This window comes from Tamandua tetradactyla, chromosome 19 (genome assembly GCF_023851605.1).
Source record: "Tamandua tetradactyla isolate mTamTet1 chromosome 19, mTamTet1.pri, whole genome shotgun sequence".
In the NCBI taxonomy this organism is placed as follows: domain Eukaryota; kingdom Metazoa; phylum Chordata; class Mammalia; order Pilosa; family Myrmecophagidae; genus Tamandua; species Tamandua tetradactyla.
Window position 1 is genome coordinate 17,172,789 of NC_135345.1, and position 250,158 is coordinate 17,422,946.

Sequence of the window (250,158 nt, forward strand, 5' to 3'; positions counted from 1 at the left end):
TTTTCTGGGGTACACAATACTTTCAAACTAGCACACTCTACTGTTCTTTCTTTAGTTTTTAAATTAAAAGCAGGACTTCATATGAAGCCTGTGGAATGATGCATGACACTCATAAAAACCTTGCCAGATAAATCGAGTTTTGTGTTCCACCTGTGTTACATGATCCCATTTTCCTTTCTACTGCAATGTCACCACCTAGTCAGCAGGTAGAGTCACACCTCAGCATGAATAAGGACACTACTATAAAATTCCATAAACATTAGCTGAATAGCGACATCATCATTGCAAAGATTCCTGAGATAATGGAAAAGAGGTCAGAATAAAATCCCTAAATACCTTTAAATCTTATCTGAATTGTCTTCCACATCCATGTCTCAAGCATAGGTCTTTTTGGCTAACCACTATTATTAAGGAAAGTACTACACATTATTCCACTAAATGGTTTAGAAAATAAATACTAAAAAACACAAATAAAATTTAAAAATACCTCCCCTTTCCTCCCCAATCCCATTCCTAAAAGATAACTATCTCTAAGTTTTCTTATATTCTTCTATATTCATTTCTAAACACGTACATAATTTCTTACACAATACATTGTATGTATATCTATTGTTCTATAATTTGCAATGCATATTTCTAATCAAATAACCCTCTGCTAGCAAAAATGTTGAACCTTTTTTCTTTTTACAAAAAAAACCTTATATGACCAAAAATGGGTCAGTGCTTATTTTAAATTATTTTTTATTGTGAAAAATAACATTCATACAAAAAAGCAATAAATTTCAAAGCACACTGCAACAATCAGTTATAGAACAGATTTCAAAGGTTGATATGGGTTACAGTTCCACAATTTTAGATTTTTCCTTCTAGCTCCAAGACACTGCAGTCTAGAAGAAATATTAATATAATGATTCAGTAGTCATACTCATTTGTTAAATCCTATCTTCTCTGTTATAATCCACCTTCTCCTGTGATCCTTCTTCGCATCCTTAGGAATACTGGGGCTATGCCCATTCTCACTTTTTCATGTTGGAAACGGCTGTTGATAACATGGGATAGGGAGATGGAACTACTTGATATTCTAGAGAGGCTGCCCCCTGAGTGCTTACCTTTAAGATCAATAACTTGATCTCTAAGAATTCAGGAAACAGGGGGGATAGTTGTGATCAATAAAATTTCTCGGGAAAGGGGCTGGAGCTCAATTAAATATGTTTCAGAGAAAGTACATCCTGGGCAAGGACAAATGGAAGCAAACAGGGCATGGGAGGAGAGCTGAACCAGGGTGTTCTAAGAACAATGCATACATCGACAGAAGAGAGTGGAGGGTTGTGTTTGGAAGATAAATTTATACTACTGGCTCTCTTGCAGTTAAATATTTCCTATATGCCATGCACACTGCAATGATCCAAATCAAGAAATTAACATTGGTACTGTTCTCTTATCTAATCCACAGATCATACTGAAATTTTGCCAATGGACCCCCTAGTGTTCTTTATAGTATTTTTTTAATGTTTTTTTCCTGATATAGGGTCCATTTAGTTGTCATGTCTCTTCAGTCTTGTTTCAACCGGAACAATCCCTCAGTCCTTCTTTGTCTTTCATGACCTTGGTGTCTTTGAGGAACACAAGACATTTATTTTTCCCTCAATTTGGGTTTTTCTGATGTTTCCTCGTATGAGAATCAGATAAGCAGTTTGGGCAGCACTAAAACACACTTAAGCCTGTGACTGTCTATTCTAGTTTGCTAGCTGCTGGAATGCAACACACCAGAGATGGATGGCATTCAATAAAAGGGGATTTATTGTGTTAGTCCTTCAGAGGAAAGGCAGCTAACTTTCAACTGAGGTTCTTTCTTATACTGGAAGGCACAAGGCAATCTCTGCTGGCCTTCTCTCCAGGCCTCTGGGTTCCAGCAACTTTCCCCAGGGGATTCCTTTCTGCGCCTCCAAAGTCCTGGGCTGAGCTGCGAGTGCTGAGATGAGGTATGCCAATCTGCTTGGTCTGTGCTACATTGAGCGCTCTCATTTAAGCACCAGCCAATTAAGTCAAACGTCATTCATTGCAGCAGACACGCCTCCTAGCTGACTGCAGATGTAATCAGCAACAGATGAGGCTCATGTACCATTGGCTCATGTCCACAGCAACAGAACTAGGTGCTTTCACCTGGCCAAGTTGACAACTGAATCTAACTACCACACCGTCCTAACCTACCAGGAGGCACATCAAAGCCTTTTGTCCTGTCACTGGGGCTGTGAACTTTGACTACTTGGGAAGTGGTGCTGCCAGTTTTCTTTGTAGTTATGACTTCTTCTATTCTACTTAGTCAGTATCTTATTGAGAGGTACTTTGACACTATGTAAAGATCTTATTTCTCATCAAACCCTCACCCACTAATTTTAGCATTTGTTAATTAATCTTGCCTGAAACCATTGTCACTATGATAGTAGCTGAATGGTTCTTTTCCTACTTCCATTATTTCTTCTACATTTATTAATTGGCTTTATACTATAGGGAAGAGCTTCTCCCCCATTTATTCATGTATTTATCTCTGAATAGACTCATGTATCCCTCTTTATTCTATCACTTGTTATCCGTAAGTATTCTTGTTTATTTTGATGCTCAAATTGTTCCAAATTTGGCCAGTGGGAGCCCCTTCCAGCTGGCTCCTATTCTTCTTTTTCACATGTTCCCACCATCCTTAGAGCACTTCCTTACTTTACGGTGCTGCAGAATTATCTTGTACTTTCCCTGCCCTGGTCCAAGACCCAGCAGGCCAATGTTGAGTAGATACTATTATGGTATCTATTTTATAGATGAGAAAATAACATTTTATATTCTATTTTATAGATCGAATATTTATAGATATAATATACTTATACAAAAAAAAACAATAAATTTCAAAGAACACTGCAACAATTAGTTATAGAACAGATTTTCCCTATTTGGTCTCACACAGACTGTTGAGTGTTATGGCAATTTTTGTTTCATCACACAGTTGTGTATTCATCGCCATGATCATTTTTAGAAATTTGCATCACTCCAGAAAAAGAAATAAAAAGAAAAAAGAAAAAACTCATGCATCCCATACTCCTAACTCCTCCCTCTCATTGACCACTAGTATTTCAACCTATCCAATTTTTTATCCTTTATTCCCCCCTATTATTTATTTATTTTTATCCTTATTCTTTTACTCATCTGACCATATCCTAGATAAAACGAGCATCAGACACAAGGTTTTCACAATCACACAGCCACATTGTAAAAGCTGTAGAGTCATATGTCTTCTTCAAGAATCAAGGCTACTGGAACATAACTCAACGGTTTTGGATACTTCCATCTAGCCACTCTAATATACCATGAACTGAAAGAGGATATCTATATAATGTGTAAGAACAACCTCCAGGACAACCTCTCAACTATGTTTGAAATCTCTCAGACACTGAAACTCTATTTTGTCTCATTTGTATCTTCCCCCTTTTGGTAAAGAAGGCTTTCTCAGTCCCCTGATGCTAGGTTCCGGTTCATCTCTGGAGTCCCGTCCCACTTTGCCAAGGAGATTTACACCCTTGCGCATCATGTCTCACATCGAGGGGAGACTGTAAGTTCACCTGCCAAATTGGTTTAGAGTGAGAGAGAGAGATCCACATCTGAGCAACAAAAGAGGTTCTCTGGGGGTGACTCTTAGGGATTATTATAAGTAGGCTTAGTTTTCCTTTGCAGAAATTAGTTTCATAGGGACAAGCCCCAAGATCAAGAGTTTGGCCTATTAAATTGGTTGTCCCCAGTGCTTGTGAGAATACCAGGAATTCCCCGGATGGAGAAGTATAATATTTCCTCCATTCTTCCCAGACCCCAAGGGGACTTTGCAAATACTTTTTTATTCTCTACCCAAATTACTATGGGATATATCAAGACTACACTCTAACCTGTACAAACCAACAAGATCTCATGCCCTACTCAAGATTCCATGTAATCATAATGTTCAAATAAACTGACTGTACATTATCTGACTGTAAATTAGATAATGAGCTACCCAAAATATAAATTTTGCACCAAATAAACATCTCTCCCTTTGGTCTTACACAGATGTTGAAGTTTTAAAATACGGGCCATATCTGCTGTGGTAATTTGAGAACTCTTTAGCTCCCATTTGGTATTAGGGATGATGCTCACCCACCCTGGAGAATGAACTAGCATTGCAGCTCTACTTGCCAAGCTCTCTCTTGACAGAGCAATGGCAGAAAGCAAGAAGGTGGCGCCAGCAAGCTGCTGCAGCATTTGATTGAAAACCAAATGCACTCGCTTTATGAGATGCTTAACCGTCAAGCACTGAGTGAAAAAACTGATTGTACCTAATTTTGAGAGTCTTCAATTCGAGGACTAAACAAAAAAACATCCTCCGAGATGTTTTCAAGGTGGAAACACTCACCATTTATGAGTGCAGTGCATTCTTGCTAGATTTTTATTGAGAATGACAACGAATTTTGCATTTCTTTACTGAAAAGATAATGCAATAATATTACATCATGATGTAACAAGACAGTTTTTAAAAAGAATCATCTCCTCCCAATACCCCAACATTTTTAATAGCTTTACTGAGATATAATTTACATACCATAAACTTCAGCCACTTCAAGTTGACAATTCAGTGGTTTGGAGCATGTTAATAGAATTGTACAACCTTCACCACAATATAATTTTATGACATTTTCACCACCCAAAAGGAAACCCGGAGCCATTACCAGTCACTCTCCATTCTCCTCCTGCTGCAGCCCTAGGAAACCACTAATCTGTTTTCCTTCTCTATGAATTTGCCTATTCCAGACATTTCATATAAGTGGAAATATGTAATATGTGGTCTTTTGTGACCGGTTTCTTTCACACAGGTTAACATTTTCAAGATTCATCCATTTGTAACATAACATCCCAACACTTTAACTTCCATAGGCTATCATGGTGTCCCTGATACCAAATAATGTACACAGCATACTTATTTTCGTTCTGCTTTTCTCACATACAGAGTTTGAAACTTTAAAAAAAGTTTCTATATAATTTTCTTCATTATATAGCTTTAATGATTTATATCAGTTTCAAATTCAATGACGTTGCCCTGCCATGGAAATTTCCAGGCCTGACTTTTCAGATAACACCAGCTCCTGTAAGCCTCATCATCAAAGACAAGTGTGTTTACACAATCTGAGCCAAAGGAAGACATGCAACAGCACTCACTCTATTCCTCAACTGTTCCCTCATGCAGCTGAATGAAAGCTTTATGGGGGAACCATGACGCCACTCCCAGGGCTGATGAGTCACCACAATTGACATCGTCCCCCAGGCTTCTCCCCAGAACAGGTGGGAGACGCTGTCATTGTTCAGCACAAAGGGCCATTGCCACAAAACGAAAAGCAAACAAACCTTCCACCAGCAGGACCCACGCATCACAATACTAGCGCTTCTCTCACACACATTTATAGGGAACAAATGTTGCTTGTCTTCCCCACTTTTGTTCCATTGAAAATTTCAAGTCTATTTAAAAGCAGAGAGGACACTATAATGTATCCCCACCTGCCTATTACTCAACCTCAACAATTACCCTCCTGTGGCTAATCTTATTTCAGCTGCACCTTCACCCACCCTCCAGTTCCCACTTCCATTAGCAAAAGCTTCTTAGTGCAAATATTTTCAAATGTTTACCTGGACATCTCTGCTCTGCTCTGCTCTGCCCTCCCATACAATTTGATTACTTTAACTTTATTTTCAGCACATATTTTGGGAAGCATTAGCATGTACCCAGCACAGAGCTGGGTCCTGGGGATGCAAAGATGAATACGATATTGTTTGGGCAGCTTACAGCTCCGGAGGCAGAAACACAAAACATTCCATTTGATTATAACAAGAAGTTGGGGGGTAGACAAAATTGGTTCCTGACATGGCCTCACAAAATGGCTGTGTGATGGATTTGTAAATTAAATCACTAATAGTAATGACATGCTGGGGAGACGGCACAGTTTCCAGTGAAGTTGCTAGTGTGAACGATGGCTGGAGTCAGCTAAAATGTGAGTGCAGGCCCACTTCTCTGATTGAACCTTTGGCCAGATGCATTGGGCACAGTTCTCAATCTAAAAACCTCAGCACTGTGATGGTCTTTCTGTTTCTTACACTTTCTACAAACTTCCCTATGGTAAGCAGACACAGGGCCTGCAACCAGCTTGAAAGATGAAAGAGGAGGAGACAGAAGCAACCATAATTAGCATCAATCTCATAGGTGTGAGTGAAGTTGAAACATGTATAAACATATAAATACATATGTATATGGGGAATATGTATTATATATATGGGTATATTATAGCCATAAATGGGGATGAAATTGTGTTGTCTGTTTAAAACCACAAAGAAGCTTCACCTGCCCAGCAGCTCATCCACTCCCCACCAAGGTCCAGGGCAGCTGACACATCCTGAGCTGCAGGAGACAGCTGGTTGGGACAACAGTTCCCAATGTCAGACCTGGGTCATCATTTCCTTAATAAACTGTTTCAATGGTAAATATCCTTGCGATATTTATCCTTCCCATATTCAGTCTCTGGGACCACCCTGAGATCTGCACGTGCTTACAGGCAGCTGCAGGTACTAGAGCTGGGATGCCCCTGGAGGAACCAGGAGAGGCTTCACTCACGCTCAGTTTTGAAGACTGAGGAAGAGATGGGCATGTGAAAAAAAAGGTCTCGGTGTGAAGACCTTCTCGGGTGAAGGCTGAAATGCAAGCAAAGGCATGCCTTGTGTAAGAAGCAGTTCTGCATCAATGGTGGGAAAGAAATGAGGCAGGGGAGAGAGGTAGGGCCAGGGAAAAGAGGGCTTCCTGGGCCTGTTAAGGAACGCGGGCCTGATTGAAGGATGAGAAGAAGAGGAGCTTGTAAGTCAGATTCATTTAGAAAGAGCTCTCTAGCAGCACTGTGGACAATGGGTTGGAGCAGAGGGTACATGTGGGAAGCTGTTGTAGAGAGAAAGGCAGAAGGGAGGCAGCCCCCAATCAGTTCAGAGATGTACCAGTACAGCAGGATGTGGAATTGGGGATCACCTATGGACGTGTTTAAGGCACGGAAATCAGTAGGAGTTGTTGATCGATTGAAAGTGGATGGGGAGGAAGAAGGATCCAGGTTTCTGAATTGATGATGGGGTAGAAGGCAATATCAGCAACTATAATGGGAATTCAGGAGAAAGAGCAGTTTGGGATGAGTTGCATCTGATAGCTTGTGGGTGGGACATCCACATAAAAATGTACGGCTGTAAACTGCATATAAGTCTGAAGCATTCCACTATGCATGAAACAATCATGATTCTTGTCCCAGATCTGGGGGTGTTTTGGCATGAACAGTCTCTGAGCATCAGTTTCCTCAACTATAAAAAGTTCAATATTAATACTTTCTTTGTTTACATTGAAGCGTTGTTAGGAGACCAAATGAAAATGGAAGAGTACATGCAAAAACTCTTTGAAAACAGTACAAAAGCAGTATCTTTAAAAAGAAAGTTGTTGGGAGCCGACAGAGATGCAGACATTTTGAGATGCTTCAAGTGCCAGGAGAGAGAGCAGATGCCTAGACATGGGCAGAGCCCAGCAGATAGCACCATGTGCCTTCCCGTGAGATGCTAAGCAAGCCAGAGCCCAGAGCTGTGTCCCACGGGAGCTAAGTGAAGGCCCAGGGATGCTTAGAGAAGAAACCACTGGCATCAGAAGCTGGAAGCAACGAAACTGGGAACAAGGAACAGCATACGACAGCCACATGCCTTCCCATGGGACAGACATCAGCTTTTCTTGAGTCAAGGTATCTTTCTCTATTGATGCCTTAGTTTGGGTATTTTTATGGCCTTAAAACCGTAAACTTGTAACTTAATAAATTCCCTTTTTAAAAGCTAAAAAAAGAGAAAGTCGTTAATTTAGACATAAGCTTTTCCAGGACACCGAAGGATAATTTAGAAACTTACTGAGCATATTGAGTTCAAAATGACAAATTGTTTCCTAGGCATGGACTGTTTATCAAATCCCAGATCTGGTAGTACATCGTGTCACAATCCTTTTTGTTTTGTTCTGCCTGCCACCAAAGACTATAACCACGTGATAGTAACTTGATATTTCCAAAAACTTAATCAGAATAGATTATAATGCTGCCTGGTGTGGTAGCACTGATGTATAACTATTACACCGGCATGTCTTTCTTTAAAATTCCTTAGCAGTAGGAATATTGTAAATCAGAGATAAACTGTTCCATTTGAAACAGTCAGAAAGGAGCTTCCGCAGTCTTAGATGTTGTTGCTTTGATTTTTAAAGTCATGAGATAATGATTTTATTTGTTTTACCCCAAGATCATAATTGTAATAATCACATTTAAAGCTGTCCATGAGGCTAAATAATTTATAATCTGTGATTCCGAGGTTAAACCCTTTCGAAAATTGACATGGTATGACCACCTTTCGCCACTAGAGGGAAGCAATCCACTGGCAATAAACGCCCACAATCCCGCTGGTGGGCCCAGGAGGCCCTGAATGGAAATTCCAACTCTGATTCATCCCAGGATTCTAACATGCTACATTGCAATTTCAAATTCCAGTTGACTAAGGAAAGCCCCTTGTATATTTTATATGATATTACTGGCAAAGTGTAATGGGTGTGGTTTCACAGGGACCGAAGGAGGCAGAAACATTGGAAGACTTTCCAGCAATCGGTAAAGTCACAGCCAGCCATAGTTTTTGTTCCTGGACTGGGAAACGGAGAGTCCTGAAAAATCAAAGTATTTGGTTAACAGAGAATTCATCAAGCATAAAATAGAATACAGCCAGGGCAACTCTACCAAGTGACTGGCCTCTATTTTCTATCTATAAAGTTTAGCACTTTTTAGGTTATTATCATTAAAACAGCACATGCCCAGAAAACTTGGAAAGAAAGAAGATAAATATTAAACCGCTATTAATAGTTTTATTTGTTTCTTAAATGGCTTTTTTCTTAAGGTACTATATTTTATTAAGTCAACACCTTGAATTTTTTCTGGGAAAGGGGAAGCAGAATGGATGGATGTATGGATGGATGGACAGATGAAAGAAAGAAAGAAAGAAAAAGTCCATCTCAATAGTTTCCAAGTGTAGCTGATGGGCAAAATTACCTAGTCAGTTTTTCAAAACTAAAACCGTTAATTGTTAAGGGAAGGAAGAGTGAAAGTGGGTCTTAGAATGCATATACATGTGTGTTTGTGTGTGTATGTGTGTGTGTGTGTGTGTGTGTGTGTGTGGTTCCCCAGTTGATAGTTTAGTGCTGGCATTTGGGAACTACTGATATACTCCAGAGTTTGTGGCAGGTGCCTCAATGGTTAAGGACTTGATTTGAATTAAGCCAAATAATGGAGATCAAACTGAAATCAAACTACATTGCAAAAAAAAAGAAATCATTTTGCAATATGGAAAACTGTAGAAGGCATAGATTTGACATATTGACAACTCTAATGATACAAGTTTAGTTTTGTTTTTAAGTTAGGATATTTGATCAGATCAATTTATTTAAAACCTCACCTATTCAGAGCAGTTTGTCTCTGGACATATACATAGGTGAACAAACTACTGAACAGGGAATGAGAGCTCTCATTCACTAGACACCTTCAAGGTGAAATATAAAAACAAAAACAGTCCATGTCATTTCTCAGGATAGTCCCCCCCATACCACTGGGAAAGCAGAAAATTCTCCAAGAAGATAAGGTTCAGAAAATTACTAAAGGACAATCTCAGTCCTGACAGAGATGAGAGAGATGATTGTTCCCTTTTCCTCTTAGCTCATGGAGGTGGAAGAATGCAAGGAATTTTTGCAAAAGGCACGTGGTCATGCATTCAGCGTAGAGACCTTGGGATTCGGCTCCTACAGGTGAACTTCAGGGCCAGACTCTATGTCTGTGATGGGATTCCCTGTTGTGGCTGAGCAATGGAGCGAGACAGCCCAGGGGAAACTCCTTCACTGAGGAGCAACTCCGAAGGGAATGGCTAAGAGTTACTGAAGGTTTCTTAGGAACAGAAAGCTCACAGGCCTAAAGCCTAAGACAAGAATTAGAAGAGAAAGAGAAACAGCCGCCATGGGCCACAAAGCATCCCTGAGTCACTGAGCCTTAGGAATGTAAGGAATGTCATTATCGTTGTCAACAGTTCGGGAGACGTGGGGGGACAGATAGGTCAGAATTCCAATTCTATGCTCCCAGAGAAAGAACTAGCTGGTGCAAAAGTCACAACATAGAGGCCTGAATCAGATAAGAAAGGGAGAAGCTCTTTATGATTCACCAACAGCCAACAAGGCATTCATAGTCCAAAAGTATATTGTTGAGGTGGAATTGTCATCTGCTGTGGACAACAGTCCAGCTCAGGGATGGCCAAGGACCACAAAGCCTGACCTGTGATCCAGAAAGTTCTCCGCAGAGGCCAGAAACAAGACAATTCTTCCTAAACAAGCAAGGCAGCCACTCAAGTGTGGTCTTTGGTACAACAGAATCAGCTACACCAGGGAAATTGCTAGAAATGCAGAATCTCAGTTAACAATAGTATATTTTTACAAAATCCCCAGGCAATTTTATTTAGTGTTTGAGACACCTACCCAGATGTCTGTAGACTGCCTACCCAAGTGGTGGTGAATGAATGGTGTTGTGCCAGTTTGAAACAATTATGTACCCTAGAAAAGCCATGTTTTAATCCTGATTCAAACTTATGGGCCCAAACCTACCGGTTAGGGTGGAAAACTTTGATTGGATCATTTCTATGGAAGCTGGCCCTCTCAGCTGTGGGCATGACCTTTGGATTCGATTACTTCCAAGGAGATATGGGTCTTGATTCGTTTACTGGCGTCCTTTAAAAAGGGAAACATTTTGGAGAAACCTTACATGGAAACACTTGGAGAGCAGTTGCTTCAGAGCTGACAGAGAGACGGATGTTTGGAGATGTCTGGAGTGCCCACAGAGAGAGAAGATGCCTAGACAGGGTCAGAGCCCAACAGATGTTGTCATGTGCCTTCTCGTGAGATGCTGAGCAAGTCAGAACCCAGAATTGTGTCCAGGAGTTGCTAAATGAAGGCCCACAGATGCTTAGAGAGGAAACCACTGGCATCAGAACCTGGAAGCAACGAAACCAGGAACAACAACCAGCAGATGCCAGCCATGTGCCTTCCATGTGACAGATATCAACCTTCCTTGTATCAAGGTATCTTCCTCTGGGTACCTTATTTGGACATTTTTTATGGCCTTAGAACTGTAAACTTGTAACTTAATAAGTTCCCTTTTTAAAAGCATTTCCATTTCTGGTATATTGCATTCCAGCAGCATTTAACAAACCCAAACAGACAACAAAATGAATCAGAGGCACTTATTGACTCATAAGTTTGGGGGGAAGTTCAGCCCGAGAATGTACTTATTATTTATTAAAATAAGTATAAACCTTAGTTACTAACATTTTATCAATATGGCTCACTAATATAAAATATTAATAAAATGTAAAACGACACGTGTGTAAGTTAGGGTATATATATATGGAAAACTGCTATTTTTCTAAAAAATTTCTCTTTAAACCTTAAAATAAAGTTTATTATAGAAAGATTTGTATTCTGCATCTATGGACATGAAAAATAAATCTTATTAACACAAAATGTTAATAATAGGAGAAACTGTGTTTGGTATATACAGGAATTCTCTGTACTATTTTCACAATTTCTCTGTAAATCTAAAACTGTTCTAAAATAAAAAGTTCATTCAAAACATTAATCTGATGACAAAAGCACAACAAACATCAAACGCCCTGTACCAATCCTTCCTCTTTTTTAGAAAATGCAGAAGATATATCAGTAAAATAACAATAATAGCTAATTTTGGCTGGGTCCTTTTAATGTTCAAAACTCTACTCAGAAGACTTTATTTGTATTGATTAATTTTCACAACAAACCTATGGGGCAGGTGTACTATTATTCCTATTTTAAGAGGAGGAAACAGAGGCAGGGAGGGATTGAATAGCCTCAACAGACTATTGAATAGGCTGGTGCTAGAGGCCAAAAACATCCTTTCAACCCCATAGAACTGGCAATGCCTCACCCTCAACAGTGAGGAGCTGGACAGATCTCTACTTATCTAGCAAAATACCCAAGAAACCTTCTTTATTTTTGCATGGGCAGGAACTCGGAACAGAACCTGGGTCTCTGCATGGCATAGCAGGCGAGAACTCTGCCACTGTGCCACATTGCCCATCCCCAGGAAAACTATTCTTTCTTAACGAATCCCCGATATATTTTGTTTCCTTCCACTGTTGGTGAAAAGTAGACTCTAGAGCTTCTGAGGATTATAAGGGTTGTTCTTGTGCTTATTTCATTATTATATCAAAAGTTGAATCAGTTTTCTCCCCAAAATCATTTAATCCTATTCTCTAAATTTCTTCTTTCACCTTATCACTTGGTTTGTTTTTGTTTTCTTTTCATAGACACCCAATATTATTATCACGCCTAAAATGTTAACCATTTCTTAGTATAATCAAATATCCTGTCAGTGTTCAAATATTCCTGATTGTCTCATAAACTCCAATTTTTACCATTTGAATTAGGAGCCAAATGAGATCCACACATTGCAATTGCTTGATCTGTTTCTTGATTTCTTTTAATCTGCAAGTGTCCGGTTCCCCTGTATGGTTTGTTTTTTTCTCCCCCTTTGTAATTCTCATACAGAAAATGGGTTATATATCCTATAGAGTTTCCCACACTGTAGATTTGGTGATTATACTCCTGCTAGCATGGCTCTCTGTCCCCTGTGTGCTCCTTATAAACTGATTGTAATGGTTAATTTTAATGTGTCAACTTGGCTACTACGTTATGGTGTCCAGTTGTTTGGACAAACACTGATCTAGATGCTGCTTGAAGGCATTTTGTAGATATTATTAGCATATATAATCATAGACTTTGAGCTAAGGTGATTATCCTTGATAACGTGGGTGGGTCTCACCCAATCAGTTGACGGCCATAAGAGCAAGAACTGGAGTTTCCAGAAGTAGAAATTCTGCCTCAAGACACCATTTACTCCTTTCTGAGTTCCAGCCTGATGACCTACCTCCCTTATGGAATTCTAAGGTGGAGCCAGTACCTGCTCCTTTTTTGGGCCCCTGGTCTTTTTCTTTCTTTCTTTTTTTTTTTAATAGTCAAAAGACAATAATTGATTTATCTTTTATTTTTTATTAGAACAGTTTTGGTTTACAGAAACATCATTCAGAAAGTACAAAATTCCCATATAATCCCTGCTAACATGCAGTTTTCCCTATTATTGACATTTTCCATCAGTGTAGTACCCTCATTACAATTCATGAAACATTTTTATTATAATTAAGCTATTAACTTTAGTGCACTGTTTACATTGTGTTGTACATTTCTATGGTGTGTGTGTGTGTGTGTGTGGTAATGCATATACAACGTAAAATTTCCTTTTTTACCCTCTTGTCTAGTTTGCAAGCTGCCAGAATGTGATATCCAGAAACGGAACTGCTTTTAAAAAAGAGGAATTTATTAAATTGCAAGTTTACAGTTCTAAGGCTATGAAAATGTCCAAGTCAAGGCACCAACAAGAGGTTACCTTGACTCAAGAAAGGCTGATGACACTCAGGGTCTCATTCTCAGCTAGAAGGGCACATGGAAGTCTACTAGCTTTCTCTCCTGGCTTCTTGTTTCATGAAGCTCCCCCAAGGGTATTGTCCTTCCCTGGCCTTTTTCCAGCAGGGAAGGCTGATTTGGGAAAGTCCTCTCCAGCATACCACCTCACCAGAGAATTTGCCCCTCAGGCAAAAGCACCTTGAGACAACAAAAGCAGTATTAGAAACCAGTAAAGCGAGCAGCCTAGGACAAAGTCTTACCAGTTTTAAGTCTGATGGGAGACTCCCCTCTTCACCCAGGAGAGAGAAAAGGTCTGTCTTCTGGAAAATAAATATTCAAACTCCTGTAAACAAGTGAACTCCTAAGGCCACCAGCAAGCACAAACCCAGGACAAGACATACACAGAATACACAGGGAGAACCCAGGACTTTGCCTTTACCTTTGTGGAAAGAGAGCTAAACTCTGACAGAGGGCACCAGCCAACATAAAGTCAATTTGCAAAGTTGGTGAAAGGTGTTTTTTGCATGGGTTTGCTGGGTTTTGTTAGCTCCTGACACTAAAGAAGATCTCTGTCATATCACCAGCTGGATACAAACTAAACAGACATCACAGGGAATAAATTCCAGAGTTAATATTTTAAAATATTAAAATGTACAGTGTGCAACAAAAGATTACATGTCAAACAAATACATAGGAAATGATGACCCATAGAGGAAGAGAATAAGAATCCATAAAATATTAAAGAAGACCAGACTGTGTCCATACTGGGCAAAGACTTTTTAAAAAAAATGATCTTCAATATGCACAAGGAGATGAAGGAAAATACAGAGAAAGAACTATAGGATTTCAGGAAAACAATGAATGAACAATATGAAGCTCTCAATAAAGAGGTTGAAATTTTTAAAAGCAACCAAACAGAATGACTGAAAATGAAGACCACAGTGTAACCAAGAAATCAGGAACTGAGGGATGATTTTGATTATTGACTCACTACATAAATACTCCTTTTTGTTTTCTGGTATATTGGAGGAGACAGAGGGAAATTCCCAAAATCTTTAAATTGTTGTCCAGCTGCCTTGATCTCTGATAATGATTGTACAGCCCTTATGTTCTGCCTGTGATTGTAAAAAACTTGTGTCTAACTGTAGAAGATAGGATTAACATAAGACCTGTGGAACTACTTGGGAGTAGATGGCATTAGGGTGGAGGTGGCAGTAAGCTGCTTTATGTTATCTGATTTATGTAAGACAGTCTAGGAGGAAGAGAATGTTTGTTTACCCCAAATGGTTATTTTAAGTACGAAGGAAGAACACTGAAAGATAAGAACTTTGTTCCCTCAGGAAATGCATGCATGCCTATTGTCATCCTGTGGTATATAACCAGGATCTGGTTAAGAATAAAATTGTCTGAAGTCTGTCTGAAGTCAACTCAAGCTTCAGACCCCCTGAGCCGGTCTGTGTCTTTCTTTCTCTCCTTCTTCCTTTCTTTCTTTCTCATCATTCCTTAATATCCTTCGAGCTCCGTTTCAACAGGAAGCAACATCTAACCATCATTTGTACCCAGTTATCCAGCTTTTCAACTTTAGAGTCTTGTAATCACTAAAAACAACCCTTAAGGTTTATAATGAAGGTCTTGGGTCAGCCCAGAACTAACCCAGGCCAAGCCCAAAGCTATTTTGATGACTAAGACTAAATCTAACCAAAATGGGCCCACCTGACGTGTGCAGTAGCTTAGACTTTAACCTACAGTTCACCTAGAACTCATTCCATCATTTTTTATATATGTTCTGTGACTAAGCATGTAATCAATCTGTGCGTGCTCAGTAATTAGATGACCTCTAATTACATCATCTCAGATCACTGTGCTCATTATCCTTAACCTTGCCCATCTCTTAATTTTATAAAACTCTCAGAATTACTGCAGCTTGGGGAGACAGATTTTGGGCCAATAGGCCATCTGCTTTTCTACTGAGTGCCCAGTAATAAAGTATTTCTCTCTTTGAAACCCTGGTGTCTCAGGAATTGATTATTAAGTGCATCAATTAAAAAAGGCAGAAGAATCCGTGGCCTTTGTCCAGGAACAATAGTAACTGAAAAAACTCCAGAAAGGGTTTCAACAGCACCAGAAAGAATCAGTAAACTCGAAGGAAAGACTATTGAAATGAGTGAGGCTGAGAGACAGAAAGACATAAGTTAGAAAAAGCAAAAATAGCCTAAGAGAACTGTGCGACACCATCAAGCACACCAATATATGCATTATAGGAGTCTCAAAAGAAGAAGAAAGAGAGAAAGGGGCAAAGGATAATTCAAAGAAATAATGACAGGAAACTTCCCAAACTTAGCAAAACACATAAATATGCACATCCAACAAGCCAAGAGGGCTATTCAAGGTCACCACTGTTATTCAAGATTGTACTGGAGAATCTAGCCAGAGCAATTAGCAAGAAAAATAAAGCAAAAGCATCCAAAGTGGAAAGGAAGAAGTAAAACTTTCCCTATCTGCAGATGATATGATCCTATATACAGAAAATCCTGAAAACTCCACAACAAAACTCCAAGAGCTAATAAATGAATTAAGCGAAGTGTCAGGAGTTAAGGCTTAATATGTGCAGTCTCCATTTGAGAAGATGGAAAATGCAGATGGTGGTGATGATAGCCCAACATTATAGCCTCTTTTACTACTGAGGCATGAGTGAGAAAAAGGCTCGGTGATTTAAACTTGTAGCCACTGAATAAGACAACTTATTTCTTAAAAGTAAACTTTCCCACTGAAGCTTAACATACATGCAGAAAAGTGCACACATCTAGAATAAAGCTTGATACATTTTCACAAGGTGAAACTACCCATGTGTGGCAGCTTGGAGCTATGTACCCCAGAAAAACATATTCTTTCAACTTAATCCATTCCTGTGGGTGTGAACCCTTGTACATAGGACCCTTTGATGAAGCTCAGTTAAGGTGTGGCCCAGGATAGGTCTTAATGCTATTACTGAAGGCCTTATAGGGAAAGTCACAGAGAGGTTAAAAAATAAGATTAAAAAAAAAGATAAAGAGGGAGCAGCCAGAATCTGAAAGTCAATGGAACCTGGAGGAGAAGGAATAGGTTAGGAGATGCCGCCACGTGCATTGCCATGAGCCAGAGGAACCCAGGACCAAGGATCACTGGCAGCTAGGTCAGGAATGCCAGTCTTCAGGAAGAAAGCATCACCTTGAAAATGCCTTGATTTGGAATTCTGCTGGCCTCAAAACCATGAACCCCCAAATTCCCATTGTTTAAGTCAACCCATTGCCTGGCATTTGCTTTAGCAACAAGGAAACGAAAGCACCTTGGGATCAGCACCCAGAAATAGAAGAAGCATCACCAGCCTCCCAGAACCACACCAGTCCATACTTCCTCCTAATCACAACACTCTCCTGACTTCGAATAACATGGATTTTTTTTGAATGTTAATAAATGACACTATACAGGATGCACTCTTTTGTGTCTGGCATCTTTCACTCAATATTATGAGATTCATGGTTTTATTGCATGTAGCAGCAATTCATTCATTTTCATTGCTGTATAATATTCCACTGGAGAAATATACCCCAATTTATTTATCCATTCTACTGTTGAAAGTCATTTAAATTGTTTCTATAGTGAATCAATTCAAAATAAAATTGTACATGCCTTTGGGTGGATATATGTACACATTCTTGTTGAGAATATACCTAGGTGTGGGATTTCTGGGAACTAGAGGATATCTGTGTTTGGCTTTAGTAGTCCAAGCACTTCAGTAGTTAATTCCAAATACTCTCCAAGTAGCAAAGCATGACACCTCTAGTTGTTCCACATCCTCGCCAATGTTTGGTTTTTTAAATCATCTTCATTTTCGCCATCCTGGTAAGTGTGTAGTGATATCTAGTTTTGGGATTAATTTCCATTCCCCTGATAGCTAACGAAGTTAAGCCTCTTTCATTTGTTTATTGGCCATTGACTATTCTCTTCCACAAAGGAACCATTCAAGGCTTCTGTCCATTTTTCTGTTGCATTGTCTGTCTCTTATTGATTGACAGTATTCCACTGCTGTAAGTCCCATTGCTGACAACATGGACAGCAAATATCTTCTACTCTATGATTTGCCTTTTCACTCTTACTGTCATTTTAATGAACAGGAGGTCTTCACTTCAATGTAATAGAATTTATCAATCTTTTCCTTTAAGGTTAGTATTTTTGTACCCTGCTTAAGATATCTTTGTTTACCCCAAGCTCATCAAGATAGTTTCCTGTGTTATTTTTGTTAGATTGTATTGTTTTACATTTCACATTTATCTAGAAATGGCTTTCATGTTTGATGTGAGGTAAGGATGAGAACACGCCTTTTTTCTATACAAATATCCAGGTCTTCAATTCCATTTATTACAAGGACTGTTCTTTCTCCACTGCTCTGCAGTGCCACAAATATCATATATCAGGTGTCCATATATGCAGCTAAGTCATTTTTAAATAGAAGCTTGACTTAATTGGCACATTAAATTATATGGGAATAAAGTTCTAATACTGGGAGATTTTACCAAAAATCTGACAATGATACTGTGATACCTCATATATTTTAATTTGGAATTATTCCTCTAGTGGAGGGGGTGAAGTGCCGTGAAAGTTCCATTGCAGCTATATTCTATTTCAGAGCTTTCCAAACTGATGTGAAGGGAAAATTGTTTTGGGGTTAGAAACACACATGGAGAGCAAAAAAATAAAAAAATCCTTCACCACCTAAAGTCATTTTCTCAAGCCATGAAGAGTAACTAGCCTTCTTTTTTTCAACCCTAGGATCTTCCTGACTTTTAATGTGCTAATATCTAGTGTGCAGCATCATAAAGAAGTGTTGCCAAACTTGTTTGTCCACGAAGCCCTTTGATTTCAGAACAGTTCATTTAACAGAGAGAGAAAAGTCATGAGCTTCCTGCCACCAAATCTAGAAAGCTACCAACACGTCTGAGCTCAGGCTTTCCTACCTCCTGTCACCACTGAAGAGGTATGCTCCAGTCTGAGAAGCATCCTGTCACTTCTGCACACATTTTCTTATTTTTCTTTTTGGACTTAACTCTTTCCTATGCATCTTTCCCTCTTTCTGGTGGCTGGGTCCTTACCCAAGACATTTAAATACAATTTATGTCTTTTCTACCTTTAGAAAACAACCATGGTGGATGCAAAATGGTACAACTCTGGAAAATAGCTGGCAATTTTTTTTTTTTTTTATGAACGACTAAACACGCATTTATCACATGACCCAGAAGTCACATTCCTGGGCATTTCACTGCAGCTTTCTTTGTGATAGGCAAAAATCGGAAGCAACAAAAATGTCCTTCAATAGCTGAGTAATTGCACTTGGTACATCATATCATGGAATTCCATTCAGCAACAAAAAGGAACAAAGTGTGGGTCCGCACAACAGCTTGCATGGACCTCGAGGACATATGCTGAGTGGAGAAAGTAAATTTCAAAGGTCATGGATGATTCCAGTTTACATAACAAACAATTTCTAAGTGACATCATGTAGAGATGGAAAACAGATTCTGGTGGTTGCCAAAGATCAGGGATGGTGGCGGAAGGAACGTGGGTGTCGCTATAAAGATGTAGCACAAGGGGCATCTCTGTGGTGATGGAAAAATTCTGCATATTTATTACCATGATTGTGACACTAATCCACAGATGAGGCAAATGGCGCAGAAGTATACACACATTTTTAAATTTTATTTATTTTTAATTGACAAGCCAAAACAACATACAAACACGAACATTCTTAACATACGAACATTCCATACATGGTGTACAATCAGTGGCTCACAATATCATCCCATAGTAGTATATTCATCACCATGATCATTTTTAGAACATTTGCATCACTCCAGAAGAAGAAATAAAAAGAAAAAAGAAAAAACTTATACATACCATACCCATTACCCCTCCCACTCATTGACCACTAGTATTTCCATCTACCCAATATATTTTAACCTTTGTTCCCCGATTTTTTTCTATACCCCTTACCACTCCCTTCATTGATCACTAGTATTTCAGTTTACTTGATTTGTTTTAACATTTGTGTCCTGCATTATTTATTTATTTTTAATCCATAGTTTCTACTCATCTGTCTATACTGTAGATAAAAGGAGCATCAGACACAATGCTTTCACAGTCACAAAGTCAACATTGCAAAAACTATATCATTATACATTCATCTTCAAGAAACATGGCTACTGGAACACAGCTTTACAGTTTCAGGCACTTCCCTCAAGCCTCTCTAATACACCTTAAACTAAAAAGGGGATATTTATATACTGCATAAGAATAACCTCCAGGATAACCTTTTGACTCTGTTTGAAATCTCTCAGCCACTGACACTTTATTTTGTTTCATTTTTCTCTTTCTCCTTTTGGTCGAGAAGGTTTTCTCAATCCCTTGATGCTGAGTCCCAGCTCATTCTAGGATTTCTGTCCCATGTTGCCAGGAAGGTCCACACCCCTGGGAGTCATGTCCCATGTAGAGAGGGGGAGGGCAGTGAGTTTGCCCGCCATATCAGCTGAGAGATAGGCCAAATCTGAGCAACAAAAGAGGTTCTCTTGGGGGTGACAGGCCTAATTTTAAGTAGGCTTAGCCTATCCTTTGTGGGGATGTTTCATATGAACAAACCCCAAGATTGAGGGCTCAGCCTATTGATTTGGTTATTTCCACTGCTCGTGAGAGTATCAGGAATTCTCCAATGGGGAAGTTGAATTTCCCCCCTTTCTCGCCATTCCCCCAAGGGGACTTTGCAAATACTTCTTTATTCACTATTCAAATCACACTGGGATTTATTGGGGCATCACTCTGGATAAACCTACAAAATCTCATGCCCTATTCAAGGTCCCATGCACTTATGGATACACAAACATTTTGATATTGTACTACAGTTATGTAAAATGTAACACTGAGAGAAACTGAAGGGCACTGGAGGTCTTTCTGTACTATTTTTGCAACTTCCAAATTAAAAGTTTAATAAAAACAGCAGCAGTGGAGATCAGGGCATAACAGAAAATAACCACACCACTTTCCTTAGACCCTGCATTCCGCTACTTTATCTTTCTCTATTATCTTTGCAGGCAATTGAAAATACTTTTCTTTAACTTATGTTTCCCATCCCATCTTCTTCTGTGCCATTACTCCATTTATTCACTTATAAATCAAATATTTATTAAGTGCCTGTTATATTTCATGTGCTGTTGTAGGACACATCAGTGAGCAAAATCTCCTCCCTCATGTAATTTACATTCAAGTGAGCAGGGAGAGATGGGCAATAAACAAAGTAAAGAAGTAAAATAACATATTTAATGTTTCTAAGTGCTAGGAAGAAAAGCTAAATAAGAAAGGATAGTGCTTGGGTAACAGCAAATGTCATGATTTTAATAAAGTGGTCAGCAAAGGGCCCATTGCACAGGTGACATTTGAGCAAAGACCTGAGCAAAGAAGTGGGTTTGGCAGAACTGGGAACATTATTCTTGATAGAGGGAACAGCAAGTGCAAAGGCCCTCTGGCAGGGGCATACCTGGCTTTCTCAAGGAGTAGTAAGGAGGCCAGTGTGATCAAAACTGAGCAATCAAGGGGGAGAGCAATAGGAGATACAAATGAAGAAGTAATTGGATGGAGGTCAGGAGACCTGATCACACAGGACCTTGTTGGACATTGTGAGTCGGAAAAGTGAATGAGGTGGGAAGACCCTGGAGGAGTAACATGGTCTAACCTAAATGTTTATATTTGCTCTTTTGAGAATGTAATAGGCCTTTTGAATTGCTTTTGCCCTGTAAATAATGACCCACTTTGCATAATCCTTTGGACTCCTCTCAGTCCTTATCTTGCTAATTGGCCTTTCTGCAGCAATTTACCCTATTGACCACGCCTGTTCTCTAATCAGTATCTTTCCTTGGTTTATCTCCTGCCTCTCTGGGCACTCCTTCTCAGTCTCTTTTCCACTCCTGTTCTGTAAGTGCTGTACTTTCTCAAGATTATATATATAGCCTTTATATCTAGCATCTAAATACAAATATTCTTCTTGGGCAATCTCCTTGACTCTCCTGGTTTTATTCCAACTGTATGCCGATGCCTTCAAAACTGATATCATTAGTCAGGATGACTCACCTGAGCTCCAGACTCATGTACTCAATAGCTTATTGCACAATTCCATTAAGGTGTCTCAGAGGTCCCTCAAACTCAACAGGTGCAAAATGGAACTTGCTGTCTTTCCTGCTACCTCTACCCCCTTGCCTTGCAGGACTGTGTCTTCTCCCGTATTCTCACTCTCCATTAAGAGCAAGCTATCCACATCAAGGGATTGAGAAAAACCCTAGAATGAGACTCAGCATCAAGGGATTGAGAAAACCTTCTCCACCAAAAGGGGGAAGAGTGAAATGAGACAAAATACAGTGTCAATGGCTGAAAGATTCCAAGCAGAGTCTAGAGGTTATCCTGGAGGTTATTCTTACGTATTAAGTGGATATCACCTTGTTACTCAAGATGTAATGGAGAGGCTGGAGGGAACTGCCTGAAAATGGAGAGCTGTGTTCCAGTAGCCATGTTTCTTGATGATGTTTGAATAATGATATAGCTTTCACAATGTGACTGTGTGATTGTGAAAACCTTGTGTCTGATGCTTCTTTTATGGGGGAACAAATGTTAAAATAAATTTAGTTTGAAATGGTAGTGATCAATGAAAGCGAGGGGTAAGGAGTATGGTATGTATAGTCTTTTTTTTTTCTGTTTTCGTTTTATTTCTTTTTCTGTTGTCTTTTTATTTATTTATTATTATAATTCTATTTATTTATTATTAAATAAATTAAAAAAAATAAAGCAAGCTATCCATCTTGTTGCTTAAAGTAGAACTCTAGGAATCATCACACATTTAAGGAATTCCACCAAAACAGAAACAGATATAAGGACGCCGGAAAAAAAAAAACAGATACAATTTAGGAAGCAGAAGAAAACTTGAGATAAAGTGTAATTAATGTCTTCAGAAAGATAATAGAAAAAACCTCATGAACAAAAAGAGAACCATGTGCCCAATAAGAGAGAGATTTAAAATTTTGATAACTGAAATAAGAAATTCATAGAACAAAAAAAAAAAACCAAGAAGATGGGAATTTAAGCAGAAAATCAATCCACATTTAAAAAATCTATGTTGAACAATTATATGTTCTACTCCTATTTGCTCAGAATAGGTTCTTAATATATAATTACTATTATCTCATTCAGAAGATAAATTTGTCGGTGGTCTTTGTGCATGAGATACTTTCCAATAGTCTTCTTTGAGGACTATTTTACTAAAACATAAATTTCAAAGTTACATACATATTATTTTAGAACATATTTCACACATATTATTTATCTTAAATTTAGATTTGTACATAGCAATGAATTTACTCAGCATTTTTAATATACAGCGCAATTGTGTTAAGTAACATTACCAAATGATGAGATCCATTTTCCCAAAAAGTCTCATAAGGCTAGCAAAATAAACATATTTCAATAGCTAAAAACTTTATCAGACATAGGTCATATTTATGAAGTTCTTAAAAAATTTAGAAATTTTTTTTCTTCAGCTTGAGGCCTAGCTAAAAAAAGACCTAATACTCCAATACAAAGACAAAACTCAAATTACAAAAGAACCAACGTTCCCTACAAGGATAAGGAAAAAACTATAACATTTGATCAAATATATAATCCTTTAGTTTTTTTCATTTCAAAATCATTTTGCTGATGGTGAGATTATAAATTCAGAACTCACATTTAAATAGGAAAAAAATTAAAGAATAAATATGAATTCATCAAACATTAAATCAGGTACATGTTTCTCCCAGATAATTGAATTTAATTCTCCAGGAATTAAATTCAGTGTGATGCCTATCACTTCCTCTATAGACAGTTCTGTTAATTTATAAATGTTCTGCCAGAGACAAATCAATTTGACTTATAAGTCCCAGAAATTTTTCCAAATTCCAACATTCAACTCATTTTGGTAGAGTGAGGAATTGGGTTGTCCTCCATAATCACTCCTACTGCATTAGTTTATTTCCCCCCATTAAAGCATTACCTGAATATAAGGCTGCAGGAGAGTAAGTCCCTGGAGAAAAGTGTTGAGACCTTGTCTTATTTATCTTTATATCCCCACTACCGAACATTGTGCCTGACACATAGTCGATACTCAATAAGTGTTTGTTGAATGACTACATAATGTACTGACAAAACTGACTATAGACCAGAGGGGGTATAATTTGGGGCTGAACAAGGGTTGTAACAGCAGGGAAGAAAAGGAGGGAATGCAGAGACACAACTGAATGGTTTAATAAATGGTGGGCTGGGAGGTACAGGTGTCTTAAAGGAGGGAGAAGAGTTTGAATCAAGGTCACAGGAGAAAACAGTGGTGACTGTATTTTTCTCAAAAAATGAGCAGCACTCAATCCACCAGGCTTTCTGGAAAGATCTCTAAGGGATATCAAAATAAACCAGTTTCATCAGCTAAAAACTGCACATGCTATGGGTCACTTTAGGAATTAAGTTTCTAAAGTTCAGAATATTTTTTCCCAGCTTTATGCTCAGCTAAACATAATTAATAACCTAAGGCAAGATTGAAACTCAATATGACTTTCTCTTTCCTGGAGGGCAGATACGGTGGCTTGCATTCCAGCAGCCAGATTACTCTGTACACTAAAATTGTACTAAATGTAGCAGAGCAGAAAGAAAGAAGGAGTCCAAGAATTTCTGAAACAGTGCATAAAAATTTATAAAACAGTAAGCGACTAATACATTGGACCATATTAAAATTAAGAACTTCTGTTCATAGAAAAGAAAGTGAAAAAAGTTCCATAAACTAGAAAAGATATTTATACCACATTTAGCTGGCAAAGGAATAGTATCTATAAAGTATATATAAATGGTATATATAAAGAGCTATGAATCAATTTTTAGAGGACAAATTACCAAATAAATGGGTAAAAGACATTAGCAGACATTTCACAGAAAAGGATATAGGAATCATGAATAAATTTATGGACAGTTGTTGAATCACATTACCAATTAAAATTAGAATGAAATGCCATTTCATACCCCCATCTTGGTAAAAAGAAAAAAAGTCTCGCAACATTAACATATAGTAAAAATGTAAGATAAGAATTTTATACACAGCTGGTAGAGGATGGAAACAATATGGCATTGTTGATAAAATTAAATATTTACATCTTCCCTCATGGAGATTCTACTTTTACTTCTACAAGAAATTTGAACTTGTGAACCAGGAAACATGTTTAATTTTTTTTCACAGTGTTGTTTGTAAGAGAAACTAAAAGCAATCAAAAGTCCATTGATAGCGAAATGGATAAATTCTGTGACAGAGTCACACAATGTGGAAGCCACATGATAGAATATTATACACTGGTGAAGAATGAATAAACTCTCCATACATGGAATAATGTGAGTGAATCTTAGGAACAAAATACTTAGCTAAAAAAAAAAAAAGCACAGCAAATCATATCCTTTAATAAAGCTCAGAAACAAGTTGAGAGAGAAGTGTATCAGTAGCTTCAATGCACCTGGTGGTTAAATGGTGGTTCATAGGTGTCTGATTTATTAGTATGCTTTATAAGGAGCACGTAAATTATAATCATTCTTCTGATGTATCAAATAATACATTTAAAAGTAACTCCTTTTTAATAAAGATGATTTGTCCTCTGCCCTCTTTTAGCTACCTTCCTATTGTTTCTACCAGAAGCCTGCCCCTGCAGTGGACAGCCCTGATGTTTGCTGGCTTCCCAGCCCCACTTGCACACGTCTCTTTTTTTTTCTTAAGAAAATAAACAATACCCTCAGAACCGCCAAAAATGGATATCTAAGTTAGCTTAACCATAGGACTATTTAAATAAAGTATCCATATAATAATTGTAAAACCTGTAATTGTGCAGTAAGTTTCATAAACCAATTTAAAATTAAAGCAACAAGGAAAAAAATCTACCAATTCAGATAACAAAGTTTTTAAATTCTAAACATTAAACACTAACTTAGATACCATTTGATCAGCTGTCAAAACTGTGAATGTTCTCAAAATACCAATTAGAAAATTCTTACAAATATCTGCATTGCCATAGTAATGACCTATCTTACTAAATATCTTCCTGATTTCAGGAAAATATGAAGATACAAATATTTTTAAAATTAATATATGGAAATCTTAACCACCTAAAATGGGTGTCTTAGTTAGCTCACCCATAGGCATATTTAAAAATATATATATCTACATAATCATCATAAAGCTTGTTTGTACAATGTTTCATAAACCAATTTAAAATTTAAGGAAGGAAAAAATCTATAGATATAGATATCCGAGTTTCTTAAATTTTAAATATTGAACACTATCTTAAATATCATTTGATTAACTATCAAAACTGGGTATGTTTTCAAAATATCAAGTAAAAAGTTATTACAAATATCAACTTTGCTATAGTAGTGAGCTGAGGTTTGTTACTAAATATTTTCAAATATCGATTTAAGGAATTTATTTTATCTAATGTTACTATAGCTGCCTATAGTTTTAGTTTTCCCTTTTTTTAATTTGTAAAATACAACATATATATATACAAAAAGGAGAAAGAAAAAAGGCAACAATTTTCTAAGCACACTGAAAATTCACACTCCTCTTTTATTTAGGGCATTTCCCACCTTGGGAGTCCCATTCTTAGGGAGAAGCCCAAGGCTCTCTTTCCCAGCAGGTGTGGGGCAGGCTTTGCCGTCGGCTCCACCAGTCAGGTGCACTCTCAGAAGAGCTCAGTTCAGAGCAGAGCAGCAAAAGGGAAGCTCCTGTGGGATCTGAGGTCATACGCAGTAGGCTGGAAATTGAGGCATGTGAGGCTCCAAGGCAGCAATGGCCAGGAAAGGAAAATTCTAGTGCAGAAACACCAGAGGGGGCAATTGTGGCAAGAGGAATCTCCCCGGGAGGAGGCGTGTGTGGGGGTGGGGGGTGGGGGGGGGTGGGATTCTTATCAGACCAAACCTGCGGCAGGTCTGGCATCATTTCTGGAAACTCTGCTTCACATCTTTTTTCCAGCCTCCAAGTCACCCTTTTAATAAAGGGTCTCTCCTGAATGAGTCAGGGTTCCGCTTCTGTTGCCTGCCTAGATCAACCTTCAGTGCTATTTTTCTCCTATATCTCTTTTCTGACAGGTGTTCACCTCTGACATTTTGCATTTCCTAAACCAACACTAGACACCAGGGATACAAAAAATAAGATAAAAGGATATATATGTGTGTGTATGTGTGTATGTGTGTGTGTGTATATATATATATATATATATATATATATATGTATGTATATACACTGAGATAAATGGTTATATTTGTGGTTTGCGCCCTCGAGGAGTGCATAGCCTAATCAGGAAGGCTGTGTTGAACACCACTGGTAGATTAACACAACATTCCAACATTAAGGGATCTTTGTCTCTTTTGTCTATTGATATATCCCAAGTAACTAGAAGAATGCCTGTCACTTACTAGGTGCTCAACAAATATTGCTGCATAAACGAATGGATGGAGAAGTGGTATGCCTTGGAAATTGAATATCACTTCCATCCCCTCCCATCAGTTGGAATCTAGTCTTAGAACCACCACAGGTGTAAAAGAGACTGGAAAATACAGTTGAGTTGGATGGAGATGTGCCCAGCTAAAGCTTCCAGTAGTGGAGGAAAAGGAGAGGTTGATATTAGGAGGACAACTCACACACTGCTATAGCTTTCCTCTAGCCTCAGTGTGTGTGACTACTGTTATCCAACTATGATATTTGGAAACAATAATATTCTTTGGTTAGTACATGTAGTAATTCTCATAATTTGAACATAAAGGAAGCATACAGTTTCTTTTTGTTTGCATGGGCAGGCACCAGGAATCAAACCCAGTCTCTGGCATAGCAGGCAAGTATTCGGACGTTGAGCCACCGTTGCACCACCCCATACAGTTCTTATTATCAGAATATTTTTATGCTCCCTTCTCTTTTATTTTACTTTCCTTGGCTACTCAAGCAAATTCCATGCAATAGCCTGGCTTATGCAATGGGAACTTAATGGCTCACAGTTCTGAGGTGAGGAAAAAGTCCAAATCAAGGGATTATCAAGGTAATGCTGTCTCTCCCCAAAGACTGGGTGTTCTGGGGCTGGCTGCTGGAGATCCTTCGTCCTTATTTCATCACATGGCAGGGCACATGGTAGTGTGACCTGGTCTCTCCCTTCTCTTCCAGATTGAGGTTCTTGCTTCCTGTGGCTTTTTCTTTCTCTCTGTCTGAATTTCATTCTCTTATAAAGGATTCTAGGAATAGGATGAAGACCCATTCTGATTGAGGTGGGCCACACCTTAACTGAAGTAACCTCATCAAAAGGTCGTACAATGAACTTATATCCACAGGAATGGATTAAGTTTAAGGATATGCTTTTCTGGGATACAAACAGGTCCAAACCAACACACCTCTCTAAATAAGTCTTGATATTTTAAGCATATCAGCTGGGAGCAGTGTTGAATCATAGCTTGCCCAGGGTAACCCACAAAGTGCTACATGGCTGTGTCATCAGCTTTACATGATTTGGTCTCTTCCTCTCTGGTCAACTCCCTACATTGCCTCTTTCACCATTTCTTCCATCTACTGACAGAGGTTATCCTCCATGGGACCTGTCCTTTCTCTTTGCTCACCTTACTCCATGATGGCTCCTTTAGTAAAACCATCCAATCCTGGCTATTGAACTCTCACCCTATGAAAGTCTACACCTTCATCTCAAGCCCTGCTGGACTTCATCCAACTGTTTCCCCTCCAATGCCACATTGTTACTTCAAAATCAACATTTATCATTAAAATTCCCATCAACCCTCTGGCCCCAAATAGTTGGCCTTCATAGCTCCTGCTTTCCTAAGCAGGAAGGGTATATTTTCTCTCACATTCATATGATTGCATAAAGTTGATTCTGACTTTTATTTCTCAAACTGGGCCACAGAGCAAGTTGTGTCAATAGCTTATGCCCCCAGTTAGCCTACATAGTGGTAAATGATGATTTTCAGAAAAAGTTAAATATAAAAATAAATGTATGTTAAAGATTTTATTTAGCTCAAAAAGAGAACCAGCTAGATATTATAGCTGGCTCAAAAGAGAATTCTAAGGGGCGGGCCGCGGTGGCTCAGCGGGCAAAGTGCTTGCCTGCTATGCCGGAGGACCTCGGTTCGATTCCCGGCCCCAGCCCATGTAACAAAAACGGAGAAACAGAATACAATAAAACAAGAAAATGTTTAAAAATGTTTCCCTTTCTTCCTTCCTTCCTTCCTTCTATCCTTCCTTCCTTCTCTCTGTCTTTCCTTTAAAAAAAAAAAAAAAAAGAGAATTCTAAGAACAGACACATTCATAGATCAGGAATATTGAAAGGAATGTGTGAATGGAGACAAAACTGTGTTTACACAGGGGAGGGAGGACAGTAGGGAAGGCATTTCACATTGCGTAACTGTCTACAATTTACAGAGTGCAAAAGAGCTTGCATTGGAATCTGGACAAGATAACCCCAGGGGTGTCCTCAAGAGTCTCTATAAAATGCATAATCCTGTACTGAAGCACAACTTTTTCCCTAAACTACTTACAGTGTCTCTTCACCCTTGACTCCAATCTATCAATCATACTAAAACACAGCTTCCGCCATCCCCAGCTTCTACAAAGAACATTACTGACTCCCTGCTAATTCCCATATCAACAATAAACTTTTCTGCCTGCCTTTCAAGATACTTACTTTGCATCACCACTCTCTTTATAGAACCACCTTTTATTCCAGTCAGGCCTGATTCCTCCACCTCAAGCCAAGCCAACTCCCTCCCACACACTCTTCCATCTCCTTCTGCTCCCTTCAATTATCTACAGCCTTCCCATCTTGCTGGTTCGGTTCAAGCCTTTTTTGTTTTTGTTTTCCATTTATTATCTGTAGGCCACAAGTGGTACCTATACTTTTCCTTAATTAGCAATGCTATCCCACAGGAACTTGATCCTGCATTCTTTCATCTTTTGAGCCCCTCCTATGTGCTTACCAGTCTAAACTCCAGATCCAGACACTGAATAACCAGAGATGAAAGCCTGAGGTCCTCAAGATGTCTGGGAGAAACAATGAGAATAGAGGTGATCACTGTTTTGACATTTGCTTTGAGAGCCAGACACATAACCTAAGACTGGGAAGGTAAGCAAAGGTTTCCTAGAGGAAACCAAAACCTTCATCAAGCAAAGAAGGAGGTAGAAGAAACTTGAACATATGTACATATACCTGTATGACACACTGCAGTTTTTTGTTTTTTTTTTTTCATTTTTGCAGTCATGACATATCCTGCCAGGAACACTGTTGTGAATACTTTTGTAGCCCATGACTTCTAACAGAGATACAGTGTATGCACCTTGTAAATTTAGGGTTTGAAAGATGAATAAATTTTGAAGCCCAAAGTGGTCAATACTGTTTGATTTTTTTCGGGGGCGCTCTGAAATGTACTTCCCCCTTATCTCGTTAGGCGTATGAAAATGTACATGGTGTGGTCCTCGAGGCAAAGAGAAAAGTAAATGAGCATGCGCCGGGAATCAAATTATCCCTGGCCGGAGCAGGAGAGGAGCAGCCGGCAGGGAAGGGACTCAGCGGGACGGTCACAGCGACAGGTGCAACCTACAGGCTTGCGGGTCGCACAGAGCTTCCGCCCTGACGGTCTCCTCCGGTGCTTACTGCGCGCGCTCCACCCACCCAAAGGACCCCGGGCCAGGCGTCAGTTCACCCTTTTTCGGCTGTGGAAACTGCACCGTGATCACGTTGGAAGGAAAAAAAAGCCATTAAATGAATACGATGATTTCTCGCTCTTTGGGGCGAATATGGATGAATTCTGTTGCGCTTACTGAGTGTATGATGCGACTTTAAAAATTCCGAGGTGGGCGCCGAACCGGAGCGGATCTACCACTCCATCGGCGACCTGCCCACCCCTCCAGGAGGCTCGGTTAGTCTCCGCTGCCGGCGTTCAGCCCTTGGAGAATGAATTAGACATTCTTACCTTTCTGCGATTTGAGACCATGGCAGAGGCTTTGCTCACTTCCTTCCCCCAGCCCAGCAAAAATCAAAGATCCCGCTTAAATCATGCTCAGGCACTGGTGTAAATTAAGGGGGGGGGGGGCTTTCGTATCTCTCCTGGTGTTTCCTCGTGTTCTTCGAATTACACTCAACTTATACTTGTTTACGAGGATTTAAAAAAATCCTTTAAGAAAAGAAATCTATATTAAAATATTGAGCCCTAATCGCATAGCTCCTATGCTCAAAACCAGTATTTGGGCTAACTGCCTTACAGTGTTTCCTCCTACAGTGTTTCAAGTGAAGTTTGAAAATAAGGAGGGGTTAAAATAAAAAAAAAGGCGAGCAACAGTGGCTCAGTGGCAGAGTTCTGCCTGCTGTGCTGGAGACCCCTCTCAATTCCCCGAGCCTGCCTAAGCAAAAAAATAATAATAAGGAAGTGTGTGTGTGTGTGTGTGTGTGTGTGTGTGTGTGTGTGTGTGTGTTTGCACGCGTGGGCAAGGGTAGTTCAGTGGTAGAATTCTCACTTGCCCTGCAGCAGAATCCGGTTGGATTCCCTGCCATGCAGGAGACCAGGATTTGATTCTCAGCCCATGCACTTACTCCCAATAGACAACAACAAAACAAACAAAATTCAACAAATGGTGCTACAATAAAGGGATATTCACATGGAAAAAGAATGAAATGTGACCCCCGCTATACAGCATACAGAAAAAATTAATAAGGACAGGAATACAAATAACTCAGTAGGAGTGTCCTCACCATCCAGTTACACCTGGGCTGTATCCAAGTGGGGCACCAAGTCACAGTCCGGCCCACCGTGGGACGTCCTAAAAAAGACTCCGCCCCCACAACGTCGCGGTTTTTCCGAGGACACTGTGTGCCTCCCGAGGACCCCGGGGTCTCCCTTGCAGCGGCTCCAGGTCCCCTTCGCTCCAGCCAGCACGCGCACGCCCCTAGAGCGCGCGCCCGCTCCGCCCCCTTGCGCATGAACGCCAGTTCCCCGCCCCAACCTGCCCGTCAGCCCTCGAAAACCCCGCCTCCAGGCGCGCGCCTGAGGCCGGACTCCGGGCACGAGCCCGTCCGCCACGCCCCTTGGCACCCGTCACGCCCCCCAAGAGCGCGCCCCTCCAACCCCGCGGCCCCATCCGGCGGCTCGCGCTCTGGCCGCGCTTCCCGGAAGCCCCGCCCCCGCGCTCGCGTCCACCCAGGCCCCGCCCCCAAGGTGCGCGCGCTTCCCCGCCCGCCACACGCCACGTGCTCGCCGGAGGGCGGCGCAAGGGGCCGCGCCGGGAAGATGTTCTTCTTGCTGCCCCTTCCGGCTACCCGACGACTCGCCGTCGGGTGTCTGCGACTGAAGCGTTTCTGGAGCCGGAGTAGCACTGCCGTAGACATGACGAAGGTGAGAGGCGGCGGCTGCTCCGAGACGCCCCGGGACCCGTGTCCGCGGGACTTCTGGGCGGGTCTGGCCGCGGTGCCTGGGGTTTCTACGCTCAGTTGCAAAAATCGGTTAAGAAAAGTCCCTTTACCTAGCCGGGCTTAACCTTGGCAGGGGCTGGCGACTCGGAGCTGCGTATGTCCCCGAGTATTCCCTGGCGGGCTATTACCTGAGGGTGCCCCTTCTTCCTTCTCTTGTTTCTAGGAACACTGGGTTTTGAACTCAGGGAGAGAGCTAATAATAGTTACCCTTTGCTGACCTCTCAGTCCTTTCCATGCGCACATTTCATTATTTCTTATAGTCCTCGCAGTAACCCAAAAAGAAGGACGGTGCTAAGACTGTTGCCGTTTCAGCGAGTAGAAGACCCAAGTTTAACAAGAGGGAAATTTCTTTTCTAAGATCCCACCCAGAGTTAGCCAGGTCCCGGGCTGCGTATGACACCAAAAAACCTCCGTCCCCCGGGAGCAAATTGCCTGGAAGAGATTCTAGAGAAAAAGAATTATGTCTGGGGAAAGGGGCCTTTGCAAAGAAGCTCATCTCTTCGTGAAATTAAAAGGGCAGTGCCTTCCAGAAGAAGTGCATTTTCCACCTAATTGAGCCTCTTACTCCCCAGTTATGAAGGCAGTGGCTGAGTGGTACCAGCGGAAGCTTGGGAATTATGCTTGAGGACCAGAAAGAAAGGACTGTCCTTGGTGAGAAATGCTCTAGATAGATAGGGCTTGAACTCAGCCTCCTGCCTGGTATCATAGAAAGAAGGCTAAAGGACCAGATACTTGTCCATTGTTCTTACCAGTACTGTGTGGCATCCTGTCCAGCCATCTCCCCCGATCCCCACTAGGTTCCTTTTACAACCTGAAAAAGTTACCATTTACATGTCTTTATAGGAAAGACAGAAATGACCCCAAATAGTCAAAGTGCCAGTGTGCTTTGTGGAAAGGAGAAACGCCTGAAAGACATCCAGATTCTCTTTCTTTCTACCTCCCACTACCTAGCGTATCAAACCAGTTTGTCTCCTTATCTGTCAAGTGGGAGTAAGACTACTTGTTCTTTCTGCTTCACCAAGTTGTCCTTAGGCAAGCCCCAAATGTTTTTAAAGTGATACATTTCTGTGCAAAAGCATGTGTGGGCTTCCTTCCTTATTTAAGGTGTCTGGGGCTTGTGAAAGAGAGAATGGGGTCAGTCACTAAGGGCTTGGAGGAATGCGCCGCTTCTGCCCCTCCTTGTGAAGTTTTTCTTTTTTTTTTTTTTTTCCTCCCCCTCTCAGAGTTGGCCAGACTAGTGACAGGTGCAGGGAGGGGCTTCCTTTGAATAGGTTCAAAGAATGTCTGAGGAAGTTTGCATTTGAAGGTGTAACTTGGTTACAAATGGATTTGTTTTCTTAAACAAAGTACCCTTTCTGCTTTCCTTAATTTGAAAGCAACTACCTTTTTGTTTGAAAGCCCTCTCTGGGTTTCTTGGGAGATGCCAAGGGCCAGGACAAGAACCTGGACTTGTAGGAATGACAGCCTTGCTTTGGCAGGAATTCGAAGCACTGAGGTGGCTGCAAGTGTAGCTGCCTGTCCACACCTGTTTTTTTATTCCTCCCCTCGGCTGTTAAGAGGTGCACAGTTTGGGCAAAACAGTTTGCTTTTTCAGAAATTGGGAGACTCCTAAGTCCCTCTGAGGAATCGGTTCTAATTATCCTCATTCTTCTCGGTTCTCCCAAGGGCCTCGTTTTAGGAGTCTACAGTAAAGAAAAAGAAGACGATGTGCCACAGTTTACAAGTGCAGGAGAGAAATTTGATAATTTGGTGTCTGGAAAGCTGAGAGAACTTTTGACCATGTAAGTGTTCAGCCTGTGGATTCCAGTTCTGGAAAAGTCCTCCAGATCGAAGGGGCTTTTTTTCTTCTTCTTTATTGTCTGTAGGTAAAATGCGAGTAAATATTCTGGCCAGTAACTTATCAATGAAAGTGAAAGTGTGTTTCTGGAATGTGCTTTAGTATTTTGTGTTTCAGTATGAGTGAGCCTCCAATTCCAGGAAGTCAGACCACAGCCATCCATATCACAAACTTATTCTGAGGAATTGACTCAGAAAGATCTGGAAAGCATCTGATTTCCTCGGCCCACCCATCTGTCCCAAGTTGTTTTTTTCTGCCCTCATTCAGCTCACCTGCCTTCCCACCAGCATTTCCACCTGGTTTAACTCCCCTTCACTAGTGGGAGACAGCAGTGTACCTGAAATTGTTAAAAAAAAAAAAAACCTTTGATTGCATGCCTTCCCTTTCAAAGGCTTCTCAAGTTTTAATGCCAGTCACCTGGGGATGTAGTTAGACTGAAGCTTCTAATTCATTCAGCCTAGGTGGTGCCTGAGATTCTGACCACTGATTAGCTAGGGGTTTAGTGAAGGTAGTAAAAACATTTGAGTTTCCAAATCCTTCTGTGCTGCAGGCCGCAGTTGGCAGAAATAGAAGTTTCAGTGTTAGCCTTGTGACTACATGTTATTTGGACTAAGGGTAACCTAACAGAATCTAATAGATACAATCTAATAATCATTGGATAACAGTTTGTACCTTTTCTCTCTTAATTACCAATCCTTTACGACTGGACACAGCCTTCCCAAGTGCCTTGATTATTTAATTAATCCAAAAGCTAATCTTAAAGAACTGAGAGTACAGAGAAACCTGATACAGGTGGTGAACTTGCAAATGATGGTTCTCAGCTACATGATCCTAGCATCTGTGGTCCAGCCCTATGTCTGTGCCATGTGTTGTCATCCATTCTGTTTGGAAATTGCCCAGTGTCCCATCCGTAGCGATCATTAAGACCCCACAAACAACCTCCAGGCAACCACAGTACCATCAGCTCCACCACTTAGGTTACCGTCATGTTTTTGGTGTATTTTTTTCTAGAAAAGTTCAGAAGCATTCTGTTCAGCCAGTCTCCCAGTGCTTAAATCCCCCTGCAGTCATAAATGATGAGGAGCACATTTCCCATCCTTAGGATTGCTATCTATTGTTGTTTTCAAATAAGTTTATATTAAGTCTGGTCTGGATGTTAGCTAAAGAGTTTTTGCACTAGAATTAGTGCAAAAAAATTACTGAGAAATCTGGCCCAATAGCATTTTGTATTTTGATAAAAACAAGTAAGAAAATCCACAGAAGCAAGTAAGCAGAGAAAATTCTAATTTTTTAAACAGCTGTTAACTCTTGTTTTAGATCTGGACCACCCCTGAAGGCAGGCAAAACCCGAACCTTTCACGGTCTGCATCAGGTACGAAATGATGATGATGTGCTTTTGGCAAACTGTCATTGAACAGCTACTGTGAGCCAAGTATTGTGGCTGCAGAGTTGTGCTAAAATTTTTGAATTGGATTCATATAGTTTTATTACAGTATTAAATATAATTATTTAAGATTGTTGAGAGGCAAGTTGCTGTCAAAAAGCACATTTCTCCTCATCCTCAACCTGAGGAATTTGTTTAGTTTCCATAGTTATGGTGTTGTCTTCCATAACAGAATTATTTGCAGGATTGTTCTCACTCTACCTTTGAAACACACAGGTTATAACATCTTACCAAGACACAAGGGCTAAAAAGAAACAAATTCCATTGTGAGTTTGGCCTTGCACTAAGGTTCAAGTAGTTGTGTAGGAACTCAGCAAGCCTCTCCACACTTACTGTTCCCTGCTGAGTAATTCTTGAAAATAAAGGTTTTCACGAAATAGAGTGGTTGATTTTGTGTGTTTATGAAATAGGACTTCCCCAGTGTGGTGGTGGTTGGTCTCGGCAAAAAGGCAGCTGGAATTGACAACCAGGAAAACTGGCATGAAGGCAAAGAGAACATCAGAGCTGCCGTTGCAGGTTGTTTTACTTTTTAATTGTGTATTGATAAAGAGTCTTTTTTTTACCCCTCTGCTTCCCACCATCAATCTCTCCCTTTTTTTTTTTTTCTCATTTATTTTATTTCTAAAGGTTCTGAATGTGAACAATTCAACTTGGGGGTTGGTTAGGATGAAAAAAGAGAAGCAAGATTTTAATTTGTGTATGGGAATTTTCTCCCAGAGATTAAAAAAAAAAAAAAATTGACAGCATGCTACAATTCAAAGTTGGGTGCATAGACTCATGAATTAAAGATAATCAGAATCAGACTCAGAACTGAGTGCTCTGATTTATTAAACTTGTCTTTCTAAGTAAGATAAAGTAATTGAGCTAATAAATAAATACAGGCCAGGCTATTGTTTGATGATTTGTTGTCTAAAGCTTATATCCTTTTAAGCATAAGAAAGGACTTGGCTTGGCGTGCTAGATCAGAGTTTTACCGAAGGGAACATCCCAGGTCTCCTCTTGCTGAAGGAAATCATTCTGACATAAGAGCCTTGGGAGTACTATAAAAGCTGGCTCCACTCTGATGCATCCACGTTAAGAGCAGGGCTATATAATTTAATCCCTGTAAATTCAGTGAGGCTACTGCACATTGTGTTAATTGCTCCTTGGCTTCCATTCAAGGTGATGCCCTAAGACTCAGCACAATTCTTCCCGACTTTCCCCCAGAATCCAGAGTGCCGGGAGCTCAACTGTGGTTTAATGGGAACAAGTAATCTTAACTTTGCTTTGGCTGTGCACTAGATCCATCCTAGCAAACCTCAGGACTAGGGGTAGGAAGGTAGGGAGGGAGGCAAGCATTGTTATTATTTCTATTACTTTTTTGTCATTGTTGCCTGTAAATGAATTTGTGCTGTTAAGGGGTGTTTCATTTATTGAGTTATGCAAAGAAGGGTTGGCATAGATGTACAACAACGTTAATAATTTAAATGTTTTTAAATGAGTTCCTTTTTGGCCTTCTGACCCTTCCTTCACCCATGAGCCCAGGAAGAGATTTCAGGTTCTGAAATTCAGAAGGAGTTTTAGCCTCTATAATTTGCCTTTACAAGCCAGGCTTTTGTTTGATGAATTGTTGTCTAAAGTTTATATCCTTTTAAACATATGAAAGGACTTTGCTTGGCATGCTAGATCACAGAGTTTTACCTAAGGTTTTTCCCTCAGGTTAAAAGGTTTTTACAACTATTTATTCACTCTTGCAGTACTGACCTTAGAACATAGAAACAAAAAGTTTTGATGTGTGAGTTTTTCCCCTTTTTGTAATAGAACCCTAGTGTTGTACAACTTTTTAAAATACCTAGAAACATCATATTTACAAATCAGTGAAGAAGGAAGCAAAATGTGGGGTGCCTGTTTATAACCTGTTATAGAAAGCATGTGTTTGTTCCAGTGTGTCATGAGGATGGTTTAAAATATATTGTGCTAGATGCAGTTGAGTCACTTCCGAGATGAGCAGGAGGAGAAGATCTTTGACATGGAGACTGTGCTTAAAAGATGCTTCGAAAAGCATTTCTAAAGCAGTGATAATTATAATTAACTTGATGTTTGACCTTGTATGTATCATAAATGCTTGTTGAACTTACTTTCAGGGTTCATGCCAAGTGATTATTTTATAATTCTTATCTGGGAGCTTTTGCTGACCTCATCTTAATGAAATGCTACGTTAATAATAACTTTGATGGGTTCCTTAGGTTTATTACATTGCAATCATCTCCCTGTCATTTTTAGCCAACAAGTTCTTGGTGATTGGGAAGCTTCACCAGAAAGTCAGTGTTTCAGAAACCATGCTTGCAATATCTTCCACTTTCTAAAGGCCTGCCCTATGATGGAGCTGTGCCAGCCACTTTATCCGTCAGCCCATCCTCCCCAGAGCTGGGAGGTGTATGCTCTTACTCATTAAACCAACGAGGAAATAAAGGAAGGCTCAGAACGGTCAAGTGTCAGAGGGGATTTCAGCCCAGGTCCCCTTATTTTTTCAGCACACCACAGTTGCATCTACTTTCTGATGTGCCAGTTGTCTTCGACTGACTTCACTTTCTGGTTCCTCTGTCCTTTTGAAGCGGGGTGCAGGCAGGTCCAGGACCTGGAGATCTCTTCCGTGGAGGTGGATCCCTGTGGAGATGCTCAGGCTGCTGCGGAAGGAGCTGTTCTCGGTCTCTTTGAATATGATGACCTGAAACACAAAAAGAAGACGGTTGTATCAGCGCAGCTGCATGGAAGGTGATAGAAAGTAACCAAGATCAGGGTTGCATTCCCTGACATTCTGATAGCTGTGTAATCACATGCTTTTAGATGCGACTTGTGTCTCGTATCCCCCATCGCGCTAGCCATTTTAAATGTTTAACTGACACCAGATTTTGTTCCTGGCTTTTGTCTTGTGTGTGCTTCTCAATGACTCTCTGAACCCCTCTGTGCTTGCTGGTATGCTAGAGCCTCAACCAAGTTAACCTGAGAAGGAGGGAGCTAGGTGATGGACAGCTCCCAGCAGGTTTCAATCTGGATCAATTCCATTTAACCAGCAGATATGGCCCTTGCCCACATGTCCTAGTGGGGAGCTTTGTCTTTCATGAGATTTATTGAGCACCTCTTACATTCCAGGCCCTTGCTCTCAGAAATAGTTTAAGACCTGGGTAGGTGGTGGTGTGATAATGCAGTGGGGGCTCTGGGCATAGCCCAGTGGTGAACATCTGTAGTGACGAGTGAGGTCTCTGCAGATGCCTGGTTTTAGCCTGGTTCCTCCACTTACTTGCTGGGTGGCCTCAGTTAAGTGGCTAAAATATCTCTGTGCTTCATTTTCTTCATTTAAGTAGGATTGTAATAAACTATTTCATAAGGTTTTTACGAAAATCAAAAGATAAAATATGTCAAGTCTCTGGCACATGATAAACCCTCTAAAGTACTAGCTGTTACTTTATCCATTTCCCTGCTACCCAAATTAATTCCTATTGAGTGCAGCAAGAGCTGGTATAGTGAAGCATGTACCATACCATGTCCTTTCTCTTCTAAAGCTGAACCTTGTTCTCAGGTGGGTAGGAGTTTAGAGCCCTGTTCCAGGCAGAAAGAAAGGGAAAGTGCCTTCGCTTCCGCATCCGAGTTGCTGCAGGATGCTTGCCTTTCATACAGCACTCCAGGCTGCTTCGTTTGAGATGAAGGCTGTGAAGGAGACCAGGGTGGGCTTTGTGGCAGAAGCCTCTTCGGTCAGTTTTCCTGGTAGACTTTAGAGCTTCAAATAACCATCAGTCCAATGGCTTTCTCATGCAGATGAGGACTCTGAAGTGAAATGCTAGCCTAGCCCCTGGGAGTCACGTTCTCTAGCCCTTTGCACCACACTGTCTGCCTCACTGAAGCCAGTCCCCCGGCGTTCCTCCCATCGCATTGTAGTGACCTCCAAGGATCCCCTTGGAGCTGTGAAAGGTTCAGTGACACCTGCGAGGTTTGACAGTGGTTCTGTGTTCTCTCCCATCAGCGGGGACCAGGAGGCCTGGCAGAAAGGAGTCCTCTTTGCTTCCGGGCAGAACTTGGCCCGCCACCTCATGGAGACTCCAGCCAATGAGATGACACCAGCCAGATTTGCCCAGATCATCGAGGAGAATCTCAAAAAGGCTAGTACTAAAACGCACGTCCACATCAGGTAAGTCAGGGTTAGGGCCTTACACATCACTCAAGCTTCCTCATTATTCAGAGGGGTGAATTGAGGCAGAGTGGTGAGCTGCCTGCCAGAGGCCACGCCTGAGCTGGGATAAGGGCTCCTTTGCATTGTAGCTCTCCTTGCCTTTGAGAGAGTGCCATGACTTCACACTACATGTCTGTGTATATATTTTTTGTGATAGCTTTATTGAGATGTTAGTCATACACCATACAATTCACCCATGTAAAGTGTAGAATTCAGTGGTTTTTAGGATATTCACAGAGTTGCACAACCATCACCACCATCACTTTTAGAACATTTTCATCACTGGAAAAGGAAACTCTGTACCCTTTTGTTCTCACTTCAATTCCCCCAGCCCTTTGGCAATCACTAATCTACTTTCTCTCTCTATATATAGATATGCCTCTTCTAGACATTTCACATAAATGGAATCATAACAATATTTGGCCTTTTGTGGCTGCCTGCTTTCACTTAGCACAGTATTTTCAGGGTTCATCCATGTGTGGTATGCATCAGTACTTTTCTTTTTCGTGGCTGAATAATATTTCATCGTGTGGATATGCCACATTTTGTTCATGTGTTCATCGGTTGATTGACACTTGGGTTCTTTTCAGCTTTTGGTTTTTGTGAGTAATGGTGCTCAGTTCACGTTTTTTGTGAGCATATGTTTGTACTTCTCTTCAGTATACCCTTAGGTGTTGGATTACCGGGTCAAATGGTAAATCTAACTCTTCAGCTTTTTGAGGGGTTACATGTTGTGTTTTGTTTTAGTAAATTCTTATCTTTTCTCCCTTTTTTTTTGACACAAAAAGTCTACCTTGGCATGGAATGAGAATTTCTACCTTGTAGATTACTCCAGTTAGACATCAGAATTGCTTTTCCTAAGCAGTTTTTGTCACCCTCTGTGTCCAAGCTGTTGGGCCTCAAAGGCTGACCTTCCAGGTTCCATAACCCTCTTGAAATCTCCCTGCAACAAACTGAGTCTAGGTATTTGGGGATTTAGGATTAAAATAACTCAACAGATAAATTTTCTTTACTTAGAGAATTTGTCACTATCAAAGTTATTTCTCAAGGGAAGTGTCTGACCAAAGGAACAGTGGTAATCTGTGAATTACAGTACTTACAGCTTGATAACATTTCTGGAATGTTTAGTATATATTTAATCTGTAGCAATTAATTGCCTCTATAAAGCAATTATGAAAGGATTAATTAATACTTTGAAAAGGATACTAGGAAGGAATATTCCTTGTTTTATTTGAGGGGGAGCTGAGCTATTTTGTATTGGCAGATGGTGTGTTGTCACACATCCATGACAGTACCTACTGTGTGCCTGAGGATTTGGCATACAGAGATGAGTGAAGGAGCTCTTGTCCTCAAAGAATTCAGAACCTCGTAGGAAAGAATAAGGTAAAGGGGGGGGCTGTAGAGGGGATCGCAGGAGCATAGAGGTGACAGGCATTGGGGAACAATCAAAAAGGCACTTGCCAATGAAGACGAAGCCTAATCAGGGTATTTAAGGTTGCTTAGAAATTTAACAGATGGAGAAGAGGGGGTGGCTGTTTCAGGTGACGGAGTGCCTATGCACTGGCCCCTTTGAAAACTGCAAGGTTTATGCTGAGCAAAGGGAGGGATTCGGCCAGCAATGAGGCAGGAGAGGTGGGTGAGATAAAGATCATTAAACCAAGACATGGCCATGCCAAACCCTCACGGGTGTAGGTGGCTGTAAATTAGACATGCACACAGTACTTCCAGAAGAACCGGACTTCAATAGAAGATCAAGGTGCTGAGCTTGATTAAAAAGGCCCACATTATGCAGCCTACCTTCTTTTGAAATGATTTTTTTTAATGGTCCTACATTTCATTTTTTTTACGTTCTTTTCCATTTGAAGTTTGGTGCCCATCTCTCCATGATACAATCCTAGTTTGATAGTTCTAACAAATGGGCAGGAAAGTGCAGAAGGAGACTCCTTTGGTTATGGGTTGCTGGTCTCTCTGTGGGAGTGTAGGTTTTCTCTCTTAGCCTGGTATCTGTGGCCAGAATCAGTACAAAGTCCTTTTGTGTCACCAGCCTCGAAAGAATCATGAGTGATACGGCATCAGGTTTCTTGTTAGCACTAAAGACTGTTCTCACTTTATCACCTCACTGATCCTGGGTTTATTAAGTAATAACAAGTTACTTCCCCCCTTCAATCAAAGGCATCTCAAACTGCCATTAAAACCAGGGGGAACAGTGTGACCACAGAAAAGATAGCAAAGCAATAAGATATTTTAGTCCAGACAGTGGAATGTAACTGTTTGTTGGTGTTGTTCAATTTTGTGGTTTTTTTGAAATATCAAAAATAAAATAGTGGACCCTTTGGCTGTCTTTTGGCCTTGCTGTCCTCTTCTTTAAGTAGTTAAAACTTTGGAAATATGTGAGTAGATTAAGGGAAAAAGTCAGGTAAGAATTATTTATTGACTCTGTTCTGTTGCCTGGCATTGTACTAGGTGCCATTCCTGAATTCTCTTAGTAATTCTGTCAACGATCTTTGGTGGCAGCATCACTGAACTCATTTTATTGATGATTCCTCATTCTGATAGGCTCAGAATCAAGTTCTTTGCCCAAGAATATACAAAAGACAAGTAGAAGGTGCAGTTGAAGCTTTAAAAATATATTTATATTTGAAGAGGTTTATATATTTTATTTTTTTATGCATGGATGAACTTTTTCTAAGTTAGTTTGAAATAAAGATAACAGCGCATTTACTTTTTTTCCCCTTTTCATCCTATAGACCCAAGTCCTGGATTGAGGAACAGGGTATGGGATCATTCCTTAGTGTGGCCAAAGGATCTGACGAGCCTCCAGTCTTCTTGGAAATTCACTACACAGGCAGCCCTGATGCAAGTGAACCGCCGCTGGTGTTTGTTGGGAAGGGAATTACCTTTGACAGGTACTTCCTGGTGTCTTTGTGCTTTGTATGTTGGCAAATGCTGTGCATGCCTATGTCATTAACAGGTGCAGAGCTTCAAACGCATGATGTTTGGTCAAATCTTATAGGTTACTTTAAGTGTATTTTGCTACCACTTATAAAATGCTTACTATGTGTTGGACTGTTAGCATTTCCCATACATGAGTTCTGATACTATCCGGGTGAGGTAGTTATTGTAGGCATTCTCCAGGTAAGGGGACCATGACTCAGAGAAGTTTAATAATTTGTGCAAGGTCCCACAACTAATAAAGTTGGAAGTTAACCCCAGGTTGGTCTTTAAAATTGTCATCTTTCCACAATATACTTTGCCTCTCCTGTGTAGATATTAAAGGTTCTCTGTACTGATAATACTGATACAGCTGTTGGGGTTATACTAGCTTCTTTTAATCTTGTTAAATTTCATTGGCACCTTTGTTGAAAATCATGGAACCCCTGACTGTGGGTCTGTCTTAGAACTCTGTCCTTTCACCAGTAGCAGCTACTCAAGCCATAGCTTTGAGTAAACCTTGAAATCCAGTGAAATTCTGAGCCCTCCAATTTTGCTCTTCCTTTTGAAAATTGCTTTGGCTAATCCTTTGCATTTTCATATGAAGTTCAGAATCTGCTTGTCCTTTTCTATGTAAAAAATAAAGCCTGTTGGGATTTTGGTTGAGGTCATTTTTGTTTTGTTATGTTTTTATGAAAACCTTTGGTAGCTGTGTGGAAAATGGAAGTGGCGTGGGTAGAACCAATACATGGAAACCCATTAGGAGGCCATAGCCCACATTCAAATGAAAGGTGGTGGAGACCTCAGCTAGACTGAACACAGTAGAGGAGAGGCAAGTTGATTTGAGAGAGATTTTAAAAATGAGCCAGGCTAACCATAGATCTTTGGCTGGTGATTACTTTAGAACTATAGGCCTACAAATAGGAAATTTCATGTGCACTCACTTATTCCTTTTATCACCATGGAGTTATCACTGAACTTCTTGAACCAAAGGTTCTTTTCTCATTTTGAGCCAGGGAATAATCTTTAGTTCTAGGTGTAAATGACAACCATCTAATTATCAAGAGCTTCTGAAGTAAGTGAGAAATGGAACCTAATTTCTAAGGAAAGCAGATTTCAGAGTAAGGAATGACATTTCTCTAGAGAGTCACCAGGACAAGTCAGCAGCAGATCTTAATTAGAACTCAAAGTTGAAGTTCCCAGTTCTCTGATCTTAGAAGCAAGCTGTTTTTGAATTCTTAGAAACTGGAAGCAGGAAAGTCACTTATTGGTTGTAGAATCCTGTTTTGGGGAAGTAGTTTAGAATTTTTGCTAGTTATGACCTCCCTCAGCTCTCATGTTTTTGTTCTGTCTCCGAGGCTTTGGGTATGTACCTTCCTGTGCCTGGCTGTGATTCAGGTTGTATTTTCCCATCAGCAGGACGTAGCACATCTTTTTAGTGGTGGTAGAGGGAAATGTTCTACCTTTGTTCTAGGATTTCAGACAAATGTTCCCAGTCTCCTATGACCTTGTCAACTTTCCTTAACAGCTTGTGACCTTCAGATTCAGTCATTTGATTGATTCATAAAATATGCTGAAAAGGTACATTTTCAGGAGTTCAGGTGTCAGGAGCTGATGAGGTAGTACAGAGATGGGATTTGAGCAGTATTGATTTTATGATGTCCTAATGTCTTCAGCAGCACTAATTAAATTTCAGATAGAAATAAGAGCCAGGACAGGGGTGCAGGGGTACTTCAGTGGTAGAATTCTTGCCTGCCATGTGGGAGACCCAGGTTTGATTCTCGACTCATGCACTTCCCCAAAACAAATAAATAAAAATTCAACAAATGGTACTGCAATAACTGGATACTCACATGAAAAAAGAACAAAATGTGACCCCTGCCATACATCATACAAAAAATAAAGAGCCAGGACACCTATCTAAATCCCTGGAATTATTTCATATCTTTTGTAAACACTACAACGTCATCTGATTTTGGCCATCTACTTAATTATTCATATTGCACCTTGTCCTTTCCTCCCATAGTGGTGGAATCTCCATCAAGGCTTCTGCAAACATGGATCTCATGAGGGCTGATATGGGAGGAGCAGCAACCATCTGCTCGGCCGTAGTGTCTGCTGCAAAGCTCAACTTGCCCATTAATATCATTGGTGAGTGGGGCGAGGGAGTGTTTCCTTAATCAAGCAAAATGGTGCAACTCAGACAAAAGACATGGTTTCTTTGAATCTGGAAAGATCAAGAAATGGTTCTTAAATAGCTTTTCATCAAGCAGAAGCTCTTTCTTTGGTTAAGTGTTTTATTGTCTGGATGGATTGAATGAAATGTTTTCACAACCAGTGAAGTGGAACTACAGTTCATTTGTTTTGCAAAAAGTGGTTAGTAATCAGGGACATATGACATCAAGTTTGTGGTTTACTGTGGTGAAAATGCTAAGTGGTCAGGGTAGAAGGATGTTGCTGACTCTTACAGTGATTGTTTCATGGTGTTTTGGCTGATTAAATGTTGTGGTGAGTCAGATGGGTTCATGAAAGTTGCAGGGAAGGAAATAAGGGCTCTGGGACAGAGTAAGGCCTCAGTATGCAGCAAGTCTTTCATCACAGGATTCCAGGCACTGAGCTGGGAGTTGGCAGTATTGTTAGTACTCATGCTTTGGGAAAGGGGGTGACTTGCCCAGCATCATATCCATTGCACTGGGAAGGGAGAATTGGAATGCAGCTCTGTTTATACCAGTCTTTTTTTTTTCCTGGACTATTTGGAAGTAAGTTACAGACATCATGTCACCCCTAAATACTTCAGCATATTTCTCCTAAAAACTAGTATATTCTCTGTGAAGACCCCATGCTTATCATTTCCAAGAATCGTTACAATAACCAGCACATCCCATGTTCCTTCATATGTTGTTTCCCAATAGGTTTGGCCCCTCTCTGTGAAAATATGCCCAGTGGGAAGGCCAACAAGCCAGGAGATGTCGTGAGAGCCAAGAATGGGAAGACCATACAGGTTTGTGAGTGAAGACATCCAGCCCTCACCATCCCAGTGCTCCTAGAGGAATCCAGAGTAGCCCCGTAAACACAGAGCACCAGCTCTAGGTCAGGGCAGGATGGTGTCTTTGTCGTTCAGTAGCTTTTCCTGCAACATCAAATACATTTCTTTCTGGGAATTTTAAGACTGTGATGCCTGCCTCTTCACACAAATTACCATGCATTTGCAGCCAGCCCTGCAGAGTATGGCAAAGCAGTATAAGTGTGAAGTGTGGACCATTTGCTGGGTATGCCTGTGTCATGATTAGTGTTTTCCATGTTAGGTTCAGGGAGGAGCCCTGTCCTGTCCCGTGGACCGACACTCTCAGGGAAGTGACTGCAAGTCCTCCACTGTGGCACATGCGTACACCTGCCACATGCATGTCTTGGCCTCTGCTCAGAGGAAGTGCATGCACCCAGAAAGGATTGCCATGGATGCACAAGCTCGCAGTCTGGAGAGCCACGGCTGCCACTCAGCTGTAGCTTTCAGAAGCTCTTCTGCCTGTTTGTATCCAGAAAGCTTGAAATTTCTTTCCTCCTTGTTAGAAACTCATTGGCAAAGTGACCTAAACATTTTCTCTTTACTCCAGAACCAGACGTCATCAGCACTAGGGCGACTTGTGTAGATGTTGGCTCTGGCCCAAGGATTAGCTGGAGTCCTATTAACTCAGCTTGAATACAAGCACATTTTTGATACTGGGTGACAAACATCACCCCAGCTTTTCTCCACTTCTAAATGGAACATTGTTAGGAGTGTCTTGTTGTCTGTCACCCCTCGGGCTCTTCCCCACCTGTGTTACCTTCCCTCTGGGCTCCCCTCTCGCAGGTTGATAACACTGATGCGGAGGGGCGGCTCATCCTGGCTGATGCGCTCTGCTACGCTCACACCTTCAACCCGGAGGTCATCATCAACGCCGCCACGCTCACAGGTGAGGCAGCAGCTCCTCCAGCTTTTGTTCAAAGAAAGTTTTATTTCTTAAATTGAGTGCACAGATTGTACCCAGGGCGTTATTTTGCTATAACTTGGCTCTTTCTGTTTGCATTCGAAGATATTTCACCAAAGGAATTGTTTCGTGGTTGTATGTTGTTTTGCATACCAGGTTTACTGGGCTTTTTGAAAAAACAGAAACATGTGGGCCAGATTCGTTCATGCAGGGTGGTATCTAAACATGACAGTGATATGTTTTCTAGCTTGGTAACCATTTGGTTCAGATTTGAAAAGATTGGTAATAAAGCCCACATATGAGTAACTGTCTTTCTGGTGATCATAATGTATTTGACGTCTGCTGATTTTCTGAACTTTTTATACTTGGCATTACAAAGGGGAGAAAAAGGCAATGGTTGGATGGTGGTTGGGTAGCAAGATCTTCATTTAGCAGAGGCAGCCCAGGGAGCTGCTGAACAGAAGCTTTGAGGCCAGCCCATCTGTGGCTCCAGCTGTGCCACTTAATGGTCAGACATCTTTAGGCAATTCACCGAGCCCCTCAGGCATCAATAATAGGGAATAATTATTTTTGCCTCACAGAGTTGTGAAGATTAGAGGGAAGTTTTGGAAAGCATCTTTAATCCAGTGCCTGTATTTGGCAGGCATCTGATGAATGAAGGCTGTGAGTGCCGCATCTCTTCAGGGTCCTGAATAAATTCCTATGGGAATTATTGGGAGTACCAAACAGACATTGCCTTAATACAAGAACCCAAGGTTCATAATCTTTCATCCTACCCTAGGAATTAATTCTGTCTCTGCCTCTCTCATAATTAAAATTCAGATCCTTTTTCATCCTTTGGTTTTAATTCTTTCCCTGGTTGTATGAGGCTTTACTTTAACAGAAATTGTTTCATGATTTCCTTTTATGTGGGTCTAACAATAGTCCACAGATCTCTGCAAAGAGTCCTCCGACTTTGTCGGAGTCCTTTTTCTTAAGCTAGCATCATAGATTGTCATGACCTTTTTTGTCTCCCTGTTGAGTTCAGCAGACACTTTAAGCTGAACAGTGGGTGTTGCTGGACCAGGGGCCAGGTGGTGGGCAGGGCATGAAAAAGACCCTGGAGGTTGGGTCGCTGTCCACCCTTTCTGCAAATGAGGGGTCAGAGAAACATACACATCTAAGTTTCACAAATTAAAAATAATGTTCATAATTATCACTTTGAAGTACTTTTCCCTAGAGGCTTAGTATCATTAGACCCTTATGTTAAAAAGTCCTTGTTTTTCCATTCTGATGGCTTGAGAAGATAAGGAAGTTGGCCAGAGGTACCTCAGGGCAGCTCGTTGGGTCAGCCTGCAGATCACTCCCGCCTTGGTCCTGGCTGAGGCCCTTGACCAGCTCAGCTCCACTAGTGCTTACCAGCTCCTGCTGGGCTTCAGGAGCTGGAACTCAAAGGTAAAAAGACACAGTTTCCATCCTCAAGAGCTGTTGGCAGGAAGAAGCCCACAGTCTTTAGAGATAGAAGACCTGATTGTGAAATCAATCCTAGCCTTAATAGCCTGTGACTTGGGACAAGGCCTCAGTTGTCTGGAAAAGGAGTGTAACAGAACCTCACAGACTGGAAGGGTTTCTGTGAAGGTTAGATGAGGTGATGCAGTTTGATATCCGGGCGGAAGCAGACCCCATGCTTGAGCAGTCTGTTCCATCTTCAAGAGCAGGCCTGCCTAGACTGCAGGAGCAGAGGTTTGTCAGGGGGTGGCCTTTCTGTCACGGTACCTCTCATTTTCGTAATATGTGGTTGTACTTTAGGATCTACGTGTGGTGAAATTACTTTCCTTGATGTTGTTTATGTCTCAGTTCTGGTCATGCTGACTAGTAAGCATCTTAGCATAGGCCTCCCAAAGTGCCTTGCAAATGAAAGTGGCAAGTATGCCTCTGCCATCAGTAATTCTGAGTTTGATAGTAATTTCATAGAAAATAAATAATCTCTAAAGAATATCATAAAATTATCTTTAGACCCAGGATCTCAGTGAGGTCATATTAAGTACTTATGTCCATCATTTTCTTTATCTTTAAAAGAAGGTATCACAGTTTTGAGATTAATGTTCTTCTTTTCCATGAGAAGTGTAAAAACTGAGCTAGGCTCTGATGGGATCCCCTTTCCCTCATGAGCAGTGGTGTTTGAGGACAAGTGCATGAGTACCTTGAAAAGTAAGGTTGCAGAATCTTTCTGTTTGCCTAACTCAGATGTTGCCAGATCCTGCGGATGAGAGACAGACATTGAGTAACCAGAGCCCACCATGGTATCTGGTCTGAAGTGGTGACCACCTGAATGATTGTGGACAAAGCCAGCATGTGCTCAGCTTTTGCTGTGTTCAGGGTCTGTGCTAATGTCTGGAGGTTAGAGACATAGGTCAGGACCAGTGTGACACCTGCAGTCCAGGGGAGAGTGGCAGTAATCAGGCAGTCACACTTATGGGTTTTCAGCTTGCAGGGGGCAGGTATAGTGCAGGAGAGTCAGTGGAATTTGCGAGAGCCTGTGTCATTTGGGGCTTTGACTGAGTCCAGGAGGTCAGGGCCCACTTGCCTGAGGAGTGCAGCTTAAGCTGTGATTTGAGGATTAACCAAGGGGAGAAGGGTAGGAAGCATGTCTTGGCAGAGGGCATGCCTTGTGCCAAGCCTGCTGGTGGGAGCCTGGGGCAGTGGGAGGAGGAGGAGGGACAGAAAGGAGCACCATGGTCGGCCAGGCTACAGGCAGGGATGTGACTGGAGGAGCCAGCCCACAGCTGGCCTTGGTGAGCCGCTGTAAGTTCTGTCTTGAGCCTAGAGCGGCAGGAAGCTGCGGAAGGTGTTAAACATGGAAGTGATGTGCTCCTGTCTGCACTGTGAGAACTCCCCTGGCCTGGGCAGAGAATGGATTGAAGAAGGCCCAGCGTAAGTGCTGGCAAGCCAGTTAGGCTAGCAGTCTCCATCACCTGGATGAGTGTACGCATATTTGTAGATGAATATGTGTGTGTGCATGTGTGTTTTAAGGAAGAATATTATAATATCTGGGATTGGCTTCAAAATAATCATTTGGGCCTGGTGCTATAGATGAAACAAATTTGGCCACAAATGGGTAATTGTTGATATGTGTGATGCATATACATGGAAGTCCATTGTTTTATTTCCTTTGCATTCATGCACATTTGAAATTTTCCACAGTAAGTTTTTCCTGAAAGGCTAATCCCTTGGTCCAGATGAGAGATGATGCTAGCAGTAATGATGGAGAGAAGTGGGTAGTTTTCAGAGGTAACTGGGAGGTAAAGAGTGACAAAACTTGCAGAAATAAAGGACCCTCACAGACCTAGACCCACCCTCATGTCACTCATAATCCCGAATTTTTACGTTATCACTTCAGCACATGCAGTGATTTGTTTTAAATTGTCAAATGATTGCAATTTCTTACATTGACTTACGATTAATGTAATTTACCTACAATTTTAGGGGGGGAGGATGTACAGTTCCAGGGCCATTACAGCCCAGAGCTCTCTGATACCGAAGAAATGAGGCTCCCTTCCCTGGGAAAGAATCAGTTTGGGTCATGATGCGCTGTGTGACAGATGAGATGAACCAAAATTAACAGAATGAAATGATGCCTGAGTTTAATTTCTTAAGTCAGAGATGCGTGCAAATGTTTATCCACAAATGTGCTGCCAGAGGGGATTGTTTTAGTTTCTTAAGCTACTCGAAGCAGATATCATGAAGTGGGTTGGGCTTAAATAGTGGGAATTTATTTGCTTATGGTGAGAGTCTAGAAAAGCGTCTAAGTCAAGGCACCATCAAGGAATGTTTTCTTCTTGAAGACCAGCTGCTGGTGATCCTGGGCTCATCTGTCACTTGGCAAGGTATATGATGGCATCTGCTGGGCTCTCCCTTCTCTTCTGGGTTCCCTTGATTTCAGCTTCTTGCTTCCATGGCTTTCTCCCTCTGTATTCATCTCCTTTAAGGATTCCATTAATATGATTAAGACCAATCCTGGGCGGTCCCTTAACTGAAGTAGCCTCATCAAAAAGTCTTACAATGGGGTTACAGCCACAGGAATGGATTAGCTTTAAGAACACAATTTTCCTGGGGCACCTCAAGTTTTAAACCACCACAGGGATTTTTAGAATATAGGGTGTCACGCAGCCACTAATTATCCCACTGGTAAAGAAATGTGAGGTCGTGGGAAAGTTTTCTATATTGTTAAAGAAAAGTTTACGCAGTATTGCATATAATTAGTATAAAGTTTCCATTTTCCTTGGGGGTGGGGCAGATGTTAACAAGCAGTTTCTTGCAAAGCCACAATTTAAGGATTAAAGGAGCAACCTGGACTTACCTTGTGTCATAGGTCGCAAATGCTATCTTGTGAAGACTTTAGTTTTTCCCCTAACTTGAGTGGTGTCTCATCTGATGTTCCATCCGATTGTCCCAGCACTGCGTGTTGGTGATTCAGCAGTGTGCCTCTGACATGCTATCGGATTGTGCTAGCACTGAATGGTAGTATGTTTTGCTTTTTCCCCTTTCAGTAAATAACTTCCTGAGGTCCTGCGGGCCACGCAAAGGGTGAGGCCTAACTATGTGCTTGGGAATCAGACGTGGTTTCTGCCCCAGGGCTCTGGGATGGGGAGCCAGGCAAATAACGACCGGAAGCTCATAGCAGGCCCAAGGAAGGCAACACTGAGCTACTATTCCGGTTGGTCCAGGCAGCAGTGTATGCCCAAGACAACCTGGAAACCTGCATTTTCATATGAAATAAACTGTTTGTTTTTAATATGGTAATTAATTTAAAAATGGTGTCAGCCAGTGGAGCAAAACTTAGGTCAGAGAGTGAAATGAAGATGAAATAAATATAACGCAATAACAAATTTGAAAAAAGTCATTAAAATCTTGTAAGCAGATGACTGAGATGTGGTTTAAAATATTAAAAAGTTGGAGATGCCTAAATGTTAGTAGTGAGTAAATGATGATACCTTTACACAAAGGACTATTTTAAAATCATTAAAAATATTTTCAAAAGTTTGTTTATAAACTAAGGTCTATATTTAACAGTAACATTGTAATATTCTTTCATTGTTAACGAAGGCATTATAGCAAAGCTAAATGTCAATAAGGGGATATAAGCAGTATGGATTATTTTTTCAGGAAAAAATACAAATGTTCTCACATTGATTGTGGTGGTGAATGCATATCTATGTGATTCTACCAGGAGCCATTGAATATACACTTAGGATGGATGGCATGGTGTGTGAATAAAATGGTTTAAAGAAAAAATTATTTATAACAGAGGATTAAATGTTTATTAATGCACAAAAGGAAGGCTGCATACTTGGACACTTACGATATGCTTTTAGAAATGTACCAAAGAGATATGGAAGGAAATACCTAAAGTATTGAATGCTGTCCGTGGGACTAGGCTTTAAGATATTTGCTCCTGTGTCCTTTTTTTTTTTTTTTTTTTTTGCATTTTCCTTAATAATTGAAGGGGAATTCCACCTTGAAAAAAGCATTAAAAAGGTATTAAGGATTTCCCAGGTGTAAATGTTTTTGAGAATGAGAGACTTCAGATCAGGTTAACAGCTACACGTTTGGACTGCGAAACAGAGGAACTTATCTTGGCTGAAGAGCCCGTGCATTCACCTAAGGGGGGGCATGTCTTGCAGGTGCCATGGACATTGCTTTGGGGTCAGGTGCCACTGGCGTCTTTACCAATTCGTCCTGGCTGTGGACCCAGCTATTTGAGGTAGGAATAATATACATAGATATGCGTTATGTACATGATGGGGATGATATTAAATCATTCTAGTCTCAGAATGTGGTGTTCATGCTGTGGGTTTTCCTTTGAATTGGAAATGAACCATAGCAGTAAGCTCATTTTGGTGTGCTTTGAGTTTTCTGTAAATAGTCCTAAACCTTCCTCCTGTCTTCTGGTAGCCTTAGAACTATGTAGAAGAGGCTTACAAATAGCATAGCCACAGTTCAGCATCTGTGAGGTAGGATAAATTATGCAGACGATTTTGAGTCACGTAGACGAGCCGTGTTAAGCGCAGTGGCCCTGGAGAGATGGCTGTGCCAACTGCTGTACTCTGAGCCTTCCTTGTAATTAAGTCCCTTCACAGCCAGGGTCTTCCAAGAGTGACCTCCCCACCTGGTCCATGCTTTCCCTCAGTGCCACCACACTGCTCCGTCAGCCTAAAGCAGCCTGCACACGGCAGCAGGGGACATTGCTGACCCCTGCCCTTTTGGGGACGCTGCTCCCCACCTTTTGCCTTAATCTGCTGTTCTGGCTCCTTCCTCTTGTCTGACTGTTTAAGCTGCTTTGTTGGCTTTGTTCCTTGCCTACCACTAAATTCAACCCTAGGGCACATTCTCTTCTAACCCAGCTTACTGCCCCAGGGGAAGCTTCTCCCGTGCCCAGGCTTCAACCAGCGCCTCTCTGCTGATGACGCCCCGTCCCTGGAGCCTGACCTCCAGGCTCTCTCCCCACTGGGCTACCAAACAGCCTCCGTCTAGCACCTAATTTTTCCATTCATTCTTTCAACTGGTAATTGCTGGGAGCTTACTACGTGCCCGAGCAAACACAAAATATCCTTGCATATGTTCATGAGGTTGCTTTAAAGGCCTAAGCTTAGTTTTCACCCTGAGCTGTCATCCCTCTGGTTGAAGCAAAGCCCTCGCCTCCTTGCTCCATCTTCCTCCACTCAGCGTCTCCTTCCAGGCTGGATAAGCACTTCTCCTCTGGCCTCCCACATCCAGTGCCCCTCTTGAGAGCATCACAGCACCCACAGCACATTCGTTTGTGGTGGTGTTTGGATGATGTTGTTACATTTTAAGCCTTTCTAAAAATCAAAACTATACACATATGCACAGTACTTAAAATCAACAACCAGAAGTCTGTCAGCACCCTCTTAGCTATTTCCCTGAAGGCCACAGCCACTTTCAGTCCTCAGCTGATTCTTATGCTATTTGCTCCATGTCTCAGAATAACAGCTTATAGCGCTATTTTTTTATTTCTGTTTGGGGCCTGATCTTTGACTTCTTACCACAGTGTTTTAAAAGATCTGTTTATCTGTTTCTGCAGCTACCTATGGGTCCTTTGCTGGCTCAGATATTTCTTTATATCCCCCACACCTGGGAGGTGCTTGGCGGCAGCTCAGTAAATGAGTGGATGAACAAGTGCTGGAATGAACAGTTACATGAATGAAGGCTCTTGACTTTCTCAAGTCTTGTGGCCAGTGGTGCTATTCCAGGCGCGTTTCATCAGCACACTGAAGCGATAGCCTCACAAGGACATTTCATCCTAGCCAAACCTCCAAGCTTTATGTGATACAGAATAGCTACTGCTGCTTTAAACTGAGACAGTGGGTGACGCACTCCTAGCTTGATTCCTGTAGGCATATTGGCATGCAAAGTCACAGGGTAGTGAGAAGAATGTTTGTTGGGCTCAGGAGAGAAATATCAAGTAATAATAGCTGGGTAGTAATAGCAAATGCCTTGTACATTTGTGAAATTGCTTCAAACGTCTTGTTTTTTTAATAATTCTTAAATATATTGCTAATTAACTGGAAGAAGACTCAAGACTGTTTTACAGTTTCATGTTTTAGAGTAACACATTAAAATAGCTCTCTCCTTAATACCTTGAGCATGTCAGTGCCGTGAATTTACTCAGAACCCACTTCATCCCATCTTAAAATTATAACTATTTCTCCTTTAGGCCAGCATTGAAACCGGGGATCGTGTCTGGAGGATGCCTCTCTTTGAGCATTATACAAGACAAGTTGTAGATTGTCAACTTGCTGATGTTAATAACATTGGAAAATATAAGTATGTAAAATGAGCTAAATGTACCTTTTTACAATCATCCTTGATTACACAATGACTTCAGTTTTATCCACTTTGACAGACTAATTTACAGAATATTTATGTAATTTCCTTTCAGTGTAGTGTTTGTGAGCTTTCTAACGTCCTTAAGTTTGAAGGTTCTTCTCGAAATTTTGTCTATTTTCAAATCTAAATGTCTTTCTAAGCCAGTGGTAAAGGAAAGAGATGGAAAATGTATGAATTTATTAGCATGATCAAAGGAATCTAGAATTTACCCTTTACTGCTTAAAGTCTTATCTGAAAATAAATGTTTTTGAAAGTGATTTCTGGGTTAAACCTCTGAATGGGTGTTAAGCTGGATTTCTGCTCAGTAGTCATAGAACCTACTTGGCAAGAAGGTTTTCAATTTTAATGAGATTTTCAATGCACCTTTCCTGGGATTAAATAGTGAACTTTGCTTTTCTTTCAGATCTGCAGGAGCTTGCACGGCTGCAGCCTTCCTCAAGGAGTTTGTGACTCATCCTAAGTGGGCTCACTTAGACATTGCAGGTGTCATGACCAATAAAGACGAGGTCCCGTACCTGCGGAAAGGCATGACTGGGAGGCCTACGAGGACGCTTATAGAGTTCCTGCTGAGGTTCAGCCAAAGCAAGGCCTGCGCCTAAGTCAGCCTCAGAATTTCTTCACTCAGTTTTAAATTGGACAGTTAAGCGTCAAAATATTTTTGAATGAATGAATGAAAATGTCTTAAAGGAAACAAAGGGTGGTATTTAAACATCCTGAACAAGGAAATTTATATAGATACCTTGATTCTTTTATTTCACTCTGTGCAAAGATTTATTAGTAAAGCAAATATCTTGCTTGGAATGGCTTTTAAAGGTTTTCCATAAATGGTAAATTTTCAAAAATACTCCCTAATCATTTTTCAAGGTATATGGTTAAATTCAGAAGAAAACTGTATTTTCAGATTTATGATATTAGGAACGTGAACAAAGTGTTTGTGTGCACTCATCATAAACAATAAATCCAACTTACTGCACCTGCTGCTGTGGCTCTGGCTTTTTTTTTTTTCTGATATTACGTGAACCCACTAGCTTTGCTATAACATAGTTTGTCTATTTGGGCTGTGTGATGTGAACTGAATAGTTACGTTGGGGCAGAGTGATAGAGGCAATCTCTTATTGTTGGTCATCATGAGGCAAAATGTTGTCTTCAGCAGTTCATGTACTGGTGGCAGGGTATATAGTTTCCAAAAGGAATTAGCTAGAAAGTAATAAAATTGACAGTTGAGAACTTACTCCCTGCCAGGCACTATCTTAAGTATTTTAAAGTGTTAAAGTATCAAATCCTCAATAACCCAATGAGGTAGGTACTGCTATTATCCCCATATTACAAGTGACAGAAAGGAAGCACGAGGGTTTTAGTAACATGTATGAGGACACAGAGCTGAGATTTAAAGGAGGTTCTTTGCTCCAGAGCCTACTTCTTCACTGTTATACTTGAACACTTTGTTTAGTTCTGTGATTTGAGAATTTTATTTGAAATTCTGAAGAAGCAAGATCATAAAAGCAACTGTCTATTAGATAAAATAAATTCCTGAAATAAAAAATTTGGAGAGAAAAAAAGCAACTGTCAATGAGCCAGCTATATGCTTACCTCTGGGACTAATTTACCAATCAACAAAATTCCATTTTTGCAGAATTAGAACAAATCTCTCCTCTTCCTCATTTTCTTTTTTTGCTTTTGAATCAGGTGGATCAAGTTACCCACAAATAAGCTCTGTACCTCTTTTAAGACTTTGAAAATGCTGGACAGGAAGAGCTGTTAATTGCAGTTATTTTCATTTTCATTTTATTTATTTTTATACATGGGCAGACACCGGGAAATGAACCCAGGTCTCCAGCGTGGCAGGCAAGAGCTCTGCCACTGAGCTGCCATGGCCCGCCCTGCAGTTTTGTTTTTTTTTTATATTTTAATAATCTGTAATGAAAGAGAATATTATGTGTAGCATTCATAGAACTAAAGAGAGCCAGGCAGCAGCAGTGAATAAACAGATTCCCCTGTTTATTCCCCAGATTCATTACTGCTGGGTAGGCACCCTCTCAGTAAAGACAGGATCAGGGAAGTGGAACTACAGGCTTAGGAAAGGGAACCAGAAGAAAACCTTGCGATTTCTTCCGAGTGCTTCAGAAGGTCAACGCGGGGTTGATAGCAGGCTTTTTATCATGGCTGCTTCATGGATAAAAGGCCAATTAAACTCTGTTTACTAGTGTGTGGGATACACCAGGCATGTTACAGGCCCTGGATTTATTTGCTTTATCTAATCTGGTTGAGAGGAAACTTAATAGTTACCGCATAAGCATCTGGCTGTCAGATCCTTCACAAACCCTTTGCTGATTCCCAGAACCACCCTCTGAGGCAGGTGTTTTTATTATCCCCATGAGCAACAAACTAGGATTAAGGATGGCTATGGAGCACAGCAATTCCAAAACAGCAGTGGTTTAAGCAATAGTTTTTTTTTTTTTATTAATTAAAAAAAGAATTAACAAAACAATTAGAAATCATTCCAATCTACATGTACAATCAGTAATTCTTAATAACATCACATAGTTGCATATTCATCATTTCTTAGTACATTTGCATCGATTTAGAAAAAGAAATAAAAAGACAACAGAATAAGAATTAAAACAATAATAGAGAAAAAAAAAAAACCTATACCTCACATGCAGCTTCATTCCGTGTTTTAACATAATTGCATTACAATTGGGTAGTATTGTGCTGTCCATTTCTGAGTTTTTATATCCAGTCCCGTTGTACAGTCTGTATCCCTTCAGCTCCAATTATCCCTTCTCTTTTTTTTTTAATTAAAAAAAGGAATTAACCCAACATTTAAAGATCATACCATTCTACATATGCATTCATTAATTCTTAACATCATCACGTAGATGCATGATCTTCATTTCTTAGTACATATGCATTGGTTTAGAAGAACTAGCAACATAACTGAAAAACATATAGAATGTTAATGTAGAGAAAAAAATAAAAGTAATAATAGTAAAATCAAAACAAAACAAAACAAAACAAAAACCTATAGCTCAGATGCAGCTTCATTCAGTGTTTTAACATGATTAGTTTACAATTAGGTATTATTGTGCTGTCCATTTTTGAGTTTTTGTATCTAGTCCTGTTACACCGTCTGTATCCCTTCAACTCCAATTGGCCATTATCTTACCCTGTTTCTACCTCCTGCTGGACTCTGTTATCAAGGACATATTCCAAATTTATTCTCGAATGTCTGTTCACATCAGTGGGACCATACAGTATTTGTCCTTTAGTTTTTGGCTAGACTCACTCAGCATAATGTTCTCTAGGTCCATCCATGTTATTACATGCTTCATAAGTTTATCCTGTCTTAAAGCTGCATAATATTCCATCGTATGTATATACCACAGTTTGTTTAGCCACTCTTCTGTTGATGGAGATTTCGGCTGTTTCCATCTCTTTGCAATTGTAAATAACGCTGCTATAAACATTGGTGTGCAAATGTCCGTTTGTGTCTTTGCCCTTAAGTCCTTTGAGTATATTCCCAGCAATGGTATTGCTGGGTCGTATGGCAATTCTATATTCAGCTTTTTGAGGAACCGCCAAACTGCCTTCCACGGTGGTTGCACCATTTGACATTCCCACCAACAGTGGATAAGTGTGCCTCTTTCTCCGCATCCTCTCCAGCACTTGTCATTTTCTGTTTTGTTGATAATGGCCATTCTGGTGGGTGTGAGATGATATCTCATTGTGGTTTTGATTTGCATTTCTCTAATGGCCAGGGACATTGAGCATCTCTTCATGTGCCTTTTGGCCATTTGTATTTCCTCTTCTGATAGGTGTCTGTTCAAGTCTTTTTCCCATTTTGTAATTGGGTTGGCTGTCTTTTTGTTGTTGAGATGAACAATCTCTTTATAAATTCTGGATACTAGACCTTTATCTGATATATCATTTCCAAATATTGTCTCCCATTGTGAAGGCTGTCTTTCTACTTTCTTGATGAAGTTCTTTGATGCACAAAAGTGTTTAATTTTGAGGAGTTCCCATTTATTTATTTCCTTCTTCAGTGCTCTTGCTTTAGGTTTAAGGTCCATAAAACCGCCTCCAGTTGTAAGATCCATAAGATATCTCCCAACATTTTCCTCTAACTGTTTTATGGTCTTAGACCTAATGTTTAGATCTTTGATCCATTTTGAGTTAACTTTTGTATAGGGTGTGAGATATGGGTCTTCTTTCATTCTTTTGCATATGGATATCCAGTTCTCTAGGCACCATTTATTGAAGAGACTGTTCTGTCCCAGGTGAGTTGGCTTGACTGCCTTATCAAAGATCAAATGTCCATAGATGAGAGGGTCTATATCTGAGCACTCTATTCGATTCCATTGGTCAATATATCTATCTTTATGCCAATACCATGCTGTTTTGACCACTGTGGCTTCATAATATGCCTTAAAGTCAGGCAGCGCGAGACCTCCAGCTTCGTTTTTTTTCCTCAAGATGCTTTTTGCAATTCGGGGCACCCTGCCCTTCCAGATAAATTTGCTTATTGGTTTTTCTATTTCTGAAAAATAAGTTGTTGGGATTTTGATTGGTATTGCATTGAATCTGTAAATCAATTTAGGTAGGATTGACATCTTAACTATATTTAGTCTTCCAATCCATGAACACGGTATGCCCTTCCATCTATTTAGGTCTTCTGTGATTTCTTTTAACAGTTTTTTGTAGTTTTCTTTATATAGGTTTTTTGTCTCTTTAGTTAAATTTATTCCTAGGTATTTTATTCTTTTAGTTGCAATTGTAAATGGGATTCGTTTCTTGATTTCCCCCTCAGCTTGTTCATTACTAGTGTATAGAAATGCTACAGATTTTTGAATGTTGATCTTGTAACCTGCTACTTTGCTGTACTCATTTATTAGCTCTAGTAGTTTTGTTGTGGATTTTTCCGGGTTTTCGACATATAGTATCATATCGTCTGCAAACAGTGATAGTTTTACTTCTTCCTTTCCAATTTTGATGCCTTGTATTTCTTTTTCTTGTCTAATTGCTCTGGCTAGAACCTCCAACACAATGTTGAATAATAGTGGTGATAGTGGACATCCTTGTCTTGTTCCTGATCTTAGGGGGAAAGTTTTCAATTTTTCCCCATTGAGGATGATATTAGCTGTGGGTTTTTCATATATTCCCGCTATCATTTTAAGGAAGTTCCCTTGTATTCCTATCTTTTGAAGTGTTTTCAACAGGAAAGGATGTTGAATCTTGTCGAATGCCTTCTCTGCATCAATTGAGATGATCATGTGATTTTTCTGCTTTGATTTGTTGATATGGTGTATTACATTAATTGATTTTCTTATGTTGAACCATCCTTGCATACCTGGGATGAATCCTACTTGGTCATGATGTATAATTCTTTTAATGTGTTGTTGGATACGATTTGCTAGAATTTTATTGAGGATTTTTGCATCTGTATTCATTAGAGAGATTGGTCTGTAGTTTTCTTTTTTTGTAATATCTTTGCCTGGTTTTGGTATGAGGGTGATGTTGGCTTCATAGAATGAATTAGGCAGTTTTCCCTCCACTTCGATCTTTTTGAAGAGTTTGAGGAGAATTGGTACTAATTCTTTCTGGAACGTTTGGTAGAATTCACATGTGAAGCCATCTGGTCCTGGACTTTTCTTTTTAGGAAGCTTTTGAATGACTAATTCAATTTCTTTACTTGTGATTGGTTTGTTGAGGTCATCTATGTCTTCTTGAGTCAAAGTTGGTTGTTCATGTCTTTCCAGGAACCCGTCCATTTCATCTAAATTGTTGTATTTATTAGCGTAAAGTTGTTCATAGTATCCTGGTATTACCTCCTTTATTTCTGTGAGGTCAGTAGTTATGTCTCCTCTTCCATTTCTGATCTTATTTATTTGCATCCTCTCTCTTCTTCTTTTTGTCAATCTTGATAGGGGCCCATCAATCTTATTGATTTTCTCATAGAACCAACTTCTGGTCTTATTGATTTTCTCTACTGTTTTCATATTTTCAATTTCATTTATTTCTGCTCTGATCTTTGTTATTTCTTTCCTTTTGCTTGCTTTGGGATTAGTTTGCTGTTCTTTCTCCAGTTCTTCCAATTGAACAGTTAATTCCTGCATTTTTGCCTTTTCTTCTTTTCTGATATAGGCATTTAGGGCAATAAATTTCCCTCTTAGCACTGCCTTTGCTGCATCCCATAAGTTTTGATATGTTGTGTTTTCATTTTCATTTGCCTCGAGGTATTTACTAATTTCTCTTGCAATTTCTTCTTTGACCCACTCGTTGTTTAAGAGTGTGTTGTTGAGCCTCCAGGTATTTGTGAATTTTCTGGCATTCCCCCTATTATTGATTTCCAACTTCATTCCTTTATGATCCGAGAAAGTGTTGTGTATGATTTCAATCTTTTTAAATTTGTTAAGACTTGCTTTGTGACCCAGCATATGGTCTATCTTTGAGAATAAGCAATAGTTTTAAAAGGTATAAAATGTGGCTGAAAAAAGGAGCTCCACAGCTCAAGGGTAGCCCCAGGGCCACAGGGATAATTGAATCACCAAGGCCTCCAGGCTTCCTCAGTCCAAGGCAGCTGTGGTTCAAGATGGCATGATAGTGTAGAAAGGAGGTAGGGCAAAAGAGATGTTTGCAGTTACCTTTTAAGAAGCTTTCACTAAAGCCCCTATATAACACTTATATCATCAACCAGAACTAAGCCATGACTACAGCAAGGGATTCTGAGAAATGTTGATTTTTAACTGCATGTATTGTTTGTTACTCTGCCAGGAAGAAGGGAAAAGAGGACACGAGATGGTCAACTAGCAGTTTCTGGCACTATTGAGAGATGAGAACCTGAAGCTCAAAGTGAAGAAGTAAACTGCTAATGCTTGTGAGCTAAAAAGTAGAACAAAGATTAGAATCCAAATCAACAGATCTGTAAAACCCAGCGTCTGTGTAGCCCAACACACATCCTTGGGTACAAGAAACCATTACTGATATGTTGTTTATCATATAACTGTTACTGATATGTTGTTTATTGCTGTATCTCTGTGCCTAGCACAGGACCCAAACCACTGTTGTCAGTACTGGTTGGATGAACAGATGAGAAAGGAGAGAATGTGATGAAAGATGAACCTGATGAAATCTTTCAAGATTAAGGAGGCTTTTGGGTTACTGCCAAGGAAATCTAAAGTTGTTTTTGTACCCTCCAAGGTTACAGAAGTAGGAAATGTTACTGTCTTGGAGTGAAGGGTTCCTTGATTCAGCAAGCATTTTTTTATGCCTATCTTGGGCTAAGCATTGCAGAAGTCAACCCAATACAACCCCTGCCCTTAAAGAATCCCTAATTAGGGTTGGGTGAGGAGTTCTGAAACCATGTCCTATCACTTTTGTAAATCAGCATTGGCTTGGGCATTTCCTGGGAGACTTTCTGTGCTGCTAGCCATATTCTACCACTGTCACAGGGCCACCCATGAGCTGTAGGTTCCTCCCTTGCATCAAGATCCTTGGGAAATGCTAATTTATATTCTATTGTCAGGAAAGCCATAATACAACAAATTCTGTTAAGCATTCCATTTGTTTTCTGAGCAATCAGGGAGTGTATCAGGTCACATCTCACCACCTCTGCTTCTACTCCTCCATCTAAGTCATCATTCTTTCTCATCCACCCTCCTAGAATGCTGCCTCACTGATCTTCCTGCCTCCACTTGTTCTTCTGTTATATGTGCAAGTGGGAAGATTATTTTTAAATGTAAATCACATCATATCACTTCCTTTTTGAAGACAAGTTACTCAGGGCCCATGCCAAGCACTGTACTGAATGTCCTACAATCTCATTCTCTCAGTAATCTCTCTAAGGCCTTGTTCTTTCTGCCATTTTATAAATGAAGAAACAGGCCTTCAGCAAAATCTGAAAGATGTGAGTGCTTTATGTGTGCTCTCAACCCTGGGTAAATCCAAAAGAAATACAAAGCACTTAGATAATGTACATGGTGGCTAAGGAAAGAAAAATAAGGAATAGACTCCTCTTACTAAATAAACAGGAAAGGGATTTGCAAAAAAGTAAAACAATGCCCTTTCTTACCAATTTATTTCTCTTTTTGGAAAATAAAGTTAATGTTGTTAATAAAATATATTAACATGTAATGGGCTTGATTTTTTTTAATGAATTAAATTTTTAGAAATTTGTTTTAATTTAATAGGTAGCTATTGGCAGACATATCTTACATAAACAAAACCTTTGGGGTTCTATTTACTTTGTAGGCACATTAAAGAGTCCTGAGACTAAAGCATTTGATACCGCTGGGATCCCTCCTGCTATTCTAAATCGAGTAAGCCGAGGTCCAGAGAGAAGTGACTCACGCAAAGCCATGCCAGACGTTCAGGGGAAAGCTGGGACTGGTATAGGGTATCCGTACTCCTGCGAGAGGGCTCGCTCCACCTATGGTAATTAATTCTCTTCTCCACCCAACCCTTGTTAAATCCAGTCAAAGCCTTCAATCTTCAAGTTAAGAAAAATTAAAGAAAAAGCCGCGCGGCCTCCTTGCGGGGCAGGGGAAGGGCGCCTAAACACAAAACACTCCGTTTCCTTGGCAACAGAAGGAAGCCTCCAGGCGCCCCACCCCCGCCTTTCACGTGACTCGCCGTGCCACGTGATCGGGACCACGGTGCGGCTCCTGCGCATGCTCAGTTGGCTTCTTCTCAGTCATTCTAGGAATGGCGGCTCCGTTGGGTGGTATGTTCTCTGGGCAGCCACCCGGGTCCTTGGCGCCCCCGCCAGGACTTCCGGGCCAGGCTTCGCTTCTTCACGCTGCACCAGGGGCTCCGAGAATGTCTAATAGTACCTTGGTGGACGAATTGGAGTCATCTTTCGAGGTAGGATGCCGCGTGGGGGTCTGTCTCCCCCAACCCGCCCTTCTTCCCTGAAACGTGAGGTGCGCACGCACAAGCTGTCAGCGCTCTCCCAGCGCCTGATTTACGGTTGGGGAAACTGAGACTCAGGGAACTTGAGTCATAAGCATTAGGCCCCATGGAGAGTGGTGGCCGCGATTCTGGAGACACATCTTCACGTTTGCCAAACCCCCAAATTTGGGACCACGCCACTCTCCCAGCCGGCTCCTTAAGGAAGGAGGAAAGCTAGACGTGAGAGAGGAAGGAAGGCAGAGATGACTTGAACTCTTGAGTTCTGCTGCAGTAGTTTGTCATGTAGCAAGGAAGGTGAGTTGTGTGCAGGTGACAGTGACGGGAGGTGGAGTGTGATGGTAGACAAGGGAGAGGTAAAAATAGTGCTTTTGTGGTTCTAGTGGTTTCCACATTGGAAGATTTGTCATTAGTGAGGAAAATGGAATATTATGACTTCGACTTGAAGTTTTTTCCCACATTTTTAATCCTATATATGTGAGTTTTATAGTGCAAATGACAGTGCAGTAGTGCAGGAATATATTACTGAGGTTACGTAGGCAAAATGTTTTTACAGATGGCACACACAATTAAAATTTGGAGATAACTGATTAAAGGACAGAGAAATCTGTTCAGTCTAGGAGGACAATGAAATGCCTTTGGGAAAGTGCTAAGCCATAAAGGGACAGGTCAGTTTAAGAGCAGTACCTAGGATTGTCCTTGAGGTGATGTGGCTCTCAGGCATAAATAGGTACCTTGCTGTGGGATCAGTGCTCTGATAGAAGAAGCCAAGGATACTGGGCATGGTTGTCAAAGAGCACTTCACTGAGGGTATGAACTGTGAAGGTGCTTTTGGACTTAGCCAGGTGAAGGGGAGTAGAAGATATAATACCTGGACCCTTCCTGTGTTGCTGGGTGATTTCCTGCCTAATCTCTTCAGGCTCAGTTCATAGGCCACATTTCTTGCAGAATCTCTCCTCCTCCTTTCCCCTTTCACAGTCTCTAGCTCCTTACACCTGTTTGTCTCCTCATTTCTCTTGTGCACAGCTCCTCGAAGTTCCTGGCTTCCTCATTGTTCTGAAACTAAGCAAGTTGCTCAGTAAATGCTCTTGGATAGAATGAGTATTTTGAGGTCATGAACTCTTGTGGTGGGAGGGAATTTTGGAGACTGTCTAGTCTCATCTCCTCCTTTTATGGATGGAGAAACTGAGGCTCAGAGAGGAAAACAAACTAAGACCTATCAACTAGGTCTCGTTTGCTTCCGGGTAAAGGCTCTGTGCTGTCAGCGGGAAGCAGCCCCAGTTTTGTTCATCAGTATTGGGATTGGTTGGCCTCCTAGGTGGGATGTTTATTGATAGCCACGGGGGACCAGATTTCACAAACCAGGTACCATCACCTTCATCCCAAAGCCAACAGGAGTCAACTTGCAGTGTAACATACAGAATGGTGATCTGAGTTTTCCTGATTTGTTGGGCTGTTACAGGAATTCCCCGGGGGAAGTCAAATGGTGAAACTGCAGGTTTGAGAATTTTATTGCTTCCCCAGGAACTTTCATATCTGTCTTGTGGCTTAAATTTAGGCCCAGATCTACTGCCTTAGGGCCTAATGTAGTTTGCTCAGTGTTATCAGGACTCTGCTGCTCTAAAGTTTGAATCTTGCTCTCGTACTTTCTCCTCCCTACCCCCCCCAGCTTCCATCCCTGTCTCTCACTGCTTCCTGTTAGAACACTAATGGGACTTGGTTATCCATGTGATACCAAACTTGTCCCTTTCTTAGACCTTCCAGTCAGTCATTTGCTTGTATTTATTGGGCACCCTTTTGTGCCAAGTCACAATCTAGACACTAGTCATACAGTGGTGAGAATCCTCACTTGCTAATAGCAGACAGATAAGAAGGGACTAAAAGAATGAATGTGATGTTCAGTTAACTGTGCAGAAAAAAGATAAAGCTGTGTTTGGGCATGAAGCATGAGCTGGAGGGGTGCCATTTAGAAAAAGTAGTCAGGACAGCCTCTCTGAGGAGGTGACAGTGGACCTGAGTCCTGCGTGGGTCAGAGGACAAGTCATGTAAAAATCAAGGGAGGGGGTGGGAGTAGAATGGGGTCCAGGCCCTGGTAAAGAATGAGGTAGTGGGAGAAGGGGTGGGTAGAAGGATATGAGGTCATATGGTAGTGCCAACAGATACCAGCTGCTAGATTTGTCCAGTTCTCCCACCACAGACTGAAGTGGGACTGAGTTTATTTAACATGTGTCTTCATTTGCTTGGTGTCTTGTTATAGCATGTGTAAAACCCAATAAACTTCTATAAACTCATTGAATATTAATTCATTGAATGACTTCATTTTGATGTGTGGAGTGATTGCTCATTCTTTTATGATATTATTTTGATCACACAGGCTTGTTTTGCTTCTCTGGTGAGTCAGGACTATGTCAATGGCACTGATCAGGAGGAAATTCGCACTGGTAAGAATTCCCTCCTTGTAGATAATGATCTTGCCTTCAGAAAGGTTCCTGATTGCTGATTTTGTATGTGATATGTTTCAGCTTTGCTTGTATCCAAAAAGAAATTTTCTTGGGAGTAAGATTTATGTAGATAATCTCTGTAAATTGCTGATGCTTTATTCTTTGGTTTATTAATTGACATTACACATTACTCCCAATAAGCTGCTTATGTGGTTCTAGGACAAAGAAGACTAATGAGTACTGCTTTAAAACAACAAGGTTTATTATTATTGTTATTGTTATTTTAATTTTTTTATATTGTATAATATTCTAGTTTGCTAGCTGCTGAAATGCAACACAACCAGAGACAGATTGGCTTTTAAAAAAGGGGATTTATTTCTTTAGTTCTTTAGAGGAAAGGCAGCTAACTTTCAACTGAGGTCCTTTCTTACATGGGAAGGCACAGGGTAGTCTCTGCTGGCCTTCTCTACAGGGCTCTGAGTTCCAACAACTTTCCCTGGGGTGATTTCTTTCTGCATCTCCAAAGGCCTGGGCTGAGCTGCGAGTGCTGAGATGAGGTATACTGAGCTTCTTGGGCTGTGTCACGTTGAGCTATCTCATTTAAACACCAACCAATTAAATCAAACATCATTCATTGCAGCAGGCACACCTCCTAGCCGATTGCAGATGTAATCAGCAACAGATGAGCTTCACATACCATTGGCTCATATCCACAACAACAGAACTAGGCATGTTCACCTGGCCAAGTTCACACCTGAACCTAACTACCACATATAGTATAACATATATACAAAGCAAAGAAATAAAAAAGCAGTAGTTTTCAAAGCACTTTTCAACAGGTGGTTGCAGGACAGATCCAAGAGTTTCTCATGGTCTACCATATGATCCTCTCATATTTTTCCTTCTAGCTGCTCCAGAATATAGGAGGCTAGAGGGTGTAAATATTTTATCGTCACATCTACTTTTCTCCTTTTTTTTGTGAGAAATAACATATATACAAAAAAGCTGTACATTTTAAGGCACAGCACCACAATTAATTGTAGAACATATTTCAGAGATTGACACAGGTTACAATTTCACAATTTTAGACTTTTATTTCTAGTTGCTCTAAAATACTGGAGACTAAAAGAGATCAATTTAATGATTCAGCATTCATATTCATTTGTTAAGTCCTATCTTCTATGTATAATTCCAACATCACCTTTGATCTTTCCATCCCTGTCTTTAGGGAAGTTTGGGCTATGGCCATTCTAAATCTTTCATATTGGAAGGGTCTGTCACTAATATGGGGTACGGAGAAAAAGCTATCTAATGTTCTGGAGAGGCTGGGCTGGGTTTGAGGGCTTATCTGGATCAGGGACTTATCTGGAGATTTTAGGTTTCTGGAAAGTTACTCTAATGTTGCCCTAGGTGTTCTTTAGGATTGACTGGAATGGTCCTGGTTGGGGGTTGGCAGGTTATGATAGGTAGCAAGGTCTAACTGAAGCTTGCTTAAGAGCAACCCCCAGAGTAGCCTCTCAACTCTATTTGAACTCTCTTTGCTGCTGATACTTTATTAATTACACTTCTTTTCCTCCTTTTTGTTGGGTGTAATTGTTGATCCCATAGTGCCAGGTCTGGATTCATCCCTGGGAGTCATCTCCCACGTCGCCAGGGCAACTTTCACCCCTGGATGTCTTGTCCCACGTAGGGAGGAGGGCAATGATTTCACTTGCAGAATGGGCTTAGAGAGACTGAGGCCACATCTTAGGAACAAAAGAGGCCCTCCAGAAGTAATTCCTAGGCATGCCTAAAGGTAGTTTAAGCTTCTCCGCTACCTACATAAGCTTCACAAGAGTAAGCCTCATGATCAAGGGCATGGCCTATTGATTTGGGTGTCCCTAAAGTTTGACAGGGATCAGGGGATCCCTTAATGGTAAAGTTTAATAGTTCCATATTCTTTCTCCCCTCCCTCAGAAGACTTTGCCAATACTTTTTAATTATCTGCTTAATATACTCTAGGATGTTTCCAGGCATTACAATAAGGTTTTATTATTTTTTGAATAGGTGTTACAGAGAAAAGGTTTTTCTGCCTCCCCCTTACTCTACTTCCCAATTTCTGTCCCCAGAGATAAGCAGTGTTACCATTTCTGTGTACCATATTTTAAATATACTGTTTTAACTGAAAATCACAATGCTAATTGCTGGATCTCTGTATTGCCTTTCTTTAGAAGAATTCACAGCTTTTGTGTTGTGTTAAGACCTCTTATTCACCCAAAAAAGCATGAGCTCTCCCTGTTTAATGTGGATTGACATGTGGGGAGTTGGAATGGGAAATGCATTGTTATTGCTATGGCTGAAATTAATATCTATATGAAAATGTGTCTATGAGAAGGTGCTATTTTGAGATGCTGACAGTTCCTTTATGAGGGAGATGAATGCATCTAATGTTTTCTCTAACATTTTGGGCTCTTTTTTTTTTTTAGGTGTTGATCAGTGTATCCAGAAATTTCTGGATATTGCGAGACAGACAGAATGTTTTTTCCTACAAAAAAGATTACAGTTGTCTGTTCAGAAACCAGAACAAGTCATCAAAGAGGTATGAACTCACTTTTTTCCTCAACTTTTAGGAAGAACAAATGTCGTATTCCATTTATGCTTTAAATGAGATATGCCCTTTTCCTATTAGTTACCATAGAGTTTAGAGATTGTGTATAACATGTTGCTGGTTGTCAATGTTCATGACAACTTGGATAAGTAGTGGATCCAGGGAGTGGGAGGTAGAAAGCAGAGAGTTTGTTTCATACAGTGGGCTCTTATGGAAGATTTTTCTTAAAGAAAAGGTTCGGCTGCTTGAAAAAGGTTGAAAAACCATTAGCGTAGATGGTAGGTGCATTTTGGACAGGAGTTGTGCTCTCTCCCCAGTTCTTGTGCCATCACTTATCCAATACCTTACACACATGAAGGGCTCTGTCAAATTTTGTTCAGTGAATAGAACAAGTAAATGTTGTGACCCAAACTGCTTCAGACTCAAGATTTTGTTTACCTTGGTTGTTCTAAACCAGGGGCATTTGGAAATATGTTGGGGTTGTCATGAAAATTGGGAAGCTTTAATGACCTTTAGTGGGTTGGGTCAGGAAACTAAACTGCCTGCAGTGGAGAAGAATGAAGGATCGTCCTGCCCCAAAGGCTGTAGCTTTTCCCAGTGAGAAATGCTAAATTGAGATGTCATTTCATGGCAGCTTTTAAAGTAACTACTCCCAGAAGTCAACCTGTTAATCAGAAAGCTTCTTTTTTTTTTTCATGATACCAGGTATTGAGAGAGGTAGAATGGTAAGGTGATGTTACAATTTAGCATATCAAATCATTTCCTGATTTGAATGCTTGAATAACAATACAGATGTTCAAGACTAGGTTTTTATGAAAGAACTACAGTGCTGAAATTCATAAAGCTCTTGAAAATGATATTTTAACATTTATAATCTAAATTGATAATATAGTGGTTATGGATTTTTTTTAACAGTTTTAATGTGTGTTTTAGATTCTCAGCATTTGCCTCAGAATGGAAAAGATACTGATTTTTTGGTACTTTCTGAATTTTACAGCTTGTTTATTACTTATTTTTTTAAAAAGATAATTAAAAGTAAAAATCTCAGCATTAGACGTGCTTTCGTTGGAAGCGTTGCTTTGTGTTATTCAAGTAATAGAGCTGAGCAGAAAAGCAGGCTTAATATTATTTGATTCTTTTTGTTTTGAATTCCCTTCTTAGTGCCCTTAACAAATTAAGAGCTATATTCATTCATTTTTTTTTCATGAGGTTGCTTTACTTGTTCTATTGCTTTCATTGTAGGACGTCTCAGAACTAAGGAATGAATTACAGCGTAAAGATGCCCTGGTCCAGAAACATTTGACAAAACTGAGGCATTGGCAGCAGGTGCTGGATGACATCAACGGGCAGCACAAAAAGCCTGCTGAAATCCCTCAAGGGTCCTTGGCCTACCTCGAGCAGGCATCTGCTAATATCCCTGCACCTATGAAGCAAACCTGATTAAAAAAAAAAAGAACAACATGGATCACCCTAAAAATGATATCACTTTTGATCAAGCTAAGAATGGTTTTGCAATCCAAGAGTTCTTGTGGATTTGACATTTTGAAAGAAGTCTTTGACAGGAAATGAGATAGTTTTAATTTTACACTTCCACCTGAACAGTTTTTAATCTATTTTTATAAGCTGTTAATTTCTTTAGTACTTTCTAAAATACCTGTAGCTTTGGTAAAGCAAGTAAATTTTTTTGTCTTTAGCTAAGTTTAGACTGTTGGCATAATGCCACTTAAAATTTCTTTTTATTTTTTTTATTTTCTGGTTTTTCTGTGACTTTTAAACACTTTTGAGTTGTTGTTTTTTTGTATGTATATATTTCTAGTTTTTAGATTAATTCGTATGATCTGAGGGTGAAAATTAAACTAGCCTGGGAATCAGGATGTGAGGATTTTGGTTGTAGACCTTTTATTCCTCATTGGTAGTGTAAAAAAAAACACATGAATTTGTCATGTTTTGAAGCTTTGAACTACCTCAAGAAGAGGAATCTAACTTAACAATGTTTGTAATATTTCAGAAGTTCTCTATATTGAAGCTGTTTCATAAATAGGTAGATGAAATATTATATCCTAGGTTAGTGGATTTACAGTAAGATCTTTAAATTGATCATTTTATTGGGATGTTTATTCAGTTTTGAGTGGAGAGGAAAAAAAGAGGTGATACGCTAAATTTTGTTATGCTTAATGGATCAGTTATTATGTGGTGGACTCTGTTCTCGCATTGGATGGCAGTTGGGGCACGGGTGAATATGAGGGATTGAAGTGGCTGTGTTAGTCCAGTTTAGTTAAGTTCAATTTACTTTTTGATTTTTGGAATACAAGATGTCCAGATCTGAGTTAAGATTGTTGAGCTACCAGGTATTGAAGTAATCAGTTAAGACAAGTCATAATGAAAGTAAAAGTCAAGCCTGTTGGCTTGGGGAATCTGTCCGTGGGCAGTATTTTTAGCCTGGTCCAGGGCCTGGCATGTGGAATGGCTTTTCCGTGTTGTTTTGGCATCTTCTGATGATAGCAACTTGTGTGTAGTCCCAGCCTAGGAAGGTTTTGAATTTCCATGGGTCATCCTCTTGTGGATTCAGGAGGTGATCTGTTGCATATCTGCTTGCTTTGGGGAGGAGGCCAATTCGTTTTCCACATTTAACTAACAAGCACAGTCTGCTTGTTGGTTACGTTTCACTTTGTCAGCATAGAGGCCCTTCTGGTAAGCATTCACACGGGCAATTATAAGCTTATTAGGAGCAGAACTGATTTTTATCTAAGTGTTTTGTTCCCACAGGCAGGTTTGGTTTATATGTCAGTCAGTCCAGAGCTTACCAGTGGCCTTACCAAAAAGCCAGTCTATGAGCCATAGTCTTTGAGTCACCAAAAATAGAGGTAGGTAGATTCATGGTCTTCCAGATGCCCTGCTAAGATGGCTCTAACTGCAGCATTTCTTGTCAGGCTTGAATCCTGAAAAGCTTTGCTATCACTTTTTTTTTTGTCTTAAACACCCCACCACCACCACCACCACCACCACCACCACCACCATCACCATCCCTGCCGCTGGTCCCATTGTTGGGGGGCCTTAAGTAGTGCATAAGGGACTGTTTCCGCAGTTTTCTTTGGACCCCTCTGTTGGCTCTCTAATCTGGCCCATTGAGTACACTTTGCTGGGGAGTCGGGCTAAAGAGAAGGACCAGTAGTCTTCCTCAGAACTAAATGGCTTTGTAAACAGTCTGCTAGTATTCTCCAAGAATGCCCCATAGTTTCCCCTGGTACATCCCAAGACCCATTGGCAAAGTGCCCCATGAAACACTCAGATCTTGAAAAGAATCCACCAGCACCATCTGAGAGGGCCCTGGAGACTCCACCAGCATCCATCCCATTGGTGAAGTGCCCTTTGCATTTTCAGGCCTTCTGTTCTTCCATTATGGCATTGTGTTTAGCCCACTACCCTGCTCACTGTGCCAGTTTGTCAAGAGCTGAGCTGATGGAGAGAGCTCAGCTGACAGTGTAGAGGTGGTCACTTAAGAAAAAGGCCAAAATAAAAGTAATAGTCTAATCTTTCAACACTTACTGTTATAGTATAAGCAAGAGGCTAGATAGAAAAAAGCACCAGCTGTCCTAGTGCTCCATCCTTCTCCATGGAATGGCGCTGGGCAAGGGTTAGGTGGATCAGCACAGATAATAAGGGTTGTTTCACTGCTAAGGGAGACCTGAACAAGACTCCTGCCATTATAGGGACCTGGAGGGGAGGGAGAAGGGCAAAGACTAGGAGTGAAAAAGTACTGAGTACTGAGTCAGAGTGAAGAAGAATATTTTCGCCTCCACCCACCCCCTACCCCACCATAAAAAGGTCTCAGCAGAGCCTCCTGAGAAGGCCTTGGCTGAGGGCTCCCTGATGTGGAGGCATGTGGGTTAGGAATGGAGATAGGCCTAACAGTATGGCCAGCCAGGGATCTGAGTCCTTGACTGCAATTCCCTTCGGAAACTGCAATGCACTGGCTGTGCTCCAAGTGGGGAGAACACCTTTCCTCTTGGGAGGTCTGCCTGGTAAAAAGCCTATGTAATTGTCTGTGATTGTCTTACCAGACAAAGGCTGTGGGTTCTTTTGCCTGATGAACTCAGTAACCAATTCCTAAGACACCAGGATTTCAAAGAAATTAAGTTTATTGCTAGGCATGGAGTAGGAGAGCAGATGGCCTATCAGCCCAAACTCTGTCTCCCCAAATTGCATTAATTCTGATAGTTTTTGTTAGAGAAAAAGGGCAGGGTTTAGGATAATAAGCACAGTGGCCCCCAGATTATGTAATTAGAGATGACCTAATTATTGAGCATGCACAGATTGATTTCTTGCTTAGTCACAGAATGAATTAAGAAAATGGTGGAATGAGGTATAGGTGACCTATAGGTTAAAGTCTAAGCTACTGCACGTGTCAGGTGGGCCCATTTTGGTTAGATCCAATCTCAATTTTCAAGATAACTTTGGGCTTGGGCTGGGTTAGTCCTGGGCTGACCCAAGACCCTTCATTAGTAAACTTTAGGGGCTGTCTTTAGTGATTATAAGACTTTAAAGTTGAAAAACTGGATACTTGGGTACAAATGAAGTTTAACCACAAGGTTTTTACAGTCACGGGGGCAGAACATAAGGGCTATATAATCATTTTCAGAGATGAAGGCAGCTGGATTGCAGTTTAGGGATTTCAGGAATTACCCTCAGTTTACTCCAGTATACCCCAAAGCAAAAAGGAGTATCTATATAATGAATAAGTAATCAAAATCATCCCTTAAATCCTGATTTCTCAGTTACAACTGGGCCTGAGTGATCATATATAGGATTTTGGCCAGGGGCCAGACTCCTCAGAGGTTCAAGACGGTTCCCGCTAATGGATGGTACTGATTCCAATGAACTTTGGCTCAGGCTGGGAGTTGGGCAGCAGGGTAGCCCGTAGTCATCTAATTACTGCACAAAGCATACCAAGCCTTAGTCTTAGAGAATAGTTTTACCCTCTTGTTATTTTGTAGGCCCCCTCGTGGTCTGTTGAATTGCTATTGAGAAATACAGAACAGCATTGTTCTTGGTATTAGTTGGGTGAGGTTTTGGTTCTCTGATTTATACAGTCTCCTTAGATTACATCCCTCTACCCAAAACAAGCCCTCCGTTGTCTTCTGAATGGGCTGCATTTCTTCTGGGACTTGGTATCTTGGCTTGTTTGTTTTCTCCAGTCTTGAAGGCGCCTTCCCACACCCATTGACATCCTACTCCTCGTTCCTAGACTGTTTCAGGTCGCACCTAGGCCTTGAAGCCTCCAAACTCCTCCCTTCTGCCATCCCAGGGCTTTGTGCTCTTTAACTTTATGCCACCCTTGCTTGGTTCTCCTCATGGTTTAGTGATTTGTATCTCTGCCCCTTGCTCTGAAGCCCATGACAAGCACTCATTATTCCCTTTTGAATATACAAGGCCCATATGTTGTTTGCCTGTTATACTTAATCCTTAGTTCTCATTCCTGTGGATGTATACATATAGTGTCTGGCATATATACCTGTGATTCCCAGCCTGAGGCCAGTGAACCCCTGGCAGAGGTTAACAATACCTCTTCATTATTTTTGATGCTAGAAAAACTGAACATATCTCCTCAATTAGAATATATAAGTTAAAGTTTTTACTCACATATCATTTTACAGTTGTTAACCTGGTTATCTCAGGCTGATTAGAAGTTCTGATTGGCAGCTTTAGAATTCTTGATTAAAACCTGAACTGATTAAATAAGTTTTAAACAGATCTTTCCAAATAAGCGGGTCTTGATAGAAAGATAGGGGACTGTTGTACTTGGGGCATAGTGAAAAATTTAAAATTGATATGCATACAAGTTACTGCTACTTCTTTCCTAAATTCGAAGTTGTCTTCAAGTAAATAGTAATTTGTCATTCTTGTCTGTATGGAAACTTTTTATTAAAATTACATCTTGTTGGTGGATGAACATAGAAAACTCTCTGGAGTTATTTTCTCTGGAGCTGCTTCAGCTTGACTTCCACAGAGCTGCCCTGCACCCTCAGGCCTTCCTACCCAAATCTTTCTTGCCCCTCGTTTTACTGTTGTCAAACCTGCATCACACGCTGAGGTTCCCTGCCTTCTACTCCCTCTCTCCTTTATTTGGTGTTTCTCCTGAAAAAGAAAATAACAACACAAAAAAATCCCAGCCCCTGACATCCAGAAGCTGGCTAACACAGCAAAGCCATGTCATTCTTACGGAATACCAACTTCAAAGTTGCTCTGAGACCAAGATATAAAGTAAGACAAAACAAAAACAATTCCATAATTTTGTCTTAAGCAGGTCAGAAATTTATCTGTAACAGTAGGAGAAATTGCTGATTCCACTGCAAAAGCTATTGCTGTACCACAGAAATCCTTAGATTCTTTGGCTAGAAGGTTTAGATAATAGAGTTATCCTTGATAAACATTTCTGGGGAAGTCGAAAAGCAGATAAAATAGTCAAGGCACATGGTTCAAGCAAGTCCTTCCTCAGATACGTTCTTTGATTTGAGTTCATTTGAGTTCTAGGGTCCTTGGCTCAGAAGCATACTCCAAATACTGGGTACGTTATTACTCATAATAACCCTAATAGTCTACTTGGTGTGCTGTATCCTCTCTATAATGTTTTAAACGGTTAAACCCAGCCATCTTGTCAAATGGTATCTGTCCATCTAGAATGAAGAGAACAAAACCAACACCTTTAAATCTGTAATCAAGGTTGATCACTTATGAAAGCCATCTAAAGCCAGCAGATTGTACCGAGACTGGAGCTAATGCCTGAAACAAAAGGGGCAAATTGATAAATAAAATCTAGTAGGCTTAATGGAAGGCACCCATGCTAAGCCCCCACATTAGCAAAACAAATCATATTTTCTGTAAATGACAGCTCACAGAAAACCAAATTTGTATACAGCTGATAAGTTATCAGCTAACTTCCTCATACCTGATAACCAAATATAGTATGCACTAACCAGTAAAAATTCTCTCCCAATGTTCTTACACTTACTCTGTTTACAAAAATCCATTTTTATTCCGTGGAACTCCTTTACCCCATGGTGGTTGGAGTCTCCTCAGTTCATGAATTAATTCAATTAACTCTTAAATTTAAACAAAATTTGTTCAAATTTGAATTTTAACAGGAGCATGCAAAGATTTAGAAAACAACCTAGTCATTGCAGGTAAAACCTAGAAATTTAACAGCCTTTCATTCACCTGCAAATTGAAAGGAGTCAAAACAGATGTAGGTGTCAACAAAATTCTGTGCTTTGTAGCAGTTATCTTACTGAGTTAACAAGGGGCAGTGGTACAGCCATTAGAAGTTGTACAATAGTGGGAAAATTTTCAACACAAATAGAGCAGGCTGAAGGTAGTTTCATGTAAAACAAAAAAATACAGACCTAACTGCTCACCCTAAACAGGAAAAAAAATGATAAGAAAAATACTTGATACTTGATACTGAAAAATGATACAGCACATTACATGTAAGAGACATTTGCATTTAAAGAATTATCTTAGTGGAGATAAGACTGTAAATTAACCTTTAATTAGGTTGTACTATAAATGCATTCTCTCAAAGTGACATAAGTATTTGATGTGGTTGAGGATAGTGTAACAACCTTCCTATTCCCAAGCTCTGCATCTAATTTTATCTTTATGCAAAAGCAATACAAATCACAACCATTTTTATTGTCCAGTTGTTTGGAGTTTTATTCAAAGAGCAAAGACTTGACAGTGCATAGAATAAACATCTGTCTCATGGGCCACGTGCAGGGCCAGCACCAAAGGATTGAGAATGTATTTTGCTCACTAAAAGTTGTATTGAGTTTTGTTAAACCTCATCGCTCCACCAAAGGTTAAAAGCATTCAGTGTGGTTTGCGAGCAAGGTCAGCACCGTGAGCAACCATTCCCGGTTCCCTTGAACCTACCGAAAGTCCATGCAAGGGGAAGCAAATGCGACACGAGGCAAATGGTCCAAACCCAAAGACCAGGGAAGGGTTCAGTAGACCCATGACATTAAAGAGCATGTGGTCTAGAAACCTTCATAAATTCCCGAGTTGTCAGTACAACCATGGAATTGTGATAGATGATGGGGAGAGGCTCAATTATTCACAGAAAAGTTCTTGCAGTCCCTGATTCCAGTCACGGTAGATAACCATCACCCACGTTATTTTGCTTAATCCGCAAAGCCTGTATGAGGTAGGTGTTAGCCCCTCTGTCACCTGCCGTGGACTTGAGAAGTCAAAGAGTTCCATTCAAGCATGCCCAGGGCCTGCTACAATCTGTTCCTAGTCATTTTTAATGACTTTCCCTGTTATTTTGAACTTTGTTTTACTCCTCTTCCTATTGAAGTTAGATGTGCATCTTTGCAATTATTCATTTTACTTAGAAACAACTTTTCGAGTGGAGATGACGAGCATCCTCAGGAAAAGCAAAACCATTTTTTAAGTAGATGGAAATCACAAAGTTGGATATTCTGCAAAGCAGAGTAGGATCTACAGACACCAGTAACACAAAGTTAAAAAAAGTAGTCCTTAGTAACAGTGATATATCCCCATGGGTACTTTTTGATAACACTGGTTCATTGTATCTTAATGGTAAAGAACTTTTTAAATTAGCCACTGGTATAAAATGTAATGCCAAAGCTGGTTTTAGACATCAAATCATAGTACAAGCAGATTATCTGGTTGGTTGGCTTTATAATTCCATCCCTTAATCAGATATTTTAGAAGAAATGTTTTTCAAATGTCCTCCTTGTGATGGATCCAGAAGCTCAGTTTAGAAAGAAAAGTACTTGGTAAACCATTCCTGATGCACAGAGCCCTGTTTCTGCTGGGCTTCTTTGGATTGGGCTGTTTCACCATCCTGTGTCCTAAAACAAACAAAAAAGTTCTCATATCAAAAGTTTTAAAAATACTCAATATACAACTTAATACCCCTCTGTCTTCTGGGGAAAGATAACCACTTCTTTTACTCTTCAGAAGACACTAGAATGGAACTGGCTAATATGACTTAGCTAGAAACAAGGTAAAGGATGAGGGGGAGGGGTATCTAACTCCTGCTTTGCAATCAGAAAGTTGTTCAGTGTTTCATCTAAGACTTAGTGGTTACTATACTAACAAGATGCATTTTGCAACATTTATTATTTATTTCAGACACAAATTAGACTGGAAATCCCAGAAATAAAGATAAAAGAAACAAACAGTAATAGCATTACAATTTATGGCTTTTTCAAAGCTACCTGTGGAAATTAGCCCAGTAAACTGAAAAGGGGAGAACAGGCTAGAGGGTATACCGTAAACCTGTACTGGCATTTGGGGAAATTTCATATAAAACACTGGACGCACAGCTGTGAAAAGAGGAGCATAACATTGAAGTGAGCCTGAGACCACAGTCAGGAGCTGGCTCTGGCACTGTTCGTGGGACTGTGACCTTGGACTCTGCACCTCAGTTTCCTCAGCTGTGATACAGGGCTGGACCCCCCTCACTACCTCTAGGGGAGTACCTGCCAGCTCAACATTCATCAAGGCGTGCGGCTCCACATTTGATCAAAAGCCACCAGGCAGGCAGGGCCTCCGGAACTGAAACACTTCAGAAGGGGCCCATTCTGAAATGCCAAGTTCAAAGCCCAGAATTAAAAATTTTGCCCCTGAATGGAAGACTGGATAGGAGGAAGACTTAACAAAAGGGAAAATCACAAGTTTCCAGGAAAAGAAACATACTAAAAGGGGTTCTAGAAAAATATCTGAGCTCATCATGCATGATCAGATTAACAGGCCTTAAAATTTCAAGGTGATGCAATGTCTTGAGAAATCACCTTAATGATAGTAGTGAAAATACACCGAGGGCTTCTGTGCCAGGCCCTGTGCTAAGCATTTCCTATGGATTAAATTCCTTTAATCTCCCATCAGTCCAGTGAGATAGGTGCTGTATTATCTTCATTTTAGAGGTGAGGAGACGGGAGACCAGAGAGATCAAGTGACCTGCCTAAGGTCACACAGCTAGGAGGAGGGAGGGCCAGAATTTGATCCCAAAGCCCATCCTCCATCTAACCCACACTGACGTTGTCAGCTAAGTGAGTAGTTGTCCCTTGTCTAATAATCCATGGAAAAAGTCCTGGGAATTGGTACCAGAAACGTGTCTTTTCCAGGAATGGCGTGCTTCCTTTCTGTTAGAAAACCTAACCTTTTCCCTATTGGCTGGACTGTAATCTGCTCAAGACAAGACTTGCTTCGCTATTCTTTTGATCTGCCCAAATGTGGGGTGCAGGAATGTTACAAATTAATTCTAATTTCCCTCTTATCTATATGGAAATGAATTCATGGCTCCCTTCCCTTACCTTGTGGCAGTTTTGGCATCTGGAGACTGGGTGGGTTTGTAAGGCTGGCCACAGCTGGGGCTTGGGTCCAGGCTGGGAGACTTGGTTATGGGAGGGGTGTTGATTCTGGAGCTTAGATCACCGCTCAGAAAGTTCTTTGCATAGGAGGCTAGATTGGGCACGCTGACAACCCGACTGGGCACATCCTCCACCTTCTTTTTCTATTTGTATTAAAGAAAAGGTTCATGAGTGCCACACACACACCAAAAGGCATTATTGTAAAACAAATAAGGGCTGCCCAACTGAAACTATATGGGAGAGGAGTTGATGTTTTTATTTTTATTTACATGTTATTTTTAGCAACATTTTGCTCCAGTCTTAATTTTGTGTTTTAAAAAACATACCAGTCCACAATCCCTTATCCAAAACCTTTGGTGGCAGATATGTCTTGGAATCAAAAAAGAAAAATTTTTTTTTTAGATTTTAGAAGGTAAAAATGCAGTATGCCACAGAGCATCCTCAGCTGGGGTGGCCCATCCTAACCACAACTGTATTAATATTTCCAGAGTGAACTTACATTTTGTCACACTAAGAGGGAGAGACAAGGGACTATAAGTGAGCTCAAAGGTTCAGTCAAGTCAGGTTTATTACCAGTTGAGCTATAAAAAGCCCTCATTTTTTAGAACTTTCAGGATTACATGACTAGGCAGATAAGAGGCTTGGCTGTGAATATGCTCATTGTAACAAATTCCCAAATCACGTAAATCAATAAAGTTAAGGAGTAGGAGAGTCCTACTCTCCACACCCTCCTTCCCATCACTCAGATGTACCCATTATTGCTGGTGACACATACTTATTTTAGAAAACTTGTAAAATACAAAAATCCTTAAAAAAATAAAGCCACACGTAATCCCAGTAGCCAGATGGAGACACTGTTTGCTGATTTTCTGGACTATTTCCTGTGGTCATTTCCCAATGATTCTTCTGAATGTATGCCAGCCTGTCAGTAAGCTACAGTCAGCTGGCGGAAAACCCAAGCCAGCTGAATTGTGTAAAAACATTAAAACCAGTATAACCAGTTTACCTTCATTGAAGGGGTCAAACACCCAGGATGAGGATTGAAAGAAAAGGACCGATTCCGATGGGACATGGCGCTGGGAAAGGCTGCGTAGTGAAATCTTCTCTCCTCCTGGAAAACCAACACACCTGAGTCCAACTGAGCCTAAACATAGCCCTGGGCGGGACTTGCAGGAAGAAGGATGTGTGCAGGAGAATACAGAGAGAGGCCAAGGCTAGTTGGGGAGGGGAGGTCAGCTGGAATCCAGAACCCACTGGCTTCCAGGAACACCTTTAGCTTCTGGGCCTTTGGTGTCTCCCAATCACTCAAAACAGAATCAGAGAGGGCAAGTTCATTTGGAGTGCCTAAAGAAGGTAGAGATTCAAGTGCTCTTAGCACCTGAGAAGAGTCTACTACCAACAATGTATAAGGCAAAGAAAGAAAACCATGTCTTTTCCTCCCCGCCTTTCTTGTACTGTAGAAATTTTCTAACACACAAAAATAGAGTAATAAAACCATCTCCTCATCACTTTTGCCACTCATGTTTGTGCCACCCTCCCCTTTTTTATTTTCTGTGATACTACTTTTTTTTTTTGGAGCTGTTGTAGGTTTTCAGAAACATCATACCATCAGTACAGAGCTCCCATCTATTCTAATATTAACATTTTGCATTAGTGTGTTAATTTGGTTACAATTCAATTATTACAATTATGCTATTAACTTCAGTCTATGTTGTACAGTTTTGAGTCTGTGTGTGTTGTATGTATATGTGGTAACTTATATATAACCTAAAATTTGCCTTTTTATCCTTTCAGTATTATTTGTAAAGCAAAATTCCAGTTATCATGTAATTGCATCTATAAATATATCCAAATGTATCTCCAAGAGATATAGACTCTTGCCTTTTCTTTAACATAATCATAATACCTTTGTCACATTTAGCAAATGGGCAATAATTCCTTATTAATACCATCTGATTTTCAGGTTTTGATGTTTCCCTGCTGTCTCATTACTGTAGAGCAGAAGCAATGGGGAGAGAGCATTAGGGGGACGTCAGTGTTTGGGAGGAGGGTAGTAGGGGAATGAGAGTGGGGAACAAGGTGGGGGACTGTGTCTGCGGCAGGTATGATGGGGGGCCCTGCTGGCCACGGTTAAGATGGATTTTACTCTGAGGGAGCTGGGAAGCTACAGCAGATGCTGAGTGGAGTCTCGCCATGATCCGAATTGATATTAAGGTCCTAAGGTCACTCTGGTTGCATGAGACCAGAGAGAGGGGGCCAGTTAATAGATTCTCCATGTGGGTGTTGATGGGGCTTGGATGGCAGAGAGGGTGGGAAGTGCTTTGTCTTCTGATGTGGTTCACCAGCTCTCACCCACAGGGGCCGCTCTGCTGGGAGTGAATCCGTCATCCACTGTCACCATGGCTGAACAGAACCCACTGTGAGCTGTCCTAGCGGATTTCAGCTGGGGCAATATAAAGAAAGCTGGGGGAGAGCCTAGAGCACTGGTCAAAGTGGAAGTGGCCCGGATGTGAGGGAGGTGGACTTTGGGCACAGGCAGGAGGAGATGGCGCAGAGGGGCATTTCAAAGATAGGACAATCGGGCCTTGGTGCCTTCTGGATACAGAATCAGAGGGCATCAAGGGGCTTGGAGATAACTTTTCTACTTAAGGGGCCTCGGGGTGGCTTTGAAAACTAGAAAAAAGGTGGCCACTTTTACAAAAGGATTATTGATTCTACTAAAATCCAATTCAAGGCAAGCCATTCTAGATTTACCTAAATTCTGCAGGTTAAAAATGGCATCAATATCAACAGCAGGCAAATGCTGATGGACTTAGGGGAGTGATGGTTTTCTTCTATTTTCCTCCATTAACTTTTCTGATGAACAGTTCTTTCTTTTGTAATAGGAAACAGTAACACGGAGCCTCCGTAAGTTTGTTCTACGTTTATGAGGATTACATTTTAGCCCCTGAAGGTACCCTATGGTGCCCCACCCTGGCGAGGGCCAAAACTGCCTCACCGTGAGCTGTTTGATGATCTCCTCTCTCTCCTTCAGCCGGGTCTGCAGGCGGCCGATGAGCTGCAGGTCCTCGGGTCGGGACACCCCCTTTCCAGGCTTCTCGCTGCAATCTTTGAGTCTGTTTTAAGCAGGTAACAGTTAGTTCTCTGCAAGGACTACTCACCAAAAAGGAACAGAACAAGTGGACAGAGATACTCTTGTGTGCTTAGCCTGGGCAGGCACTCTGTTCACAAACGAGGAAACTGAGGCCCAGAGAAGGGAAGGAGCTTGCCCAGGCCCTCCCAGAGAGTTGGCTGCAGAGCTGGGGGTGGAGCCCAGGACCCCTGCTGCCCAGCCTGAGATTTCTCAGCAACCCTGAGACTGTAGGGCCAAGGAAACCTGGTCTGCCAAAGGCCTGCGTGTGCACTTAGGAGGGCTCTGGGAGAAAAATGGGGGCCACAAGGACAAGGACAGCAGGTTACGCCAATGCCAATGTGGCTCTGATGTCATCTGCTGATGGATTCGGAGTATGGCATGTTCTTTCAGTATGAACCCAGAGAGAACTTAGTCTGAAGGGGATGGGGGGCACAGAGGTCGGGGGAAGAGGAAGGGAGAGGGCATCAGTTTGCTTACTGTGTGCAGTTAAGAGTCCAGGGCTTTGGAGATGGCACTGGGCTCAAATCCTGGCTCTGCTTTTCTCTAGCTAGGTGACCCTGGGCATGTCATTTCACCTAGTGAGACTCGGCTCCCTTTTCTTTAAAAATGGCCATGGAACTTGGGTGGGCAGTTGAGAGGATTCCATGAGATAATGGGCATCAGGCACCGGGTAAGTGCCCGTCAGATGACAGCTGGTAAAACCTGACATGTGCAACTTTTGCGTGATCTGCAACTGGAGGCAGCAGAAAAGTTTTTAAGAGTGCAGGCTTAGGGTCAGACAAATTGCATTTAAATTCATTTTGTGCTGTGTGGTCTTGGGTAGGTGGCTCACCTGTATGAACCTGGGTTGCTGCAATCAACTCCTAACTGGGGGGTCTCCCTGTTGCCACCCCCTCCCCCAGTCTCTACTTCTCTCAGCAGTCTGAGTGACCCTGTTAAAGGTAAATAAATCAATGTCACTACTGCTCAAAGCCTTCCAGGGGCTTCCCAGTACATCCGAACACATTTCCTTCCAGTCCAGGGCAAGGTCACACATCCTGGTGGTCTGAAGCTCTGTATCACCTCTTCAACGTAATCCATTTCTATGGGTGTGAACCCTTTGCAAGCAGAACCTTTTTATTTTAATATTTTTATTGAGAAACACATACATACATCCATGCATGGTATACAATCAATGGCAAGTAGGACCTTTTGATGAGGTTACTTCAGTTAAGGTGTGGCCCGCCTCAATCAGGGTGGGTCTAAATCCTATTACTGGAATCCTTTATAAGCAGAATGAAATTCAGAGAGAAAAAGCCATACATGGGAAGTATGAAGCTAAAATTCAACAGAACCTGGAAGAGAACGCAGAGGCCAGGAGAGGCCACCATGTGCCCTGCCATGTGACAGAGGAGCCCAGGATGAAAGGATCACCCAGCCAGCCCCAGAATACAATTCTTCAAGAAGAAAACATTGCCTTAATGATGCCTTGATTTGGACTTTCTCTTGGCGTCAAAACCATGAGCCATTAAATTTCCATTATTTAAGCCATCCCTTGGCATGGCATTTGTTTGAGCAGCCTAGGACACTGAAACATACACCAACCCCTACCCAGCCAAGTCTGCTGACCCACTGATGTCTTTCCTGACACGTGCCTACTGACTCACTCACTCCACTTCAGCCACAAGAGCCCTTCGAATGTCTTCAGTCTGCAAGGCAAGGGCCCAGGGCCTTTGCATGTGCTATTCCTGCTGCTTGGAATGCTTTTTCCAGATCGATTTGCTCATTTCCTTCCTCTTTGTGCTTAAATGTCATCTCCTCAGAGGGGCTTTCAACTGAGTACCTTTACCACTCTCTATACCTTGATCCTGTTTGGATTTTTTCAAAAGAACTTCCATCACTTGATGGGAAGTTAATTATTTGCTTATTTCTAACTGCCCCTCTAGAATGTGTGAGCTCTATGAGAACATGGTCTTGTTTTGTTCCTTGCCAACATGTCTCCAGACCCTAAAGCACCACAGAACATACAGCAGGCCCAGAATACATATTTGCTGCATGAATAAGTGAATTCGTGCACACACAAGGGCCCTCCTGGGTCCTTTTCTGTCAGTGGGATTAACAGTTCCCACCCTGAAGGATGGTTGTGAAGATGAGATGAGATGATGCATGGCAGGACAGGGCAAATGCTCAGGAAAGTAGCCCTGATCATTCTAATTTGTTCCAGATGTGAGGGTTAAATAGGGTGAAACAGACCCCATGAGACAGTACCCATCCCACATAGTGCTCATCCCATGCCCAACGTGGAAAAGGAACATAATCTCAAAAAACGCTGGGTGACCAACCAGTTTTCCCAGGGACAGAGAGGCATCCTGGGATGCAGGGCTCTCAGTTTTAAAACAGGGAAGGTCCCAGAGAGGCTGGAAGGAGTGGGTCACCCTAATAAAACAGTGCCTGCCTGGTGGTCCCTGCCAACATGGGGCCCCGGGCTTCGCTTACTCAGTCTCCAGGGTGGCCAGCCGGGCCTGCAGCCGGGCCTGGGCGCTGGTGAAGTCAGCCACCATGGCTTGCATCTCCTTCCGGTGCTCCTGGCGCAGCGCTTCCACCTCCCTGTCCCGCTGGGCTTGCGTCTCCTCCTCCAGCAACCTGCGAGGTGCAGGAGCACGCTCTGTCCCGGGCTCCAGGCCCTAACCCGTCAGCCCTGGGCTTATCCCCCCACTCTGCTGAGCCGTCTGGTTTGGGAGGCCATAGGGAAAGGGAAGGAACCTGAATCTGAGGCCAGGATGGCTGTGGGAAGGGGACTGGGGCTCCCGGGTCGTGGGGGTGTCCCTTTCCCAGCACCCTGTTGCCCCAGCGTTCCACACAAGAGCAGTCTGAGCATGAGGGGTAGGCTTCAGGGGGAAGGCATGGAGAACAGCGCTGGAGGGGAGCCCCCAAAAGCACGGTCTTCCCTTGGGCCCAGCAGGGGGACCTGGAGGCTGAGGTTCTGTGTGGGAATCACTGAACGCTAGGACTCTCAGGGACCTGGGAGACCAGCTGTCCAGGATGGAAAGGCGGGTGGAGCAGGGCTGTCTGCAGCCTCAGTCGCCACTGTCACTCCCTGCCTGTCACCAGCAGGAAGCTCTGCCCTGCTCAGTTTCCTCATCTAGAAAATGGTTCTTACAGCAAAGGGCTGTTGCAAAAATGAATGGAGGTACTACATTTCAGAACAGTCACTGGCACAGAGCACATCTTCACTAACGATGATTAGTTAATCTAGGCTCAAAGCACAGTGCCAGGCTGACACAGCAAGATTCAATTACATAACCCATAATATTTAGGGGGAAAAAGGGTCCTATAGCATTAAAAGGTCAAAAGGGGAAAATTGTGAACAGTTTTTGCCTGGGCCTGGGACATATTTATTAAAGAAACTGAATTGGTAGTTTTAAACCTCCCAACAAGGGGGAAAAGGCTGCAAATTCAGATTGATGATAAATTATCCAACCTGGATTAGATAATGATAGTGACAACCAAATTTCCTGAGTGCTTCCTCAATGCCAGGGACCCTGCTGAGCACTGAGTATATATACATTTCCCCGCATTCCACAACGGCCCTGAGACGTGGCCCAGTGTCCCCATTTTAAAGGTAAGGACAGTTGGGGAGGAGTTAGTGACCCCCATGTTCACACAGCACTGTCTGACCCATTCTCCTATACCGGCTCCCTAAGGCTGGATTTGATAACACTGTGGGTGTCTTCTAGGTCCGAGTCCGTAGATTTTCTGATTTATACAGGGAAATCGGGGTTCCCTCCTCAATTTCGGGACAAATCCTCTGCAGTTTTGAGATCCAGAGTTCCTGGAGTCCTAGCACTTTCACGATCAAAGGGGCAACCTCAGCCAAACGCCAGAGGTGAGGAATCCTTCCTTTGGGAGGACGCAGATGGGGAGACCCAAGCTGGGTTCTCAGAGAGCCCGGCGACCCCCAGGAATGGGGACTCAGGGCCCCAGCGCACCTGCGCTGGTCGCGGAGCTGCAGCGCCTCCTGCCGGTGCTGTTCCACCTCGGCCCGCAGCCGCCGCACCGCGTCCTGCAGCTGCGCGTTCTCCCCCCGAAGCCCGCATCCCTCGCCAGGGGCCTGCTCAGCGGCGCCCTTCAGGGAGGCGGCCTGGCCCGGGCCGCCCCCGTCCTGCGGAGAAGGAGGGAGAAATGCTCTTAGGGGGCTTCATGGAGGAGGAGACGCCAAGGGGCCAGGTGCCGGGCAAAGATGGGAGACCTGTGATCCATCTGCCAGCCTGGAGCCCAAGTCAGCCCCTGGCTGGGAAAAGGCCTGATAACTCTGGAAGCCAAGGTTGGTGCTGAAATCAAAATAAACAGAACACCCCGTCTGTTTCATGCTTCCGTGACTCTGCACGCACACCCCCACACCCCCACCCCTTGTCGTCCCCTCCACCTGGAAAGCCCTCCCCACCCCTGTAAACAGGACTGCCTAGGGAAGCCCTCCCTGAGCCCTCAGAGGACAGGAGATAAGCCTGTCCCTTCTCCACTGTCACCACATCTCTTCTGGCCAGGCCAGAGTGGTCATGCCCAAGTGCAGGATTTGCTGAAATGCTGGTTCCTCCACTGTGCCCGGGGGCTTCAGGGGAAGGAACCCTATCTTATTCATTCAGGGGAAGGAACCCCATCTTACTCCTTTCTTTCCATTCTGGTAGCACAGGTGCCAAATGAGTGCTTGTTGAAGGAAATTATGCTTGAATACCAGTGGTTCCAATAGAAACACTAGGATTTCTGGCCAACATTAAATGGGGGCGGATTTAAACCCTGACTTGGCCGAAGGCTTGTGCATCTGTCCATGCTACACAAAGATAGCATGGCGGTTTTGCACGGGGGTCATGTGTGGCCTGTGCCTCTCCTGCCTTGGGGTCTGCATGGCGTGGATTGCCTGTGGAAACCCATCTGGCCGCACACATGCAGAACCTGGATGAGCAAGAACCAGGAATTAATGACCGGTGGGGACCATCCGTGGTCATTTGAACAGAGAGATGAGAATTGTTTCACAGGACCCCTCTGAAGATCCCAGCAGGAGGGAGCACCCCTTACAGCCAGTGTACCAATGCATCCTTGAATTTGGGTTCCCACTTCCCTGTCTCTCTACTGCTCCCTGGGGGCTGTTCCTCCCTGCTGAGACCCCCAGGTGCCCTCTGAGTGGGTTATAACACAGCGACCTGAGGTTCCCATCCATCTACTTCATAGAACACATTCTGTCTTCCCTCCGATATACTTAACAGACCAGGCTATGCTCCCTGTAAATCATCACTTCTTAATTTTATCATTAAACGCAGAAATTGTCTTCAGCACTAGCAAATTCTAGAGTGAATGGTCCCCATGTCCCCAGGCTCTTCAACAGGGCTGGGCCACCAACTAACCATGGTGATACCCAAATGCTGGTGGAGACCCAACTGCATGAACACTTACTGCCTAGGGAGCAGGGGTCAGACGAAGCAGACATGGCCTTGCTCTCAACAAGAGAGCTCACAATCCAGCTGAGGAGACAAGAGCATCTATGAAGAGACGGGCCCCTAACAGGAGCAGGCAGAAGATCCTAGCTGCCAGATGTGCTGGGTCAACAGGCAATGCTCCAGGAGCTCAGAGGGCAGAGAGGGAAGGCTCCAGCATGGAGGGATAAGCTGGGTAGGGTGGAGGGAGAAAGGCATTCTAGACTGGAGCAAAGGCCCCTAAGGAAGATGCAGAGGATATGTTTATGAGCAGAGGGGGAATATGACCCAAATACCAATGGCAGCCAGCGGGTGAAGGTTTTGCAATGCCAGGCAAGGCATTTGAAGCTTATTCTGTTGGCAATGAGGAGTCACTAAAGGCTGTATATAAAAATAAAGTACCTTAGATTAACTGCAGGCCATCCATGGTCCATTGGAGGTAAAGAGGCTTGAATAGTTAGGACATCACTGTGGTACCCAGCTAGAGTAGAAACTATGGACACGCAAGGAAGGGGTGGAATCGGCAAAGCTTGCCCAGGAAGTTCAGGGAGAGTTAGCCTTGAACCTGTATGACAATAGGCTTTCCCCTTCAGGGGAACAGGGAGATCTAGACCATGAGTCTGTCTGGGGAGGTATTCTGAGAAATCCCCTCCAGATCGCAAGGAGTGACCCAGACCAGCTGTCTCTAGGACCTGTCTGGCCCAAATACCCCTGAGGTGCTACTGTATCTAATTTATATAAATAGCATGTAGTATGTGGAACGTGCTATGCACTCTTTGAAGATGTGAGCATGTAGGCCCCCTGGAGCCTCTCCTTCACAGCACTTCTTGCTGCAGCCCTAGTACTGCTCCAAGTGGGGTGTGGTAGGGGCGGAGGGGAGCACTGACCTCTGCAGTGATGGCGTGGTCCTCAGTGTCCCTTGGGGGCTGGGGGATGGACTGCTCTCTGCCCAAGCCCCCCAGAGCCCTCAGTTCAGCCTGCAGGGCCTCCAAGTCCTTTTGGTGCTCGGAGCAGGTGGCCCGCTGCTCTGACAGTTCCTGCCTGAGGGATTCTGCAGAAGAGAGAAGAGCAGAAAGAAGTTCACATGCCTGGCCAAAGCTGCCGGTTGTCCTGCAGGGACATCAGTCTCCAGGGTGAAGTGGGATGGGAAGCTACTGATGTCTTTGGATCGAGTTCCCAAACACATTCCAATATAATAGCAATAAGGACCACTGTGTATTGAACATGGACCACGTGCTAAACCCTTGGGTAACTGTTCTCAGTTAAGCCCCAAGGTTCCACCAATGTATTATCCTCCCCATTTTAGCACAAGGAAACCAAGGCTCAGAGAGGCTGAGTAACTTTCCCAGAGCCACACAGTTAGCAAGTGGTGGAATTCGGATTCCAAGCTTCAAATGGTCCTTTGTCCTGAACCATCTGCTTGGCCACTGCTGGTCTGTCAAGGTGGGCAACCAGGTTGGGCAGGCATGCTCTGAGTCCAGGCCTGAATCCAGAAGCAGAACTCAACCAAGTCAAGAAACCAAAGGAAGAACTGGGAGTTGCCAAATGACTGGGGGGCGGGGGGCCCTTCTGGGGGTAAGGGTCTCAAGTCAAAATTGTAACATTTATATTAACTTTCAAAGAGACAAAAAATTCACAGGTTCTCCTTCCCAACAGCATGGGGTCTGGAGGAGGAGACGGCAGGTCATCCTGCCAGGATCAGAATTCAAATTTATAAGTCCCCAACTAAGGGAAGAGTAAGGCCAGAAACTTGAGTTTCTCCTTAAAGGATGGTGGGATTTTTAAGTGGGATAATAATTCCCAGCATGAACCAAAAGCAAAGAAAACAAAATGAAGATACTTCTACGTCTTTCTGATAGAGGAGCCACTGTTCAGAGCTGCTAATTTTTTTGAAAGAATATCATTTCCAAGTGCTAACAGGTTTGATACTTAATTTTCTGTGTGAAATTTTAAGAATCTTTATGTTTTAGTTATTACAAATCATTCTTGAAACACTGTTTGATAATCCCATAAGCCACAAGATAAGGACTCATATAGGTCTCCCTGCACAGCAGCTGTTGAACATATATTTGTAAAATTAATGAATGGTGTGCTGTGTAAAAATTAATGACATTGTAAAAGTGTAGCAATTACAAAAGATTTCCCATCAGCTTGCTAAGCTTCTCTCAAAGGCCCCTTATACTGAACACAGAGAGAAGCTTAATGTATCCTGTTGATTTAAGATTAAAAATTAACTGGGTCATCATTCCTCTTGAACTGAATTATTTTTTTACTAATATGTTTATTGTGTTTATCTGAAGTTACTTATTTGCTTTTTTATTGACTTTTATTACATATTCACATACCATGTAATCATCCAAAGTATATAGTCAATGGTTCACAATATCATCCTGTAGCTGTGCATTTATCATCACAATTGACTTTTCAGTTCTCTTTTGTGAAAAATAACATACATACAAAAAAGCAATAAACTTCAAAACACATTGCAACAAATTAGTTGTAGAACAGGTTTCAGAATTTGGTATGGGTTATAATTCCACGATTTTAGGTTTTTACTTCTAGCTGCTCTAAGATATTGGAGACTAAAGGAAATATCAATATAATGATTCAGCAATCATACTCATTTGTTAAACCCTACCTTCTCTGTATAATTCCAATATCACCTTTGATCTTTCTCCCACTCTTTAGGGGTGTTTGGGCTATGCCCATTCTAACTTTTTGAAAGGTGGTGTCAATAACATGGCATAGGGAGATGGAACTAGCTGCTGTTCTGGAGAGGCTGGGCCCTCTGCATTTCAGTACTTATCTGGTCCAGGTACCCATGTAGAGGTTGTAAGTTTCTGGAAAGTTACCCTACTGCATGGAGCCTTTGTAGAATCTTATATTTGCCCTAGGTGTTCTTTAGGATTGGCAGGAATGGTTTTGATTGGGGCTTGGCAACTTCTGATAGGCAGTGATGTCTAATTGAAGCTTACATAAGAATGACCTCCAGAGTAGCCTCTTGACCCTATTTGAACTCTCTCAGCCACTGACACCTTACTTTTACCACTTTTCTCCCTTTTGGTCATGAAGCATTGTTGATCCCATGGTGCTAGGTCAAGTTCATCCCTGGGAGTCATCACCCACACTGCCAGGGAGACTTTCACCCCTGGAGGGCGATGATTTCAGTTGCAGAGTTGGGCTTAGAGAGAGAGGCCACATCTGAGTAACAAAAGAGGCCCTCCGGAAGTAACTCTTAGGCATACCTATAGGTACGCTAAGCTTCTCCACTACTTAGATAAGATTCACAAGAGCAAGCCTCAAGAGAAAGGGCTTGGCCTATTGATTTGGGTGCCCCTAATGTAGGACACAGTATCTGGGGTTTCCTCAGTGGCAAAGTTTGAGAGTTTCATATTTTTTCTCTCATCCCTCTAGGGACTTTGCCAATACTTTTTGATTATCTGCTTAATATACTCTGGGATTCATCCAGGTATTACATTAAGCTATACCGGATAAAGGCCCTCATTCTTATTCTGGGCTTCCTGTGTTTGGATTATTTAAATGATCTATCCAAACAGGTTGAGTTAGATTATATGCTACAAAACATTTAGGCTCTGGACAAAATAAACCTTTCTTCCTTTGGGCTCAAAGAGCAGATGAGGTTTTAAACTACAGATAAGGTCTTCCTTACCCCTGTGTTCTGAATTACTTTACTCCTGATTTGATCAGCTTCATTCTTATCTCTAAATACCAGGTTATACATATATAAAACTGTCTCTCAAAATCCAGAAATAACAATTACCACTCCAGACTAAATATGACTGCTATAAAAGCCTGCAATCTAGGCCCCTTTGTTTTTTTTTTATTAATTAAAAAAAAAAAGAAATTACCACAACATTTAGAAATCATTCCATTCTACATATGCAATCAGTAATTCTTAATATCATCACATAGATATATGATCATCATTTCTTAGTACATTTGCATCGATTTAGGAAAAGAACTAGCAAAACAACAGAAAAAGATATAGAATGTTTATATAGAGAAAAAAATAATAATAATAAATAATATATATATAAAAAAAGAAAAAGAAAAAAAAGAAACAAACAAACAAACAAACAAAAAACTATAGCTCAGATGCAGCTTCATTCAGTGTTTTAACATAATTACATTACAATTAGGTATTATTGTGCTGTCCATTTTTGAGTTTTTGTATCTAGTCCTGTTGCACAGTCTGTATCCCTTCAGCTCCAATTACCCATTATCTTACCCTGTTTCTAACTCCTGCTGGTCTCTGTTACCAATGACATATTCCAAGTTTATTCTCGAATGTCGGTTCACATCAGTGGGACCATACAGTATTTGTCCTTTAGTTTTTGGCTAGTCTCACTCAGCATAATGTTCTCTAGGTCCATCCATGTTATTACATGCTTCATAAGTTTATTCTGTCTTAAAGCTGCATAATATTCCATCGTATGTATATACCACAGTTTGTTTAGCCACTCGTCTGTTGATGGACATTTTGGCTGTTTCCATCTCTTTGCAATTGTAAATAATGCTGCTATAAACATTGGTGTGCAAATGTCCATTTGTGTCTTTGCCCTTAAGTCCTTTGAGTAGATACCTAGCAATGGTATTGCTGGATCGTATGGCAATTCTATATTCAGCTTTTTGAGGAACCGCCAAACTGCCTTCCACAGTGGTTGCACCATTTGACATTCCCACCAACAGTGGATAAGTGTGCCTCTTTCTCCGCATCCTCTCCAGCACCTGTCATTTTCTGTTTTGTTGATAATGGCCATTCTGGTGGGTGTGAGATGATATCTCATTGTGGTTTTGATTTGCATTTCTCTAATGGCCAGGGACATTGAGCATCTCTTCATGTGCCTTTTGGCCATTTGTATTTCCTCTTCTGAGAGGTGTCTGTTCAAGTCTTTTTCCCATTTTGTAATTGGGTTGGCTGTCTTTTTGTTAGGCCCCTTTGTTTTCTTGTAAGTATTTTCTAAATGAGACCATACAATAGTCGCTCTTTTGTTTCTGGCTTATTTTGCCTCACCAAATGTCCCACAGGTTCATTCACAACGTTGCGTGCCTTACAATTTCTTTCCTTTTTGTAGCACCACAATATTCAAAAACTCTCGGTTTTGTTTTGTTTTTCAGTGTACTTATTTATTTTGGCTTGGGCAGGCACTGGGAATCAATCCCGGGTCTCTGGCATGGCAAGCAAGAATTCTGCCTGCTGAGCCACCATAACACCATCCTCAGTATACTTATTTTAATGTGTTACTATTAGATAGTATTTTGCCATCCATTTCCGAATTTTTATAATCAGTCCTGCTGTACATTCTGTAGTCCTTCAACACTAATTCCCCCATCTCCACCCTCTATCTCCTGATAGCCTGTGTCCTTAACTTTAACTCTCAGAGTTCACTCACTAATGTCAGTTTATATTAGTGAGACGATACAGTATTTGTCTGCTTCTGGCTAATTTCAAACAGCATATTGTCTTTAAGGTCCAGCAATGTTGTTACATGCTTCATGACTTTATTCTTATAGCTGCGTAATATTCCATTGTATGTATATACCACAGCTTGTTTAGCCACTGGCTCACTGATGGACATTTGCACTGTTTCCACCTTTTGGCAATCATAAATAATGCTGCTATAAACATCGGTGTGCAAATGCTTGTTTGTGTCTTTGCCTTCAGTTTTTCTGAATATATATCTAGTAATGGGATTGCTGGATCATATGCCAATTCTGTACTTAGCTTCCCTAGGAACCACTAAATTGCCTTCTGGAGTGGTTGCACTATTTTACATTTCCACCAACAGTAGATAAGTGTGACTATTTCTCCACATGTTGTTGTTGTTTTTTTTTAATAATCACCATTCTAGTGGGTATGAGCTCATATCTCACTATAGTTTTGAATTTCATTTCCCTAAAAGCCAGTGAAGTTGAGCATCTTTTCATGTGCCTTAGAGCCATTTGTATGTCCTCTTCTGAAAAGTGTCTGTTCATGTCTTTTGCCCATTTAAAAAAATATTTAATTGAGCCCTTACTGTAGAGGAAGCACTGTTCTTAAGTGCTTTACATGTGCTAATTTTTAAGAAAATATTTTTATTGAGAAGTATCCACACATGTACAGTCCAACCATATTATACAATCAGTGGCTCACAATGTCATCACATAGTTGTATACACTATCGTTTGCCACTCTGCTTCTCCATCAGTGCATCCTTCATCCACATCCATTCACTGGGCATCATGTATAATGTCCAAACTCCACAGTCCATCAACACTGTCATGGTCAGGTTCATAGGTCAACTTGGCCAAGTGGTGGTACCTGTTTGTCTGGTTCTAATCACTGGAAGCCTTTTAAGGAGGATTCAGAGGAGACAGGCTCTCTTCCTGCTTCAGTTGGTGAGCCTCTCCTGTGGAGTTCATCCAGACCCTCCATCGGAATCGTCGGCTTCACAACCTGCTCTGGGAATTTTGGACTCTGCATTCCCACGGTCACGTGAGACACTTTTATAAATTTTATATTTGCGAGTGTTTCCTGTGATTCTGTTTCTCTAGAGAACCCTGCCTAATAGAAACACTCTCAATTTTAGATAATTTCGTTGTTCCCAAGAGAAAGATAACCAATAAACACACCCTCACCAAACAGAAAATCCAAACCTTCCCTTAACACTTGTCCCTCCCCCCCATTATTTACCCCTGGTGTAGTGCTAATGTTTTCCTGCTAAACACAGCCCACAGCATGCAATAGCAGTTTCCCCCCATACCCCAAACTTAAACACTCTTTGTACAAGTTTCATACCTTTGCAGTAGTTCATGAAAGAACGAATTTATATTTGTAGTGTTGATCAGTGGGACTCACAGGTCTATATAACCCCTTTCAATCATGTTCATCTTCAATACGGTAATATTACTTATAGACCCACTAGTGAACTGCCTTCTATCTATTCCCTTACATTTAAATTCAACCACATTAGCTAACCACTCTCTGTATCTCTAGGTCCCCTATATTCTGTGTTATAAGCCTCTGATTTTACCTCTACCACAGTCATAAAAGTGGAATCATACAGTGTCTATCCTTTTGTGTCTGGTTTATTCACTCAGCTTTATGTCCCCAAGGCTCATCCATCTTGTCATGTGCTTTAGGACATCATTTTGTCTTACTGCTGCGTAATATTCCATCATACATATGTACCACAGTTTGTTAATCCATTTGTCTGTTGATGGGCACTTGGATTGTTTCCATCTTTTGGCGATTGAATAATACTGCTATGAACATCAGTGTGCAAATGTCTGTTTGTGTAACTGCTTTCAGCTCTTCTGGGTATATACTAAGTAATGCTATTGCCAAGTCATAGGGCAACTCGATATTTTGTTTCCTAAGGAACTGCCTGTGTTAGTTAGCAAGCTGCCAGAATGAGATATATCAGAACTGGAAAGGCTTTTAAAAAGGGGAATTTAATAAGTTATAAGTTTGCAGTTCTAAGGAAGTAAAAGTGTCCAAACTAAGGTACCAACAAGAAGTTACCTTTACTCAAGAAAGGTGATGGGTCTGGAACCTCTCTGTCAGCTGGGAAGTCACATGGCTGGCACCTGCCGGCCCCTTGCTCCTGGTCTCCATTGCTTTCAGCCCCTGTTCCTGTGGGGATTCCTCACTTTGCTTCTCCAGGGCTGGCTTTCATCTCTTGGCTTCCCTTGGCTCTTTCCAGGTTCTGGCTTGCTTAAGATTTCATGGCGCTCTTTCTCCGCCGGCCCGCCGCGCGGCGCCCACGCACCGCAGCAGCCGACCCGCCTGCCCTCCTTCTCCCCCCTCTTTCTCTGCCGGCCCGCCGTGCGGCACCCACGCCCCGCAGCAGCCAACCCGCCCACCCTCCTTCTCCCCCCTCTTTCCCCTCCTGCTCCGGCGGCTCTCCAATCACCACGGTGCCCTCTTCCCCTGCCTTCACCGGCTCCTCCGCTACCAGCCACGACAGCCTTGCCGCCCTCACCTTTCCTCCTCCAGAACAGCTACTGGGGGAGTGAAGATAATACAGAGCAGCTCCCGGAGCCACGAGGGAGATCAAAGGGACGGCGTACCCCATCCTGGAACGACTATCTGGGAGAACCAGCTCCGGTGAGATCACCAAGGGGCACGGGCTTTCCTGGGTGGGACGGCAAGCGACGGGAGTCCCTCCCTTCCACCTTCCCAGGCCAGCTGGTAGAATTGGACAGGCGGTCCCCTTAGGCTGCGGCGGCTGGTGCCCCCACCAAGCGAGGCCCCCCGGACCAACTGAGATAGTTGGGTCGGAAATCCCCAGACTGCGGAGAACAGTGACCAGGGGATCCCTTCCAAACACGTGACTCCCCCGTCCGGCTGGGAACAGTGCACTCTCCCGGGCTGCGACAGCTGGTGCCCTCCCACCACGCTTGGCGCCCCGGGCTGACTAGCTAATTCGGCTGGACGCTCTCCCGTGCTGCGGTGGCCGGCGACCCTCCCCGCATTCGGAACCCCAGGCCGCCTGGCATTCTTCCAAGACGCTTCGGCTGCCGAACCTCCCCTACGGCGAGAATTTTCCAGAGTTAAAGGACCCACAGCAACTTTCACTCGTGGAACCCGTAGACAAACGTGTGCCACGAGCGCCACCTACTGGGCAGGATAAGAAAAACAGAACCCAGAGATTGCACAGAAAAATCTTTCAACCTGTTGGGTCTGACACCCAGGGAAATCTGACTAAATGCCCAGACGCCAGCAGAAGATAACGGATCATGCTCAGAAAATTGAACATATGGCCCAGTCAAACGAAGAAACCAATAGTTCAAATGAGATACAGGAGCTGAAACAACTAATGCTGAATATACGAACAGAAATGGAAAACCTCTTCAAAAACGAAATCGATAAATTGAGGGAGGACATGAAGAAGACATGGGCTGAACATAAAGAAGAAATAGAAAAACTGAAAAAACAAATCACAGAACTTATGGAAGTGAAAGATAAAGTAGAAAAGATGGAAAAAACAATGGATACCTACAACGACAGATTTAAAGAGACAGAAGATAGAATTAGTGATTTGGAGGATGAAACATCTGAATTCCAAAAAGAAACAGAAACTATCCAGAAAAGAATGGAAAATTTTGAACAAGGTAACAGGGAACTCAAGGACAATGTGAACCGTACAAATATACGTGTAGTGGGTGTCCCAGAAGGAGAAGAGAAGGGAAAAGGAGGAGAAAAACTAATGGAAGAAATTATCACTGAAAATTTCCCAACTCTTATGAAAGACCTAAAATTACAGATCCAAGAAGTGCAGCGCACCCCAAAGAGATTAGACACAAATAGGCATTCCCCAAGACACTTACTAGTTAGAATGTCAGAGGTCAAAGAGAAAGAGAGGATCTTGAAAGCAGCGAGAGAAAAACAATCTGTCACATACAAGGGAAACCCAATAAGACTATGTGTAGATTTCTCAGCAGAAACCATGGAAGCTAGAAGACAATGGGATGATATATTTAAGTTACTAAAAGAGAAAAACTGCCAGCCAAGACTCCTATATCCAGCAAAATTGTCCTTCAAAAATGAGGGAGAAATTAAAACATTCTCAGACAAAAAGTCACTGAGAGAATTTGTGACCAAGAGACCAGCTCTGCAAGAAATACTAAAGGAAGCACTAGAGTCAGATACAAAAAGACAGAAGAGAGAGGCATGGAGAAGAGTGTAGAAAGAAGGAAAGTCAGATATGATATATATAATACAAAAGGCAAAATGGTAGAGGAAAATATTATTCAAACAGTAATAACTCTAAATGTTAATGGACTGAATTCCCCAATCAAAAGACATAGACTGGCAGAATGGATTAAAAAACAGGATCCTTCTATATGCTGTCTACAGGAAACACATCTTAGACCCAAAGATAAATATAGGTTGAAAGTGAAAGGTTGGGAAAAGATATTTCATGCAAATAACAACCAGAAAAGAGCAGGAGTGGCTATACTAATATCCAACAAATTAGACTTCAAATGTAAAACAGTTAAAAGAGACAAAGAAGGACACTATATACTATTAAAAGGAACAATTAAGCAAGAAGACATAACAATCATAAATATTTACGCACCGAACCAGAATGCCCCAAAATACGTGAGGAATACACTGCAAACACTGAAAAGGGAAATAGACACATATACCATAATAGTTGGAGACTTCAATTCCCCACTCTCATCAATGGACAGAACATCTAGACAGAGGATCAATAAAGAAATAGAGAACCTGAATATTACTATAAATGAGCTTGACTTAACAGACATTTATAGGACATTACATCCCACAACAGCAGGATACACCTTTTTTTCAAGTGCTCATGGATCATTCTCAAAGATAGACCACATGCTGGGTCACAAAGCAAGTCTTAACAAATTTAAAAAGATTGAAATCATACACAACACTTTCTCGGATCATAAAGGAATGAAGTTGGAAATCAATAATAGGTGGAGTGCCAGAAAATTCATAAATACATGGAGGCTCAACAACACACTCTTAAACAACAAGTGGGTCAAAGAAGAAATTGCAAGAGAAATTAGTAAATACCTAGAGGCAAATGAAAATGAAGACACAACATATCAAAACTTATGGGACGCAGCAAAGGCAGTGCTAAGAGGGAAATTTATTGCCCTAAATGCCTTTATCAGAAAAGAAGAAAAGGCAAAAATGCAGGAATTAACTGTCCACTTGGAAGAACTGGAGAAAGAACAGCAAACTAATCCCAAAGCAAGCAAAAGGAAAGAAGTAACAAAGATTAGAGCAGAAATAAATGAAATTGAAAACATGAAAACAATAGAGAAAATCAATAAGACCAGAAGTTGGTTCTATGAGAAAATCAACAAGATTGATGGGCCCTTAGCAAGATTGACAAAAAGAAGAAGAGAGAGGATGCAAATAAATAAGATTAGAAATGGAAGAGGAGACATAACCACTGACCTCACAGAAATAAAGGAGGTAATAACAGGATACTATGAACAACTTTACGCTAATAAATACAACAATTTAGATGAAATGGACAGGTTCCTGGAAAGACATGAACAACCAACTTTGACTCAAGAAGACATAGATGACCTCAACAAACCAATCACAAGTAAAGAGATTGAATTAGTTATTCAAAAGCTCCCTAAAAAGAAAAGTCCAGGACCAGACGGCTTCACATGTGAATTCTATCAAACATTCCAGAAAGAATTAGTACCTACTCTCCTCAAACTCTTCAACATAATCAAAGTGGAGGGAAAACTACCTAATTCATTCTATGAAGCCAACATCACCCTCATACCAAAACCAGGCAAAGATATTACAAAAAAAGAAAACTACAGACCAATCTCTCTAATGAATACAGATGCAAAAATCCTCAATAAAATTCTAGCAAATCGTATCCAACAACACATTAAAAGAATTATACATCATGACCAAGTAGGATTCATCCCAGGTATGCAAGGATGGTTCAACATAAGAAAATCAATTAATGTAATATACCATATCAACAAATCAAAGCAGAAAAATCACATGATCATCTCAATTGATGCAGAGAAGGCATTCGACAAGATTCAACATCCTTTCCTGTTGAAAACACTTCAAAAGATAGGAATACAAGGGAACTTCCTTAAAATGATAGAGGGAATATATGAAAAACCCACAGCTAATATCATCCTCAATGGGGAAAAATTGAAAATTTTCCCCCTAAGATCAGGAACAAGACAAGGATGTCCACTATCACCACTATTATTCAACATTGTGTTGGAAGTTCTAGCCAGAGCAATTAGGCAAGAAAAAGAAATACAAGGCATCAAAATTGGAAAGGAAGAAGTAAAACTATCACTGTTTGCAGACGATATGATACTATACGTAGAAAACCCAGAAAAATCCACAACAAAATTACTAGAGCTAATAAATGAGTACAGCAAAGTAGCAGGTTACAAGATCAACATTCAAAAATCTGTAGCTTTTCTATACACTAGTAATGAACAAGCTGAGGCGGAAATCAAGAAACGAATCCCATTTACAATCGCAACTAAAAGAATAAAATACCTAGGAATAAATTTAACCAAAGAGACAAAAAACCTATATAAAGAAAACTACAAAAAACTGCTAAAAGAAATCACAGAAGACCTAAATAGATGGAAGGGCATACCGTGTTCATGGATTGGAAGACTAAATATAATTAAGATGTCAATCCTACCTAAACTCATCTACAGATTCAATGCAATACCAATCAAAATCCCAACAACTTATTTTTCAGAATTAGAAAAACCAATAAGCAAATTTATCTGGAAGGGCAGGGTGCCCCGAATTGCTAAAAACATCTTGAGGAAAAAAAACAAAGCTGGAGGTCTAGCGATGCCGGACTTTAAGGCATATTATGAAGCCACAGTGGTCAAAACAGCATGGTATTGGCATAAAGATAGATATATCGACCAATGGAATCGAATAGAGTGCTCAGATATAGACCCTCTCATCCATGGACATTTGATCTTTGATAAGGCAGTCAAGCCAACTCACCTGGGACAGAACAGTCTCTTCAATAAATGGTGCCTAGAGAACTGGATATCCATAAGTAAAAGAATGAAAGAAGACCCGTATTTCACACCTTATACAAAAATTAACTCAAAATGGATCAAAGATCTAAACATTAGGTCTAAGACCATAAAACAGTTAGAGGAAAATGTAGGGAGATATCTTACGAATCTTACAACTGGAGGCGGTTTTATGGACCTTAAACCTAAAGCAAGAGCACTGAAGAAAGAAATAAATAAATGGGAACTCCTCAAAATTAAACACTTCTGTGCATCAAAGAACTTCATCAAGAAAGTAGAAAGACAGCCTACACAATGGGAGACAATATTTGGAAATGATATATCAGATAAAGGTCTAGTATCCAGAATTTATAAAGAGATTGTTCAACTCAACAACAAAAAGACAGCCAACCCAATTACAAAATGGGAAAAAGACTTGAACAGACACCTACCAGAAGAAGAAATACGGATGGCCAAGAGGCACATGAAGAGATGCTCAATGTCCCTGGCCATTAGAGAAATGCAAATCAAAACCACAATGAGATATCATCTCACACCCACCAGAATGGCCATTATCAACAAAACAGAAAATGACAAGTGCTGGAGAGGATGCGGAGAAAGAGGCACACTTATCCACTGTTGGTGGGAATGTCAAAGGGTGCAACCACTGTGGAAGGCAGTTTGGCGGTTCCTCAAAAAGCTGAATATAAAATTGCCATACGACCCAGCAATACCATTGCTAGGTATCTACTCAAAGGACTTAAGGGCAAAGACACAAACGGACAATTGCACACCAATGTTTATAGCAGCATTATTTACAATTGCAAAGAGATGGAAACAGCCAAAATCTCCATCAACAGAAGAGTGGCTAAACAAACTGTGGTATATACATATGATGGAATATTATGCAGCTTTAAGACAAGATAAACGTATGAAGCATGTAATAACATGGATGGACCTAGAGAATATTATGCTGAGTGAGACTAGCCAAAAACTAAAGGACAAATACTGTATGGTCCCACTGATGTGAACGGACATTCGAGAATAAACTTGAAATATGTCATTGGTAACAGAGTTCAGCAGGAGTTAGAAACAGGGTAAGACAATGGGTAATTGAAGCTGAAGGGATACAGACTGTGCAACAGGACTAGATACAAAAACTCAAAAATGGACAGCACAATAATACCTAATTGTAAAGTAATCATGTTAAAACACTGAATGAAGCTGCATCTGAGCTATAGGGTTTTTTTTTGTTTTTGTTTGCTTGTTGCTTTGTTTGTTGTTGTTGTTTTTTACTATTATTACTACTTCTATTTCTTTTCTTTATATTAACATTTTATATCTTTTTCTGTTGTGTTGCTAGTTCCTCTAAACCGATGCAAATGTACTAAGAAACAATGATCATGCATCTATGTGATGATGTTAAGAATTACTGAGTGCATATGTAGAACGGTATGATTTCTAAATGTTGTGTTAATTTCTTTTTTTTTTTCTTTCCGTTAATAAATAAATAAATAAATAAATAAATAAATAAAAAAAGATTTCATGGCGATGTCTGCTTGGCTCCAATCATCTCCACACATCTGTGTCCCTGTTCTCTCAGTGTCCGTATCTGTGTCAGCTCTCTTCTGATGGCTCTGAGGCTTCTGTTGTTTCTGGCGTTTCTCCTGAATTGGATTTCTTTTTTTTTGATATGGGCAGGCTCCGGGAATTGAACTGAATGGAATTTTAATAAAGTAAATTCTATAACTTATTTTCTTAAGAAAACCCAACTCCATTTTTTGAAAATTTGATCACAAAAAATATGTGCAGTCAAAACTGTCAACAAGGCATGAACGATGGTATCTTCATTCATTTACTCGCTCACATTCACTCACCTTCTCACCATCCACGCATCCATCCATCCAGCAAGTGTGTACTGCATCCCTATCCTAGCGCACCAGGCATTCTGGCGGACACCGCCACACCCTGCACCTCTGCAACTGCAGGTCAGCCGTGTCTCACACACACTCTGCAATACGAGTACGCAGGACTGCAGTCTCTAATCTCACCCTGCACTGTGGTCAGTGCTCCCTGCTCCTAGATGCCACCCATGCTTTGTTATCTTCATTGGAGTCCATCCTTCTTCCTGGGACTGGTTCTGAGCATCCCAATCTGTCTCCAGGGTAACCAGGAAAGAACCAGTTGCTGTGGGATCAGAGGAGCCTGGAAAGGGTGGCAGTGACATCTGTGCCAACAGCTGCTGTTGGCTGTTGGAATCGCCAGAGTTGTCTGGCCTGAGCTGTACCTGGAGAGCGCTTGTGAGACAGGACACAACCTGGGTCTTGTCTTATACAATGTATCTTCTTTAGGAGCTGCTAGCTTTAACATTTCCCAACTGGGCCACCTCCATTCCAGGGTAGCTGCTAACTGAGAAAGCTGTGGGAATCTCTCTCTTTACAGCTCCTCATACCACTTTCTCTGGAAACATTCAAATTAGCAGGACATACTTGCTGATAAAAACTGAACCAAGCAGTGAGGCAGGTTGCATTTTGTACCATGTGAAGCTAAAGAAACTGTTCTTCTTCAGAATTCTTTTAAGAAGAGCCCTTTTTGTGTTTGGAAGAAACAGTTAATAAGGCTAGTATGGTGTTTAATGCCACAAGGAGAGGGATTTCTCTTGCTGTTAAGAGTTAAATGGCAATGAGAGCAAGGGAGAAAATCATGGAAGGAGGTAAGCACTGACACTGGAGAGAGTGTCTCATCAGCAGCTCAATGTCAGAATCTTCAGTGATAAGAGCAGCGGTCAGTGACTTTGCACAGGACTGCCCGACAGGTTCTGGCCACTTCCCATCTTTACTCACGCAATCCTCATGACATCTCCAGGAGATGAATCCTGTCCTTATCCTCATTTGGGAAACCGAGGCATAGAGTAGGTAAGCAGCTTGCCCAAGGTCACACAGCCATTAAGTGTCAGAGCCAGACTTCAGTGTGGCTCTGGAACTCTTTTTTTTTTTTTTTTAATCAAATAAATCCTTTTATTCAGAATTTTGGAAAATACTCGTGTGCTGGCTCTGATACTTTTAACTGTTTCTGCTAAATTCCAGAATGCTTTGTGTGAGTGGCTTTTAAATGTGAAAACTGAAGAGGGTTTGCATTTCAGGCGATAATGTGGAATAGGATAGGAAGTGAAGAAACATGCATCTGGAGGCCTAAGAGTCCCCTGTGTCCAGAATGGAAATGAGAAGTCAGGTGGTGCCATCTGGCTCCAAGTAAGGTTCAGAGATCTGGAATATCTTCAATTTCAATTTTATCCATCTGTTATATCTAAGCACTTAATATTTAATATCACCTTTAATCATCACAATGGCTGCAGGAGATAAACCCTATTTTATTTTAACCCTATTTTACAGAAGAGGAAACTGAGGCCCTGAGAGCCCGGGCCAGGTCTCACAACTGGCTAGTGGCAAAGCCAGGACCAGAAGCCTGGCCTGGTGCCCCCAGAAGCCTGGGCCCACTCTGCCCCACCCCTCAGCCTGCCCGGCTTCCCCTCTCGGGTCCCTGGCAGTGGGCGCGCACCGCTGGTTTGGTTGTATACCTAGCAGCAGAGCCTGCTGTGCCTGCATCCTCTCACGCTCCCCCTGGAGCTCTTGCCTTGCCTTTTCCTCCAAGGCCTGGAGCTCCAGCCGGTGTGCCTGGTGCTGGATCTGGAGGCTGTGGCTGGATTCCTTTTTCAAACGCTCCTCTGTGGCCTGTGGGAGAAAGCAGACGAAAGGAGGCATGAAGACAGACACAGAGATCAAAGACCGGTCCCCTCGGCCAAGCACCTCCTCTGAGTACAGTGCTCGCCACTCCCCTGCGTGGAGGGCTTATCCTGCTATAATGAAGTCTCCCCCACTCACTGGGATGGCAGCGATGGCCTGGCCACAGCAGCCATTTTGTACCATGTGAACTGCCCCCGCCCCAACCTCTGCCCACCCCCATCCACAGCTAATTGGACCAGAGTGGACATCTGTTCCAAGCTGGGTCAATTCCTTGAGAATTTAGTGAAGAGGTGGGAGAAGGAGTGAGAAAGAGGGACAGACATGACTGTCTGATGACTTGAATTCTACACACTCAGAAGTGGTGAGGTGAGCATCTTATACCTGCCTGGGACCAGAGAAACACAGAAGCTGTCTGTGAAGAGAGGCCAAGGCTGCAGAGCAGGGAGGATCCGTGGAGAGGGGTCACTATAGCTTTTCAGACCCTGGTCTAGTTTGATTCTGAGAATTGGCTGTGGCTCTGTCCTTGGGTTCATTTATATGTTTATTTTTTCATTCAACAAATATGTATTGAAGGCTGACTATGTGTCAGGCTTCCACAGCAAGTTATATGGACAGTTTGGTCTCTTCACCACCTTAGCTAACTCAAGGTGATTTCCGTGGCAGGACATAATATAATGACATCCATCTGTCCCCCCAAGTTCTAATCCCTGGAACCTGCGAATACGCCACCTTACATGGTAAAAGGGATTTTGCAGATGTGATTAAGATAAGGAACTTAACATGGGGAGAGTAGCCTGGATTATCCAGACAGAACCAAAGAAACTACAAGGGCCCATGCAAAAGGGAGGCAGGAGGGGTGGTGTCAGAGAAGTCGTGATGACCTAAGCAGGGGTTAAAGTGAAGCACTTTAAAGATGGAGGAAGGGGGTCACAAGCCAAGGAACATGGGCAAACTCTAGAAGCTGGAAGAGGCAAGAAAAGAGAATCTCCCCAGCAGCCTGCAGAAGGAATGTAGCTCTGCCAGCAACTTGATCTTAGTCCAGTGAAATGCATTTTGACTTCTGAGCTCTGGAGCTGTATTACAATACATTTGTATGGTTTTAGGCTGTTGAATTTATGATAACTTGACACAGTTGTCATGAGAAACTAATATTTTTTCTGTTTTATGCAGCCAAGAGTGTATCAGTTATACTTTGGATGGGTTGTATGGTATGCAAATATCTCAATAAAATTGCATTAAAAAAGTGTTTCTAGCCCTTTCTAGCATAAAAAGTTGGAATGGGCATAGCCCAAATACCCCTAAAGAGTGGGAGAAAGATCAAAGGAGAAGGTGGAGTTATACAGAGAAGGTAGGGTTTAACAAATGAACATGATTGCTGAATCATTATACTGATATTTCTTTTAGTCTCCAGTGTCTTGGAGCAGCCGGAAGTAAAAACTTAAAATTGTGGAATTGTAGCCCATACCAAAGTCTGAAATCTGTTCTACAACTAATTGTTGCAGTGTGCTGTGAAATTTATTTCTTTTTTTTTTGTATATATGTTATTTTTCACAATAAGAATAAATAAATATAATACAGACAAAAAAGTGCTTCCATTAATACATAGATTACAATTTAGACAAGGAAACTGAGGTGGGAAGATATAAATTAGCTTTCCAAAGTTGCCTGCAAAAGACGCAGGAGTTATTATTCCCTCTCCTTTTTTGTAACAGAGGAGGAAACTCAGAGAGGTGATGGGAGCTGCCTGAAGGCAGGTAAAGGAAGAAGCAGGACTGTAACCATGGCTGGTGGTGTCGGGCGCCCCAGCCCTTTCACCTTCCTCCTGTAACCTCTGGGAACAATGTGAAATAGGATTTCAACCAGGTTTCTGCTGGTGAGCACACAGCCACCTCTGAGCCCAAGGGAGCTAACTGGACCTGAGAGTACCCGCAACTAGCCACGGGGAAATAGTCTCACCATCCCACAGGAAATTCAGTCATTCTATGCTGAGTTTATTTAACGAGAAATCAGAAAAGCCTCCCACTTCTCAAACTCTCTGATGCTTTCCTCTTCTTGCACTTGCTGCACGGCTCAGAGAACTCCAACTAGTGTCATTTTTACCCTCAGGAAATTGGGAATGGGAAACTAAAGCAAAGGTTTCCAAAAATGGAGCCAAATGCTCCACTCTGACCAGCCTCTCTCTGTTCTTGGGGAAAGCAGAGGGTTCAGGTCAGCACGTCCTTTCTTGCTTAGAAGCCCTTGGCAGTGAGATCCTTGTAGCGCAGCTTCCAGGCTTTACTCACCCTTGGAAAACTTCTCCAACCTCTAGGGGAGGTCTACTCTAAGCAGGGGGCCTGTTTGAGACTTCCAGAGGGACCCATTTCACCTTGTCTCTCCTAGCCCCACACTGGGTGGTCCTTCTCTATGTTCCCCAAACAATCTGCCCAATTATCTTAGACCCCAATTTCATTCTCTGTTAGAGGGGCTGCCTTCCCCCCTAGAGGGGAGCTCCTAGAGGACAGAGAGTATTAGAATCTCCTGTACTCAGCATGATAGGAGCTACTGGTAGCTGCCCAATAAATAGCAGCAGAAGAGATGGGGGAGTAGTAAGAGTTGATCTTTTCTAGGATTGCGCCCTCACTCAGCATGCACTGTTTCAAGTACTTTACATTCTTATCTCTGTTTATCCTCTCAACAGTCTTGCAAGATACATACTATTATCATCTCATCAATGAGGAGACCGAAGCACAAAGAAACTAAGCAACCTGCCCAAGTTTCCACACTTCAAAAGTGGCAGACCTAGTGGATTTGATACCACAATTAACTACCTTCTTGCACCAAGAATGACTATCCATCTACTATTTCCAAACAGAATTAGGGCTGGTTTCTTTGGCGCCATTTTGGAACCACTTCCATGCAGTCTGGAGCCAGCAATGAAGACCCATGAGTCAGGTTCTAGGGTCTCTAAAAGACTGACTAGAAGCTCCATGTGTGCATGTTTGGGGACTGTGGGATCAGATGGCTAACCAGCAATTTTGCGGGAAACCCACTGTGCTGGTTTGAATCTATTATATACCCCAGGAAAGTCAGGTTTTAATCCTGATCCAATCTTGTGGGGGCTGCCATTTCTTTTAATCCTAATTCAATATTGTAGGGTAGAAACTTCTGATTAGATTATCACCATGGAGCTGTGACACATCCAATTGTGAGTGTGACCTTTTGATTAGATGGGGATGTGACTCCACCCATTCCAGGTAGGTCCTGATTAGTTTACTGGAGTTCTTTAAAAAGGAAACATTTTGGAGAGAGCTCAGCTGACAGAAAGAGCCAATGTAGATGTTTGGTGATTGAGACAGAAATATCCCGGGTGCTAAGCAAGGACTCACAGCAATAACCAGAACCTGAACAGAAGAAATCTCCGGCCCTAGCAGATGCTAAGCGAAGAGATGAAACCCAGAGTTTTGTCCCAGAGCAGTTAAGTGACTGTCCATTGATGCTTAGAGAGGAAACCATTGGCATCAGAAGCTGGAAGCAACGGAACCAGGAACAAGGGCTGGCACATGCCAGCCATCAGCTTTCCCAGATTACACTTCTTTGAGCCAAGGAATCTTTCTCTGGATGTCTTAATTAGGACATATTTACAGCCTTAGAACTGTAAACTTGTAACATTATAAATTCCCTTTTGAAAAGTCATTCCATTTCTGGTATAAGCATTCCTGCAGTTTAACAAACTAATACGTCCACAAATGTGAGAACCCATGGATCTTTTCTGGTTCAGATTCCCTGGAGAAGGTTTTCCTGTTTAAGAAATCTAAGCTTTAGCCACTTGCCTTCTGGGGCTGAGCACAAGACATGGCTGGCGGTGAGAAAGCACTTGCAGTAAGTAATTCATGTAATCATTTAGTATACAGGTTTTCATTTAAACCTCCTGTTCTCAGATGCAAAAGATGAGCCTTTGATGCTTCCTAATTCAGAGTTTCTCTGGCTCAGGGTATACTTGGATGATGTCACCAGTCTTTTGTCCTCAACTGAGGAAGACAGGATTGCTTGACTCTGCTGGGTGAGTTGGAAACCTGGTGTTCTAAGAGAGGCAAATCCTGCACCTTTCTCTTGCCTTCCGTAATTAGCACATCTAATTCCTGAGCCCTTCTGAACTCTGCTGGGGGACCAGCTTTTGCTCCTTGCCCTTTTCTCTCTTCTCTGCCATTGTTTCCTGTCTTTGCATTTTGTGGCTCAAATTTCCAGATGTTTCCTGTGTTCTCCTTGCTGTTTTTTGATGATTTCAATAGGAAAGGATTCAAAAGTCTTAACTTTGCCATCTTGAAACCAGAAATCCCATATTTTAAATTTAATTATCTTGATAACCCAAAAAGGTGGGTATCAATATCCCCATTTTATAGAAGAGGAAATTCAGAAGAGACCTGAATTCCTTGACCATGAGCTGGGTAGGCATTCAGTGATAAAATGACAGAGATGGTTCCTGGCTTCCAGGAGTTTCCATTTTAGTAGATTTGATCATAGAAAGAAGTCATTTGAGTGTTCTCACTTTGACATAGGGGCAGGACACCGTGGCAGTCATAGCAGGGACCTCACCTCCTTGACAGGTCAGGGAGAGATTGCCATTCTAAGGAAGAGACCTTTAAGACAGGTCAGAAGGTAGCAGGCAACAGATGAAACAAGCACAAAGCTCTCTGCTGAACCTTACATTGCTGTGGCCCAACCACCACTCCACAGCTCCCCAAGCCTTCTGGGAGGTCTTTGCTGCTGAGCTGGTCTTTCTCCACTGGGTTCCGCTCTCCCCTTTCTTCTTTGCTGCCAGGTGAGCCTGACTCCCCTGAATGCATCCTGCAAGACCTTGCTCAAGTCATGAAAGACACTCGTTCTCATGTTACTAGGGTCACATGCAGACAGGGAGGCAGCCCAAGCAGCCCAAGGGACCTGAGTCTCAATCCTTGCTTTGCCACTAAAAGAACTGTGTGACTCTGAGCAAGTTACCGAAGCTCTGTGGGCCCTTTTCCTCATCTGGCTAAGAATGGCCTTGTAAGATGATTGCGGGGATTGGAGAGGTACAAAAAAAGTGCCCCCAACCCACCACTCAACAATAGGGCACAGCAGCAGAGACTCAGTGAGCAGCTGACCTCATCGTTATTACTCTTACCTTGAGTTCCTGATTTTTGGTCTTCTCAAGCGCGCGCAGGGCTCGCTGGTGGGCAGCCTCGAGCTGGGCTCTGGCAGCCTGGCTCTGCTGGGTGCTCTCCTGGAGCTGGCGCTGCAGCTTCTCCCGGTCGCATTCGGAGAACTGCTGGAGCGCCTGCAGGTCGTCCCTGTAGTCGCTGGCGCACTGCTCCAGGGCCTGCTGCAGCTGGGAGACCTGCCCGACAGGCAGTCCAGCCTCAGCTGGGGACTTCACTTAAATAAATGCTTTAGGAAGGGCTGGTCAACCTAGCTGAGCCACCTCTATCTATGCAAACTCGGAGAGGGTGGAAACAGCAAACTTTAAGAACCTGTGGAAGGCCCAGGGCTCCCAGGAGCTCCAAGAGGGGCAGAAGGGCTGGCACTTAAACTTCCAAGAGAAGTCAAGAGGGGATTAGGATACTCTCCAGAGATGCGTCCGGTGGCACCTCCTACATTCCCTCCAGGGCTCGCTCAAATCTCACTTTCTTACCAAGGTGTTCCCTCTTCAGCCCCTTTTGTGCTACAACCTACCCCCCAACCCCCATCACTCCTCCCAATCCCCTTTACCCTGCTTTGCTTTTGCTTCTTCCTGAAGCCCTTACCACCTTCTAATAGACTACATGATTTGCTTATTTTATTTTTATCTAGTACTTATCATCTGTCCCCCACTCTTCTCATAAAATATAAGCACTTTAAATGCATGGATTTTCTCTTTTGCTCACTGATGTCTACTAAGCACCTATAAGAGTACCTGGCTCATAGCAGGTGCTCCAGGAATCACAGTGGGAGGATGAGAGAATGAATAAACAAGACCAAGAGTCCCACTTTGTCCTGAACCTAGAATGCCCTCCTCATTCAGCACAGGAACAGGCCCTGCCTGCATTTCCAAAGCAGTCTGTAAAGACGAGAGGGAAGCGGGGTCTCACTCAGCATGATGGCACGTTATCCACCCAGCCCTGTCCTGAGCCTTCCTTTTACCTGGGCTTGCAATCTGGCCTTCTGGTTTTGCCACTCCTCCTGCAGACGCTGGATTTCCGGGGCTTTCTCCTTGGCAGAAGAGCCCAGTGGAGACTGCAGGTCACCTCCCTCTGTGAGGGGCACTTCAATCCTTGGAAGACAGGGCAGCCCAAAATCACAAAAGATCCTACAGCTGGGAATGAAACCACCTGGTAACACCTCAGCTCTGCAGAGCTACCACTCAGCCTGGGAAGATGGCGCTCCAACAGCAGTGGACAGGGTAAGAAACATCTTACTTGGCTTTCAAAAAAAAAAAAAAGCAAACTGATATATAAATTCTAAGGAAAAGCAGCCTGACGCATAAATTCTAAGTGTTATCTCACTTGGGGTATAATCAGGATCCCATGGCAACCACCAGTACTGTTTTAGTTTGGGTTAATAAATGATGACCAATTGCTGGAATGATTGGGAGCTTCGAGTTAATTATATGAGGTCTTTGGGTACTGTGGAAAAGAGGGTTCTATGGTCTAATTTCACAAATTAGACCATATGTTTTTGCATATGAAAAATATATATATATAATGAAACCATAATGCCTTACTTTAATACCATGCCTTGCACTTTCAAAATCTGAGCCCATCATTTTCTGACTGACCTTAGGTCAAATAGGTCTTTACATATGTAGCATGGACAAGAAAATGCTGATTTAAAGCTGCAGTAGTTACCGCTTTCTAGAAAAGATGCTTTGGAGGATATCCTCCCTTCCTCCCCTCTGAGCTCTTAAACCAGCTGAGAAAAGCAAAGTGATTGATTTAGATTGTGATGGTAAGTATTTATTCTGTTTAATAATGTAAAAGGGAGCATGGTGGCATCTCTGCAGAGACTGCCAGGATGAGATGCTTTGAAGGGTCACAGCCCTGCGCAGTGGAGAAAAGACATGAGGAAGAGGACTCTTGCTTTGGCAGAAGTGAAAAGACCTACCCACATGAGCACAGCTGGGGGGTTAAGGAAGAGACAGGCAGGGGGGAGCCCTGCAGGGAAGGGCATAGTTTAGAGCAATGGGCCCTGGAACCAGACTGCTCAGGCTCAAATTCCAGCTCAACTACTGAGTCATGAGGCCTTAGGTGAGATCTTTGAACTGTCTGGGACTGAGTTTCCTTACTTATTACATTGGATGCATAAGGGTACATTTTGCGGACATCGTTATTAGGATGAAAAAGTCAGTATTTGCAAGGTGGTTAAACAGTGTTCAACACATAGAAAGAATAGAGAAGGTTTCTTTCTCTGCATTATAACTCTCTTAGGCTACCCTCAAGCTTTTGGGAGATGTGCTGAGCAACCATCTTTAAGAAGCAATGGCTAGAAGTAAAAACCTAAAATTGTGGAATTGTAACCCATACCAAACTCTGAAATCTGTTCTACAACTAATTGCGGCTCTGCACTTTGAAATATATTGCTTTTTTGTATATATGTTATTTTTCACAGAAAAATTTTAAAAGTTGATTGTGATGATAAAAATACATTTATTCCTTCTAGCCTCCTACGTCCTGGAGCAGCTAGAAGGGAAAATCTGAGAGGATGGTATGGTGGCCCATGACAAACTCTGGCATCTGTCCTATAACTACGTGTTGAAGAGTACTCTGAAAGTTATTGCTTTTTTCTTTTGTTGTTTTGTATATATGTTATATTATACAATAAAAAAAACAGTTAAAAATAAAAGAAAGAAACAATGGCCTGGGGATACCTGGATCTGAGCTCTGGGTCTGAAATAGAGACAATGAGAGTGATCAACAGAGAAGCAGGAAACTCCAGCCTGGAGCAACAGTGAGGAGGGGCACCACCAGCTTGGAGCTAGGAAACAGGTCAGCTCTCCCTAGTGGCTTTTTGGGAAGTGATCCGACTTCTTCCCAGCATGGGAGCTCAGTTGTTATTGTTTTAAAAATGTTTGTACTGAGATAAAATTTACATAGAGCGAAAAGCATAGATCTTAAGTATACAATTCAATGAGTTCTCAATATATATTCTCATAATATATAGTTCTCATAAATATATATGATATGTATCAGACCAACACTCCAATACCTCTAAACTCCCCTTGCACTCCTTCCAGTCAACCCACAAACCACAGGCAGCCAGTGCTTAAGTTTCCATCATCATAGATTAGTTTCGCCTGATCTTAAACATCAAACAAACAGAATCAGGCAGTATGTATTCTTTTGTGTCTGGCTTCTTTCATTCAACACAATCAGTGTTTTTGTAGCCCATCCATGTCTGCAGTTCATACTTTTTTTGTTGCTGAGTAGTCTTCCATTATTTGAATATACCACAATTTGTTCATCCTTCCACCTACTGAGGCACATTGTGTTTTTTTGCACTAGTGAGCTATTACTAATATAGCCGTGAGAAATATTCTTGTACAAGTATTTTTGTGGATATATGTTTTCAATTTTTTTGCTTAATATCTAGGAGTGGAGTTGCTGGAAGAAGTATGCTTAACTTTTTAGGGAACTACTCAAATAGTTTTCTAAAGTAGTTGTACCATTTTATACTTCTATCAACAAGATATGAGAGGTCCATTTGCTCTGTGTTGTTGCCAACATTTAGTGTTTTCAGTCTCTTTAATTTTAGCCATTCTACTGGATCTGAAGTGGTATGCTTCATATGTGATTCCCTGGTAACTAAATGATATTGAACATGTTTTTATATGCTTATGGACCATTCGCATACCTATAAAGAGCTATTTAAACTTTTAAATATATATGTACACACACACATACTCAAAAATTTCCATTTAACCACTCTAATTCAGTAGTATTAATTACACTGAAAACATTGTGCTGTCATCACCAATATCCATTACGCTAACTTTTCAATCATCTCAAATAGAAACTCCGCACCCAATCGGCAATAACCACCACCCCTCTCCTTGCCCCTGGTAATATATAACCTACTCTCTGCCTCTATGAAATGTGCCTTCTCTGGGTATTTCATGTCAGTGGGATCATGCAATATTTGCCTTTTTCTTGTCTGGCTTATTTCACTCAACATGAAGCCGTCAAGATTCATCCATGTTGTAGAATGCATCAGAATTTCATTCCTTTCTACAGGTGAATCATATTCCACTGTGTGCATATACCATATTGTGTTTACCTACTCATCTGTTGATGGGCTACTTGGGTTGCTTCCACCTTTTAGCTATTGTGAATACGCTGTTATGAACACTGGTGTATAAGTTATCTGTTCAAGTCCTTGCTTTCAACTCTTGTGAGTATATACCAAAAAGTAGGATTGCAGGTCATAAGATAATTCTATTTTCAACTTTCTGAGAAACCATCAAACTGATTTCAACAGCGGTTGCCCCATTTTACAATGCCACCAACAATGTTTAAGGGTTCCTATTACTTGCATGCCGTTGGGCTCATTCTTTCATTCCAGAGACACTTCCCAAGCCAAGGCCTTGGTTAGGCAGTGCATTCTGAACTTTCTGAACGTGGCGTTTGGGAAGATGTCATCCGGCCTTGCTCTGCTTGCCCCAGACTGGACCATGCAAAAATGTGGGGGACCTTGCTGCTCATCCTTTAGGTTGATGTTCAAGAGACAGGTGAGCACAGGTAGTTCAGTGGTAGAATCCTTACCTGCAATGTGAGAGACCTGGGTTTGATTCCTGGCCCATCCGTCAGCCCCCAAAGAGTTGTGAACAAAACTCCTTATGATATACATATCACATTTCTGCCTCTGTGCGTGGATATATATGTAAACACAGTAATACGTAAGTGTAGGAAGACACATTAAAAAACAGACAGGTGAGGTTTGGAGCCCAGAGAAGGATAGGATTTGGAAAGCTCTTGACTATTCAGGGACTGATTAAAAAGAGTCAACCTGCCACTCACATTTAATCTATTTCTCTGGTACTTCAGGGTAATAAAAACCAGTCCATTTTACTCATTTTGACACAGTGTTGGCAAAACACGTATTAGAAAACGAAACCTCAGCAGAGCACCCCCGAGGTTGGGAGATTTTGTGGATTTCAGAAGTTACTTCTGCACTCTCACTGGCCTGAATAATTGAGAATTGCCTCTACTTGATTTCAGTGCCATCCCCAAGCACCCCTCCTCCCTTTGCCATATCTTGTTCTGAATTATATGCTTAATATTCGTGTTACTTCATGTTTCCTGATAAGGAGTGGAAGCCAAAGGGGATTTCGCTCCCCAGGAAGAAGGCTGCCACATGGTGGTGACTAGTGTCCTACGATGTACTCTCCCTACTCTGCTGTTTGCTGGTGACTACTGCTTTTCCCACCAGCAGCTTCAGGAGGGTTTGTTGGATGGAGCTGATCCTAGTGAGACTTACTGCACCTTTCATTTTCTGTGTAAGTGTGCCAAGAAGGGTTTCAGAGAATAAAATAGAGTGGCCTAGCCAGGTCCATGGGTCAGGGCAGGAAGCTGGCCTTGGAGGCTACCTCATCCCAGGATGGGATGGGGCAAGCAGAAATGTGTGTGTACCTTTGCAAAGGAAGTCCTCTCACGATTTGGGTGTCCTCAAGGAATGCTTAAAGCAATAACATTTCCAAGTTAAAAGAGAAGAACCACTGAGTGTGGTTCTTAGGGGCATAACTATTCTGTTTTTCTGAGATGTCCCTTTTTCATTCCTAATATTAGGAGTTTCCATTTTGTCTCTTTCTCTTGCTTTCTATTGCTGTGGGTATATCTGAAATTCAGAGTACATAACAGAGTATATGCCAATCTTTGAGAATCGTAGAGCCTTAATTTGTGGCCCATAATGTCTATATTGGTGAATGTTCTATGTACACTTAGAAAAACATATTCATTCTTCAGTTGTTCTGTGTGGTGTCTTTAAGTATCAATTGGGTCAATGTGGTTGATAGTACAGTTCAGATCTTCCAAAGCTTCACTGATTTTTTTTACTAGTTATACCATTAATACTTGGAATGAGCTGTCAAAATCTCTATGATTGTGAATTTCTCATTCTTGTTCTCAGTTTTTGCTTCATTATTTTTAAAGCTCTGTTATTAAATCATAAGCATTAAGGATTGCCATATCTTCTTGGTCCCTCTGTCGTTAGGAAACAGCCCTGTTTATGCATGGTAATATTACTTGTTCTAATATTTACTTTTCTGATATTAATTTTTACTTCTTTATGTTAACTGTTTGCATGGTGTATCTTCTTCCACCTACATGTGCCTTTACGTTTAAAACTTCTCTCATGTAGATGGCATATAGTAGGGGCTTACATTTGTTTCTTTTCTGACTATCTCTTTCTTTTAGATGGAGCATTCATGTTCATTTACAAATTGCAATTATTGGTATGGTCAAATTAAAATCCATTGCCTTGCTTTTTGTTTTCTATTTGCTCAATATTTTTCCTGGTGGTTATTCTTCTTTTCTTCCTCTCCTACCTTCTCTTGCTTTAAGTATTTTTTAGCATTGCACTTTACTTGCTTTACTGAATTTTTAGCTCTTCTACTTTGTATTAATATTTAGTGTTGCTCTATGGATTACCAGTAGTTTCCTTAACATATCACAATACACTTAGAGTTAATATTGTAACACTTCATATAAAATGTAAGTACCTTAAAAACAGCTTGATTCCATTAACCCTACACTGTCCTCTGTGCTAGTGTTGTCATATTTTGTGTAATTACATACATTATGAACCACATAACATGTTATTGTTTTAAAAAATGACCGGGTGTCTTTTGTTGTTTCATAGTTTTCATTCTCTGCTGAATTTCCCTAGTTGTTCAATCATTATGACAATCTTTGTCTTTATGTCCTTGAACACAATTATTATAATTGCTTTAAAGCCTTTGTCTGCTAATTCCAATATCTTGGTTATCTTAGTGTCTGTTTCTGTTGGCTGATTTTTTTTCTTTTGATGACGGGTCATGTTTCCTTCTTCTCTGAATATCTCATAACGTGTTTACTATTTTTTAGCTATTATAGATAGCACATGGTAGGGAATTTGAATTATGTCATCTTTCTTTCAAAAGAGTTAAGTTTTATCCTGGTGGGCAAATCACCAGAGGCTCTTTTGATCCTTTCCAGCTTGGACTTGTCTTTTACTAGAGCTGGGCATTTCAATACTGTCCTTTGTTCTAGGGTGTGGCCTTGCACTCTAGGGTATGGGTCTTACTTCTCCTAAGGCATGGGCTTTCTGAGGTCTCAGCTGCAGTGCTCAGCAGGGTTCTTCTATTCTGGCTGAGCTGGAACTGCAGTGTTTCCCAGCACTGTGTGGTGTCTGGTATTTCCATTTTCTTGGCCCCATGGCAGCAGTCTCATCTTGTACACACACAGTCAAACCCTTGGCCAAAGACCTGTGGAAAACCTTCATTTCTGCTCCTATCCCCAACCTCCCCACATATGACCCTCTCTCTGATAGCCTACTTTAGAAATTCCAGCAGCTTTAGCAGCCTTAAACTCTGATATCTGCCTCGTCAGCTAAGCTTAGCTATATCTCCTTGTGCTGCAGCTGGGAAACTGTTCCCAGGCAGAAAAGCTGGAGAAATTGTGTGGTGATTATGGGGTTTACTTTATGTGTTTCCCTTCTCAAGATCATAGTTCTTCCATTAGTCAAAAGATTTGTCTTACATCCTTTTAGTTTTAGTTTAGTTTTATAGTTGTTTACAAAAAGAGGGAAAGCGTTACTCTAGCATGGGTGAAAGTGACTTATTATTGACTATTATAGGACAGAGTAACCATGGGAGGGTGTAAGACTTGTAGACCCTCATGATACACATCCATAAATTGAGATTTAACTAGAAGTGTGAGTTCAGGAGCAAGAGAAACTATCATCTGGATGCTATACCTACTGGTAGTATAACCTTGGGTATGTTACTTAACCTCTCTGTTTCTCAGTTTCTCTTATCTTGCCTTATCTTTAAGGTGAGGTATTTCAATAATATCTACGTAATAAAGATTAAATGGGTTAATATTTTAAATAAATTTATCACAGTTCAATATTCAATAAATATTAACCATTATTATTATTATTATTCCATGGTACATTGCTAATGGACATTTCCATCACTGAGCCCATTCCACTGAAAATGAAGGCCACAAAAATAAGAGAGAAAGCCACTGAAGCCAGAAACTAGAAGCAAATAAACCTAGAAGAGAAGGGAGAGACCATCAGACACCACATGTCTTGCCATGTGACAAAGGAGTCCAGTTATTGTCTGATGATGCCTTAACTTGGACATATTCACAGCCTTACAACTGTAAGCTCGTAGGGTAATAAATCCCCATTGTTGAAAGCCAATCCATTTCTGGTATACTGCATTTCGGCAGCTTTAGTGAACTAAAACATCCTGTTTAGTCCAAAGGTTTGAGCGCAGCCACCTCTGCCCTCACCCCAGCTGGGCCCAGGGAAGGGAATATAACACAAGCTCGGTCAACCCACTGTCTCCTTGACTAGAATGATTGACTCGGGGATGGACATGAGCTCAAACTGGGTCCATTAAAGTCCTCTTTGAAATTTATCCAGTATTTTCAGGAAGGAGAGTCTTTCTATCTTTCTGGGATTGTGTAAACGGGACATGGTTTGTGGCTGCCAGTGGTAAGGGGTGGAGTTGGAATTTCACCTGGAAGTCTGACTCCAGAGTCTGTCATCCTCTTTAACTTCTATGCTTACCTGGATCAGAGATATTGAAATACAAGCTGGAAGGAACCATGGCTTACATGTCATCCAGTCAGGGCCCCACATAGGGAAGTGGAGTATAACGTGGGAAGCTTTATCAAAATCCACATGATTGGGATGGACCTTAGATGCATTGAGTCAGAATCCTGTAAAGTGGCATTACAGACCATGTTGCGTTCAGCAAACACTCACTCTCCCCTAGCCCACTTCCTGCAGAAAGCATGTTCATCCCTCTCTCATTGATGAAGGCCTTGGACAAATGACTTGCTTTGGACAATGGAATAAAGGTAGAAAAGAGAGAGTACAAGGCTCTAAGAAGACTGTGTGCTTCCACCAGGTGTTTTGTGCTTCTTCCCTTCACTGTGACAAGGCCTAGATAGAATTTCAGAATGAGAAGATATGTGGAACAGTCTTGAACCCTACCCGTAGCTAGTTGCACAGCAGCACCACCTGACCTCAGCACATACAAACCCAGGGCAGCCCGGCAGAGCCAAGAATCAAGGTAGCTGACCTATGACTAAAAATCTCAGTTATTTTGGGAATGTTCATTGCAGCAGCAAAAGCTGACTGATGATAGGTGATAGGGTGGGGGAGTTTCCTTGAGTGACAAAGCTCCCCTCCCTCTCTCCTTGATAAAGAACATTTGTGAGTGTAAGGAGCAGAGGTTTGAGGCCAATCCAGGTCTGAATCTTGAACGGGTTTATTAGCCTAGTTGAGTTTCAGTGTCTTAATCTATAAAATGGTCTCTCTTGAGTTTTGACATTAAATAAGATAATTGACGTAAAGCCCATAGCTGTGCAGAAGACATACAAGTTGTGTCTGTGTCCCCCCTGGGTATGAGGCAAGGGCAGGGAGAGACACTTGGCGAGAGAATAAATGAATGACAAAGGAATGAATTTTCCAAATTGGAGTCCTCACTCAACAGAGCACTCAGAAGTCTGCACATCCTCCTGTACCTGTTGTCTTCATCACTGCTGGTTCCTTCTTTGGTTACTAACTTGTCTTGATAGTCTTCCCCTCTGGGCAGGGTCTGAGAAGGTTCACTCAGCTTCAAGCATGGATCCTAAGACAAAAACAATCGCAAGATGGGATTAAATAAAGTCTATCCTACCTGTTTCAACCTGGGTTTACTCAATAGGAGGACAAAAGAGAAAGCGTACCCATTTAATTTCCTATCACTCACAGCTTGCAGGCTGGGATGACAAAGCCTAGCACAGTGCCTGGCTTATGAGCAGTGCCAGCCTGAACTTTGTGCCTGACTGCTCAGTCTACAAGGTGCTTCACACAGTGGAGGAAACTAAAACAAGAAAGTCTCACCATCAGTCAATGACAGGAATGGGATATTCAATCAGACTGTCTCACTCTGGGGCCTGAATTCTTAACCACTTCCCAATACCGTCTTCCCTGTATAATCCACCAACAGTGGTTCTTGCCATGGGACTCTTGGGAGGATCAGAGTGCCAGCACACAGCCAGGGGTAAGTGTTAGCAACTGCTAGTATTGTATCCATTTTACAGATGGTAGACCGCTACTTCTCATCATGTAGGATCAGGAAACATGGAAACTGAAGAATAACCAGAAGCACTGGTTAGAGAAGATGGAAACCATGAGTTAACATTGAGGCTTCTGAATTTTCTATGAATTGAACTTGTTCTTGCTATCATTCTCCACTTCCTGCAGAGTTATAGGGATGAAAATTACCTTATTTTGATATATCTACTAGTCACAGTGACCACCACCTATGGAAAACAATGATGAGCTAGGCACAGATGTGTTGGCTGTTTGATTCCATTCCATTACAATAAATTGCAGCCCCAGGTTTTCCACTAACTAGTTGCATGATCTTGACCCAGGCTCTTCTTTTTTCTGAACTGGGGTTTCATCAACTGTAAAATGAAAGGTTAGCTGAGATCTATGGTTTTCAAACTGTGTTCCAGATACCCTCTTGGTCCTTGGGGACCCTTAGGGATGGGAAAGGACAGAGCTGAGGCTGGTGGGTGTGGCCTTTATCCTTGACTTAAAATCATACTGTTTCTCCTCTAAGGGGACACCAATGTCAAGGTCAACGATGATCTCCACATTGCCAAATGCAAAGGTCAATTTCTGGGCCTCAGCTAATGTGACTTCTCAGCAGAAATGTTTTATGTCTCCTTCCTTCATATACCATTCTCTTACTTGGGTTCCATGCATCCCCCATGTCTACATTTCCTTCTCTCTCACCAGCTGGCTCCTTTTTGGTCTTCTCAACTAAAGCCTCCTCCTCTCCTGCTTCAGGCCTCAGACCTCTCCTCTTTCATTTCTCACTCCCTAGAGTCTCATCTAGTTGTCCCACACCATTAAATGCCACATGGATATTGATGATAAAAAAAAAATCTGTTTTATATTTCAAATCTTTCCCCCAAAGTCTGGACTAGCATGTCCAGGCATCACTGGGATCACTTGGATGTTTAATAAGTTTCCAAAAACTGAACTCTTGGTCTTACCTCCTCCAACACTAAGCATGCTCCCACCTCAGGGTCTTCACAATGACTGTTCTCTTTGCCCCAAATGTACTTCCCTCTGACAGTTGCATGCTTTGCTTTCTCACTTCACTCACCTCAACCAGGGAAGAGACCTTCCTGGTTTAAAGGTCAGCCTCTAGTACTAGGGTAGCCTGTATTTAAATGCTGGTTCTTCTATTTACTAATGATGCAGCCTTAGGAAAATTACTTAGGCTGTCATGGAGGTTAAATGAATGAATAAATGCAAAGTTCTTGGAACAGTATTTGGTAATCAGCACCAAAATTAATATTGCCTAGGATAATTATTTGCTGATCACTTTCTCTAACATACCAATCCCACTCTCTTTTCTCCATCTGGCTTTATGTTTTCTTTGCAAGATGTATAAGGCTTTGGCATTAATCACTTCCGTTTAATCATCTGTTTCCTTCACTCATTTTTCATGGGAAGTCTATAGTGCATATGAGATGGAGAGTATACTGTGTGTGTGTAGTGGGGGGAATACAAAGATGCTATAGATCAAAAGTTATAAATCTTGTAGCCAGTAACTGAGAACCTTCAGTATGGTCATTTTTCATAGCCTGAATCCTCTCTCTTTCCTGTACCTAACTGGAAACTAAAGTCAAGCTGGCTGACATGCCAATGGCTACAGGGCCTACATTTGCCTGCTAGTTTCTGGCTTTGGGTATTTGGGTATTTTGGACATCTCAGATTCCCAGAAAGCTCTTTCAGACAAGGATCATTTCACAGTCCAAGCAAGACAGTTTTGTGAGTCACCTGTTATAAATATGTGTTCTGTATAATCCTGGGGAAATTCTCTAGCAGGAGTCTAGAATCAGAGGAGGCTCAAAAATGCTAGCAGGGCTGATGGACCTGGAGAAATCCCCCAGCTCCCAGCTACGCTGCATCAGTCTGTTCACACCCATTATCTCGTGGATGCTTACAACTCCACGAGGTAGGCTAGAAAGACACTGCTGGCCTTGCTCCACAGATGGGCAACTAAAGAGCAGGGAAGTCCAGTGATGTGTCTAGGGTGACACCAGGACTGGAACCCCAGGTTGTCTGACTCTGGTCATCTTTCCGTGTCACTGCAGTGGTACTCAGCTGTGCCATGAGAACACAATCACCAGCCACGAGCATTTTATGCAAATGTGCTGCTGAGAAGTTTCTGCAAAAGACTCCCACAATCCACCTGACAGATGAGGTCTGTTGAACTTTCCCCACATCAACAGGAAGGTGAACTCAGTGGTCCTTTCTGTTTCCATCCACCTGTTTCCAGCGCCCAGGACACCAGACAGGACTATCCTGAGTTTCCCACCCTAAGTTCACACCCTCCTGGGTTCCCCATCTGGAATTCTGCTCAGGTTCAGCTCAGTGCTCTTTCCAGTGCCGTAGTGGTTTGGGTATGAATCGTGTGCATAGAAAAATAAATAGCTCTGCCTTGCCTCCAAGCCACCCACTGCAAAACCTCCTCCTCACTCCTCCAAGGCAAATGGCTGGGGATTTTAAACACACGTTCATATTAAGTCTTCAACTTTAATCCTCCATGCTTTGAACCGCTTCCATATTGTTTCCATTTTAAAAGAACACCTATGCCCAAGAAACCTCCTAGAGGGTAATATTCAAAGTCATTCTCAAGCTCAGCTGACGATCTTTCAATGTGAGCATTAGGTACATTTTAATAACAGAACACCTAATATAATCAGGGTTTTGCTGAAATGATTACAGGGGATGGTGATAAATACTATAAAGTCACCTTACATTTATAAAATCTCAAAAACAGTTTTGAAAAGTGCCTTCACATGACTTCTGCTCAGTACCACAAATCTCTGAGGTCTGGAGGGCAGGAAATATTGCTACCATCTTACTAACAAGACACAGCATAGATTTGTGGCTTAGAGCACAGGCCCTGGTGGCACTCTTTGAGCCTCAATTTCCCTCTCTGTGAAATAAGTATAATGATATAATACCTACCTTGCTAAATGAGTTAATACCACCTACATCAGAGAGTTTATATGAAGTGTAAATGAATATATATATATATATATAGCATCTGAAATGGCATCTGGCATTCTTAGTATTGTAGACATGACCTTTCCCATGTATAAATACTTGCTGGGTCCAGTGGTATGCGCTTTTTAAACTTTCCTGGGCATGGCTGCCAAAATGCCTTCTGCTAAGGTTATTCTAATGCACACTCCTCCAGACAGCCCACATGGGTACCTGTTAACCAAAGCCTTGCCAACACAGTGAGTCACACAACTTTTTGAACCTTGCCAATCTGATCAGAGAAAACTGATAATGTAGTTCAAACAGTTTTTGCAAGCCAACTGTGTACCGGCCAAACGAGTTGAGACTCTGCCTAGGCCCTGGAGATCCAAAGTTGTGGAAAAGTTCCCAGGCTAGTTCAGATGGATGTGGGAACAAACAAACAGCGTGGGAATCGTCACAGGGACACAGGTCACGGGGCACACCGGTCTTCAGGCTTTGTGGTTTGGAGACTCCGTGGCTGATTTGCTGGTGGATCAGGGACCCCAGAATAGGCTGTCAGAGGGCACCTCCCCACAGGTGTTACTGCTGGTTTGGATGCTATGCATTTAAGTTTGTCAAGAGTCAGCGGTTTCAGTTTATGTACTTAGTTGTTCTGCCACAGCATTTCAGTGACTCAGAAGAGATATAAATGACAACACCAGTGGAGAGTGGACTTTTCACGCTGCCCACAGAACATGCAGAGAGCACTGCCCCGCCCAGGTGTGGCTGTGTCCTCACCCAAGTTAACTGGAACCTCACAGGACCTTCTGTCCTAGTTTCTCGTGGCCGGTCTCCTTGGTTCTTTCAGATCTGGCATCGTTTTATTCATTGGTTTCCATAAAGCCATTTCTACTCTTGGTAATTCTGTAGGAAAGTTTTTTTGGGGGGAAGATGCTATTGGTGCCTAGTTTACATTGAACTGAGGACAGAGAAGGGTAGTTTTCATAGCTGCTCCTGCCTGCACCCTCTCCAGAAGGAAATGGAGAATCATTTGTAGAATCAATACCCAGGTTGTTTTCGTCAACAGATATTGATGAGTGCTGTCACCACACAAGGTGGCTGGGTTGGATGCCAGTCCCTGAGAAGCTCAAATTTAAATGGAGAAATAAAAACCAATAAGCTGGTATGATAAGGGCTGTGATAATGGCAGGAAGGTTCTCATGCAGCTCAGATGGGCAACTAGGAGGAGTGTTCTTCCCGGGAGGCCCAGCAAGGTTAAGGAGGAGAGGTGACATTAACAGACAAGTGGCTACTAATTTCTTAAGTAACATATTATCCTGAGATGTCCCACGTTGTCCTCAGGCCATTCGGTGCTAGGGTGGTGGGTCTGGTGTGAGTTGAAGGGTCTGGTTCCATCTGATTTGGGACAAGGCAGGCTGCCCTAGAGATTTCACTGCATGGAGAAGGTATTCCTGTCATCCAGCTGAGGTTCTCCAGAGTTTAGGGCAGGGGAAGAAAGAGCTCTACTCTAGGGTTAAGATGCAGGTTCCACCCCAGTGCTACCTCATTTGCTTGCGGAACACAGGCAAGTCCTGTAAGTTGAGATCAGTTTCCTCCTAACATTTACTATGTGCCAGTCACAAGTGCTTTACATGTGTTAATACCTTGGGGGTGGTTATGAAGCTCTAGTGAAGGCATAAATGGGAAACGTATTCTACAACTGACCAGGCATCACACAAACATGAATTATTCAAATCCACCGTCCACTCAATTTTTAGCTCATTTTACCCCACTAAGTTTGCAGGTAAGCATGGTTCATCACAGTGGAGAGTGTCGCGGAGACTGCTGGCAGGAGCAAAGCATGAGCCCTGGAAGAATGGGGCTCACTGGAGAGACACTGCAGTTGCTGGGGTCACTCAGGTGCACGGGAAATGGGGTGAGAAAAGATCGAGGGTGAGGCAGTGAGATGCAGACTCAGATCCTTGGGGTTTTCCCACCTGGGGTTGGCAGTGAACTGAAAATTTAGGGAAGCATAAAAACACCAGTGGGTTTTTGGTGGCCCCAGCTGCAGAGGTTAAGAGGGCAGCTGGAATGGAAGGGGATCAAGTGTCATTCAAGTCAGGATGTTCAAGCACCAACTCAAGGGAATTATTTACACTTCCGACATCACTCATGCCGTGGATCCCAACAGTATGCCTACTGTGTGTCAGATGGAGAGTTGGAACCAGTTTCTGCCCTGCAGGAGTGACCCTAAAAGGGCAGCCTATTGTGGAGGGGTTATTGTGGCAGTAAATGAGGTCACAGAGGTGGGAAGCCCGTGGCCGGGGGGGACATTATTCCTATTGGGGTTCATGCTGGGCAGAATGCAAGACCCTGCTCTAATTCAGTGCCTCCTTTCCCTGCTGGGCAGGCTGCCCCCAGACGGGGAGAGAAGATTAATCTGACAAGCCTTGTTCTCTCTCAGACCACGTGGGCAATTACTCAGAACTCTATTTTCTCCGCAGTTTTTGCCACTGGATTTTGTGGGGACCTTTCTCAGATATTTTGGCAGGAGGGAAATAAAGGAGCCCATTACCATCAGCATGTGTCACCAGGGACTGGTAAGTGCTGACATGGAGAAGAGAAATATTCTTCATCAAAGCAGACAAAGCCAGAGGTTACCTGGGTCTCTAAAATGCTGCCGCGTTGGCAGTCTCGTTCCAGAGACCTGTCCTCGGCTCTCTGGGGACGCACCTTATTTTGTTGGATAAATTCCTCCAGCCTTATAACCTAAAACCGAAAGAAAGGAACATTAGGCAATGAAAAGTCCTAACGCTTGGATGTGGTCATTAATCTAGGGACCAATTCTCAGTTCGGGAGAAAATACCCCAGAAGGCACATTCCAAAAGTGCTTCCAGAAACGGCATTTCTAATTAGCTGGCTGTTTAATCTTTCCAGAAAAAGATGAGCCTGACAAGAACCCGGTATTTCAGACTTTCCCTTGAATTATTTAAAGGATCTGGATTATTTAATTAGATCTGGAGGGTAGTTTTTAGTCGTTTTCATATCATTCCTGGAAGGCCACCCTATTGCTTTTGAAACATGGTTACTTGGTAAAGAAAAGGACCAATATTGAAGAATTGTACAGATAAAATGTGAGAAGAATGGCTAGCAGGTGCTATTACATTGTAAAGCCTTGATTCCAATTACTAATAAATAACTAAACAGCCTGTCTTCCCTCCTCCTCCAGACTTTGAGGAGGATAAGCCTAATAACCATAAAGGAAACTCAGACACCAACTAACACACTTACATAGAAAATCTAGTATTTGTTAGGCACCATACACAGTATAAGGAAGGCAAAGGAGGGACAGAGTGACAGTAAGATAGTAACATAATAAAACATGGCCCCTGCCTTTAAAGAGCCATCATTTACAGGGAGACAGACCCATGTTCCTAACCAAAGCAACATTTAACAGAGGAACATACAAAATAACAGCAGCTACTGTTTATGGTGCATTCACTGTATATGCTAAACACAGACCTCGGCATTTTACATCATTAACTTCTTTAATCTTTACAAAAACCACTAGGAGGTACTACTGCAGAAAATTTACAGCAATAAATTCTGCTCAGGGTTGCCCAGAACAGACTTCAGGACACTGAAGGATGAATAGGAGTCTGCCAGTGCCGAAGGTGGGAAAGGACATTCCAGGCAGCAGGAACCACAGGTGCAACAGCAGAGGTAGGATATGATGAGTGTGAAGACGGAAGGGAGTTCCATGTGGGGGGAACCCAGCAGACGGAGTGGGAGGAGAGGAGGACTGAGGAATAATGCTGGCAAGTTAGGTTAGGCCCAAATTGTGAAAAAAAAAAAAAAACACCCCAAATTAGGGATTAAAGATTTTAGGGAAGAAGGAGTTGGGGGCCTCGAACAGATTGGGGTTTAGGAACATCAGTTCTGGAATTAGCTGGCCGAGAGAGAACATGGGGGCAAGGAGGTCATCAGCAGACTCTTGCAAGATATCACACAATATCACATAAAAGTAGCAAGGAGAACATCCTCTTGGCTTTATATAATGAATATTTGGGGACAAAATATTAAAAGATCATGATATTCTCCTTACATTGCATCGTGCTCAGGTTTATGAAATATTCAAATGAGCCCTGTGCAATTATTTATATAACATCTACAAAAAAAAATGTAGACAAGCTAGTCTGAAGATCTTGTCCCAGGCATTAGGGTAGAAAGAAGGGAGGCAAAAGGGAGGCTTAAGTGATAGGACCCAAACAACATGGCAACTGCTTGGGCATGGAGAAACTAGGGTGAGACTGGGAGAGGAGACAGAGGAGAGTGTAGTCCCTGATGACCCTTCTATTCTAGTTTACGTAAATGAGCAGACAGATAATAACACCATTAGATAGAAAGAATCGAGGAAGAAGAGCAGGGCTGAGAGCCTAAGTCCATGTGACAACCTCTTGGTCACACCTTGCAATCTGTAAGCACCTAAATCCTGAATGAGCCTTGGCCATCAAAGAGGCAACCTGCTATATCAGAGGCAGCACTGGCATAATGGTTGAGAGTAAGAGCTTTAGAGCCACAATACTTAAGAGTTGTCATCCAAGATCTGCTACTTATTAAATGTGTGTCTTTGGGAAAGTAATTTACCTTCTCTGTGCCTGGTTTCTCATTTATCAACAGAGCTAATGGTACTGCTGGCGACTGAATCATGTACTCCATGAAAGACATGTTCAAGTATGAATCTGTGTTCCTGGGAGTATGAACCCATTTGTAAATAGGACTGTGCTGGTTTGAAAGGAAGTATGCCCCCTAGAAAATCCATGTTTTAATCAAAATCCCATTTCATAAAGGTAGAATAATCCTTATTCAATACTGTATGTTTGAAACTGTAATCAGATCATCTCCCTGGATGATGAGATTTACTCAAGAGTGGTTGTTAAACTGGATTAGGTGATGACATGTCTCCACTCATTTGGGTGGGTCTTCATTGGTTTATTGGAGTCCTATAAAGAGAAAACATTTGGGAGAATGGGAGATTCAGAGAGAGCAGCACCACGAAGCACAGTCCAGGAGCCAGCGATCTTTGGAGATGAAGAAGGAAAACACCTCCCGGGGAGCTTCATGAAACCGGAAGCCAGGAGAGAAAGCTAGCAGATGACGCAGTGTTCGCCATGTGCCCTTCCAGCTGAGAAGCCCTGAGTGTGTTCGCCATGTGCCTTCTCACTTGGGAGAGAAACCCTGAACTTCATCAGCCTTCTTGAGCCAAGGTATCTTTCCCTGGATGCCTTTGATTGGACATTTCTATAGACTTGTTTTAACTGGGGCATTTTCTCGGCCTTAGAACTGTAAACTAGCAACTCATTAAATTCGCCTTTTTAATAGCCATTCCATTTCTGGTATATTGCATTCCGGCAGCTAGCAAACTAGAACAAGGACCATTGAAGGTTATGGACTCATTTGTGAACAGGGTCTTTGAAGACCCATTTCAGACGAGGTCAAATTGAATCAGGGTGGGCCTTAATTGGTATGACCAGAGATTTTACGAAGAGGGGAAATTTGACACAGTCGTCAGTAGAAGTCGGTGGATATCAGAAGAGGAAAGGCCAGAGGGAGATGCCATGTGGCACAAGATTGAGGGAAAGCCATCCCCAGAACGTGACAGACTTTGAAGAAAGCATGACCTTGCCAATTCCCTGATTTTGAACTTCTGGCCTCTAAAACCACGAACCAATCATTTCTGTTGGTTAAGCCCACCAGTTGTGATTGTCAGGATTAAGAGAGTTAATACACATGAACTGCTCAGACAGCACCTTAGCTAGAGTTAGTGATGAGCAAAGGCTAGTCATTGCTCTTTTTAAAGAAGGGTTCCCAGGAGCATTCACACCAATTATCACGTGATGGCCCTGGCAGCCCTGGCACCCCACTCTGTCAGAAGAATGACGTGGCTGGTCACAAATACATGCAGAAAACCTCTCTGAGCTCTGCAGTGGAATGACTCAGGCACAGTGAAAAGACTGGTAGCATGGCTCAACAGGAAGGGAGTGAGGGAGGGAAGGGGAAGGGGGAAGAAGAGGAAGGAAGAGAATGAGAGTGGGGAGGAGGGAAGAAGGAAGGAAGAAGAAATGGTTTCTTTGCTGTGCAGCCCCTCCTCGGGCTGGAATGGAACAGAAGGCTCTTGAGCAGACTTTCTACCAAGACCCCTACCTCTGTTTACCAAGTCTAAGGCATACGTATATATATCTATGCATTGAAAAAGGGTTAGATAGGATTATGATTAAACCTGAGTACTCACCACTCAAATAAAGAAATAACATATCAAAATAGAGCTGCAGCCCCTGTGCTCCTCCGTACTCCATCCTCTCCACCCTCATCCAGAAAGAAACGCTGGTCCAAATTTGGTTGTATTCTCATGCATGTCTTTAGATTTATCTCTGTGTATATACATCCACATACATATATGGATTTTTCTTTTTGCATGAGCCTCTGTACTCTTAAACTATCCCTAGCAGACTGTGGTGCAAGGCCAGGGACGAGGAGCTGGTTTCATGGGCTTGTGAAAGTATGGTAGATGTAGTCGTCTTGTGGAGGGAATGAGGGAGGGCTAATCAGGCTCTGAACTGGCTCTGTTTCCAGCCCCTTCCACTAGTTGTCCTCCCCAGTATCATGGTCAACAACTCTTTTAAGCTTTTGAGCTTGGCCTGGTATGGGCAGGTGGGCCATGTGAAGCAGCCACTATTGTCCAACTAGTCTACGGCCCTTCTACCCCCCTTGCCTTCCTCCATCATGGAATCTGGAAAGCTAAATACTGGCTTTCCCAGGCTGCCTTGCAGCAAGAGGTGGCCACATGGCACAAATATTGCCACTGAGAATAGAAGTCCCCTGGAGGAGTCTGAGAAAGTGTGCTCTCCTGATGGAGCAGGCAGGCCTGACCATGACTGCCCCACCCCATTCTTCCTGCCTCAGGTTTGGACATGATGAGTAGAGCGGTGGCAGTCATTTTAAAGCTTGAAGGAAACTAGGCCCACTTCTCTGTCAGGTTTGCAGTAAGGCTCGTGTCTAGAGCCCACGGTATTGTTGGAGGCCCATGAAAATGTTTTTATTTCTTTTAATATCACAAGGAAAAAATCCAACCTGGATTACATTCACCTTTATACCAATGTAGTCCTAAAATAAAATTTTAAATCTTGCTTTTGATAAAGGAAGTGGCCCACAAAGACAAAGTGCCGGGCAGGCCATGGTGGCTCAGCAGGTAAGAATGCTTGCCTGCCATGCCCGAGGACCCAGGTTCGAGGACCCAGGTTCGATTCCTGGTGCCTGCCCATGTAAAAAAGAAAAAAAAAAGAAAAAAAAAAAAAAGAAAAAAGTGCCTAAGCCCACAAAAGTGGAAAGATCAGGAGAATCACAAATTCATCAGTCCTGACATAATTTAGCCACGGCACCAATACCAGCAGCCGCCTGCTTTCACATGAGACATTAGACCCCTCTTTGTTTAAACTTCCAAAATCAGGCTGTTATTTACAGCTAAATTCATTTGTCTGGAGGCAGTCTTCTTGTCTGGACAGTATTTTCTTTTCTTTCTGCCAAGGATGCTGCAGGTAAGGAGGTCAGGGCATCTTGGTTGACTAGAAACTCCCAAGCACTGCATTTTTTCAGGACTTACCTCAAGCAGAGAATTCTGGAGCTTCACATTTAGAGCCACTTTTTCTTCTTCCAGCTGCTTTATTTCATTTTCTGATTTTCTCCTCACTTCCTCCAACTGTGCTTCCACTTCCTAAATGATGATTAAAGAATTAACCACTAGGTCAGGAAGACATAGATGCAACAGTTACTTATTCACATCTTGCTTCTTATTCCCAAAGGGAGTCAAAAGTAGCTTACAGAGGTCATAAAATACTGTAAAAAACAAATTTAGAAATAAATGAGAAGGCAAAAAGAAAGTGTTAAATTCATACCATGAAATTTGATATATGTGAGGGAGAGGGGATAGGGCAGACCCTTGGCTTCAAAATTTCTGGCGTCAAATACGAAAAGAGAATTCTCATCATTGACAAAGTTCTCAACATCCCATGCATCAAAAAGCCAACTACATTCTTAGATGCAAGAAAATATTATAAGCAGCATCCATACATGTGAAGCAATGTCGTGCACAGGGCTGTCTTCCACTGTCCCTCACCACGGCCTGTTAACCTCAGCACAAAGCAGATCCAGATAAAGGAACATTCCGGAAAACATGTGTTGGGTGTGGCTGCCTTTAGCTGTGTGACCTTGTACACCTTTCTTGACCTCTCTGTGAATCATTGTGTTCCATGCTTAGCACAGTTCCTGGCACACAGTAAGGGCTCATTAAATAATAAGTGCTACTATTATTTTTACAGGTACATAAGTTTTCCAATCTGACTTAATTGCTGGGAAAATTTGCAAGTATACAGAAGATTGGATGAAAATTCTGTTGCTCTTAGATAGATATTGGATCATTCATTCACCCAACAAATATCTATTGAGATCTACCACGTGTCAGGTACTGTTTTCAGAGATGGAGATACAAAAGAGACAAAATCCCTACTCACCAGGAGCTTGCATTTGAGTAAAAGAGACAGGCAGCAATCAAGGTCATTAAGTACAATTTGGTAAGCTCCTGTTGGATGGAGACGAGGGCAAAGGAAAAACGATAAAATAGGGAAAGAGACTGTGGTTTGGAGCTGCATATACCCCAGAAAGACATGTTCTTAATCTCAATCCATTCCTATGGTGTGAACCCACTCTAAGTAGAATCTTTTTTTTTTTTTTTAATTTTATTTTAAAGCAGTTTTATTGAGATATACTCACACACTATACAATCTATCCAAAGCACACAATCCATGGCTTGCAGTATATTCACAGAGTTGTGATTCATCACCACAATGAATTTTAGAACACTTTTCATTACTCTGTAAAGAAAAACCCCAAAACCCTTAAACTCCCTCATTAGTGACAGTTTGCTTTGGTACCTTTGTCAGAAAGAATGAAAGAACATTAAAATATTAGCGTTAACTATAGTCCACTGTTTACAGCAGGTGTATTTTTTCCTATATACCACCTGATTGTTACCTTGTAATAGCAATGCACATTTGCTCTAGCTCATGGAAGAACATTCTTATATTTGTACTCTTACCTACCTTCATCATCCACAACAGCATTCCCTGTGTTATACAGTCCCATGTTTTATCCCCTAGCTTTCCTTCTAGTGACATATGTGACCTTAAACTTCCTCTTCAAACCACAATCACAGGCACAATTCAGTGCTGTTAATTACACACACAATAATATGCTACATCACCACTATCCACCTCCAAACATCTACAATCAACCAATTAAAAATCCTACACAAATTAAGCATCAACTCCTCATTCTTTACCCTCATTCTATCTTTGGCAGTGACCTATATTCTAGATTTTAACTCTGAGCTTGTTTATTATAATTAGACCATTTAGTGAGATCATACAATATTTTCCCCTTTAATACTATTGCATGGTATTTGTCTTGAGCAGCCCAGGAAAACTAAAACAGGGGCTATGGTGGGAGTGGGGGTGGGTGGGTGGGGCTGTTAAAATTAGATAGGTTGGCCAGAGAAGTCCTCTGGAGAAAATTACTCGAGAAAAAAATTTGTTGTGGTAACACATATATATAACACAAAGTTTGCTATTTTAACTATTTTTTGTTTGTACAATGCAGTGGTGTTAATTACACCTACAATGTCATTACCATCACTTACCATCTATTACCAAATATTTTCATTCCTCCTGTTCTAGTTTGCTAGCTTCCAGAATGCAACACACCAGAGATGGATTGGCTTTTAATAAAAGGGGATTTATTTTGTTAGTTCTTCAGAGGAAAGGCAGCTAACTTTCCACTGAGGTTCGTTCTTACGTGGGAAGGCACAGGATGGTCTCTGCTGGCCTTCTCTCCAGGCCTCTGGGTTCCAACATCTTTCCCTGGGGCGATTTCTTTCTGCATCTCCAAAGGCCTGGGCTGAGCTGCGAGTGCTGAGATGAGGTATACTGAGCTGCTTGGGCTGTGCTACGTTGTGTTCTCTCATTTAAGCACCAGCCAATTAAGTCAAACATCATTCACTGCATACATCTGAATGCAGATGTAATTAGCAACAGATGAGGTTCACGTACCACTGGCTCATGGCCACAGCAACAGAACTAGGTGCCTTCACCTGGCCAAGTTGACATGAATCTAACTACCACAGGTTCCAATTCAGACAACATGACTTTTGAGTGTAGACCTGTATTAAATGTGGGGCCTAGCCATGTAGATTTCTGATTTCTGATCCTAGGATCTGCAGAGATCTAGTCTGTTTGAAGGACAGAGAGGAGGCCACTGTGGCTGAAGACGAGTAAATGAGTGGAGGAGTGAGAGGGGGTGAGGTTAGAGGGGCAAGGGGAAGATCACATAAATCGTCAAAAGTTAGAGACTGACAAGTGAGCATGAGCCATTCAATGGTTGGACAAGAAGTGCCATTATCCAACTTAAATTTTAACAAAATCACTCAGGTTTCCATATCAAGGATACCCTTGTGGTGGGGGGTAGAGGGGGTTCGGGAGGAGTGGGGAAATTCTGGACCTATTTTGAATGGAGAGTTGAAAAGAGAGGAATCAAGGATGACAGCAAGGTTTCACCTGAGCCTGTCATTAACTAAGACAGAGAAGATGGAGGAAGGAACAGGTTTAGGTGCAGTACAAGAACCTTGTTTTGGACAAGTAGGCTGTTGGATATATGGGCCTGAAGTCAGGGGACAGTTCTGGGCTGAAGGCACAAATTTTGGAGTCACCAACCCCTAGAAGTTATTTTAAGGCATGAGTTGGAATGAGAAAAGCTAGGGAGAGAAAATAAAGGCAAAGAGAAGAGGTTCATGAACCCAGACTTGCTAAATTCCAGCATTTCCTACGAATCTGAGTCTTTGGAGCACGGTTCTTTTGTTTTGCCAATAGAGTATGGACCTATATGCTTTGAGAGGAGATGGACATAACAGCAGCTAACACTTACTGAGGATTTACCATTTGCTGGGCTTTTTTTTTTTTCTTAGCAGCTTAAAACAAGGCACATTGGAAAAAAAGGGCAGGTAACAGCGGCTCAGTGGCAGAATTCTCACCTGCCATGCTGGAGACCTGGGTTTGATTCCCAGAGCCTGCCCATGCCAAAAACAAACAAACAAACAAAGAGTACATTTATTATCTCATAGATTCTGGGGGTTCAGGGATCCAAGGATGGCATAGTAGCTCTGCAAGACTGCAATCAAATTTGGGGGTTTGATTAAGAGTTCAACATCAAGCTCTCACATTGTTGGTCATGCTGATTAATTCGGCAAGGAATTAATTTTTCCTTGCAGCTGTAGGACTCATGACAACCTACTTCTTCAAAGACTTAAAGGAGAAAAAGACTCTAAAAAGTCTGCTTTGCTGGGCATTTTGCATGTATCAGCTCTTTGATCCTATAACAACCCTATAAGCTTTTATTAAATCTCATTATTCAGATGAAGAAATGAAGCTTCAAGATGTTAAATGACTTGCTCAAGGTCATGCAACCAGGAGTGAAGATTTGAACTCAGGTATGGATGAGTGCCCTGTTGTGCTTCTTCTCTGCCTTCTTAAGGAAAATGGGCCACCTAGTGCAGACAAATGCCTGAGTGGAAGCTCTTTGCACCCCTGCTAGAGGAAAGCTGAGGGATTCCACTGTAGGCAGGTCTGAGATGAACCCCAAAGTGACGAAGTTGGAGGTCCAACCTGCAGGAACCAGAGCCATGCTCTATTTCAGAGGAGTGGGGTGCACTCGAGCAGACATAAAGGAATGTGAGAGGCAAAGGCTTGTCTGAGTGGGGCTGATCTGAGGTCAGAGTGAAACCTGTCATTCACTCATTCATGCATTCATTCAAAAAACTGATATTTACTAAACATCTAATGTACGTTTGTATCATGAAAGGGCTGGGAACGGAGTCAGTGGTGTGCTGGCCAATATTCAATGGCCAGCTTTCCAAAAAGTTAAAAAACAATAAACTAGCCTGTAGTATTTGTTGATTTCCATGGTGTAAGTACTCCTACCATGTCGATTTCAAGCTACACAGTTATATCACTGTGCACAGAGTTGGGAAGAAAGGCCAGTGGAGAGATGCACAGTAAAGAGGCCATCACAATGCAGTGAAGTAGTTCTATGCCAAGGCAGGTACTGTATAGGGGTGCTGTGTGATCAGACAACAGCATCACTAGGCAAGACAGGAAAGAATTGTGGGAGCTAGTGGTGTTCAAACTGAGACCTACTGGGTAAGCAGGAACTAGACAGGTGGCTTTGGGAGTGGGAAGGAGAGTGTTCCCAGTTAAGGGAATGCTACGCACGAAGGCCCAGAAGAGAAAGAACATGTAATGAATGAAGAACTAAAGGAAAATATGGCTGGAGGGGAGAGGTGGGGGATAAGGCTGGAGAGGAAAATAGGAATCCAACCCTGTAAGGTTGAATAAACCATGTTAAGGGATTTCAACTATACTGTGAAGATGACGAAGGGCCGAGGGGAGTCTGAAACCAAAGTTGAGTTTTTAGAAGATTGGCCTGGATTGGAGACTGGATTAGATGAAGTTGAGAAACTGTAGCTGCCTGGATTAGCATGGTAGCAGTGAGGGGAGAGGGAACTGGACCAATTTCAGGTCCGGTGAAGAAGCAGAATTAATAGATTAGATGAATGGTTCAAAGTAAGGGTGGGAGAGAAGTTATACTTGGATCCTGGGTTTCTGGCTTGAGCATCTGAAAAGATTGTCTGGATGACTCTTTTACACTTTCCATGGGGTCAAGCCCAGGCCAAGTGAGTGACCCTTGGCACTGTCCCCAGGACCAATCATTTAAAAGATTGACACAGGTAGGCTGTAAGGTTCCCGAGACTAGACACTGAGCACACTCACGGTCTCTCCAGTAAATCTGTGATCCTCCTTTGCAGGGCTTGTTGCTTTTGAAGAGTTCATTTTTTAGAGACAAGATATAAATGATCCTCTTGTTCCAAGCAAGTTAACTTAGGTAACCTTTAGAAGTAGGTTCATCTCTTCAGCAAAAATTCTGATTTTTTACGTCATTCATTACCAAGCAGAAAGTTCTAGTTAATATGTCTACTGGCACAGACACTCACTAACTCTGCCAAGGCTTGTTCACTGTACCAGCACAGTGAAAATCCCCTGAGATAAAGATGATCAATGTAAAGGAATGGCTCTTTCTAATTCCATACTGCATAACGCCCGAGGGTATGTATAATCAATCAGCTTCACTTGTTGCTTTGACAAATGAACCTAAAATGAAAAAAAAATCCCTTCACAGATGGAAATAGCTGATTCTAGCAGCACATTTTAGCATCAGTAACCTCCATCTTCTGTGCAGAATAACGTGGTGTGCTGTCAGAAAACACAGTTCTGTGTCACTGGAGAATACAGATGAAAAGGAAGCATGCCCATTTCCAGCTCAGCTCAAAGTAACGTGAGGATTCCAACAGCAAGCTTTAATATTCTCCTAGCTCAGGTGAAGAGAAAAAACAACTACAAAGTCAAGAACATGAGGAGAAACGGCACTGAGGCATCCAAATATGTAAATTCTTGCGTCCCAGACGCGGAAGAGGGTTCCATTAATTCCCAGAATTCGCAGAGTAATTTCACAAACTCTTTACACTTAATTCTCATAATACCCAGGCAAACAGGCTTTCTCGAACCCATTTTACACAGAGGAAATCCCCCTATATAAGAGGTAAAAGCAAGACCCACACCCGTTTTCTGCTTCCCTGTCCAAATGGTCCCACAATTATGGGTAATTCAAGAAAAAATACTGGTAACCAGCACATGAAGGAGCCACTGTGAGAGGAATAACAACTGAGCAGCCACAGAGGATTACCAGGCAGCGAGTTCAGCTGGGGTTTTAAAAGAAAGCATGTTAAATTTCTTCATGAAGAAAATTATTTATAGGAGTAAGCATTTCATAGTGCAGAAATACTTATCCAGGAAAAAGCCTAATGGGCCATTCAGAATGAATTATTAACAACTCGGGCAATTCTGCAGACACCAAGAAGGGTTATACCTCTGCAGTAGGGTTAAAGTAGCACTAGAGCAAGGACTACTCAAGACACATCCTAAAAAATCTTAAACTCAAACCTGGGAAGGATTGAACTGACATGAAAGTAATTTAACTGCCTGCCAAAATAAAAGTTAGCACTCCTAAAAGGAATACAACAAAATCCCAACTTTCAATAATTTAACACTCTCAATGTCTAGCACCCAATCAAAATTTACTAGACATGCAAAAATTAAAAAAAAAAAAAAGCAGGAATGTGATTCATAACCAGGAGAAAAAGTAGTCAATGAAAAAAGACCCAAAAATGACATTAAAAATTACAGAATATGCTCAAAAAGTTAAAGGAAAATATGAACATAATGAAAAAAAATGTACACTATAAAAAAGAATTAAATGGAAAATAGAGCTGAGAAGTATGACAATGGGAATGAAAAATTTACTACATGGGGTTAAAAGATTAGATGATAAAGAAGAAAAGATAGTATAGATACTATGATAGAAACTGAATCCAAACTGAAGCACAGAGAGACAAGAAGGCTGAATATAAATGAACAGAACCTCAATGACCTGTGAGAATATCACGGGAGGCACAAGGAAAAACCGAAGAAATAATTTTGGATAAAAAAGGATAAATTCAGGGTGCACAGATAGTTCAGTGGTTAGAATGCCCGCCTTTCATTCGGGAGACCTGGGTTCAATCCCGGACCATGCACCTGCCAAAAAAAGGATAAATTCACAGGTCTAAGGAAGTCAATGAAACCCAAGCAGAATAAGCACAAAGAAATACTTCATCATATCATAACCCAAATTGTTGAAAACCAGTAATAAGGAGAAAATCTAAAAAGCAGTCAGAGAATAAGAGACATCTTCTGCATGAGGAAAAACCAGATTGAGCGGCTGCTGATTTCTTCATTACAAGTGTAGTCCTTGCTATAGTGCTACTTCAGCCAGAAAAAGGTAAATGACATCTTTAAAGAGCTGAAAGGAAGACAAATTGCCAATCTAGAATTCTATATTCAGTAGACTATCCTTCAAAAATCTAAACAAACAAAAACATTTTCAGACTAATAGAAGCCAAGACACTTTGCTCTGAGTAGTTTTATCCTACATGAAATGTTAGAGGAATTTCTTCAGGTCAAAGGAAAATGAGCCCCAGTGGATACTTGACTCTACCAAAGTGTGGAAATGGTAAATACATAGGAGAATATAAAAGATTTTGTTTCCATTTTTTACATTTCCCCAAAAGGCAGCTGACTGTTTAAGCAAATAGAAAACAAGGTCCTGTGTATTTTACAACTTATATAGAAGTAAAAGGTGTTGACAACAACTGCACAAAAGATGGGGGAATACATGGAAATGTATCATTACAAGGTTAATGTTTGCGAAGTGATACTATCTGAAGATAGACTGTGATAAACTAAAGATGCATATTTTAAATGTTAAAGCAACCAATCCCCCAAAAAGGCACAGCTAGCTAGAAGTAAAAACCTAAAATTGTGGAATTGTAACCCACACCAAACTCTGAAATCTGTTCTAAAACTAATTGCACTGTGCTTTGAAATTTACTGTTTTTTGTATATATGTTATTTTTCACAAAAAATGAAAAAAAAGTTGATTGTGATGCTAAAAAAGTATTTATTCCTTCTAGCCTCCAAAGTTCTGGAGCAGCCAGAAGGAAAAAATCTGAGATGATGGTATGATCATGATTACTTGCTGAAGAGTGCTTTGGAAATTATTGCTTTTTTCTTTCTTTGCTTTGTATATATGTTATATTAGACAATTTAAAAAGTTTCAAAAAAGGCATAGCTAATAAGTCAATATTAGAGATACAATACAAATACTCCCCAAATACAAATACAATACAACACAAAGACTCCCCAAATACTCAGTAAATCCAAAATATATAGCAAAAGATGAAAAAAGAAAAGAGAACAGATGTGGCGAGTAGAAAAAACAGCAAGATGGCAAACTTAAAGCCAGCCATATTTGTAATTGCATTGTATGCAAATGGCCTGAAACCCATCAAAAAGTAATAAAAATTAATTAAAAAGTAATAGAATAAGTATAACAAATAATAGTAATAAAAATAAGACCCAACTATATGGTGTCTATCTTGACAAAAGCACTTTAAATAGAAAGACACAGGCAAGTTATAAGTAAAAGGATGGATTAAAATAGACCATGCAGGTCCCACTGATGTGAACGGACATTCGAGAATAAACTTGAAATATGTCATTGGTAACAGAGTTCAGCAGGAGTTAGAAACAGGGTAAGACAATGGGTAATTGAAGCTGAAGGGATACAGACTGTGCAACAGGACTAGATACAAAAACTCAAAAATGGACAGCACAATAATACCTAATTGTAAAGTAATCATGTTAAAACACTGAATGAAGCTGCATCTGAGCTATAGGTTTTTGTTTTGTTTTGTTTTGTTTTGTTTTGATTTTACTATTATTACTTTTATTTTTTTCTCTATATTAACATTCTATATCTTTTTTGGTTATGTTGCTAGTTCTTCTAAACCAATGCAAATGTACTAAGAAATGATGATCATGCATCTATGTGATGATGTTAAGAATTAATGATTGCATGTGTAGAATGGTATGATCTCTAAATGTTGGGTTAATTTCTTTTTTTCCGTTAATTAAAAAAAAAAAAAAAAAGAGAAGGGATAATTGGAGATGAAGGGATACAGACTGTACAACGGGACTGGATATAAAAACTCAGAAATGGACAGCACAATACTACCCAATTGTAATGCAATTATGTTAAAACACTGAATGAAGCTGCATGTGAGGTATAGGTTTTTTGTTTTTGTTTTTTTTGTTTTTTTTTTCTTTCTATTATTGTTTTAATTCTTATTCTGTTGTCTTTTTATTTCTTTTTCTAAATTGATGCAAATGTACTAAGAAATGATGAATATGCAACTATGTGATGTTATTAAGAATTACTGATTGTACATGTAGATTGGAATGATTTCTAATTGTTTTGTTAATTCTTTTTTTAATTAATAAAAAAAAATAAAATAAAATAAAATAGACCATGCAACACCAACCGTAAGAAAGCAAGAATGTCTGTATTTATCAAAGTATATTTCAGGACAAGGAATATTTCATAAATGATAGAAAGGTCAATTCATCAAAAGAATATCAGACTCCTACATGTGCATGCACTTAATAAAAAAGTTTCAATTTACATGAAACAAAAGCTGACAGAAATGAAAGGAGAAAGAGACAAATTCACAACTTAAATTTGAGATTTCCATACTCCCCTCTCGGTAATCAAAAGAAGAAGCAGGGAAAGATTCAGCAAGGACATAAACGGTTTGAACAGCACTATCAACCAACCTGCCCTAGTTAACAGCAGCAAAATTCACATTCTTTTCAAGTGTGCATGGAATATTCACCAACACAGATCCTATTTGGGCCATAAAGCAAACCTCAACACATTCAAAAGGAAGGAAATGATAGTCTCTTCTCTGACCACAAAGGAACTGAATCAGAAATCAATAACAAAGATATCTAGAGAGGCCCCAAATACTTGGAAATTAACACATTTCTTAATAACCCAGAGTATTCCTTTAGAGTTGATGGAAATAAAGAGTTGGAAAATTCTGAGTAAATCATTTCATCCATATTTGTTATTTTAAAAACAGAGATTTACAGTGGTTTGGGGCAACTAATTTAAGGTTTGACTTATTTAAGGTTTGAGATTGCTTCCCACAGTACAGGCTTTTTCCCACATGGACTTGACTCTTTTATTTTTTATTTTTGGTGTACAAGTCTTGTCTCCCCTGCCAGACTATGAGCTCCTTGAGGACAGGGCTGATTCTTATATCTCTGCATTGCTTAAAACACCGAGTAGGCATCCTGTAGAAGGTAAATAAGCAGTAAATGGATAGTGGCAGAGTGAGGACCTAAAGGCTGGTCTCCCAAGTCCCAGGGCAATGAGCACTGTTACACCACATAGACTGGTGGAGGGCTCAGGAGTCACACAGGCCTGATTCACACCCAGCTCTCGTTACCTCTTAGCTGTGTGATGCTCAAGTTACTTCATTTCCCAGGTACCTCACCTGTGAAATGGGAAACCAGCTATCCTTACAGGGCTGAGGAGAATATTTCTAATCATCTAGTGGAGAGTCGTCATTCTTTTTGGCTGCCCAGCATCTGACCACCTCCTCTGGATGCTTGGGAAATTCTCCATCTGATGCATCAGAGCTGTCTCCTTGCCATAGAACCTGTAGGCAAACTCTTGCCTTCCCAGACTCCCCTACAACAGGACAAGGGCACATGACTTAGGGTGAACTAATCAGACACATGCATCCTGGATTCTGAATCAGGAGCCAGTGATATGTAAAAAGCAGGAGTCACAGAATCTGGTAAGAGCTGACAACTGCCACTTCCAGGGGCAGCGAGGCCAGTGGTGTCAGAGCAGCCCTAACCAAAAGAACTTTCCAGGCTGACGGAAATATTCAAAGTATAGTAATGTAGCTAATGTTCAGCAATCCCTCTGAGCTGTGTGATCCAACATGGAAGCCACTAGTCATATATGGTTATGGAGCACTTGAAATGTGGCTAGTGTCAGGAAAAACTGAATTTTTCATTTTATTTAATTATAATTAATTTAATTGAAATAACCACACATGCCTAGTAGCTATCACATTAGACAGGATAGTTCTCAGGACACTATTCAGTGCCCAGTTTTGGTGGTATCAGCTGTGTCTGCACTCAGAGTTTGTGCAGGTTTGAAACTGTTGTGTACCACAAAAAAGCCATGTTCTTTAATCCCGATTCAATATTGTTGGGTGGGGCCTTTTTTGCTAAGTTCTTCCCATGGATATGTGACCCACCCAATTGTTGGTGGGACCTTCTGATTAGGTTGTTGCCATGGAGATGGGTCTCCACCCATTCAAGGTGGAGTTGCTTACTGGAGTCCTTTAAGAGGGCAACATTTTGGAAAAAGCTTCAGAGCTCACCCAGACAGAGACCTTTGGAGATGTGGAAGGAAAATGCCCCAGGGGAAGCCTTATGAAAGAAAGGAGGAGCCAGGAGAGGAAGCTAGCAGATATCATCACGTGCCTCCCCAGCTGACAGAAGTGTTCTGGACCCACCAGCCTTTCTTGAGTCAAGGTATCTGTCTCTGGATGCCTTAGTTTGGACATTTTTTATGGCCTTAGAACTGTAAATTTACAACTTTATATATTCCCTTCATAAAAACCAACGCATTTCTGGTATATTGCATGCTGGCAGCTTTAGGAAACTAATAAAGAGATGACCCTCAGTACCCTCAGTAATTCTGCAGATGATCTGGGGCATTATTCCTAGCTGAGCCACTGCTAAGCCTAGGTCCCTGATCTCCCATGGGGCTTCTCATGATCTTTTACTAAATTCCTTTTCTGCCTGAGCTGCCCATGGTGGGTTTGGGATGCTAAGTGATATAGATGGGCTATGGATTCCAGAAGTATCTAGAAAGTGCCTGTGTCCAGCTCAGGAGGTGCTCAATAAACCTTTGTTTCCTATCCCTTCCCTAGGAATCAATGTGCTCAAGTGCTAAAGAATAAATAAAACTACTATATAGAAAGTGTATTCTGTCTGTCCTTCAGGATTAAGTGAAAACATCAATCCCATTGTCATGGTTAGGGACAGGTGTCAACTTGGCCAAGTTGTGGTACCTGTTCATCTGATTGGGCAAGCGCTGGCCTGTCTGTTGCAATGAGGACATTTTGTAGGATTAGGTCATGATCACGTCGGCTACATCCACAGCTGATTCCATTTGTAATCAGCCAAAGGGGAGTGTCTTCTGCAATTAGTGATGCTAAATGCAATCATGGGAAGCCTTTTAAGGAGGACTCAGAGGAGACAGGTTGCATTCCTGCTTTGGCTGGTGAGCCTTTCCTGTGGAGTTCATCCAGGCCATCCATTGGAGTCATCGGCTTTGCAGCCTGCCCTGTGGATTTTGGACTCTGTGTTCCTACGGTCACGTGAGACACTTTCATAAATTTTATATTTGCAAGTGTTCCCTGTTGATTCTGTCTCTCTAGAGAACCCTAACTAATACATCCATGAACAAGGAAGGCAGCCCAAGCTTCTGGGTCAATTCTACTGTAACCCCTGCCCACCTCCTGCAGTGGCTTGTTTAGGTAAAGTAGCAATCAGAAGGATACACAATATATCCATACTCAAGGGTGCAAAGAAATTGTGCACTCCTAACACTAACGGAGAAAACAATGTCTTTTTTTAGTACAGAATGCTAGTTTTGAGGTCTCTCCAAGCCTTTACCTTCCCCTAACCTGCATGGCCTAATTTATAGTCTCAGCTTATAGAAATGAGAAAAAAGTAAAACAACAAGGAAACAAAACAGGAGGAAACACAACTTAGTTCTGCAAGATTGATTCCCCACTTGGACTCATGTCCTGTAGTGAAAGCTACAGTGGGATTTACACACTCAGAGGCAAGTTCTCCCAACAGGCTACCAGGACCAACTGTTAGCTCCAGAAGAGCTGCCATCTCCTCCACTGATTGTGGCTTAAAAAGGAAAAAGTGGAGGCGGGGCCAAGATGGCAGCTTAGTAAGGTACGTGCATCTTAGTTCCTCCTCCAGAGCAACTACTAGGTGAACAGAAACAGTGCAGAACAGCTCCCGGGGCCACAGCAGGGAATAGACACACAGCGTACCCCAGTCTGGACTGGCTAGTCTGACTGCGAGACTCGCCTGCGGTGAGATCCCCGAGCGGCGCGCGATTCCCTGAGCAGCGGCAGCTGTGGCGGCCAGAGCTCCTCCCTTCCTCCTTCCCGGGCCGGCTGAGAGTCTCAGAGAGGCAAGTTTCCCAAGCCGCGGTGGCCGGCGCCCCTCTTTTGCGGGCGGCTTCCTGGACCGGCTACGAGTCTCGGTTCAGAGGGCTACCCAAGCCGCAGTGGCCCTCCCCCGCGGGCGGCTTCCTGGTCCGGTGGTGAATCCCCCAGGCTGCGGAGGCTGGCGACCAACACCCCTCCAGGGAGAGGAGGGAATTTCCGACAGTGGCAGGGACTGGGTCCAACCAAACACCAATAGGGGAATTAATAAAGGAACCACAGGGTCCCCTCAAGCCGCGGCGGCTGACGCCCCCACCACGCGCGGCCCCCCAGACCAACTGAGAGAATTGGATCAGAAATCCCCAGGCCGCGGAGAACGGTGACCGGGGGGATCCCTTCCAAACACGTGAGACAAACGTGTGCCACGAGCGCCACCTACTGGGCAGGATAAGAAAAACAGAACCCAGAGATTTCACAGAAAAATCTTACAACCTTGTTGGGTCCGACACCCAGGGAAATCTGACTAAATGCCCAGACGCCAGCAGAAGATAAAGGTCCACGCTCAGAAGATTGAGAATATGGCCCAGTCAAAAGAACAAACCAACAGTTCAAATGAGATACAGGAGCTGAGACAACTAATGCTGAATATACCAACAGAAATGGAAAACCTCTTCAAAAATGAAATCAATAAATTGAGGGAGGACATGAAGAAGACATGGGCTGAACAAAAAGAAGAAATAGAAACACTGAAAAAACAAATCACAGAGCTTATGGAAGTGAAGGATAAAGTAGAAAAGATGGAAAAAACAATGGATACCTACAATGATAGATTTAAAGAGACAGAAGATAGAATTAGTGATTTGGAGGATGGAACATCTGAATTCCAAAAAGAAACAGAAACTATCGGGAAAAGAATGGAAAAATTTGAACAGGGTATCAGGGCACTCAAGGACAATATGAACCGCACAAATATACATGTTGTGGGTGTCCCAGAAGGAGAAGAGAAGGGAAAAGGAGGAGAAAAACTAATGGAAGAAATTATCACTGAAAATTTCCCAACTCTTATGAAAGACCGAAAATTACAGATCCAAGAAGTGCAGCACACCCCAAAGAGATTAGACCCAAATAGGCGTTCTCCAAGACACTTACGAGTTAGAATGTCAGAGGTCAAAGAGAAAGAGAGGATCTTGAAAGCAGCAAGAGAAAAACAATCCATCACATACAAGGGAAACCCAATAAGACTATGTGTAGATTTCTCAGCAGAAACCATGGAAGCTAGAAGACAGTGGGATGATATATTTAAATTACTAAAAGAGAAAAACTGCCAACCAAGACTCCTATATCCAGCAAAATTGTCCTTCAAAAATGAGGGAGAAATTAAAACATTCTCAGACAAAAAGTCACTGAGAGAATTTGTGACCAAGAGACCAGCTCTGCAAGAAATACTAAAGGGAGCACTAGAGTCAGATACAAAAAGACAGAAGAGAGAGGTATGGAGAAGAGTGTAGAAAGAAGGAAAATCAGATATGATATATATAATACAAAAGGCAAAATGGTAGAGGAAAATATTATCCAAACAGTAATAACACTAAATGTTAATGGACTGAATTCCCCAATCAAAAGACATAGATTGGCAGAATGGATTAAAAAACAGGATCCTTCTATATGCTGTCTACAGGAAACACATCTTAGACCCAAAGATAAACATAGGTTGAAAGTGAAAGGTTGGGAAAAGATATTTCATGCAAATAACAACCAGAAAAGAGCAGGAGTGGCTATACTAATATCCAACAAATTAGACTTCAAATGTAAAACAGTTAAAAGAGACAAAGAAGGACACTATATACTAATAAAAGGAACAATTAAACAAGAAGACATAACAATCATAAATATTTATGCACCGAACCAGAATGCCCCAAAATACGTGAGGAATACACTGCAAACACTGAAAAGGGAAATAGACTCATATACCATAATAGTTGGAGACTTCAATTCCCCACTCTCATCAATGGACAGAACATCTAGACAGAGGATCAATAAAGAAATAAAGAATCTGAATATTACTATAAATGAGCTAGATGTAACAGACATTTATAGGACATTACATCCCACAACAGCAGGATACACCTTTTTCTCAAGTGCTCATGGATCATTCTAAACGATAGACCATATGCTGGGTCACAAAGCAAGTCTTAACAAATTTAAAAAGATTGAAATCATACACAACACTTTCTCGGATCATAAAGGAATGAAGTTGGAAATCAATAATAGGCGGAGTGCCAGAAAATTCACAAATACGTGGAGGCTCAACAACACACTCTTAAACAACGAGTGGGTCAAAGAAGAAATTGCAAGAGAAATTAGCAAATACCTCGAGGTGAATGAAAATGAAAACACAACATATCAAAACTTATGGGACGCAGCAAAGGCAGTGCTAAGAGGGAAATTTATTGCTCTAAATGCCTATATCAGAAAAGAAGAAAAGGCAAAAATGCAGGAATTAACTGTCCACTTGGAAGAACTGGAGAAAGTACAGCAAACTAATCCCAAAGCAAACAAAAGGAAAGAAATAACAAAGATTAGAGCAGAAATAAATGAAATTAAAAACATGAAAACAATAGAGAAAATCAATAAGACCAGAAGTTGGTTCTACGAGAAAATCAATAAGATTGATGGGCCCTTAGCAAGATTGACAAAAAGAAGAAGAGAGAGGATGCAAATAAATAAGATCAGAAATGGAAGAGGAGACATAACTACTGACCTCACAGAAATAAAGGAGGTAATAACAGAATACTATGAACAACTTTACGCTAATAAATACAACAATTTAGAGGAAATGGACGGGTTCCTGGAAAGACATGAACAACCAACTTTGACTCAAGAAGACATAGATGACCTCAACAAACCAATCACAAGTAAAGAAATTGAATCAGTCATTCAAAAGCTTCCTAAAAAGAAAAGTCCAGGACCAGACGGCTTCACATCTGAATTCTATCAAACATTCCAGAAAGAATTAGTACCAACTCTCCTCAAACTCTTCAAAATAATCGAAGTGGAGGGAAAACTACCTAATTCATTCTATGAAGCCAACATCAACCTCATACCAAAACCAGGCAAAGATATTACAAAAAAAGAAAACTAAAGCCAATCTCTCTAATGAATATAGATGCAAAAATCCTCAATAAAATTCTAGCAAATTGTATCCAACAACACATTAAAAGAATTATACATCATGACCAAGTAGGATTCATCCCAGGTATGCAAGGATGGTTCAACATAAGAAAATCAATTAATGTAATACACCATATCAACAAATCAAAGCAGAAAAATCACATGATCATCTCAATTGATGCAGAGAAGGCATTTCACAAGATTCAACATCCTTTCCTGTTGAAAACACTTCAAAAGATAGGAATACAAGGGAACTTCCTTAAAATGTAGAGGGAATATATGAAAAACCCACAGCTAATATCATCCTCAATGGGGAAAAATTGAAAACTTTCCCCCATAGATCAGGAACAAGACAAGGATGTCCACTATCACCACTATTATTCAACATTGTGTTGGAGGTTCTAGCCAGAGCAATTAGACAAGAAAAAGAAATACAAGGCATCAAAATTGGAAAGGAAGAAGTAAAACTATCATTGTTTGCAGACGATATGATACTATATGTCGAAAACCCGGAAAAATCCACAACAAGATTACTAGAGCTAATAAATGAGTACAGCAAAGTAGCAGGTTACAAGATCAACATTCAAAAATCTGTAGCATTTCTATACACTAGCAATGAACAAGCTGAGGGGGAAATCAAGAAACAAATCCCATTTACAATTGCAACTAAAAGAATAAAATACCTAGGAATAAATTTAACTAAAGAGACAAAAAACCTATATAAAGAAAACTACAAAAAACTGCTAAAAGAAATCACAGAAGACCTAAATAGATGGAAGGGCATACCGTGTTCATGGATTGGAAGACTAAATATAGTTAAGATGTCAATCCTACCTAAATTGATTTACAGATTCAATGCAATACCAATCAAAATCCCAACAACTTATTTTTCAGAAATAGAAAAACCAATAAGCAAATTTATCTGGAAGGGCAGGGTGCCCCGAATTGCTAAAAACATCTTGAGGAAAAAAAACGAAGCTGGAGGTCTCGCGCTGCCTGACTTTAAGGCATATTATGAAGCCACAGTGGTCAAAACAGCATGGTATTGGCATAAAGATAGATATATCGACCAATGGAATCGAATAGAGTGCTCAGATATAGATCCTCTCATCTGTGGACATTTGATCTTTGATAAGGCAGTCAAGCCAACTCACCTGGGACAGAACAGTCTCTTCAATAAATGGTGCCTAGAGAACTGGATATCCATATGCAAAAGAATGAAAGAAGACCCATGTCTCACACCCTACACAAAAGTTAACTCAAAATGGATCAAAGATCTAAACATTAGGTCTAAGATCATAAAACAGCTAGAGGAAAATGTAGGGAGATATCTTAAGAATCTTACAATTGGAGGCAGTTTTATGGACCTTAAACCTAAAGCAAGAGCACTGAAGAAGGAAATAAATAAATGGGAACTCCTCAAAATTAAACACTTTCGTGCATCAAAGAACTTCATCAAGAAAGTAGAAAGACAGCCTACACAATGGGAGACAATATTTGGAAATGATATATCAGATAAAGGTCTAGTATCCAGAATTTATAAAGAGATTGTTCAACTCAACAACAAAAAGACAGCCAACCCAATTACAAAATGGGAAAAAGACTTGAATAGACACCTCTCAGAAGAGGAAATACAAATGGCCAAAAGGCACATGAAGAGATGCTCAATGTCCCTGGTCATTAGAGAAATGCTAATCAAAACCACAATGAGATATCATCTCACACCCACCAGAATGGCCATTATCAACAAAACAGAAAATGACAAGTGCTGGAGAGGATGCGGAGAAAGAGGCACACTTATCCACTGTTGGTGGGAATGTCAAATGGTGCAACCACTGTGGAAGGCAGTTTGGCGGTTCCTCAAAAAGCTGAATATAGAATTGCCATACGACCCAGCAATACCATTGCTGGGAATCTACTCAAATGAATTAAGGACAAAAACTCAAACGGACATTTGCACACCAATGTTTATAGCAGCGTTATTTACAATTGCAAAGAGATGGAAACAGCCAAAATGTCCATCAACAGACGAGTGGCTAAACAAACTGTGGTATATACATACGATGGAATATTATGCAGCTTTAAGACAGGATAAAATTATGAATCATGTAATAACATGGATGGGCCTAGAGAACATTATGCTGAGTGAGTCTAGCCAAAAACTAAAAGACAAATACTGTATGGTCCCAATGATGTGAATCGACATTCGAGAATAAACTTGGAATATGTCATTGGTAACAGAGTTCAGCAGGAGGTAGAAACAGGGTAAGATAATGGGTAATTGGAGCTGATGGGATACAGACTGTGCAACAGGACTAGATACAAAAACTCAAAAATGGACAGCACAATAATACCTAATTGTAAAGTAATCATGTTAAAACACTGAATGAAGCTGCATCCGAGCTATAGGTTTTTGTTTTGTTTTGTTTTGTTTTGTTTTGTTTTTACTATTATTACTTTTATTTTTTTCTCTATATTAACATTCTATATCTTTTTCGGTTGTGTTGCTAGTTCTTCTAAACCGATGCAAATGTACTAAGAAACGATGATCATGCATCTATGTGATGATGTTAAGAATTACTGATTGCATATGTAGAATGGTATGATTTCTAAATGTTGGGTTAATTTCTTTTTTTCCGTTAATTAATAAAAGAAAAAAAAAAAGAAGGAAAAAGTGTTTGGTTGTTTGAGGACTGACTTCAGGCAACAGTCACAGCTCTGAGGGCAATGTTTTCAATAAACCTCCCTATACAACAAGTCAGGATATCGGGTTTGAATTCTAACTCCTTCCCTCAGTATGTGCATGACTTGTTACATTAAATCATTGAGCCTCAGTTTCCCCATCTCAAAAATGGGCATAAGAACACCCCACTGTAATAGGACTGAGAGGATTAAATGTGTTTACATACATAAAGTGTATAATAATAAAATAGTAAGTATATTATTCAGACACTAAATAATACAATTTTCCCATATGATGTCGTTCCATGCACAGGGTGATAAAGTAGCTGACGCTTACTGAACTTTTATTACGTGCTGTGCACTGGGCTAAGTGTTTATATATAATATACAAGATTTCATCCAAACAACAAGCCCTTGCAGGAAGTAGTTATCCCTATGTCAGAAATCAGGTTTCAGAGAGGTTAAGTGACCGGCCCATGGTCACACAGCTAAGTGGAAGAATCAGGACTTGGACTAGTCTGGGTCTTTCATTATTTGATTTATTTAACTAACACATATTGATGGAGCATCTACCACTGTTAACCACCATATAACACTCCAGCCCTCAGTGATATATGATCTTTCAGTGAAAACGTAAAGCTGATAATGCAGGTGCTTGACTTATAAAGAGGCTTTCTCGTATTAACTAACTGACTTACACTCATGCTTTTCTCAAGACATTCACATATATTATTTGCATTCCTCACAAACCCAAGCCTCTTGGTAGGAGGCTGGCACTATACACATCACCTGAGAACCTTCTCCCACACTGACACACAACTGATGAATTAGCTGCAATCAATCTCGTGCCCATGACGTTCCAGGAACTATGATACTTTCCCCCCCCACATTCAGTAATGCTCCCAACCACTCTAGGAGGTGCTAGGAGTATCAGCCTGTCTTATAATTGAGGAAACTGAGGTACACAGAATTTCTCTCAGGGTGGGGGATGGGTGGGCAGGTTAAATAACGTGCTGTGGTTGCAAAGCTAGTGGGAGGCAGAGTTGGAATATGAATTCAGGCAGTGTGCCAGTACGGAGTTGTTTTTTTTTAAGTAATTCTTTAATATCTATTAATCCCCAGTCCATATTTAGATTTCCCCAATAATCTCAAAACTATCTTTTTGTGGCTGGTTTGAATCTATATTAGGGCCACACGTGGCTTGTGGCTGACATATCTCTGAAGTCTATTTTTAAATATGTTTAGCTAACTTCTTTAATTAATAATTAATTTATTTCCAATTGTGGTAAAATATACATAAGAATAATTTCAACCATTTTAAGGAGACAATTCTTTTTAACATTAAATACATTGATGATACTGTGTTAACTGCAACTATCATCAGTTTCCAGACTGTTTTCACTGTCCCAAACCAAAATTCAGACTCATTTAGCACTTACTCCCCACCCCCATCCTCGCCATCTCTGGAAACCACTCTTCTTTCTGCTCTCTATCTCTATGAATTTGCTCACTGAAGTACGTCATATCAGAGAAATCATGTAATAGCTGTCCTTTTGTGTCTGGCTTATTTCACTCAACATCATGTTGCAGCATATAGCAGCACTTTACTTCTGTTTCTCTTATTTACTTTTTTTTTGCATGGACAGTCACCAGGAATTGAACCCGAGTCTCCAGCATGGCAGGCAAGAATTCTGCCACTGAGCCACCATCGCACTGTCCCACTTCACTTCTTTGTAAGGGTGAATAATAGTTCATTATATGGTTAGACCGCATCTGGTTTATCCAGTCATCTGTTGATGAACACTTGGGTTACTTCCATTTTGGGGCTACTGTGAACAATTCTGCCCCGAACACTGGTGTAGAACTATCTGCGTGAGTCCCTGCTTTCAATTCTTTTAGGTACATACCTAGGAGTGAAATTCCTGGGTCATGTGATAGCTGTATGTTAAACTTTCTGAGGCACTGCCCAACTCTTTTCCGCAATGGCTGTACCATATTACATTCCTACCAACAATGTACAAGGGTTCCTATTTCTCTAATAATAACTTGCCAACACTTGTTATTTTCTGTTTTCGTGTGTGTGTTGTTGCTGTCGTTAATAATAGCTATCCTAGTGGGAGTGAAGTGGTATCTCCTTGTAGTTTTAATTTGAATTTCTTTAATAACAAATGATGTTCAGCATCTTTTCATTTACCTATTGCCCTTTGGATATCTTCTATGGAGATATATGTTCAAATCCTTAACCCATTTTTTTTTTTTTTGGTATGTTGTATGGTGGGGTCACATTTCATTATTTTTCCACATGAGTACCCTGTTATTGCAGCACCATTTATTGAATTTTTTTGTTTGTTCTTCATTTGTTTTGCTTGTTTGTTTTTTGGGAAAGTGCATGGACCAGGAATTGAACCTGGGTCTCCTGCATGGCAGGGAGAATTCTATTGCTGAACTACCTTGCGCACCACCCCCTTAACCCATTTTTAAATTGGGTTGTTTGTCTTTTTGTTGTTGAACAGAAGGAGTTTTTTTATATATTCTGGACATTAAATCCTTATCAGATACATGTTTCCAAACATTTTCTCCCATTCTGTAAACAGTATTTTCACGTTCCTGATAATGCCCTTTGATGCACATAAGTTTTTAATTTTGATGAAGCTCATTTTATCTATCTTTCTTTTGTTGTTTATGCTTTTGGTATAAAATCTAAAAATCCATTGCAATTACTCCATTACTGCTTTTTTTGTATTTAGCTGTTTTCTTGCAGTGTACAATTTTGATTCCCATTTTTTTTTCCTTTTCTCTATGTTTCTTAGTTATTTCCTTAGTGGCTACTTTTGTAATTACAATTAACATCATAAACTAACGACAACCTAATTCGACTAGTGCCAACACAGTTTCAGTAGTATATAAATTATCTACTCCTATATATTTCCTTCCCTCTCCATTTACATTATCTCTCATCACATCTTAATACACTGTATGCCTATTAAAACAGATTTAAAATGTCATTTTACTTATGTGCCTGTTGAATCATATGGTAGGGGGAGAAGTTATAAGCAAAAATTTCAGTAACACAAGACTTTATAAGCTATAAAGTTACCTTTTCCAATGTTCTTTATTTCTTCTTATGGCTTTGAGTTACTTGTCTTGTGTCATTTTATTTCAGCCTGAAGGACTCCCTTTAGCATTTCTTATAGGGCAAGTCTTCTGGTAATGAGCCCCTTCAGCTTTTGTTGTAAATATCTTAACTTTTCCTTCTTTTTTGAAAGATACTTTTTAAGGATTTTAAATATGCCATGCCATGCTGTCCATATTTTAAAACTTCAACTTCTGTGTAAGACTAAAGGGAGAGATGTTTATTGGGTGCAAAATTTGTATTTTGGGTAGTGCATTTCCCAATATAACTTGTATGGTCAGTTTAATTGAACACCATAAGTACATGGAATTTTGAATAGGGCGTTAGATTTTGTTGGTTTATCCAGGTTAGTGTGATGCCCCAATACATTCCAGAGTAATTTTGGCAGCAAATAAAAAAGTATTTGCAAAGTCCCCTTGGGGAACTGGAGAGAAAGGAGGAAATATTAAATCTCCCTATTTGGAGAATATCTGATATTTTCACAAGCAGTGGGGACAACCAAATCAATAGGCTGAGGCTTCAATCTTGGGTTCACCTCTATGAAACTTAATCCTGCAAGGATAAGCTAAGCCTACTTAAAAATAGGTCTAAGAGTCACCCCCAGAGAACCTCTTTTGTTGCTCTTTCTCTAAGCCAACTGGCAGGTGAACTCACTGCCCTCCCTTCTATGGGGGACATGACTCCAGTGGTGTAAATCTCCCTAGCAATGTGGGACAGAAATTCCAGGATCATAGGATTGAGAAAGTCTTCTTGACGAAAAGGGGGAAGAGAGAAATGAGACAAAATAAAGGTTCAGTGGCTGAGAGATTTCAAACAGAGTAGAGAGGTTATGCTGTAGGTTACTGTGCATTATACAGATATCCTTTTTTATTTTATGATGTATTAGAGTGGAGGGAAGTACCTGAAACTGTTGAGCTGTGTTCCAGTAAGTAGCCTTGATTCTTGAAGATGATTGTATAAAGATACAACATTTATAGTGTTACTGTGTGATTGTGAAAACCTTGTGTCTGATGCTCTTTTCATCCAGGGTATAGACAGATGAGTTTAAAAACACTGATAATAAATAAATAAATAATGGGGGGACAAAAAGCAAAATAAATTGGGTAGATGGAAATACTAGTGGTCAATGACAGGGAGGGGAAAGGAGTATGGTATGTATGAGTTTTTTTCTTTTTTATTTCTTTTTTCTGGAGTGATACAAATGTTCTAAAAAATGATCATGGTAACTATGTGATAATATTGTGAGCCACTGATTATTGTACACCATGTATGGAATGTATGTGTGTAAAGATTTCTCAACAAAAATATTAAACAGCCCTCTCTCTTTGTCTGCCGGCCTGCCGCGCAGCGCCCACGCCCCGCAGCACCCGACCCGCCCGCCCTCCTCTTCTGCCTTCACCAGCTCCTCCGCCACCGGCCTCCACAGCCTTGCCACCCTCACCTTTCCTTCTCCAGAACAGCTACTGGGGGAGTGGAGACAATACAGAGCAGCTCCCGGAGCCACGATGGAGATCAAAGGGACAGCATACCCCATCCTGGAACAGCTGACTGTCTGGGAGAACCAGCTCCGGTGAGATCACCGAGGGGCGCGGGCTTTCCTGGGCGGGACGGCAAGCAGCCGGAGTCCCTCCCTTCCTCCTTCCCAGGCCAGCTGGCAGAATTGGGCAGGCGGTCCCCTCAGGCCGCAGCGGCTGGTGTCCCTACCACGCGAGGCCCCCCGGACCAACTGAGAGAGTTAGGTCGGAAATCCCCAGACTGCAGAGAACGGTGACCAGGGGGTCCCTTCCAAACACGTGACTCCCCGGTCCAGCTGGGAACAGTGCACTCTCCCAGGCTGCGACAGCTGGCGCCCTCCCGCCACGCTTGGCGCCCCGGGCCGACCAGGAAATTCAGTCAGACGCTCTCCCGTGCTGCGGCAGCCGGCGACCCTCCCCGCGTTCGGACCCCCAGGCCGGTTGGCACTCTTCCAAGACGCTTCGGCTGCCAAACCTCCCATACGGCGAGAGTTTTCCAGAGTTAAAGGACCCACAGCAACTTTCACTGGTGGATCCCGTAGACAAACGTGTGCCACGAGCGCCACCTACTGGGCAGGATAAGAAAAACAGAACCCAGAGATTTCACAGAAAATCTTTCAACCTGTGGGGTCCAACACCCAGGGAAATCTGACTAAATGCCCAGACGCCAGCAGAAGATAACGGATCAGCTCAGAAAACTGAAAATATGGCCCAGTCAAAGGAACAAACCAATAGTTCAAATGAGATACAGGAGCTGAAACAACTAATGCTGAATATATGAACAGTAATGGAAAACCTCTTCAAAAACGAAATCGATACATTGAGGGAGGACATGAAGAAGACATGGGCTGATCAAAAAGAAGAAATAGAAAAACTGAAAAAACAAATCACAGAGCTTATGGAAGTGAAGGATAAAGTAGAAAAGATGGAAAAAACAATGGATACCTACAATGACAGATTTAAAGAGACAGAAGATAGAATTAGTGATTTGGAGGATGGAACATCTGAATTCCAAAAAGAAACAGAAACTATCCGGAAAAGAATGGAAAAATTTGAACAGGGTATCAGGGAACTCAAGGACAATGTGAACCGCACAAATATACGTGTTGTGGGTGTCCCAGAAGGAGAAGAGAAGGGAAAAGGAGGAGAAAAACTAATGGAAGAAATTATCACTGAAAATTTCCCAACTCTTATGAAAGACCTAAAATTACAGATCCAAGAAGTGCAGCGCACCCCAAAGAGATTAGACCCAAATAGGCGTTCCCCAAGACACTTACTAGTTAGAATGTCAGAGGTCAAAGAGAAAGAGAGGAGCTTGAAAGCAGCGAGAGAGAAGCAATCCATCACATACAAGGGAAACCCAATAAGACTATGTGTAGATTTCTCAGCAGAAACCATGGAAGCTAGAAGACAGTGGGATGATATATTTAAGTTACTAAAAGAGAAAAACTGCCAACCAAGACTCCTATATCCAGCAAAATTGTCCTTCAAAAATGAGGGAGAAATTAAAACATTCTCAGACAAAAAGTCACTGAGAGAATTTGTGACCAAGAGACCAGCTCTGCAAGAAATACTAAAGGGAGCACTAGAGTCAGATACAAAAAGACAGAAGAGAGAGGCATGGAGAAGAGTGTAGAAAGAAGGAAAGTCATATATGATATATATAATACAAAAGGCAAAATGTTAGAGGAAAATATTATCCAAACAGTAATAACTCTAAATGTTAATGGACTGAATTCCCCAATCAAAAGACACAGACTGGCAGAATGGATTAAAAAACAGGATCCTTCTATATGCTGTCTACAGGAAACACATCTTAGACCCAAAGATAAATACAGGTTGAAAGTGAAAGGTTGGGAAAAGATATTTCATGCAAATAACAACCAGAAAAGAGCAGGAGTGGCTATACTAATATCCAACAAATTAGACTTCAAATGTAAAATAGTTAAAAGAGACAAAGAAGGACACTATATACTAATAAAAGGAACAATTAAACAAGAAGACATAACAATCATAAATATTTACGCACCGAACCAGAATGCCCCAAAATACGTGAGGAATACACTGCAAACACTGAAAAGGGAAATAGACACATATACCATAATAGTTGGAGACTTCAATTCCCCACTCTCATCAATGGACAGAACATCTAGACAGAGGATCAATAAAGAAATAGAGAATCTGAATATTACTATAAATGAGCTAGACTTAACAGACATCTATAGGACATTACATCCCACAACAGCAGGATACACCTTTTTTTCAAGTGCTCATGGATCATTCTCAAAGATAGACCATATGCTGGGTCACAAAGCAAGTCTTAACAAATTTAAAAAGATTGAAATCATACACAACACTTTCTCGGATCATAAAGGAATGAAGTTGGAAATCAATAATAGGCAGAGTGCCAGAAAATTCACAAATACATGGAGGCTCAACAACACACTCTTAAACAACAACTGGGTCAAAGAAGAAATTGCTAGAGAAATTAGCAAATACCTCAAGGCGAATGAAAATGAAAACACAACATATCAAAACTTATGCGACGCAGCAAAGGCAGTGCTAAGAGGGAAATTTATTGCCCTAAATGCCTTTATCAGAAAAGAGGAGAAGGCAAAAATGCAGGAATTAACTGTCCACTTGGAAGAACTGGAGAAAGAACAGCAAACTAATCCCAAAGCAAGCAAAAGGAAAGAAATAACAAAGATCAGAGCAGAAATAAATGAAATTGAAAACATGAAAACAATAAAGAAAATCAATAAGACCAGAAGTTGGTTCTATGAGAAAATCAATAAGATTGATGGGCCCTTAGCAAAATTGACAAAAAGAAGGAGAGAGGATGCAAATAAATAAGATCACAAATGGAAGAGGAGACATAACTACTGACCTCACAGAAATAAAGGAGGTAATAACAGGATATTATGAACAACTTTACGCTAATAAATACAACAATTTAGATGAAATGGACGGGTTCCTGGAAAGACATGAACAACCAACTTTGACTCAAGAAGAAATAGATGACCTCAACAAACCAATCACAAGTAAAGAGATTGAATTAGTCATTCAGAAGCTCCCTAAAAAGAAAAGTCCAGGACCAGACGGCTTCACAGGTGAATTCTATCAAACATTCCAGAAAGAATTAGTACCAACTCTCCTCAAACTCTTCAAAATAATCGAAGTGGAGGGAAAACTGCCTAATTCATTCTATGAAGCCAACATCACCCTCATACCAAAACCAGGCAAAGATATTACAAAAAAAGAAAACTACAGACCAATCTCTCTAATGAATACAGATGCAAAAATCCTCAATAAAATTCTAGCAAATCGTATCCAACAACACATTAAAAGAATTATACATCATGACCAAGTAGGATTCATCCCAGGTATGCAAGGATGGTTCAACATAAGAAAATCAATTAATGTAATACACCATATCAACAAATCAAAGCAGAAAAATCACATGATCATCTCAATTGATGCAGAGAAGGCATTTGACAAGATTCAACATCCTTTCCTGTTGAAAACACTTCAAAAGATGGGAATACAAGGGAACTTCCTTAAAATGATAGAGGGAATATATGAAAAACCCACAGCTAATATCATCCTCAATGGGGAAAAATTGAAAACTTTCCCCCTAAGATCAGGAACAAGACAAGGATGTCCACTATCACCACTATTATTCAACATTGTGTTGGAGGTTCTAGCCAGAGCAATTAGACAAGAAAAAGAAATACAAGGCATCAAAATTGGAAAGGAAGAAGTAAAACTATCACTGTTTGCAGATGATATGATACTATACGTAGAAAACCCAGAAAAATCCACAACAAAATTACTAGAGCTAATAAATGAGTACAGCAAAGTAGCAGGCTACAAGATCAACATTCAAAAATCTGTAGCTTTTCTATACACTAGTAATGAACAAGCTGAGGGGGAAATCAAGAAACGAATCCCATTTACAATCGCAACTAAAAGAATAAAATACCTAGGAATAAATTTAACCAAAGAGACAAAAAACCTATATAAAGAAAACTACAAAAAACTGTTAAAAGAAATCACAGAAGACCTAAATAGATGGAAGGGCATACCGTGTTCATGGATTGGAAGACTAAATATAATTAAGATGTCAATCCTACCTAAACTGATCTACAGATTCAATGCAATACCAATCAAAATCCCAACAACTTATTTTTCAGAATTAGAAAAACCAATAAGCAAATTTATCTGGAAGGGCAGGGTGCCCTGAATTGCTAAAAACATCTTGAGGAAAAAAAACGAAGCTGGAGGTCTCGCGCTGCCGGACTTTAAGGCATATTATGAAGCCACAGTGGTCAAAACAGCATGGTATCGGCATAAAGATAGATATATTGACCAATGGAATCAAATAGAGTGCTCAGATATAGACCCTCTCATCTATGGACATTTGATCTTTGATAAGGCAGTCAAGCCAACTCACCTGGGACAGAACAGTCTCTTCAATAAATGATGCCTAGAGAACTGGATATCCATATGTAAAAGAATGAAAGAAGACCTGCATCTCACACCTTATACAAAAGTTAACTCAAAATGGATCAAAGATCTAAACATTAGGTCTAAGACCATAAAACAGTTAGAGGAAAATGTAGGGAGATATCTTATGAATCTTACAACTGGAGGCGGATTTATGGACCTTAAACCTAAAGCAAGAGCACTGAAGAAAGAAATAAATAAATGGGAGCTCCTCAAAATTAAACACTTTTGTGCATCGAAGAACTTCATCAAGAACGTAGAAACACAGCCTACACAATGGGAGATAATATTTGGAAATGACATATCAGATAAAGGTCTAGTATCCAGAATTTATAAAGAGATTGTCCAACTCAATAACAAAAAGACAGCCAACCCAATTACAAAATGGGAAAAAGACTTGAACAGACACCTACCAGAAGAGGAAATACGGATGGCCAAGAGGCACATGAAGAGATGCTCAATGTCCCTGGCCATTAGAGAAATGCAAATCAAAACCACAATGAGATATCATCTCACACCCACCAGAATGGCCATTATCAACAAAACAGAAAATGACAAGTGCTGGAGAGGATGCGGAGAAAGAGGCACACTTATCCACTGTTGGTGGGAATGTCAAATGGTGCAACCACTGTGGAAGGCAGTTTGGCGGTTCCTCAAAAAGCTGAATATAGAATTGCCATACGACCCAGCAATACCATTGCTAGGTATCTACTCAAAGGACTTAAGGGCAAAGACACAAACGGACAATTGCACACCAATGTTTATAGCAGCATTATTTACAATTGCAAAGAGATGGAAACAGCCAAAATGTCCATCAACAGAAGAGTGGCTAAACAAACTGTGGTATATACGTACGATGGAATATTATGCAGCTTTAAGACAAGATAAACTTATGAAACATGTAATAACATGGATGGACCTAGAGAACATTATGCTGAGTGAGTCCAGCCAAAAACTAAAGGACAAATACTGTATGGTCCCACTGATGTGAACGGACATTCGAGAATAAACTTGAAATATGTCATTGGTAACAGAGTCCAGCAGGAGTTAGAAACAGGGTAAGACAATGGGTAATTGAAGCTGAAGGGATACAGACTGTGCAACAGGACTAGATACAAAAACTCAAAAATGGACAGCACAATAATACCTAATTGTAAATTAATCATGTTAAAACACTGAATGAAGCTGCATCTGAGCTATAGGGTTTTTTTGGTTTTTTTGTTTGTTTGTTTGTTTGTTTTACTATTATTACTACTTTTATTTCTTTTCTCTATATTAACATTTTATATTTTTTTCTGTTGTGTTGCTAGTTCCTCTAAACCGATGCAAATGTACTAAGAAACGATGATCATGCATCTATGTGATGATGTTAAGAATTACTGAGTGCATATGTAGAATGGTATGATTTCTAAATGTTGTGTTAATTTCTTTTTTTTCTTTCCGTTAATAAAAAAAATATATTAAACAAACAAACAAAAATATACCACGCCACTGTTCTCTGTAGTCCATGGTTTCTATAGAAATCCACCGTTAATCTAATTGGAGACAACTTTTATGTGACAAGTCACTTCTCTCTTGCTTTAGATTTTGACAATTTCACTAATGTGTTGTGGTGAAGATCTTTTCTAGAGTTTATTCTGCTTGAAGTTTATTGAGCATCCTGGAAAAGAATATTCATATCTTTCATCAGATTTGGGAAGTTTTCAGCCATCATTTCTTCAAATACTCTTCTTGCCTGTTTTTCTCTCTTGTTTCTCTGGGACTCCAGTGGCATATGTTGGTTGCTCAATGTTATCCCATAAGTTCCTCAGGCTTAGTTAATTTTTCTTCATTATTTTTTCTTTCTGCTTTTCACATTAGATAATTTCAATGGTCTTGTCTTTACAGTTGCTTCTCTTCTGCCTGTTCAAATCTGCTACTGAATCCATCTAATGAGATTTTCCTTTTAACCATTGTAATTTGCAGCTCCAAAATTTCTGTTTGGTTTCTTTTTAAAATTTCTATTTCTTTATTTTGGTCAGACAACGTTTTCCTAATTTCCTTTAGTTCAATGAATATGGATTCCTTTAGCTCACAGAACATATTCAAAACAGTTGAGTGAAAGTCTTTGACTAATAATTTCAATGTATGAGCTTCCCCAGGGATGGTTTCTGGCAAATTCTTTTTTCCTTGTGAATGGGCCACATTTTTCTGCTTCTTTTTGTGTTTTGTAATTTTTTAATTGTGGAGAACTGGACATTCTAACTATTATGTGGTTATAATTCTGGAAATCTAGTTGTACCACTCCTCTAAGATTTCTAGGTTTTAAATTTGTTGCTGTTGCTGTTGAGGGCTGGAGCCATCAATTTGTGATTTTTCCAAATTATTTTTTGCTCCCACTCAGGGAAAGGAAAGAGAAAAGAGAAAAAAAAATGGGTACTGCCTCTTTAAGATAACTCCTCTCCACTTAGGCCTGGGGAGGGCTGGAATAATGGCTTTCCTCAGAGGAGGTCTCCCAGTGATCTGACCTAGCTACTTCACAGCAGGGGTCAGCGATCAGACCACAGGTCTCCTCTGGAATCTGGAGGACGAGGTCCTTATAGTCCATTCTGACACCAGCAAGCTGCACCAGGAACGTGGGCTGCTGTTCCCCACTGCTGCCTGTCACATGTTGCAGGATAGGGGTGAGGGGTGAACAGAGGGTGAAATTCACCAATATTTACTGTACTTTACAAGCCTCTTTGTCCAGCTTTTCCCTGCATGCTGCACAGTGGTCCACTAGCCTTCAGAGTTTCATAATCCTTCATTCAGACAGTTCCTGCCAGTTCAACAATTGTTTTGGTGGAGGAACCGATTCCTGGGGCCCCTTCCTCCACCACCTTCCGTCAATCTTCCAGTAGTCAGTTTTTGGTTCATATTAGTTCTCTCAGTTTTTTTATGAGTGAGTAGAGTTGAATTTTCTTAAGTTACACATTCACATGCAACAACCCACTTTATGTCAAAGACTCCAGGCCCTACTCTCTCATGATCTTAGAGGGGCCGCCCTGCCTCCTCTATAAGACTGTGAGCTCTCTCTGAGCAAGGACTGTGTCTTTCGTTTGTGTGTATGCAGGGAACTAGCTTAGCTCTGGTGTGCTGCAGGACCTTAGTAAATGTTTGAGGAAGGGAAAAAGGAATAAAAGAGGAAAGGAAGGAGGCAAAGGAAAGGAAAAAGGAAATAGAACAGTTTTTGTACTAATCTGAATTGCTTCCCCCAGAGAGACAAGCTCCAGTCCTAACCCAGACATCTGTGAATGTGACTTTATTTGGAAATAGGGTCTTTGAAGATGTAATCAAGCTGAGATAAGGTCACTGAATTAGGATGGGCCCTAATCTAATCTAAAAGCTGATGTCCTTAAAGAAGAGGATATTTTGTAAAATGTCAGTGGCTGAGAGATTTCAAACAAAGTTGAGAGGTTATCCTGGAGGTTATTTTTAGGCATTATATAGACATTCCCTTTTTAGTTTAAGCTGTATTAGAGCGACTAGAGGGAAGTGCTTCAAACTGTAGAGCTGTGTTCCAATAGCCATTTTTCTTGAAGGTGATTGTATAATGATTTAGCTATCGCAATGTGACTGTGTGATTGTGAAAACCTTGCATCTGATGCTCCTTTTATCTATGGTATGGACAGATGTATAAAAAATATGGATAAAAAATTAAACAAATGATAGGGGGAACAAATGTTAAAATAAATTGAGTAGATGGAAATATTAGTGATCAATGAAAGGAAGTGGTAAGGGGTATAGGAAAAAAATAGGGGGGAACAAAGGTTAAAACATATCGGGTAGATGGAAATACTAGTGGTCAATGAGAGGGAGGGGAAAGGGGTACAGTATGTATGAGTTTTTTTCTTTTTATTTCTTTTTCTGGAGTGATGCAAATGTTCTAAGAAATGATCATGGTGATGAATATACAACTATGTCGAAAAAACAAGAAGGTATTTTGGACCCATAAACAAATGGGGAGAATGCCACATAAAAATGGAAGCAGAGATTAGAGTGATGTGTCCACAAGACAAGGGACACCAAGGAAGGCCAGCAATCACCAGCAGCTAGGAAGAAGCTAGAAAGGATTCTTTCCTGGTGTCTTCAGAGGGAGCATGGCCCTGTTGACCCCCGATTTAGAACTTCTAGCCTTCAGAAAGAATACTTTTGTGTTGTTTTAAGCACCCGGTATCCATCAAAGGAACTCTTACCTTCTGCAGCTTCTTCCTTTCAGCCTCCACAGAAGAGCGAACTGATTTGATTTCCACTGTATGCTTCTTTACCAAGTCTTCTAGTCGCTTCACTAGCTGGTCTCTAAGCTGTTTCTTGTCTTCTTCTGTCTGATGTTTGATTTTACGCAGGTCATCTTCATATTGTTGCTTCATATATTCTGTCTCAACACTTGACTCTTTCTTGGTCTATAAAAAGAAGAGGGCCTTATAAAACTGCCAAGGCAGGGAGAGACTGTGAGGAGCTGGGAATCACAATTTCTCTTTTATATACCTTTTACCCATGTTTATATACTGGTTTTATAGTTTTTATAGTGTATATTAGAAGTTGCAATAAAATTTACGAGCCTATATGTCTGATATTTGTAAGAGACTTTACTTCATCCACCACTAGAAAAGGGCTCTTTGGAATGACGTGTCTATTGTCACAGAACTGTATGTACCAGTCCATACTACCATAGTTTCTAAAGCATGCTTTGCTCATTTTGATTGGGAGTATATAATGGGATCCTAAGTAAATTCCCAGCTTCCCTGGAGCTGACAATAAGAAGTTATGAGTATTCTGCCATATTCTTAGTCTCCTAGTTTCAAATGATGTAACGCTGGCAGGCAGTTGGCTACAAATCCACTACAATACCTACACCCCTGAAAACATGGCTACTTGCAAGTGGATCTATGCTGTTTGGGGCCAGCTTCTATTTGAGGCTTATTCCACCAAGGTCTTCTGTGACTTCTCCATCCCCAGGGCTGGGTCAGACACTACCTGCGTAACTGCACCTCCTTTCGTGCATGGACACTCCTTGGGAAAGCTCCAATCCTTCTGAAGGTGAAGACTGTGGACTTCTAAGCCATTCGGCTCCACCAAGACTTCATTCTCTGAAACTAGCTCAGTCTTCATCTCATCTGCAAGTGTAAATTTCAGCATCATTATGAAGGTCAGAGGTCTTAGCCTCATGTCCAAGGCCTTCTACTGTCTGGTACTCATTCCTCTATTAACTGTTTTGTCCATCCTCCTCCTCCAGGATCCCTGTTCCATGGTCTACTGGCCTTCAAGCAGGGTCAAGGCAGTGATTCCCATCTTTGCCCAAAGCAAAGCATCCTGAGCTTAAATGCTTGCCCTGCTCTAGATATCTTTCTTAGATACTTGTACACTAAAATACTTGTGGTGTATAAGTATTTTCATTGTGCTTACTGTAGATAAAACAAATTTGAGCATATCCCCAAAATAAGTAAATTCAAAATAGGAATTTAGAGGCTAAATAAAAAATAAATATAACTGGAATTGTTACTTTGTTCTTCCATATTCCCTGAGGTACTCATGCCCTACTTTTGAGGCCACTCCCCTTCTTGTTCCAACTCAAACTTCTCCTAGTCCACCCTACTCCAGCCCACTGTGATTTCATCTTTCCCAAACACTTTACCCTTGCTGCTGCCTGGGTCACAGCCATGAAATCAAAGCGTGCATGGCCTATGCTGTAATTACTTATATGTTCCCTGAAGGCAGAGGCCAGGGCTTTGCCTTTACCTCCCACAGGGGTAAGCTAGTCACACGGTAGGTATTTAAGACATCTCTGTTGATGTTCTGTTGAGGGAGCCGCAGTGGAAGGAAATTTGGAGTTATATAAACTTAGATGCAAATGTCAACCATCGACCTTGTCTGATCCTGAGCCAGTCACTTAATCTTTCTCAGCCTCATTTCTTCGGCTGCAATGTAGGATACTGATGACACCTATCTTACAAAACTATTTGGGAAGATCCAATAATGTAATTGTGTAACTCATGCTAAAAGTATAAAGCATTGTCTACTTGTGGGAGGGGCTGTGCTGAGAAGTTCAGGCACTGTGCTAGTACTGCTGGGGGTCCTTTCAAATTCTGCCCTTGGATGATATACCTGTACCAGCTCTAGGTGGGGCAGTTCTAGGTGCCGACTCACCTGTGCCCTGCAGGGATTGGCCTAACCAGCTAGGTGGGTCCAGACCACACAGCACTGCCCTGCTCTCTGCCCTCCTCGACAGTTTTGAGGCTACAATGGCACCATGCCAAGCTGGGGATTCATCTTTGACCTTTAAGGAAATCGTTCCAAGGCATCTCACCAGTTTTCTGTGACACATGACATTCCTGCAGCACCAGTCTGTCTTTAGCAACAGCCAGCTTCTCCCCCAGCTTTTTTGCAGTGCTTTTCAACTCTGAATTCTCCTGTCGAGCGTCCCTGAGCTGCACGTCCAGGTCCTAAACAGACAAAAAAGGTCTCATTTCCATAGTTTTAGTTTTGTATAGAGTACAAGACAGCCATCTGATCTGAAAGGGGGGTAAGCGTACAACATGAGCTCCGGGTCTCTGGAATCCAGTAGCACAGGGTTCATCAAATCCCTACTCATCATCTGATTGGCTGTATGACCCTGGGCAATTTATTGAACCTTTCCGAGTTAAGGCTTAAATGAGCTCAGGTGTCTACTACAGAGAAAATGTTCGGGGAGTATAGGAAGCATTAGCTGCTTTTACTTTTAGAGACAGGGCTCTGCAAAACTGCAGGGCTCAAGTTAACTCGTTCATCCCATGGTCTGGTTCTCCATGGAATACAATGTCCTAAGGACTTTTGGACAGGAAACAGTGTTGTCACGTTTTGAGCTTTAGAATGAGGTTGTTCTAAGTTCAAAAACTTACTAGCCGGGTGTCCAGCTAGACGAGTCCTTCAGCCCCCCAATTTCAGTCTCCTTTTCTCATCTGTAAACTAGTCTGCACTCTTTCGGACCAAGTCTAGCTCACCACATTTCCTGTCCATAGCCCAAGGCCTGGCATAGAGTAGACATTCAATAAATATGCAAAAAATACTCCCACCAAAGATTCAAAGCAATAGTGCACTCCCAACTCTAAAGGAAAAGCAGTGTCTATTTTCAGACACATGAATCCTGACATGAGGGCTCTTTCAATCTTAAACTTCCCTAATCTGCGTGGCCTAATTTATTTTCTCGGTTTATAGAAATGAGCAAGAAGTTAAAAAAAAAAAAAGAAAGAAAGAAAAGAAAAAGAGGAAACACAATTTAGTTCCACATGATTCGCTTGCCCAATGGATGCCAGACTCTTTCCAGAAACTGTCTACCCCCACCCCCACATACACTGAAACTGACGGAGGAGTTGTACTTTTTGAGTCAGCTTATCAGGCAACCTGTTGGGGCCACGAGAGCTACTGTGCCCGAGCTGGGTCCAACCCAGTGGCCATAAGAATGCCCGCCTGGGTGGAAGGGAAGTGCCCGGCACGAAGGAGGTGTTTAAATTCGGAGCCATGCTTATTATCCAACCGGAAAGGCATGGGGGCGAGGGGTGGGGCTGCTGCTTTACCTGAATCCTTTCCTTCAGCCTCTGGGCGTACTTCTTCAGGTCACAGATCCTGCGGCCCCGGTGCTCGAGATCCCCTTCCAGCTTCCTCACCTGGGCCTGCAGGGCCGACTCCTGCACCTCGAAGTTCTTGCGCAGGTCGGTCTCCTTCTCCTGCCACTGCCACAGCGCCTCGCTCACCGACTGCTGCATGGCCTGCCGGATGGCCTCGTTCTCCCGCTCGTAGGTGGCCTGCAGCTCCTCGGCCTTGCGCGCGTAGTCCTGGCTCAGCTGCTGGTTCTCCGCGCGCAGCCGCTCCACCTCCTGCAGGACCTCCCGCATCTCGGGGCCGCGCTCCGCCTGCGCGTCGGGGCTGCTGTCCTGGGCAGGCCGGCCCCACGGGGGCACCTCCGGGCCCGCCAGATGCCGGAGCCGCTTCTCGTAGTCGGCCTTGAGCTCCAGCATCTCCCTGGAGAGGGCCAGGACCCGCTCGGCGTGCTCCGCCTCGGCCCTCAGCTCCCTCTCTTTGGTCTCCAGCCTGCACGTGGCCGACTCGGCCAGCGCCTCCTGCGTCAGCCTCTTCTGCAGCTCCAGGGCGCTCTCCAGGGTCTGCACGCGCTGCCGGAGGGCCTCGTGGCCCTGGTCCGGCCCCTGGTCCTGCCGGAGGCGGGCCTTGGCCTCCGCCACCGCGCTCTGCAGCTCCTGCTGGTGCGCTTCCCGCAGCGCCTCCATGCTGGCCTCGGCCTCATCCTGGCGGGTGTTTAGGGCATAAATCACCTGCAGGGGAAGAGCAGAGCCCAGTGAGTGCCGGCCGTGTGGGTGCGGGGCCGACGGGACAGCCAGGATTCTCCGCGGTGGTGCCTGCGGTTGGTCCCTACAAGCAGCACCCAAGAAGAGGATTTGTGTGGAAGTGATTTATTGCAACGCGTTCCCAGAAGAAACCAGTGGAATGGGGACCTGGAGGAAGCAAAACCAGGGGGTGATATTAGGCAAAGATCCACAGAGGGTCTCTGGCTAAATCCCACAGGGGACCTTGATTGTCCAGTGGGAATCAGTGAAGAGTTTTAAAGCAGAAGGGTGATGAGAACTAATTTGTTCAAAAAGAATGCTTTGTTTGCTTTGAACAGACTGAAGGAAGGCAGGAGGGTAGTGGGAAGCCCCGGTGAGACGCCAATGGTTCTGCCCGAGGGCGGTTTTCTATCCTTCCGCCCCAGGGACATTTGGCAATGTCTGGAGATGTGTTTGGTTGTCACAACTGGTCAAGGGGTACGATTGTCATCTACTGAGTGGAGGCCATGGAACATCCTACAATGCACAGGACACCCCTCTCTACCTGCCTCCCCTCAACACCACCACCAATAAATAAATGATCTGGCCCCAAAAGTTAACATGAGGGTGCAGCAGCAGAGGTGAAGAAAATTCAACAGCCTGAAGAGATACAATTTCAACAGGCTTTGATAATAGTTTGGCTATGAAGGCACATGCCAGCCCCGGAATGATTCAACTGGATTTCACTTGGGGTTTTTGTCACTCACAGACAGACAGACCTAATTCTATTTGATGTATATTTTCTGACTCTGTAAAATTCCCAAGTCATTTCACTTCTCTGAGCCTCAGTTGTCTTAATGTGCAAATGGAGATAACCCAGATCTCATAGATGAGTTTGTGAGGATCAAATAAGTCTGCATCTTTAAGTACCTAGACCATTGTAGGTATTTGTTGAATGTTTCTTCCTCCTCTTCTCTCACCCCATCTCCCCCACAGAAATTGGCCCTTGTTTTTAGAGGCTCAATCTTCCCTCCATTCTCAACTTTTGATCAGATCTACCCTTCTGGCTTTGACACCTCACAGGTCACTTGACAACCCTCTCTTCTGCCACCTGCTTGCTTCCTTGGACTCACCTACTAAACTGAAACATCAAAGCTCCTGGGCCAAACCCGACTTATAAACCCAGCTCCTCAGGAGGAAGCCAGGCCCAGAATCCAACAACAGATGTGAATGATTCAGCAGCAAAGAGAAATACCGAGCACGTCCGTCTTCCCTAAGGGTTTTAGAAATCCGCTGCTAATGATTTGATTTCAGAGAAAATTTCAGCAGAGGGCCTGCTGCAGTCTTAGAGATAGCGTGCTGTAGGTTTAACGAAGGGCATTAATGAACCTAAAACCCAAAGCAGCATTCCAAGGGCACAGTAAACACTCCAGAAATATTCCCTATTATTTTTAGCATGGTTGACATTATTGCCAAAGTCAGTGTTGTAAAAAGTGATGGTGTTTAAATTCAAACACAGATCCCTCTGGGTCCAAAGTTAAAAGAGACAGAAACATAAACTGGTTTAGAATCAAGCTGATCATCTTCGGTTACTTGACGTTTTTTTTTAGCATTTATTGTGTGCCATGCAGGGTGCTGAATGAGTAAGAATCCTCCTTTTAAGGTGGCCGCAGTGTGTGGATGCGTGGTATTATTTGTCCTGTTTGTCCTTCCTTTCCCTTCTTTGTCATGGTCCTCTATCTGTGGGTGATATTTACTCTGTGGGTGATACTTTTCTTCCTCTGATGTTGGCCTTGGATGGGTGACTTGCTTTGGCCAATGGAATGAAAGTAGACTTGTGAGCTTTAAATGTGTTTATGTGTTTCGACTTGCCCTCTTGGGCGAGTATGCAAATGTACTGAAGTACTTTAGGTGCTTTTCCAGAAATCTGAAGATGCAGAGAGAAAGGCACAGGGAGAGAAGGACCCCATTACGCCCGTAATTCACCCCCCTCTCTCCTGTTTTATCATCAGTGGCTCTCTGTCACCAACTTTTAATTGTGCTGTGGAGTTTTATCCTTAAAAAATATGTTGATCCATGTCCTCCATTTCTCTGCACCCCCTTAAGAGCAAACTCCTCAAATATGTTGATTTTATTCATTGTAACGAATTCCTCATCTGCTTTTCTCTCTCTTTTTTAAAGTAAGCAGGCAGAAAATTTAGTAGGTACACATGTGAGAGGAATATACGGGCACTCTCACAAAGAAAGACATTCTGCTATTCTCTCTTGAATCCTTTCCAATCAGGCTTTCACCCTAGGTAATCCACCAAAACAGCCCATTAATGTCACTGTCTCTAATAGCCTCCACGTTGCTATAACAAATGGCCAATTCTGTCTTCATCTGTCCAACTTCTCAGCAATAATTAGCATAAGTTGTTTTCTCCTCTTTTGAAACATCATGTTTACTTAGCTTCCAGGATACAGCACCCTTCTACTTCACTGGCCAATCTTTTTCAACTCCTTGACTAATTCCTTATCCTCCCTTCCTTCAAATAGGAGTTCCCCAGGGTGTTTCTTTATCTACCAACATTCCCTTGGGGATTTCAACCAATCTCATGACTTCATGTGTGACCTAGTTGCCAATGACTCCCAGATATGTCCAGGCTGGAACTGTCACCTGAACTTCATACTCATGTATCCTGCTGCCTCCCTCATATTTCCACTTGGAAATATCTAACAAGCATCTCAAATTTAATCCCAGATGTTTCATACAAAACCCACCCTTTCCACAATATTACCATCTCACTTGATGACTACTCCTTCCTTCCAACTGTTTAGACTAACAATTTTGGAATCATCTCTGGCTTTGATCTGTCTCTCACATCCTACGACTGCAATGGTTTCTTAACCCTTGTTTCTACTTTGCCCCTGGAATATATCCCTGCTTCTCAAAACCTCCAGTGGCTTCACAGTACAGTCCAAGCTGAGTATTACAATGGTCAAAAGGGGCTCCCATGACCTCTCAGAGCTCACCTCATGCTATCCTCTTTCTCACGTACTCCATGCCCACCATACTGGCATGCTTGCGATGTCTCAGGCCAAGCACACTCAGGTTCTCTCCATCTGCTGTTCTCTGGGCTGGGACTGTCATTCTCCCCTCTGAACTCCATGCAGCTTGCTCTTCACCTTCTTCAGGTGTCTGCACATAGGCCCCCTTATCAGCGAGACCTTCCCTGACCATCCCCCAAATCCTTGCTCTCTCTAAACCCTCTCCTGCCTTATTTTTCTCCATATCACTTTCACCTAACATAAATTTAACTGGCTTTTTCATTTGTTTGCTTGCTTGATGGTCTCTCTGACTAGAATATGAGTTATATGAGAGGATTTTCGTCTGTCAAATCCACTGCTAGAGCCCCAGAACAGTGTCTGGCACATGGAAAGGTCTCTGTAGTTGTTAAAAGAATAAAATATCTCTTTATTCTCGCAGAAAAAGCATTGGAGTGTAGGGGATGCTTGAGTGGGGTTTGGAAAGATGAGTAGAAGCCAGCCAGGGGGACAGAAAGGGAAGGGAAATACAGGTAGGGGAGAGTACCAGGAGCAGGAAATAGCACAAAGACATGAAATAGAGAGGACTGTGAGGGGACATGCAAGAGGAGAGCTCCTGGCCAGAGCCATGGGTGGAGTGGAGGCACGGAAGGGGGAGGACAGCATGTCACACAGTAGAGGGGTAGGTGGGGCTCAGGCCCACTAAGGTTCAGTGTCAGTATCAAGGAGTTTACACTTTATCCTGTTTCAGCAGCTCTTGATGAGCGTGCAGAGTCCCAGGCCTTGCCCCAGAGGGTGTGATGTGGTAGGTCTGCAGTGGAGTCCAGGGATCTGCATTTTTAACAATTCTGTTGCTTAGGGCTTAGACCCTGACAGCCAGACAGGTTCATACTTTGGAGAACTGTGGTTTTTTTATGTTCCCTGCAGGCAACTCTTCATACCAGATTCAGCCTCTCTGGCATTCTGGGGGAATAAAATACCGTTTCATGAGTCTTGGAAAGATCACCGCAGCTGCAGAGTGGGGAGTCTGGATGAGATGGGGAAAGGGGAGGGCTGCAGGACGAAGGGGAGTACTTAGGGGAGTATTATAGGGAATTGGGGCATGGGGTTGGGAAGGGATAGAGACCCAAAGCAGTCAAGGAGGAAGGCCATCAGGGCCAGCGGCTTGCTGTGTGTGGGATGGGGAAAGGGAAGAATTCAGGGGATTCTCTGGCTTGAGTGGTAGAGGTGACAGCCATGCCATCCCAACTGGGAAGCGCAGAATTCCAGGATGCCATCAGGTCAAAAGGCCATGGTCGCTGCTCCTTAGTTCACACCCCTGTACGCAGAAAGGAGCCTCAGCTTGCCTGGCACCAAGTCAGAAGGGAAGACTAAATCTCAGCCTCCTCGAGAAGGCAGCCCTGAATTTGGGTGCTAAGATGCCTGGGAAGGACAGAAATCATGTGGGTGCTGCCCTAAATGGGGCTAGGTGCCTTCAAACAAATGAGCCTGGGATGAATTTCTAAATGGAGTCCAAGACACTAATTAAAATCCCATTATTACCCATCAGAGAGCCATTTCTAGATGCCTGCCTGCACATAGCACTGAGCCGTGAGGTGTAAGCTTCTGATTAATTGAGGCCCAATGGTCTCCCAAACCAATTTAGACTGAGATTTAGCAGTAAGGTAAGGGCAATCTCTCCAGAAGGCTCTTAATTAGATCCCTGCCCTCTGGTCTGGTCTACCACTCACAGGGACACAGGCCTGCCTTTTTTCAAAGGAGTTTTCACAGGATGCATAAGATGTGGGACCTGGAAAGGGACAATCCTGTCAATTTCAAATCTCCAATGACTTACTTGAGCTTTTTGGAAAGACAGTTCCTTGATTGGTCAACCTGGTTGATTGGGGTGCATATATGATAATGATAACACTTTTCTGATTAAAAACAGTACAAAGAAATCTTAAGAATTCCTCTCCCGGGAAATATTTTTACCAAAAAGTATTTCAGGCACAAGCATCAAAACTTACAATCATGCATATGTACAAATAAAAATTCATGAACTCGAAAGAAGCAGAAATAGCAACTCTTTAAGTTTACCTGCTTAAATTAGGAATTTATACATTTTAATTCTCAAAGCAGACTCTGTGTTCGAGCTATAGACATGCTTATCTGTTTTTTCATATAAATGATATAATGATGAGTGCTATCATTATTTTAACATAGAACTTTCTAGTTCACAAGTCAGCTTTACAAGGTAATCCCTACGGCACGAAAGATACACATGTTGAATGTTCATTCTAAGTGAATTTTTAATTTTCTCTTTGGGGGAGAGGATAGCTCTTTAAACATTTTGTAAGGCATTTATTCTGCCTTCTGCAAAATCCTCAGGTAAAACAATATCAAACTAAATATTCTTGTTCAAACAACACCTTGACAAAACCCAAAGATCTATTTAGGATGCTGAGGTCACCTTTTTATCTCCAGCCATGGCTGGATTTCTCTGCACTGCCTGCACGAGGCCTCAAGGACAGTGGCAGGGAGCGCTACCAAATACTCTGTCCGAGTTTCAATTTGTGGGTGATGCAGCAGATGAAGGATATCAAAACTGGAGAGACCACATTGGATCAAGTTCACAGTTGACTCCATGACTCATGCTACCAGGAGCATCACGGGGGAGTACAGAGGTCCTGACAATGCATGGCAGTGACCTCAAAAGATCAGGAACATTATTTTAAGTTAAAATAAAAAAGATGTGAAGTTAAAGATACACCACGGTTCCAATTCTGTTTTAAAAATCATACATACACATGCTCACACACACATACACATCGGCAAAGAAAAAAGGTCAAGAATAAACCAAGGAGGGAGGGGAAGCCGGTGGCCGCAGCGGCGGGACGGGCGGAGGCTGCCGGTTTCGTAACCGTAGCTCCTCCTGGCTGACGCGCGGGCTGCGAGGCCTGGGTCGCGTTAGGCCGCTCGCCGCGGAGGCCGCCGGGGGGCGGACGGGCTGGAGGCGCAGGAGCACATCATGACTGTCAGCAAGGCTTTCTGATCTTGGAGTGGTGATTTCATTCCTGGGGAATTAAACAGCACATGGTACATGTGAAGATTTCTTGGCATTTAGTGTGGAAACCATTGATCACCTTGCTGTCCTTTCTGCCTGTTCTGTGTTGGCAAAGAAGAATGCCCAAATGAGCAAGATATCACAGCAACCCAGTACTCCGGGAGTGAATGGAATAAGTGTTATCCATTCTCAGGCACATGGCAGTGGCTTACAGCAGATTCCTCAGCTGGTTCCTGCTGGCCCTGGCGGAGGAGGCAAAGCTGTGCCTCCCAGCAAGCAGAGCAAAAAGAGTTCACCTATGGATCGAAACAGTGACGAGTATCGTCAACGCAGAGAGAGGAACAACATGGCTGTGAAAAAGAGCCGATTGAAAAGCAAGCAGAAAGCACAGGATACGCTACAAAAAGTAAATCAGCTCAAAGAAGAGAATGAACGGTTGGAAGCAAAAATTAAATTGCTGACAAAGGAATTAAGTGTACTTAAAGATTTGTTTCTCGAGCATGCACACAACCTTGCAGACAACGTGCAACCCATGAGCACTGAAAATACTACAACAAATTCTGATAATGGACAGTAGACCTCACCCTTTCCAAACTTTACAGTTTGTGGCTTGAACGTTAAAGGTGTGACCTCTTACACCACTCATCAATAACTGAACCTTGCCTTGTTCCTTTATTCAAAGATCCATTGAAAATTATTTTCTAGGATCAGCACTGAGGAGTTGATTAGCTAAAAATGTTATCCATGTGATTCAAATATGTGGTTTTAAAGGATATGGATTTTTTTTGTGGGGATCAAAAAACAATCATTTTTAAGGTATATGGTAAAAATATATATATATCCTAGACCTTGATGTTCTTGATAAATCTTTTGACTTCCCAAGAAATACCTTCTTTTTAGGTGGACAAAAGAAATGAGGAACTGGCAGGTTTTGCAGAAAAATTTCCTAATTTGTAATGGATATGGTTAATTGGATTAAGAAAAGTTGAATGCCATCTATGTTAAATAGTTATGATTTTTTCCCCCTAAACTATGTATTAAAAATCCTTAGGGCGATAGACACCAATCGCTTTGTAATTTGAAATGGTTTTATATATAACATAACCTCTATTTTAGCATAATGAGTACTGTGTTCTCCAACAGTTATAAGTTGATTTTTTAATAGTGATGCCAGGTTAAATAAAGAGATCCCATTGCATTTTAAAGGCAGATGTAGCCAGTTGACTTAAAGTAGAAATAACATTTAGGAAGCAAATAGATTTTTTGTTTTTACAGAAGTATAGCCTATTAGAATTATACTTTGGGGGTACCTTTGGGATAATGGATTGGCATTTTGTTTCCTAAAAAAAACTCAGTAGTTTGGATAAACTCACATATTAAAATTTTAGTTTCTGCAGATGCCAGTAAAGTAAGCATTTTTTTGATACCATTTCATAGTCAAGTCAATAAATAAAATGTCTTAACAGTTTGACCAGACAAGCTACTTATTAGGATATGGAATATTAATTCAGGTAGTTTCTACTGTGTTCAAAATAACTGTCAAGGGGCCATGATTTCTAAAGGCAGACTTTTTTTGTGAAGGATGATATTGGTATTTGATCTTAACCAACTGATGATTAGGAAAGTATATCATTTACTCCGTGCCATCTCCCAAAATGAGTGTAAAAAAAAAACTTGAAAGGGTAAGGTTTTCACCTTTTATTTATTTCACTTAAATACGTCTTTTTGCTTTATTTTTGTGACTTCTTTTTCTAATGGCTCTTCTTCCAAACTTTTTGTATCACTGCTTCTGTTTTTTTCATTTGTATGCTTTTATGACTCTTATTTAAGAAAGGAAGTACTGATAAAACTCAGGATATTAACATTTTTGTTCATAGTCAAAAAAAAATGCCAGTCACTAAAGTAGGAAATCTCTAGAGGCTGGTTTATATTGATGTTGGTAGCTTTGATTGCCCTTATTAACTGTGTTGTTTTTTTTAAGCACCGTTCTAGCTCATGTTTGTTGTCTTTTTTGCGTTGAGCGTGTGTGTGTGTGTGTGCATGCATGCCTGAGTTGGTGGTGAAAAACTGAGTTTCATCTGCTTTAAAAGTTTGTGTTATTAGGTATCTCATTTGCATATGGTAATTTTTGGCCACAATGTCATACCGGGACTTGGGATACTGTCACCAGAACGTAACTCAGTGTAATTAAAGTTGTATCCTCGGTTTGGTGGCAGAGTGCTGACTGTGCTGTTTTCCTGGGCAGAAGATAACCTGACAGTATCCTGTAACTCAGTAAAATCATTGTTAGGGCTGAGAGCTCCTTCTAATTGTAAGTTGGGAGCCCAGCGTTGTCTGATAAGAGATGCTGTCTAGGAAGGTTAATACCCTATAGAGCCAGTAAACAGGATGGGGTTTTTGTTAGGGTCTAACACCAGTTTGCTTTGGTGGGAATATTGATCTACTTTAAAGGTTGGTAGATGTTTGAATAACTTAATAGGACACACCCACAGAATCCTACTGAATCTTTAAAAGCTCATTGATGTTATATAATGAGCCTAATTTGAGATACACACTTGAATCCTTAAGCAACTATTGTAGATGTTAATGACATTTTAATCTCTTATTTACTAAAAACACTCTTTCAGGAATTGATGTCGTTATGGAATTATGGTTACCAGTGATGTGAATTGAGTCAACTATTTTTAAAAGGAAGCTTTAGAGAAACTGTCCAGATGTGTACTCAGTATTTCAATTCAAAACATAAGATTGGAACTTTTTGGAAAAATTGATTTCAAGCTTTCCTATTACCTGTGCAAATCAAAACTTTAGCAAAAGCAATCAGCTAGTTATGCATAGAACAAAAATGTTAGCCAGTGTCTTGACTAATTTACTGAAATGGTTGAAAATGAAAGTTTTTAGTTTGGTAGATTACATAGTATAAAATAAAAGGAAACCAGTAAGTTTAGAGCTTTGAGAACGGTAATATGACATAACATTTATAATGTGCATTATCTCTGAACCATTAGGATTGATATGCCTTTGTGGACAGTTCCAGTGGTTTAGGAATGAGGCTTTGCAATAAATTTTTAGCTGCATCTGAGTCTCCTAGGATTGGTGCTTTTTGACTCCTGGTTTTGGCTGCAGATGGTAAGGTGAGTGCAGCTCTTCATGCTGTCTGGCCCCCTTCACTTATAGTGATGCAAGCTCAGATTCTTTGGACTTTCTTACTAAGAAGTAGTAACATTTTAAGAAAACCAGATTTTTGACATTCAGGTAGTAACATTTTAAGAAAACCAGATTTTTGACATTCAGGTTGTGAGCGTGAAATTTTCAAATTTACATTGTTAGAAATATGTGCAGTTTAATAGTTGATATTAAAAGAAACTGTCAGCTTTTGATGTTTCTTCATCCCCATTAGAGGGCTTGAAACCTTGTACTTAAACATCTTTTATCACTTGGTGTGCTTTCTGATGCCTTAGAAATAGAGAAATCTGTTTTTCTGTTTGATAAAGTTAGGAAGGAGAAAACCCATTCTATAGCTATTAAATCTGCCTCTCAGGAAAAAGTACTAACTAGTTGTTTTTGTTCCTGGCTTTCCTCAGTTTGTGAGATTACTCTATTTTTTTAAATATAATTTTATTTCTTTCAATGAGTTTGAAATAAAAAAAGACTTTGGAACAATGAAAAAAAAAAAAAAAAAAAAAAGAATAAACCAAGACATGACCAGGTGTTACCTCTGGATGATGAGATTAAGGGTGATTAATTTTTCCCTTTCTTTTTGCTTTTGTGCATTCATCATTTTGTGCATTCTATGATGAGTGTGTACTAACTTTGTAATCAGAAAAAAAGATTACCTCATTTTTTGTAAATAGGGATGTCTCTCAAAATATTCTCCATCAGTTAATCCACAAGTAAGTAAGCCTGAGACATAAGGTGTGGAAGAAGAAACACCCTGACAAGAAAGGGCCAAATCCTGAGACCTCCCCAGAGGGATTTGGTTTTGGTCATGTTTCCTTCACCTGGGCTGGAAAGAAACAGAAGCTGTCTACTTTGTCTGAGTGGCCAAGTGATGACAAATCTGTTGTCTTTTCCATTCAGAACTGTGTTAGTTAGATTCAGTTGTCAACTTGGCCAGGTGAGCATACCTAGTTCTGTTGCTGCGGATGCAAGCCAATGGTACGTGAATCTCATCTGTTGCTAATTACATCTGCAGTCGGCTAGGAGGCGTGTCTGCTGCAATGAGTGACTTTGACTTAATTGGCTGGTGCTTAAATGAGAGAACGCAATGTAGCACAGCCTTAGCAGCTCGGCATTCCTCATCTCAGCACTTGCAGCTCAGTCCAGGCCTTTGGAGATGCAGAAAGAAGTCACCCTGGGGAAAGTTGTTGGAACCCAGGGGCCTGGAGAGAAGACCAGCAGAGACCATCCTGTGCCTTCCACGTAAGAAAGAACCTCAGTGGAAAGTTAGCTGCCTTTCCTCTGAAGAACCAACAAAATAAATCCCCTTTTATTAATAGCCAGTCCATCTCTGGTGTGATGCATTCCAACAGCTAGCAAACTAGAACAAGGACCGTGGTTTTGTTAGGGAGAAAAGTGTTGCCACCACTGTGTGTAAGAAGGTGGATGAAAGGAGCTTCCTAGAGCCTCTAGCCAGGAGAGAGGAAACCATGGAACAATGATGAATACTGGTTATATTACAGTTACTCTTCGCCTTCAGAGATAAGCCCTTGAGCCTTCACAGAAACTTTCTGGGGATGCACGTAAAAACATAAGGGCAGCAGACACTTGTGACATTGAGGCCAGGTTTGTTTACTGTACTGCCTAGATATTCCTGGAATCATTTCCTCAAAACGATCTTCCTATGACTACTCTAGTTTAGGGTCTCTTCATCCCTTGCTTCACCACTGGGTAACCCATGAACTAGAAGGTTCTTTCTAAATTGAAGTGCTTGCTACACGACAATCTTGCTTAATCATCCTTGGAGGGTCCTTGGATCCACAGCAGTGGTCCTCAGTCTTTTTTGCCCCAGCATACCTGCAGGGTGGGACATGCATGGTGGGGAGCTCCCTATCACAGAGCTGGCCAGTGTTGGGAGAGCATGACTATGTGTTCACCTTTACGGCCAAGTGCCCAATGCTGGGCAACTGGCAGGTACATAGTAGGTCCTCAGTCAGAGGTGGTTAAAATGACTAACAGGAACTGTTAGCTATTCGCCACTGTGTTAGTTAGATTCAGTTGTCAACTTGGCCAGGTGAGCATACCTAATCTTGTTGCTGCGGACATAAGCCAACGGTACGTGAACCTCATCTGTTGCCAATTACATCTGCAGTCGGCTAGGAGGCGTGTCTGCTGCAATGAGTGACTTTGACTTAATTGGCTGGTGCTTAAATGAGAGAACGCAATGTAGCACAGCCTTAGCAGCTCGGCATTCCTCATCTCAGCACTTGCAGCTCAGTCCAGGCCTTTGGAGATGCAGAAAGAAGTCACCCTGGGGAAAGTTGTTGGAACCCAGGGGCCTGGAGAGAAGACCAGCAGAGACCATCCTGTGCCTTCCACGTAAGAAAGAACCTCAGTGGAAAGTTAGCTGCCTTTCCTCTGAAGAACCAACAAAATAAATCCCCTTTTATTAAAAGCCAATCCATCTCTGGTGTGTTGCATTCCGACAGCTAGCAAACTAGAACAGCCACTGTATCGTCATCATCTAGCAGAACCCTTGGTCCATTCAGAATAGAAGAGATAGTGAATGAATGAAGCAATGAATGGTGAAAGAATGAATGAAGAACGCTGCATGACACACAGGTGGGCACCATTCAGGCATGTCATATGTAAATAAAATTATGCAGTACAGCTGTCTGTGAAGAAAAGGCATGTAATTATTATCCCTATTTAACCTTCAAATTTAGCAGGCTTACTCATCTTATTCCAGTGTTATAGACTGAATTGTGTCTACCCACCAAAAAGATGTTCAAGTGCTAACCCCCAGTCCCGTTAATGAGACCTTACTTGGAAATAAGATCTCTGAAGAAATTAAGTTATGAGGCTAAACTAATATCCTTATGGTTTAGTTTGTAAAAGCTGCCAGAATGCAATATACCTGAAATAGAATGACTTTTAAAAGAGGGGTTCATTAAGCTGAAAATTTGCAGTTCTATAAAAATGTTCATCTCTAAGGCATCTGGGGAAAGATACCTTGGTTCAAGAAAGCCAGTGATGTTCGGGGTTTCTCTCTCAGCTGGAAAAGCACATGGCGCCTCTGCTAACTTTGTCTCCAGGCTTCTTCAGTGGTTTCCCTGGGGGGGGTTTCTTTATGCATCTCCAAGAGTCTCTGGCTGTGTGGACTCTGTTGGTTCAAGTGGTTCTAAAGCTTTATCCAAAAAATGGTTCCCTTTTTTTTTTTTTCTGTTTACTTTTTTTTTTATTAATTAAAAAAAGAATTAACAAAACAATTAGAAATCATTCCATTCTACATGTACAATCAGTAATTCTTAATAACATCACATAGTTGCATATTCATCATTTCTTAGTACATTTGCATCGATTTAGAAAAAGAAATAAAAAGACAACAGAATAAGAATTAAAACAATAATAGAAAGAAAAAAAAACAACAAAAAACCTATACCTCACTTGCAGCTTCATTCAGTGTTTTAACATAATTGCATTACAATTGGGTAGTATTGTGCTGTCCATTTCTGTGTTTTTATATCCAGTCCCGTTGTACAATCTGTATCCCTTCAGCTCCAATTACCCCTTCTTTTTTTTTTTTTTAATTAACGGAAAAAAGAAATTAACCCAACATTTAGAAATCATACCATTCTACATATGCAATCAGTAATTCTTAACATCCTCACATAGATGCATGATCATCATTTCTTAGTACATTTGCATCGGTTTAGAAGAACTAGCAACATAACCGAAAAAGATATAGAATGTTAATATAGAGAAAAAAATAAAAGTAATAATAGTAAAATAAAAACAATACAAAACAAAACAAAAACCTATAGCTTAGATGCAGCTTCATTCAGTGTTTTAACATGATTACTTTACAATTAGGTATTATTGTGCTGTCCATTTTTGAGTTTTTGTATCTAGTCCTGTTGTACCGTCTGTATCCCTTCAACTCCAATTGGCCATTATCTTACCCTGTTTCTACCTCCTGCTGGACTCTGTTACCAATGACATATTCCAAATTTATTCTCGAATGTCTGTTCACATCAGTGGGACCATACAGTATTTGTCCTTTAGTTTTTGGCTAGACTCACTCAGCATAATGTTCTCTAGGTCCTCCATGTTATTACATGCTTCATAAGTTTATCCTGTCTTAAAGCTGCATAGTATTCCATCGTATGTATATACCACAGTTTGTTTAGCCACTCTTCTGTTGATGGACATTTTGGTTGTTTCCATCTCTTTGCAATTGTAAATAACGCTGCTATAAACATTGGTGTGCAAATGTCCGTTTGTGTCTTTGCCCTTAATTCCTTTGAGTAGATTCCCAGCAATGGTATTGCTGGGTCGTATGGTAATTCTATATTCAGCTTTTTGAGGAACCGCCAAACTGCCTTCCACAGTGGTTGCACCATTTGACATTCCCACCAACAGTGGATAAGTGTGCCTCTTTCTCCGCATCCTCTCCAGCACTTGTCATTTTCTGTTTTGTTGATAATGGCCATTCTCGTGGGTGTGAGATGATCTCTCATTGTGGTTTTGATTTGCATTTCTCTAATGGCCAGGGACATTGAGCATCTCTTCATGTGCCTTTTGGCCATTTGTATTTCCTCTTCTGATAGGTGTCTGTTCAAGTCTTTTTCCCATTTTGTAATTGGGTTGGCTGTCTTTTTGTTGTTGAGATGAACAATCTCTATAAATTCTGGATACTAGACCTTTATCTGATATATCATTTCCAAATATTGTCTCCCATTGTGTAGGCTGTCTTTCTACTTTCTTGATGAAGTTCTTTGATGCACAGAAGTGTTTAATTTTGAGGAGCTCCCATTTATTTATTTCCTTCTTCAGTGTTCTTGCTTTAGGTTTAAGGTCCATAAAACCGCCTCCAGTTGTAAGATCCATAAGATATCTCCCAACATTTTCCTCTAACTGTTTTATGGTCTTAGACCTAATGTTTAGATCTTTGATCCATTTTGAGTTAACTTTTGTATAGGGTATGAGATACAGGTCTTCTTTCATTCTTTTGCATATGGATATCCAGTTCTCTAGGCACCATTTATTGAAGAGACTGTTCTGTCCCAGGTGAGTTGGCTTGACTGCCTTATCAAAGATCAAATGTCCATAGATGAGAGGGTCTATATCTGAGCACTCTATTTGATTCCATTGGTTGATAGATCTATCTTTATGCCAATACCATGCTATTTTGACCACTGTGGCTTCATAATATGCCTTAAAGTCAGGCAGCGCGAGACCTCCAGCTTTGTTTTTTTTCCTCAAGATGTTTTTAGCAATTCGGGGCACCCTGCCCTTCCAGATAAATTTGCTTATTGGTTTTTCTATTTCTGAAAAATAAGTTGTTGGGATTTTGATTGGTATTGCATTGAATCTGTAGATCAATTTAGGTAGGATTGACATCTTAACTATATTTAGTCTTCCAATCCATGAACACGGTATGCCCTTCCATCTATTTAGGTCTTCTGTGATTTCTTTTAACAGTTTTTTGTAGTTTTCTTTATATAGGTTTTTTGTCTCTTTAGTTAAATTTATTCCTAGGTATTTTATTCTTTTAGTTGCAATTGTAAATGGGATTCGTTTCTTGATTTCCCCCTCAGCTTGTTCCTTACTAGTGTATAGAAATGCTACAGATTTTTGAATGTTGATCTTGTAACCTGCTACTTTGCTGTACTCATTTATTAGCTCTAGTAGTTTTGTTGTGGATTTTTCCGGGTTTTCGACGTATAGTATCATATCGTCTGCAAACAGTGATAGTTTTACTTCTTCCTTTCCAATTTTGATGCCTTGTATTTCTTTTTCTTGTCTAATTGCTCTGGCTAGAACCTCCAACACAATGTTGAATAATAGTGGTGATAGTGGACATCCTTGTCTTGTTCCTGATCTTAGGGGGAAAGTTTTCAATTTTTCTCCATTGAGGATGATATTAGCTGTGGGTTTTTCATATATTCCCTCTATCATTTTAAGGAAGTTCCCTTGTATTCCTATCTTTTGAAGTGTTTTCAACAGGAAAGGATGTTGAATCTTGTCAAATGCCTTCTCTGCATCAACTGAGATGATCATGTGATTTTTCTGCTTTGATTTGTTGATATGGTGTATTACATTAATTGATTTTCTTATGTTGAACCATCCTTGCATACCTGGGATGAATCCTACTTGGTCATGATGTATAATTCTTTTAATGTGTTGTTGGATACGATTTGCTAGAATTTTATTGAGGATTTTTGCATCTATATTCATTAGAGAGATTGGTCTGTAGTTTTCTTTTTTTGTAATATCTTTGCCTGGTTTTGGTATGAGGGTGATGTTGGCTTCATAGAATGAATTAGGTAGTTTTCCCTCCAATTTGATTTTTTTGAAGAGTTTGAGGAGAATTGGTACTAATTCTTTCTGGAACGCTTGGTAGAATTCACATGTGAAGCCATCTGGTCCTGGACTTTTCTTTTTAGGAAGCTTTTGAATGACTAATTCAATTTCTTTACTTGTGATTGGTTTGTTGAGGTCATCTATGTCTTCTTGAGTCAAAGTTGGTTGTTCATGTCTTTCCAGGAACCCGTCCATTTCATCTAAATTGTTGTATTTATTAGCGTAAAGTTGTTCAGAGTATCCTGTTATTACCTCCTTTATTTCTGTGAGGTCAGTAGTTATGTCTCCTCTTCCATTTCTGATCTTATTTATTTGCATTCTCTCTCTTCTTCTTTTTGTCAATCTTGATAAGGGCCCATCTATCTTATTGATTTTCTCATAGAACCAACTTCTGGTCTTATTGATTTTCTCTATTGTTTTCATGTTTTCAATTTCATTTATTTCTGCTCTGATCTTTGTTATTTCTTTCCTTTTGCTTGCTTTGGGATTAGTTTGCTGTTCTTTCTCCAGTTCTTCCAAGTGAACAGTTAATTCCTGCATTTTTGTCTTTTCTTCTTTTCTGATATAGGCATTTAGGGCAATAAATTTCCCTCTTAGCACTGCCTTTGCTGCATCCCATAAGTTTTGATATGTTGTGTTTTCATTTTCATTTGCCTCGAGGTATTTACTAATTTCTCTTGCAATTTCTTCTTTGACCCACTCGTTGTTTAAGAGTGTGTTGTTGAGCCTCCACGTATTTGTGAATTTTCTGGCATTCCGCCTATTATTGATTTCCAACTTCATTCCTTTATGATCCGAGAAAGTGTTGTGTATGATTTCAATCTTTTTAAATTTGTTAAGACTTGCTTTGTGACCCAGCATATGGTCTATAAATGGTTCCCTTTTAAAGGGCTCCAGTAAACAGCTGTACCTTGAATGGGTGGAGATACATCTCCATGGAAACCATCTAATCAAAAGTTACCACCCACAATTGGTAGATCACATCTCCATGGGAACAATAAAAAAACATCCCACCCAGCAATACTGAATGAGGATTAAAGAATTTGGTTTTTCTGGGGTACACAACAAATTCAATCTGGCATACCTTATAGCAGAGGAAATGTGGACATAGAACAAAAAAGTCAGAGAGCAAGAAATTTGGCCATGTGATGGAGGCAGAGACTGAATGATGCTGCCACAAGCCAAGGATTGCCAGCCACCCACCGGAAGCCAAGAAGGAGGCATGGAATGGAGTCTCCCCTTTAAGAGGAGACATGGCCCTGCTGACTCCTCGATTTTGGACTTCTGGCTTCCAGAACTGTGAGGTAATATATTTCTGTTGTTTTAAGCCATCCAGTTTGTGTTGGTGGGTCCAGCTTTGTGATGGCAGCTCCCAACTAAGGATACCAAGTAATAATGTAAAAAAGCAGTAGAACCCATTTGTGGTGGTTTGAAATTGTACCTACCCAAGAAAAACATGTTTTAAGAATCTAAGCCATTCCTGTGGGTGTGAGCCCATCATAAGTAGGACCTTTTGGTGAGGTTGCTTCAGTTAAGGTACCCACCTCAATCAGGCTGGGTCTTAATCCTGTTACTAGAGGCCTTTATAAATAGAACAAAATTCAAACAAAGAGAGAGAAAGACGTAGGAAGCAAGAAGCTGAAACTCAATGGAATCTGGAAGAGAACTGAGAGGCCAGGAGAGGCTACCAAGTGCATGGCCTGTGACAGAGGAGCCAAGGACTAAGGACAACTGACACAGGCAGCCCCACAATACCAGTCTTCAGGAAGAAAGCACCGCCTTGATGATGACTTGATTTGGACTTTCTTTTAGCTTCAGAACCATGAGTCAATAAATTCCCACTGTTTACACCAACTCATTGCATCAGATTTACTTGAGCAGCCAAGGAAAACTAAAACACCATTCTTTGAGGAATGAGTGAACACTTAATAAATATCAGGTCCTGAATCCAGAGCTCTTTTCACTTAGTTCAAATCCAATGGCTGTCTGTGGAGTTACACAAACTCCAATTAGCACACTCTAGAGGACAGGATCCAGGAGTGTGGCAGAGTTGAGTGTAACAATAAAGTTAAGTATAAAATTATCACAATTTTCATTAATGGAGACTGTCTTTTTTCTCTAGACTGAGTTCCCTAGGCCAGCCTTCAAAGTCTGTCAATACTAGATGGTAGAAAATAGTGTTTAGCGCATATTCCTGAAAGAGCTCTCTTCCCTTTTAAAAAAAAGAAAAGACCAGGGGTTATAGAATAATTCCCTCTAAGCATGTCTTATAAACCAGATCCTTTTTGTTCAGAAAAACATGTGAAATCCTTTAAAAATCATTATGTTTTAGCAACCAAATGCTAGAGAGAGAGGTAGAGATAGAGATAGAAAGAAACTCAAATCCTACTGGCTTGGGTGAAAGAACTATATTGGTTCATGTCTTAGTTTCCTTGGTCTGATGTAACAAAGTACCACAAACAGGGCTGTTTAAAATAATGGAAATTTATTGTCTCACAGTTCAGGAAGTCAGATGTCTGAAATTGAGATATCGGCAAGGTTGGTTCCTTCTGGAGGCTCTGAGAGAGAATCAGTTCTGTGCTTTTTCTAGCTCCCCATGGTTGCTGGTGATTCTTGATGTTCCCTAGCTTGTAGCTGCATCCTCCAATCTCTGTCTCTGTCGCCTTATGTCCTTCCCTGTGCATCTCCTCTGTGTCTCTGCACCCAAACTGTCCTCTATTTCCTTTTATAAAGACATCAGTCATTGGATTTACCACCTGCTCTGATCCAGTATGATTTCATCTCAGCTTGATTACATCTACAAAGACTCTATCTCCAACTAGTCATATTCCTGGTTACTGGGGCTTAGGATTTGAAAATTATCTTTAAAAAATAATAATAATACTTTTTAAAAGTATTTTTTTATTAGAGAAATTGTAAGTTTACATAAAAGTCATGTAAAAAATAAAGCGTTTCCATACAGGTGCCTATTGTTGAAACTTTGTTTTGGCATGGTACCTTTGTTACAATTAATGAAAGAATATTAAAATCTTACTCTTAATATAGTCCTTTGCATTAGGTATATATTCCAATATATCTCCTTATTAATAGCATCTTGTAATAGCAATGAGCATTTGTTGTAGTTCATGAACGAATATTCTTATATTTGTACAGTTAACCAGCCATTTTCCACAAGGTTCGCTGTGTTATACAGTTCACTCCCAATAATGTTCAAAGATGACCACTATCCATTTCCAAACATTTATAATCAACTTAGTTAGAAATTCTGCACAAAGTAAGCATCAGGTCCCCATTTTCTACCCCCATTCTAATTTTTGGTAACCTATATTCTAGATGCTAACTCTATGAGTTTGCTTATAATTATTCATATTAGTGAGAGCAGACAATGTTTGTTCTATTGTTTCTGGCTTGCTTCACTCAACATAATGTCCTCCAGGTTCATCCATGTTGTTGCATGCATCAGGATTTCACTCTTCTTACAGCTGAATAATATTCCATCATATGTATATGTCATGTTTTGTTTATCCTTTCATCGGTTGATGAACACCTGGATTACTTCCATCTTTCAACAATTGTGAATAATGCTGCTAGGAACACAGGTCTGCAAGTGTCTGTTTGTGTCCCTGCTTTTAGTCCTTCTGGGTATTCACCTAGTGGTGGGGCTGCTGGGTCATATAGCAATTTTGAACTCCACTTTTTTTGGGGGGGGGGGGCGGTGCATAGTCCAGGAATCAAACTCTGATCTCCTGCATGGAAGGTGAGCATTTTACCACTGAACCACCTGTGCACCCTAAACTCAGTATCTTGAGGAACTGCCAAGCTGTCTCCACAGAGGCTATGACATTTTACATTCCCACCAATGGTGAATGAGTGTTCCTCTTTTTCCATATCCTCCCCAACACTTGTGATTTTCTGTTTTTTTTTTTTAATAGTGGCCGTTGTTGTAGGTATGAAATGATATCTCACTGTGGTTTTGGTTTGCATTTTCCCAGTAGCTTGTGATGGTGAGCATCTTTTCATGTCCTTTATAGCCGTTTGTACTACCTCTTTGGAAAAATGTCTATTCAAATCTTTTGCCTATTTAAAAATTGGGTGATCTTTTTATTGTTGAGTTATAGGATTTCTATGTATTCTGGATAATAAACCCTTATGGGATATGTAGTTTCTATATTTTCTCCCAGTGAGTAGGCTGCCTTTTCACTTTCTTGTCAAAGTCCTTTGAAGCCCAAAAGTTTTTAATTTTGAGGAGGTCCCATTTATCTATTTTCTCTTTTCTTGCTTGTGCTTTATGTGTAAAGTCTAAGAAAGTGTTGCCTACCACAAGATCTTGAAATGCTTCCTTATATTTTCATCTAGGAATTCTATGGTCCTGGCTCTTATATTTAGGTCTTTGATTCATTTTGAGTTAATTTTTGTGTAAGGTGTGAGATAAGGATCCTTTTTCATTCTCTCGGATATGGATATCCAGTTCTCCCATAACTACTTGTTGAAGAGATTATTCTGTGCCTGTTGAGTAGACTTGGCCACCTTGTCAAAAATCAATTTTCATATAAGTGAGGGTCTATTTCTGAACTCTCAATTTGATACCACTGGTCAGTGTATCTATTTTTATGTTAGTACCATACTGTTTTGACCACTTTAGCCTTGTAACATGCTTTAAAGTCAAGAAGTGTGAGTGCTCCAAGTTCCTTCTTCTTTTTCAAGATCTTTTTGGCTATTTGGGCCACCTTACCCTTCCAAATAAATTTGATAATTGGATTTTCCAGTTCTGCAAAGAAGGCTGTTGGAATTTTGATTGGGATTTGTTGAATCTGTAAACCAATTTGGGTAGAATTGACATCTTAACGATATTTAGTTTTCCAACCCATGAACATGGAGTGTCTGGGCCCAAGGCCACTGCTGTGGTCATCACCATTCCCTTCCAGCAAGAAGGGAATTTCCGGGTTGGAGAATGTCTGGAAGATGCAAGCATCACCTCTTCTTACTTCCCAATGGCCTGAATGTAATCCCATGGACACAGTCAGCCACAAGGGAGGCTGGGAAATGCAATCTCTGGCTGGTCTTCTATGTGCTAGAATGAAATATAGATGGTCCATTTACTAAAAGGAATAAAGAAAGGGTGGACATGGCACAATTAGGTCTTTCTTGCCACTTCTCTCTTTCCCACTCTGCCCCATGAACCTCTAGTTAAAACTACATCTTGCTTTTTAACCCAATATTTTAGTTTGCCAAAGCTGCCAGAATGCAATACACCAGAGATAGATCAGCTTTTAATAAGGGGATTTATTTAGTTAAAAAATGTATAGTTCTTCAGAGAAAGGCAGCTAACTTTCATCTGAGGCTCTCTGTTACGTGGTAAGGCACATGGTGATATCTGCTGGCCTTCTCTCTTGGCTTCTTGGTTCCAGTGGCTTCCCCTGGGGCAACTCCTTTCTACATCTCCAAATGTCTGGGCTGAGCTGTGAGTGCTGAGATGAGGTATGCTGAGCTGCCGAGCTCTCTTCTGACCTCTCTTGTTTAAACCTCCAGTTAATTAAACTAAAGCTCACTCATTGTGGAAGACACTCACCTTAGCCAACGGCAAATATAATCAGCCATAGATGAATTTCACATATTGATGATTTAAGGCAACAGAAACAGAATAATGGGGTATCATCACCTGGCAAAGTTGATACCAGAACCTAATCACCACACCTATATACCAGTTGTGTTATGTATAAGGGAAGAAGCTGAGGCTCAGAGAGATTAAGCAATTTTGCCAGTATGTGCCACAGTTGAGTCCAGAGCCTGTGCCCTGAGGTTTAGTCCAGGGTTCTTTATTTCTAAGTTGCCTTAAGTCTAAACTGGAAAGGAAATGACCAAATTTCTCAATTGTGTCAGGTATATGCAATTACCTTTAAAAATTATACCTGATTCTAACATTGCCCAAATGTTGGATGTAGATTCAAAAGGAGATGACAAATATCAAAATGAAAGATGAATATATTCAAAGAATTTTAAGACTGTAAGAAAGATAGCAACAAGACTATCTTCCTCATTTTATAAATACGGCAACTTGGGCTTAGGGAGTCTATTTCTACATGGTCACACAGCTTTCATGTAAGAAACACAATTAGGCTCTTTAGCTCTTGAATTTCAGTGTTTCTTCCATCAAACCTCAAAGCCCCTCATAAGAAGGATAAAGGACCTAGGACACAGTGCAATCGTAAAGTTGGAGTTCATGAAACTCCCGAGAAATCCCACTTCTATCTCCTTGAGCATTATCTACAGAATCAGTTACTCTCCCATCTGGCTCACATGTAGAAACCAGCCTGTTGCAATTCAACAACCTTCTTTATAGAACTACTATGCTATAACAAGTACTGTATTAGGAGCTGAGGGAAGCAAAGATACAGAGGCCTTGGACCCTGCCTCCAGGAGCTTACCATTTAGTGACAAACACATAAAAACAACTAACAATGATGCAATGTAAGATGACATAACAGCTGGATAGAGTTGGACACTTTATTTTCCCAGAAAACAATATCTCCCAGGCCTTCTGTAACAGACTTTGTTTTAGTTCCCTAAAGCTGACTAAAAGTGACATATCAGAAATAGGTTTGTTTTTACAACAGAGATTTATTAACTTACAAGTTTACAATTCGGAGGCCATGAAAATGTCCAAATCAATGCATCAACAGGCAGTGCTTTCTTCCAAATACTGGCTACCACTGATCCTCAGCCCCTTGCTCACATGGCCAGGCACATAGCTGTATCTGCTGGTCTCTCCCTTCTCTCCCGGTTTCATGGCATCGCGCTCCTTGCTTCAGTGGCTTCCTCTCTGAGGAAAACCTGGTTTTTCTCTCTTTTTGCTTCTCTGTGTGATTCTCTGAACTTTATCACTTGTAAAGGACTCAAGTAAGTGGATTAAAGACCCACCCTGAAGAGGTGGATCACATCTCAGTTTAAGAACCTACTCGCCAAAAGATCCTACTCACAATAGGTTTCCACACACAGAAAGGGATTACTTTTAAGATCATGATCTTTTCTGGGATAAATACAGCTTCAAACCATCACGGACCCTGCCCCCTGACCACAGAGGTGATTACGTTTCCTAGTCTGGGCTGATGGCAGAACCCCATCCCTCTGACAGATTAGCACAGGGTGAGCATGTGACCCAAGCCAGGCCAAATCCCAGGATTTTCTTCATCAAGATGAGAGGAAACTCCCGCGCTTGCCTGTTAGGTCTGAGGATTAGAGGGATATGAATTCAGAGTGACCTGTGGTCTTGCTATTTATCACATGGAAACATCTGTCTTTAGTAGGACAGAGTGACCCCACACACGGACCCATGTAGACATATGAATGAGAGAGTGTTTAAAAACATCTAATGGCAACAAATACCTAGGTCCCTATATCATCATCATCATCATCAGAATTAACATTTTAATGCTTATTTTATGCCAGGAGTAGTGCCTATATAAAATGTAGGCACCTCATATCATCATCTCATTTAATAATGATAACAAGAAAATTATACTGATATTACTATCCTTCTTTTACAGATAAGTAAACTGAGCCACAAATGAGACAATCGGCCACAGGTCATGACAGGGAGAAAAGTAGGTTTCAAATCCAAAGTGGTCTGATTCCTGTGAGGCAACAGCCCCCTAACCAAGGCAGAAGGCTGAATTTCCTGTAGTGGACCTAGGTTCAAGTTTTGACCTGAATGGCTTCTCTGTGTTGATTTCTGGTGCTCCTACCCCATTCCAACCTCCTCTTGCCTCCTCTGGCCACAATGGGTAGAAGCTCTGCATCCACACAAAGAAATCTCAAGTCCTGCCTCCAGCATGGGTTACCCCAGGGTGGGACATCAGATTCTACCTCTACAATTCCCATTTTCATCCAAGGTACAAGGCCACCATTTCTGACACATCCTCCACACCTCCACAGGTACCCACTAATTCAACAGGTCATCTTTACTGAGCGTTTGCTATGTACCAGGCACTGTCCTAGGTTTGGGGATTCATCCATGAACACGCCATGCCGAGATCCCTATGCCAGTGGGAGCTAGAGTTGGGTCAAGAGATCAACAGTGAACAGCAGACATACCAAATGAGTCCATTATAGTATATTAGAAGATATAAGTACAATGAAAAAAGAAAAAGCAGATCAGGGAAAGGGAGGCCGGGAGAGTGTGTGTTGGGAGGCTGGTGTCATTTTAAGCAGGATGGTTCAGGTGGGCCTCAACAAGAAGAAGACCTGGGGGGGGGGGGTTAAAGCCTTGCCAAGCAGACATCAGGGTGAAGAGGGCTCCAGGCCAGGACAAGGGCCCTAAAGCAGAAGAGCCCTGAAGGTTCAGGAGCAGCAGGATGCTGGTGGGGCTGGCATGGAGCGAGTAAGGGGGGCAGTGGGAGCTGATGGAGTCGGGGAGCTGATGGGAACCCTGAGTTGGGGAGCCAAGGGCTTTGCCTTCTCCCTACGATGCGAGCCAGTGCAGGGGTTGAGCAGAAGGGGACATGATTTGCCTTTAAAAGGATGATTCTGGCTTCTGGGTTGAGAATCAACTCTAGGGGGACCAGGGTAGAAATGGGGAGACTGATGAGGCCATAATCTAGAGAGGACAGCAATCCAAGCATCTCAACCCAGCATGTCCCACAGTGAATTCGTCCTCATACTGCTGTCCCTCCCACACACCTGCTTCTTGATGCCATCATGCAGTCAACCCAGGTAAAGTAGGATTATAGGTGTCTTCTGTGGCCCTTTCCTCTTCTTCCCAGTCCATGTCCAACCAGTGACTGGAGACAGTACAACCTGCCTGATGAAAAAACTCTCTCCCAATCCTTCTCCATGCTGCTCCCCCTCTGACTGCCACCCCCCAGGCCTCATCATCTGAACTGGTGCCCACCCCCACCAGGACCCCTTCCTTCCTGCAAGTCCCCCTCCACACTATTCTCCAAGACACTGCACTGAATGGGACTGCTTAAATAGCTGCTCCATCAGGGTAATCCGTGCCCACCAGATGATGTAACACTCCTCAATGCAGCATTGCATCCTGCCATCCTTCCCCTGAGATTCCACTCTACAATGATGATGCGTCATGCACTGATTCTTAAACCAGCCATACACTTCAGACCTCTGTACTTTGGCCTCTCGCTCCATCTAGAATTCTTTTCCCACTCTTCTGTACCTGGTGAAAGCATCTTCAACATCAAGTTCCAGTGGCAATGTCGCCTGAATCCCAGAGCTCCTCCAGTGCCACCCTGAGGGATTTATTCATTCAAGAAATGCTTACTGAGCCCCCAGGCCCTTGGCTGGGCCATCAAATTTATTCCTTCGTAACCTGAGGATAGGTGTCTTCCAGAATGAAGACAGGGAAAGTGATGCCTACCGGTACATTTCTTACTTCCTTCCCTGCCCCCATAGCACCTGTTCATGCCTCTTTTTAACCCTCATCACACCACACTATAGACAATAATGCATGTGTCCAGCTAATGTACTTTATTTCTCAGATCCTTGCAGCTGATTGTGGCCACACGTGAGCCAGAGGAGAAAGTACCTTCCAAGGAGTATCCATAAATGGGAGGGAAACATCCCTCTTCCCTGCTTTCCTTACAGCAGTGTGAATGGAACTGTCATGGTTGGGGCTCCAGCAGTCATCTTGGGCTATGAGGATAGAGAAGAAAGACAGAGAGTGCCTGGCTTCCAAAAACAAGAATCTGCCAACCTTTAACTGCTGGCCTCTGAACTTCTTTTATGTAAGACAGCAATAAACCTTTAATTAGTTTAAGCTGCTATTATTTTGAGTTTTTGATGTTGTTGTTGTTTGTATGCAGCTAAACCTAATCCCAAGTTATAAAAAGAAAGTCCCTTTGTCTTGCTCACCTTTGTATCTTTGCATGGTGTCTGGTACAAAATAGGTGCTCATCAAAATGTCTGCTGAACCAGAAATGTGTGTGCATTAAATGGCCCAGACAGAAAAGACAAAATATAAAATGAATATCATACATGCATCTAGAAAGCATATGTAAATATTTACGGTTTGGGGAATATTTTGGGGGTGAGTAGGGATTTTTTCGCAGATGCTTTTAAGACCCAGTTGCTGGCCTGTTGTTTATAATCTTCACTTCTTGAAATAACATACACCATTCTGCCTTTGAATGACTCCTGCTGTCAGGCAGGCCTCAGTGTTCGAGTCACAATAGAGAGACAAGGAAGAGTGGCAGCAGCACCGTAAGAAGCTGGCTGGGACACTGAGTGAGTAGTTTCATGATTATACTTATTTAATATTTATAAAACATAACGGTCATGAAGAGCCCACCTCCAGGTCCCCAGGTGCTTTGAATTATTGAGCTTCAGCAGGTGTTTGTGTTTCATGTAAAAAGAAAAAGGTATTTCTTTTTCCCTTACAGCAGTTACCACTGTTGGCTCTGCATGCAAAGCAAGCTGCAAAACCATGTTTTCTCTTGCCCTCGATTTTTTTAGGCACTGGGACTAAACACTCAACTCATTACTTGCCTTAAAAAATATAATATACCCACCACCAATTTCCTGTAAGGAGAAATAAATTAACTGCAAAATATGCTTACCCTAGTTGAGCTTGGTAATTTCATCTTTATTCTTAGTTCTCAGGACATTAGTCAGACCTCCTCAGTTTTGCTTACAGAAATAAGATAACAGAAAAGCACCAAGCACAGCCTGTGGCCCAATGACTCAGTGACTTCCTCCCCATGCAACAAAAGTTTGAAAAGAGTCATGAAGACCCTGCACGTAAGAACTTGTACTTCAAGCTAATGCTAATCATCGATGCGGAAACAAGGAGATATGCTTGAGACCACACAGGGCTGAGAAATTCCCTGTGCTCTCCTCACAAAGACCTGGTGTCATCGCTGACTTGACAAGAATGAATCATGTGGGCACAGTTTTTGACCCCTACTCCCTTTCTTTTACCTATAAAAACCCTAACTCACATCCCCACTTTGAACTGATGTGGGGAAGATTCTTCCAGTTCCTTCCAAAGTGCCCTTGCAGTAAATCACCTTCACACTGAGAGACACATTTCTTCTTTGTAGTGCTGGGTGAGGCGGGCCCTTCTATGGAAAGAGCCGTGCTTGAAGTATCAAAATTACCCTGAGGAAATGAAATAGGGTACCTTCCTATGTGTACCTTTTCCATTGTCAAATTATTCAAAGAATATTTTCTGAATGCCTACTATGTGCCATAAACTGCCCTAGGTGTTGGGGATAGAGAATGCCTAAAACAACCTACATTTTTGCATGCATGAAGTTAACATTCTGTTGGGAGAGTCAGACAATAAACATGCTGCCTCAGTTTCCTAGGGCTGCCATAACAAAATACCAAAAACTGGGTGGTTCAAAACAACAGAAGTCCATTGTCACATATCTCTGAAGGCTTGAAGTCCAACATCGAGGTGTCAGGAAGCTCATGCTCCATCAGATCCCTGTAGGGGAGAGGCTTTTCTTGCCTCTTCTAGCTTCTGGTGTTGGCCAACAATCCTTGGCATTCCTTGCCCTGTCCATTTTCTGCCTCCTCCATCTTTGCAAGACTTTTTCCATGGGGTCTGCTTGTCTGTGGGTTCAAATATCTTCTCTTATAAGGACACCAGTCATTCTTAGGGGGGGTCTAAACCAATCTGGCCTCATCATAACTAATCACATCTTTAATGATCTTATTTCCAAATAAGGTCATGTTCTGAGGTACCAGGATTAGGACGTCAATATATCTTTTTGGAGAGCACAACTCAACCCATGACACATGCTAAAAAAGGTAAAATAAATTATTCTTTAGATAGTGATAAGTGTTAGGAAAAGAATAAAGCAAGAATGGGCTATTGGGGGGTGGAGTTAAAATTTTACACAGGGTGGTAAAGGAAGGCGACACTGAGGAAGTAACAATAGAGTGAAGAGCTGAAAAAGTGAGAGTGAGCAATGACATCTCTATGGAGGAGCATTTCCGGCAGAGGGTTTAATGCAAAAGCCTTGAGAGACAGCATGTCGGGTTCAGGACCAGCAAGTAAGCCAGTGTTGGTGAGCAGAGCATGCAACAAACATGGCAGCAGGAGAGCTAAGAGCAGTGTGATGGGGCCAGGTCATGGAGAAGAGGTGAGAGCTATGATGGATCCGTGTGCTGGTTTGAAAGGATTTATGTACTCTAGAAAAGCCATGTTTTGATCATATAATCAATCTTGTGGGAGTAATGGTTTCTTCTATCCCTATTCAGTATTATAGGTTGGAAACTTTAATTAGCTTATCTCTATGGAGATGTGACTCAATCAAGTATGAGTATTAAATTTGATTAGATGGAGATGTGCCTCCACCCATTCCAGGTGGGTCTTGATTGGTTTTACTGGAATCCCTTAAAAGAAGAGGCACTTTGGAAAAAGCTAGAGAACAATAAGAGAGAAAGCCACGAGATTCTGAGAGAGCAGAGAATGCCACAGAACCACGAAGCAGAGAGTCTACCAGCCAGCAACTTTTGGAAATGAAGAAGGAAAATGCCTCCCAGGGAGCTTTATGAAACAAGAGGCCTAGAGAGAAAGCCAGCAGATGCTGCCATGTTTGCTATGTGCCTTTCAAGAAGAGAGAGAAATCTTGAACTTCATCAGCCTTCTTGAACCAAGGTATCATTCCCTGGATGCCTTAGATTGGACATTTCTATAGACTTTATTTAATTGGGACATTTTCATGGCCTACTGTAAACTTGTAACTTATTAAATTCCCCTTTTTAAAAGCCATTCCATTTCTGTTACATTGCATTCTGGCAGCTGGCAAACTAGAACAAGTTGGGTCAGGAGGAGAGGTGAGAACTGTGATGGAGCTAGCTCTCAGAGGAGAGGTGAGAGCAGTGTGATGGGGGCAGGTCATAGAGGAGAGGTGAGAGCTATGATGGGGACAGGTCACAGAGATTTTGCAGGTCTTTGAAAAATGTCAGTTTTTACCCCACATGAGTTGGTAAGAGTCATCACCCACCACCAGCTGTTCTTCTTTTTCTACTGTCTTCCCTTTTCAATGGTCATTCTTCCCAGTTCACTGCAGAACCCAGAGCCACTTTGTATTCCCTCTGTCCCCATTACAATGTACTTTTGGATCCTTTAATCTCACTAGATAGTCATCAACAGATATCATTCTAAACAGATTCATACCCAAGGAAAGCAAAGCAAACAGCAAGAATTTGGCGCCTTCATAGGGCATAAATGTGGTCCTCTGTTCTCCTGGTATGCATTGACTCATATCCCCCATGAAAACACATTCAAATCTAACCCCCAGTCCTGTGAATGTGAACTTGTTTGTAAACAGGAGCAACTGAACCAGGGTGGCCTTTAATTCAACGTGACTGGAGTCCTTATTGGTAGAGGAAATTTGGGCAGTCGGTAGGAATAAGTGGGCTATGTGATGGAGGCAGAGACTAAGTTATGAATTGCCGACAAGCCACCCCAAGAAGATCCAGACTGCGGAGAAAGCATGAGGGTCCTGCCAATACCTTGATTTTGAACTTCCAACCTCCAAAACTGAGACCCTAAGTTTATGTTTGTGGTATCCATTATAGCAGCTGTCAAACTAAGACATCTCCCCATCCATGGGTTTAATCAGAATTTCTTTAGTTATAAATAAACCAAATCCTCGTGTACCTATTTTTTATTGCTGTGAAACAAGTGATCACAAACGTAGCCACGTAAGACAAGGCCTGTAGGTCAGCAGTCCGGGCAGGTGTGGCTGGGTTCTCTGCTCAGGGTTGCAGGGACCTGCAAGGTGTTGGCATGACTGAGTTCTCCATGGAGGTTCTCGGGAAAGATCTGCTTCCAGGCTCATCCCAGTTTTGGGTGGAATTCGCTTCCTTGTGGCCGTGAAAGTATTAACCAGGGACTGCTCTCTGCCCCCGGAGGCTGCGTGCATTCCTTGGCACATATGCCCCCCTAGCTCCCTCACCGCATCCCCCTCACACTTCAAATCTCTCTGAACTCTCTTCTGTCCTCTAGACCCAGATTTAAAGAGCTCATGTGACTAGGTCAGGCCTGTCTGGATAATCTTCCCTGTCAATTTATTTGGGACCTACCTGGGAGGCTTGTGTGTACCAGGGGCTGGGGACCTGGGGGGCGGGGGGGGAGGTGTCCCAGGTATTGGGTGGGACATCCTCAGATGGGCTGTCCCTGTGAAAGGTGGGGATGAAAATCCTTTTGGTCGCCAGCAGTCCTCTGAGTGAGTCCAGAGCTGTCCTCGGATTTGACACGTGACTTTGTCCCTTGCACAGCAATCCTCCCTTAAGGTTTTTAAAAAAACTCATTTTTATTTTTCATTATAAAAGTAGTACATGATCAAGACAGAACTAGATCAAAAGTGTTAGAGTAAAAATAACCTCTGGTCCCACTACTACAAAGGAATAACCACTCCAATATTCTGGTGTTTCCTGCCAGGTTGCTTCTGTACCTGCATGTTTTCAGGTGATCATGCTATGTTCAATTTCATTTCCTCGTTTCACATTTACCATTATGGTTTCTTTCTCTTCAGAAACGACATGTTTAAGGCTAGCATAGAATTTCATCATGTGTCTCTGTCATTTTTTTTTATTGCTCCATTCTTCTATGGTTGGGAGTTTATTTTCAATGTTCTCTTATAAAGATGTGCTTTAAAGCTTTGCCTTTTTTTCAGATTTTGGACTTTTGCCCTTAGGGCAGATTCTCAGAATTGGGGGTTGAGGATGAAAGGGTAACGACCTTTTTTAAGAGACATCAATACAGGCAGTTAAACTGCTTTTGAGCAGTGCTGGGACATCTCATTCGGCCACCAGCCTGAATGAGATGTCCCAGCTTGGACTGCTTCCCAAGCTGTTCCTTGTCCGGGGACTTCCTCCTCTTTACTCTTCTAAGTTTATCGGCCAACATTGTTGAATTATTTTCCAGGGCCCTGTTTTAATCCCATGAACCTTGGTGCCCAGAGTTACGACACTGGAATAAAACATTCTACAGAGTTCATAAAAGCAGTTTCATTCCCACAATCTAATGCAGGGTTTCTCAGTCTCACTTTTGGGGTCATTCTTTGGGGTGAGGTACCAGCCTGTGCACTATCCGTTGTTTAGCAGCATCCCTGGCCTCTACCCACAAGGTGCCACAAGCTCCTTACAGGTGTGACATCCAAAAATGTCCCCTGGGGGAAAAAAAAATCACCCCTTGATTGAAAACTGTGGCTCTAGTGAAAAATACATAGCTCGATTAGTTCAGGTTCCATTCCAATGTTAAAATTTTCTTCTTCATACCTTAGACCTAATGGTGCTTGCCAGCCAGCTTCTTTGCCAGCACAGTCCCACTTTTGTTCAGCTGCTGCCCCTCCTATGGGCTCAGGGGGGCAGAACAGTGCCTCATTGTGCCAGGACTAAGCCAGGCTCATATTCTCATTTCCCCATCAGTGACTGGTTAAGGCTCAGTTCCGGCCAACGGGACCCATGGGGAGACACCTGCTGAGGGATTTCTGGGAAAGGATTCCTTAATGATAAGAAGCCCGTAGGAGATAATGTCTTTCTCCTTTAGCGGTTGTCCTGTGTCTGTGTGCTGCTGGGACTCCTGCAGCCACCTTGGGGGCCTGTGGTGAAATCCTGCTGACATGCTCGGGAGGGCAAAGTAAGAAAGTGGCAAGCCCTTGGCTGGGATGACGTCCTTGAGACACTGAGAGCCATGGATCGACTCTACCTCTGGGCTCCTTGTTGTGGGACATGACACACTTCCCAACTTTTAAATAGCTTCTGTTGTTGTGTCTTCCACTATTTGGATCCTAACTGGCTCTCTGGGAGCCACAACCTCAGTGCCTCAGGGAGCTGGTGAATCTGTGTCCTACGGGGGTGCTTTCGACATACAAGTGGTCTGAGCTATAGGCAGGATCACAGCCACAAGAGCCTATCCTGGGCAGTGACCATCCCACAGTCACTCAGATCGTAGAGACACAGCTCCCAGGGAGGTCTGGCCAGTTGAAAAAGGATTTGTCTAGAGAGCTGACCCTGACCTCTAGGAAGCAGGCAAGCGAGTTCAGACAGGTGGTAGTGTGGAGTGTGGTGGTGGAGAGAGAGCTGCTCCTCAGACACTGGAAGCTCAGGGAAGCAGATGAACTCTAAGCCCGCCCCAGAAGGGAACAGAAGCTCTTTCTATGCAGTAGCTGGCTCTCCTTTCACTGTTCAGTCTGGGCAGGTCTTCGGTATCACCAGCTGGACAGAGCTAGAACGGGCAGGCATTGACGTGCCATATATTGCTGAGAGGAGGGTAGTGTAATACAGAACGAAGAACCAGGGTTGTGGAATTGAAGTTTCAAGAGAGATTTGAACCCATACCTGACACGGGTGGATGGGTGCGTAAAAGGATAAAAGGAAGAGAGATCAAATGGAGTCAAGAGACTACTCTGAAGGCTACTCTAGTGCAAGCTTCAGTTAGAGCTAATTGCCATGGTTTGTTAAACTCCAGTCAATATCATTCCTGTTGACTCTTAAGAACACCTAAGGCTTGAACTGAGACTCCATAAAGGTTTCATGCACTACATTGCCTTCTTGGAAATATAATTCCTGGAGGGTTCCTAGGGCAGATAAATCCTGAAACTCAGAGGGACCAGCCTCTCCTAGGTTATCAATTAATCTCATCCCCCTATCCTTTAGTGTGGACACCCATTCCCAACATGAAAAAGTCAGAACGGACATTGCCCAAAGAGCCCTATAAATTGGGAGGATTAAAGGAGAAGGAGGACGCATAACAAAGAAAATGGGATTTAACAAATGAGTATCATTGTTGAATTACTACATTAATATTCCTTCTAGCCTCCAGTGTTTTGGAGCAGCTAGAAGAAAAAATCTAAGATGATGGAGTGGTAGCCCATGACAAACTCTGGGAACTGTTCTGTAATTACTTGTTGAAGTGTGCTTTGATTATTGCTTTTCTCTTTGTTTTGTATATATGTTATACAATGAAAAATGCTAAAAAGAGAAAAATAAGTTTAAAAGAATAGGAGGATGAGGAGATGTATAGGAGGTTAGGTGGGTGGAGGGTGGCTGGGCTGAAGGTTGGGTGGGTGAAGAAGGTAATGAAAAGGTGGGTGTGTAGGTGAATGGGTGGGATAGATGATCAGAGGACCCGTGGATAAATGATGAGCAAATGACCAGCAACAACTCTTGGTTTCTGTTTTATTCCCAGATAACCATGAAGGGACCTTTGGAGATGCCAGCAGGCCACATTCCCTTTGTGTCATTCCATTTCCTGGGCTGTGAAGCCCAGCAGATCATCCCAAAATCAGACCACAGGAGGAAGCCCAGGGCATCGCAACAGTCTACTACCTAAAATTTACAAATGTTATTAAGAACGAAATAATGACACTTTTTACAAGTCAGATATGTTAATGAGAATTTCAAATGATTTCCTAAAATGATATGAGTGCATTCATAAATCTAACATCAGAACAGCGAAAAAGCTTTGACATGTCCTGCATCTGAGATATCTACACTCGCTAAAATTTAAGGAACACCAAAAGATTGAAGCAGTGCATATCTTCTTCCATTGGAACACAAGTTTTACTGTTGCCCAACTTTCTCTCTAACCTCAGCTTTTTGCCAATGAAAGCAGCAGCTATTTCTGATTTGCTTACAGCATTTTAATTTGCTTGTCCAGCCTTCAATTAGCAATACTGGGTAGCCGGGCTTGATACAATTTTCTCTCACATCTACTTGACTCCTGCCTCCACATTTGTTTACCCCCCAGCACACCCCAACGGGGCTTACTTCTTTGTATCCTACCACAAATACCTCTGTTGCCTCATACCTACCAGGACCTGGTAGTTGGAATTGTTGGCTTATTAGCATATTGTCCCTTATTTATCAGGAGTGACTTCAGGGCAGGGAACACATCTTATTCCTGACCTGTTACCTAGCACACAAAATTATTTTAGGAATAAATGAAATGACTTGGCATTCAAGATCAAGCTTTATCAGAACAAAGCTTTAAAAAATGCATTGAACTCCTATATGTATATTTTATGCCAATAAATATTTTAAAATGTATTGAAACGGAAGACAACACTATTTTAAAGACAGGTCTAAGGTAATTTTCTCCATACACTTAAATCACCTCTCTTACTGTCAATAGTAGTCCACAATCAAGTAATTCTGAGGAAAAAAAAAAGCCTCCTAAATACTGGGTAGGCTGCTGAGAGAGGCTGTTGGCAGTCATTCTCTGAGGCCCTTAAAAATTGGCTAGGAAGAAAATATATAATCCCAAAGCTTTCCAAATTATAAAAGACAGGCAGTTGATAAATGCTAAAGAAGGCAATATCCTACTTACAATAGCAGACAAATACACACACACACATACACAGAGGAACAAACAACAAAAATGTGTAGAATTTACATCTAGAAAACCTTAAAACGGTGGAACATAAAAGATAATATGAGTAAATGAGAAGACCAACCAGATGCTTGACTAAGAAGACTAAATATCATAATATGCAAATTCTAAATTAATGTATAAATGCACAGCAATCCTCAACAGGTTTTTTGAGGGGAACTGGACAAGCTGATTCTAATATGCACACAGAAAAACAAGTAAATAATAATAAGAAAAATAAGTAAATAATACAGGGACTATTTTGAAAACCAAGTGTAGTAAGAGTGCTATCTGATAGGTATTAAAGCTTATTATAAATTTATACAATTAAACAACTTGCTTCTAGACTATAAATAGATAATTAGAACAGAGCAGAGTCCTGAAAACAGCTGAAATGCATGTGATAGCTTAGTCTGTGGCAAAGCTGGCATTTCAAATCTGTGGGGAGTGATTGAATTAGTCAATAAATAGTGTAGGACAGTTTGCTAACCAGTTGAATAGGAATAAGTTTGGATCCCTACCTCACTCTTCATATCAAAATTAATTCCGGATGGGGCAACCATTTAGGTGTAGAAAAAAACCATAAAGGTATCAGAAAAAAATGGATTAATTTACTTATATTTATTTTACATGGTATTTATATCATATTATTATATTATATTTATAATTTTGGAAAAGGTAAAGACTTTTCTAAGCTATTATTTACCTACTTTATTAGTTTCTGATTGCTGCTATAGCAAATCACCACAAATGTAGTGATTAGAACAACACAGATTTATTATCTTACATTTTTGGAGGTCAGAAGTCTGAAATCAAGGCGTTGGCAGGTCTGCACCCTTTCTAGAGGCTCTAGAGGAGAATCCGTTTCCTTGCCTTTTCTAGAGGTCACCTGTATTCCTTGACTTGTGACCCTTTCCCCCATCACCCATATCCTACTCTGCTTCTGCCTCCCTCAGTAAGGACCCTTGTGATTACAGGGCACCCACCCAAATAATCATCCCATCTCAAATGCCTTAACTTAATCACACCTGCAAAATTTTTTTGCTTGAAAGGTAGTAAGGTAGCATATTCACAGATTGCAGGCATTAGCACATGAACATCTTTGGAGGGGAGATATTGTGTCTATCACACACACCCAACAGCTATTCTTTCCTTCATCCTCTTAACAGGATACCAATTCTGTTCAAGCAGCCATGCCCTATCAACCTCATCCAGCTGAGCTCAGGGAGAGGGGACCCTATCCCAAGATCTGCTCCAGGGGTGGATCCCGATGAGTGGTCCACTGGATCCATAGCCATCCTCTAGCCATGGTTATTGACCCAGAATGGGCATCTGAATTGGCCCACGCAAGGAAGGGAGGAACTGATACTGAATGCTAGAGAAGTTTTCACACTCTCTTTCCTGTTGGGTATGAACAAGGAAGAGGGTCTCTCCGGTCACTGCTTATAGCCTCTTCATGGTGCAAGGGAAGCCTGCCCCAGGGTGATTTCTGTGCTACAGGGGTCAGAGCAAAGAACCTCAAGTCTTGATGATATTATTGAGCTGTTGAACCAACCTACCCTAAAGACTTCCCAACTTTCAGATTTTCTATTATAAAAAATAACAAAATTCACAATTATTTAATCCACATTGGGGCAGGCTCTCTGTTAATTGCCCCCAAAGCATCCTAACTGACACATAAGCAGAACATAAAACCCAGAAGCCATTAAGGAGATCATGGGTACATATACACTGTTGTAAGTTTTAAACTTCTATGTGGAGAACCACATAACAATGTCCAAGGACACATAATAAACTGGGGGAAAATGCTACCAACAGATAGGACAAAAAATAATTTTCTTATTTAATAAATGCTTATATAAACCAATAAGAATGTAAAAAAAATAAATAAACCAATAAGAATGTTAAGCCCAATAGAAACATGGACAAAGGACTCACACGATTTACAAAAAATAAATGTGAATGACCAATAATCAAATCAATAAGTGCTCAAACTCACTCAAAATTGAACAAGGAACATTTAAAAATGAGATCACATGTTTTGTAAATCATGTGAGCAAAGATGTAAAAGTTTCCTGAACACTGATGCAGGTAGGGGAAGGGCCTCTCCTCCATCATGGATGAAAGTGTACATATTGGCACAGACTTTCCAAAAGGCGAGCTGGCAACAGCTTCCACACTTTCAAATGGATGCACACTTTGACCCAGGGTTTCCATCGCTAGAAATTTACATTTTGGGGGCCAAGATAAGGATCATTACTACAGCATTATTTGTAGTATCAAAAGTATGGAAACAAGCCAAAGTGTGCAAGGAGAACTGGATCATGCATAATGGGACAGTCATATGATGAAGTATTCTGTGGCCATTAAACAGGCTGAAAGCTACATATGCAGAATGAGAGGGTTTCTGAGATGTATCATAATTAGAATAATGTAATGATGCTAGTATAATTAGAAGATAAAAAGGTGTTCTTGTTTGCTTGGCTATTGAAAGCAATATGCCAGGAATGAGTTGGCTTTAGACAATGGGAATTGATTAGCTTATAAGTTAATAGCTTCGAGGCTATGAAAATGTCCAAAACAAGGCATCATCAAGACACTTTCTCCCCAAAGACCAGCTGCTGGTGATCCAGGACTCCTTCACCACATGGCAAGGCACATGGCACGGCACATGGCACATCTCCCTTCTCTTCTGGATTTCATTGCTATCAGCTTTTTGCTTCTGTGGCTTTCCCTTTCTCTGTCTGTAATCATTCTGTTTATAAAGGACTCTAGTAATAGGATTAAGACCCAACCTGGGCCACACCTTAACTGAAGTAACCTTACCAAAACATCCTGCTTGTAATGGGGTCCACACCCATAGGAATGGATTCCATTAAGAACATGATTTTCTAAGGTAAATACAGGATCAAACCACCAAAAAAAGAAATAGCAGTTTATGTAATATGAGCCTTTATGTTGTACATTAAAAAATAGTTATGTGTAATATACATACTTACATATATATAAGGCAACATAATGTGGTTGTACAAGTATACATTTTGTTTTCATAGGAGGAAACATAAGAAACTTAGCAAGATCATGAGAGGGACTTTTTTTCATTTTACACTCTTTGTACTTGTATTGGTTAGAATTCTCTAGGGAAACAGAACAAACAGGAGATATCTACAAATATGAGATTCCATAAAAGGGTTTCATACCACTGGGGTGATGCACAAGTCCAAATTCTGTAGAGCAGGCCATGAGCTGGCAACAATGATGAAGGTCTTCAGTGAATTCCCAGGAGAGGCTGGCTAGCTAAAGTAGAGATGAAAGTTCTCTCTTCTGACGGCTGAAATTGTCACCTCTCCCTTAAAGGTCTTCAACTGATTGGATCAAATCAAACCAGTTGGATTCTCTCATTGCTGAAGACAGTTAGTTGACTGTAGATGTAATCAGTCATAGATGCCATCAGCTGACTGATGATTCAAGTCGACAGAAGGTCCTCACAATAATGGTCAGGCCAATGCTTGCCTGACCAGGCAACTGAACACCATCATTTGTCCAAGATGATATATGAACCTAACCATCACAGTACTATTTAAATGGTCTTACCTTGAATAGTTAAAAACAAAACAAAACTGTCCATGTTGGTTATATGAATGGCAGAATACTTTGCCATATTTGTTTATAAAACAACAGGGCTTAATTTGACTATTAAAACAATTGGCTAAAGAGTTATCTGGCGAGAACATTATGCTGAGAGAGTCTGGCCAAAAACTAAAGGACAAATACTGTATGGTCCCACTGATGTGAACCGACATTCAAGAATCAACTTGGAGTATATCATTGGTAACAGAGACCAGCAGGAGTTAGAAACAGGGTAAGATAATGGGTAATTGGAGCTGAAGGGATACAGACTGTGCAACAGGACTAGATACAAAAACTCAAAAATGGACAGCACAATAACACCTAATTGTAATGTAACTATGTTAAAAAACTGAATGAAGCTGCACCTGAACTATAGTTTTTGTTTGTTTGTTTGTATCTTTTGTTTTTGTTTTTTTTCTTTTTCCTTTTTATATATATATATATTTTTATTATTATTATTATTATTTTTTATTAATTAAAAAAAGAATTAACAAAACAATTAGAAATCATTCCAATCTACATGTACAATCAGTAATTCTTAATAACATCACATAGTTGCATATTCATCATTTCTTAGTACATTTGCATCGATTTAGAAAAAGAAATAAAAAGACAACCGAATAAGAATTAAAACAATAATAGAAAGAAAAACAAACAAACAAACAAAAAAAAACAAAAAAAACAAAAAAAAACAAAAAACCTATACCTCACATGCAGCTTCATTCAGTGTTTTAACATAATTGCATTACAATTGGGTAGTATTGTGCTGTCCATTTCTGAGTTTTTATATCCAGTACCGTTGTACAGTCTGTATCCCTTCAGCTCCAATTATCCCTTCTCTTTTTTTTCTTTTTTTTTTTTAATTAACGGAAAAAAGGAAATTAACCCAACATTTAGAGATCATACCATTCTACATATGCAATCATTAATTCTTAACATCATCACATAGATGCATGATCATCATTTCTTAGTACATATGCATTGGTTTAGAAGAACTAGCAACATAACCGAAAAAGATATAGAATGTTAATATAGAGAAAAAAATAAAAGTAATAATAGTAAAATCAAAACAAAACAAAACAAAACAAAACAAAAACCTATAGCTCAGCTGCAGCTTCATTCAGTGTTTTAACATGATTACTTTACAATTAGGTATTATTGTGCTGTCCATTTTTGAGTTTTTGTATCTAGTCCTGTTACACCGTCTGTATCCCTTCAACTCCAATTACCCATTATCTTACCCTGTTTCTAACTCCTGCTGGACTCTGTTATCAAGGACATATTCCAAATTTATTCTCGAATGTCTGTTCACATCAGTGGGACCATACAGTATTTGTCCTTTAGTTTTTGGCTAGACTCACTCAGCATAATGTTCTCTAGGTCCATCCATGTTATTACATGCTTCATAAGTTTATCCTGCCTTAAAGCTGCATAATATTCCATCGTATGTATATACCACAGTTTGTTTAGCCACTCGTCTGTTGATGGACATTTTGGCTGTTTCCATCTCTTTGCAATTGTAAATAACGCTGCTATAAACATTGGTGTGCAAATGTCTGTTTGAGTTTTTGCCCTTAATTCCTTTGAGTAGATTCCCAGCAATGGTATTGCTGGGTCGTATGGCAATTCTATATTCAGCTTTTTGAGGAACCACCAAACTGCTTTCCACAGTGGTTGCACCATTTGACATTCCCACCAACAGTGGATAAGTGTGCCTCTTTCACCGCATCCTCTCCAGCACTTGTCATTTTCTGTTTTGTTGATAATGGCCATTCTGGTGGGTGTGAGATGATATCTCATTGTGGTTTTGATTTGCATTTCTCTAATGGCCAGGGACATTGAGCATCTCTTCATGTGTCTTTTGGCCATTTGTGTTTCCTCCTCTGAGAGGTGTCTATTCAAGTCTTTTTCCCATTTTGTAATTGGGTTGGCTATCTTTTTGTTGTTGAGTTGAACAATCTCATTATAAATTCTGGATACTAGACCTTTATCTGATATGTCGTTTCCAAATATTGATTCCCATTGTGTAGGCTGTCTTTCTACTTTCTTGATGAAGTTCTTTGATGCACAAAAGTGTTTAATTTTGAGGAGCTCCCATTTATTTATTTCCTTCTTCAGTGCTCTTGCTTTAGGTGTAAGGTCCATAAAACCGCCTCCAATTGTAAGATTCATAAGATATCTCCCTACATTTTCCTCTAACTGTTGTATCGTCTTAGACCTAATGTTTAGATCTTTGATCCATTTTGAGTTAACTTTTGTGTAGGGTGTGAGATATGGGTCTTCTTTCATTCTTTTGCATATGGATATCCAGTTCTCTAGGCACCATTTATTGAAGAGACTGTTCCGTCCCAGGTGAGTTGGCTTGACTGCCTTATCAAAGATCAAATGTCCATAGATGAGAGGGTCTATATCTGAGCACTCTATTCGATTCCATTGGTCGATAGATCTATCTTTATGCCAATACCATGCTGTTTTGACCACTGTGGCTTCATAATATGCCTTAAAGTCAGGCAGTGCAAGACCTCCAGCTTCGTTTTTTTTCCTCAAGATGTTTTTAGCAATTCGGGGCACCCTGCCCTTCCAGATAAATTTGCTTATTGGTTTTTCTATTCCTGAAAAATAAGTTGTTGGGATTTTGATTGGTATTGCATTGAATCTGTAAATCAATTTAGGTAGGATTGACATCTTAACTATATTTAGTCTTCCAATCCATGAGCACGGTATGCCCTTCCATCTGTTTAGGTCTTCTGTGATTTCTTTTAGCAGTTTTTTGTAGTTTTCTTTATATAAGTTTTTTGTCTCTTTAGTTAAATTTATTCCTAGGTATTTTATTCTTTTAGTTGCAATTGTAAATGGGATTCGTTTCTTGATTTCCCCCTCCGCTTGTTCATTACTAGTGTATAGAAATGCTACAGATTTTTGAATGTTGATCTTGTAACTTGCTACTTTGCTGTACTCATTTATTAGCTCTAGTAGTTTTGTTGTGGATTTTTCCGGGTTTTCGACGTATAGTATCATATCGTCTGCAAACAGTGATAGTTTTACTTCTTCCTTTCCAATTTTGATGCCTTGTATTTCTTTTTCTTGTCTAATTGCTCTGGCTAGAACCTCCAACACAATGTTGAATAATAGTGGTGATAGTGGACATCCTTGTCTTGTTCCTGATCTTAGGGGGAACGTTTTCAATTTTTCCCCATTAAGGATGATATTAGCTGTGGGTTCTTCATATATTCCCTCTATCATTTTAAGGAAGTTCCCTTGTATTCCTATCCTTTGAAGTGTTTTCAACAGGAAAGGATGTTGAATCTTGTCAAATGCCTTCTCTGCATCAATTGAGATGATCATGTGATTTTTCTGCTTTGATTTGTTGATATGGTGTATTACATTAATTGATTTTCTTATGTTGAACCATCCTTGCATACCTGGGATGAATCCTACTTGGTCATGATGAATAATTCTTTTAATGTGTTGTTGGATACGATTTGCTAGAATTTTATTGAGGATTTTTGCATCTATATTCATTAGAGAGATCGGCCTGTAGTTTTCTTTTCTTGTAATATCTTTGCCTGGTTTTGGTATGAGGGTAATGTTGGCGTCATAGAATGAATTAGGTAGTTTTCCCTCCACTTCGATTTTTTTGAAGAGTTTGAGGAGAGTTGGTACTAATTCTTTCTGGAATGTTTGATAGAATTCACATGTGAAGCCGTCTGGTCCTGGACTTTTCTTTTTAGGAAGCTTTTGAATGACTGCTTCAATTTCTTTACTTGTGATTGGTTTGTTGAGGTCATCTATCTCTTCTTGAGTCAAAGTTGGTTGTTCATGTCTTTCCAGGAACCCGTCCATTTCATCTAAATTGTTGTATTTATTAGCATAAAGTTGTTCATAGTATCCTGTTATTACCTCCTTTATTTCTGTGAGGTCAGTAGTTATGTCTCCTCTTCCATTTCTGATCTTATTTATTTGCATCCTCTCTCTTCTTCTTTTTGTCAATCTTGCTAAGGGCCCATCAATCTTATTGATTTTCTCATAGAACCAACTTCTGGCCTTATTGATTTTCTCTATTGTTTTCATGTTTTCAATTTCATTTATTTCTGCTCTAATCTTTGTTATTTCTTTCCTTTTGCTTGCTTTGGGGTTAGCTTGCTGTTCTTTCTCCAGTTCTTCCAAATGGATAGTTAATTCCTGAATTTTTGCCTTTTCTTCTTTTCTGATATAGGCATTTAGAGCAATAAATTTCCCTCTTAGCACTGCCTTTGCTGCGTCCCATAAGTTTTGATATGTTGTGTTTTCATTTTCATTCACCTCGAGGTATTTGCTAATTTCTCTAGCAATTTCTTCTTTGACCCACTCGTTGTTTAGGAGTGTGTTGTTGAGCCTCCACGTATTTGTGAATTTTCTGGCACTCTGTCTATTATTGATTTCCAACATCATTCCTTTATGGTCCAAGAAAGTGTTGTGTAAGATTTCAATCTTTTTAAATTTGTTAAGACTTGCTTTGTGACCCAGCATATGGTCTATCTTTGAGAATGATCCATGAGCACTTGAGAAAAAGGTGTATCTTGCTGTTGTGGGATGTAATGTCCTATAAATGTCTATTAAGTCTAGTTCATTTATAGTAATATTCAGATTCTCTATTTCTTTGTTGATCCTCTGTCTAGATGCTCTGTCCATTGATGAGAGTGGTGAGTTGAAGTCTCCAACTATTATGGTATATGAGTCTATTTCCCTTTTCAGTGTTTGCAGTGTATTCCTCACGTATTTTGGGGCATTCTGGTTCGGTGCGTAAATATTTATGATTGTTATGTCTTCTTGTTTAATTGTTCCTTTTATTAGTATATAGTGTCCTTCTTTGTCTCTTTTAACTGTTTTACATTTGAAGTCTAATTTGTTGGATATTAGTATAGCCACTCCTGCTCTTTTCTGGTTGTTATTTGCATGAAATATCTTTTCCCAACCTTTCACTTTCAACCTATGTTTATCTTTGGGTCTAAGATGTGTTTCCTGTAGACAGCATATAGAAGGATCCTGTTTTTTAATCCATTCTGCCAATCTATGTCTTTTGATTGGGGAATTCAGTCCATTGACATTTAGTGTTATTACTGTTTGGATAATATTTTCCTCTAACATTTTGCCTTTTGTATTATATATATCATATCTGATTTTCCTTCTTTCTACACTCTTTTCCATATCTCTCTCTTCTGTCTTTTTGTATCTGACTCTAGTGCTCCCTTTAGTATTTCTTGCAGAGTTGGTCTCTTGGTCACAAATTCTTTCAGTGACTTTTTGTCTGAGAATGTTTTAATTTCTCCCTCATTTTTGAAGGATAATTTTGCTGGATATAGGAGTCTTGGTTGGCAGTTTTCTCTTTTAGTATTTTAAATATATCATCCCACTGTCTTCTAGCTTCCATGGTTTCTGCTGAGAAATCTACACATAGTCTTATTGGGTTTCCCTTGTATGTGATGGATTGTTTTTCCCTTGCTGCTTTCAAGATCCTCTCTTTCTCTTTGACCTCTGACATTCTAACTAGTAAGTGTCTTGGAGAACGCCTATTTGGGTCTAATCTCTTTGGGGTGTGCTGCACTTCTTGGATCTGTAATTTTAGGTCTTTCATAAGAGTTGGGAAATTTTCAGTGATAATTTCTTCCATTAGTTTTTCTCCTCCTTTTCCCTTCTCTTCTCCTTCTGGGACACCCACAACACGTATATTTGTGCGGTTCACATTGTCCTTGAGTTCCCTGATACCCTGTTCAAATTTTTCCATTCTTTTCCCTATAGTTTCTGTTTCTTTTTGGAGTTCAGATGTTCCATCCTCCAAATCACTAATTCTATCTTCTGTCTCTTTAAATCTATCATTGTAGCTATCCATTATTTTTTCTATGTTTGCTACTTTATCCTTCACTTCCATAAGTTCTGCGATTTGTTTTTTCAGTTTTTCTATTTCTTCTTTATGTTCAGCCCATGTCCTCTTCATGTCCTCCCTCAATTTATCGATTTCATTTTTGAAGAGGTTTTCCATTTCTGTTCGTATATTCAGCATTAGTTGTCTCAGCTCTTGTGTCTCATTTGAGCTATTGGTTTGTTCCTTTGACTGAGCCATATTCTCAATCTTTTGAGCGTGGACAGTTATCTTCTGCTGCTGGCGTCTGGGCATTTATTCAGATTTCTCTGGGTGTTGGACCCAGCAATGTTGTAAGATTTTTCTGTGAAATCTCTGGGATCTATTTTTCTTATCTTGCCCAGTACGTGGCGCACGTGGCACACGTTTCTCTCAAGTGTTTGGAATGGGTCTCCCCCAGTCACTGATCTCCGTGTCCTGGGGATTTCGGATCCAGTTCTCTCCGTTGGTTCAGGGGCCACGCGTGGTGGGGGCGTCAGCTGCTGCGGCTTGAGGGGACCCTGTGGCTGGTTGCGGGCCACAGTGGGCCTGGGGGATTCCCCACCGGACCAGGAAGCCTCCCGTGGAGGGGGGGCTACCGCGGCTTGGATAGCCCTCCTATCCGAGACTCGTATCCGCGGACTCGAAGCAGAGACTCGAAGCCGCCCGCAAAAGAGGGGTGCCGCCTGCCTCGGCTTGGGAAACTTGCTTCTCCAATACTCTCAGCCGGCCCGGAAAGGAGGGAGGGAGTGGCTCGGACCACCGCAGCTGCCACTGACTGGGAAATCGCATGCCGCTCGGGGGTCTCACCGCAGCCGAGTCTCGCAGTCAGTCTAGCCAGCCCAGACTTTGGATAGCCCTCTGATCTGAGATTCATAGCCGCGGACTCAAAGCCGAGACTCGAAGCCGCCCGCAAAAGAAGGGCGCCGCCTGCCTCAGCTTGGGAAACTTGCTTCTCCGATACTCTCAGCCGGCCCGGGAAGGAGGGAGGGATTAGCTTGGACCGCCGCAGCTGCGGCTGCTCGGCAAATCGCGCGCTGCTCGGGGGTCTCACCGCAGCCAAGAGTCGCAGTCAGACTTGCCAGCCCAGACTTTGGATAGCCCTCTGATCCGAGACTCGTAGCTGCGGACTCGAAGCCGAGACTCGAAGCCGCCCGCAAAAGTGTGGCGCCAGCCGCCTTGGCTGGGAAGCTTGTCTCTCTGAGTCTCTCAGCCAGCCCGGGAAGGAGGGAGGGATTAGCTCTGACTGCTGCAGCTGCGGCCACTCGGGGGTCTCGCCGCAGCCAAGTCTCGCGGTCAGACTTGCCAGCCCAGACTTTGGATAGCCCTCTGATCCGAGACTCGTAGTCGCAGACTCGAAGCCGAGACTCGAAGCCGCCCGCAAAAGTGTGGCGCCGGCCGCCTTGGCTGGGAAGCTTGTCTCTCCGCGTCTCTCAGCCAGCCCGGGAAGGAGGGAGGGATTAGCTCGGACCGCCGCAGCTGCGGCTGTTCGGGAAATTGCCCGCCGCTCAGGGATCTCACTCACCGCAGCCGAGTTTCGCAGTCAGACTAACCAGCCCAGACTGGGTTACGCTGTGTGTCCATTCCCTGCTGTAGCCCCGGGAACTGTTCTGTCTTTTATTATTATTATTATTTTAATTCTCCTCTCTATATTAACATTCTATATCTTTTTCTACTGTTTTGCTAGTTTTTTTCCTAAATCGATGCAAATGTACTAAGAAATGATGATCATACATCTATGTGATGATACTAAGAATTACTGAGTGCATATGTAGAATGGAATGATTTCTAAATGTTGTGTTAATTTCTTTTCTTTTTTTGATTAATAAAAAAAAAAAGAGTTATCTGGATGGTTGGCTTGAAAGCAGCCTATCTGTCTGAGTATTCAAGGCCTAACACAATTCTGCCACAACTTATCTTTCGTGTAGTAATTTATTCATTAATTCAGCAAATAAGTATGGAAGGCCCATTATGTTTCCAGCTCTGGATGAGTGTATATGCAGATTAAAAAATCAGAAGAAATGGACACTGCCCTCAGGCTTTTCACAGACACTTGGCCAATAAGTAGCCACAGTGGGATGCACAGGGATGATGCTGTCATGGAGAAGGTGAGTATGGGAGACTTCCTAAGGAGGGAGTCACCTGCTCCCCTTGGGTGAGTCTCAAAAGGCTTTACAAACAGCTATTTGAACAGAATCTTGAGAAATTTCATGGTGGAGAAGATATTAAAGCTGAGGCACTCGGATTTGCAAACATGAGGAAAAGAATGGCGTATTTGCAAATCTTCAGGTCGTTGGCATGTCCTGTGCATAGTTTTATGGGTTGAATTGTGAACTCCCAATAGATATGTTGAAGCCTGTTTTAGTTTCCCAGCTGCTAAAACAAATATCATACAATGGGGGGCTTAACAACAAGAATGTATTGTTTCACAGTTTCAGAGGGTAGAAGGTTCTCTTCCTCCTGGGGATGGCATATTCTTGCTGGCTGGCAATCTTTGGGTTTCCATGCTGTGGTGGTTTGAAATGTATGTGCTACAAAAAAATCATGTTCTTAAAGTTAATCCATTCTTATAGATATAAACCTATTGTAAGTAGGACCCTTTGATCAGTCTACTTTATTTAAGGCATGGGCCAGAGTGAGTCTTAATCTTCTGAGTGGTGTTCTTTATAAAGGATGAATTCAAAGAAAGAAAGAGAAAAGCCATAGAAGCAGGAAGCAGCGAGCAACGGAACTTGGAAGAGAAGGGAAAGGCCAGCAGGCACCACCATGTGCCTTGCCATGTGACAGAGAAGTCCAGGATTGCCAGCAGCCAGTTTTTAGAAAGAAAACATCACCGTGATTTGGACATTTTCATGGTCTCAAAACTGTAAGCTCATAAGATAATAAATTCCCAATGTTAAAAGGCACCCCATTTTGCAGTATCTGCTTTGAGCAGCCTAGCAAACTAAAACAGATTTTGGTACCAGAAGAGTAGGGTGCTGCAATTCCAAATATCAAAAATGTTAAAAAGGCTTTGAAATCAGGTAATGAGTAGTGTTGAAAGAATTGTGAGGTGCTTCGATAGAAAAGGCCTAGATGGCTTGGAAGACATCGTTAGTAGAAACATGGACACTAAGGGCACTACTGATGAGGCCTCAGACAGAGATAATGAATGTGTCATTACAAATTTGAATAAAGGTGACCCTTGTTTTAAAGTGACATAGAATTTGGCAAAACTTAGTCCTGATATCTGATGGAAGATGGAATTTGAAAGTGATGAGCTTGGATATTCAGCTGAGGAGATTTCCAAACTAAATGTGGAAAGCTGGCTTCACCTTGCAGCTTACAGCAAAATGAGAGGGGAAAGGGATAAGCTGAGAACTGAACTCTTGAGCACAAGGACACCAGAAATTGATGGCTTGGAAAAGTTTGAGCTCCCAGAAAGCAAATCCCCAAAGAATAGTGCTTCCATGTAAGGGTTTAACTGAACATGGAAACAGTCAGCCATTTCAGTGCAGGTCAGGATTGGAAATGTAATTATTCAGAAGTGATATGTGGAAAGTTCCTATGTCTGATAGTTTAGACCCCTGTGTACTGCATGCAAAACTGTCACATTTTTAATGAGATCTGTATAAACAGAACCACTGCCTGTTTAGTCTGAATGGGACAAAAAAGGGGCAGTTTGAAGGAAAAATGACTTAGAAGTCAGAAGCATAAAAGCTGAGGTCTGGACCAAGGACATCTGTGTCCAAGAGAGTGGACTCACCCATGTATGTGGAAAGGGTGAGTATACCCCAGAACTTGGGGAGGGAGGGTCTTCCACCCCCTTGTTCAGGAATAGTGTTACCACCCCAGTGTTCTCAGATGGCTGAGGATTGTGGAGAGTCTAGCCACCACAAGGGTGGAGCTGAAAGCCTGGTCTTCACCCCAGTGCTTGAAGATATTGGAACCTTCACCCTGTGTTTGCAGAGAGCACAGCTGTTGCACAACCACTAGCAAAGTGTGGGACTGCCACTCCATCAGGCCCAGAGAACAAACCATCATTCCATAGATGACTCTCAGACCTTGAAATCTAATGGAGTATGCCCTTCAGGGTTTCAGAATTGTTTGGGACCCACAACTCCTGTTTTCCTTCCAATTTCTCCCTATGGGAATTGGAATGCTTATCCCATGTCTGTCCTTCCTTTGTATATTGGAAGCAGATAACTTGTTCTTTAAGTTTCACAGGTCCGCAGCTAGAGGGGAATTGTGCCCCAGGAAAGATAACATTTATAACTGATTTTGATGAGACTTTGTCCCTAGCATTGCTATGACAATATTTAAGGCTTTTGAGATATTGTGATGGAATGAATGTATTCTGCATATGAAAGAATATGTCTTTCTGGGGCCCAGAGGGTGCAGTGTGATGGTTTGAAACTATATGTACCTCACAAAATCATATCCTTAAAGTTAATCCATTCCTTTAATGTATAGAGTAAGTAGGATCTTTTGAAAAGGTTACTTCAATTAAGGAATGGTCCAGAGTGGGTTTTAATCCTGTTACTGCAGTCCTTTATAAACAGAATGAATAAACAGAGAGTGCTTTATATACGGAATGAATAAACAGAGAGAGAAATAGAAAAGCCACTAAAACAAGAAGCTGAAAGCAAGGAACCCAGAAGAGAAGGGAGAGAGCAGCAGAGTCCAACATATGCCTTGCCATGTGACAGAGGAGTCCAGGATAGCCAGCAGCCAATCTTCAGAAAGAAAGTACCACTTGATGATGTCTTGATTTGGACATTTTCATAGCCCTCAAACTCTAAGCTTGCACACTAATGAATTCCCACTGTTAAAAGCCAACTCATTGCTTTGAGCAGCTTAGCAAACTAAAACACTTGGCTTTCTCATCACAATGCAATGCACATGGATGTGTCTTCTCCTTTCTCCTTTTGGTTCCACAAACTTCTAGCTTCTGGCTCTTCCCTATGGCTTCTCTTTCTGTGTCCAATTTTCTTTGCTTATAAGGACTTTGCTTTATTGGATTAAGACACACCCTCATACAGATTGGGTACATCTCAACTAATAACATTTTCAAAGGTTCTATTTACAAATGAGTTCACACTTACAGGACCAGGGTTTGGGACCTAAACGTGGCTTTTGTGAGGGGCATAATTCAATCCCTAAGAAAGTCCTAATCCCCAATCCTGTGAATGTGACTTTATTTGACAATAGGATCTTTGAAGATATAATTAGTTCAGATTAGGCCAAGATGGATTAGTGTGGCCTAATCCAATATGACTGGTATCTTTAAGAGGAAATTTGGACACAGAGAGTCACTTGAGAGAAGGCCATGTGAAGATGGAGGAGGCAGAGACTGGAGTGATGCAACTATAAACCAAGGAACACCAAGTGTGGCCAGCAACCACCAGAAGATGCAAGAGGCAAGGAATCCCTACAGGTTCCAGAAGGAGCATAGCCTTGCCAACACCTAGATTTTGGACCTCTACAATGTCTCCATGACTGTGAGAAAATAAATTGATTTTGTTTTAAGCCATTCAGTTTGTGGCTTTGTTAAAGTAGCCCTAGGAAACTGAGACAGAAAGTAATCAGCAAATGAGCCTGGGGAAGAAATAAAATGGCCCAGATAGTGGATTACTTGTTTATTTTAATGTCAACAAGGAACTGCTGGAGGGTTTCAAGCGGCGGCATGTGTGTTCCAGAGAGATCACTCCAGCAGCAATGAGGATAGACTCTAGTTCCAGAGTATGTAGGAAAGAGGTAGTAGGGCAAAGTTATCAATAGCATGGAATGGATGGGCTAGCATTCTGATTCTACCACCTGGTAGCTTTGTGATTTGGGGCTAATTATTTAAAATCCCTGTGCCTCAGTTGTCATAAGAGCCACTGTTCAACAATACCCAAAAGGTCCAGATATCTCCCTTCCCAGGAGCATGGCAACCCTGGTAAGTGGCCACAGGTCCCCTAGGGGAAGGCTAGGAGGAAGATCACAGTATCCTCTTGGGTCAGTATCACAAGGCCCTCCTTAAGGGGACTTGATACCCCCCACTTTCCATAGGCTCTGGCCTGCGAACCAACTTGGGTCTGGAGCTGGGTGAGGGGCCATGGTTTTCTAATGGGTTGATGCCCACCAATCTATTTGTAGGACCTAAGTATTGTGTTTAGTTATTTTGCTTATAGAAATTGAGTGGATCTTGTGGACTGCCTATCTGTTTCTCTAAAGGACCTCATGGTCAGTGAGACGTTTTCAGACATCCCTGCAAGTCAAACCATGCTGATTGCCATTCTACGACCATAAAGACCATCAATAAAGTAAACAGACAAGCTGGAAAAATATACTCCACTTTATCCTAAGGGGTTCATCTCTTAAGTCTGGAAAGAACTTCTAAAATTAGAAAATAAATAAATCGACTAGCTCATGGAAAAATGGACTAGAGACATGAACTGTTTCACATACACAAAATGAATAAATGCACATTGTCCTTACCTATAAGAAAAGAAACTCAGTCTTGTTCATAATAATGAACACTACACTGAGATACCAGCTCACCCATAGATGGGCAAAAATAAAATAAATGAACAATAATGGAATTAAGTCTGATGCATGGTAGAACCTGGAAGAATCTTGAAGGCATCATGTTGGGTGAAATGAGTCAGACACAAAAGGAAAAATATTACATATTTTTACTTAAAAGATACTTAGAATAAGCTAAAAAACATAGAGAAACGGTTACAGGCTATCAGAGCTGGGGGAAGGTGGGGATGGGAAGTTACTGCTCTGATGGTACAGAGCTTTTGTCTGGGGTGATGAAAAAGTTTTGATAATGATGGTGGTGTTGGTAGCATGATATTGTGAATGCAATTAAAGTCACTGAATTGTACTCATGAGTAGTTAAACTGGGAAATCTTGTGTTGTACATATGTGACTACAATAAAATTAAAAAAAAAATTAACAGCCTACCCTGTTGCTGGGGCTGTGAAGAAAAATTCACTCTCATTGCTGAAGAGAATTAAAAAAAAAACAGGACAACCTCTAAGGAAGGAAAATTACTTAAATTTTTATCCTATACCTAGCGTGGTGCTTTGGAACAGTATTTACTCCAGAAAAGCATATTCTTAAAGTTAATTTATTCCTGTATGTGTGACCCCATCACAAGGAGGACCTTTTGATAAGGCTACTCCTGTTAAGGTGTGACCTACTTCAATCGGAATAGGTCTTAATCCTCTTACTGGAATCCTTTATTAAGATAAAGACAGAAAAGACGTGGAAGCAAGAGGTGAAATCACTGAAACTCGGGAGGCAAGGGAGAGACTAGCAGATACCACCAGGGGTCTTGCCATGCATGTGGCAGAAGTGCCAAGAATTGTCAGTAGCCAGTCTTTGGGATGAAAGCATTACCTTGATGATGCTTTGATTTGGCCATCTTCTTGGGCTCAAAACTGTAAGCTAATAAGTTTCCATTGTTAAAAGTGGAATCATTTCATGGTATTTGCTTGGAGCAGACTCGGAAACTAAAACACCTAGCATCCCATTTCTAAGCATCTATATGCTGGAAAAATATATATATATATATATTTATGTATGTATATATATACATAAATATATACATAAAAAGCTAAATGCATAGGCTATTCTTTGGAGTACTATTTGTAATAGAAAAAGATTGAAAATGTACATGAATAATGAACTGGATGGAAGAACGTTATGATAAGATCCACACAGTGGAGTGCAATGCAGCAGAAAAAGGAATGAAGAAATATCTTTATAAACAGCTATGGAATGATATCCAGAATATAAAGTTAGGTGAAGAGCACAAGGTGGGAAAAATATATAGAGCATGTTACTGTTTATCTAAAAAATGATGGGAGATATGAATATATGGACGTTTTTGCTTACATAAAGAGTAAAATCAATGGGAACATCAATCACAAAATAGAAGCTAGATTACTGTGAATAGACCTTGTCTGTAGATTTGTCTTTGGAACCATGAAAATGCTTTACATAATTCTAAAAAGAAGAGAATTAAATTAAAATAACAAGGAACTCTCCAGAATCAAATGCAACACGAAACAGTATGTGCTAGTGCATCCTAAAACCAACCAGCCAAATAACTGCCTGCCTCCTTAGAGTAGAAGCCAAGGAACTGTCTGCCACTGTGAAGATAATTTAGAGGGCTGGGATTCTGGGGGCCCAGGCTTTTGTATCTGTTTCAGAAATGTGACAGGTGCAATCTTTTTCCTCCAAGGCCAGAGGAAGAGATGGTTTTGACCTCCGGTGCCTGTTAAAACATCTGCAGAAAGGCAACTTGTCATTTTTATTGCATAAGTGAGGGTGCTCCAAAGGCAAAGTGAAAGGGGCAATAAATAAGACTCCTGGAGGCTGTTGTATGGCACTTACTGGGGGGAGGCCTGGGTGCCAGCCAGACACCCTCACATTATCCCACTTCTCCTTTCCGCAGCACTTCACAGTTCTGAAGCGCTGGCACAGACGGTGGGAGCTGTCTCCATTTCTTCTCTCTGCTCAGATGGTTGACCTGATTTAAGAGGCTAAAAAAAAATCAAGTAAGCTAAATGAACAGGGGAATAAAAAATTATAAAAATGGGAAAGATTAGATCGTTTCTTTGGCCAATTCAGAACTTAACCTAGGTATGAAGATAAAGCATTTTAATAGAAGTTTATCTTTTTCTCAGAGGCAGGGTAAGTCTAACCCCAGCTTGGATATCCTATCCTTTGAGGTTCAAAGGGGGTTTGGCTTGAATCACCATCAGAAATATGGTGGGAATCCCAGCACCAGCTGATCTTTTTGAGTTTTGCAGGGCTGGGTTCTGTTTCTCTCCTCCAGTGCCACATCCTTGCTTTCCCCGGACTCTTTCAGACTTTCATTGTCTGGAGGTACAATCTTGCTTTGGCAAGCATTGCCATGCAGTGGACATTGCCCAATACTTTCATTCTCCCATGGATCACCTCTACAGCGGCCTGGGGTAGCAGACTTTACTGCAGCTTTGCATCAAATCACAGCTCAGCCAGCAGCTTAAAATTGGCCATTGGACATCTCAATTCTTAAAAATAAGTCAAGAAAACTTCAGCCTTTCTTGGTGGTGTTTTGGCACTTAGTTACCGTTTGTGTACACCAGGATGAGCACTGGTTCCAGTATGAGCCAGATGAGGAATCTGAGGCTTGGAAGTATTTAAGTAACTCTCTGAGGCTCCAGTCTGTGTTCAACCGGAGATGTGAATCCAGGCCTGGCTGATTGCACACCTGCTACTCTTTCCCCTGCACCTGGCTGCATGCCCTGAACATCTCAGGATTTGATAATGTGCCTAGCTTGTAAAGAACTCATGCATGAATTCTCACCTGAACCCAGCAATAGTGCCATGGAAGAAGTGGATATTAATATATCCACTTTTCAGAGGAGGAACTGAAGGTCCTAGGTGGTAAAGCTTCTTAAACCCCAGCCTTCAGAACAAATTAAAAAATAAATAAATAAATAAATCCCAGCCATCTTATGCTGCCCCTAAACTCACTCATACATGTGCTTGGGCTGTTTCCCTGTCTCTCTTTCGCCCTCTCTCTCTCTCTCTAAGAGGGGGTTGATTTGTCCCCCTCTTTCAACAAGGGAAAATTTTCAACATCTGGAGATATTTTTGGTTGCCACAACAGGAAGAGGGGTTGCTACTGGCATCTAGTGGGTAGAGACAATGTAAGGGAAGGTCCCGCCCCCACCCCAAAGAATCATCTGGTACAAAACGTCAATAGCGCTGCTGTTGGGAAGCCCTGCCAAAAGTCTAAGACAACACCTTATGTTGTCCGCTGACAGCACAAAGGGGCTGTTGTGAGACCTAGGTGGCAGCCCTCCAGCATTCTCTATCCTTGGCCCTCAAACCTCAGAAATGAGAGCTCCTTCCTCCAGAAAAGGTGCGGTAGGGGGAGTGAAATTGTGAGCTTGCACTATAGGGCCCTCTCCAGGAGTGCTGAAAACTTGGGGGGAGTGACGTCTCCCTGCCCTCAAGGATGCTCAGCTGGACAAGTGGCAGGTGTAGCTGAGGAGCGACTCTTCCCAAGAAGGGAACCAGAATCTGCAGTGAGGAAGCACTTAAGGCCACCACGAAACCAGAGAACCCACCACCCAGGGCAGAGAGGGGAAGGATGATTGCTGGGTTGCATTCACTGGGATACTTTTAGTAATCTTTAAGTAAGTTTGTAATAGTAGCCCTGATGTGCCCTGGAGAAACAAGGCTTCTAATTTCATTCTCCTTGCAGCAAATCTGAGGCTGGTAGGTAAAGCAGACATGGTACCTATTACAGAAAAGGACAGGGAGGCTGAGGATGTACAGAGGGTGACATAGGCAAGTGGGTAAGCTGGAACCAGAACCAAGTTCTTGGCCCTTCACCCTACTGATACCCAGGCCACCGATGACCAACAGTGACTTTTTTTCCCAGTCTTCAACCCACCTTACCTCTCTGCACCATCTGCTACTGATCCACACTCTACCTCTTGAAAGTCTCTCCTCCTTTGGCTTCTGAAATACCATCTTCACCTGTGCCTCTTGTATCTTTATGAAGACTCACAGTCTTTCATGGGTTAGCTATCCCCAGATTTCTGTTTACGTCAACCATCTCCTCTCCCTGGGAAAGGAGTCAAGAGACCTATCTCCATGAGGATCTTGGACAATCTCTTCCATTCTGATGAATGGAAGTACCCAACATAGAATATGCTTGTCCTAAATATCTATTTAGTGCATTAGTAAATGAACAAATGATCACCTATCTGTTGATAATTCCTAAAGCTTGGTCTCCAGCCTAGATATCATTACTGAGTTCCAGACTTACTGTATTAGTCAGCTACTGCCCACAATAACGCTGCATAACAAACTACCCCCCCCCCCCCAAAAAAAAAACTCGATGCCTTAAAACAAGAAGTATATATTCTCATGCAGGTTAACTGTGGTTCAGCTGATCCAAGCTGAGCTCAGCTGAGTAGCTCTGCTTTGGTTCAGGCTGAAGATCTGCTAGGCTTGGCTTGAGGTTGTGAGCTGGACTTAGGTTTTCTTCCTTAGAGCCAGCCAGAGGGGCAGTTGCTACCCAGCAAATGCTCCTCTTGTGGCAATCACCAAACTGCGCCTGCACATTTAAGGCCTCTGCCTGTGTCCACATCCTCTAACATCCCAAAGACCAAAGCAAGTCTTAAGATGAAGCCCAGCATCAATGGGATAAGGAAGTAATCTTTGCTCCTAGGGTGAGGGAGGGGGACAGAAGTGAGTGAGTGAATATTTACTGTACAATAATCCAAATATCCAAACTAGCATAATTGTACATCAAATTGCCTGCAAGACATCTCCCTGTTGGAGGTCCACCTTCTCCTTAAATTTTCCTTGGTGTTTGCTAACAATCTGGCACTCTACCAACTCTTTCCTTCTGTAGAGTTCCTTCTTGTTCATATACACTCGTAAAGGATCTGGCCGAATTTGCACAGAGCACCGACTGTGAGCTGCCAGCTCCTGAAAATTCTGAATCACTCTGCCTCTGGAACCCATCACTGTCCTGGCCAACACAGCTAGACAGGTCTCTACTACAGACATGTGCCTGACACACTCCTGAGTTTCCTAGGCTGTTCGGATGCTGCGTCTCTGGATACCCTTATTGAGACGTTAGTTTCCCAACTCCTGTTTTGCTCAGCGCTAGATCTTCTCCTGCCTGCCAATCCCAAGCTACCAAGGTCACAGCATGTCCTGTGCTTCAGCCTGCCCGAGTCTTAATGAGAAGACTGGGTACTGGATGGTCCTATTGAGCACTGACATCCTATATTGACACAAAGTTCTATATATATTGGCTCTTGTCTGGGGACAACATCTGCAAGAGACCCCCTCTCAAGGAACACCTAGGACCCCCAAAGGCGAGAAAGGAGAGAGGTCAGTGAATGAATTACTGACTAGCTTTTGCTTTCCTGAGATCAGGTTAAGACTGCAATCAATGTGCATGTGTACTCACACACACAAGGGCACGCATGCGCACACACATAACCCTATACTCAGCCCTGCTCCTCTCCCCTGCATTTACTCAGGCTCTCACTAGACGACTTGATAGCCTTCCGAGGACAAATGGCCCTGCTCCAGGGGGCCTGAGGACAGGAATAGCAAGTCTGGATGGATGCACTTTGGCACCATGAAGAGGAAAAGCTCGCAAGATGAATGCCGGCACTACTGCTGGCTCGGGCCTGCCGTATTAATTTCTCCCTTAAAAGAAAGCTGACCCAATTTGTTTTCCAGCCCTCAGCCCTAATGGACTCTTATTCAGAGGCCATCCTTCTCCCACATAAAGAGCTGCATTGTTGTTGATGATAAACCTCCTAATGGAATTTGCCATTTCTGGGAAAATGCCATTAACAAGCTTGCAAGCCCAAGGAAGAGCAGAGATTTTAGGGGCATGCTTTCTCAAGGACAGTCTACCCAGGGAGGAAGATGAACAGAAAACAGAAACGTGCTCCTTTACATCGCCTTGGAACTGTTTTGGACTTAGCAAAACTGCAACCTGGACCATCAGCCTCAAAATGTGAGGATATGACCTCTCATGCTATCAGCCTCCCCAACATCTGCTTTGCCCTCGCTGTCACCCACACTGTTTCTGTCATCATCATAATGGAAGCAAGATCATCAGAGCATGCGAAGCTACATTGAGGCATGTGGGTGAGCTGGGCAGGCTGGTCTCTGTCCACCCCTTCCAACCTTTCTGTAGCCAGTGTCTACTTGGGAGATTGACTGCAACATGAGGAGAAGGGGAGGGGAGCACTGGTGAGGGGGGAGGGATGGATATTTTTTTCATTGTCTGTGACAATTCATCTCTGGCTCCAAACCTGCATATTTACTCGGCAAAGCAGAAGCCCTTTGGCTAACCAGAGGCACCCACCTTCAGAAAGCAGTTACTGATCATCCATGATAACTCTACAAGGTTCTTCCAAGTCCTTTCTCCAACCTGGTGTGTCCTATTGAAGAGAGTTCAACCATTTTTGCATCTCTTGGCATTTCCAGGGATGTTCTGGCTCCCAGGATTCCCAGTGATGCCTTAGCATCCAACATAGATTGGAGGCTTGCTGTTATATCTAACCCTTAATGCATCTCTTACTGACACCTTTTGTGTCTTGGCATTAAGAGGTGCTGAAGATGTAAAAACGGTATGAGACACTTTGGGTGGTTTGTATGGTGTATGAATACATCTCAGTAAAATTGCATTAAAAAAAAAAAAGCTATGAGAAAACCCAAATAAAAAATAGGCAAAGTCCCTGAGTGGACATTTCTTTAAAGAAGACATATAAATGGCCAACAAGGGCACCAAAAGATACTCAGCTTTGGTAGTCATTAGGGAAATGCAAGTCAAAGTAAAATGAGATACCCCTTCATATCCGCTAGGATGGCCATAATACTAGTTTTTTAAAAAGGAGAATAATAAATATTGATGGATAAGGATGTAGAGAAACTGGAAATCTCATACATTGCTGCTAGGAATGTAAAATGGTGCAGCCACTGTGGAGGACAGTTAGCAGTTCCTCAGTAAGTTAAACATAGAATTACCAAATGATCCCAAAATTCCCCTCCTAGGTATATATACAAAATAACTGAGAACAGGTGTTCAAACAAAAGTTTGCACATGGCTGTTCGCAGCAACTCTATTCATAATATCCCAAATGTGGAAACAGTTCAAATATCCATCAACAGGTGAATGGATAAACAAATTATGTTACATCCATGCAATGGAATATTCAGCCCTAAAAAGGAATGAAGTTCTGATACATGCTACAAGATAGGTGAATCTTGAAAACATGCTAGAGCAAAGAAGGCAGACCCCAAAGGTCACATACTGTGTCATTCCATTTAAACAGCCAGAACAGACAAATCCATAGAGACAGAAAGCAGACTGGCAGTTGCCAGGGGCCTGGCGGGGTTAGGGATGGAAAATGGGGAGTAACTGCCTAGTGGGAACAGGGTTTCTGTTTGAAGGATGAAAAAGTTCTGCAACTAGAAAGTGGCATTTGTTTCAAAGCGCTGTCAATATATTTAATGCCACTGAGTTGTATACTTTAAAACTGGCCAATGGTAAACTTTGTTGTCTATATTTTTACCACAATTAAAAAAAAAGATAAAAGACAAGATACTTGTGCTCAATGGTTTAATGGTTCAAAATAATTCAGCTCCAATTATTGAACATTACTGAGCGCAGGGTACTATGGGAGAAGCTGCTGGGAGTTCACAGATAAGGAAGGCAAACAAAGGCCTGACATCTCAGGGTCTTACTAGCCAAAGGGTTGTTCGCAGCTCAATAGCTTCAGCGTCACCTGGGGGTTTGTTTAAAATGCAAATTCTCAGGCCTTGTCCTACACGCACTGAACCTGAAACTCAGCCTCGGGGGCAGGCCATCTGGGTTTAATCCAAAATTCGAGACGCACTGACCCAGAGACTAGCTATAGGAAAGTAGAGGAAATAGGACAAACACATACAATCTCTATGAGGACAGAGAGGGTGAATCAGGACAAGAAGAGAGATCAGAGAAGTGCTGCAATGGTTTTGGGGTCCAACCGCATACATCACAGTCTTGGGGGTGGGGTGGGGGTTAGAACTGTAGAGCTGCCTGAGTCCTACCTAAAGATTTTAATTCACTGGTCTGAATTTTTGTTAAAAACCAATAAAAAAAGCCTTTGGTTGACCCCGACAATTTTCAGAGGCGTTTGGTCCTGAGCAGAAACAAGCCATCAGTAATGATGAAAAGAAGACGCTGCAATAGAAGGCGAGTATCAAGAGAAGGCACCATCTGCCCAGCGCTCAGTTGGAAGGAAGGATTAAGATGCTGAGCTGCCTTTTAACAAAACTGAGAGCCTGAAGCTCCAGGGGTAAAGCGATTATGGTAGTCATTGAAAATTCAGCAGGCAGGGGACTTATCACTTAGAAGGAGACCCTAGTTTACCACCCATTCTGCCTTAGGAGACTGGAAACTCTATTTCTGATGATGACATCAAGGATTCACAAGAAGTTTGTGCTTCATTCCCACAGGTCCCACCGGTCCCACTCTAAGAAAAAGGCTTCCTTAGGAGAGCAAGGCTAAGATGGGAGAATTGCTGGTGTACTGCTGATGCCACTGGGTTGCTGAGCTGTGAGTAAGGTCCCTTGAGCAGCCAGGGAGCATGTTCCAAGTACATCCTCTTTCCCCAGAGGCGTGGGATATAGCGAGTAACTTCAGACAGGTCCATTAAGCAGTCAGAATGTGAACTGACAGCCCGGGCTTGCCATTAAGCCACTGTAGTTTGAAAGTAATTATGCCATTGTCTGTAAATATGAGTGTCGCTCTGATGAACCTGTTCTGATGTGTTAGGATTGTGGGAGCAGAGAGCTGTAATAAATGCAAGCTTTTTAAATGCAAGACCTTTCAAATTGGCAAGCTTTGGAGTTAAGAAGTCAAGACCTCAGCGTATCTTGTCTGTTAGGCTGTTTTTGGCTAATTGTTAAATACTCCTCTCTCCAGACCATTCTCTGCCAGTCTTCCTGATATTATTCCTCAGGAGTCTACCTGTAACAAGGTGAGCTCTGTTCACAGGAATCTATCCCAAGCAAATAACTGAGCAAGAGTGCAAGGATAGAATCACAAGTGTGGCTTATTATAAGAGTGAAACACTGGAGTCAGCCAAAATGTCCAGCCCTTAGGAGCTATCTCAGGGAATCTTCTGGGTCCCTCAGACTGTTAAATGTTTTCATGGTCCTTGCTTGGTAGCATGTTGAAATTATAATTCAATTATTGTATAAAAACAGTAGAAGCTCTTTTAACCAATTTCCATTCAACCAAAGCCTAGATAAATTGATACTCTTCATTCTTTCTTTGAAAAGCCTCTAGACTTCTGCTGAAACTAATTGTCACCTGTTTATGCCAGTTGCATTTGTTATTGTAATTATGTAATTTAACACCACATTAAGTCAATTAAATATGAGTGGGAAAAGAAAGTTGTTGTTCCTATGAAAACGAGATTGAATGCTCTGGAAAGACTCCACATAGACAAGTTGCTAAACTAAAAAACATGGTTTCAAGCCTTTGCAGAACATCAACAAGTTCCATCTCCCTATCCCATATTATCGACAGCCCCTTCCAACATGAAAAAGTTAGAATGGCCATAGCCCAAGTACCCTAAAGAGTGAGAGAAAGATCAAAGGTGATTGTGCGGTTATACAGAAGGTCGGGTTTAACAAATGAATATGAGTACTGAATCAGTATGTTGATATTTCTTCTATCTCCAGTACCTCAGAGCAACTAGAAATAAAAACTTAAAATTGTGGAAATGTAACCCACAACTGTAACTCTGAAATCTGTTCTACAACTAATTGTTGTGATGTACTTTGAACTTTATTGCTTTTTTGTATACATTGCTGTTTTTTCACAAAAATGAAAAAAAGAGAGAAGGAAGAGTATAATAGAGAAGATAGGATTTATCAAATGAATATGACTGCTGAATCAATATATTGATATTCCTTTTGGCCTCCAGTGTCTTGGAGCAACTAGAAGAAAAAATAAAAAATTGTGGAACTGTAACCCATGCCAAACTTTAAAAGCTGTGGTATAACTACTTGTTAAAATGTACTTGGAAATTGAAACAAAACCTGGTATCAAACTAAGCGTGACAGCAGTGAAAAAAAAAACTGGGAAACAATATGTAGAGGTTTAGAAGATTCTGAACTCAGATTGTTTTACATGTGTTTTAGTTTTCATTATTCACTTTAAAGACACCAAAATGGGAAAAAGGACAGACGCATTATAGGTAGGGTGGCCTTATGTTCCAGTTGGCCTTAGACAGTTCCTGTCCACACTTACCGTTTTGACTTATTACCCTATCTGGTTTAGTGCCCATTTCATTCTCGGAAGTGTCCCAGTTTGGATGATAAACTAAAAGGTCACCCTAAGTATAGGTGTTGATTATGCAAGGAAAATAAGGTGGAATGCCAATCAACTGGCCATTCCCAAGGAATTAAAACTCAGCTTCACATAAAAGAATGGCTACTGAATTCTCATTTATGTATTTGAGACTGGTGATTTTTTCTCTGAGGGGTCAGACAGTAATTATTTTAAGCTTTGCTGGTAGTACAGTCTCGGTACTTAAATCTGCTGTTTTAGCGCAAAAGCAGCCACTGGTCTTTTGTAAATGAATGGGCATGGCTGTGCTCCAGTAAAACTTTACCTATAATCACTGAAATCTGAATTTCCTATCATTTTCATGTGTCACAAAATATTATTTTTTGATTCTTTTTCCAGCCCATAAAAAAATGCATAAAACATCCTTAGCTTGTGGCCTGTACAAAAACAGGTGTAGGCTGGATTTCACGTGGGGGCAATAGTACGGTAACTCTGTTTTAAATTAAAACAAACAAACAAAAAAGGGTGTTATGCATTATTAAGTTTGTTTTTATGATTTTTAGCTTTCAGTTATTCAACAGTCCAAATGACATTGAATAAGAGGGCTTTTATTTTATTTGTTCATGCTCTTTTCATTTTGTTTGCCTGAATGCTAGAAGATATAAGGGAGCTCCTGCCACATAGCAAGTGCTTTGTAAATGCTCCTTAAACGAATGAAGTTAAATTATGTGTTATCCCCACAATGGGGTGCTATAAAACCCTTAAAAATGATGTTGAAAGGTTCAAGATTTATTGTGAAGGGGAAACGTGTTACATATTAGTTATGTATAATGTAGCTATTTAAAAAATTATATTGTCTATATTTTCATGGAAAATCATCTGGTAGGATATATGTACTTGTTTGGGGGGGGTGCAAAAAATTTTCCCTTTTTGCTTATCTGTATTTAAAAAATCTTTCTGAAATGAGTATGTTTTCTCTGTGTGACTGGTCGGTGGTGGTGCTTTTGCTTCACACTATGTAATTCCATAGTCCTGATGGAATTTGGATCAGACCAAATGGAGGCACCAAATCCTATCTGTCACAGTGGCCAGGTGGGGATTGGGAGAGAGTGGGAGAAGTCCACGTCCTTGTCAGGGATGGCTAATCTTCCATTGTGCTCAGAAAACTAGAAATTAGATGTTAGCACCTCTTGGGTTCTGGCCTGTTGAAAGGGGCCTCCCCACTCTCCCATTTTATCCTGAAAGCAACAAGGGGTCCAGGAAGAGTTTTGTATGTTTATCAAATGAACACTTGCTGAGCACCTACCATGGACCAGGCAGTGTTCTTGGTGCTAGGGTTATAGGAGAAGAAGCAGTTCCTGCTGTCATGAACTTCCTCTGGAGAGGAGAGAGAGGTGGTAAACAAACAGATGAAGGTAAAATGGAAACTGCCAGGTAGTGCCAGGGTGATCTCTGAGATAGTGGCAGGCAGTTGCATTAGTCTCGGGGTCAAGGAGGCCCACTGACATTTGAGCTGAGTCACTGAGCCAGGATCAGGCAGAGGGCAAAGACTCCGAACCTGGCAACATCTGAAGACCAAGACTTGTGCGGATGCCAAGATGATGCAGAGAGGTGGGTAGGGAGCATCTCAAGGGGCCATGACAAAGAATTTATTCTAAGCAAACAAACTTTATTCCAAGTGAAACTGGAAATCATTGGTGGGTTTTAAATGGAAGAGTTATATGCTTTGATTTACATTACATATATATATAATATATATTTTTAAAAATCTAATATATATATTTACATAAATCTCTTCTAGTTTGCTAGCTGCCAGAATGCAATATACTAGAAACAGAATGGGTTTTTAAAAAGGGGAATTTAATAAGTTGCTAGTTTACAGTTCTTAGGCCGGGAAAATATCCAATTAAAACAAGTCTATAGAAACATCCAGTCAAAGGTATCCAGGAAAAGATACCTTGGTTCAAGAAGGTCAATGAAGTTCAGGGTTTCTCTCTCATCTGGAAAGGCACATGGTGAACACAGTCAGAGTTTCTCTCTCAGCTGGAAGGGCATGCGGTAAGCAAGGAGTCATCTGCTACCTTCTCTCCTGGCTTCCTGTTTCATGAAGCTCCCCAGGAAGCGTTTTCTTTCTTCATCTCCAAAGATCACTGGCTTGTGGGCTCTCTGCTTCTCCTGGCTATGTCATTCTGCTCTGCTCTCTCTGAATCGCTCCTTCATTCTCCAAAATATTTCCTCTTTTATAGGACTCCAGAAACTTATCAAGACCCACCCAAATGGGTGGCGACAGGTCATCACCTAATCCAGCTCAACAACCACTCTTGATTAAATCACATCTCCAGGGAGATGATCTGATTACAGTTTCAAACATACATTATTGAATAGGGATTATTCTGCCTTTGCAAAATGGAATTTAGATTGAAACATGGCTTTTCTAGGGGATATGCATCCTTTCAAACCAGCACAAATGTATACATACTATATATTTTAAAGGCTAATGCTTGTCACTATATGAAGAGTTAGGACGTAGTTAGGAGGCCACAGCAGGAGGCTAGAGGGGATAGTGACTTAGACAAAGTGGTAAAAGAAATGGAGAAGGTAGACTGATTTGGGTTATATGTTTTTGAGGTAGAGTCCAAAACTTACTTTAGAATTGGATTTAAACACAGAAAAACATGATTTTTTAAAACAGTTTAAGTGAGAAATAATTCACATACAATTCACCCACTGAAAGTGTACAATTCAGTGGTTTTTGGTATATTCATGGTTGAGCAATCATCAACACAATAAGTTCCTAGAATATGCTCCTGACTCCAAAAAATAAATTGTGTCTCCCCTTAGCTGTCTCTCTCAAACTTCCCCCAGCCCCCCAGTCCTAGGCAACCGCTAATCTACTTTTTGTCTGTGTGGATTCACCTATTCTGGATATTTCATGTAAGTGGAATCATATAATACGTGGTCCTCTGTGACTGGCGTCTTTCACTTAGCATAATATTTTCAAGGTTCATCCATGTTGCAGCCAGTATACTTTATTCCTCTTTATAGCTGAATAACATTCCAGTGTATGGATATACCACTGATGGACACTTAGGTGGCTTCCACTTTTTGCTATTATGAATAATGCCGTTATGAACATTCGTGTGCCAGCTTTTGTGCAGACAGGTTTTCATTTGTCCTGGGTAGATACCCAGGGGTGGAATTGTCGAGTCACGTGGTAACGCTATGTTTAACCGGTAGAGGAACTGCCAGACTGTTTCCCATGTGGCAGCCTCCTTTCCCATCCCCAGAGTAGGAGGGTATGACACAGTTTTAAGACCACTTTGGCAGCTATGTGGGAAGAGGTCTGGGAGAGGGCAGGGGTGGGAGGAACAGAGACCACAATGGTCACTGCAAAGGGCGAGGCACTTTAGCAGGGCTCAAGGCCCCCAAACTTATGGTCCACTTCAGACTGTTTTATGGCCAAAACGTTGCTTGTGAGATGAGCCATCTTTACACCGAGAATCATATCATTAAATTCAGATTCCATCAGCTAGGGCTTGTTAAAACAGATTGACGGTCTTCACACTTAGAATCCTAAAGTAAACGGGTATGGAACTGCTTAAGCACCTGTCCCCAGACAGGCTCCTGCAAGCAGGAGGATATTTTTACGAGAAGCTGAGGGCGTCAGGAGGTGCAATAAAAAAGCCACCCCTTCAAGGCAGACAAACACAGGGCTCAAGTGGCAGCCTGTGGGTGGGGATTCCTGGGCTTGGCCAGGCATTACTCTCACTGCATTAGGACAGTCTCCTGGTCTCTCAAGTCCAGAGAAGGACTGGCTTTCCTCCAGGTTGCTGGTTTTAACTCTTGGCTGCTCTCTTCAAACCTCTACAGTTCCTCCAGTTTGGGAAGGGGAGGGAAACCAACATCTGCCAAGCTTACTATAGGCTAGTTACTGGGTTGGATGCTTCACTTATATTCATGATGTTAGCAAAAACCTCACAACAAATCACCAACCAAGGAAAAAAGTATTTTCCCCCTAATTTACAGATGAGGAAAATTAATGTCTTTGGTTTGGGAGGTCAGAAAAAGCTCTTGGAGGAGATGACATTTTAGCTGATACCAGGCATGCAAAGATCAGGAAGAAGAGAATTCAAAGAGAAAGAAATGTGCCCATGTCTAATCCAAAAGTTGTCCATTAACAGGGGGTGCAAGGGTAGTTCAGTGCTAGAATTCTCACCCGCCATGTGGGAGACCGGGTTTGATTTCCAGTCCGTGCACTTCCCAAAAAACAGACAAACAAACAAAAGTTGCCCATTAGCTAGGAGCCTTCATTTTTTTACTCTCATTTAATTTTAACTTACATTCATTAGTATAAATAATGAAGTCATCTCGAGAGAAACAAATCAAGTTTAAATTCATTCAAAAGACAACTTTGAGTAAAAAACACAATTCCTTTTTCTTACTATTTCAGATTTTGTGCTCAGGTTAAGACGCTTTCCCAAATACAGGAATTAGTGTTTACTATAACACTTTACTAAAATTCTCAAACTGGACTAAGCCCTAAGAACTGCGTGTTGGGATTTTAGGAAAGCCTGATAAATACAATCCCTCTTCCCCACTGAACTAATTGAAATATGCCAGTGGACCAAAATAGCGCCGTATTTCCGATAAAGTTAATATTGGTGATTGTGGCGTATGTGGGGACCCCCTCCCAGTCACAACGGTGGACCAGTGCAGCTCTTCCCTCTAGGACCGAGCCCACCCCTGGAAAACTGATGGCATGTGTGCTTCCACTGGCAGAGCACTCTGTGGGAGAGAAGAGTGGAAGAGGCAGGAACGCTGCATGCCCAGTTCCTGCTCCAATCTCACCAGTGAGACATAGATGCCCCCTTGCCTGGGGAAAAGTAGCAAAGGTGGTGGAGGGAGGTGAGAAGTGTTACAATGGTGGTGCTCCCTTCCCAGGGAGGACACGTGAGGATGGAGAAGAAGCATCACCACCACCACCCACTTCCATCCCTGGGTTCTGGTTGTCCTGACTTTGTCAACATGCATAAGGTGACCTTGGGCAAGTGTCCTGAATCTCAGATTTCTTTCCCTCTCAGTTAGAGATGAGCTCCCCTCCCACAGAACTGCTGTGCACACAAAGGGTGAGTGAGTATGTCAAAGGTTTTCCAAAGTCCACAGACACTATGGAAACCTAAGTATCCCTAAGACATAGAAGTTGCAGATGCTTTATTCAGCCCTTGCTCTTGTAGGGTCTTCTGGTGAAACTAGGGTAACTTAGTTGGTCCCATGGCATTATTTTACTCCTCATACTGCTAACTTGGCAGCTTCTGGCACTAAGAGGGCTGCTCATCTCCGCCTGGGGACTTCTCCTCTAATTGCTCCAGGAGAGAGAAAGTTTCAGGGAAAGACAGTTATCAGGCTCGCAGCCCCTGCTCCCTAGCGTCAGCCCTCATTTAGACATGGTAACCGGGGAGGAAACGAGGGCTCTCTGAATCATTTTCTTTTATGAAGTTTCTAATTAGGGTGAGACATTCTATCCCTCCTTGGAAATCAGAGTTGGGGAAGTCCTAGGTATAAGGGATTCCAACTTTTCTGGGTCTGAGAGTGTGGAGAGCTGCAAAAGGGGAAAGCAACTGAAGACTGCTGAGACGATGCAAAAGCAGAAGCCAGAAGGGCACAGGGAGAGGGCAGGGCAAACTTGCCTGGGGTTTCAAGATCAAAGGCTCCTCACTGACAGCTCTGCCCAAAAGCTTTAAAGGAGAGTGGATTTGGAAACTCCTGCTCGCTCAAATCATTCCTCTTGTGCAGTGTTTTAGTGCAATTGTTCTGAACTGCTGGTTCTCAACCATGTCTGCACATCAGAAGCTCTGAGGGAGCTTCAGACTGCCAATGCTGCCGCTATTTCCTCCCTTTCTTCTAAGTGACTGCTGTGAGATGAGGCCTGGACACTGGCATGCTTTTTGCTTGTTTGTTTTAATTTTGTTTGTTTGTTTGTTTAGAAATAATTTCAAACTTGGAGGGCAGAGCTGCAAGAAAAAGAATAGAACAAAGAATATCCACCATAATCTGTCACCCAGATTCACCTATTCTTAACATTTGTCCCATTTGTTTTATCATTTGCTCTTTTATATATATAGCAGGCAGAAAAAATATATACACGCAATTTGAGAGTAAGAAATCATACTTAGTTCCCTGAAAGTAAGTGCTTTAGTTTGCTAAAGCTGATGAATGTAATATACCAGAAATGGGTTGGCTTTTACAATGGGGATTTCTTAACATACAAGCTTACAGTTTTTAGGCCATGAAAAATGTCCATATCACGGCATTATCAGACGATATCTGGTCTCCTTTGTTACCCAGTCATGTATTGGCCAGTATCTGCTGGTTCTTCTCTCCTGGGTTTTGCTTCAGCTTCTGGCTTCAGTAGCTTCCTCTCTCACCTTCCGTGTCTTCTCTCTGTCTTTTATCCTTTTTGAAGGATTCCAGGAAGAGGATTAAGACCCACTGGGACAAGCATCAACTGAAATAACCTAATCAAAAGATCCCACCCACAACAGGTCTATACCACAGGAATGGATTGAAAGAACATGATCTTTTCTGGGGCACCTACAGCTTCAAACCACCACAGTAAGGCATGCTGCAGGGTATATTTGTTTAAACTAAGAATATTTTCTTGTATAACCACAAAATAGTTATCAACTCCAGTAGGTTCAACCTTGTTACAATACTTTTTATCTTCTCTGCCATCTATACTCCAGTTTTGTCAACTGACCCTATCGTCTACTTGTAGCATTTTTTTTTTCCCTCCAGTTTAAAATCCAGACTAGGATTAGGCATGGCATTTAGTTGTATGTTTTTAAAAGCTCTCCAAGTAATTTTAATGAACAGGCAGAACCTGCCTGCCACTGTATAAATGAATACTTATTTATGAAACTAACGTGTATTTAGGGCCTGCCAGCTGCAAAGTATTGTGAATAAAAGTAAGGAGTGTATCATTTTAAGGAACATAGTATATATACACAAATCAACTATAATAGCAGAGGGATATGTATCACGAAAGAAATATTACTGAAATCTGTGGGAGTAAACTTTAATTAAATTTGAGCTTATTGAGGTTCTACTGTGTATCAGGCATTGCACTGATAAAATTAATATATAGTTAATAAGATAAAAATCAATATATAATTAATTAATACATGATTAATTACAAAAGCAAAGTTTTTTGAAGACTTCTTAGAGGAAGTGGAACTTAAAAGATAAGAAGATTCGACTTTTAGAGATGAAAACATTTCAGGCAGAGGAAACATCCAGGGGAAAAACAGAGATGGAAGCCAGCAAGTGGGTGGAACTGGGAGAGAACTGTACGGCACTGGGCTTTGAGAATCGGGTACATGGGGGATATTGCAAAAGATTTAGCTAAAAAAGGAGGCATGATGGTACAATCACTTTGTAAAACAGTTTGGCAGTTTCTTAAAAAGTTAAGCAAAAATTTACCATATAACCAATTAATATTTTAAAACTTTAACTTATGTGTGAGACTAAAGCAAAAAATGTTTATTTGGTACAAAATTTATATTTTGACTAGTGCAGTTCCTAATATAACTTATGTGGACAGCCTAATCGAACACCTTAAGTACGTGGAACCTTGAGTAGGGCATGAGATTTTATAAGTTTGTCCAGAGTGATACCCTGATAAATCTCAGAGTGATTTGAACAGTGAATAAAAAAGTATTTACAAAGTCCCCTTCGGGGAATGGTGAGAAAGGGACAAAATTCAACTTCCCCAAGTGGAGAATTCTTGATAGTCTCACAAGCAGTGAGGACAACCAAAGCAATAGGGTGAGCCACCAATCTTGGGGTTTGTTCATATGAAACTTAAGCCTGCAAAGGATAGGATAAACCTACTTAAAATTAGGTCTAAGAATCACTCCCAGGAGAACCTCTTCTGTTGCTCAGATGTTGCCTCTCTCTCTCAGCCAACACAACAAGCAAACTCACTGTCCTCCCCCTCTCCACATGGGACATGACTCCTAGGGGTGTGGACCTTCCTGGCAACGTGGGACAGAAATCCTAGAATGAGCTGAAACTCAGCATCAAGGGATTGAGAATACTTTCTCGACCAAAAGGGGGAAGAGCAAAACCAGACAAAATAAAGTGTCAATGGCTGAGAGATTTCAGAGTCAAGAGGTTATCCTGGAGGTTAGTCTTATGCATTAAAGAGATATCACCTGTTTAGTGAAGGTATAATGGAGAGGCTGGAGGGAACTGCCTGAAAATGTACAGCTGTGCTCCAGTAGCCATGTTTCTTTAAGATGATTGTATAATGATATAGCTTTCAGTGTGACTGTGATTGTGAAAACCTTGTGTCTGATGCTCCTTTTATCTACCTTATCGACAGATGAATAAAATATATGGATTAAAAATAAATAATAATATGGGGAACAAATGTTAAAATAAATTTAGTAGATTGAAATGCTAGTGGTCAATGAAAGGGAGAGGTAAGGGGTATGAATTTTTTTCTGTTTTCTTTTTATTTCTCTTTCTGAATTGATGCAAATGTTCTAAGAAATGATCATGATGATGAATATACAACCATGTGATGATAAAACACACACACACACACAAAACTTACCATATAACCCAACCATTTCAGTCTTAGGTATCTATGCAGGCATAAGGAAAACTCGTGCTCACGCAAAGACTTATATGTAAATGTAATGTTCATAGGGGCATTAACTGTAACAGCCAAAAAGGGGAAACAGCCCAAATGGCCATCAACTAATGAATGGATAAACACAATGTGGTATATCCGTATAAAGGAACATTATTCAGCAATGAAAATGAATGAATTAATGATATATGCTATAATATGGATGAACCTCAAATGCATTATAGTAAGTTTTAGTACTAAGTGAAAAGGCCAGATGCAAAGATTCATAGAAATCATATAAATGACTTCATTTATATGAAATATCCAAAAAAAGCAAATTTATAGAGCCTGAAAGAAGATTAGTGGTTTGGCTGGGGCTAGGGATAGGAATGGACACAAGGGAGGGATTTCTTTGGGATGTTGGAAATGCACTAAAACTGGATTATGGTTATAGCTCAACAACTCTGTAAATTTATAAAACATATGAATTTTACACTAAAACAGGTGAATTTTATGATACCAATAAAGCTGTTTAAAACTAAGTAAGAAATTATGAATCAAAATTAAGCATAAAAGAAATTAGAATACTCTTAGAAATGAAAAATAAAATCAAATGCTAAAGCTTAGTAGATGGGGAAAAATTTCTGGACTAGACAAATTATTTAGAGGACTAGCAAACTGGAACACAGGATTGAGGAATTTACCAGGATGCAACATAGAGAGAAAACTAATTTAAAAAAATGACATTTGAGGGTCTAGATTCTTCACTCACATCATGGGAGTTACAGAAGAAAGAATGGAGGCAATGGTGGAGAAACAACATTTCATGAGAAAATTGTTGAAATTTTTCCAGAATTAAATAAAGAACATGAGTCTTTCATAGAGAGGACACTCCTAGTTTCACAGAGATAATGAGAAACTAATTCCTAGACAGTTCTAGTGAAATTGCTGAAAATCAAAAATAAAGAAAAAATTCTTAAATGCTACCAAGGAGAAAAGGCAGATTGTCTATAAAGGAATGAAAATTAGATTGACAATTTTTCACCCGCAACAATTAATATCAAAAGACAATGGAGTATTATCATTGGCATTTCATGGGAAAATAACTATCCACTGGAATTTCATATCCAAATAAGTTAACATACAAGAGTGAGTGCAAAATAAATACATTTTTTTCTAATATACAAATAATTCCCTCCCACATCTACACTATTTAAAAGAACTATTAAAGGAAGAACTTCAGCTAGAAGAAAAGTGAACCCAAACAGAAGTCTTTGGATTCGAGAAAGTGGTAAGCAGAGAAATTGATAAACTATCAGTACACTTAATTACCTTTTGACTACAAAAACCTATTTTTAAATTTAAAGAGTAAAAATAAGACTCTAGACAACAATAACAACACAGGAAAGGGAGGGCTGTTAAATGGGTAAAAAAAAAAGCAAAGCTCTTTGATAGGAAGAAAGAATTACACAGTAACTTTGTTAGAAAAATAATTACAGGTAAGTATATATGTTGAAAAACAAAAGACAATTCTGTGAAGAACTGAAATAGAGCCGAATGCTTCCAAACCAGCAGTAGAAAATGAGGGATTATGGATCACATTGCTAATCCAATGCAGGCAGGAGTGGAGAAAAAGGAAGCAACCAAAAAGAAAACCATGAGATATGATGGAATAATAAGCCCAGATATATTAGCAGTAACAGTAAATGTACCTGGATTAAATTCACCTGTCAGAGACACAATGAAAACAAAGCTCACAGAGAGATTAAATATAAAGAGGCAGAAAATAGGTGACAATCAAATAGAGGCCAAAGGAAAGATGGCATATCAATAGGAATTTAAAAAATATGTATAGATTTAAAAAATATCTACTTTAAACGATTAGCATGAAAAATGGTAAAGAGAGAAGGAGCTAATAAGAATTAACCATGATTCTAATGCAGAATATACTCTGAGACACTATCTCGTACATGAAGGGAAGTACTTGGCTTTTTTACTGCAATCTTCACTGTTTGGCACATAATAGCTGTTCCATAAATATCAGTGAGTAGAACGGTTGCCCCGATTATATTGAAATGATCTAATCATATATTTGTCACACCACGAGGGAAGAGGCTGGATTGACACCATACTTAACACAGGGCTTGGCACATACTAAGCACTCTAGAAAGATAAACAATTCAAGGTTCATCTTTTCCATAATATCTTTTCTGTTCCCATCCCGAATGACTTACCATCTCAGCAATCAGTTATACTGCACTGCTTTTAGTTTTCTCTCAATATCTCAAACCTTGTTTCTTGAACAATGTTTTAGATTCTTTGAAAATAGAGAATGTGCCTTCCACCATGCCTTGCGCTCTGCCAGGTACTTGAATAAATACTTTTGGGGACTGATGTCACTACTTAGAGATACACGCAGATTAGAACTCTGGTACCAGAGACAAGTGCAAAGCCTCCAAGGACCAGCTACGTTATTTCTTTTCAGTCCTGGACTAAAGAGATCATTGCGTGGAACCAGGTTCATGAGGAAAGAATGTGGAGAAGTTAACAAAAGGGACGGGGAAGGCTGTAGTGTGTCCAATTCCTTTGTGCTCTCTTCCTTCTGGCAGAATCTGAGAGGGGAGAGTGCCTGTGGTCCCACAAAAAAAGTGGGTGGTGGGGAAGTGGGAAGGAGGTAATGAGAAAAGAAAAAGGGAGAACCGTAGAATCTGGCGCTGACCTTCCACTGGCCGGCATGGGCTCTAGATTTATTACGCCACCAAAAAGAAACCCCAAAGCCCAGCGTTATATTCTTCCTCTTGAACCCTGTATAGGAGACAGGGAGGGAGGCTGTTCTCCATCTTTCCTAGGGACAAACAGGCACATGAAAGTAAGCTATGACAGGATTCTCCTAACCCGGAAGCAGCAAAGGGTTAACAGTGGTCACTGGTGGGAATTCCTTGCTGTGGTCTTTGTGAGGAGTTCAACCAGTGCCCAGGGCTCAGGCAGGGGGACCGCCTGGCTGACCTTCCAAGGTCTTTTCTAATCCCATAATTACATGGTGAATCGCGATCTTCCCCATTCATACTCCCACACACTTCTGCACCCAGTTTGATAGTAAGTCTCCTGGGCTGCCTTCCAGGTTTAGTACGGTGCTATAGAAGCTGCTGGCACTCAAGGAACGACTCAAATATTTGTTGAAGGAAGGAATAAACGAGTCAAGTGTTTAAACAGAGCCCACATGACCTCCCCAGCTGTAGCGTACGGCATGAATGAAATCACAACATGCCAGGCGCGATCGCTTGTACAGAGCTGGCAAAGGAAAACACACACAAATGCACTAGCCCTCGACTCACAGTCCCACCTTTCCCACTATGGGAAAATCACACACCACCTGCTCAGCACGCAGGCTGCAGGAGTTTGCTCAGTAAGGACTCTTTCTGTCTCTGCTGTTTTAGGATGGTGCCTCCAGAAGGTCAAGCCACCAAGGGTTAGGATGGCTTCCCTTCCCCGGGGGGCCTCGAGACAAAGTTTCTGTCCCGATTTCACCCAGGCAACCAGTGCCTGTGGCGAGCAGCTCTCCCGCCTGCAGCGCCGCACCTTACCTTGGTGAGCTGGGCGATCTTCTTGCACATTTTCACGTGGATCTCCGGATCGCCGTCCATTCTCCAGCCGGCGCCACTGCGGGCATCGGCTTGGGAGCCCGGGCAAGTCCCCGGCGGGTGAATTTTGCCATTGAGAGCAGAAGCCATGCTAAGACGCGCGCAAAGGCCCTAGCTCGGGTGCTCCCCGCCACCCGTGTGCACGTGCGTGCGCGCGCGGGCGTGTGAACCTGGAAGCTTTCTCCGGGGAGGTGGCACTGCAGTCCCGCAGTCGGTACAGCCGCGCGGCCCCAGCTTCGCGGTGGGGTCCGCCTCCCCCGCCCGCAGGCACGCCCACCCCACCTCCCCCCGCGCTCGCTTGCCAGCTCGCGGGCTCTGCGGGCACCCGCCCCCTGCGGCTGGGCCCCGGCGATCCGCATGTGCCTCTAGCGCCCGGCTGGCAGCTCTCCGGTCCGTGCGGATTGCGCCTCGGATAGTGGAGCTTCCGCGACCAGAAACCGCCCACCCTTGGGTGTGCTGGCCCGCTACGGCCCTCTCGGACACGTAGGGGGCGCGGGGTTCGGGACTCGGAGGAGACCGACCCCGCCCGAGGCGGGCTTCCGAGGCTAGGAGAGGGAAGAACCGGCCTCTGCCTCGAGCAGCCGGGGTGCGCTGGGGTTCCTAGACTAGCGCGGCCAGCCGCGGTTCCCAAGCTTCAGAGCTCCGCGCTGGGGGCCGGCGAAGAGGGGATTGACATGAGGGAGTCAGGGAAGTGAGGAGCGCGGGAGCAAAAGAGATGAGGGGCCCGGGCGCACTGGGTGGGTCCGCGCGGGGGCTGCGGGAGCTCAAAGCTGGGCTAGGGGTGGGAGGGGGCCACCATCCCCCATCTTGGGGAGGAGCCCGCACGTTGCGGGAGGATTGCCGGAGATCACGGAACAAAGGGACCAAGCAAAAGGGGTGGCACGGGAGCGGGTGAGCGATATCTAGGACCCAAAAGAGCAGAAAGCATAGTGCAGGCAGCTGGAGGAGCGTACAGGAAAAAGTCACAGGAGAAGAAAAAAGGATGGGTGTGGGAAGGGAGGGAGGAAGAGGAATGAGGAGTAGTGGAGTAGCAGTTGGAGCTGAAATTCTGAGTAAAGCAAGAGCAGAGCAAGTGAAGTGACTTGTCCAAGTACACACTGCTAGTTATCCACCGCCTGGAGCCAGGATCCTGTCAAGTCTTCGAATTCTGAGCTGGTGCCTTTTTAGTTAGTTTGTTTGGTGTGGGGAGGGGTTTGTGGGTTCGTTGTGTCTCCTTTTCTCTGGATTTAAACAGCGGGCTTCTAGGGAAATAGCACCGGTGTCAGATTTTCATAAAGTATTAATAGTATCGTCATCAGTAATGACTATTTTGCATGGTTGGTAATTTCATTTTACAAACTGCTTTATAACAAGATTTTTTAATAATCTTAACAGTGAGTAATCTTCAAAGGGTCTCAGAAATCATAACCTCATCCTTTCACACTGCGGGTGACTAAACCCATTTTTAAAGCTGAAGAAATTGACCTTGGAAGTTTATACCAAGTCAGGCAACTACAAGTACCAGAGTTGTATCTGAGACTGAGGTATTCCTGTTCTAAATTCCTTACCTTTTCCTCACTACATTGCACTGTCTTAGAGTGGCTAATCTGGGTTTTTGGTTTCTAGTTTATCTAGGTTCCCCCTCTTGGACTGCCACCCATTTTTGCATTTCATTCAGAAAACACAACGCCTGTGTCACTCAAGATGTAGATTTAGGCTTTTGGGCCCTACCCTACTCCTGATTCACAACCTCTGGACGTGGGATCCATGAATCCACACTAAACAAGCTTCCTCTTTAATTCCAAATGACACATTTGAGTTGTTTTTTTTTTTCCTTCAGCATCTTCATACACACTGAATCTTCCAGGAATTCAACCTTGTGTAAACTTAAGGAAATTTAGCTTTTTTTGGTGCAGATTTTTAAAAGTTGTTTACCATTTTGGGAAATCACACTATTAATTGACATGTGGCTCATGGTATCTGGTTGTCAATCAACACACTTGTACTATAGCTGCCAAATGCATGATGAGTCCATTTTGTGTGCAAGCATCTGAATACATTAGGTCATAAAATTAATCAGACCAGAGCATTTAAATATCAAAATATGTTATAATTATTTTCATTTTATTTCTCCTTTATTTTACTGTCAAGAAATTATGCTGATTTAAAAAATAAAATAAATGAAAAAACAAAAAACAAAACAAAGAAAAAAGAAATTAGACTGATTTTTAAGAAGGTGTGTAGTAGGTAATGTATATTATCTGTGAATTATAGGATAGTAAGGTGAACATTCTAAAAAAGGTGGGTTGGTATTCAGATGTACTTTAAATGAAAATTACTATTAACTTTACTCTGGAATAAATGTAGAATTCCATATCCAGGCATCTGTGTGTATACATATATATGATGTGAATATGTATCTATAAATTATACACATATACCCTGATGACATGCAATAAGAAATACATGTGTTCTGGTTATTTAGTCATGAATATTCATTCAGATATAGTAACTCCATCAACCAAAACATGATAATTCATTTCAGAATCAAACCTTTGAAATCTTCATTACATGCAACTCTTTCAAATGAACCAGAATGTAGCTGAAGAAAATGTAATTCTAGGTTGTTCAGATACCATGCCAGAAATCCAAACCTGGAACTATAGGCCTTGTGGGCGGTGGGGAGATAGGTGGTTTGGGTCTCTAAGATTGGGAAATGCTGCTCCAGATGATCTTACATACATTAAAGTTTAGTAATACTGCATTCTATCCCCAAGTTTTTGTTATTCAAATATGATTTTATTAGGTCCAATAATTGAAATGTTTAAAATATTAGGCCATATATATTTCTATATATTTATATAGAAATGTTTAAAATATTAGGCCATATATATTTCTATATATTTATAGAAAAATATATAGTTTTCTATAAAACTATAGAAAAAATATAGTTTTCCAGTAGGGTATATTATATTTTCAACTTTATAAAGGAAGATGGTGAGAAAATCAGATTTCCTTACCAGGTTTGTTCAACCACAGCTACTATAATCAAGGTACCACTAGCTGACCTGTCTTGGAAAGAGCTCTCTGCAATTTCTGGGATTTTCTAGCACTGTGATAGTAAGGTCCCTTTATCCTAGAGAATGAATTAGAAGGCAGAAAAGAATTGTGCACTGGATCAAATAAGGGGGTAGAAGAACATTTATTAGGCCACTAATGTGGTCTTGCCACATTAAGCCCCCTGCACGTGCTCTTACCTCCTCTAAGGTCATCATCTTCACTCTGTAGTGCAGGAAATTGATGCTAAGGAGGCTAAGTTACTTACCCAATTTTATACAGCTAGTAAATGGATGTGGGGTGATCTGATTTCAGTCTATGCTCTTTCCAGTGCTGGCAGTCTGACATGTTTTAGGGCATATTGTTTTGAACACTATTCACTTAGTAGAGGGGATGTCTTTTTTAATTTTATTTTTTGTTAATAAAGAGTTATAGTTCCATTTTTAACTGCCAGTATTCTATTATATACACTAGCATATTAATCCTGTCCTCTATTGAGGGGAACATTTTAAGCAAAAATGTTTCATATATGTGTGTAATGTATGTCTACTGTATTATGAGAATATTCAGTTCTGTTCTAGAGGACAAGAAAAACAAAAAATTGTGATTGAAACTCACATGTTTAGTTTAATTGGTATACAAGTAGCATGTGAACTAGGCAGAACTCTTACGATGTGTTAAGTACAGATAATATTGTGAGACCTGATAAAGAGAGAATAAATGGAGTATATGATAAAAACGATAGAACAAACAAGTGTTACTAACAGACAGAAAAGGATGGAGAGGCCAGGTCATGGGTACAGATGATGTCACCTCCAGGGCCACAGCTAAGTTATTCCTGAAATGTCCATTTATTGGTGATATCCACTCCAGTTTCATGTATGTTTTGTCCCCAAAACACAGACAATAAACCTGGCTTTCAGCCATTAGCTAGGCATACTTGCTCCTGCATGTATCTTACAGAGCAAGCTTGTATTGGCTTTAGGCCCCCTCCATCTGCTGAGCTTCTTTTTTCAGTCTCAACTGTTCCTCATAACCACACTATCAGAGAAGGCTAAGGTAGCAGACAGGACATATAGGCATCAGGTAACAGAGGATTCAGGTAGTGTGATACTCCCACCTTCCTTGCATCCTATCCTAAGTGTGTCAACCTTCTCTTTAGTTTTCCAACTTACTTCTCTCTGCTTAAAATTGATTTATTAAACCAATTAATTTGAGCATCTTAATTTGGGCTGAGGTTTCCTGGCCCATGATATCTGGGATACCTGCCTGATGCTGTATTGGAGGCTACTGTTGCATCAAGGTAATTTTCTACATGACATCATTTGTACAAGGATCTTTGCACAGATGTGCAAGTATTTCTATAGAAATAAGTGGCAGAATAAGCCTGTTTCAAAGAATATGCACATTTTAAATGTTAACATATTTTGTAATACTTTTGTTCTTCAGAAGTTATTCCAGTTTTCCCTCTCATTGATAGTGTATGAAGATGCATATTTTCGCCTACACATGCCCAAACTAATTGCTATTGATCTTCAAATATCTTTCAATTTAGTAGGTGAAGAGTGTCTTCTCCTAACCTGTTTGATTAGTAGAGTGGTTGAAGCTCTTTCCACAACCTAATCAGTCATTGGTATTTCTTCTTTAAAAATTTTTTTTAAAATATGAACACTTCATGAATTTGCGTGTCATCCTTGTGCAGGAGCCATGCTAATCTTCTCTGTATTGTTCCAATTTTAGTATATGTGCTGCTGAGGTGAGCACCAGTCATTGGTATTTATGCACTCTTTTATTCCTGCTTATAAAGAGCTTTTCCTATATAGGGGCTTTTAGCAACTTACGTATCACATATATTGCAACCATTTCCCACAGTTAGTAATTTCCTTTAACTTTTTTATGCTCTATAAACATTTTGAATTTTTATGTAGGCAAATCAATTGATCTTTTCCTATACATTTTCTGGCTTTTGCATCATGCTTAGAAAGGCCACCCCAGAGTTCCTCCTAGTATTTTAATGGCTTCATTTTTAAGTTTACATAGTTGATATGGCTGGAATTTTTTTTTAAACTTTTTAAATTGTATAGTATAACATATATACAAAGCAAAGAAATAAAAAAGCAATAGTTTTCAAAGCACCCTTCAAAAATGCCAAGGGTGCATGAAAGTTTGTGTTGACCTAAATACTCAGCAAAAATTTGTTCTTTGGCTCTGACCTCAGCCTTTGGGAGGCTGAATAGCAGAATGCCTCTTTCAGTATCCTTTTTGTCATCTCTGAAATTGTGCCTGATCAATAATGGTGGTTCTGTTATCAGCTAAACATAATTTCTGATCAGTTTCACAACATATGCTATATGAATAAGGCAAGTATAATAGCTAAGGTATAAATACTGCTAAAATAAAGAAGCCCACACATTTTAGTGCCTTAGCACAGTGCAATTTATTTTATGCTTACATTTAAGAATCTGAGTTCTTAGTCTCTGGGTTTCCTGACTTTCTGTGATTCAGAGATCTACTTCTTCCATCTTGTGGTTACACCTTTCCCTAAGACCTTGTAGACATCTGCATCCCCCCAGCAAAAGGCAAAAGAGAACATGGAGAAGGAATACCCATTTCTAAAATACCTTGGTTTGGATGTGAAATACACCAATTTGTTGGCATTTTATTGGCAAGAATTAATTATGGGCACTAGCTAGATGCAAAGCAGACTGGGAAATATAATTACTAGCTGGCTAGCAATCTCTCAAAATGACTCTACAGTATGAAAAGGGGAACATGCATTTTTTTTTGACAATTATCTACACAAATAATTCAGTCTTATTGCTAATATAGTAATATTCACTTTTAAATAAAGGCAGGCATTCTGGATATAAGTTAAAGTTAAAAATCTCATTAAAATCTCCATGAAAGCAGGAATTTTTGTCTGTTTTGTTTACTGCTGAAGTTCCAGTGCTTAGAACTGTGTTTGGCACAGTTAGTCCTCAATAAATATTTGTTGAATGATTAACTGAATGAATGTGCTTTATGTATTGAAATTCTGTCAGTCAAACATAAATGCATATGTATTGCAAAAGTAAAGTGGTGCAAATAATTAATGACGTAAAATGTTAATTTTATACACAGAAACAATTATTGAGGATTTTCTGATAGGTGAATAATAGGGAAATGGATGAATAATAAGAATATTAGATTAAATATAAAATAATAATACATGGTAGAGTAGAGATTTGATTATTTATAATTCTAATAGTTGTAGAATTAGTGTACTAATATAAAAACACAAAATCATTTTAAAATTTTAGTTATTTTATACTACTTAGGTTATTAATTTTCAAAAGAAAATGTTCAATTTTAGAATTTATCATTTTGGGGGGTATAAATTAATAAATGAACGTCAACTTTCCTACCCCAAATTTCATGAAAAGGAAAAACTTCAAAGAAATCTAAACCACATCTATGATAAATCACCTTTATCTGTAAAAAAATAAAGAATATAAAGAGTATGAAGAAAATACTAGGAGAATTGACATAGCCAAAATATTCTGTTCTCAGTAATCATATTTCAAAATGTCAGTAAGAATGCTTTAAAAAGTTAATTCCTCTCCTATCTCACACCACAGACAAAATTAATTTGAAATTGATCACAGACTTAAATGAAAAGTTAAATCTATAAAGCTCCTCAAAAAAAACCCCAAAACATCAAAGAATATTTTCCTAACATTCAAGTTGGCAAAGATTTCTTAAATCTCTCTCAAAGATTTCTTAACAGAAAAATGATAAACTGAATTTAAAAAAGTTTAACAACTTCTCCTCATCAAAATGTGCCAAAAAGAAAGTAAAAGGACAAGGCACAGACTGAAAGAAGATATCTATATTATATATATCTGGTGAACTACTTATAACCAGAGTATATAAAGAATTCCTATAAATCAACTAGAAAAGGACAATCTACTTTAAAAATGGGCAAAAGACTTGAACAAGTACTTTCAAATAAGGGTATCTCAATGGCCAAGAAGCATATGAAAATGTATTTACTATCATTAATCATGGAAATGCAAATTAAAACCACAATGAGGCACCAATACACAAGTACCAGAAAGGGTAAAATTAAAAGACTGACTAGCAACTAGAACTTTCGTATATTGCTGTGGGAGTGTAAAATGATATAGTCACTTCAGAAAAGTGTTTGGCATTTTTACTAAAATTAGACATACACCTACCCTATGACACAGCGATTCAACTCATAGGCAAAAATATTCAAGAGGAATGAGTGCACGTATCCATAAAAACATAGGTTCAGGAATGTTTATTGCAGCTTTATTCATAATAGACAAAAACTGGAAAAAAATCCAAATGGATTACTGTACAGCATTAAAAAAGAGCAAACTGCTATTTAAAAAAAGAACAAACAGGGCGGGCCACGGTGGTTCAGCAGGCAGACTTCTCACCTGCCACGCTGGAGACCAAGGTTCGTTTCCCAGTACCTGCCCATGTAAAAAAACAAGAACAAACATGCAAAAACCTGGATGAATCACACAGATATTATGTTGATGAAAGAAGCCCCTGTACGCATAAAAGCCCCCTGTATGCATAAAACAGTACATACTGTATGATCCCATTCACATGAAGTTGGAGAAAAAGTAAAACATTGATTTTTACAGAAGAATGGTTTTCTGCGGTTGAGGTTTAAGACTGGGAAGGGGTGCTAGGGAAATCAGACATTTTCTGTACCTTGATTGGAGAGGAGATCATATTAGTATACACATAAATGAAAAATCATCATCATACACTTATGATTAGTGTACTTTATGTATTTTACTGTATGCTTGCTATCCCTCAATTAAAAAAAAAAATAGGATGATAAATTGACCTGGCATGATTTAGTCTAAAGACTTGATGACAGAGAGAAAACTTTTAATTAAATATAAGGATTTGCAATTAAATAAAAATTTTATTCTGAGATAATATAATATTAATATAAACAATGGATAGACAAATCCTTAACTGTTAGTCATAGGAAAAAATCTAAAGCATTATACAGGAATATGTTACTGAAACTTGGATATAATCATATCTTGATAGCAAAACCATTGGATGTAACCATATTTGATAGCAAAAAATAGGTATGGAAGATGAAGAATATGAAATTTCAAAATACTATTTTTGAGTCTAAAGAGACCAAAAATTTAAATGAAAGGCTTTTGAAATCATTGCAGTAAATAAAGATAAAGTTTCTGAGATTGATCCTAGAAAGAGAGAAATCCGTTTTACAAAACAAATCATTAAAAGCCTTTTTTCCAAAAAATCTTGGGCAGTGCACATCTTATTGAAGGTGAGCATCTATTGCCATTGTGGATATGCTGTCTGATGAAGCAAGTAGCTGACAGCACTAAAACTGTATATATTTTTCATGTCAAAGTTCTAAAATATGACTACAAAATTGGAACAATGAAAACACATTTTAAGAAATAAATTTTCAAATTTATTCTTCTGACTCAGTGACATTCTCCAATTTTGCATGCTTTTTTCTTTCTTTCTCTTTTTTCTCCCTAATGCTCCAACCTCTCTCCTTTCTACAATACTTTGTTCTAATTTTTCTTAGAGACTTCCTTCCAGGAACCCTCATCCTACTTCCATGACACAGTAGTCATCTTGGAACTTTTCTTTGTTGTTCTCTCCTTTGTAAGATCTTTTGTTTTCAGGAGCATATGGCTTCTTACTTTGATTATGTTCTTGTTTTGCTAAGTTCATCCTTCTGTAGCCTCCTAAGAAATGGTACGTGGTGAGATAAAATTTTGAGATCTTGAAGTCTACCAATGCCATTATTTTGGCCCCACACCTCAGTGAATTATCTAGGTACAGAATTCTAGGTTGGAAATCATTTTTTTTCCTCTTAAATTTGAAGACCTTGCTTTCATTGACTCCTAGCATCTAATGTTGCTAACAAGACTAAATGTCATTCTGAAAACAGATCCTTTTTATGTAAACTGTTTTTTTTTCCCTCTCTTTGCAAACTTTTAGGATCTTCTTTTACCCTGACATTTCATGGTATTTTTCTGAAATTTCATGGTATTTTTCATGCAATAGACCCTTTAGTCTTGTAGACTCATGCCCTACCATTTTTGGGAAAGATTCTTGTGATTTTTTTTTTTCTCTCATCTATCTCTGTTCTCTCATTTTAGAGCTTTTATTAGTCAGATATTACATCTCCTGCCTGATCTTTCATTTTTCTTTTACGTTCTTTCCTATTTTCAATCTGTGCTTTTTTATTCTACTTTTTGAAATTTCTTCAACTTTACATTCCAATATATCTTCTGATTTTTTTGGGGGGGGAGGGCTCTCTTTTTCCAATAGCTTTCTTATATTTATCATTAAAAAAAAAGCATCCTGTTCTTCTTTCATGGATGCAATAGCTCTTCCTATGTTTCTGAGAATATTAATTTTAGCTTCTTTGGGAAGTTTTATATTCCCTGCATTATTTCTAGGTTTTTTTTCAGGTTCTTTTATTTGTTTTGGTCTTTGTCTTTCTTGAAGTTTTCCTCAAATGTCTAGTCATCCTTGGCTATTAGATTATAGTGAATTGAAAGGACTGAAAGCCATGTATAAATCAGCAGGGATTGTGGACTCTGGGTCACTGAAACAAAAGATCAGGTGACAATTCATTTTTTACATTATTCATCTTTTTGGGTGGGTAGCGGGGAGCACAAAAAGATGTGGGGTAGGTAGGGCTAGGTATAAACTCAGCTGCCAGATTCTGTGGTTGGTTGGAGGAGGGGTACTAGAGGGTCACAATATTCAGAATATTTATACTCTTTTAATTCTTAGGTTTTCAATATGGTACTTCAATACTGCCATCACCCTTTCTCAGTCCCCAGTTCTAAGTCTCTTTGGTTCAATTTCTCTGAAAATAAGCTTCCAGTCTTTTGCAGTAAAAGAGGGCAAGTTGCCTGGCTCAAAGGGAGGGAAAAAAGAAACTTTCAATCAATCCCCCTGTTTTCAACTTTGCTCCTTTCACTCACTTTCCAGGGCAGCTTGTGCCTTCAGACCCTTGTCTTTTGAGAATGCTGGAAGGCAAAGACAGGTGTTCCAAATTCATGGGTCTTTTCTGTGATGAAAAGTGGCTGCCAGAAATACGTTACTTGAAAACAAACGTAAACACTCAATCTTCCTCTCCATTGACAAGGAGCGTGACAAAGTAACTGGTTAAAAGACACAAATGAACTCATACTTCCTATAGAAACATTTTTTGAAAATTTGTGTCTGGAAATGTTTTAATGGTTATGTGATTATTTAGCCAAATATAGAATCTTTCTCCTATAGAAACTCTTATCTGCAATTGGGCTTCCTCCTCCATCACAATTCTAACCTTGGAGGTGACTATGTGTTATCCTCTCTCTTCCCTCAAGTATCTTTTAAGAGGTAAGAAAACAACACAGAATGGGAAAAGCCAGACTGTTTCCTCAGGAGCCTAATGACAATAGCCTAAACTTAAGTCAATTTTATTAGCACATATGCATGGTTGCCAGGTATCCTACTGGACAGTTGTTAAATTTTAATTTCAGATAAATAACAAATTTTTCTAGTATAAGCATGTCCCATATTTTGTTATCTGAATTTAAAATTTATTTGGGCATCTTACATTTTTTTTTGCCAAATTGGTCAACCCAACACCTTTAAAGAAATAATGCTTCAAAAGTAGAAAGTGACTAATATAAAAAGCCAGGGGCCACCACCATACAATCCATTTTGTGCTAAGTTCCCATGAAATGCATTGGCTGTGGCCAACATTGTCAGACCTTCGATTAATTTAAGAATTTGGGTTCTGCAGAGAGTGGATGGCCCCTTAATCGTGTCACTAAAGCTCTGCCACTCTGTCAAGTTATTCTGGTTACTCAAAACTGCAATCATAAAGCTAACTGTTTTAGTTTCCTGATTGCTCATGTACCATGCAATGGATTGGCTAAAACAATAGGAATTTATTTGCTCATGATTTTGAGGCTAGAAGTTTAATATCAAGGCATCAAGGAGATATTTTCTTCAGAAGAATGGTGTTCTGGGGCTGCCTGCTGGTGATCCTTTGTGTTTGGCTTTTCTGTCACATGGCAAGTGCATAATGGCCTCTCCTAGCTTCTCCTTTCCAGTCTGGATTCCATTTACTCCTGGCTTCAGGCTGCTCACTCTGGCTTCTTTCTCTGTGACGTTCCTTATAAGGCCTTCAGTAATAGGTTTAAGACCCATCCTAATTCAGCTGGGCCACACTTTACATGAAGTAACCTCATCGAAAGGTCCTATTTACAAGAGTTCACATCCATAGAAATAGACTAAGAACATATTTTTCTCGGGTACATAACTCCAAACCACCCCACTAAACTAGGGTCTTTTTTTGAAGGAAGATGGCCACCCCCTTGGGTTGTCCTAATAGTTTGGGCACCTTCCAAGTAAAGTTGCTCTTGC

The 250,158-nt window shown here is 41.2% G+C and overlaps 4 protein-coding genes and 1 non-coding gene across 5 annotated transcripts; 3 read left to right on the plus strand and 2 right to left on the minus strand.

Moving 5' to 3' along the window:
• The first annotated feature begins 31,983 nt into the window (after positions 1–31,983).
• LAP3 (leucine aminopeptidase 3) lies at positions 31,984–55,461 on the plus strand. Its single transcript, XM_077136477.1, has 13 exons — positions 31,984–32,140; positions 33,883–33,998; positions 35,372–35,426; positions 35,909–36,014; positions 38,093–38,252; positions 39,499–39,663; positions 42,453–42,611; positions 44,663–44,787; positions 45,549–45,637; positions 46,484–46,586; positions 52,265–52,344; positions 54,316–54,425; positions 54,892–55,461. Exons 1-13 carry the CDS (start codon positions 32,036–32,038, stop codon positions 55,085–55,087), a joined length of 1,569 nt encoding a protein of 522 aa, XP_076992592.1. The 5' UTR covers positions 31,984–32,035; the 3' UTR covers positions 55,088–55,461.
• Positions 55,462–63,147: 7,686 nt separating this feature from the next.
• Positions 63,148–69,879, plus strand: MED28 (mediator complex subunit 28). Its single transcript, XM_077136478.1, has 4 exons — positions 63,148–63,347; positions 65,767–65,833; positions 68,299–68,411; positions 69,663–69,879. The coding sequence occupies exons 1-4, from the start codon at positions 63,189–63,191 to the stop codon at positions 69,858–69,860; spliced, it is 537 nt and encodes a 178-aa protein (XP_076992593.1). The 5' UTR covers positions 63,148–63,188; the 3' UTR covers positions 69,861–69,879.
• Positions 69,880–76,117: 6,238 nt separating this feature from the next.
• Positions 76,118–238,761, minus strand: FAM184B (family with sequence similarity 184 member B). Its single transcript, XM_077137121.1, has 18 exons — positions 238,615–238,761; positions 165,351–166,103; positions 164,105–164,240; positions 162,775–162,914; positions 161,994–162,200; positions 129,562–129,672; positions 124,563–124,670; positions 118,388–118,494; positions 109,797–109,926; positions 108,802–109,014; positions 103,499–103,652; positions 88,285–88,448; positions 85,919–86,091; positions 84,426–84,572; positions 81,816–81,933; positions 79,824–79,928; positions 78,761–78,960; positions 76,118–77,293 (listed from the first exon to the last, which is right to left on the minus strand). The coding sequence occupies exons 1-18, from the start codon at positions 238,759–238,761 to the stop codon at positions 77,200–77,202; spliced, it is 3,207 nt and encodes a 1,068-aa protein (XP_076993236.1). The 3' UTR covers positions 76,118–77,199.
• LOC143663071 (CCAAT/enhancer-binding protein gamma-like) lies at positions 172,129–173,006 on the plus strand. Its single transcript, XM_077136479.1, has one exon. It carries the CDS (start codon positions 172,289–172,291, stop codon positions 172,736–172,738), a length of 450 nt encoding a protein of 149 aa, XP_076992594.1. The 5' UTR covers positions 172,129–172,288; the 3' UTR covers positions 172,739–173,006.
• A 4,603-nt stretch (positions 238,762–243,364) lies between the features above and the next one.
• Positions 243,365–243,471, minus strand: LOC143663794 (U6 spliceosomal RNA). The gene has a single exon (XR_013166176.1). It is a non-coding gene; the product is annotated as a U6 spliceosomal RNA (small nuclear RNA).
• Positions 243,472–250,158: the final 6,687 nt, after the last annotated feature.

Excerpts from the sequence above, each read along its gene's own strand:
- MED28 (XM_077136478.1), top strand. The coding sequence starts at position 63,189 with ATGGCGGCTCCGTTGGGTGGTATGTTCTCTGGGCAGCCACCCGGGTCC. Across the intron at positions 63,348-65,766 it reads AATTGGAGTCATCTTTCGAG|GCTTGTTTTGCTTCTCTGGT; the intron begins GTAGGATGCCGC and ends TTGATCACACAG. Across the intron at positions 65,834-68,298 it reads TCAGGAGGAAATTCGCACTG|GTGTTGATCAGTGTATCCAG; the intron begins GTAAGAATTCCC and ends TTTTTTTTTTAG.
- LAP3 (XM_077136477.1), top strand. The coding sequence starts at position 32,036 with ATGTTCTTCTTGCTGCCCCTTCCGGCTACCCGACGACTCGCCGTCGGG. Across the intron at positions 36,015-38,092 it reads CATCAGAGCTGCCGTTGCAG|CGGGGTGCAGGCAGGTCCAG; the intron begins GTTGTTTTACTT and ends GTCCTTTTGAAG. Across the intron at positions 39,664-42,452 it reads AAAACGCACGTCCACATCAG|ACCCAAGTCCTGGATTGAGG; the intron begins GTAAGTCAGGGT and ends TTCATCCTATAG.
- LOC143663071 (XM_077136479.1), top strand. The coding sequence starts at position 172,289 with ATGAGCAAGATATCACAGCAACCCAGTACTCCGGGAGTGAATGGAATA.
- FAM184B (XM_077137121.1), bottom strand. The coding sequence starts at position 238,761 with ATGGCTTCTGCTCTCAATGGCAAAATTCACCCGCCGGGGACTTGCCCG. Across the intron at positions 166,104-238,614 it reads AGATCGCCCAGCTCACCAAG|GTGATTTATGCCCTAAACAC; the intron begins GTAAGGTGCGGC and ends CTTCCCCTGCAG. Across the intron at positions 109,927-118,387 it reads AGCAGTGATGAAGACAACAG|GATTGAAGTGCCCCTCACAG; the intron begins GTACAGGAGGAT and ends CTGTCTTCCAAG.